Genomic DNA, 243793 nt, shown 5'->3' on the forward strand with positions numbered 1-243793 from the left:
AAAGCATTAACCTCGGTTGCACCAAAGCTAAAATACCCTTCACAGGTGCCTTTCTTATAGCATAAAAGGCTTGATTACTTGGGCTTGATTTTGATCGATCAGTTGGTTTGGCTGCTATGTATTATAGTAAACTGGTACCGGCGATACGGATAAATGAGTAGCCTCTTAGGAATGAAAGGAGCGGTATCTCAAAAATTTAAGAAATAGTTCGCGTATATGTAGCCAGACGAACATGGCCAAATCGACTCAGCTCGTCACGCTAATTATTTGTATATATACTTTATAGGGTCTCCGACCCTAAAACCTTCCCCTAGGGTGCCGGTAATAAATACGACAGTATCACGATGATGGCAGGCACGATGAGGCAGTTGGAAATTAGCTAGCTAAGGTCTGAATTTATAGTTGGATGGTTGTTGTTCCTTAATAGCACAGCATTCAAATAGTAAGTTGGGGGTACAAAAAAGACCTGGATAAGGGGTAGCATGTAACCTGTGCCGAGGATTAGCCTGGTTAGGTGCCTTTACATAGCCGAATGTTGAACGGAGCTTACGGATACCTGGCGCCTTTCGTAATAAAATAACCTAACTTGCGGAGTTTGGGCTATGCGCAAGCGGACCTGCTTTCCCCAACACTCGTGGGTCCAAAATATGAACCAGAACACTAAAAATAATATACTTAAAGAGTCCAGCTCTTCTGGAAAACAGCCGGAGGAACTAGTTGTTCCATTAAGAACAACGTTTTCAACGTCTATGTGCAAGGGCTTTCACTAACTAGGAAAGGAGACTGTACCATTGACATCTGCATGTTGATGTTTAAAAAACAATCGCGGCTGTTGCATCGCCAATTCAGGCAAATCCAAGAGTTTCGATTCGCAACTTATCGGTACAACTTGGAGTTGGCAGACGGTCATTCATGATGACTGAAACCAGTTTGTGTACAAAGTTTCAATAACAAGCCGGTTAAACCCTCTAGATTTGCCTATTCGCCTGCAATTTTGCCAAAAAATTGTTGAAATGACCGAAGAAGACAATGACTTGATAAATTGGCTGTTTGTGTCTGATGAGGCATATTTGGATCTAAGCTGAAATGTAAAGAAGCAAAATTGCCGTATATGGAGTATCAAATCCAGAAATAATCCACGAAATAAACTTTTCCCAGAACGACTTACTGTGTGGTGCGCAGTTTCATCAGTTTTTTTTTACCCAGAACTGCTCCGAAGACGTATCGCTTTCAATAGCATTTGGTTCCAGCAAGTTGGAGCAACTGCACACATAGCCAGACCGGTTATTGCGGAGCTCCAACGAAAATTTGAGAACAAATAAATAAGAAACTACAATTTCGGCAGCACCAGACTTTTTTTATGGAGTTATGTCAAGCAAGAGGTTTACAAAATTAAACGCAGAAATCTGACTTAATTGAAGCAGTCCATCAAATCGATAATTGAGGCAATCGCGACTTTAACCCTTCAGGCCGCAGTGAATAATTTTCTAATTTGGTGTCGCATATGCCTGGATGAGCATGGAGGTCATTTACGGTCCATAATTTTGACATAGATGAAATAAAATATGATTTTTTATGCAATAAAAAAAACCTAAATTTAATGCCTTTATAAAAAAAAAGAGTTATTTGTTTTTGTAGCACGATTTGTGCGCCACCCTGTATATTTTAAAAATTTTTATTTCGAAAACGGAAATATGAAAGATTGCCAACATTATTACCAACTTATATTTTACATCAATTTGATGCCTTTATTTGTGGCAGCTACTTAGCGCCACCCTCACAACGTCGCACTCTTTGCTGCTTGAGTTTAAATTCGTAAATTTCACCAAAAATTTCATTTGTCGCATTTTTCAAACAGAAATCCCGTTTATAGCTGCCAATTTTCTTCAAAGCAACACACGCAAGCCTTCACAGTGTATGTGTGGCGACGAAGAAAAGGTTTAAGAGCTAAACCCTGTTGAGATGATTTGAATTCCCACAACACTTTGTCAATATGCTTTAGAGAGAAACTCGCGCAAGCATAACACTTTGCATTCCATTTGAGGCAAACACTCGTGCTTACCCCCAACCGCTGCGCGTCTATTTCTTCGTCTTCTTCTGCTTCTCCTTGAGCTTGAGAAGCTTCGATAAATTTACAGCTCTGCTTGGTTGGGCAAACAGCGTACTTGTGCTGCTCTTGTGTCTGTGTGTGTGCTTGTGTTGTTGCATTGTCACAGTTGCCACATTATTGATACTTTCAATAATAGTGGATAATGGTGATAATGGAAATGCGAAATGAAGATGAAGATGGAGCGCCGGTACCTGTGGGCCGTCAACAAAAGCACTATGAGAGAGAGAGAGTGGGTTAAATCCATTCATTCTTTAGTTATTTCTGGCATTCATCTTATTGTTTGATTTTTTTATGTGTTCTTTACTGCTACTTTCTTCTCGTGCGCTACTTAAGTAAGCACTCAATTTTATTGCCTTCATTGAGCAACGCCGCCGCTGACGCACAGCGAGCTATTCAAAAGCTTTCAATCACAGCAGCGCGTTGGTGTTTTTTAACTACAGACTTCGGTTACAAATTATGTAATCCATAAAAAATTTGAATTTATTAAAAATGACAGCCTGGTTTTTTCGCTTACTTGCCGTGTAGCGTGGTGGGGGGTGCAAGCAAATCGTTTGAGTAAATACCAATGTCCTTGTCGTTTAGCTGTCCTTTGTCGGTTTGTCGGCGGTTTTCGTGCGAGAGCCGCTTGAAATTGATATGAATGGTAACAATTGAAGTTGAGTAGAATTTAAAGTATATATACAAGTATATATATTTTAGGAGTGGTGGGGTTTTCTAAAAGTTAAAAGGCATAATTTTACTTCAGAAGCCAATTGGATTGTGTTTTTGAAAGTAGTTGGGAAAATTTGAAGGCTGATTTGCTGTTTCCGAATGATGAGCTGGAGCGGAGACACAGAGCTGTCTTAATTTCTGAGAAAATGGATTATAAGTGGTTAGAAAACTAAATTTGGACTGCCAGGAGCGTCGAATTACTTTGAAGACAACTGTCTGAAATTTTAGCTGAGGATTGATACTTGAAAAAACCAAATTTTTTGTAAAGTACATTCTTTCCTAACCTATGAAGGTTCAGTTTGTTTGGCAGCTATATGCTAGTGATCCGATCTGAACCATTTCTTCGAAGATTACATTATTGCCTCAGATAATGATCCATTAAAATTTCGTGAATATATCTCGTCAAATGAAAAAGTTTTCCATACAAGAACTTGATTCCGACTGTTCAGTTTGTATGTCAGCTAAATGCTATAGTGGTCCGATATCGGCCATTCAGAAAAATGACCAGCTGCTTGGTGAAAAAAGGTTATATGCTAAATTTAAGATTGATATCTCAAAAACTTAGAGAATAGTTCGCGTATATAAAGACGGGCGGACAGACGGCCATGGCTAAATCATTTATGTATATATTTTATAAGGTCTCCAACGTTTCCTTCTGTGTATTACAAACTTCTTGGCAAACTTAATATACCCTGTTCAGGGTATAAAAACTAAAATCTTCATTTAACGAACGATTTTTTCGGTCATACATAAATCAGCTTATACAAACTTCAGAGGGGGAAATCATCGATTGTTAAGGTATATCCTTTCCTTAACCTACGAAGTTTTAGGCGACTTTTTCAGTCGTTCTCTCATGACTCCGAGAAGGTGAGAACGATACTCCCATCCAGCGATACTTTACCAATTTTTCGCTTTACCATTTAACATGGCATAGTTGACGTATTAATCTAACATAATTAACCTAATGTTAAAGTTTTTGAGATCACGAAGTCTATGGAAACGAAGTCGCATCCAAAGTAGTGCAAAGTGTGCTCTAAGCATAAATTCGATTAGATCGAAAAAAATTGTATCGAAAATTACTGCACTACCTGGAAAAAACAAAAGAAGTAATTAGATGTGGCAAATGCGATCCTTTGGTCTCAGTGAAGAGGTGGCTTTACACATGTTCTACAATTTGATAAATGTTATCTTTCTAAGTTTTCTAAAAGATCACAGCTATCTCCTCCAATCTAAATCAAGTATTTGGTTAGGTTACAACTCGATGCAATTTTATTTGAGTGCCAAGAAAGTGGCATCTGAGAATTCGTTTAAACAGGGAAGATAGACTAGTCTTCAAAATTCTTACACCGCTAAATGTTGGGGAGATATAGTTGTTAAGAACATAAAGGGTCTACTAACAAGAACGACGAACGATGTTAAAATGGAATAAAATACTCGAGTTTAGTCAAAATGTTCTGTTTTTTTGTTTGTTAGATAATTTTTGTTTGCAGATAATTTTATGTCATTTATGACTTGAAGAAAATGTCGACCAAATGTCCACCACGGCTACGTTTGCAATTTTTGATGACTCCGTGCAGCATTTCGGCTAAAGTGCGTTGAATGCTGTCTTCGAGCTACTCGAGCGTTGCTGGTTTATTGGCGTAAACCTTTGATTCAACATACCCCCCGATAAAATTATCTAGAGGCGTTAAATCGCATGATCTTGGCGGCCATTTGACTGGGCCATTTCGCGACATTCACGAGTCGCCAAAATTTGCACGCAATGTGGCCCTATTTAGACGTGAAACATGAGGCAGCGCGCCATCTTGTTGAAATAAAATTTTGATGAAAATCGTCGTTGGCCCAATCGGCCAAGGTACGGCGCTTCAAATGGTCTGTCAGTTTTTACGCGCTTTTCTTCGACAGGAATTGACACAACCTCTTGGAATTTATAATGATTTTCAAATTTTGCAATTATGTGTTGAATAGCGCACTCGGAAAGAGTTATGTCGACCGTGATTTGCGCGAAGAGCTCTTACAGTAGCTGGAGAACGTGAATTTGTGTAAAAGTCTTATAAAATTTCTAAGCGTTGAACCAAAATGAAACGTGACATGATGAAATGGCAAATCTTACTGAGCAGACTGACAAAATTTGACACAAATCCGTAAAAAACTATGGCCGCTACGAGCTCTCAAAATCAAGTCATCCCTATTGGTAGACGCTGTACATCAATCAGAATACTGTGAATCCTTGCTTTAGTGTGCGAAGGGACAGAAAACACATTTTACTTTTCGAGGAAATTTGGGTAGTCATAGCTTAGGTTAAGGACAAATATTCATCTCTACTCTTGTAAAGGTGTGTTTTAGCCTTGATCTTAGAAATAAGGAACAATCAAAAAGAAAGTGTTGAGATGTTTCTGCCTTGTCTTCCTCCAAAGCCACTTCTGCAACTGGCATGCGGTAAGATTTTCAATAGGACATTGTCCAGTTATAACACCTACTATTAGGGAAAGCTTAACCCGGCTGAATCTGATTTACTTTGGGTCAGAAGGACCTTGCGTCCGCACAGTTACCGATAGTTATTGGCTCACCAAATTACCGGCAGGCCCACCTGTCTAATAGTAACTTGCAAGAAGACAATGGAGCTACGATCCGTTTCCACTACAACAACAGTAAGGCTGAGATGCAATTACTTGTTAACTCATCAGCTTTGCAGTTGCTTATGATCCCGCTATGGAATTTAAAAAGCTCCCAAACTTGTAAACGATTACAGTGGCTACATTTTTCACTTGAGAATAACTCTTTGTAGCCTGCACCTTTTTCTGAGAAGTTGATAGTAGGCTATGCGTTTAGTTAATTAGTGAGAGTTGAATATTATCGCGCGATTAAAAATCTGGTCCTAGACCTTTTTCAATTAAATGTAGTGATTTCCACGGATTTCCACTGATTTTCGTTAGCTGTAAGAAAATTTTTTTTAAATTCGCCTTCAAACAATAGTAACCTCGGACCTCAACCGAAGGACGTGGTGGCAAAGCGATCGACCGACCACTAGTGGCTGGGAACGAGTACAAGTATTAACGAGCTGGCGACTGTTTGGGGTATCATAGCGTAAATACACGAGTTATGTGCGAAGAAAATCAAACCGAAAAAAATTATACTTACAGAATTTCATTTATTTTCATTTACTGTTTCACATTTCCCTCGAGATGGACGCGCTACAACAATTATTTTTATTTTTATTTTTTATTAGTTAATTTTTGCCGCTGCGACTGCGAGTACCAAAGTCCAAGTTGGCGACGCAGAAAAAACTTTTTCTTATGCACATTTTATTTACACACAAAACACGATGGATTGGCCAAGCTGTCGAGAGCAGCAAGAAGAGCAAAAAGGGCAAGAACAACTCTGCGTGTTCATAATTTTGTTGACTTGTCGTACAGATTGTAATTTTACTACGAAGGGTAGTAAATAATTTAATAACAAGAAAAAGATGTGCTAAATGAAATAAAATAAAAAAGGAAATAAAATTGAAAAAAAAATTAAAAGAAAGCCAAAAATGAAAAACGAGAAAACTGTTTGGGTGTTGCGAACGCACAACTTTTACGCGCGTCGCCGATTTTATTGCATTATTGTGCTTTTCATAACATTTTTCTTACTTCGGCTAAGTTAGTGAGTGGAGAAAAGAACAGACACACACACAAATTTAACTTTTTGACGAATGTCGCGCGGCCTGTCTAAAAAAGTTGTCCGCATGTAAAAGTTTTAATTCAATTTGTTTAGCATTTGTCTGGTTTAATTCCGGTACGAGGTAGGGGTTAACGCTGTAGAAAAAAGGGGTTTTATTGGTTGCTGCGTGATTAATTCATAATTCGGTTGAACTTTCAGCACTACTGCTTGGTGTTTGATGCAATTATTTCTGTCATTTTTCTTAGCACAAATTTTCCTTCAACTAAAGTCGCCATAATACAACAACACATTGAGTTTAAGCCAAGTTTATGATACCCGCACGCACGTACCATCTCAGTCGACCCTACCCCACATCCATCCGACACCTTGCAACACTGCACGGCAAAGCTTCCAATTTCTATTTGGTATATCCATATTCTTGCCACAATAAAAGACGTCTCTGGTTCCTTGGGGAAATTTCTTTCAGCCACACACACACATTTCATACCAATTCCAATCGCACTCATATAACACTAATGTGCCTGGTATAAAATTGTCTATGTGTGTGTCTGTGTGGTTGGTATCAGAGCTGGTCGTGTAATAATAATAGCGGTTTGAGTTTATTATTTCTTCGCATAGTTGGAGCTTTTAATAAGCAGCCGTGTCAGTAAGCAGCCAATCGGGCGAGGGGCGAGTATCGCGGCGGTATGCCGAACAAATGAACAACTCGGAAAAGTGCGAATAAGTGCGAAAGAGTGCAAGCACTATCTGGAAACTTGCTCATACGGTGCGGAGACTCTGACCCTGCTGGAAATGTGGTCTCAAGGTCGGTATATTTCTTTATTGTAGTTGACTTCAGAAGTACAGGAAATTCGTCGAGGATTAATAACTGAAATATAATTTACTCATAGTCTCATGGTAAGGCAGCTGCAGACTGAACGTTGAAAGTCGAGCCGAATGAAAAGCTTATTACGATTGGTAATGATCAATTGGTGTGGTAGATTGGCTCGTTTTCAGCAATCTATCGTTGGATTTCTGAATGTTTTCGAAATTTCTAACCGAAAAGGGATAAGCCTCAACTCGTTGCAGTTTTGTGTAAAAATTGATTAATTTGGAAGATTACCACTTAAGCTGGCATCTTCAAATCGATAAACGCGTTGCTGCCAAAGGGCTTTCGTGGATAAGTTGCGATTCCGTATAGGGAACCACGTTTTTAGATTCTATATTATAGATCAACAAAAGAAAGTTATTCCTACTTCATAGAGTTTTCGGATGCGAAATTAACACGGTAATCCTCCGATTGAAACTTGTGCGGGCAAACCCACTTATAATTCCTCAATATTTTATTTTTTTAGACGCCCACCTGCCAGTAGTAGATCCTTAGGGAAGATATTCTATAACTATGCGTTTTATTTTGCGTGCGAAAAATTTCTTTCTAGGATGGTATGAACTCACAAGGGGTTGGAAATTTATATGTTAGACATGATTAGTGTGGTTTCAATAAGAATTGATTGGACTTAATAGAACGCCTATACCTATAATTGTTTTTTCTCTCAGAGAAAATGAAACCCCTTATATACATTTTAGCACATACTCTTGGTTTGTCAGAAGAGAGGAATTTTTTAGGTTATGCAATGCTTTATGACCGCTGTCGGTACTCGAGATATAGGTTTAAATGTGCTTCATGAGATATAAAACGATGAAATGTTTGGGATGCTTAGACCTGGACATATTTTGGAATGGAATTGCCATATATAAAAAGATTAAATCTTAAATATTTTAGAGTGTTCAGCCATCATGTAATGTCTGAGAAAATCTTCAAGAAGATATTTTATTAGATTTAAATTTAGACATATTTTGAAAAAAGTTGCCAGCTAATGAGAAAAAGTAAAGTAAAAAATTAATATAAAGATATTGGTAAACAGAGTTGCCAGTAAAGTTAAAAGTTAATCTAGACATATTTTGAAACAGCGTTGCCAGCTATCAAAAGAAGTTAATTTAAACATATTTTTATAAAGTAAAACGTTAAAACGTAGTTGCCAACTTTTAAAAAATTTAACTTAAAAATAAATTTGATATTTTGCCAGCTATTTATAAGAGTAAAGTAAAAATTAGGAAGCTAATTTGGACATATTGTGAAAGAGAGTTGTCATCTAATAAGAAAAATTTAAATAAAAATTTAATTTATACAAATTTTATCCAGAGTTGCCAACTATTGATAAAAGTAAAGTAAAAAGTTTTAAGTTAATTTATGGTAGACATATTTTAAAACAGAGTTGCCACCTACTGAAAAAAGTGAAACTGAGTATTATGTTCTAAATTATTGTGAAAGTCTCCGTAAAGCATTTATGAAAGCTTTAAATTAAAGAAATTAGCTTAAACAATAAAAGAACTTATATTATATTTGCAATCTTCGCCATTAGTTTTCGCTGAGTAATCACTTGTCTAATCTTAAAAGCCTAAAGTTTAAGGAGGTCATTTAGTATTCTTATTCTAATAAAACGTTAACTTTCCCACTGGGTCTTATGAGTCTGCAGGCGTCGCTGTATATGTGTTTTTTTTATACCATCACACTTACAAAGCTAACCGTGGCGAAAACTTTTCTGCGAAATTACACTACGAGAACAATTTTTATAAGCGTGAAAATTGTTATTATACTGCTTCCGCAATCTAGGGCCTGCAACAACACCACCACCATGCACCGGGGCAATGCCGAGAGTAGCAAATGATTGCTGCCAAACAATGATTATTACAATCTCAGTGCTTACACACTCCACCTCCTCTTGCGCAGCATAATCAACTGTCTGTTCGTTTCGGCTCGACTTCTTCCTTCCTCCAGCATCGTTAATTGCAAGTTGATTTGATTTTTCCCTTGCCTTTGCGGTTTTGTAATTAAAATTGAATGATTTTCGTTATTCCTTATGAATTTCTAGATGAATATATAAATATATATATATATATATATATATACATATATATACATGGGTATGTATGTGTTTGCGCTTGCAAGTGCAACTAAGCATCATCATTTCATTTTCATGCCATTCCAATTTATTTCACTTCATTATATTTCATTTCAGTGTGTCAAAGTTAATTATGCGAACTGATATTGAGTACTATTTAATGTGTAAGTGTGTGTGTGTTTTTTTTTTTTTGTGCTCAACTATAGACTGCTGGCTTTCTCGCTTTACTCCACTTTTATTTGTTTACGCAAAATCATTGAAGTGTGCAAATTTGCAAAAAAAAAAAAAAATTGTTGTACAACAAAAGCACAGCGGTGCACCAAAATATTTTCGATAGATTAACTTCGAGACCGACTAATACGCACATAAATCATGTTAAAACAAAAGGTAAACTACGGTTTTATTTTAGTTTTGAAATTACCTACACACATACATTCTCATATGCACACATATTTACATTTCGAACTTCTTTGTTTGGTGTATTGATTAGCTTAATCCTTTGTTGGCATACAAATTTTTGTATTGCGTAAGCTTTTGCATTGAAGAGGGAATAAAATGCAGTTACTATATTTTTAGTTTTGTCATTGAATTTGAATTTAAAGCAAATTTTGGGGGAGATAAATTTTTGACTTTCGTTTAATGCAAATACATGAACTTTCGGATCAAATTCTATATTGTAAAATTTTAGAAAATTTAAACTTATTCGTTAAGAATTTTGAATTCACGACTAGATTGATGTTAGTTAATTAAATTAAGAAGCGATTCAAGATTTGTTTCCTCACCCAAACTGCTAACGTCATTATCGCTAACCGTTTCATACTTTTAATTGATAAAAAAAATGAGATTTCGTTACCGGAATCGGAAAAAATGGTAATCGATCTGTAATTTCGTAGTAGCAACTCTAAAAAAACAGGTTTAAATCGTTTGATGGGGTATTTTTTTCAGCGAAGAAAACCTACTACCGACTTAAAAAAAGGAGACATTTTGAGTTGGTGCTTGTTTTGGACATAAAAAAGTTTGTTTACTCTAAATTTCGTGAAAGAAAAAACTAACGACTTCAGATCGCGAGTAAATTACTTTTTCTACTCTCTTGAATAGAGTATAAAAATTTTGTTCACCTAACGGTTGTTTGTATAACCTAAAACTAATCGTGATAGATATGGAGTTATATATGGTATATATAAATAATCAGGATGATGAGGCGAGTTGAAATCCGGGTGACTGTCTGGTGTATGAGGTTACCCAAACATTCCTTATTCTCCATTACTGCAAAAATGGGTGGAATCGGTTGATGACCACGCCTACTTCCCATACACCAAACGTTTAATTTCGGTCTGGATCTTTTACTTGACAGTATACAAATCAAACATCAGTAAAGTTATCAGAATAAAACTTGGCACAAATAGCGCCCTCAAAGTATTTCAACTTACGTCCAATATTGTCGACATCGAACTATAACTTGTATTAAAAATTAGTAAAAGCTGGTCAACACTTCTCTTAGCCCCCGTATACCTAATATAAATATTTTTGAGCCTACGGTTCACTTTATACCGCATCTATCGGTCAATATGAAAGAAATCTTTAATAAATTGAGAAAGAATTTTTTTATAATAACAGTGTATTCTCGTGACGATAATTTCCGTAATTTGATATAAAGTGTTGCCAAAACCTGAAGTTGTTCCCCCGCCTTGGTTCTTTGCAAGTTGTGAGAGTATGAAATGTTCGGTTAATCCCGAACTTAGCTCTTCCTTACTTGTTTTTCTTTCATTTTTGTTATTTATCTTCTCTTTCCAATGCATTCCATCTTACTACGGTTTTTGTTGCTTTTAAAAATTATTTATCGATCCTTCCTCTATTATCGAGTAGTTGAGTCCATACTCTGCCTATTTTTGCTCTTTAAGAGCACTTCATCCTTCGCCTTATCAATTATGAGGTGAGCTTGAGTACTTACTTGTATTAATCGCCTATGAAAAATTGTGAACATATTACCTATAAATATCGCAGGTCTACAAATTTCTGCTGCTTCATTCTCAGATGAACACAAATTTTGAATGAGACTGCGAAATTTTACAATATATTGTATTATGAAGAAAGCAAGTCCACTTGCCGATAAGCTAGCCAGAGGGGCACCCTTGCCTCGTTCACATCGGAATGGGACCGAGTTGGACCTCCATTGACGTCGTGCCAATGCGTGCGCTTAGCAGGCGCTGGTCGATGCCTAGCATCTGCGTGACTGCAAGATCCTTTTGGCCTGGAGCAGACGGCAGAAGATCTTCTGAACCACTTGCTCTTAGCAAAGTTCATCTTGCTGTAATAGTAGGTGTTCTAACTAGACTTTGTCCTATAGGCAAGGTTAAAAATCTTGACAGACGTAAGGTGTCAAAGTTGTATGGAGAAGGGTCTAGTGGAAACATCCTGGCACTCTCTCTTCCATTTTCCAGGCTTTGCAAGGCTGAGATTAAAACATCCTAGCAGTCTTACCCTCGACGAATCAGGTGACTTAGCGAAACTGACTTTAGCCGTCTCACCAAATTTGTGATAGGCTCAAAACGCTTTGTCGAATTGTAAGGGTCTTAAGATCGATTATATACAATTTTTAGGTAACACAACGGAGATCCCTGTTAGAATTGACCTCTTAAACTAACCTAACATCCACAAGCAGGTATGAACCACATAACAAATCTTTTGTACTTTTCCTGAGTAGAAAATCGGCAGCTTTGAGGCACATATTGATACATTTTAAAGCGGTCAAGCTTATTTTTTGTTGTAATAGATGACTCAAGTGTAAGAGAATATTTCAGATTACCCATTTGTAATCTGGAAACTTGCTCGAGAATTTTGTAAACATAAATACTTGAAATACAAAACGAATTCCTTTCGTATTTTCCCGAGCTTCTTTGAACCAAAGATGAATTATTTGTGTTTGACTAAACTTCTGGTCTTGAGTCTTCCAAATTATTTAAATAAATGCGCCAAAATCAGGGAAATGTTTTATATTGTTATTGTTATACACAATTTTTCACATATGAGAGATCTATACTTGTTCGAATAGCTGGAATTAAAGGATGATTCAAATTTTAAAATTATTTATAGCATTGCGCCAATATGTAGGTAATGTTTGGCAACATTTTTTTCGCTATGCACAATTTTTCTCATGTAAATGAACTTGACTTTTTAAAAAGAATTTTTGTAGAAGACTAAAATATATTACAATATTTATAGTGTTTGAATTACAATTGATTAAAATAAAATATTTTACTCGCACTATTTTCCAAATAATTTTCATATTTATATTTCTACAAAATTTTGCAAAATTTCCAGAATATTTTTTTCTTTATTTCATGACACACTTTAATTCTTCTAACGTTATATTAAATTCATCCAATGTAATGAGCTACATATACCGTTAAAATTGCCCATCATAAAAGCGCAAATAAAAACAAACTTTCCGCAACGCTTGATTGGCTGGCTATTGGTCAGAAAGTGTGCCAATTTGTGGTTCTTAATCAAACATATCACCAAAGATAAACATGTCCGTCTCCAAATAAATGAGCCCACACACATATAGCACACTAAAACCCAATAAAATTGACCGCAACAAGCGTCAACAACCCTTTCGCTCACCTGAGAACGCACATTTTACCACCTAACGGTGTGCTGACCACATGCCCTCCGACCACTCGTTCCCCTCCTGAACGCACACTCCTGCCAACAGCACACTGTGATCCAATGTCAAGCGATAAACACCGGAATTTCCGTTCTCCACTCCCACCTGATATTTCGTAGAGATTTCATTTGTTGTTCTGCCATTTTTATTTACTCTGTTATGACGGTTATTTCCAATTTGGTAATTGAATTGGTTTGTACGCAGTGCGGTGCTCCGCTCAAACTCCGGCATGAGGCAATCGAATCGGCCAGTCCGCAAGCTGTCCAAAACGGTTTTATGGGTGATTGGCGTTAGCAAACACCCAGAGGTGTTCACATTTACAATCACATTTATGGCAACGCCGAGCCGAAAGGGTTCGAAAAGCATCTAATCAGAGTTGTGTCGGAATGAATATTGATCGTCAAATTTGCCAAATGTCCAATTGATGCTTGAAATTAAGTTTGCTTGTTGTTTACCCTTTTTTGTTTGAGTGTAGAAATGTCAACAGTGACAGCTGGCCGATAATGATATGTTTGGTTTGCTGTTGACCTCTGCACGTAAATTTGCGGCGAAATTAAGTAAAGGCTTTAATATTCGCTACATCTGATATTCATACTCCAACAAAGCTATAGTTGATGCCTTCTAAGGTATCCAAATAAGACTCAGCCCATCTATCGGTTAATTTAAGTGGCTAGAGCTTTCTATCTTCGCTTCGGTCTTCAGTTCCTGAAGATGGATCAATAGTTGGCAGTCCACACTGAAGTTCATATATGGTAGTTTAGCTATGAGTTAAGTTGATTTTCTATCGATATCCGCCAAAGAAGATCTCGATCCACATCCTATGAGAATGAAAAGTAAAGCTCTATAATGGACCGAAAAGCACTGACCTCCATAGAGTTGATCAGCAATTTGACCGCAGGAGTCAGGTGTAGAAAACCTGCCATCCCTATACAGAATAAGCTTAAGACACGGTCAAGGAAGAAGCAGTGTATTAAGGCAAGACCAAATTCAAAAGTTTGGAGAACTGAAAAAAATATTCCTCATAGAAAGGATGGATCTCTCGAATAGAGGTCCAACTAACATAGATTTTTTAACTGAGAAACTTCGGAAACCCTGAAGATTTTATTGATAGTAGAGACATTTAAAGGTTATAGAAAACCTGCCATTCCTACACAGAATAAGCTTAATATACGGACATGGAAAATGAGGCACATTGAGGTAAGACCAAATATAAAAGTTTGGAGAACTGAAGCAAATATTCCTTATAGGCAAGATGAATCGCCAAAACGACGATCCACATGTTAGATTGTGTATGTAATAACTTATAAAAGACACATAACTGACGTCGCTGTGTTGGCTTAACTAGGTTGCCCCGAAGGACTGGACTCTTAACATTTCTACAGAACTATTCCACGTGGCCGTACCTACGAAGAAACTGGGTTCCGAAAAATGAACTTTGCTTTGACATTGCTTTTAATTGATCGATTTCCTTAGTTTATTTGGCGCTAGATTCTGTAGCGATTAATAGACAACAACGAGCGCATACTAGCTGAATAGATAGATCAAACTTCGAAGAAGGTGTTGAATATTTTGCGGAACCATGTTTGTATTTAAGCATTTAGCGGAGATTTTTGACATAAATTCAAGCAAATTGTTGACTGCCACGAGGTAGAACTGAAAATTTTAAACTTCAAAATTTCCAAAAGACTTTAAGGACAGCTCCAGCTTCCGCCGCCAGCCACTTTGATGACTCCATCGTTACAACGGCTGTTCAAAAGGCATAAACACCAAATTTTAGCCGCTTTTATGCACTTCAATTTCAATTGGTTTCGAAAAGGCGACAGCAGATAAAAAATGATGTTTAGCGCAAAGTCACGGTCCACACCAATGTTGAAGGCGCACAAGCATGGGTTACACCAGCTCACTAGTGTTGCACCGTCTGCATATGCCCACAACATTTGAAGTTAAAAATTCATAGCCACAAAATTATTTAAGCTTCACGGCGGCTGTGAGGACGGAGCCAACACACCTTGGCATTAATATTTAATCGCCTGGTCGATGTCGCCACGTAGCGCGCTCAGCAGCCGAAGCAGCACTGGCAAAAGCGGCGGCGGCTGACACAACATTTGACTTCTTTAGACGACTGACTTCCTATTAAGTTATGCCATATCTTCGCTTCGATGTTGTTTTTTATTTGAATTTTGGGCGGCTCTTTTCGTTCGACCCCCAATTGTACCGTTAAGTTGCTGCGACCGCTGCCAAAGTGACACTTTTTATGACCTCACCTCCTGCCGTTAACCACGCACACTTAGTGAGCTTACACATATCCTTTTTCCGGCGGGAGGCTGGCGACAGACGGCCGTTGATATTGTAGTGTAGTACAGTTATGACCACAAACGGGCTCTGTGATTCTGTGTGCTTCAGAACGTAGGTAGCGGCATGTATGTGCGTGCTGTTTGTTGAACTCCACATTCCTTTGACAGTCGACATTTGACTTGTCTTGAGAACACTTCATGTTTCCGTAATGTGCCAAACAGTTTGTGTGCGAATATTAATTTTTAAAATAATGGTTTTCGTCTTGCAAGTATTCAATTCCTTTTTCTTTGCGAATGTTGGTTTGTGTGAAACATATTTCCATTCCACATGCGAACGAACCTGTGTGTAGTAAGTTAAGGTCAGTCACAAGTTTATCCTTTTCCACAAGCGAGTCTAAGTTAAATTATATTGGAGCTCCGTCTGCTTCTATTGGTTCACTTGTGTTGTTGAACCCTTTAAAGTTGATTGCATCATTTATGTTTTAGCAAATGTCAGTTTAATATAAAGTGCAAATTGGATAGCTAACAGGCACATTAAATTTAATCACAATGTATACACAATTTTTTTTTATTAATATAGTCAGTAAGGTAATTTAATTTCATATTTGTAATCGCCATACGTGTTGTCATTTTCCCTTCAATTGCTTTTTTAATAAAGGATTTTTTTCTCTTGCGAATGATTTTTGTCGTCTGAGTATAACTTTTATTGGTCTCTCACAGACAACATATCACTAAATCAATCGTGGGAAAAGATGCTTTACAGAAGAAGCCTAATAAGTGGATCTTAACCAGCTTAATAGTATGTCTTAACTCTTGGTTTGCAGACTCTAAGAGCTATTGTACACTATGCTACTGTTTTACAAGATTTAGCACTGTAGCTCTCAAAAACCTGAACTGAGATACGGCCAATGTTTATCAACTAGGCAAATCTCACTCGCAATAATCTCCACAGATAATATAGAGTTCAGTATTTTAAACCGATAATTAGGGATACGTTTTTGGGAAAATATTAAATTCAATTTATTTTCTATTTATTCGAAATATAAAAAGAAATAAGTCTCTATATCTAAATTGAGCCCGAAGAGTTCACGGGACGGACTTATAAACTATATAGGTACATTGTGACGAGAAAGTCTTTAATTAATATGAGCACGGTCTGTCAACCAGTTTGTTTGCAACAGCTGTTGAAATCAGTCGACCTCAGTAGTGTTTTGCGATGTTTACTATGGACAAAAAATACTGAACTAAGAATTCGCATTAAATTTTGTGTTTCGAACCGAATGTGAGAAAAAGCTTATGGTGAATCTATTCAATCCAAAACCCAAATCTACGACTGGTACAAAGCCTTTCAGGATAGTCGAGAAAGCGTCGTTGACATGCCTCCGGTGAAGGAAATCGTGCTCGAAAATCGTCATGCGACGCGCCAATACTCGACTTGTTCCAAAAGAGCTGTAGATTTTGCAAAAATACCGCACCGAGCTGTAGTTGTGAACGATTTTAAGACCAAAAACTCGTTCGATACCATCGATCAACCACCGTATTCACCGGATTTGGTCCAATGCGACTTTTTTTGTTTCCAAAACTCAAGTTACCACTCCGTGGACTAAAGGCGATTCCGAACAGCGCCTACAAGGCATGTTTCGATGATTGGAAAAGAGTTGGCATATGTGTATCGCTTCAGAAGGAGCATATTTTGAAGGCGGCAAAATAAATATTGATGAAGATTAAAAATAATTTTATTTACAATTCGCGGAAACTTTTTGGTCACAATAACTTTAAATTCTACAACAACAGAAATTTCAAGTTCAAAATTTTACAAATTTGGTTTAAAATCTTCTTCTAAAATTGTAAATATTCTTCAATGTGAAATCTAGAGTTTTTCCAAATTCCAGATAAATGGTAGGTACAAAATAACTCTTTTAACTCTTCCTTAAATACAATGGCGGGGTGGAGTGTTAGAGGTCCAGTGAGCTCTTCGCGCTCAGTAATGTTTTCCTAGCTGTAGGCGTTCTACCTAGTCATCAAACTATTAGTGACAACGCGGTAAAGTTAAGAATTTTACCGAATTGTCAGTTGTAGAAGATGTTTGGAACCACGAGGTAAAAATTTGTTTTTTTGTGTTTTTTGTATTGGCTTCAAAGGACTTTGTCGACTTATATGATCTAACTACAAGAGCTCTTTGTATGGCTATGCATTAGTCCAAATGAGATACCCATCTTAGGGATCAGTGATTGATCCTAACCTAACTTTCAGACATCGGGTAATGCGAGTGATTCGAAACAATCTCATGGTAGTGGTCTCGAATTACGCAACCATTATGAACTGATACTTGAGACGACGTTAGAGTTTCAGATCGTAGCCACGAATTTTATATATGTTGGAAATTTTCGACGTCGCTATTTTCTATTTCATTCTCACAATAACTGAAAGGGCTCAGAATAGTCGTTTAACATTGTTTAGATCATAGAGTTGCATTCGAATAAGTTATTGTGAGGAAAACTTTAAAATTGAGGATGCTGTACAAGGGAACAGACTTCGGTCTCTCTTTTCCGTAATCGTTGTATAAATTCCTGCGCTTTTCCATTGTGTAACTGATGATTTAGAAATCAGCATTTGGTGTTGCTTTTCAAAGGTTTGCAAAGCCTGAGCGAGTAGGTATTAACCGAAAGTCTGGCATAGACGAAATTATCTGTTTATTTTCACTTCCCTTGCAGGTATGGCCTGGCTTGTACATGATTTGTTTTTATACCCCGAACAAGGTGTGTTAAGTTTGCCAGGAAGTTTGTAACAAAAGGAAACATCAGAGATCCTATAAAGTATATATAGAAATGATCAGCGTCACGAGTTGAGTCGATTTAGCTGTCCATCTGTCTGTTCGTCCGTCCGTTCGTCTGTATATATGTGAACTAAATCCTCAGTTTTTGAGATATAGTTCTGAAATTTTGCACCCGTCGTTTCTTATAAAGAAGCTGCTCATTTGTCAAAACGACCGATATCGTACACTATAGCATATAGCTGTCATACAAGCTGAACGATCGGAATAAAGTGCTTGTAAGAAAAGCTTTGTCATTTGACGAGATATCTTCGAGATATTTGGCATGAATTATTGCCTTAGGCACTGATGCAATCTCCGAAGAAAATGTTCAGATCGGTTCTCTATAGCATATAGCTCTCATAAAAACTGACCAATCAAAGTTCTTGTAAGGAATATTTTGTATTTATGAAGGATACAACAGGATATTTTATGAAATTCTAAAATATTTTATGAGCCTTCATTGGAGGTATCAAATAGGAATAAAGAAGAGTAGAATAAGCTTGGAATCACTTGATCTTATCGATTTGCTTGAGCAGCGATACTAAACTTCAGATTCCATCCAAGATATTCCGAACGGTTGGTATTAATTTTCAAGGTGTATGCACTTGGATAAATAATATGTTCTTCAAATAATTATTTCAATTATCATGTGGAGTTATGAACACAAACATTCACCTTATTATCTATTAACGCAAAAAATCACTTCTACAACCTTTTAGTGTTGAAGCCCATAACGGTATGCTTCAAATATGTATGTATGTATAAACATTTGGACTACAAATGAATGAACGAATTAATATTTTATGTATGAAACGTTTCTTTGCACAGCGCAATTAAGCGAATGACAGTGAAATAAATATAATAACGAAATGCAATAAAAATTTTGAAAAAGTAATTTGAAAAGAAATTAATTCAATGGAAACGCCATATTTGCTTTATGCCACTTTTTTTGCACAATTTCTTGGGGCACACACAAGTGAGGTCGCACAGCAAACATTCGCCACACACATAAACCCATGCACTTAAGCGACGCGCGTAGTTTTAGTTGCAGCCACATTGTACTTAGTGAGTAGGCGACTTCTTATAGGCGAATTGTGTGTTTGTATGTGTGTTTCAAGGAAAACGGCCAACACACTTCGCCGCTGGTCGAAAAAGAGAAGCAAGAATCTACATGCTGTCGAGCTTGTACTCACTTAGTTGGCTCCGCCTTCGTGTGGTGGGAGGCAGCCTAACTGGCTAACACACACACACCCTCACTCGCTGGAGTTTGCAGTTGCGCAATGGCCGTTCTGCGAGGTGTCTGCCAGTTGGGTGGAGCCTTTGGGGAGTTGGCGTCTTTGGTTGTTGGTGCGCGGGCTTGTGGACTGGAAGTTGCATGTCGCAAGCAAAATGTAGTGGACTGAGGGTTCCATTCCATTTCGTTTCACTGCTGGAGCGCTAGGAGTCAAGCTGATAGGTTTGGTTTGTAAGCTGCATGGGGTGTTTGGGGAGTGCGAATCTGCTTCATTTTGAAATAGTTTGATGATCAAAGTTTTATAATGACTATTTTTGTTTGCAAATGTGAAACGAATCTATTTAAGATGTGAAATAGAAAATTTTAGTTAAAAATATAAAAAGTAGACAATTATTAAGTGGAAAAAATTAATACGAGTACATTGCTTATTGAAAATTTTTCTTTTATTTCTTTTAAAATAAATATTTCTTTTCGTTTAAACATTTTTATACAAATATTGCTTTAAAACTTACAATTAATATCTAACAGCAGGGTTGTCATATTTCCTTGATTTAAGCGCCTCAGTTTTGGAAGAAATACTTTTTAAATGCGTGAGGTAATTTCAAAGAAACGAGTTAGTATTTCTTCCTTTGCCTTCAAGGCATAGAGTAATTCTACAGAAAAATTTCATTAACAGCGATTACTAATTGAAATTAGTTAGTAGGTCAAGCAACTAGAAAAATATACCAAAATGCAAAAATTCCTTAGAAACTCAATCCTGCTTTTATTTGCTAAATAATTGATCGCCTCTCGGCCCTTCAGCTTTTTAGATATCGCTACACATCTTGCACACATCATTTTCTCCCCAAAAACTGCTCATTTGTCGGAATCGCTGATTTCGTTCCACTATAGGATATAGCTGTCATATATTATTATGACATAATTAAAAAGACATTATTATGACATAATAAAGTGCTTGTATGGAAAGCTTTTCGATTTGACAAGATATCTTCGCGAAATTTGGCAGGGATTGTTCTCCAAGGCAACGCTATAATCTCCAAAAAAATTGTTGCGATCGGACTACTATAGCATATAGAAGCCATACAAGCTGACCAATCAAGAGTCAAGATAGAGATCTTTTTATGCTTTAAGAAGTGCACCTATGAATGGTATTATAACTTCAGTGCAGCCGAAGTTACCGGCTTTTATCGGAAAAAATAGTTAATGTAAACTTTAGAATGATAAAAAGGTCAAGCGCCGTTGAAGGAGCATAATTCATTATATCATAAATCTTTACTAACTATTTTTTTTATAAATTTCACTAATACTTAAAGTGGACTTTAGAGATAAAAATTGCGCCAACAAAAATTCGATGTTTTATTTAAATTACTACATATGCATGGCATTTGCTATCTAATGAAAATAATTGAAAAAGTTAAAATTGAAACTTATAGACAATTTATTAACATGAGTATTTAAGCCAACTTTAAGGATGATGCATCTACCAAATATGTTCTAAACTGTACTTTAAGCGTAAATTTAGATATCAATTAACAAGCAATATTTAAGCAAATGGTTGAAGTGTACTTTAGAGGTTGAAATCGTATGTGAAAGTGAACATTGAATAAATCCTCCAGTTAACGATAGGTCATTTAGCATTCTGTAGAAAAATTGTTTTTGTTAAAGTGTACTTTAGAGGTAAAAAAAATTCTGTAATATCGTCTTTACTTAACCGCCTTTTTTGTATAAAAGTAAAGAAATTTGAAATCCTTTTAATTTTTGTTATATGTAACGTCCAGTTAACTAAATGTCATTTTAACTAAAGGACACTCTAACTAAAGTTCACTAGAACTAAAGTTCACTTTAACTAAAGTTTGCTTTTACTAAAGGTCGCTTTATCTCTAAGTTGAGAATAAATTTTAAATCCATTTAATTTTTGTTATACAAGTATATAACGTCCAGTTAGCTAAAAGTCATTTTAACTAAACGTCACTTTAACTAAAGTTCACTCTTACTAAAGGTCAGTTTATCAGTATAGTTGATTTCTCATACTCTAATCAATTTATATAGCGATACAATTTCTTCTAGATCGCGATTTCATTCTTGGGGGGATAAAAAATTCTACGACTACCTCGCTTTTCTAATATTTTAAGAAAATATTTTTTATTATTTTTTGGTAGCAGGCTTAACTGTGTCAAAATATCTCATAAATTCTGTAATATCGTCTTACTTAACCACCTTTTTATATGAAAATAAAGAAATTTGAAATCGTTTGGATTTTTGATTTCTTTCTAAATTTATATAACACTTCTTACTCATATTTTAAACTTCATTTTTAAATTGTTAACAGCATAAGCAGTCCATAATTGGTATCAGAAAAAATATTTACCATAAGCCAGTTAAATTTTCTTATATCTATAACCTTTAAATTAACACCATTAGCAACTACTTCATCTTAATTATATTTCGGAAGCTTAAATTTATATAATTAGTCCGCTCAACAACTCCTAATACCCTTTCACACATTAATTCCTAACTCCAAGTGCATTAAATTATGACTACACCCATTTCTGGTTAACGAATACTAATGAGCAACGTCAAAGCGCCTAAAAGCACACCATAAATATATATATGCGTTTAAATGATGGCTACCATTTTAATGTCTAACGCCATATATGTGGAGTAACAAACGCATATGCTCATATAAATACACAGTGATATTTGTGGCATGTATATGTGACTCACACATACACACACACACTTACCTATTTGCATGGCAAATTAACCCAAATGAAAAATTTTCACGCCTTCTGGCATTAAAATGTATAAAACCATCCCAAAAGATTTACACACTACTTAGCGCATGGTGTGTTAGCTTCCCCAGCAACAACAACAATGCGCAACTAATGCGTGTACATATGTGAGTTGGATAAGCAGTTAGTGTGTAACCGAAAGGTTGGGTTGCTTAGTTAACCTCATAGCTGATTAGGATGGCGTTGAATTTAGGCATAACCCTTTTTTTGTGACTTTTCAACGGCATAATGAAGATAGCTTACTAAAAATGGTAGCCCCCACCAGCTGCCGTCACCATGCAACGTAAGAGTCCATGAAAATGAGTTGTGTGCCACAAAGGTTTCATTTTTTTCTCGTTCTTTTTGCGCAATGGCTGGAGTATGTTGGCGCTCATATGCAAATATCTCGCAAACACACATACACATGCATGCGTGTGGCACATATTCTGATACACATTTGTATGAGTGATGTCTAATGAGGCTTTCAATAGCGCCAAATGGCCGACCGAGTGGTCGAACGAGTTTTACAACATTTACATATGTATATGTGTGTGTGTATATATATACACGCATACATATCTATGTGGCACATACAACTCTGCATGCATAACGGTAAGCAAATGAATGCCGTTTGCCTGCTCCTTTGCTCCATTTGTGCTTTTGTTTTGTTGTTATTGCTGTTATTGTCAGCGGGGTCAGTCTGTTTGCTTATCTGTTGTTGTACTTTGCGTTGTTGTTGGCTTGTGTGGCATAATAAACTCATTTGTGTTGGCTTTTTGTGGACATTTGCATAGCTTGTTGTTGTTGTTAAAGGTGTTGATTACACTTTTGATATGCAAATAGTCGTTTTTTGTTTGTTTGGCTTGAGACTTTTCCCACCTGTTAACTTCGGTGACTTTGCAGGCCGGTGTGGGTGCAGAGTAAATCTTGAACTTATGTATACGTTTCTATTTCAATTTCTTTAGCAGTGTAATTATCGTTTACTTATCCGAAATATATATTTATTTGTAGAAAATTTGATTTTTTCAGCTGTCACTTGTCAGCTATCATTTGTCATAAATAACAAAACTCTAAAAAATAAATGATATATATTTGAACCTACTTTTCGAAGAAGATTAAGTTGATTCTCATATATAGTTATTTAAAATTTGTAAAATATAGTAGTTTTCAATTATGAGTTGTCAGTTGTCAGCTGTCATTAAACTTCTTATAAAATATTCGGAAAGTCATCGATTTTCTGTGTATTCTAAATGAGGGATTTCAACATGAAGTCCACCTATCCCTAAATATTTTGTCAACTGTCATGGTCAATATGATCTCTGATCTCTCTATATTCTCTACTATGTCTCATTACTGTTTGAAGAAACCAATTCTTACGGTTTTCCACAAATCTGACCTACATATTCCTTGAATTCATAAAATATGTTCGAAAATTTGGTCATCATGTCAATGGGTTTTCGTTATTAGAGTTATATGATTTGACTCTTCTTCGATTACGTAGGGACTGTGTACATATAATTTTTGTTGGAGAATAAGGTGTTGTACTTAAAACTTGGCAGTAGGATATCTTAAATCCATTGAAATCCGGCAGAATATTTTTGAAAATAAAACCCAGAACATCGTTGGTAATTAACTGGTGGAGACTTCTGTGTTTGACTGACAACATTTTAAGAGATCGGCTCAGTGAGACCGGGAATTGAGAAAGACAAACAAATGTTGGATGCGGTTGTACAAGATTTGAAGGGTCGTTACGACGAGTCTACGTAATTTTTTTCGACAAACGATGCTAAATTTGACTCCAATTTATTTGGGGAATATTTTGTGCCGCCACCACAGCAGCCACAATTGAGCCAAAGGGGTCATAGGTCCAAAACAACCGTGGAATATTTGTTATTTAAATCCAATAGCTGTCCAGTAAACCAAGAGTAGTTCAATAAAGGTCCAAACTTTGTTAGTTTCAGAGAAGACAGAGCGGAAGGATCATTTTTTCGTGAGATATTCAAGTGTGGAGGTATTTTTCGATAGTTTTAATTCTCCTCCACCTGTTTGGATCAATCGCTGATCTTCTCAGACGACTTGAGCATATTGGAGCTTAGTTTCGAGAGGCTCTAGTTTACGTTAGGCACGAATATGTGAGCCTTACTTTGAACAATGTGCAAAGTGACGTTCATGCTCACCAAATGTAATGTTGTCCATAAAATAGGTGGCAAATATTTACATATGTCTAACAGTAAAACTTCTAATACAAAAATTATTTTATTATTGCTCTGGTGCTGAACAGGGTGTGCTAAGTTGGTCACAAAGTTGGTAGCACCCAGAAAGAAGCATCGGAGACCTTATGCTTGTAAAGTATAAACATATATATAAATGATTTGCGGTAACAGCTGAGTGGATTTAGCCATGTCCGTCTGTTTGTATATACGCCCACTAGTCCTTCAGTTTTTGAGATATCGATACGGAATTTTATACACGTTCTTTAGCATATATATTGTATATAATATTATAAATAAAGTTCTTGTATGGAAAAATATTTTATTTGCAAGATATCTTCACGAAATTTGGCAAAGATTATTGTCAAAGACAAGGCCACAATTTTCGAACATATTGTTTAGATCGCATCACTATAGCGTATATATGTTCTACGAACTAACCGATTAAAATCAAGCCTTTGTATGGAAACATTTTTTATTTGACAAGTTTTCCACACGAAATTTGACCCAGATTGGTATTCAAATCAGTGCTATTGTCTCAGAATAAATTGTTCAGATCGAACCACTACAGCATAAAGCTGTCATATAAACTGACCAATCAAAATCGAGTTCTTTTTCTTCATTAAGATATTTATTTCTTATTAATTAACTTAAATTCGACTTTAAGGTTGTTTATGCTAAATAAAATGTTCAGAAAGAAATAATAAAGCTGAGGGTTAATTGATTTTTAATATAAATATGAGGCCTACTGCAGTTGATTGACTATTTAAAAGCAATTAATTGCATTAAAACTTTCCATCGCAAACTCTTTAATAATACACGCATTGCATTTCCATGAACTTAGTGCGACAGTCAAGTAAAAAACATAAAGCTTAACCACAGTAAGTCAGTGAGACGGTTCTATGCGCCTACAACAACAGTTACACACGATATCAATAACGGTGAAATGTAATGAAAAATTCCAGTAAATGAAGCAGATATGTATTATATTTACTACTTTTACTACACATTTGGTTGTATTTGCATGTATGTGCGCTTGTGTGCGTGCAGTCGTATCAGCCGTTATGCCGCTTGCAATTATTAATTTGTGTGACAATATTATCGCCAAACCCATTTGTGGTAATTATTTAATGCGGCGTCCCAGGTGAGTAAACAGCAAATAAAATGGGGAAAACAAAGTGCAAAAACAGAAAACACACACACACGCATATATGTATATATGCACAACAACAAAAGGTAGTGGCACGAGAATTGCAAAAGAGTTGAAATAAAAATGCATAAAATTAAACTGAAATAGCAGCGTAAAAGCTTAAAAGCCTGCAAATGAGCGCCACAAGCGGCAGCAGCAACAACAGCATAAACAACAACGAATTGCAAATGTGTCATGGCGACGCGCCGAAATGCAGGTGAGTGAATGCATACAAATAAATAAGTGTGTGAGAGCATGCGTTTGTGTATGTGTATGGCGCCACTATACACCTGTTTGAGGGCCGTTCGCTGGGTTACCGCATCTTTCATAAATTTACGCGCGGCTGGTGGCTCCCCAAATGGGCGGCACGCACACATACAAATATGTACGGACGATTTTGTCATAGTCACATAAAATAATACATATATGTACACATAACATATGTGAGTACATATATACTCTTCGCCTTAAGCTGCTGTCCTCCGTCCATTTGTCCTTCGTCCTGTGTCCACTCGCTCTTCGTCCAATGGGTCAATTAAATTTTGTGCGAAAATTTTTGCATTTTACGACAGAACTTTTGGCATGTAAGTCAAATTGCCTCACATACACACATGCATACATATCTATAAGGATACATATATTCACTTAAATACGGTAAACAGCGGCCGGACATTGCTCGTTCATGTGCCTGGCGGCATAATTCATGCCGATTAAGCCTGCAAATGCATTACGCACGAACACTTGCAACAACAAAAACACACACATGTACATGTATGGTTTTACTCGAATATTTGCATGCAATGAATGAACACCTTGGGTCGAGGCTTCGGCTCGTGCAAACGAAAATGTTTCTTTAAAACAAAAACTAAACCAAAAACCGTTAAATTTGGCTGCACCGAAACTATGATACGCTATGAAACTATGGCACTTTTCTTAGTGGGAAAGGGTATAAAAAGATCTTTATCTTGATTTTGGATGGTCTCTTTGTATGACAGCTATATGCTATAGTGGTCCGATCTGAACAATTTATTTGAAGATTGTAGCTTTGCCTGAGACAATAATCTTTGCCAAATAGCATCAAGATGTCGTGTAAAATAAAAAGTTTTCTATACAACGTCTTGATTTTGATCGGTAAGTGAGTATAGCAACTATATGCTATAGTGCTCCGTTATCAGCGATTCCGACAAAAGAGCAACTACCTGCAAAAAAAAGGAGGTGTACAAAATTTGAAGTCGATATCTATAAACTGAGGGACTAGCTCTCATTTAAACAGACAGACGGACAGAGGGCTAAATCGGCTCAGCTCGTCTTGTTGGGTATGTGTTAGGAGCTTCGTGACCTTTTCTCCTGATATCACATGTCAAATAATGGGTTGTGAAGAGAAGTGTTACAATTTGCTTCTGTGCTCTACTAGCAGCCAATATTCTTTAGAACTTAACAATTTCTATTAATAAAAAAACTGTAGCAATAATTTTAGATACCCCTCCACAGAGAACAAGCAATTTAGTTGACTAAAAGTAATATAGGCAAATTTAGATTTTACTTTGACTCTAAGCTATTCCCACATAGATTAGACTATCAACATTCAAACGGCTGTTTAACAGACTTGATTTTGTTCTTAAAACCACTGGTTAATGGGCTGAGTCGTCCTGTAATGATTAACGGTTAGTTGCGCTCTTGCAAGCCTGACTCTCTATCACTGGGTTTTTGCTCAATCTTGCTCTGTGAACTTGCGTTTTCGGAATATGTGTTTCCAAGATTGTTTGCATGCATTTTTATCTTAGAATCAAGTTAGTCATCATTTCGAACTGTTATCCTCGTTCAACTACTGCCTGAGATATTTTTCTGAGGTCATTTGGAGTCTGTCCCTTTTACAACGCAAGCTTGGGATCAGTGGTCTAAATTTCAAGTAGTTACCTTCAATCTGCTACTTGATCGGTAAAATCCGGATGCGGGTGCTGTCTACTTCTAATTGAAGCAGATTTTTGTATAATAGGTCCTTGGAAGAATTACATCACTCTTTAAGCAGTTGTTCGCGAAGCTTGTTTTTCACCAAGCGAATATTGGCATGCCGAACGAGATATTATATAATAAGTACGTCAAAATGCTATAGTTGAAGAAAAAAATGATAAAATACTAGAGAAAAATAAGTTCAAATCTAGCTTCAGATGGATCATTTCCAGCAAACTCTGCCATGACTTTAAGATGCTCTAGAATACTTGTACTATTATAGTTACTAAAAAGAGTTAGAATACTAAGTCTAGTAATAGGAAGTTGAAAAATCAGTTGGTCGGTTCTTGAGCTTTAGCATGTTTTATTCTTGTGAATTTGGAGCTCTGAAATAAGTAACGTCGGGGAATAGTTAAGACCTTGCCAAATTGTGGATTCAGTTATCAAAAAGCACGATTAGAGAACAGTTTTACTAAAGAAAACATGCTAAAAGTCATTTCTCCATCAGAAAGTGCCAAAAACTCAATAATTTGTACCAAATCGCAATCGGAAAACAGACATTGAAAATTTATACCCACATACGTACGGACTTCGGCAAGAGCTCATTTAGCACAGCTGGCCGGAACATGTTTTTAATCCGGCACAGAACATGCAACAACAACAACAACAGCCACACACATGCATAAATATTCATATTCAGCGAGTGTCCTGCGTTGTGGCAACTTGCTGCCTGGGCGTTTTGGTGTTGTCGGGTTAATTAAATTAAGAAATCTGTTATGTTCAAAAGTGAGCAGACGCACACACACGCATGTGCAGAAGCGCAAGGGAAAACCACATTTAAACAAACAAATAAAATGTTTAAAATGAATTCATGCAAAGTATTTCCATAAATATAAACAACAACAAAAAATTACTTGAAAACAGCAAAAAAAAACCTGAAAACAACAAAACTTTTTAATAACAACAACAACAAAATTAAAGACAACAAAAAATACTTGAAATACAACAAAAATAAATAAATAAAAAAAACAGCAAAAAAGTTAAATGCCGCAAAAAAAGTTCGAATTGAGTGTTGAAATATTAAAAATGATAAAAGCGAACAATGAAATAAAAAATTTAAAACCAAACAACAACCATAGCAACACAATGCTCGTAAATATTTAAAATATTTACGCGCATTTCGTCAACAATTTGCATATTCAACACACTCACACACACGCACGCATGCATACAGGGTCACAACGCACCCATTCGGTTCCAACTACCTATCAAGCCTATAAAAAGGACAAACAATCAACTAATTAAGCAACAACTTTATAGGCGCGCACTTAAAAGCCGAAACCAACACATCGGACAGAAAATAAAAAACAGCAAGAACAAAAACAAAAAAATAAAATGTGGTACGAAAGAATCATTTTGTCAGCGTCTGATTTCCCAGGGGCGTGCTAAGGCGCAAGTAGCCAAAGAAACCGAGTCCTGCTTAATAGTTGGCACAGAAGCATTACATACACACACATATATACATATGCATTTGACGTAGTTGACAACTGACTAAGTGGGTGTGACTTTTGTGGCCGACTGCGGAACAGCCGCTGCGGGTGACCTCTTAAAATATCTATTAATAAAAAAAACTGCCTGTAAGTAGGCAGGAAATATGCAAAACTTATTGAGAAACGTTAACTTCGGCTGCCACGAAACTATAATACCCTTTACAGATGCATTTTTCATAGCATAAAAGGGTATAAAAAAGATCTTTATCTCGATTTTAATCGGTCAGTTTGTATAGCAGCACTATGCTATAATAGACCAATATCGGCAGCTTCGACAAATAAATAGTTTCTTGTAGAGATTAGGACGTGCGCACAATTTGAGAACCATAGCTCAAAAACTTAGGGACTAGTTCGCGCATATACCAAAAGACATACATGGTTAAATCGAATCAGTTCATCACAATGATCAGTTATGTACATACTTCGTAAGGGAACCGTCTAAAAAGCTTATTGATAGAAATAAAGTAGCCCAAAACCCTCAAGCGTGCTCCAACCGAATTATTTTCGATAGTCGTAGCCAAATAATCCCGCGAGTAGCTGAAGAATTGCAGACATCAATACCCATGTGGGTTTGGTGTACAGCTCTAAGCTTTCCAGGCACATTCTCATTGACAGTTTTATTCAGCTGTCCTTTCCTTAATCCGATTCATGTGTTCATAAAAAGGGATCCCCAGTTGGGTCTGGGCGTGGCTCAGCGACTGATTCCCTGTCGATTCCATATCTACACTTTCCAAAAAAAAAAAAACGGTCGACATTTTTTTATCTCAAGGGTCATCTTTGGCTGTTTACTGCTGGTAATTCTTATATATTCAATAGAAGGCAGAGCAGGGAAAGGATTAGTGTAACGTCCCAACATAACCAGAAGAATTCTTTCTATGGTCCAAATATCTGGACAAGGATTCAGCCAGACGATATATGATTTACTATCAAGCAAGAAAGTAAGAGTAGTAGAGACTAGAGAGTAGAGAAACAGAAATGGTATATAAAAGATTTTGAACTTGATTTGAAATTTCTGTTTAATTTAGACTCACCAAAAATTTTGGAAATATTAAGCTATTGCATAACTTCTATCGCGGGCCTTGAGTGCTGGGACTGAATCAAGAAATTTCGTAACGGAAATAAACCTAACACGATCACAAAGTATGCCCAAAATTTTCGCATATTTCAAGCAGAACAAATCAATTGTAGAGACAGCAGGGTGATTCAAAAATAATTATATATAAAATAAAAATATGGAATGTTCTAATAATTTAATTAATAAAAATAAATTCTAATAAGTAAACAAAATATGGGACCACCATTGCCGCGGTATTTTCCAGATATTGTTTATTCTATTTTCTAGATATTATATTATATGAAGTCTCAAACTTATGTGTCTATTTCAGTTACCATAAACCTATTGTTTTAATGATAAAAATTCCTGAATAACCTACATGTTTTGTAAAATAATAAGAATATTTCAAACAAGTTTAACTTTTAATTTCTGCAATAAAAGAAAAAAAATTTGTTTTCTTATCGGTCACCACGTTCAAAAAGTTGAATTAATATCAAAAAAAAAAAAAAAAAAATACTGCATAAAAAATAAATAAATGCATAAGTTGATAAAAAATGCTATACAATAGCTTTACCGCGGCAGTCCCCGAGTGCCACATCTATTTTTTTATCTGAGATGAACTAGTTAGGCGGGCCTATCGTTTAGGATTACACTAAGGAGGTCTTTGAAGGTCGATTCTGTTTACATCAAATCCTTCCTACGAACATTACTTTTCTCTCATCTGTGTACTGCAACAGCAACCGAAAAGCCACTCACTTTATTTAAACAATTTTAGACCCATACCATATTTTTCCGACTTTCGATCATTTTAAAGACCCCAGGGATTAATTGAAATTTGCGGCCACAAATCTTTAAACCAATGAGACATTTTTATTTACCATTTTGAACTGAATTAGCGCATGCATTACCAAACTCAGTTCTCATTTGTGGTCAATTGGTGAATTTATGATGTCGGAGCCTGATTTACGATACACCAAAAATGTGTGTAGACTAAAACTGTATGATGGCTGCAAATCACTTGCCACCGCTGAACGTAAATTAATGCGCATTAAATGGTAATCAATCGAAAGCGTCGGAATTAGTGGGAAATGAGATGTAGACGAATTCACGTGAAAGCGGAAGAGTCGCAAATAAAAGGATGAGGACGTGAGTATTGAAACGAATTTCAATATTGACATATAGCATGTAAATTGCATAGGATATTAAAAATATTGTTATGTATCAAATATAGGCCAAATACTGTACGGTTGATACTGAAATTTTTTAAAATACAATTTTCTAAATAGGTGGCAACCCCACTCAAAACATTTCTGCGAGTAAAATTCGCTTTAATTTTGCTTTTATTTGAAACATTTAATTTATTTATTTCTACATTTTAAAATCTTCCATTAATTTTATGAATTTTGTGGGTAAAGACTTTGAAAACAAGTGGCAATCTTTCTTAAAAATATTTTGAACTGTAAGTTTTTTTAACCTATTTAATTTACAAGTATATTGTAAGAATTACGATTTAAAAAACTTAAAAACTGTAAATATGTCCATATGTGGTAACCCTGCATTAAAAATATTTTAAAATATAAGTAGTTTTAACCTTTTAGTTTGATATGCATGTATTGTTTAATCTATAATTCTTTTAAAACATTTTTTTAAAACAGGTGGCATCCCTGTTCCAAAAAATTTATAATATATACTCATTATTAAAGTTTTTCTGTTTAATATCCATATATTGTTTAACTCATAACTTTCTTACTTAAGAAAATTAAAATTTAAACGGTGGTAGCCTTCTAATATTTTACTTCTCTTAAAAATTTAATTACCTTATCGAACAATCCAAAAAAACTTATTTAAGTAGGTGCAGTTTACACTAAGCTGGCACTACTATGTATACAACAAGCGTGACAAAATTTCGTTGCATTACTCAATTTCGTTGCAGTCGATGCATATTCCAGAATTCACACTTATTAAATTGTATTTATAGAATATTTACTCATTCAATGTTCGATTTCGAGCAGCTAAGTCAATTTGCATTAGTGCAAATTGTTTACATCCAACTGCTTGTCATTGTTGTTATTGTGGTGGGGTCTGCGACTCCAACTAAGCGATTACTGCAAGCCCCCAGTGTATGGTGCAGAATGTACAAGAAGCTGGAGCAATTGGAAACTGACTGCATTGCTGCCACTTTGAGTGCTTGATTGCATTGCTGCAGGGGGGTGAGCAGGGACAAACGATGAAGGGAGAGAGAGCTCGGGCGTTGGGCATTAGGCAATACAGTTAAACACGATTTCAATTTGTCATCAATTATGCAAAATACGTCATGATGGTTTCTCACTGCCTCGCAATGAAGCAATTGCATCAACACGCACACACACACACACACAAACACACACTTGTACCCTCTCTCTCTCTCACACACATATGCATTTGTTCGTTTGTGTGCGTCCTTTTTGATTTGGCATTCTGCAGTCAGAATGTCAGAATTCGAAATGCATTTCGCAGGCGGCTGTTAGACAGAGCTTGGCATGTCGCAGATATTTGCCTAATGCATCGAAAAAACAACAACAACATCAAGAGCATTTGCAACAGCAACACTGTAGACACACTTGTTCACTTCAATTGCTACTCACACAGCCCTCTTGTTGCATATTTGTTTGTGTGTGTTGCAGTTCACATATACATGCTTACACGTTTATGTATATACTTATACTTGAATTTACATACTTTCATATGCTATACATGCTTTCATACCTATTTTCAATATAGGAATTATTACTTATTGATATGCGTGCAGTCAGTAAAGGGTTAAAGTGCGAGTAATTTGTGCTCATAATTGGGTTACACGACTTAAATAAGTAAGGGCTGGTGTGGCCAGAGGGTTTCGATTCTGTATATAAAATAATTAATTCTTCAAAGTTACAAAATTATCGTTACAAAATAAGAAAAAACAAATTATGAAGATTTTTATGTTGATTCTGATTGGTCAGTTTGTATGACAGCTGTATGCTCTAGTGCCCCGATCTAAATAATACGTTCGTAGAATGTAGCGTTGCCTTGGACAATAATGCGGACCAAATATCGTAAAGAGATATCTCGTCAAATAAAAAGTTTTTCAATTCAAGAACTTGATTCTAATCGGTCAGTTTATATGGCAGCTGTATGCTAGAGGCATCCGATCTGAACAATATGTTCGAAGATTGTAGTGTTGCAAAGTGTGCCATAGAAGGAAATAATTTTGACCGATCAGTAAGTCTGCAGCTATATCTTATAGAAAGTGGTTCAATATGATCAGTTTTGACAAATGAGCAGCTTGTTTGGAAGTAAAGGACGTGTGCAAAATATTAAATTCGATATGTCAAAAACTGGGGGACTGGTTCACGCATATACAAACAGACGGGTATGGCTGAATCGACTCAGCTCGTCACGCTGATCATTTATATAATATATACATACCATATATTTTATAAGGTCCGACATTTTCTTCTGTGTTTTACAAACTTCGTTGCAAATTTAATTTATAAAAAAAAAACTCGAATAATACTTTCGGAAATACCGCTCCATTGAAAACAAACAATTAAGCTCACTAAAAGTAATATCGGCAAATATCGGCACAATTTCATTTTACTTTGAATTCTAAGCTATACCCAAACCGACTAGATTATGCATATTTAAACGATACGTCTGGTTTCAGTTTGGAACGTAAGATAGCGTTGAAATTTTGAATCTATTAAACTGATAGGGCCTCGGACGTCGTTTAGCAAACTTGATTTACTGTCAGCCCTATTGGTTGATGGGCATATTCAGGATATAAAAATATCTAAAATAAAGTGAAGCGGTCTTACGGAAAACATTATAATGAGTGCAGAGGGGACAGAGTCATAAAGTGATTCCGACTTCTTTAATTTTTGGTGCCAAACCACAAAATGTTCGGGAAAGCATGTTGGCTTATATTTTAAATCAATAAACAGCACATATTCAACGATACTCGTATATCTGTACAGAATATTTTCGATTGGAAGGTTGGAGACACCTCATACTGAGCATTTGGAGCTTAAGAGAATACGATGAACCTATTACCGACCTGATTGAAAAAGCGTTGCCACATGTCTGACGCACTATTTGTTCTATGTTTCGATACTTTTATTAAAGTTCGATCTAACTGTAGAAAAATCTAATTTGCTGATGAGCTTCAGATAGGCCTTTTATGTATTTGATTCGACTGCAGACATTTCAAACTGTGCTATGAAGGCGTCATATTCGATTCAACCCGGTTTGGTCGAGTAGTTTGTAATATATGATATTTTATGTAAAAGTAGGCGGTGTCATGTCAATTGTATATAAGCATGTATTTCTGAGATCATGTTAAGTAACAAGGTATGACCATTACTGAATTTTCCTCATTTTCACAAGGTTGCATTAAAATATGGCATTCCTTTATTTACCTACATCAAATAATTTATGCGTTTTTTTAAATAATTTAAATGAACACACCTCACTAAACGTTTTCAAATACTCGTATAGGAACAATGTTTCCTACCGGGTGTTCCTACACATATATTTTTTACAAAAACTTTCAAAATGCTTACATCATTGCACATTAGGCCAGCATAAAACATTTGAAGTTGCAATCGGTCAGTCAGTGTTGCATTGCAATGTCAAAACGTTAATTTAAAATGTACACTTGGGCATGCAAACCGAGCAACTCCAAAACCATTTCCGCAAGATATGCCTAAATGCAAATTGACAGGTCAAAAAGTAAACAGTATATTATATAGCAAGTAAGGAAGAGCTAAGTTCGGGTGTAACCTAACATTTCATACTCTTGCAACTTGCAGGCATCAAAGGCGGTGAAAAACCTTCAGATGTTGACAAAACACTTAATTTTATTAGTATATTTTACTTACCGTCAGTGAAAATGATATTAAAATCATCCTCAAATGCAATATATCTGAGATAAACTTAACTGAAGAGGCTAAACTTAATATATTGAGTTAATGTGGAAAATGTCAACCAGAAGATCTGAATTCATTTTGTTATGAATAAGAGATTTAGAAAAAGGTATAGACTAACTCTATTCATATGCAGCGCTAAGCCATTAATATTATATTATAATTTTTAAGAAAACTTGTCCACTTAATTAAAATAAAGTATAAAGCCAACTGAAAGTTATATGCGGGCTAAAGGAAGTATTGACCCGATTGAACTCATTTTTGACACTCCGACATTAACAGGAAAGTCTTCTCTACGTATTTCAATTATTTATCTGACACATTCACCGATATTTTCCGTAAAAAGTCATCCATAAGCGCTGCGGTGCACACTTTCGGTATATGGTTGCCTAAATCGTTATTGACAATTTTTAGACTTGAGGTGGCATATCATACCTTAACGGCACGATTTGTGCAAAGTTTTATACCGAAACACTCATTGGTGTTTGATTTGTGCAAGGCGAAAGAATCAGACGGACTTTAAAGTTGTGTTATATGAGAAATGGCGTGGTCCGATTTCCAGTGCCACGCCCATTGTCCAATTTTCACACTGTCTCCTATAAGATAAGAAGTTGAATATAAGTGGATTTGTATATAAAGCCCAAGCAATTACGAACATTAACCACTGGAAGGATGTGTCCGAAATCCACTGCTTATCAACCGGATAGACTTCAGCTGAAAGTATTCATAATCGTATAGAATTTTAAGGTCGGTCTAAAGCCTCATCCACCTAACGATCTTCGGGAAGAGACGACGATTTCTGCCACTAGAGATCAACTGACCTCTTCAAAACAATTATTAGATCATTGAACATAACCTCACTTCGGCAGTTCGTGGACTATTCCGCTTAGGCAAATGCTAGATGCATATAATGTAAAATTTGATTCAGAAATAACTACACGTTTTATAAGCATTCTTTAATTTAAATATTTATGTATATTCGTGTAAGTAATTTCATATTCCCGTTACTTAAGTAAATCTCCCGTCGCCTGCGATTTCCAAGTAAAACATGAACATAACAAGCTTAATCGCTCACCAGACACCATGCGCCACCACGGAGCGTCAATTTAAACATAGACAGCCGTCTGCCCCTCAATTCCAAGACCATGACCCAAAACCGCCGTTATCTGCTAAGTAAAGTCAATAGCAACTCTGTGCGTCAATGGAAAATTTGCCAATTTATAACGGGGTTGCAAAATTGCCAACAACGCATGACTTCTGACCCCGCTTTCTCTCACTCCAATAGACTTATGTTTGCGCCTCTTTCCACTCTTGATAGCTCCTCATACTCATACGCCCATTTGGCAACCAAATATTAAGTGTTGATGAGCATTCACTTATTACGCAACGCCATTCCGGTAGTTATCTCCACACTCATTTTCCATAACCCTGGCGTTAAATTATCTAGGGTAGCTCTACTGTCTTCTCGGCGCATCGGTGTTTCTTAATGCGATTGCATAATTTTTAATCGGATGTTGTTGTAAACAACGGTACTTGGGACAAGAGTAACGGTATTTAATGCATTGCCAATTCTAAATAAATTTCACTTGCCTTTATAACTTCAGTATGGTTTCATGTGGGCTGTATTTAACATATGTGTGTGTGTGTGGAAATGGAAATGTTCTTGTATGAGCTTTTATTGCACCCGTGGGTGTTTTGAATGCGGGTTCTCATTGCATCCATGTGAATGTGGCGGCGGGCAAGGGAATATGAGAGTTGGCAGTGTTTCGCGTGCTTTCGATGATGATTTGGCTGAGAAACCTCTTCGGATTTGTGCCACACAACTTGCCTATTTATATGTTAATTTTAATGCGCTTTGGCTATGTATCTTCTTCGACAAGTTTAAAAGATAATATTCCCGGCAAAGTTAAACAAGTTCAAAAAATAATCACAAATAAATTAAGTAAACAAATGTGAAGCATCAGAGCAAGTGATAGCAGCTTTTGTAAGAAAACAATTTTAAATTTGCATACCAAAGAACTAAAATCATAAAGCTAAAGTTGGAACTTTTTTGATTTCAGAAAATTCATTGAAAGTTATTGTTAAAACATGTGCATTAAAAATGCTCCAGATTTTGCAAATATATACTTCTTATTCGGTTAGTTAGCTCAACGAAAAAAAGTTGATTTGATCGTGTTGCCACTTTTTGGAATATTTAAATCTTCTTAAATTCAAAAGTTAAAAATTACAATATATTTAGTATTTAAATAGAATAAGATGTATAAGAAAGTTAAAACTAATGTATTGAAAATTATATTTGTGTTGCCACTCGTTTGTATAATTATTAATTAAATTGACGAAAAGTGGTAAAAAATGATTCTTAAAACATATTTTATTCAGTTGGTCTGCTGAACGAAAAAAAATTTTAATCGATGCTGCCATTTTCTTGAAAATTTTAAATTTCTTAAACTGAAAGTTGAAGATTATAATATTGCTATTTAAGTACAATAATATGTACAAGGAAATTAAAACTAATATATTGAAAATTATATTGGTATTGCCACTCGTTTGAATAATTATTAATTAAATTGACGAAAAAAGGTAAAAAATTATTCTTAAAACATATTTTATTCAGTTGGTCTGTTAATCGCGGAAAAAATTGCATTGTGTTGCAACTTTTTTGAAAACTTCAAATTCTTAAACTCAAAAGTTGATTATTAGATAATTGGATAATTGGTAATTAAATATTTTAAATTTGACAAGAAAGTTAAAAGCTCACAAATTATATTAGTGTTGCCATCTTTTTGATAAAACAGAATTTAATTGTTCAATAAATTTATGTTACAATATGTTGAGGACCAATTATTTTAAAATGTGCTTAGACCAATATATTTGCAGAGTTGCTACTTTTCTCAAAATAAATACAACGCTTTAACGCATAACGCTTAAATAAAAAAAAATAAAATTTCAGGCAAAGCAAACTGGTATACAACAAATCATGTAAGTATAAAGGTATAACATTTGTAAAACATTTTTTAAACTTAAAATGTAGGTTATGTTAGGTTATAATAAATAAGAAGGTCAGTTCAGATCAGCTACACATCCCTGTTTTCGATGGTTTTGTGGTTTCAATAATGCTGGAGTAGAAGTACTTAGAATTTACAGGGAGTGAAAAAATGTCGACTAACCCAAATTTCCTCATCGAATATTTTGTTGATATAACATATAAAATGATCTGGAAGAAAGATGCAACTAGTTCAAAACTTTCGGCCACAGCTTTGGTACCATGTATCGCAGTGCCGATTGGGTATCTATAACAGCATTTAGTAAGGATTTTTGAACTCTTTAAGATCCATACACAGTTATATTGCTGATTTCACTGGGTCGGGAGCTTGAAAGATCCTTAGATGGATTCACAATGCATCCATTAAATACATAGAACATTGTAAGGCATTCAATAAGAGTGCTAGTTTGAAAGAGCCGAAGTGGCTTTCGTTTGTCTTACTCAGATTTCTATACTGTAAGTGTAGTTCATACCGAAATCGAGCTAAATTTTGGGTAAAATTACATTTTTTTAAATAACTTTTTGATTTCATCCACGGAGAAGGCCAGAATTACTAATGCAGTGGAAGACTTGTTTTTAGCGTCGTCGGAGATCGCGTGATTTGAAAAATACTTATTTTTTATTCAACAACTTTACTGTGTATTCTTAAAATATGTGATTGGTAAATGTTCTTTAAATTTTGAAACCATTGTCCCTTAGGTAAAATATTCTCACTCCACATTTCCTGCAAACTATTAAACCCACTCTCTCTCCTTTTCTCTCTTAATCCGCCATAGTTGCGCAAATGTTTTATATTTTCATATTTTCTCAAATTAAGTGCCATTAAAATGACACCTTCGGGTCAAGTGCCTTGCCGATCAAGCAACTGCCCCAGCTCCACTGCATTTAAAATACAATTTATAATCTCCTTAATTATGCGTTGAATACGTAAAATAATATCCCGTTGAAGGGTTGAAGCGAAATACTTTTTGGCACTTGTTGCAATTAATGTTTAACTAATAAGGAAATAACCTTGAAGCAAGTAAATGAGGCTTTGGGGAATATGCAGACATAAGGACACAAACACAAAAAATAACAAAACAAGAAGACAAAGAAAAAATGAAAATGCCAAAACGGACATACATATCGAAGAAATCAGCAGAAGAAAGCATACTTTAAGGCGTTTGCGATGGACGAACTGAGTAATAGAAATAGATGGAGTTAGTATTCCCAGTGGCCACTTTGACGGCTTCTAAACGTGAACATTAAAATAATAAGGATTTTAAAAGGACATTTTCTTCGCTGAGTGCGGTTAGCCGCAGAGTCATAAAAATTAAAAATTCAATCTAATTACAGTTAGCAAGCGATTCGACGTCAATTCTGTTCACTGTGCGCGTCATGAAAAGCGATTTTGAATTTGTAATTTGTGTTTAATTATGCATATTGAGGAGTTACTAATGCTGAATTAAAGGGTAGTCATAAATTAATTATGCACTACTTCAATCAGGAATTACCGTTATATTGCGATTAGGTAGGCAAGCAGAGCGAAAAAGATGAGAGTTGAAGTAAGAATAATATGTAAAGAAGAAAAAGTAGAAACACCTTCTATAGAGGAATGGATTGAGTGTTCGAACGTTGGAATAGGATCCGTTTTTATAGCGGGGAGTGATCGACGAAGGATGATAACGAAAGTTATTATTAAGTGTAGTTTAATTGTCAGTATGATTCCAATAGTTTAATATATTTTACATAAATAAGTGATAAAAATGAGTGAAAATAGTATAAAAGAGGAAGGAAAGAAAAGATAGACAAGAAATATTAAAGCAACACATACATATGTATATGAAGTATTAAAGAGTGCAAAAGTTAAATAAGCAAGGCATGCCAAACATGTATATATTCCCAACCGTACCTCTGGAACAATTTTTTTATTTCGGGATTCCGAAATCATAATCCCGGAATTTCGGGACTTAAACATTTTTAATATTTTATTTTTAATTTTTAATTAAAAATTTTAAAATCTCGGGGTTCAAAATTTTATCTCAATGAGATATCAAATTCTTTGAATCGTCAAAACAAAAACTTTCGATTAAATACTTAGAAAGACTAATCTCTGAATAACTCCAAATATTATACCATTTTCCAGTTTTTACAAATTTTACAACAAGTGTGCATTAAAATTTGTTTATAGACATATGTAAATTTCGGGATCCCGAAAATACGAAGTCGAAAACAAATATTTTTTATATTAATAAAGCATATATAAAATAATTTTTAATTTAGGAATCCCGAATACATAATACTTGCTTAAAGTTTTTACATAAAAGTTAATTGTTAAAGTTTTCGGGATACCGAAAACTCGGAGTGGAAAACTAATATCTTCTCATAATTTGAATTTTAGACTTATTTAAAACGAATATTTTTTAGTTTCGGGATCCCACATACATAATCCCGAAATTTCGGAGTTTTTAAAAATTTGTAATTTGCAATGAAAGAACTTTATTCGCGAAATTTAAATATTTGGTTATAATATAATAAAATATTCAATTCCCACGTTTTCGATTCTACCCAAACAGCATATAGTCTTCCTGACCAAGTGAATTTGTGCAAACTTTCGTATAAGCGGATTAACTTGAAATTTTAAACGTTTCACTTATGCACTTACACACGTTTTCAATCGCAATTTACAAACAATATAATAACAACAATAGCAAGTGTATGCCGGCACTTGAACAAATAGTTTTGTAGCAGCAAGTTTCTCATTGTTCCATCAGCGTAGGCAGGCAAAGGATTTACTATTTCAATCCAGCGGCAACACGTGTTGCGGATAATTAAATTAAACGAGTTTTTTTTGTTTCGTAAATTGCAACTCTATATGCTGAGAAAAATCAGGCCGCGAGCAAGCTCAACAAAAATACACAGCAGCAACAGCCTTCTGTCGGCAAAAATGAACGCGAACTAAGCAAACAAAAATTATGCAACTACAACACTTGCAACAACAAGCTCAAGGGCGTCACGTGTGTTATGCGCGCACCCTTTGTCGCGCGTCAGTCGCCACCCAAACAATTAAAAAATATTCAAGTGCTCATTTGAAAACTATACCGTTAACTGCAGCAAGCATACCTATAACGGGACCTGCCGTGACAAGCGGGTGTAGGATTACGTGAAGAGAATTTTAGATATTGTATGTGTGGGTAGCAGCATTAGTAGGGGGTGGATGGTTGCTGCAATACGTATTCATTTGTTGTTGTTTGTTGTAATCACATACTTGTTAAGCAGTCATCAAGCCATAGTCATTATTCAGTGCTGCAAACAATGCAACGAATTAGAAATTATTGTTGCCACAGATGTTGCAAAGTGTAGCGGTAACTAATACATGCATATGTATACTAGGGTGGGTAAAAAATATATGTTAATTATTTTTCTTGAAGATCATGAAAATATCGTCCGAAGTGGCGAAAATATATCAATACGAGGGTTGGTTTTTCTATTTCGGAATTAGAGAACAAAAACAAATATTAATCATGAAAAATCGCTTCATTGCTTTTCAAAATTCTCTGCATTAAGATCTACACATTTTGAACCGATTGTCGAAGCACTTTTGCCACTCTGGTTGAGGTATCGCCAAAACATGCGTTCTGAACGCAACAACCGCCTCTTCAGTTGTCGAAAAACGTTGACCTCTTAGTTTAATTTTTACGTACGGGAATAAAAAGACGTCATTCGGTGCCAAGTCAAGAGTATACAGTGTATGCCTCAGCAATTCGATGTTTTGAGTGCTCAAAACTGCAGTTGTTACGGTCGAATTGTGTGTCGTGGTAATCTGTCTTCGGCGGTTGGTTTTTCTGATTTCTTGAAAGAAAACTGGCAAAAGGATAGTTGTTTACCACTCAGATGGTACTGTTATGCGTTGTTCTAGTGGTATGGTTGCGACATGTCCAGCTTTTCTAAAAAAAAAGAGGCAAAAATTTACTTGCCAGTGCTAAGGTGCGCGAATAATATTTGTTGGATTAGGCTGATCTGTCAATACCTACACAATCGACTACTGTTTACTTTCCTGCTCATACGCGTAAATCCTCGATTCATCACATGTCACGATGTCATAGACGTATTTAGAAGCATAATATAATAATAAGATAATAACTAGCCTTTGATGGAGCTTCATATTCCAAAATTTAATATATTGTAGTACATCGATGTACTCTTAATGAGTTCATCCACGTCGAAAGGTTTGCGATTAATTTCCATTTTTGGCCGAGATGATTATTTTAAGTTACTGTAAACACCATAAATAGCGCTCGTATGGCAAAACGTTCTGAGTATGTATAACAGCAAAAATGTTAAGCTTTACAACAAAGTTGTGAGTTGCCAGCTTGCAACACTAAGGATGCCAAATCCCGAAATATAAAAGGCAACTTAAATAAATCAGACAGCAATATTTTCATATTCTCTTTGGATGTTTAATGCATTTGAACAAATTATTTTACAGTAAAAATTAAAACATATTCTTATAGGAAATCTATCAATCTACAATAAGCTCTGATATGATTTTTTGCTGAATAAATCTAATAGCTCAAAAGTTATTCGAGGTCGAATTCCAAGCTTAAAACGTTAAATATAATTTTTCCAATATTTTATATTTTTTCACAAAATAATGCCTTAAAATCATAATATTCCTTATTTTTTGGGAAGAAAAAAATATTACAAGTTTTTGGCCCATCCTAGTGTATACCTTTTGATAGCGTGGTTGCTATATGGATAGCAAATTACAAATTGTGCGGTATTGTTGTGTTGCCACACTATTTAATTCAATGATTATATATCCTCACACATACATACATATATAACAGTTCGCATGTGTGTGCCGATGTTCAGCATATTTCGCTTAGCATCGTTTGCAATTTTTACTTTTGCCACAAACAAACAGTCATTTCATCATTTACAGCATAGTAGAAAAACAACAATAATAAAAGCATTACTAAATAAAAAAAATACACTGTAAGTGGCTGTGTGTGTGTATTTGTATCTGCTATAAACATGACAAATACCGTAGAATAGTTTTTGTTGGAAAAACTACTGTTTTCTAGTTTTCTGATTCTCTTTTCTTTTATTGTTGTTATTGCTTCTGTATTCCCTCTTCTTTTTTTTCGTTGGAAAAACTACAAACAACGACAAATGTCAAACGTCAAGCGTCAACGGCGAAGTCATTAATCAATAAATGCAATAATAATTGCTCTTTGAGGCTTGCGCGAACAATAGCAACTGCAGTAGCAACAACAACAACAATAGCAACAGTGGTCGAAAAAAATACTATTTGCCTAGCTGCTAGTAGACAGTTTAGAAATGAATATTCAGAGATTTTTTTTTTTGTGGAGTCTTGTTCGGCTCTTTTAACGTCTGCGACTAATATAAGAAGGCTCTCTATACAGTGCTAAAAAGACAGAAATACAAATATAAAAAGCCTTAAACAGAGTTCCGAATTTTCTAATTAAAAAATTAGGGATTAAAAATTAAATATTTATCTTGTAATCACGATGTTGGGGTTAGAAATTAATTTTAAATTTTTTTAACCAAGATGTTTGCGAAAAAAATTTAAAATATTACTTTTCAATTCTGTAGTTTAGGGAGAAATCCGGTACTTGGGATTCAAAATTAAAAATAAATTAAAGTTTTTAATGCGGTTTATGGGATTAAAATTTTTTATATATTAATATTATTTTTTAATCCGGTATGTGGGATAAAACTTTTTCTTTATTATTTTATTAATTTATTAAAAAATAAATTTAATTATTTTTTATTTAAAAACAAAAATTTTAATTCAAATGTTAATTCAATTATTTTTTATGCATTATTTGCAACCCTGGTTTAAAATTTATTTTCGATATCGAATTGGTCCATTAGTTCCACATAGTAGAGCGCTGTAACCGCTTTGCACTCTTCAGATTGTCGTTGTAGATCACAACTTATGTATCCTAGAAAACGTTAGCCATCATCAATTCGCTGGTTGATGATGTTGATTTGCCGAATATAATGTGCTATTCGACTGTTCATTGGTCTCTTGTTTGTACACGGAAACGTCGCAGAATTTTTTTCGGACTACACTTAAACAGCGTCGAACACTACTGGAAAGTGGTCTTACAATTATGATTGTTACACTCACTGGAATCTGTTTTCGGTTCATCAATTTTTGATGGGCGTCATTGGAGGAGAATAGTCACTGTATACAGCATCCAAAGGTTATTTGAATTCATAGTGCAATTTCCTTTCAAAAAAAAAAACTGACGAATATTGTATTATTTCTTTTTTTCTAAACTCCGTGGAGATGTTCGCTTTCAAGTATTAGAGGTTATTATACGGGTACTTAGTCCATTTGCTCACAAAATACTAGGCTCTGTGTGGTATAACCGCTGCAAGACATACTCTAATGCTTACATATGCTACATACATTTTCATATCCAGAAGCGTCTAAATCCTCAATTTTTGAGATATGCATCTGAAATTTTGCACACGTGCTTTTCTATCCAAGAAGCTGCTCATTTGTCGGAACCGCCAATAACGGGCCACTATAGCATATAGCTGCCATACAAACTGAAAGGTCGAAATTCAGTTCTTGTACGAAAAACTTTTTTATTTGCTGAGATAACTTCACAAAATTTGGCACGAATTAGTTTCTAAGGCAACGCCATGATATCTGAATAAAATCTTTAGATCGGCGTACTGTAGCATATAGTTGCCAAACAAACTGAAAGATCAAAATCAAGTTCTTATATGGAAACATCTTTATTTGAGAAGGGTATTTTAGCTTCGGTGCAGCTGAAATTAAGGTTGTTTCTTGTTTTCGTTTTCATTGTCGTATAGAATATATATTTCTACAATATATACATATGTACAAATTTCTAACCACGCGTGACTAAACATTTTCATATTTTCTTTAGTTTGAATATTTGTCATCTTTTATATTATGTACATATGCATGTATTTACTTATGCACGAGTACATACATATATTTCATCTCTGGCATTGACTGAATGTCAAATCTAATGATATTCGACCACCAGCCATGATTTCTTTGAACTGTGCAGCCTTTCATGGCATATCCTTTGGGCATTCTACTCCCAATAGTTTTAGCTTGTAATAGTATTGTGCTTTTGTTTTTGCTTTTGCTTTTTCCTTACATCTAGCATACAAATACATATTTTTATACAATAAATTAATAACAATATAAATATTTTGCTTTTGTTTGAAAATTTGATCGGCGTAAATTATTTGACATCAAAATATTTGAAGAACTCATGAAAAATGCAAATTCATCCACATATTATACTATATCTACATGTGTATGTACGAATATGTATACATACATATACCTACATATATAAACCTATTTCCACATATATATGTACATGTGTACTTTCTTTTTAATGAAATGAAAGTCCCTCAGAGCTCTACTTAACCTAATGTAGTCAGCCTAACGTATGTATGTTTACTGTTGTTGTTGTTGAAATTTGTCAAGTTGACAATCCTTGACCGGATAAAGATCCGGGTCCGTTCTGGTTCCGTATTCCCGACTATCGTTGGCACATATGTATGTTAGTCGGCAGTATTTGCTTCAACTCCTATTCCCCAAACTAATTGTCTTGCTCGTATGGTTGACAAATAGACCGAATTAGGTGTCACACAAAGGCTTCAGAAATTGGAGAGTTTATTGAAAGATTTCCAGAGTCTACAATGGTGGATTAACATCTCTAAGCTCACAGTAGCTGAAATTTTGACTCCAGAACACGTTTCTGGTTATGTAGTATTATTGTTGAATGGCTCGATTCCAGTCCAAGCCATACGTCTTCAGTGAAGTTCGATTTTGGAGGCTCGATGTTTCAGTATTGACAATTCGCGTTATTTTAGCATTATTTTCTTTTTCCGTTAGGATCTAATCTTTAAAATACATACCAGACTTTCTCTGACAGTACTAGCAATATTTGGAGAGTTTTTAATTTTTTTCTTATGCTCAGGAAATATAACATCTACCAGAATGACTGAGTCTAACAGATAGCTTTTATTTGCTGCTTTATGGGTATATTTTAAACTGTTGAAGATTTATAAAATCTGCATCGAAAGACTTTGAGAGTCGTTTGTTCTTTCCGTATACTGTACTCACAAAGAAGGAAGAGAGTTACAAAACGCTTTTTATTCAGCACTGCTTAAATGGCTTAAGATACTTTTTTCTTTCAAATAGTGAGATTTTATATAGTAAAAATCTGAGCTTCCTTCCAACTTTGAGAGTTTATAGTTGTTATAGACGAATTTTCCGAGTGCAGCTATACCTCTTTTGATTGGTACACTCTCGAGAGTCTTTCAATATTTGTCAACACTAACATAACGTGTCGACTAAGTTTTACACAGTGAAGTCTTAACGGAAAATAGTTTATAGCTTTGCGTAAGTCATTGTAATACACCGTATGATTTGAGAAGCGCGATCTAAGGCCATAAGAGTTTGTTTTAACAGATTCTGACCGAAATATATTAAACAACTATAAGCAGCCATGCCTTTTTTCCATACAGTTCTATAAATTAGAAAACATATTGACCATAAGATCTCCTAACTTGACTATCAATCCATTGCAATCGTTCTTTCTCAAAAATTTCAACTATTAGTAATCAAGATTAGCTCAGATACCAACGAAGTGTCATACTCCTTATCACCAACATTACATGTGTCAAATAAAAACAACAAAAACTGACAAACAAATAATAATAGTATACTCATAACCTCTTAAAACTGTCACAAGACTTCACACAGCCACGTCCATCTACTAAATGTCGGTATGTTGGCCGCTGAACATTTTCACTCGTACGAATGGTAACAGAATTTCACCTCAAGTTTGCTTATCAATTGTGAAAATCTTAATTTGTAGCCGATAATGTAAGAAGCATTTATAATTACTAATAAATATTGATCAGATTGCTAAAGTGCTTATGCTACAAGAACAATAAACAAACAGAAATGAAATGTGAAATAACTGATGAGGTGACGTGACGATAAATGAAATTAAGGAGTGAAGAAGCTGATACAACGCCAACAACAACACTAAAAATAAATAACAACAACATATGCACCAAGAATGAAGCACTGTCAACTCTGTCATTTCATACTTCGTTCGTAGATGAAGTGTGTCAACGGAAGAGTAGAATCCAGCTACTTACTCGCTACTTTACTTGCCGCACACTTCTTGAACTGTGTGGAAAACAATCATGATCAGATATGAGTAAAGTTATTTGTTTGACCGAACAACAACTGCGAACAGAAGTGATTGTAGTGCATAAAAAGTGTCGTTATCGAAGCAAGACATCGTGTTAAAAGCTCACGGAAGCTTGTTTGGAAGCATGGAAGGCGAACACGTCACAGCTGGTGTTAAACTAGTGAAGGTCCGACCGTTGATGCCTACACAAAGCGTTCGTCCGTTCTCACATTGACACTCGCTTCCCCGTACAACCGTCTTTCCTCATATTTTTGGACTCACCACCTCCGTTCGTTCATCCATCTTCATGAAGTCATCCGTCCGTCTATGCTCCTCCAGCTAGCAACCGACCCTCCGTCCGTTCGTTCGTCCAATCTTATACCGTCATTCCCACCACCGTCCAGCCATTCTTAAGTCGGCGTAATATCCACCTCCAACCGTTCGTCCACCATTCGTTCAGTCTCCCAACCACTTTCCATCGTGCTCCGTGCTTTGTCCGTCCAATACTGATCACTTGTCATCCGCAAATGATGAACGACTTGTTGTTAAAGTGTAAGTAGAAGTAAGCACCAATAAGACAATAAAAAAAACACGGAGAGCAACATACCTGTAAACATTACTTGCAACATGCCAACAACATACTCACCACATAAGCGGCAACATTGCACGAGTATGTGCGAGTACTCGCATTCGTACCGATATGGAGGTGACAATGATGATTTGATACTGTAATGATGCAACTGCTGTTGCTGGTGCTGATGGTGATGCTCTCAAAGCGATAGATATAAATAAATACCTAAATAAATGAATACGTTTTTGGTGAGGTGTAGGCATTTATGAAATTGATATAAATTGGTATGTGTCGAGTATCCTAAAATGTAAGCTGCTTTGTGTTTTTTCTTCAAGCTTCTGCCACAAATGTTGAAATTAATTATCTTATTTTCTCATTTAGGTGCGATTTTATTTTTTTTAAGTGTGACCTTCTTTATTATCGTGGTATTTTAAAGAGGTCTCCACTGTACATTGCGAAATAATAAACACTTGATCTTATAGCCTTCGATTCGATTTTAATCCATAAGGTATTGAAGTTAATGCATCGGGAAAGCCTTTGGCTCACTTAAAAAACGAGACCAACCGACCACAAGCTCTGGTCCAATGCCGGCTGAAATTAATTAATACGAACTAGTTAAACATCAAGCGACGTTCGGAGCACACCGTTTGACGACGCTTGAGAAGTTCAAACAAAGACCAAAGGTACCATATAGATGTAATGGTCCGAGTGCTTGATCACCTAACCTCGTCGTGGCAATCTGAAGCAACTCTATGGTGGGAGGTAGCTTTTTGGCCACTTGTGGCTTATTCTGAGGTTGTAGACTTGCTGGTAAAATTCAATAAGTTTGGAATTACAAAAGGCATCTGGCTTATGTGAGATCAGCAGTATTAATGATAATTTTTTAGCTAGACTGCAGCAATCGGTTTCCATTTGGCTAACATAGAGCTGGCTTCCACAGTGTCGTAGTCTTACTTTGACTGCTGAATATGTAGAGGATGATTTAGCTTACATGGGTATGGGTTACTGTGTCATGGAGCATTATTTTGACTGCTATGAGAAGGATGACTTGTTTTTCAGTCCAAACACCGCTTCTTTTAGCAGATCTCAGCAGTGACTTTTAGTGCGTACATCTTCCCGATGATTAATCTTACCGCCTCAGTCATCAGACTCTTTCCGGATTCATCTGATCAGTTCAATGCGAGAATCACCTCAGGACTCTCTGTGTTGTTAAGCGGTTGTATAAAAATTAGTTTCCATGTCGTTGAGTTTTTAGTAACTTTCGATAAAATCCAGTCATTGCATTGATTTTCCAAGGTCTTAGGCAGAGTTAATTTCTACGATGTTGTTTTTCTAGTAGCAGTAGAAAAAATTCTCCTAATAACTTTAAAGAATGCTAACTTGACAATATTGGGTCGGTTATAGTCCACAGTTATGGAAACCCGACGGCCGTTGTACGTCAAGTCGAAAGATTATAGGTCTTGAAGATCACTCCAATCATTCATAAAGTTGAGTGACTGTGGCGCACTTCTTCTTGTGTGCTTTAGATCCAAATATCAAAGCGAGACTTGGTTTTTGGTCTCAGTCAGTTTTGTAATCCACAACGAATAATGATTTCAGTGAAGATTGATGTAATCTAATATTATTTAAGAAGTTCCTTTACGCAAGGTCTTTAGACAAGCCCGGCTCCGAATTTCTTATAGCAAATTTTGAAAGGTGTACAATACGAACTCGTTAAGGTCCTAAAATCCTTAAAACTTATTAAACACCGTCGATGACAATAATTACATAAAGGATTTTGATATCTGCGAGTATCGGTCATCTGTTGAAGAGTCGACGGGAAAAAGATAAGCTATAATGATGTTCACGTGCCGAATTTAGACTTAAAGCTTACGATTTCTTGCTTACTAAATGGAAAATGGCTGCGGGGAAAGTCCAACTGGAGTATGAACGGCTTAAGTGCTATATTCTAACTAAAAAAAGGAAAAGTAGCTGGAAAGATTAAAAAATTATTCTGTACAATCATCCACGATGATTGATCTGTACAAAGCTACAAATTAGTTTCTTAGGAATATTTTGGAGAAGGGTATAGTTCATTTTCGTAAGCCGGGTGAGTGGTTAAAAAAAAAATACATTTGGAGAGATTAGAGAAACCTTGTTGTAGACTTTTCTGAACTAAAGACATATTTGGGCTTAAAATATAACTTATTACAAAAAAAAAATTGTAAGCGAATTAAAATGTCCTTTGTATATATGAAAATATACATGTCATAAACCACTCCAGTTCAATGAGTCCCTCTCTACTCTGCCTCATCTAATATTTATACACGTAAACGTCATAAAATCAAGGGTTTGTTGTAAAATAATGGCAACAAACAACACATATGACCACTTTCTTACAAATTAATTTTTCAAAATAGAAAAATAATGAAAAAACTCTTGCAGTTGGACTTTACCGGCATTTACTACACGTACCCTTGCAGTGTTGGGGTCACTCTGTAACCCTTTTTGTCACCCGTACATAAAGCGAGGGGTTGAAAACGAGTAAAATTGCGACATCTAACAACGAAGAGGGGCGAAAAAGGACAAATGAAATAAATTACGAACACTAAAAGAACAACTGTTCGAATAATGAGGCAAGATTTGAGACGACAACAGCAATGACTGTAGTTAACAGAGTAGAGTGAAAAGCCAGGAGCGTAGGTTAAAATATATGCAACATTTAGAGAAGCGCTGATAACTACTCGATATGGCTACTATATGCATATATATGTGTGTGCGTTTGTGTTAGCAGGGTGTTGGCGCTAAATGAGCAGGGCGTGTACGGCACCGAGTGTTATAAGTTCGGTTTATAATCAAGCGTTTCACCGCCGATAAAGACTTGCCGCCGCGCCGCACAGCCGTGTGTTTGTTGTTGCACATGGGTGAGAAATGTACATATGCAGCGTGTTGCATTGAAATTATGCAAATGAAAGTTAGTAATTTATGTAACTGTTATGTCACAAGTACCGTTGCTGTATGGCGGTATGCGCCAAGGTGCCAAATGAATTCGTTCAAGTGATGAACACTGCAAATACAACAACATACAGTTGAAGTGTTCGAGCTGGCTACGCAACAACAACAAATGCAACAACTTTTATCAGAGACTGTAAAAAAGTCACAAAAAGTCGTTGAATACTAAATATAAAAAAATAGGAAAACACATCAGCGCCTATTATGTCAACAGCTCTAACGAAAACAATTCATTCACCCACTGATGAATGCGTGGAAAGTAAGTAAGGTGATGTTAATTTGAGGCCGGAACCGGAATTTATGGAACCGAGGAATATTTAAGATGATAAGTAATGGCAGTTAAAAGCTCAAGCATTCCTTTGTCCATGACGCAGGGTGAATGGAGAGTTTCTTCAAGGCTTAGAACGGCCGAAAAATTTAACAAGAAAAAACATTAGCTACGGTTGCTCTGAAGCTATAATACCCTTAACAATTTAAAAAAAAAATGCATACAAGAACTTGACTGTGGTCGACGTTTGTGTGGCAGCTATATCCAGTATTGGTCAGAACTACAATACAATTCGAAGGTTGTAACGCTGCCTTGAACAATAAACCATGCAAACTTTTCTGAACATTCCTTGTCAAATAAAAAAACTTGGTTTTAATCGATCAGTTTGTATGGCAGCTATATGTTATAGTGGTCCGATATCGTTGTTAAAGACAAATGAACAGGGTCTTGGAGATAAAAAACGTGCGTAGAATTTGAGCTCGCTAACTTAACCGAGGGACTAAGGGACGCGTATATACAGGCGGACAGAGAGACAGACAAATCGACTAAATCGACTCTCCTCGTTGCACTGATCATTTATATATGTATGTACATATTTTATAGGGTCTTCGACGTTTCCTTCTGGGTGTTACAATGTAAACAATATGGCTAGAGGACAAATTCTTAGACAAAAAGAATTGAGGCAAGATCCTTTTTGGATCAACCAAACTAAGAAGGGGCTATTACCATAAATACTGTACAGGCTAATCACCTTAAATTTCAATAGATGAAAAGATATTTACTGAATTCTAAGCCAATCCCCCATTAAAAATCTGAACGTAAAGATCGACTCCATTTAAGATTCATTCATTCAGATTCTTAGCCCATCCCATAAATCAGGCTGCACACGAAACTCGTCTGGATGGGAACTCGCGTTCAGAAATCATTTACAAAATTTTAGATATTACACTGAACTATCGAAGAGTGTCCATGTTTGAGATGAGCTACAATAATTTTAAACCCATATAACAAGGGTAAAAAAAGTAAGTCTGAACACGAAACTCGTCTAGACAGGATCCTCACGCCCAGAAATCATTCACAATATTTCAGAAATGACGCCCGACTATCGAAGAATGGGCGTGTTTGAAATGCCGCAAGTATCAGGAGTACTTCATATCAAAATCAACGTGATTTACGCAGTTAAGCTTGGGAATCTTTCCTCATGAAATGTTTAGGATATTGAAAGATAACTAGGCTAAGTTTCCTTGTTCTTTTAATATTGTGAAAGTAATACTGAGTCAACATAATACCAATATACCATAAAGACAAATTAGGGGAACCATATTGGGTTAATGTTCGGTCTTTCAGTCAATATGATCTAAGTGACCGATTTTTAGAAAGCAAGAAACAAAATTCCTATGTAAATTCATAAATTCTCAAAATGTTACAAAGTTAAAGCTTTTGAATGACACTCCGTTCTTTTAAATCGAAAAAATGGAAGCATTGTTTGAACAAAAAACGTTTGATCTGTAAACTAGAGCATATGTACGTACTTCGGAGTTAGATCTTGCGCCAGGATATCCTATTTATAAATTTGAGAAGGCGCTCAATGCTTACGGATTTAGGTCGAAGACTTAGTTTATAACTTAAAAAGTTGCTAAATATAACCTTAGATCTTGAGATATTCTATTACTTTGGAAGCAAATTAGGAAATACTTTGGACCAGATGCTTACTCTTAGAGATATTGTTTGATGAAAGAATTATATATAAGAATATGCCAAAAAATAAACAGAAAAAGGTTACTGAGCTCTCTAACTACCTTCCAAAAAACAACAGTTACTTGAACTAAGTAATAATACTCTTAAGCAGCATTGCGTCCAGGATCAATAAAAAAAACAAGGCACCTCTGCTAACTAGCTCCGCAGGTACGTCCAATTAGTTAAGCACGTGTGCGCCTCACTGTTGTGCACTCACTTATCCTCATTCACCGGTCACCTTCGCCTTCGCTACGAATTCGCCGATGTGTGAGCCATAAGATGTTATCATTTAATTCGTTGAAATTAACACGAACATTGTTCGCTATAAAAGATCTAATTAATTTAGTAAATGTGTTATTAATGTGACACTGTGGCAACAACACGTCACGCTGAGGCGAACTGCACGGAGCCGCAACCATGACGCTGTTCGCTGCCATTCGGCGCGATTACTTCACGCTCGCCTTTTTGTGTGTCTCCAGCGGCTAACAAGCTCTGGCTCAACGGCGGGAGGCATAAAAATGCGAGCACTTAACGCTAATATATTCGGGAATGCTTGGACACACTCACGCATGCCGACGATGAGCCAATTGAATTCCTTGAGGATTAAGGATACTTGCATATGCATGTGTTGATGGCACGCGGACACTCTCCATTATTAATGGCTTAACATATAAATTAGTGTATAATTTATTTGTATATTTAATTTGGTATTAGCGCCATCGAATAAGACATTAATCTACAGCGGCTGACAGTTTAGAGTGATTTAAGGTGTTTCTAATACAAATTAGATTAAAATTTGTTGAAGTATTTAGTTTAAAGAGAGAACTTGTAAGAGTGAGCTATTGCCAAAGGGAAAGTAAAGAGGGAATTTGAGAAAAGGAAAAATAGTTTGCCTAAGCTGGATACTAACTATAGTGTGTCTGAGATGTCTGTTTTACAGGGTTTGGTGGAAAAAAGGATTTTGAAATTAATTTTTAAGTTTAGTGAACTTGCACTGAGGACCAAAAAATCGATTATCTAAGCTGGAAAGGAATTGTAGTCAATTTGAGGTTAGGGTTGAGAAAACTAATATTGAAGTTTGCTGAGCTTAAAGCTACTTAGAGCTTACACGGTTTTCGGAGTGCGAAAACTTCCACAGAATTGAATTTACTTAAACTTCGTATAAATATGGCAATTATAGCTTTCATGGCCCTGTTTATAAATGAACTCCCGGTGCGAGAGGAGTGTTTCGGTATAATTTTAAATTAAAAGGGCCTTTTTAACAAAAATACTTAAAATTTTAGTTTAAATTATGCGGTCAATATATCTTTAAATTGTCTCCCAAGGCTGAGTCAAAATCAAGATAAGGAAAAGGTGGAAACAACCCCTAACCACAATATTTAATTTTATAAATTGAACAGGGCATATTAAGTTTGCCATGAAGTTTCTAACACCCCGGGGGAAACGTCAGACCCTATAAATTATACATCTTAATGATCAATTTGACGAACTGAGTCGTTTTGCCATGCCCGTCTGTCTCTATATACGCCAACTTATCCATGGACATACCATATACATCTAAAATTTTGCTCATGTCCTGTTCTTCACACGAAGCTGATCATTTGTCGAAACATCTAATACCGAACCACGATTAAATATATAATTAACACCCTGATCGATAAGTATAAAGTCCTCTTATGGAAAATATTTTTATAAAACACTCTGTCGAAAAGCGTTGCAACGAAACATCTCCCTATGTTGCTGATTCGCTGTTCGCACATGGCCTTTTTTGGATATCGAGTGACTTGAACTGAAAACTGATGGATATCTTTTTATATAACCTTAAAGATCGATGAAACCTTTTAAACATTTCCCATTGAGTCAAAATTATATTGGTGAGGCAAAGAAATGTTGAAGCTTTCATACAAGTAAGACCGAGCTGCGGTTATTTCCATTTTAATGTACAAGTCTTTAACGAAATTGGCGAGGCCAAGAAATTTTAGAGTTTTCATACAAGTTATTTTACAGGTTGTAAGGCCGAGCTGCCGGACAAGCCTCCAACGAAATGTTATTTTTATTTTATTTGGCTGTTAAAACTTTCTGTTAGACTTACCGGGAAGTAGAAGAATGTGTATGTGTATATTGTGTTAAAGTGATCTATCGTTCAAAACACTCGACGGATTCGCAATCACCTGTCAGTTTTAGCTACTTATATTTCGGAACCATAGGACTCTTAGCAATTCCCAAAGTAGAGTCAATTCCTTCTGATATAAGAAAAACTTACTTTTCTATGAAAGGTTTAAAATTTAAGATTATAAAATCTATGCTCGCTCTATTCGAAACTCAACGTAGAACTTCGATATGTTGGACCTATAGATAGCACTACATACATAAATACACACATTAGTATATACATATGTACATCACCAAACCTATTGCTTTTACGAAAGTTGCACAATAAATTCTGCACTATATCCACCAAGTCTAATTATTGCGATTCTAACAAATTTTTACAACAAATAAACTAAGAAAGATTTGTACTAACAACACACGTAGCTCAACAACGCCATATTCATTAAATGTCTCTATGTCTACATGGCACCAGTGCACTGCCTAATGCGGCATATTTCCAGCGTTAACGCAGATTGGAAGTGCACACAAACCGACCACAAGCCCACGGCCGAACGGGCCAACGAAACGGCGGTTAATACTCCTATGTGAGTAGTTGAGCGAATCAGGCGAATGAGGTAATGAAAAAAATAAATCACTTTATTGGAGTCGCAGTCGCGAGTTGCACGTGTCTGGCATAATTAACGTTTGGCTCAAACGATGTTGGCAGCAAAGTAAATATCATAACTAAAACTGGTTAACGACTGGCGGCGGCGAAGGCGGCGCTGACTGCAGCAGGCGACGGGAAGCTGCAGGCCGCAGACTCCATAGCTGCTGATTGTTGGCTTGCTGTGGCTGCTGTTGGTCCAATGCACGTTCCTCGATCTGTTCTCCTCGCGTCTTTGACGTCTTTAGCGTGGTCCAATCTAGATGAATCGATCGGTTGTCAAACACCAGTCGTCGCTGCTAAATATGGTCAAATATCATTCGTGGCAAATAAATAAAGAAAGCAAAATATTAAAAAGCTTAAAATCTTTAAGTAACAATCAGTGTGGGGCTCAATAAACCGTGCACTGTGTGCAAGTTTTTCAATGCTGTGAAAGTCTGGTCATTTGGATATGCAATTAATGGTTTGAGCTGGGCTGAGATTACATGTGCTTATTTTGTGTGTGTATACAAAGAATACACGTAAAGTGAAAAAAATGCAATGGCAATATTTGACTCCGGAACCGGGAACTTTGGAACCTTATAGTAAGCAGTTCCGGTAAAATAGGTGTTCACATGTTGATTACCAAGCTGAAACAAAATCGAAAACTCAAAAACGAAGTCCCAACTCATTAATATCACGCGAATGGGATTCAAAATACGACATATTTTTAGTTCTCAGCTTTGGCTTGGGTTTTGAAAGAACTTGCCATGACTCCTATTACTACTGAAAGACTCATCTTGACCATTTCGGAGTGCATATTATATTTTGCGCACGTATCGCGAAGTATAGGTACCAAAAGCACAAAGCTGTAGTATATTCGAATATAGGCTCTGCCTGTACAAAAGTAACGGAATTATAAGCTGGAACTGATCAGCTCTCAACGTCAGACTCTACAATTACTGAGCTTAAGGAATCAATCAAGCTTGGGTTAAACAATGTCCTGTCAGATGAAAAGCTGCAGTTTCCTTAACCCAAAGCGCAGTAAAAAGCAGTCTTTCACTTTTAAATGTTATCCAAGACACGAGATTTCAACAAATCTTTGTTCGTTTCATTCGAGACCATGAAACTTTGTAAATTTTTTGACTCCAGCGGTGTTCAGATCTGTATCGATAGAACTGGTTCTCTTTTTTTGCAACTGGCTGAGAGCTACATTAGTATTCGATCGGCTGAGTCAGCACAACTCTCTTTATATGGTTGAATAGTTCCCAATTGACTGAATAGTTCACTTCAGCAATAATTTTAAGCTTCTGAGTATACTTACATACGTCTGACCGAACGTCTTTGAAGTCCTGAAATGAGCTCGCTCCACCAGTCTTAACAATAAGGTCCACTGTGCGCGTGGCGGTTCGACAAAAATGCACAAGCTTCTACGGAGTAAATGTGTAAACGAGCATTTGTTGCGAAGCCAACGAAAATTATGCGCCTGATTAATGGGAAAAATTCTTTTGCAACGCTTTAACACTCGCTGACAACACAGTAAATGTGTAAACAATGACAGTTTACTTCCCCTTTGCACAGTTTTTTGCAACAGCGTACAACGCTTCCCCCGACTTCGATACAACTCTGCATTATTTTCACTTTTTTCTCTCATTTATTTATTATTTTTTCACACTTGACACATTTGTCTTTCAAGTTTTCAACTTGTGGCAGCGAGCAAAAGCGAAAAAAAAATAGTAAAAATAATGCTGCGCCACCTTCTTTCGTTCGTTGAGCTGTCCTCCGTGGCTTCTCCTCTCCACTCTTCTTCGCTCATCACACGCTGATGTTTAAGACTTCCAGGCACGAGTTCCTTTTGACGCCGCAGATAAGATATCATTGGGTACTTAGCACTTTCGATTTGTACTAAATTCTTTAAATCCACCGCCGTCGTCGTCGCTGCAGCCGCCGCTGTCAGTAACTCGTTAACGCGCTACTACTTAGCCGCAAACATCAAAATGGGAATACCGACACCTTGGTTGTCGTACATAGCTCCAATCTCATGCTAGTTTCGTCATCGCAGCCATCAGCTCAACCTTTTGCGTCTTCTTCATCGGATGTTTTCAGTTACTTTATCGCGCAGCGTCGTATCCGAAATCGTTGTGGTTTAGGCGCAGCGAAAGTGTGTAATTTAAATTTTCAACGCACCTTCCAATGTGACATGACACGTGACGTAGGCGAAAATGGCGCATCAAATGATGAAAGCAATAGCGCTTAGACAGGGTTGCACCTGCTGAAAAGCGCTGTTGAATTGCTGTTGAATGAGCGTTGAAAGGGTAACACACAAGCGAAATGCCAAACAGTCATTCAAATCATAGTTAACCCCGACCATTGGAGTGGAGGGTTCCTTTGATGCCACATATTTGCCGGTACATACCTTGAACTTTGGTCTTCACCTGTAGCGAATAGAGAGAGTTCAATGGTGTAGCTTTTTGTTACACTCCTTATCTTGTGATGCTTGGCTTGTCGGCTGTTGAAGTTAGCGGTTGTGCCCGTTATCGCTTCAATTTCGAAATGTAAGTTTCCGCAAATTGAATTTGACACTCAAAAATAATGGCAATTTCAATGACATTTGCATTAGAATTCAAGGAATGTTAAGCATAAGCCGAGTCTGGGTGTTGGTAGACTTTGCGGCATTGATTTGGCGGTGTGCATTGTTGGTTGAGGTTGGCAGGCGCACCATAAACTTCATTGGAGTTACTTGATTGATGGATATTGAAGAAATTCGCGAAATTTTACATGTTTCCACCGATATTGTACTCAGCTTGAACTGATATTATAGACTTTAAATGAAAAAGCAAATAAAAAGACATTTGAAGTTCAAGCGACAAATGTCACCAGTCATTGAGTAATGGGTTGCTCAACTGGCAGAAGTTTCGGCTACGCAGTCTTACCGGAGACTTTATGGTACCACGGGGAGCAGAAAGCCCTTGGATTTCGGTCCAATCTGCTCATTGGGTTATGGCCTCTTTGGGGAGATTCGTGGTGGCTGTGGTTGAAACCTAAATGCAGGAAGAACTGAAAATTCAGCCTAACTGTTTTTTCAGTTCTAAAATAAAGTTGCAAAAAGCAACTGGGTTCCGTACCCGAAAACGGAAGAGGTTTTAGGTCGGCCTCGAATCATACCAAGATGGTAGAGTGGACCCACACACACTGCCACTGGTATCCAAATAAATACTTGCAAATAGCTCGTATTGTTTGGGGCGCTTATCAACGCATTGTATTGATACGTTGTGTTTTGGAACACCGTGAGGTAAGGCCGTCGCCGGCAGGTACTCACGTAAATCAACAACGAAAGTTGTACCTGAAGACGTATCAATACTTTTGAACCGGTGGTTTTGCTCAATAAGCGCATAAGTCAGAGACTGAGGTAGCCATATGTAGTTTCAAGCCTTCGGTTTTACAAATAATGTTTCACTGCGTTTAGGGCTGCATTCCTACATTGTGATTATTTGATTTATAGATTGATGTCATGAAATTCCTAAAGTTAGTCTGAAGCTTAAAGCTTCTATTGCAGGACTGTAGTTCTTTTGTAGATTTAGCTGCAAATTCGGAGTATTAATCACAACACCAAGAGTCACTTATTGTTAATTTATTTATTTAGCTCACACAGGTTTAGAATATTAATTTTTAAATTTTGTTGAAAAGTTTAGCTCACGATGATGAATTTCTGGTCTCATATACAAAATCATCTCAGGAAAGACTACAGCATTCCATCTGCACTCGATCGAACTAAACTTGAGGTTTACGTAAAAAATGAGCTCGCTATCTGGTATATTGCCATTTGTTTAACTAAGAAATTACAGATCTAATCCAAGCTTACTTCGAAAAGTTATGCTTGAAGGTAATTGTAATGAAGTTTGATTCTCTTAAGTAGTCGTCAGCCGAAAAAGTTGTCTAGTAGTCTGGAATTCGTAAGTTAAGATTATGTATGGTGAGCTAAGGCGATTTTTTTCATTTATTTAGAAACAGCACTAGTAAGGAAGTTTGTGTTCACGGCTTTGTCTAGATTATTGGTTTTTAAGGGATATCCTATTGTTTCTGACTTCTCCAAGCAGTTACCGACTTTATTGATTTATACCATCTGATCAAATTTGACTCGGAACAACAAAAAATTTAATTTTCTTGCTACTGAGTCAATATGCACACAATGTAATTTTCTATACTCTTGTTTTAAGCCACAGCTAGGATGCCTTAAACAAATGTTGGTTTTTTCGTTTCGGCTTATTTTTGGAGAGTAATTCGCAAGATTGTTGTACAGTTTCGACGTCATATCCATAAAACTATGTACCGTCACCAGTAGTGATGCAAGGGCGTCAGTAACTCAGGGTTGTCAAGTATCTCTTTGCGTCCTGTAATTGAAAAAATTTGATCAGATGGTATATACTACTACTAGCAGACAAATCGGATAAGACTCAGTATAAACGTCAGCAATATTTGTTTTTCCTCATTAGCTTCAGTTTATCTGGCGCTCGGGAGAGTACTTTTGATGTGTACACTCTCAAAGAGCTGAGTTAGCTCAGATTTTTAACTAAAAATAAATGCTTCGTCTAACTACTCTAATTAAAGCAAATTAAATTAGAAAATCCTTTTATTCATTTTGTTGGGTAAATAAAATTATTTACTGAGAAGAAGAGTTTTTAATATAATTATGTGCATAAAAGTAAACAGTTAATTACTATAAACTCATTTATGCGAAGAAAATAAGTGCTAAAGCGGAATTCATTAACGGGTGGCCCTAAAAATATATATAATACATATGTACAAACACATTTGCATCTAAGATTAATTATTTTTGCCAAAATTTTGATTCATTTTCGGTTTTATGACACAAAATTTTCTTACAGAGCCAAAATACATGTGTATATGCAAACAAACAAACAAAGAAGTATGAGTGAGCGACTAAGTGGCTAGGACTTTCGGTAGACAAGCCAACACATCAGTAGCTAACTACTTTAATGACAGTAGTGAGTACATGTTTGTCGCATAAGTAACAGTTACAAATAAAGCATATATGTAGACACAAATATACACCTACACACACAACAAATCATATGTGCTTCATATATATTTATATTTATTTATATATAAGCATGTGTGCAACTAAAGAGCATATTTGCTTGACTATTTGCGCTCCTGCTGCTGCTGGAGTTTAAAATATTTCCCCAGAGAGTAACCTTTGGCTTTTTAATGTGTCCGCCGACCGCACACAAAACACACACACGCACACATATTACCAGAAACTAGAAAACATCAACTGAGAGTAGCAATGGTTTGAATTAGCCTGTGAAAGCAGTTGGAGAGGCAGTGACTGGGGAAAATCTTAAAATCCAAGCAACAAATGTCAATACATTTACTTTTAATTATTTGTGTGTGTGTGAGTGTGTAAAGTAATAAAAGTGAAAATAGAAAATGTGAATCTATGAAATTTAGATGAAATTTATGGAACAATTTTGTACAGTAATGTATGATAGATGCTGAAAATAAGTAAAGGAGGGGTTAACTGTGGACGGAACTAGTCTCTGAGTTAGGTATATTTCCTAAAAGTTCCATATATAAAATCGAATATGACATAAAAATTTATTTAATTAGCAGAATCCCGAAACGTAGTCCCATCTTTTCGGGATACCGAAAGCCGGTTGCCGTAATTTTGCTTGAAAACCAAAGTACACACATAGTGGAATGCCAAAAATGTAGTCCTGTCTTTTCGGAATCCCGAAGACCCTTATGCTTCAAAACCAAAGTACTACACAAATTTCTCTACATTTTGTTTATTTTTAAGGGGGTATTCTGGTCTAGAGGCATGATTTTTAGGTATTTTTTAAAGTGCTGTATAGAATAGGCAATTAATATTTTTACCATCCATTTTTTTATATGTTATTTATGAACCTTTTAAGAGTACAGAAAAAAATTAAAAAAATTCTTTTTTTCAAAATCCAAAATTTTAGCAGCCGATGAAGTGGGGGGTCTCGAAATATTGGCAGGTGGCCATACCCATGATTTCATCCCTTCCAGTGATCTAAATTGAAAAAAATAAAAAGATTATTAATCTACATGAATGTCGCAAGGTCATGAGCTAGGGACAAGTTAAAAAAATTTTTTTTGATAAAACGGCGACTGTTTGAAAAAAAACATAATTTTTGGACCAGTTTTTTGACTTTCTCAAATTTTTTAAAAATACTAAATTTTGGAATTTGAGGAATGGGGCTAGTTCATGGCTGAGAGGAGTCTATGAGGAAGATTCTCTGAAAATTTCAAGTCAATCGGTCCAGTAGAACTTGAGATATCATGGGTATCAGGTTGAAAAAGACAGTTTCGAGAAAAACGCGTTTAAAGTTTTTCCCGCCGTTCGTTTCGTTTGAATGCCGCGCCAGCAAAATGCCTATATCTCTGAAAATAGTTTGAATTTTCAAAAATCCTCTCGTACACACATTCTTGAATAGTTAAACTTTGAAAATATGAAAAAAAAAAATTGATTTCTTGAAATTTCTAGACCAGAATACCCCCTTAACACTTTCATTTCTTTACTGACATGCTATAATTTGTTTATTTATTTAATGATCTCTAAGCAGCGGAATCCCGAAATTTTAATCCCGTCTTTTCGGGATCCCGAAAGCCAATTGTTGTCATTTTGCTTGAAAAACAAACTAAACACATAGTGGAATCCCGATGATGTAATCCCCTATCTTCGGAATCGTGATTAACGATTTCTAAGTAACGTAATCCCAAAAAATTATTTCTATATTATATTTTCGGGAACGCGAAAACCAGTTGTTGTCATTTTACTTGAAAAAAATTACGCACATAGTGGAATCCCGAAAACCATTTATTGTCATTATGGTTCAAAACCGGATCTTTCTCTACATTTTATTTATTTTTTTAACTCTTTTATTTCTTTACTCTTATGCTATAACACATACATTTTATTATATAGCAGCGTGTGTGCGTTTCGTCATCTTGTCTGTCTGCTTTTATAGTATCCTTTAAAAGACATAACGATGCATATAAATTTGATTATTATTAAGTCAGGCATATTGTGGCGAATATCTAATGTGTGCTCTTATATGTTTAATGCTTATATATGATGTCAAATTACATGCAAACAAACACAAGCAAAAGCGGGTGTCCTAGAAAGCCTTTAAAATACGTCGGACTGACGAGCACATACATGGATATGTTGGCATTAGTAAAAACACACATGCGTTTGACAAACTAGACCAAACAGCCAGCCAACCTGACATCCGTCCGTCCTCAACTTTTAAGTACCTTACAAGATGGAGAGTTTCGTGTTCTCATGTGTGTGCGTGTGTGTGTGCGTCCCTTTGCGGTTACATTCCGGTTACTGAACTAGCAGCTTGGTTAATTTATAAATACCTGTATTACGAGATTAATAATTTAAATGCCTATTAAAAGATAACCTTAGCAGAATGCGCGCCAAACTGTATGTGCGCACCTCGGAGTGATGTGAGCGTGGTCATAATATTTAGAAATTTAAAGAAGTGAAAATTTGAGAATTTAATATAGTCGTAACTATCATTCATCATTGTTTCATCGAACTCCTTTAAAGGGTTATATTCACTTTTCCGATATTTCCTCATACATATGAGACTTCACATATATTTGAGAATATTCTCCGTATCAGAGATATGAGCATAATTTTAAAAATTTTCTAGAGAGAACATTTTCTCCGACGACCTGATATTTTTACAAGACCTTCTTAGATGTATTTGTCCGCACGAACGAATAAAATTATTAAAAACAATTCCGATATTTGAGGCCATTCTTAAGTGTACATTTTTTTCACAAAATACTACTTTTCTTTGGGATTGCCATTTTGTCAAAAATTTAAATGTATTTGATTAGTCATCCGATCTTTAGCTGTATTCATCATTGTTATAGCTTTTTTGGTTTTTGGATTTAAGATAATTTTAAGCAAGAAACTATTCCACCAAATGCCTTTCTTTGGAGGTCGTACTCTAGATTGCCACCGATTAATAAAATACAATAAATACTTTGCTTATTAAATAAAATTCGTCTTTCAAATTCACGAAAGAAACGATTTTTCTAACTTGAAGTGGATATAACAGTTAATATAAGCATCTTTTAATATTGGAATAGTAATTGGACTGTTTCAAATTCATAGATTCGTCTCAGACCATCAGTACCCTCCAACGTTGTTCTTAATAATTATTCATAAGAGAAGATCACTTGGGATCCAATGAAGAATTACCATACTTACTTTTCGTTGTATTGTTAGGGGGCATACCTTGTCTAACAGCTTCAGAATCGTCGATTTTTGGAAATTAAAACAAAAGCTACTGTATCAATGGTTTTGAAATTTTGAGGGTATATTTAGACATGTTTCAAAAAAACACAGTGAAATTTTTGAGTTATACGAGATCTCCGACGGCGCAAAAAAAAAGATCCTCAACTGCTGCAGTATTTCCGGCCTTATCCGAGGATAAAACCTAAAAATAACAAATTCTCGTTAACCTAGAAGATATTCTCCGTACAAATCAAACCCTATAAAAAAATCATTTTGATAAAATGGTGGCGTTTAAAAAAAAGTAGGATTTTGCCCCAAATTTTGGTATTTTTTAGCGTGCCAAACCCGAATGTCAATGTATTTAGATTTATATGCAGAACAGTCGAAAACTATTTCATGTTGATCGGATCATTTGTCTTCGAGTTATCAGTTAAGCGAAATGAAAAAATGCTGTTTCGAGATAAACGCGTTGAAAGACAAACTGATGGAGCTGATTGAACTTGGCGGCTACCCTTTGAATGACTGTAGCTCACAAACTATTTGTGATATCGATTTGAAATTTTAGTATGTTTTTTTCAAAGATATAAAATATCACATTGGCGCACACCTAGTGAGTATCCTTTCGAAGTTAAATTTATAATTTCTTGCCAGTTATAATTCCGCATCCGTGTCGATTATGTTAAGATTTGTCTGCCTTAGAAAGAAATTCACCATTATGATCGATATCCTCCGACTTCGCGACCGGCAAAGAGAGTTTGCGGAAAATATTTACTTGAAGTGTTATAGTTTAAGGGCCTTAAGGTTGTACTAATATCTATTATCTTCGGCTCACCACGATATTGCTTCATTTCTAATATTGCTTTGAATCATTGCAATCCAAGATATGATTTTAAGATATATTATTTAAATGATAAAAAAAATTTTTTAGTGAAACTCGTCAGTTTCTGTTTCAGAGAGCGCTTGTTATAGTATTAGAAAACTTAGATCATCCACAGTTTACACTTTCTAGTATTTATAAAGTATTCGCTTAAATTTAAATTGCAAATATTTTTTAATATGTTACCTTTTAATAGAGCACAATGCACATTTCCCGAAATCATCAAGAAAATATCTCTCGCGATCTCATTGTATTGGACCGAAAGCTGCTCAAGTCATTACTACCGTCAAGTGAGCGTAGCACACCTGAGGATACAGCTTTAAATTGTGTTAAAAATATTTATGATGGAATAAAAAAAAATTCAGAATTTCTTAGTAATTAAACACAATAAAATACTGAATTTATTAGTCGACAATCAACTTTCCTGCGTTGATTAAAAAATACACAATTTGTCATTACGAATTCATGGTGAAATAAAAGTAGAAAAGCAATTATTTTATGCAGAATGGTACACTGTTGTGCAAAATTATTGTTATATTTTCCGAAATCATATATGAGGGGTCAAGTAAAAAGAATGAGAAAAAACAGAAATTCCGGGATCCAGAAATTGTTAATTTTTTGTATTGTAATTCGAAACTCTTCATGTAATGTTTTTGTGAAAAGAAAATTCCGAACAATTTTGAAAAATTTTCGGGATCCCGAAATTCAAAACTTTTTAAATCCAAATATCAAAATGTTATAAATTATAAACGCAAACTATCAACATTTAAATTCTTATGCATCCCGAATAAAATTGGGACCCGGAATTTTAACTTAATTACTACACATTATTTCTTTTACTTTCAAAAATATATTGTTTTCTGAAATAATCAAATATTGAATTCTGAACAATTTTGAAAAATTTTCGGGATCCCAAATATCAAAATGTTAAACATCATGAACTCAAACAATTACAATTGAAATTCCAATTAATTTCGAAAAATTTCGTGATCCCGAAATTCTAAATTTTTCGTACTGAAATCCCCATGTAGCCAAAATTATATGTACATTATCTAAACTGAGCCAACATCAACAAAGAAATACATATACATATATAAGTGTCTGCCATAATTTCGCGCGAAGCTGTAAATAAATGATGCATATGTATGTAGTAGATATTCATACATTTAAATAATTTGCAAAACAACAAAACTCGCTTCCTTACACTAAATCAGCAGCGCCAACTGACCTGCCAAGCCATTTGAACGTGTTTATTTTGCCTCTATGGCATTCTTGACATTTTTAACACCCACGCAATCTTTACAACCCCCACACATACACACAAACATATGAAAATGCATAAATGTATATTTGTATGTGTGAATGCATGGACAAAACCACTGCGAAATCACTCACATTGAAAGGCAACATAACTTGCGGGCAGCACTCAAATTCACTTATTTCTAACGAATCGCAAACACCCCGAGAACAGGCTACAACAACAACCAAAACAATAAAAAAGCAACACAATACAATAAATGTACTTGCATATAAAAATAAAGCAAAAAACAAGAGAAAAGTGAGTAGAAGAAGAAGAAACATAAAATATACGCAGAAATAAAAAAACAGTCAAAAGTCATCTGCCACAAACGAAATTAATTTAAAGTCATTTTTTCTTATGTGTGAGTGCTCATAGGTATTTTTTTATTTTTTGCTTAAAAGTATATATATATATATTTATATATATATATGTGTTTGTGTGTATTGGCATGCGCTCGCCTCTTGGCCACATAAAGCTTACTTGTAAAATATTATTTCATTTTCGCCATCAACATTATGCCACATACTTACATACATATGTTTCTATGTATTTATACCCTGATTATGGAATATTAAGTTTGCCACAAAGATTAAAACATGCTCTTTTATTTGACAAGATATCTTCACGAAGTTTGGCATAGTGTTTTTTATAGGTAAGATTACAGTCTTTGAACATATTTTCCGAATCGGATCACTATAGCTTATAGCTGTCAAACAAACTGACCAATACAAATGAAGTTCTTGTAGGAAAACCTTGTTTATGTGGCAAGATGACTTCCCGAAATTTCACATATTTTAAACTATTTTTTTTAGATTATGCTACAATATCAGAATAAATTTTTCAAATCGGAACACTATAGCATATAGCTGCCATACAAACTGACCGATTAAAATCGAGATAAAGATCTTTTTATACCATTTTCTGCTATAAAAAATGCCACTATGAAGGGTATTATATTTTAGCTTCTGTGCAGCCGAATTTTTCCTTGTTTTCAAATTCCTTGCTGTCCACCGCAAGAAACAAACAAACGCAAGGAGCCAAAAAAAAAACAAGTTTCAAAAAATTGTAAATGTGAAAATGAAATTTACTTCATTTGCTTGTTTCATGCCAAAAGTACCGTAGGCATTTCTGTTACAACGGGCTAGTGGGGAAAATATTATTTGTTACTTTTGCCTCAGCGAACAGCCGCAGCTTCAGCTTCAGCCACAACCACACACGCACACACACATGGATGATTGCTCAGCTCTCCTTTGGGAAAAGCGCGCTAGTGTGCTCTGTCATGCAGATGGTTTTTCTTTGCATATAAAATTATTCTATTCTACATTTTTATTTAATTTTTTCCATTTTTCTATTTTTTTTATACAATATATTTTTTTTTTATCCTTGTAACATGCCCGTACATTGTGTGGCGCTTGCAACACTTGAGTGTATTAGGAAAAAATTCATAAATTTGATTGCTGTTGAGCGGCAAAGAACTATTTTATTTTTTGGGACCGCAAGCATGCACACACATAACATATACATACATATGTACCAACATGCATTTGCCTTCAACAAGCGCGGCGAGAGTAGAAAATTTATGCAGGATATGCCAGGAGTCAGAAAAAATCACTATGCTTGAATTATGCTCGTGAAAGAAACTTGCAACTCCAGGTCATAATGTTCAATTGTCTGCAAGCGAATGCCCTATAGGACCTAATGAAGGTAAGAGAATTCGAAGCTCTCGCGCTAATGGAGCAACTATTTGAAAATGTAGCTTGTTATGTTTGAATTTCTGAAGCTGATTTCGCAGCTACTCTGTTAGTGCTTCAAGTTTTGTCGACTTTCGCCCATATTCCATGAAGTAAAGTAGTAGATTCTCTGTCGTTTGTGGCATCGTCACGGAAGCTGTACTCTCACTGAGGCGTGGAAGACACCCATAACAGTCCCATATCCTTGCAAGTTTCATTTTTGATTTTGTCCTCAGTAAGTTTTCTGCGCCGGACGATCTCAGTGTCAAACCAAATTGAACACTCGTGAAAATTAACTTCTTTCCCTATGCAAATACTTGTCCGAAAACCAATACTTGAGTTCAAACCCCATACTCCTTTCATAATTTACCGTTTATAGACTAAATATGTTGCTAAAGAGACATTTCTTAAGCATAAGATCTCTCAAGAAACCGTTGAATATGTTTCAACTTTTATTTTCCTTGAGTCCATCATCAGCTTATAACTTTCTTTGGAGCTCCAGAGTTTTTAAATACAATACTTGATGATAATAGATACAATGCTGACCTCGTATCTTACAGATAGATGTCAGTATAATTCTTTTCTAATCATAATTTACTTTCCTCACTTTGAGGAAATATATGTAAGCGGTTGCATTGATCATTAAAAACTGTGGTTCGCACAACTCTCTAATTGATATAGGAACGTAGGTATGCTTTAAGCACCTGAAACCTAGATAACCAGTTCATATAAGGCTGATATTTGATATCAGCGGGTAATCTCCAAATGTTGTGGAAGCCCACTATGATTTTATAAAAAGAAGGACTCTCATAAAACTATAGTAAAATTTCAATTGTTTGATATTGAAAGGTTTATGTGTTGGAAAACTTATTCTGAAAGTTGTAATTGACAATGTAACCCTTAAAATAGTGGGTTAATATCAATAACCTGCTCTCAGACTCTGACATTTCTTAAGCGCTCAAAATATAAAATAATAAAACAATCACTTCCCGGGTAATATGATTGGGGTAATATGATGACCGAGAATATATTTAGCATATGTCTTCACTTAGAAACCTTGATTACAATAGCATACTATAATGTGAAATCTCACAAAATGAGCACTTTATGCTCAAGTTACAAAGCTTTCCGTCTAATTCTCTTATGAAGGTTAAATATCTGAGACTGCGAATTCTCAAAGGTGAAGAGATTGAACTAAATTTAGGTTTCTCATGAAGTTCATTCGCTTAAAGTTCCGGTTATCAATCTTCAAAAGGCTTACGGAATAGTATATCGTTATAACTAATGAAATTATCGAGTTAGATTTCAGGTTAGGTTAGATAAGATGGCTGATACCTCAGCGTGGCGGGGGATCACACGTAGACTGTTAAGTACAGTGCTTTGTGTAGCCGTATGAAAAACTCCTGTAGGTGGATGTCAGCTATCGGCAAAAACGCCTGAACATATAATAAATATATTTAGGTGTTTTATTTCTATATCCGCTATTTCACTTGGATGTCTAAAAGTTTGAGATCCAAGATGTTTTTGCTTTGATCTGTCAAAAGCGGGCCATTCGAGGAGGAAGGGTTGAGATGATTCTATCTCATCTTCTTCCAAACAGCTAATACAGCTGGTATCCGTTATGATATTTAATCTTACTGCATGAACCCTGATCAGACAGTGTTCAGTTATAACTCTTACAACCATTGAAAGTTGGGCCTTGCTGAGAGCGAAGGAGTCTAGACATTATTTCACTAGTCTTGAGCGCACATTTAGCGAACTCTAATCTAATATCGCTGCCCTACTATAGGAGTGGATAGTAACCATTCTAGAGGAGGCTGCGCTCCGAAGCACTAGGTTTACTGCTATCTTTATGGCAGTTATTTCCGCTTGGAAGACGCTGCAGTGGTCAGAAAGCCTAAAACTTGAGCTGATGGAAAGTTAAATGTCATTTAAGAACGAAATTCTCACGAAGGACGAATGAGGCAAATTGCGTAATAACAAAAAGTTGCTTGAACCGAAGCATGAAGGTTCGAAAAATGAGTTTTCTTAAATTCTATAACTATTTGTTGATAGTAAAACAGATCAGCAACTGCTTCAAAAGTAACTAGTTAACAACTAGTGATACATTTTAAATAATTTCTACCAATGCAGAAATTTAACTGCCTTTCCGACAAGGTATCTGTACAACATGACACACCTACTAATATTTTCAAGCATGAGCACGGGGTTATAAGCAAGTAGTCGTTGCGACAAATCGAATTTGTGTTTCCTCTTCGCCGCAATGCTGATTAAAGTTTTGAATTGATTTTTCGTGTTTGATTTAAAGCAACAAATGGAATGTAACGAATCGAAATCGAATGCAAAAGCGACTTTCAAGTTCCGCCACAAGTGTAGGCTGTCGTTCGTAGCTCCCTCAAGAGCAAGCTCGACAGCACAGAGTGTTAATGGCTCACATGTGGCTGCGACTGTGATAGCCTAATCAGTCGCCAATCCTTTACTCAGTATAGGTTTGTCTAAGTGCAACTTGTCATGGCATGAACTCCATTCTAATTAGAAAGACGATGCAGCAATTTGCAAAAAGCATTTGTGCAATTTTCCGAAAAGCTTCAATGCAGTCAATTCCACTGCACTTTTAATTTCTTCATAATTGCGTACACTACGAACTGAAATGCCGGTCGGAGTTAGAAGTGGCATCCATATACAAGTACAGAAATTGGTGTCAGACATATGGCAACCAGAGGAGCAGTTATTTCACAGGCGTTGCTTTTGTGAAGTGTTTCATGTCCTTTGCGGTTCATGTGTTGCGAGTTTGTCTGCCGCAACCGCAACCAGCGAGAGTGCTATTGCAATTTCCATATGTCGTTTTCCCGCTACGTGAGAAGGACTCGCATATCTAAACAATTGCTTGCAGTTTTGTGCTTAATTCGCTGAGCTTTAATAATAGTGCGTTATCTTGAAAATTGGCCAAAAATTTCTATTAAAAGTTTCCACTGATTTTATTACCAATTTGCTTCCTCTCAGTTCTAGTTACCCAGAGTATGTCAATTAAAGTTAAGAAAGAAAAGAAAATTTAAATGATATTCCTGCAAATTTTTGGTCGGGTTCTTCTCATCAAGATATTCTGCTCAGTTCTGATGTAAGAAAAGCTTTTTCAACAATCTCAACACTTTCTTATTGAATGGCCTACCTTTGGGAGATCATGGCGAAAATACTTGAGAGCTCACAGTTTCTAATATCACACTGATCTGGTGGGAATAGAAATTGATCACCTAAGCAGATTGGTATTAGCCTCAAGCTCTTTGTTTACTTACAATAAGTTTAGATACAGAAGTTATATTTTTATCGCTTCAAAATGGTCTACATATAGCAGTCCAAGTGAGATCTACATCTTGAGGATCAGCAGTCGTACCTAACCTAACTTAACCTTACTTTATGTTATTGAGTACTTCTTACTACTATTACTAAAGAATTGATTCGAACGACCTTAAATTAGAAATAAATCCTAAATAATTTACTGAGGTGACCTACTAGAATCTACAGAAGAAAGAATCGTTAGAAAAGGTAGAATCCGAATACTGAAAAGTATGTGGGCAATTGAGACCCGCTAAACTATGAAATTTCACGAACCAAAAACATTTAAGTTGGAGGAGTAGAGAGTAGGAATATACTAAATATTCATCAAAGCGAGCTTTTCCAAGCGATTTATATAATTTAAAGAGTTAAAACTGAGTGTATTCTTGGGGTTTTTGCATCACATTCCCAGAAAACGCACGGTTACCAATATGCTGGACTTTTCGGGAAACAAGCGATAATCTGCTTTGGAAAGAGACTACAGAAACTCACCGACTGATCTTTGGTTACATACTAACCGTTGAAGAATATCATTGTTCTCGCAGTCAACTCACAGATAAAAGACAGATCTCCATTAGGCGTACTCTTAACTATCTTCGATTGAATATTTCCTACAATACAACAATCATTTCATTAATATAACGCAATCTAACTTTTGACCTTAACATATAATGGAGCTTATCTGATCCTCCGTATTTGACTCAATTATTTAGAATCCTTTAATTATTTTAAGTTTCTGAGCACTTACACTTTTTATATATATATAATTTTCTCTCTAACCCTATACCTCTCTCTACTCTCTCCCTTCTACTCTTAATGTATCTTTTACATTAATAACTCAAGTGGTTCATTATAAACCCTTCATTAATCTGCATACATGACTTCATCGCATTTGTCCTTTCGTTGTTTTTTCGGTATTCATGAAAAATTGTTTTAATTTTTTTTTGCTGGCCATAACTAATAAATAAGAATCATCCCCTCTCACTAGCATAGGCAATTACTACAAAAATGCATATGTAAGCAGATGAGCGAGAAGAAGGATGGAAAAAGGATGCGTGGAAGGTCTTTTTTATTTAAAAATTTTTTATTTATATTTATTTTGTTTTTTCGAGGATTATTTGAAATTGAAATGAAAAAATTTCACACTTGATGAGTTGTGAAGATTTGCTTGATTAATTTAGAAAACGAAGAAGTTAAGAAAAAATTGGGATTTTTCGGAAAAAAACATAAAATTATGAGGTAATAAATTTTAATTATATAAATACAACAAATTTCGCATGGTTATCTGTTATAGAGACATATGACAATTTATATGATTATGGTGATTTTCCTTCAGATATTCAGAAATTATTATTTCATATATACATATATACCATATATAAAAGAGCAGCGCCAAATATACCGCTACCACTTTGACAAGTGGACCTTGAGCTATCCTATAGGATAAAATATCGAAATGTTAAAAGGCAACTTTGCAGAGAGTGTGTTTTGATATTTCGTCGCTTCCGTGACAAAGTAAATTTACATAATGGTCGCTCAGACGCTTTAAAAATAATACTGTTAAAAAGTTTCTCACTGATTTATGGAATGGACTCTAATCGACTATTGCATTACGAAGCAGATACCTATGATAATGATCTATAAGGTATTAAGAAATAATTACATTTTATCGCTAGCCATATTTGCGGTTCTAAATCGCAAACTGGCTGATTTGGCATTGTGGACCGAAGTGGCAGGAAGGATTTGTTTAACGTCGAATAAAAGTTCCGACGGGATGAGGGTCTCTACTACACCTTCGTTCCCACGATAGTAGGGCTTACTTAAACGAAACGGACTCGGTCTCTCTGGTCAGAGACAATCAACTTGATAGCAATTTTAAAACTTATTTGAGAAATATTTCCTGCCGCTATAATAGCAGGAATATACATGTAATTATAGATTATTTTCAGCCATTTGTCATCTTATAATGAACAGACTTCCTCTGGAACAACGTTTACGTGCAACGTGCAAATTTATTACTAAAATAATGGTTCGGTTGGCGCACATAATCGCCCAGGAGAGCCGGTAATTCGAGCAACCATGGATTGCCATGCCGTACAGCACCGAATACGCTATTGCTGTTGTAAAGCAGAGTAACGAAGAAGACCCGAATGAGCCTATCCGCCATCGCGTGCAACAATTGGAGCCATACGCCTTAACTTGGTCTTAGTCTCATCAATCAACTCTCGCTAGATTTGAAGCCGAACGATGATTAAGCATGATGCACGTTCGATGAATTGACCACGGATCCCGATTTTCACTAATTTTGTTCAACGATGAAGCTCACTTTTGGTTGTGTGGGTACATTAATAAATAAAATTGTCGCATTTGAAGTGATGATATTTCACAAGCCATTATTGAGACGTCGTTACATCTTCAAATTTCACTGTTTAGTGTGCTCTATGGGCAGGAGAATCATTGGTTCATATTTCTTCAGAAATGAAGCCGACCATAATGTTACAGTCTTTGGGAACACTATGAATAATGTTGAGGTGGACGATCTTGGGTTCTCTCAGCTCTTAAGATATCGATATCGTCCTATTCTTCCCAAGCAGATTCTCATTTGTTACATAGCTACCATACAAACTGACCAATCAAAATCGAGATTCTTGCATGGAAAACTTTCCTATTTCACAAGCTATCTTCACGAAAATCGGTATATATAATTGCCCAAGGCAACGTTGCAATCCCAGAACATATTGTTCAGATCAAACCACTATGGCATAAAGCTGCCATACAAACTTAACTATCAAAATCAAGCTCTTGTATGGAAACTTTTTTATTTGATTTTGGGAGTTTTAGCTTCGAGGCAACCGTAGTTAATATTTGTTCTTGTTATACTCTCGCAACATGTTGCTACAGAGTATAATAGTTTTGTTCACCCAACGGTTCTTTGTATCACCAAAAGTTATCGAGTTAGATATGAAGTATATATGTATATATAGACGAGTTTAAATCCGGATGACTGTCTGTCCGTCCGTCCGTTTGACCTTGATCCGTTTGATAACGTGAGTAAAGAATGAGATATCTTGATGAAACTTGCTACATATGTTGCTTGAAATCCAAGGGTATTGCAGATGGATGTTATCGGACTACTGACACGCCCACAAAACGCCACTGAATGCAAACTTATAAAGTGAAATAACTAAGCCCTTTTATTTGGTATAGGGGATCGCAGTAGCGAGAGACACTAGCGAGCTAAAATGTTTTTTTTTTAATTTGCCGTGGTCCCGCCCCTAAATGGTTTAATTTACATATCTTCCAAACCGCTCAAGCTAACTCAACTAAACTTGCTGGAAAAAAGTCCTTTTAGCACTTCTTCATATGCTGTGAAATCAGCTAATAACCACGTCCACTCCTCATATAACGGTTATGTTGATAACTACTAAATATGTGATAACTCACTGAATAAAAGAGCCACAAGCATTAAATCGCACAACCAAAATGGTAGGAAAGAGCTTTTTGGAGCGGGTGTACAAATTGGACTATGAGCGTGGCAACACTCACGTTTCGGTGAAATCACATATCTCAGGACCTACTACAAATTCAACCAAATTCGATACGTTAGGTTAAGAAAGGTCATATATGTATGTATGTATATAAGTAAATAAGTCTCATGCATTTGTATATTTTCATATATACCCAAAATATTATGTATGGTTATATATATTTATATGCATATGTATATGTGTGACAGTTAGCTACCAGTAATTAATCAGTCTTATCCATTTAAATATATATATGATTACTTGTCTTTCTCTATAAAACTATCAATTGATATCTATCAAAAGGTCTGCTTTTGTTCCTAAAACACATACACACATGTGTATGTACATAAGTACAATGCGAGTCCTTGTTAATCGATTTATGTCATAATGGCTTGCCGCCCAGTGCACGCGTCAAGCCCGCTAACGCTCAGTACGCTCGCCGGAAGCATTTGCGTGGTGAATTGCTTGTACACGGCTGCTTAACCAACAATTGGAAGGCGAAACCCCCCACACATACAGATAACGGCAAATCACTCGCAATGATAGCTCAATTGGCGCTCGGCTTTGTGAAACCCTTACCGATTAACACGTGTCAGCGGTGTCACGTGTCCAAGAGCAAATAATAGCACAGTATAGGCCACAACAACAATAGCAGCAGCTATAACTGTAACAAAACAGGAGATCATTTCTTCTTGAACAACAGATTCGCATAAAACAATCTGATAAACGTTGCAAATGGCCACAAGAAGCCACAAGCCAGGCAGTGGGTCGGGTCACATTTGAAGGGGGCGTGAAAATTGCGCTGAAAATGCGAAAAATGTGGCATCACGCCATACCGGAAGGATGATACGCTTGTATACAAACTACTCGCTTTTATGGCTTCCCATTTAGAGAAGGTGGAATTGTTCGGGTTTTATTGCATAATACGACTTGTAGCGAAGAGTGTATTATAGTTGTTTAACTTTCCCATGCTCTTCGCTGCTTACAAAGAGAACAAAGAAAAAAATGGCAAAACTTGTGGCGATAGTTATTAATCCAAGGAGGCTTGATTGATATCTTCAACTACCGCTGTTGAGTTGAGGTCAAAGGACATTGATAGAGTGAGTGGCGAGCAATATGGATTGACTTCGCCTAATTAAATTGTCCCACATGACTTTACTGGCTTTCATATGTTGCTTATAATTTTTATTATTTGTCATAATCCTAGCATGAGATGAAATAATTAGCTTCAGAATGCTCTATGCTTACCTTATGACAGAGAATATGGTAAAAAAAATTCGCGAAAAATGAAATACATATTGATCAGCTCTGGGCCGTATAAAGAACATACGGACACGGAAATGATTGTAGTGAATTGTTAGCGAAAAAAATCTTCATAAAAAATCTTCCGGATCCAGTAGAAATTGTCCCCGATCGTCACTCCTTCGTTCACTAGATCAGCTTATATAGCTCGGCAAAACACGAAAGAACAATCAAATGTCTCATTCCCACAACATTTCGTCTCCTTTCATTTATCTACGTGAAAACAAGGTCCAAACTGTGGAACTTAGATTCGTAACTCGCTTTTACACTATGTGTAAATCTCCGATAATCGACATTAGACTTATGACTCGCCTTTGAACTAGTTAGAAATCTCGGTACCGAATAGGAAATAGACCAAAATAGAATCCAGTCCCTCTCGAAGTCCGTATTATTATAATCAACTCAACAGCCTTCAGGTTATTCTACTTTAAAGTCGGCTCTTTATACATACATCGTATTGAAATCTACCACATAGTGGTTTACCTCAAAAATGGCGAACTGTAAAAATATTTAACTCGACTTAAAGATGACAACTGGTTCGAATTCCATTTGGTGACATAACTTCGCTCTTTTTTTTTTTTGATTCCCAAGTTTACTCGACCTAGTTTATATACCACGATTTCCGACCGATCCTCACGAACTCCAAGCGGTCTCCTTCGGTGGTCAGAGCCGCTTAATTAACGGTCTTATAAAATTTACGGATCTTCGTTCATGCCTCCACAGTTAACATCTGTCGCAATTTTAACAATTGAAAGAGCATTTGTAATTGCTTCGAAGATCCAAGCTCGTATCAATCTGCCCTTTGTCGGATAAATATAAATCCGCGGCCTTATGGTTACATACAAGGGACTTGGTTCCGTGTCATCATATTTTTCCTAAGCAAGGACGTGAGCTGACGTTCACCTAGACCTTCTAACATATTCTACTGCATTTGTTGGAATATTTATACAGCATATGGAACGTCACGTGGTACATTAAGAGCTCTGTGGAAACATTGTATTTTATGAAATCTTTGCACGCCATTATTTGCATCTCATAAAGCAGAAGACACTAAGCACACACACATTAGCGCGATTGACACCACCTCCACCAACGTTGCCACCTGTGAAAGCCAATAAAAAAGTCAGCAAATATACGAAAGTTGACACATATCCATTGTGCTCTGCGTCTTTTAATTCGTACCCCCCTCCAGACGGCAAGTACGTTGGTATTCTTCATTGTCTTCGACGAACACTTTGCTACGATTTCATTACCTCCTTCAGCCCATTCGCTCGTACGCTTACCATTGTTTTATAAGCTTACGTTTTATCGCTCGCCCGACATTCGCACGACTAATCGCACAACCAGAGGTTAATAATCAACCGTCAACAGCCCATTACAGAGCAAAAGTGCCATATTGGGGCGATGAAAGCGGCAATTGTGACCCCGTCCTCGTCCACCGTAGTTTGTGGTGTGATCTCGGTAGCGCCTTGATTGGATGGAGGCACACACAGTGTTGTATTTGCTCGCATGTGTGTACTCGCTGCTATTATTCGCTAGTCATTACAACTACAAAATACAATAGTAATCGGGTTTTTTGCTATCTGTTGACTCTGTAACGACATATAAACTGTGGCGGTGCGGTACAAAAGATTCATCAATGTAGACGGATAGTAAGTACGTGTACTCGTATGTGTGTGTGATGCGTAGCCGCTACCCGCACATGTTTAGTTTACGTCCTAATTGCACACCAGGGGAACGCCGAGAGCACCGTCAAGCAGCCGAGCTAACCAAACGGGCCAAGCCAAGGCAAGCCAAGTGGACCCACTACGTCCACAAGAAGCGCTGCTGCTCCCGTCTGCTGACAATTGAATGCGAGATTGTGCAAAACTTTGCTTACCGCTGCAATTTTATTGTTACTTACACATATGTGTCTGGAGGTGGGGGGAGGTAATGTGTGCTGGAAGTTGGTAAGGAAAAAATTGAAAGAAAATAGACAAACAAAGTGAGCGTATACCCCTTCGAAGAGGTATATGGGTATCATTGTGTGTTGATGAAAGTTTCAGAAGCATTTAGAAGCCGGGTGTGAGTGAGCAGTTTTTACAGTTATAATTTTTATACCCTGAACAGGTTATATTAAGTTTTCCACGAAGTTTGTAAGGCCCAGAAGAAAATGTTGGAGATCCTACAACGAGGTATACCATATATACATAAAGAAATGATCAGCGTGACGAGCTAAATTGTTTTAGCCGATCTCTCTGTCTGTCCTCCTGTATTTACTTTAACTAGTTTTTCAGTTTTTGAGATATCGATCTAAAATTTTGTACACGAATTTTCTCACCAAAAAATTCCTCATTTGTTGAAGCCGTCGCTAACGGACAACTATAACATAAAGCAGCCATACTAACTAATCGATCAAAATCAAGACGTTATAAAAAAAAACCTTTTTTTAATTAACGAGACATCTTCATGAATTGGTTCATAGAGTATTCTCAAATGCAACGCTATAATATCTGAAAAAAAGTATCGGACAACTATAGCATATAGCCGCCATACGAACAGAACGAGCAAAATCTACAAGTAGTTCTTGTATGGCAACTTTTTTATTTGTTAAGGGTATTATAGCTTTGGTACAGTTAAATTTAACGTTTTTTCTTGTTTTTTTTTTTCTCAACTTTCTTGAAGCCCTCACTTTTCGTGTTCCTTTTTACAATTTATTTTTATTGTAACATTTAAGCGCACACAAAAGAAGCGATTAAAGCTAGAGAATGAGAGAATATTATACAATATATACACACAAATATGTATAAACTCTTACGTGTTACCGCTATCACAAAAGCTATGTTAAAAAAATAAGCTTTTGAAAATTTTGTCCAAACAAAGTCAAAAATAGAAGTGCAGAAATTACAAAGCGCCTTGAGATAAATTCTTTCTCTCTCTCTCTCTCTCTCAGCGGCGCAATAATCGTTACGAAAACTTCAAACGATTCGAAAGTCTAAACAACTTTGTGGCAATTAGGCGCTTAAATGGCAAAATTTTAAACAAACATAAGTGAATTGGTCGAAGAGTGGTGAAGTGACTGCCAAAAAAAATATGCTGAGTTATAAAAATAAAACTATTAAAGCAAAATGTAGGCGCTGAAATTATTGTATACAAAATTAATAAACCAGTAAACAATTATGACTAGTTACACAAATAGTGAAATTTATGTCACTTCCGTTTTACCTTGTAACTGGTTACAAATCGATTACTTTTGGAGTATTGAATGAAAAATATGATATAGTCGGCTTTAACTGTGTAGTTCTTTTCAATATCCAGATCAGTGGTGTCAAATACTTCGCGCTTATCAAGAGTTATTGTTGTAGTAGCGATAGCAAATATTCCTCATATAATTTGGAGAAATACTCCTGCTAACAGTCCTTGATTGGATATATTTAAGTCCAGATTTGTTGCAAATAAGTTGGTCCAACTGTCGTGAAACTGGGTCAAAGCTCTGAGTAATTTATTTCGATTTTATCTACGTAGATGAGCTTCAGCTTCATCGGTCAGTTTCAAATAAATTTCAGATACGGACTAAATACGCGATCATCGATTAAGCCGAGTTGTATAACAGCAGGTCCGATCTAGAGCTATTGTGGTGAGGACGTTTAAAATAGTGATGTTCGTTACTATTATTATAAATATGAGAGGTTTATATTCTGCCTATTTTTACATTCTTTTAACGAGTTCTCTAAGTTGGCTTGATCAAACCCGTTTTGACGCATTCCATATTTATACTCTGAACAGGATATATTCCGTTTCCATTAAGTTTGTAAGGATATATATACATAAATAATCACCGTAACGAGCTAAGTCGATTTAGCATCTGCCTGTCCATCCATATACGCAAACAAGTCTCTCAATTTTTCACACGCCTTTTTCTCCCAAAGACTTTGCTTCTTTATCGGAACAGCCAATATTGGACTATAGGAAATCTTTTTTATTTGTCAAGGTATCTTAACGAAATTTGACATACATTGTTGTTCAAGGTAGTGTTATAAGCTCCGAAGATATTGTTCGGTTCAGACAACTATAGCATATAGGTATGTAGCTGCCAAACAAACTACTCGATCAAAATCAATCTTAACATTCGGTACGCGGAAATGATCTTAGCAATTAAGGTTAAGCCACTAACTGCCATTTAGACCCAATGAAACCTTCACGAACTAATAATGGCACTATTTTGAAGATGTTTAACAACAAAAAATTCGAATGCCACTTCTTTATATATAGTTGCGGAAGTACTAGTTAACCAACTAGCACTAAAAGGACTACTTTCACCGAAAATAATCTTATTTAATTATCCACCGTTGGGGATAGTAATTCTCTCCTAAAACAATAATCGTTATCAAAACAAACCACTCTTGCAACTAGTCCCATATTATCAATGCTATTTGGACAAATGCTTATACAAAAATTTCGACATATTCGCATTCACATATGTACTCAAATATACATATCCTCTGGCATACACAAATTTCGGTAAATACGAGTACGCACTCATTAAATATTTATCACATTAAACATTTACCGAATCACATTTCACGAATACAATAGATGCAAAGCGCCCAAAAATGTAAAAAAAAACGACAAAAAACATTAAAATGAAGAATAATATACGAATTTCCGCAAACCCCCAAAAAAGTGAACGAAAAAAGCTGTTTAAAAATTACACAAATTTGCTCAATGCCGGCGGGGAAGGGGTAAGGTGAGGCAATGGAATTCGGTAAATACGCGCCTCAAATCATTTTTGGTTACAAATGCAGCGAGCTGCTACTTTTAAAAGGTCTCTCATGTCATTTTAGCTTGTTTGCTTTTACATTTTTGGCCACTACATGCTTTTGTGTACAGTTATAATGTGCAAATATTGTACAATTTCGATGTTTTAAGATTCGCTGAAGCGTGTAATGTGATTTTTCGACAATTGCACTTGAGCTGGAGTGCTTTCATTTAATGATTTAACGTTTTGTGCTTACGGTGCAGGAAGAGAGAGGATATTTAAATTTCTGTTTGTCGCTTGCAGAGCGAGGGAGCCTTACTTAGCTTAGGAAACCTTCTATACGACAAGAGTTGGGAATGTCGTATTCCAATCTGAAGGAGTCTAAATGACACAACGGACCCTAATATTCACAGAAAGTACATTAAACGTCGCCTGATATATAAAACAGCATCATTTATTTTTATACCTTAATTTTGTCACCATTCTGTAGTCAAATACATAATAATCAGTTTGATGAAGCCAATATAAACTAATGCTGGTTTAATACTAAGAGCTTAAATAAAACTCCTTGGACTTATCACGATTAGTTAACTTGACTTCTAGCATCTTCTCCGGCTGGGATTCCATTCAAACGTTTCTGATACTCCATCCTCATACGAGTAGATGTATATAGCCACTCTTATCTGGGATCCATTTATACATCCTTAGGAGCTTGAAAGTTAGCTAAGTCTTCTAAATTACACAAAATAGAACTCACATCCATCCCCATAAAGGTGACGGCAGGCAGCCTCTTTTCTCTGGGATCCATCCCTACTCCTCAAAAGCTCGAGCTCCAAATCCACTTTTTAGACTATTAACGCTAGTAATAATATTAGAAAAGCTCTTAATTCAATTCAGGGTTAAGTTTCATCATATTTATTTTGCACAACTCTCGAAAATATCGATCAAATAATAGAAGTTGAAGGTCCAGGAATTACGGTCATGAAGGTTTTACTATGGGACATGGACTCAGGGTGGTGACTCATCAGAAGCTCCGGGATCCACTTTATAGTTCGGATCTGGCACCAAGTGATTAGTAGTCCCTTGCGAATATTTTTGCTAGTGAAAAATTCACCTCAAAAGAAGCTTGTGAAAATCGACTGTCCCAGTTTATTTACAATCGGCACGAGGTTTTCTAGAGATTGGCAATATGGCTTTATAGTTTCTACAACCGTTCTTAGCATATACCCGATATTTGAAGACAAAAAAATCCATGCGCCAAGCCTCAGAGAATCCTTAGAAAATTAGTTAACGCACTAATTTTCACATTTGTCAGCTAACATAATGAAAAAACTACAAAACAGAAGCAGAAAAAAATAAACAGCATTGAAGTTCTAATGGCCAATTCAGCTATCTTTAACCCGCAGCGGGCGGTATATCAAATAAATATGAGTAGCGCTCACCCCTCCAGCTATGTGCTCAGCTTGCTTAACTAATATCTACATTTGTTTATGTCACACATACACACATAGACGCCGTATTGCACATGCAACCGTGAATTTCACCAACCAGCATGGGGCGCAGCGACCAGCAGCGAACGAGCTTATGCCATATAAATTACAAAAACAAGAAAAAACGTTTACTTCTGTTGGACTGAAGCTATAATACCCTTCACGGCTGCAGTTCTTATAGCATAAAAGGGTATAAAAAAACTTAAGCCTGATTTTGATCGAACAGCTAGTATGGCAGCTATATGCTATAGTGGCGATCTGTACAATTTCTTTGGAGATTATAGCGTTCGATTTGATAATAATCTATGCCGAATATGGTGAAGATAATTTGTAAATTAAAAAAGATTTTCATACAAGGTCCTGATTTTGATCAATCAGTTGTATGACACCTATATGCTATAGAGGCCCGACATTAGCGATTCCGACAAGTAAGCAGTTTCTTGGGGAGAAAAGAACGTATGCGAAAATTCAGACTGCTAGCTCAAAAAGTGAGGGATTAGTTCGCATGTACGAGCGTACAGACGTTCATCGCTAAATCGATTCAGCTCGCTGATCATTTATATATACACATATATACTTTATAGAGTCTACGACATTTTCTTCTGGGTATTACCAACAACGTGGCAAACTTAGTATACCCTGTTCAGGGTATAAAATAAATACAACAAGCAAATATGATCAATGAGCCGCTATTTACGGCAGCACTGGCTGTTGCTTGTGGCAAGCGGAAATTGATTTTATAAAATAAGTGGCACATATGTGCAAAAATATTATACGAAATTAATGTATGCGCTGCGTATAGCTCATTAATGTATGTGTGTATGTGGCATATTTTTATTATTGACTGTTGCAACCACCGGATTTGTTGCCACAATACCTTAACTACCTCGCGAATAAGCGAACAAATGCTGCAATTGTTTACACGCGCTGTTGATATACACTATACATACTCGTATGTATGTATGTATTTACTTGAGAGCATAAGCCACCCCAGCACGCCTTCGCTGCTATGCTGTTGTGTTGCAATTGCAACATACATACTTAAATACATACATCCATACATTCATATCATTTTCAGTTTTAGCAATTTCAAGTGCCATTCGTTAATAAAGAGTTAGCTCGTAGTTCTCGCCTGCCCATCAAAACAATTACAAAGCCCATTGCATCATTTATCCTTCCATATGTCCTAGCATCCTGCCGCCCATGCCTCTAGGTCTTGGCTGTCATTGAGCGGCAATGTATCACTTTGCATACATTTCCGCCCGATTTCCTGCCACTCTGAGGCATTTTAGCTTTTCCGCACTTCCCTCATGCTTTGCCTTCTCTCTCTCTCTCTCTCTCCCTATCTATCGTTCTCTTATTCTTTTGTGCTTTGTCGATTTATTTAAATTTCCGGTTTTTACACATTTGCATCAGATTGCAATAATTATGAAGTGTTTGTTGTAAATTGTTGTTTTTGTATCCTTTATTTGTTTTGATAAGCTCAAACAAAAGTCGTGTAGTGTTGTTATTGTTGTTACTTTCCCACTAATTTTCACTCCAATGAATTTGTTTTGGAAACTGTATGTCTGTATGTCTGTATATATATAATATATGTCTGTGTGTTTGTGCGTTTATACAAAGAAGTTAATTTGTGTGTGTTACTAGTTATCTGTAAATAATAATTAAATATTAGCACATCTGTACATAAATTTGTTGGCAGTTGAGTTGTTATTTGAAGAGCATACTCCGGTCCATATGTGGTGCCAATGAGAAGGATACTCAAGGGTATCTAAGCTAATCATTATGTAAAGTATTGTTATTGGAATTAGCTTAGCCTGCGTGAACTTTGACCGCATGAGATGAAAATCTAGCAAGTGGCAACAACAAAAATATGAAAAAAGTAGTTACCTGTGAGTCATTACATCTCATACGGCGCATCTGTGAAGAAACGAACCAGCAGGAGTTCATTAGAGGTATTTTTTCTGCCATTTCCGAATTTTAACGATGTCGAATACTAAAGCTCAGGGGTACTTATAGGCGTTAGACAAAAATTCCTATTGCCCATTTCAAATTAATATTGATAGATGACGCTTAACAGAATCGAGGCAGATCAAAATATTATGTTATATACATACCGTCCGACGAGAAAGTGGAGTCAAAAAGCCGTACACCAGTCAGCTTCTTCTTTCCGCTCATCATCTAATTGAAAATATGAACGTTTAGAGCAAAGAAATGAAAACGTACTATAACAGCTTAAGTTCAAACGGAGAAAACCAAAGCTACCGACTTACTCTTATGTCATTATAACGAAGTAATTATATCTTTCTCTGTTAAAGGTCGTATAAAATTAAAGAGAAAAACTGGCAATAAAATGATTAAACAATGCAGCGAACCATCTGCTATAAGGTGCTGCCCTATAGCCCAACTCTTAACTTGGACCTCCACTGTCAGCAATTGGACCGTCAATCCCAGCAATCGTCCAGAAGCGACCAGTTTTGGCCAATCGAAGAGGAATTTTGTTCCAACAGGACAACTTCAGGCCACACACAGCTATAGTGGCTTGTCAGAAGCTGCGGGAGCCTAGTTTGGAGGTTCTTATGTACTAACTGCTCCCGTCTATGGCGAACGATTTTACTGCTGAAAAATACGGCACAAGAGAAGTTAGCGAAACTCAACTGTCCCAGGTTTTGGCCAATGGGGACGTGGGTTTCTATGAGTGTAACATTATGACATTACCTTAAAAATGGCAACAAGTTATCAAACAAAAAGATACATCCTGAATAGACGGCCTATCGACTAACCATTTTAACTCCGCTTTCTGAAGATCTTTAAATCTCCATTAAAAATAGAGATGGTTTAAAATGGAATGTCCAGAAGTCACTGAAGAACTGCTATTGTTTGATGACAAGGAAGTCTGTAAGACCAAGTAGTCGAATATTTGGCTTAAACTTTCTCTGCAACCTAGCAGCGACAGTTGGACTCTATGTACTAATAATTTAGATTTCCATGATTGTTAGTCTGCATAATTGAATCCACGTTTAATTCTGCAAATTTTCCAGGTTACTTAAAAAGAATTTTTTTATACCAAATACTATTCATCATATCAATGTAAAGCCTCACATCGAGTCAATTCAGTAAAAGTAGACGTCTTAAAGTCCGACTGGGTGTAAGCTAAGTGATATTTCCTCGATAGGTTACAATGAATCTCATTACTGAGTAATAGAACATGCATATGTTATCCGCTGAAAAATAGAGGAATATATATATTTTAAGCAGCCAATGCACAGTTGTTGGATTTTATAAGAAGCTTTTGGAGTTTTAAGTTATATTAAATAAGCTTTTGACATTGCTATCAGCAAGCTTAGGTTAGGTTAGCTTGTAGGCCTGATAATTGCACCAAAGGTAGCATAGGATCTCACTTGAACAGCTTTACTGGCCCTTTGAGATTAAACAACTCTTAAATATGAATCGTCAGAACTATATTGATCGACTTAGCGTTTTCAGCCAACCTAAAATTTGTTAAGGCGGCTAATATCAATCTCAACGTCTTCGCCAGGTTCGCTGATGGTGTGTCTGTCGAGATGTTTCAACCCAGTTTGGCAAAAGCTGCACAGTTGAGAGGAAAGTGCCAACATAAATCCACCTCGATATGCTGCCTCACCGCATGTGAGCCTATTGGAAAGTGTTCAGTCAGAACACCTACCATATTAGAGTACAAGAGAAGACCTCTTGCGTTCTATGCTGTGTCAGAAGGACCTTGCAGCCACATAAGGCTTAGTTTCTGATCAGTGCTTGCCAAGTTCACGCATTTTCCAGCGATTCCGCTTTGACTCGGCGAAACAAGTCGGATAACGAAGTATCATGATGTTAGTGTTAAAAAGGTCAAATACTACTTAAATGCGCGTTCACCCAAAAATTTTGCATTCCTTCTCACTCTAGAGCCAAATACTGCCTATATTTTACAGTTAGTTGACTTTGGTCGAAACCAAAGTAAATTTGTCAGTCTACAGTCATATGCCTCATAACAGGAACTTTAGCCTTTGAAACTCCCATACTACTTAATTCGAAAAATGAGAGCAATGACGTGGAAAATTATAAAAGTGCTTCATTAACAATATATTCGTAGATGCTTGGGTATGAATCTTAGCTTTCTAGCAACGCTCCATACACATTCAAACGCTCTCTTTCCATCCACCTCCGTTTCCCCCATTAACCGCCACAACAATGTAACGATTGGAAATAATTTGATTACCCATTAAAAAGTTTTAAATGTCATCAACGTGTTGCGGAAATTGCGAGCGCACATTTGACGAATCATAAAATTACGGGAAATTGAATTAAGAAGCGCAAAGCGCGACAGTTTCTGGGCCCCAAACACGACGAACGCTTGGCGAAGACAATCGCGAATGCGACAATAAGCAACGCAAGCGATTTGAATTGTGCGGAAGAATTGATTTGCACGATGTGATTGAAGATGGGTGCGAGAGACGAGAGATGTGCTGCGCTCCATTTAATAAAACAGTAAACAGAGTTGATTTGGAAACGCATAGAACAGCTCGTTTAACGCATTTGCGGTTAACACAATTTAAAAAATGGGCGAAACCGTGAAATTGAAGTGATTTGGAGATGATTTGCAAGCGATAGTGGGTTGCGAGAGTTGTGAGAGGTGCGGGTTTGAGAGAGAGTGAGTGAGATTTTACATATTGTTTTTTTTGATCAACCGTTCTTCACTTACCTAGCAGTTAGAGGTTGGATAAAAAGTCGCGTTTATGCTTTGTTAGGTATGAGAAGGGGCAGCGGAGAGGCTTCACTGCATGCGCCGCGTGTCAACCGGCGTTGCCACAGGGGATGTGCGCCAATACAAATTCGTATCAGCTAAGTTCAATGGCTTGATTATGACGCCTGGGAGACAGTCGCAAGCCAATGCAAGCAAAACAACAACAACGACAACAGCAACAGCAACTAAAACAATAATTTGCTGAGTATTTAATCTTTAGCCTTTAATAGGCATAAAATCCGTGTATTATGGATACAAGATTTTCAACGAAAAACAACCACAAATATTTATATGGCCGTATATGTACATATATTGTGTTATTGTGTGTGTGTTTCTTATAGACTCGTTTGATTATTCCCAGACGTGTAGCGGTATTAAATATTTAATTTGTGATTTTTTCTGTTGTGATTTGTCCATATTAAAGCGGGGCACAACCAAAGGCAAGGTTAATTATAGTAGCGCTCAGTTTCGCGGTACATATATACACACATATGCACATAGATACTCCGAAATCGCTATAAAATGAACTATTAATGAATTATGTCTTGACTTTAGTGCTCCCCGAGGAGAGGCGAGCGCGGTGTGGTTCATAAAAATATTTATGTACATATCTATGTATATATGTATATGAGTCTGTCTCTTTAAAAGAAACCAGAAAACTCTTAACTACAAGTATAATTATGCCCGCTGCCTAATCAAATGCCTCCTTGCAACAAAAAAAATATATAGCTGTATATTAAAAACTACAGTGTCGTTAAAATTATTAGACACACTTGCACGAATATTAAAGGAAATAATTTATTAGAATTATTAAAATTAAAAGGTATTTTATTCACAATATTGATATAAAAATACAGTATTCGACACAGTATTAGGAAACATATACACACAAAAAAAAATTATAAAAACCCATATTATTGGATACAATGTCATAAAAAATAAATTTGCAGAATTATTAATATTAAAATATATTTACATAAAAAATACAGCGTTCGGCATATTATTACAATCATCTACACACATGCGAAATTTTGTAATTTTTTTAAGCAACATAAAAAAACATTATAGAAAAACATTTCGAAATGAAGTTCGAATCTATAATGAAATACAGTATCAGTCATGTTATTGTACATATTGTCATAAAAACACACTAAATATTCTAAGCTGTAAAAATTTAAATAAATTTTCAACTAAATGACAAAAACACAATTTTTGTTTTAATTACAATAAGGGGCATATTTTTTGTTACAACGAAAACATACAATTCTTACTCAAAAACATACAGTATCAGCCATAATATTACACATATTGTCATAAAAAAATAATTTCTCAGCATTACTAAAATTACAAAATAATTAATTCGAAATATTGTTATAAAAATACAGTGCTTGTCACATTATTAATATTATCTACACACATGCGTAGTTTTGTAATATTTCTACGAAACAAAAGAGAACATTATTGATAAACTTTTCGTACTAAAGTTGAATCAATAACAAAATACAGCCTCAGTCATATAATTGGACATAATGTCATAAAAATAAATTAAATATTCTATGCTGTTAAAAATAAAATAGATTTTTAATTAAAACATAAAAGATATTTTCTTGTTTTTATAATTACAGTAACTAACATATTGTTGGATACACCATAATAGAAAACATACAATTCTTACTCATTCCGAAAAACACTATTATAAGCATTTGCAATAAAAATTGCATATTTATTCACATATTCTGAAAATACACCAACAGCCATATAATTGGAAAAATCATTCTTAAAAACTCATAACCTTCATAATTCTGTAAATTACGAATAATTCTATAAATCCATTACAAAGCCGATTGCAACAAAAATACAAAATTAAAAAATACAGTATAGCAGATATACTCGTATGTCATAGTGGTTCGATATCGCCGGTTGCAATAAAGGAGCAGCTTCTTAGGGAGAAACGAATGTGTGCAAAATTTCAGATGCGTCTCTCAAAAACTAAGTGACTAGTTCGTGACAGACAGACAGAGTGACATGGTTAAGTCGATTCAGCTCAGCATTTATATATACATACATATACTCTAAAGAACCTCCGTCGTTTTTCTCTGGGTGTTACAACTTCGTGTAGAACTTTATATACATTGTATAGGTTATAAAAGAAATAAATTTCGACAGAAAATTACAATAAGCCTTCCTTAAAATTTGGACAGCTTTATGAACTGACGAACTACAACTTTGCCACGATAGAGCTTCCCCTTTTCATAGTTTAACGATATATCAAATAGGTGATATGGGTCTTTCGCAATGAACCAACCTTGTACTGCCAACTTTCTTATGCATTAACCTGAGACCGTTATAAGATCCGAATCATTTAACGTGAAACTGGTCTAATCCATTCTTAAATCTTTACTTTACACTAAGCTCCCGTCTATACTTAAGTAAAAACTAACGGCTTTAAAGATTCTTCTTTGAGTTCTTTGGAAAACATAAGCTTTAGAAAACACTTTTCTGGTACCTGAAAGTTCTCACACATTTTTACTAATTTCTTGAAAAAATTTCACTAAAGTGGTACTAAAACTTCGCACAACACTGTATGTATAATATTTAATTGATCTAAACAACATTTAAGTATGCCCTTTTGAACCAGTTGCACCCAATCAATCGTAAAGTATCAACGAATTTGTGCCACAACTAATTTGAATACGCGACACAGCGCTGCGAAGAGTTGCATTTCGTTGTGCTGCTTGCTGTTTATGCCATCAGCGGGAATCAACGCGCACTTCGGCGGTTTGGAGACATACAGCAGCCAACGCAACACCTTAATAACCTTTACTTGACACACAAATACATATATGTGCATACATATATATATATGGTATATATATATCGGCAGAGCGTGACTGCAGCCAAACAAAATCGCTGCCGTTCCCCGATTCCCAGGTGTCGCTTGGTCGCGGCTGTTGCTGCGCTATTGGATTAACCCTACGCGGCAAGACTTTGCACACACACACACGTTCAAAAGTACCAAGTTGGAAATATGTAAATCTCTGCGGAGTTTGGTAGCATTTTGTGGCGCACAGCCGCACTATAAACCAATACAACAACAAAAACAACACACACCTTTCGTTGACAGCTGTCTGGTAGCATGTCTACTGCCAGCATGTTGCATTCGCCGAAGCGCAGCCACACTGACAATTTATCGGCAACTGCTTCTGTTTAATCATTCTTGCCGCATGATTTATTAAATACCAATTTTGGTAGTTTTTAGTTATGCGGTAGTTTTTAAGTCTTCGAGGTTCTCTCCTCAAAAGCTACTTTCTTTCGAAATACTTTATTAATTATCAAAGCTTTTTCTCTTTGCTATAAAATATTCCGTAATCTCGTTATTCTGTTCTTAATGAACCCGTTTTTCTGCGATTATTTTCAAATAAACGCAAACGTGGTAAATTCTTAAAAATCGACCCGCTATCACAAAAATTTGTTTGACTATAAGATCTTCTATTTTTCCTCGATAGAACTTATTAAAAACATTTGCCGCTCAATGTGTGAAAGAGATTGTCATAGAAAACATTGTCGAAACCGCCTAATACACCACTTACGGTAGATCAATTCCATTGAAAATAGTTCCATCCTCCATATAACGGGACTATAGCCATATCAAAGCGGACGAGCCCAACTGAGAGTCACTAGATTTTATATTTTTAGTTACCTGGTATTTTTTAAGCTATCGAGATTCCCTTCTGTAAAAGCTGCATTCTGCCGTATCTTCGTCGTTCTTTTCTTCTCTGAATAAAGTCATCTCTCTGCGATTATTTTTCCAAAGATCCCATAATTACAAACATGGAACATACATACATACAAGTTTGTATGCTGCCTTATAAGCCTACCGATGACCCCCCATTTTTTTTCGGAATAGAACTGTTTAAAAGCCCTTCGACTCAATGTGTAAACGAGGGAGTCATAGTAGAGCTTGTCGGAACCACGTAATAAAGCACTTACAGAATAACAAATCCATGAAAATGTGTTCTTTCTCCGTATAACGGGACTTTAGCCATTTGAAAGCGTTTTCGGACCGAACGGAGAGCCGGACTAAATTTGGTATTTTTGACCTAAGCCAGTCGTTTCTTTCCAGCGCCAGTTGCCTTCGTTTCAAACCCCAAAATAAAATTTCATGTGACTAGTCAGTACTAACCAAAGTACCTTATTTTCGAATATTCAGAGCACAGCTTAACCAGTGAGAGACTTTTTTTCTAAAACACATTTTTAATATAAAATGGTTCTATGAGACCCTTTGTTACTCTGATGGCGGGAACTCAGAGAAATCACATTCAGCACTCAGTTCTCCATATGTAGACCTTGATTGCTCTGTCAACGTCTGCCACGAGAAAAAAATCTCAGCTGTATTTTAAGGATTAGAATTGAGGTTAGATTGTGACAGAACTTCAGCCCGAGTCGTAATCTTTTCGGATATACGCATCACTACGTGAGACTCTATGAAACCAGTAAGCCGTTGAGTGATAACTATTTTTTTAAAATTTCTTGTTAGTAACCCAAAATAAAATTTTAAGAATAAATAAAATCCAAAAAAATATACATACTTATATGTATGTATGTATGACTACTTGTATACTAATAATTTTACAGTTAGCTAAACAGTTATATTTACGATTATGTGTCAGCTAAACAATATAATCGAAGGAAACCCGTACAAATTGCAAATCATAACAGTGATAATCTGCACCGCTGGACACCAAGCAAATATAGTACTTTTAACGCTTTAAAAGGCTTACAAATGCACGCACACAACAACACAGCATGAGTAACCACAGTACTGCCGGCGAGCGCAGCAACACTTGTTCCTGCGAAATTTGCCTGATGCAAGCCGGTACAATTAGAAAATGTATGAATATATATATATACATATGGTATACACATATACATATGTATATATAGTATAGATATCTACAGATATGTACATATGTGTAAGCATTCGTTTTCTCTTTGGGTAGGGGTTAAAATTCCATAGAAGAAGTGCGAAAAGTCGTGGAGTTGCATGGCTACCTGGAATGAAGGATGGTCCAACCGTTTGTGTGGAAGCCTGATGTGTCATTAGCAAAAATATACTTACCCATGTATGTATATAAGAACGTACTCAAATGCATTTATTTTATATGTGCTTATGCATATGGATGTATTTTTGTGTATCTTTGTTTTGTAGCATGCATGATTATGGACGTGCAATTAAATTTGGTACTCGTAGATAAATTTTTTTTGCTAAAATTTTAGTTACTTACGTTCTTTAGAGGCATTTATTGATATTATGCAGCAGATTTTTAGCTCAGTGACCTACATATGTACATACATATTAGTGTATATATTTGCTAAAAATACATAGATACGCATATACAACCAATCGCTATTTCATACAATATAGGTAAGTATGTATGTACACTTATACAAAATATTGCATATAATGGGTCTACTATGTCGTCTTTATATTTTAAGGCTTTTCACCAGTGTTGCTTCAATATCTTATATGAACTTTTATTACACACAATATTTGGTAATATAACCAAAGATAATGTAGTTGAAAATACGATCTTTTGAAACAGCGGTCTTTACTTAAAGCGTTTAGAAGGCGTTAATAACCTGTAGAACTCAAAATATTATATTAAATTTTTCCCAATTAAAAAGCATAAAAACAGTTAACCTCGATTGCAGCTATAATACCCTTCACAGGCGCAGTCCTTATAGCATAAAAGGGTGTAAAACGATCTTTATCTTGATTTTGATCGATCAGTTTCTGTGGCAGGTATACGCTACAGTGGTCCGATCTGAACAATATATCGGATATTATAACGTTGCTTTGGACAATAACCTGCGCCAAATTGTGAAGATATCTTGTCAACTAAAAAAGTTGTTCATATAAGAACTTTATTTTGATCGTTCAGTTTGTATGGTAGCTATATCCTGTAGTGGTCTGATCTGAACAATATGGTTGGAGATTGTTGCATTGCCTTGGACAATAATCTATATAAAATTTTTGAAAATATCTTGTCAAATAAAAAAGTTTCCCATACAAGGACTTGGTCTTAATCGGATAGTTTATATGGTAGCTATATGTTATAGTGACCCGATATCGGCAATTCCGACAAATGAGCAGCTTCCTGGGGGGAAAAGGACGTGGGCGATATTTCAGGTTGATATCTTTTAAACTGAGAGACTAGATCGCGTATATACAAACATACAGAAGAACATGGCTAAATTAACTCAACTCTTGATGTACACTTTTTTTTGTGAAGATCCGAGATCAATTTTTGCATATCTCTCTTTCTAATTTTTTTTTGGAGTTCAGAGCTCAGTTTTTGATTATCTCTCGGTAAATGTTATGTTTAAAGAATGTAGAAGAAGTTGATTCCACTTACAAATAGTTTCGGAGGTATTAGCAATTTGTAAGAATTCTTTAGTTTTGTGTAATCGGCTCGCAGAACTTTAAATGCGCTTTTCCTGAAACTTTTCAGAGTCGGTAAGGAAAATTTCTGCCAAAACGGCTAGACCGATCGACTTGAAATTTGTACACGACCTTCTTAGATATACATATATAGTTATCGGATATTGACTGAAATAATAACATTTTTGATAGTATTTTCGATTTTTTAACCCATTCTGAAATGTAAATTTTTTCACACAAAGCAACTTCATTCAACATTGATCATTATCTGTATTCATCAATAGCAATAATACATTTTGTTTGGAGTTTGGATTTGAGATAGTTTTAAGCAGAAAAACCTTTCTCGCCGCCAAACACCTTTTTGAGAAGATCTTTTTGCAGATTGGCTACGGAATTATGGGCATCCAAAAGGTTTCAAAATTATTCCCTGATTAAGTATTGTATATATATAATCATAAAATTATGTAAATGTGCATTATTTTTATTTCTTCATTAAATAAAATCCCTCTTACAAAAAAATTTCATAAGAACGTTTTTTTTTCTAACTTGCAAGTGGATATAACTTCTTAATTTAACTCAGTATAATATTTTCTTCAAGTAGTTAGTTAGAAGAATATTTCGGTTTTCGATGGAACATTTAAAAGCGGTTTCAAAGAAGCAATTTGGTATTTAATTTAAAGTTCGAAGCTAAAAGAAAGGCCTACAGTATCAAAACAATGGCGGATTAGTTCGCTAATTTTGTAAAATTTTGAAAAAAAATTCGAATAATTTTTAATATCCACTTTGAAAATTATTTAAAACTGAAATATATATAAATAAATTATTTAAGCTTTAAAAAAATATATGAAACAAATCAATAATAATCCAGTATATTTTCTTTATATTTTTTCTTTAAATGTTACTTTATTATTATTTTATTCAATAAATAATAGAACTGCGATAAACCGTATAAAAAACTATTTTATAGAGCTTCCTATTCACCTGCTGAGCCAAAATATGCAGAATAAATTTGAACAAAGTAATTTTAACGTCCCATTCAATTGCATTATCCACTTAAGCAGTTCATTAAAAAGTCAAACACTGCCGTATCGACACTGTTCATGTTTTCCACTACGTTCCGCTAACATTTTCTATTCAATTTAATATACTTAAGACTCTATTTCTCGCTCTCTCTTGCGCTCACTGTGCCCAACAACCACCTTTTCACGCCATCACAGCACTGGAAATGGCCGCCAATCACTGTGTTGCTTTCACACAACAAATCAGCAGCGCGCACACACACCACCAAGCAGCAGCAACAACTGCAGCTGCGTCGAAACGCACGCGCAACGACCTCAGCAGCGCTGCCAGCGTCAACGACATTGGGAAGGGGCGTTGACGAAATCGAACAGGCTAGCTACAGCGTGTGTGTGTGCGATGGCATAACAATGGAAAATAACTTTGTTCGCCAGCAGTATGCGTGTGTGTGTGTACGTGCGCTACTCACTTGGGAGTTTGCGTAATACTGAGCCATCTTGTTTGCGCATGCTGCGAACGACCAACAAGCCGCAGTGACGAAATGCGGCAGACAATCGGGCTGACTAGCGGTTAGGCAGGCGTGCGAGCAGAGTCAGTTGTTTGCAGTAGTATGCATGAATGCGTGTGTGTATTTTCGTTTATGCATTCATTAATGGGGCCAATCGCAACTAATACTTGTCAGCGCAACTAAACAAAGGAAAAAAGTAAAAAAAAAACAGCATTAAAAAACAACAAAAACTGTGCAAAGCAACGACCAACTGCTAATTAGCTGTCAGTTACATTATGTTAGTATGCATGTACACATATATGTATGTATGTACATATGTTACATGCATTTTTAATACAAATATATATATACATACTTATGTACATACTTTATATTAAATGTGTGTTCTTCTATGAAACATATGGGCATAAGTGTGTGTATGTGTATACATATGTATGTATGTAGTACAAGCATGCATATGCTTCGAAATTCAGTTTCATTAAGCTTTACTAATTTGCTTGCCAGTATCATTTGCATTCCAATTTGCTCTGTGTGCGGTTGATTTGTGCGCTGATTTCCAGAGTGTAATCGGTTTAATTTCATATTTTCGGTTTTATATATAATTTGGTTGGAGCAAAGTTGCTTGTGCGCAAAAACAAAAATTATTAATAATAACTACCAAATAATAATGTTATTGCAATGAAATGGTTATCTGTAGCGTTAAATATTATAATAAATTTTACATAAAATTTTTAATTTTAATATTAATTTCTTATTTTTTAACTGTTTATTGTTGAAGTTGTTTAAACAAAATATTTTTGATATTTGATGTTATACGAACAGAAAAATTTAAATTATTTTATTATAATAAAAAAATCAATTTAATTTTACCTAATAAAAAAATTTAAATTAAATTAATTTCATAAAAACAAATAAAAAAAATTAATTTATTTTAATTTTAAATAATTTAATTTGTTTTTCTAAAAAATATGCATTTACTTTCTACAGTCTTGAAAAAATAGCAATTGTGGCATTAAATTTTGAACTATTTTTTTATTGAAGTTGATTTATTAAAAGATTTGTATTATCGTTTTATAAAATACGTTTAAAAAAGTTTCAATAAATTTAATTTAATATACTAAAAAGTTCAAATAAATTTAATTATATAATATAAATTAAAAAAAAAATTTAATTAACTTAATTTAATAAAATGAAAAAATTAATTAAATTAATGTAATAAAAAAATGTTTATTAAGTAATTTTATGTAATTAATAATTTAAATTAATTTAATAAAACATTCAAATAATTTTTTTTACTATAATTGTTTTGGTAATGTAAATATGTATTTGCTTTCTACAGTGTTGAAAAAACCAATGGAAGCTAGCTAATAAATTTTAATAATTTCTTTATTGAAGCTGATTTAATTAAATATTTTTATTATGATTTAATTTAATATAATAAAAATTCAAATAAATTTAATTATATAATTTAATTTGATAAAAAAATTAAATTAATTAAAATTTATTAAAATAAAAAAATTAATTAATTTAATTTATAAAAAACATGTATAATAATTTAATTTAATAAATATTATGAATGATAAAAATATTTATAATAATTTAATAAAATATTTAATTAATTAAAAATTAATTTAATTAATTAAAACAAAATTTAAATAATTTTTTTTTACTATAATTTTTTTATTATATTTTTAAATAGTTTATGTTATATGGGTAAAAACATTTTAATTTATTTAATTGAATTGAATTTAAATATATGTATGTAGGTATGTAGATGCTTTCCACAGTATTGGAAAAAATAATTTAAAAAACATCCTCCCCTACAGGACCTAGGTAGATAACTTTTGAAGGCAAAAATAATCATAGTAGAAGAAATCCCTAACATATATTTATTCCTATTTAGTTATCTTGTTTCCATTTCTAATAAATTTATTGCTTTGCGTTTTTCTTATCTACTGTAGTTATCATTTTCATGTTTTTTTATCGTTTTTGAAATATACATTTATGTATACATATATTTCGTAAGGCATTTTATTGCTATTATTATTTACTTGCTTCTTTTGTTCATGTTAGCTAAATGTTTACTTATGCTAACCATTATGAACGCCTCCTAATCACTATCGCTGTACTGTTCTAACCAGGTGAGCTCTTATTACTCTCCATCACTATCTCTGTCTCTCTCATCTACATACATCGTACGTTTCTTGGTTCCTTCGGCTCTGCAACTGCGCCAGCTCCTATTCACAACAGTTAGAACTGAGTAATTTTTTAGGCACCTACAGCGCACAGTTGTTGTAGCGAAGAAATATTTATACAGGGTGTAGCGAAAGAAAATTAGGACTATAGATTAATTAGACTAAGCGCAAACAGGAGGAAAATGATAACCCTTTTCAATTTGACCTCTTAGTTTTTTTTTGGAAGAAAAGTTAACATTATTACAAATACTCTAGATTTGATTCTGGGTTCATAGTGTTGAAACCTTGAACGCACGCCGACACCTTTAAAAGGTCTTAATAAATGTTAATTTTGAGCTTTAAATTCGATAATAGGTTTTGTTGGGCTCACCTTAATACAACAGTGTATAGATGTAGATATATGTACATACCCTATTATTATGTCCATAACTGTGTGTAGTTAAAAAATTTATATTTTATGCGATTGCCATTTTGTGTCCCCCTATGTAAGTTCAACTAAACTCCGCTAAAATCTCTGGCAAAACAGCAACAATAACAACAACAACTATGAGTTTCGTGTCTTATCTTCACAAGCATTCTACATTCTCGCCTTTCAGTCCATCGTTTGAACCACGAACAGCGATCAAACTTTCCTAGGCACTTACACATGCATACAAGAACAACAATTTGGATATGTACACACATAGCCTTCTGCAGCAACCTCGCAGCGCTGAAAGTCACTTTTCTACATCTACTAGCGGCGCTCTGAGCTGCATATGGCCCCCTCCAGCTCCCGTCCAGCTCTGCTTCATATGTATTTGTTATTCCACTGACGAACGTTTAGTGCACCTACTCGTAGCTGGCGAATTCGTCTACCGACAGCAATTTGGCGTCTCGTGTGCCGTGCGCCGATGCGCCTGCTCAGCGCAGCGCCACTAGTGATAGGTTAGGTCTTCTAAAATGCTTCTTTTTTTACTTTTTTATTGTAATTTTTATTCCTTTTAATTCTTTTTCCCTAATTGACACGCTTTTATTATAATTTCTTTGCCGTGCACTGTTGTTGCTCCACTCAGCTGTTGTTGTTGCAGACAGGCAACCACTGAGTTGTTGGCATATCAACACTCAGCTGTTGTTGTTGCTGACATATAACCACTAAATTGTTGTTGTTGTCGAAGCCAAGTCGCTGGTGGTTGGTTGGCTGTTCACTTGCAACAACAACAACAACAATACCAATTTCAAAGCAGTTCGAGGGGCTGCTCTGCCGCCAACAACACCAAACTACGCTATCGACTCTTTAGCTCTGCCTTCGCCGCTGTGCGTCCACAACAACAAGAACTGCTGAAAAACACTGCTGCCACTGCACCACCATTGCTTTTGTTATAGCACTTACTTAGCACTTCCAACAGTGGTGCCTTCACACACACAAACAATCTCATCGATCGAACCGTTAGCACACTCCCATGCGCTTATTGTTATTGCTGTGCTGTGCTGTGTTGAGCAGCACTGTGCCTGAACCCTCGCCAATGGTGATTCGTTGCCTCGTTGCTGTCGTCTGCTGCGTCGCATTGTGACCGGGCCGAGGCGTTGGCTGGCTGGTTGGCTCGTTGGTTCGCTGCTGTGTCGCGTTGCGTTGTGCCGAGCTAGTCGTGCGTTGGTATTGTGCGCGCCGCAGTGGCCGTAGCAGCAGCAGTGGCAGCATTGCCGGTCATAACATCACACTGCGGGATTCAGTTGGGGTTTAACAGCCACTCGGGACGGTATAGCTGTCGCAAGAACTTTAGGCAAGAGAGTTAGTGCCACACATATTTGAGTCGAAAAACACACAGCGCCAGCTCAAAAGCTGAATTGTTTCGTTACAATTTTTGTTGTTATTGTTATTGTGCCCTCACAGAACCGGGGGAAAATATCGAATTCTCAGTGGGTTTTAGTGCTACCCGTCAAGCGTCAATGAAATTTTCGGCACAAATCAGCGCCGTTGTCAAATCTCATTCGATATTGAAAAATTTTCCAGCATCATTCGAGGAATTTGCATATGCGTCAGCGGTGAGCGTGCGACTGACCAATTGATTGACAGTGTAGACAAGTGTTTGTTGTTGGGTGATAGTGACAGTGCGGCAGAAAAGTATGCGTACGCTTTGCAAGTGCTCGTGTGATTTTATTTTTAATAATATTGAATAAAAAATTTTGACGCGCGTGACGTAGTGCCCTAGGGGACCAAGTGTTAATAAGTCGAAAGTCATAACTGTAATATAACTGTGGTTGAACTGCAAACAGTTACCTTGAAATTGAAGCGCGTGTTGTAAACAAATTATCGGTTGCTGTTGTTGTTATTTTAATGCTAAAATAAGCCTACAAAATAATCCGCATAACTCAGAAACTACATAAATCGGGTGTACCGCACGCTCAGTTTTAGACACCATATCGCCGTCGCCTCCTCCCGCACCAACAATTTGCTCTTTTTCACATCCCCTTCGTGCTTGTGACGGCTTCAAGCTGCGTTCCGACGAACCAGTACCGGGCTTCAGCTCGGCCACACCATGGCCCACGCTCGAGCTGGAATGGGGCCGCAAACTCTATCCGTCGACGGGTCCACGTTCGGCCAGCGGCCTGATGTTCGGTCTACCACCGACCGCAGCGGATATGAATCAGCCGCGCGGTCCCATGACGTCGCTGAAAGAGGAGCCGTTGGGTGCGCGCGCCTGGATGCAGCCGGTCATCGATCAGACTAAGTAAGTGCGAGTGATCCTCTTTTGTTTTAAAATGGGAAAATTGATATTGCTTGAAGTTTACGGTATTTTTATAAAGTTTATGACTCTTAAATCATAAAATTGTATGGATTATATTCTTTATATTTGAGAATATATATTTTAAATCCCTGATAATTAATGGAAATATTTTTTTATGTTCAATTAAAAATAATTTGCAAAAAATTAGTTTCAACTAAAAGAAATCAAAATGCAAAAATTTTTGCAGTGGACTTTAAAAACTGTTTGTAATTTTAATTTTTCGTTTAATTTTATTTTATTCTTTTACTTAATTTTTGTTTTTTTTTCCAGACATATAAAATTTTATAAAATCTCACTTGTAAAAATGTAAATTTAATATTTTTATAGCTAATATAGATTATAACATAATTATGTAACTTTTAACGTGAAAATTGTTAAAGTTGTTTGGATTTGAGTATTTTTTTAAATAATTATATCACAATCTAAATAATTAAAAATTAATATAAAATTTTAAGAATTATTAAATTAATTTTTTATATGGCAAATTTGAAAACAAAATATTCAAAATTACAAAAAAAAAAATTATTTCTCAAAATTCGAATTTAAAATTTTCAAAGCAATTATAATAATTTTTACCAACAATAATATAATTAAAATTCAAATTAATTACAAAACTATTAAAGAAGTATTAATCACATTTTTTATTTTTAGTAATTAAATTAAAATTAAATTTAATAACGGAAAATTGCTCTGCAACGGTTTACAAAATTTCCTCAAAAATTAACGAGCTTATCAAACTAATTTTTCATTACCAATCATTAAATTAAAATGCTAATTAATTAAAAACAGCAAACAAATTTTCTTCCAAAAATTTTAATTTAAAATTTTCAAATTTATTAAAATAATTTTTATTAAAACTAAATTAATTACAATTGAAATAAATTTAAAAAAGTTTTTGTTATATATAAATTACTGATAAAATGGTTTCGAAAATTAAACAAATCATCAAAATTATTAAACAAATTTTTATTTTCTAATAATTAAATTAAATTAATAAAAAAATTTTTTTTACATATTTTAAAAGTAGCTTAATTTAACAAAAATATTATTATTAAAGAATTTAATTTCAAAAAAATATTCTTTTGATTTCTTTAAATTGAAGTAAAAGCAATTTAATACGGTAAAAAAATTTAATAAAATTAAATAACTTAACAAAATTAATAAATACATTTTTTATTTCCAATAATTAAATTAAACATCAAGTTAATTAAAATAACATAAAAAATTACTTTGAAAAACGTTTAAAAAAGTAATCTAAAAAAACTTATCAAAAAAATGTGAAAAAGTATTTGTATTTAAATTTTTTTAACAAAATTTTCTTCATTAAATCGATTTGTCAATTGGATATTAAAAATTATATTAACATTTTTATGTTGATGTAATAACAACACTAATAATAATAATAAAATAATTATTTTTAAATGTAAACATTTTCGATTTAGTTGAACTTTTTTTTAGCAGTTTTTAAATTAAATAAATAATATAATAAAACGTAAACAAACGAAAATCAAGATAGGTCATATAGATATAATAAAAGTTATATACAATTTTTTTTTTGAAGATAGAGTTGATAAAATGGTTCGATAAGCGGTTCCAAGATTGTAGCCTTTTCTTGGTTAATAACCCATGCCAAATTTTGTGCAGATAATTTGTCAAATAAAAAAGTTTTCCATACAAGGACTTGATTACTTGACAAATGAGCAGTTTCTTGGAGAGAACGAGAGACGTGTGCATAATCTCAGATCCATATCTCAACAACTGAGGGACTAGCCGACATATTATAAACATAAAAGTGTAAAAATTATGGAAAACAAATTTATTTATTTTTTTAGAAAAAAATATATACAAAAAAAAAAAAATGTATCGATATGCACATTTAATATAACATCTAGAGTATATTTTTACTTCTAGGATAATAATTAAATACATGCTAGAAATTTATCGGGAACAAATAGTTAATAAAAAAAACTTTCTAATCAAAAAATTCCGACATTTTTCCACATTAATTTTAACTTAATTTATAAGCGCTTCTATTGCCTTGATTAGTAATTCACACGTTCACTTACTTCATACAAACATTTGTGCCTACGCTCTTATACAAAATCCAACATCAAAACAAAGCAACCTTCGCTTACCAGCTGAGCGCCTGTGCGACATTAAGAAGCGGCAAACAAACCAGCAAATGGTGGCAGTGAACTCTACGAAATGCGCGTAATTTGTTTACCTGTCGTGTACGCCATCACCCACAATCACACATACACGCACAGCTGCCATATTGCCAGTTAAAGGAGAGCAACCCTGAGCTACGCACAAAACTGGCGCCCTTGCGTCCCCCACGAGATTGCTAACTAACTGCGCCACTGCGGCTGCATGCCACCCTTTACCGTTGGGAATTTGTAATGCGAAACGTCTCGCAAAAGTCTCCCCCGAAAAATTATAGCGCTACACACACACACACGGGTGCAAACGCGCATTCACATGTGACCCCATGGAACCACGTGCTGTCGCTGTATTTTATTGCGCTTTACTTTTTTGCTCGTAGTAGCCAAAAAAGCAACAGAACGTTGTTGAAAAAGTTGTAGAAACAAGGCAACATTAGTTGGCGTTCTTTTGCAAGCCGCCGGTAGAAAGGCACTCAACACTCAAATGCGTGTGTTTGTATGTATTTGGTAGCTTTTGCAGCGTCAAAGCTTATTTTATTTAACAGAAACTCAAAAAGTGAAAGCACTCAGCTATTTCACTCAAAACACACTCACTCAAATAAAAAAAAAACTCCACTCAAAACAGCACCCAAAATTCTCAGCGAAATTGATTAATTTTAACTTAAGCATTCGCAACGAAAAACTCAAAAATACACTCATTTAGACACTCAAAATTATGCGGAAATTTATTCATTTTAAACTCATGCAGATTCCAAAAATGCTTTTCCGACGCACTTGGCAATCATTTGCGGGACTTTTCGCGCCAACTTTCAACCCCCATTTTCTTTTTCTGTAGCCGGCTTGCTGGCTGTTGACACTCCGCTCAAGGAGTATGGGCCTCCGCTACGACTACTCCAAATTATCTGCTCTGCTGTCGCTTGTTAAGTTAGATATCACAAGCTTATGTATATTAACTGTTTACTTTACGCATTCTCTTTGTTTGGCTATATGTTTGTATGTATATGTGCTTTTGCATGCTTGTGTGTGTGTGTGTGTGTGTGTTTGGGCATCTCATTGTGTATATGCATTCCGTAATGAAGTCCTTTGCCGTTTGACTCAAAAGCTACATTTCGTTCCGCAGTTTATTTATTTGTGTTTATTGTTGTTGTTATTGTTATTATATTTATACCCTGAACAGCGTAAGTTTGCCACGTTTCTGCACATGTCCTTTTCTCCCCAAGAAGCTGCTCATTTCTCGGAACCGCCGATATCGGACCACTACAAGATATAGCTGTCATACAAACTCATAGAAATTTGGCATAGATTGTATTCCAAGCCAACTCTACAACCTCCGAATAAATTGCTCAAATCGAACCACTGTATGTAGCTTGTAGTTGCAATACAAACTGACTGATCAAAATCAAGTTCTTGCATGGAAACCTTTTTATTTGTGAAGGGTATTCTAGTTTCGGTGTAATCGAAGTTAACGTTTTTTTCTTGTTTACGTTATGTTTAGTGTGTTCTTGTTATTTTCACTTTCACTTTGGCTTCCTTTTTTACTGCATACCTGCCTGTAAGCGCGTTCTCCGCCAGCTTATTGCCTCTTCTAACGGCTTTCTTACGAATTTTGCATGCGTTTCTCAGTGTGCGTGTGTACGTCTCTCGTTGTGTGTGTGTTTTTTGTATATTATTTCTGTGTTTGTTTGTCAAGTAAAGGGATTTTATTTGTTTGTCCTGCGAAAGCTTTTTTATTTGCTTAGTTTTCATTGAGATGCTTGAAGCGAGTGATGTTTCCACCAGCGAGAAAAAATAGCGTCCAAATTCCCGTTTACGAAGTTGTTAGTGAAAGCGAAAATGCGCGTGTGAGTGCCTGTGGCATTCCAACTAGCAGTAGTAGTTGTTGTGAGCGTTTGAAGAAGATGACAGCGGGACTTTTATATTTGGCGACGGCAAATCACAATCAAGACAAGGCGTTGAGGTAGATATACACTTGCATACATATACATATATTTTTTTGGAAAAGCGTAACAGTGTGGAAATTTTAAACTAAGAAGTGACAAAAATAATATAAAAATGCGAAAAAGGTGTGTAATAAAAAAATTCGCTGCCGTGCAAAAAATTTTTAAAAATTCAGCGTCAAAATTGGCAAATTACGCGTGTTTATGCTTGAAAATGTGTGCATGTGTGCGTGTTTTTATGCATGTTTTTATTCTGTATGTATGTATGCAATCTATATATTTCTACTAGATAAATATAAGTGAACTTTGCTTTTTCGCTCGCAAATGCGCGTAAACAAAGAAAATAACGCCAAAATTTGGGGGCAGCTGTTGAGTTTATACGTATGCATGTACACATAGAAAGTTATATACCTAAATATATGTGTACATAAAATACCAAAGTATGTAAATATTTACGTAAAGTTACATTTTTGATTACATGCATACATATGTATATGGTATATTAATAAAAATTTAAATCTTAATTTTATCTGCACTGTCTCTCACTTTGTATACACGCGTACTAGTATCTCACTTTTCGAGATATCAATCTGAAATTTTGTACACTTTTTTTGCTCCCTAAGAAACTGCTCATTTGTTGGAATTGTCGATATCGGACCACTATAGCATATAGCTGCCATACAAACTGAAGGATCAAAATCAAGTTTTTATATGAAAAACTTTTTTAATTAACGAGATATTCTCACAAAATTTGGCAGACATTTTTGCCTAAATCATCGCTACAATCTCCGAAGAAATAGTTTGGATCGGACTACTAAAGCATATAGCTGTCATACAAACTGAACGAACAAAATCGTGATTTAGTTTTTTATACCCTTTTATGTTACAAGAAGTGCGCCTGTGAAGAGTATTATAGATCCAGTGCAGTCAAATTAAGTGAATTTTAAAAAGCAAATTTACAGAAAATAATTTTTAATATATATTTTGACTGTTATCGTTATTAGAAAGACTACAAGTTTCTTTCGTACCTCATAATATTCATATACAATATGTATGTACATATAACATTTACGTAGGCATACATATACATACATATACTTGTATATGAAGCAATTTCAATATAGAATTTTTTGTGTCAACATTTTCGTCTAGTAAATGTTTTTGCATACTCACAAAGCAAAGAGTGAACCAAAAATAAAAAAAACTCAAACGGAGCCATGTGCTGAAATATTAACAGATAAAAACCACACTAATTACTATATATAAATATAATCTGAATGCACATGCCTCAAAATATATATACCTTGTAATACGTATATATATATATAATTGTTTATATATGAGTTTTTTGCGCACATATACATAAATCATATCAAACAATAGCAATAATTTTAGATAAAAATATTTTTATTGTGCAGCGTGAAACAAAGGCTATTTTAATTCTGTACTATATACTATATATTAAAATATTAGCTGTAAATGCTATTTTTTCAACAAACACCGGAGGCAAAAATTTGCAATCGGTTTAATTGCTGCAAAGAAAATAATAAAATATTATAAAATATTTGAAAGTGAATATAATTAAATATGTTGCGATAAAAAATTAAAATAATTTATGCAATGAAATAAAAAAACAAGAAAAAAAGTTAACTTCAGCTGCAATGCCCTTCATTTCTTAGAACAAAAAAGGGTGTAGAAAGATTTTTATCTTGAATTTAATCAATCAGTTTGTATGGCAGCTATCTGCTATAGTAGTCCGATTTAATACAACAATATCTTCGTAGCTTGTAGCTGATAAAAATCTACTCCAAATTTCGTGAAGATCTCTTGTCAAATAACAAAGTTTTTCATACAAGCACTGGATTCCGATCGTTCGGTTTGTATGGCAGCTATATGCTATAGTTGTCCAATATCGGTGGTTCCGACAAATGAGCAATTTATTTTGAAGAAAAGCAGGTGTGCAAATTTTCAGATCGATGTCTCAAAAACTGAGCGACTAGTTCTCGTATATTCAGAGGAACATGACTAAATCGACTCAGCTCACAAGCACACCAATTTTCTTTATTTCCGTAGCTTGAGAAAATTTCTTAATTTTCAAAGATATTTTTTTATTTCCCCCTTTTCATCATGATTCAATTATATAAGATTTCAATTACATTTTAATGATTTTGTGTCACTTACATTCTATTCGTATTTAGTTATCACTCAAAAAACACATTTTCAATGTTTGAATTCTTTTAAAAATTAGTTTTTGAATCATAGAAACTAAACAAAACGGCTGATTTTGATATTGTGAATTTAACAAATTGTTGTTTTTGGGCTATCAATAAAACCTTATATCTATGATTGAATCACGATTTTTCTTGAGAAAATGTCTTAATATCCAAAAAAAATTTTATTTCCCCTTTTCACTATTCAATTTTAAAAATCATTGTTCCTAAACTCTTTATTTTTTAACTTAAGTAAAAAATATGCGTTTCGGAGGGTCATACTTATGAAAAATTTTTTCCCGTGAAAATTTGCTAAAAAGTTCTTATACGAACTTATAGATACTACCACCAAAAATATTGCAATTTTGGTTATTTATTTAAAATATGTATTCGATTTTTTTCTTAATATGTTATATAAAATATTACACTAAAATTCATTTTAAAACTTAAAAAATAATAACATATTTTTTTATAATTTTTGAATCTTTTTTAAACATTTTTGCATTTGTTTCAAAATTTTCGTTCAATAAAAGTTGTAAATCTACTGTAAAATATTGATTTTCTTCCAATTTCTAAACTACTTATTAATATATATTATATATGTTTGGTACAACAAGTACATTTGTACATACATTCCCCTCCTCTCCACCCCTCTTCTTCTCTTCTCCACTTCTTCTCTCTCACTCTCCTCTTTCCATCATAGCTTCTAGAGTTCAACGCTTGGAGATCCAATAATATCATATTTTACAATTTAATGTTATTCATGTACAAAAGACTTACATATGTACGAGCATGTATGTACATACATATTCAGTTATTTGGCTTAGGAGACCGACTATAAAAGTAATGCATCCATAGTTTTAAAAAAAAACAATATTCTAGCTAGTCAAATAAATATGAAATTCAACTTTGTCAGTTTTTATATACATACACACACACACATTTGAGCGGAGGAGCACCTATACAATGTCTCATTTCTGTCCACCTCACACTTCGTGGCAATTACAATGCATACTTTGAATTTAATTGGCCGCTTACAAAAAGGCAGCAACACAAACAAAAGCCTCTCCGCCTGCCATAAGTGCTCACAGCTACTCATTTGCTGGCTAATTTCTGACCTTTATTCCACGTCCAACCACATATAACATATATGCGCATGCATATGTGTGTGTATGTATATGAGTGTATGCTCGTAAATCATAAAAATGTGTAAAACTTCAGTTGATTTATTATGTAAAATCGATAGTCGGCAGGCATTTTATTTTACATTTATTCTGCTGACAAAGTGGCTGCAACGGCGCACGGCATTCGCTCAGTAATATGCCTCTACATACATATATACCGTTATATTTATATGGTCGCATGTAATGCATTTTATTGCTCCAACATATGCGATTGCATAAGCAATTGCATTGGTGAATTTATTGACTGAAAGATATTGTGGCGAACGAGCGCAAGCGGCAGCAAGCAACATGCAGCGCTGGCTTGAAGCGATGTGCAGCATGTTGCAAAGTGCGAAGAAGTATTTGTATATATTGCCTTTAAATATGGAGTTTTTTCTATAAGATGCTACTGATATATACTTTGAGTTCTTTAAATTTATGTTTTTAAGGAAAAGAAGAAATTTTTATGAAAAAACAAACACGAAATAAATATTGTAAAATTAAACATTAAATTAAAACCCTTATTTGAGGTTATGTTTTCATTTTCATACTTAGGCCTACAAATTTCAATTGAAAATCACTTTTATGATTTTGAGTAAAAGCTTGGACTGAATTAAATAAAAAGCAAAAATGAAATTAATAATTCAATTCAAAGGTACTTTGAGGTTATGTCTTTCATACTGTGCTCTCCAATTGGGTTATCTTTTGTTAAATTTGGGCAAAATCAAATTAAAATAAATCGGCTTTAATTATTTTTCACATATGTTATTATAGATTTACTTTAAAAAAGTTCCTTATTTATTTTTGTAAAGTTTAAAATTATTTTGTATTCGTTGAACTGGGTACATAAAGAACAGTTTACTATATGAGGAAACGCCACCCCCTCCGAAATGGTTAAGATCGGACTTCTCTAACATGTAGCTGTCAAGCAAACTATTTGATCAAAATCCAACCTTTTTATAGAAAACTTTTGTACTTGGCAAGATATTTTCACGAAATTTGGCATGAATTATTATCTAAAGCAGCAGTAAAATCTCCAGAGAAATTGTTTAGATTGTACTATTAAAGCATATAGCTGACATACAAACTGTCCGATTAAAATCAAGATAAAGATCTTCTTATATTCTTTTATGCTATAAGAAATGCAGCCGGGACGGGTATTATAGCTTCGGCGTAGCGGTAGTTAATTATTTTTTTGTTTTATTAATATTTTTTTAAATTTAACTATTACCCAAAAATTTCGTGTTAAGCACTTACCATACATGCATATGTATATTTAGTTTTATTTTAAGTATTTCCTTTAAAAAAATTCGTTGTTGTTTAAAATTTGAGATTATTGTTGTAAAATCATCATTTTTTAATAGCATATTGTATAATTGTTTTTGTATTTTTAAAATGCCAACTTTACCTATTTATCAGCAAAACAGCTTTATCTTGCATTTTCTTTAATATTTTGTTTATAGTTTTAATTTTTATTGCTTATTTTCAATGACACTTTGTATGAAAAATTGTTTGTTGTTGTATTTTCTTTAGTTATTTGTTGCGAAATTGCATTATTCTTGTATTTCCAGTAATACTATTTGGTTTTGAATTCAACTGTTGTTACACTTTTTAAATTTCTATTGTTCTTTTCATTCTTCTATAGCATAATTTGTTTAAAAATTTCAAAATTGTATTTTTTAAAGTAAAAATTTTAAAAAGTAATATTTTTTACTTTATTATACATATCTCTCTGGTAAATAATGTTAGTTTTTATTTTCTAGCCGTTGTTTTTAATTAATGATTAGCATGGAAAATAGTTAATATTTAAAAAAATATTTAATTTTTTTATTTATACAATATTAATAATATTTTTATTAAAATTAATTATTTTTTGTAAATTTAATAAAAAAACATTTTTTCGTAATATTTATATATACAATATTAATATTTTTTTTTGAAATATATTTATATATTTTTTTTGAAATATATTTATATATTTTTTTTGTGGATTTTTATCCAAAATTAAAATTATCATATTTTTATTTCAATTAATTTTTCACATTTTGTAGTAATATTAAATTAAAATTGTCTTTGTTTCAAATATTCGCCACTTACCTGCTATTTGCCAAACACTGGCATTCCTTTGTCAGCTGCTAAATAACAAATTTCATTACTTCATTACAAAGCGTTCGCATACCTTTCGTTTACATATGCATATGTAGATATACAAATATGGTAAATGCATATGTGTGTATGTGTGTCCGAGAAGGAGTGACTGTAATTTTGCATTTTGTCATGCAACTATTTAATAATAACCGCAACATGTCGTAGAAAAATTAAAATTAAAAAAAAAAATGAATGAAACTAACGGTATTACGTTAGTGCAATTTTCCATGAATAAATAACAAAATCTGATAAAAACGGCATTTTCTAAATTAAATTGTTTGCAATGCGCGAGGGGGGAGTATAACTACTTTTCTATGTATGTGTATTATTTATATGTATGTATGTACATATGTATATTTGTGTGATTAAAGACTACTCGCAAAAATATGACAAAAACCTACCTTTACTTTTATATTCATACACACATACTTATGCAGATATTTGTACACACACACATATAAATTTGTAAATATGTGTATCCCTCATAACCAAATGAGTAGCTGTGACTTCAACGATATCCTTTGGCATGGAAAATTGTAGTCTATGTGTTGCAGTTGTTTTCTACCACTTTTTTGTTGTTTTTGTTTTATGAAGGCGTTTACAAGCCCATAAGGTCATTTTTGTAGTACTAGTACGCTGACGCTGCCATCCATCCGATCTATACGCTTATCAAATACTGAAAATATTTATTTTTACACATAGACATAGGTATGTATGTGGGTATGTGTGTGTTTGTATGTTTGTGCCAGCAAGTTGTTGACATTTAACATATGCGCCAGCACTCATTGCAATTATCATGTCTGTTTGACATGGACACCGCACATAAATAGTCGAACATAACAAATATGTATGCATAAACACATTTACATATGTACAAATATATATATATACGCATAATATACACATGTGAATATAAATATTTGAGTACTACCTATATATTATATTATTGGAGTTATGGACTCTTAAATGTCTTCGTAGTAAAAATAGGAACACATCTTAGCTACAGCTATACGCTATAGCGATCCGATCAAATATTTTTCCGCGGAGATTAAAGTGTTGCTTCAGACAGTAAACAGTACCAAATTTCGTGAAAATGTCTTGTCAAATAAACAAGTTTTTCATATAAGTACTTGAGTTGGATCGGTCAGTTTGTATAGCAGCTATACGCCATAGTGGTCCGATATGAACAAAATATTCGAAGATTATAACATTGTCTAAACCCATAATCTATGCCAAATTTCGTGAAGATATCTTTTCAAATAAAAAAATTTTTCATATAAGAACTTTATTTTGGTCGTTCGATGTGTCTGGTAGCTACAATATACATATCCTGTTGTGGTCTGATCTCAACAATTTTTCCGGAGTTTGTAGCGTTGTCTGAGATAGTAAACTGTACCAAATTTGCTGAAGATATCTTGTCAACTAAAGACGTTTTACATATAAGGACTTGATTTTGATCGTTCAGTTTGTTTGGCAACTATATCCTGTAGTGGACCGATATCTGCGGTTCCGAGAAATAAGAAGCTACTTGAAGAAAAAAAAAGTTCGCAAAATTTCAGATCGATATCTCAAAAACTGAGGGATTATAAAAGGCGGTCTGACAAACTGACAAACTGACAGACATGGCTAAATTGGCTTTGCTCGTCACGCTGATCACTTATTGTACAGGTATATGCATATGTATATACTTTGTATGGTCTCTGACGTTTCCTTCTCGATTTTATAAACTTCGTGGCATACTAATCATAACCTATTCAGAGTATAAATAAAAATATAAAATATATTTTTGTTAGCATCATATCCACTTCAAATAATTTAAGAATTTATGTAATTATTATATTATTATTTACTTCAAAAATAAATTTGACCAATAAAATTGCAAAATTTGTGAGAATTTTTTCATTAAAAAACATTTTTTTTTTGTACCTATAATTTTGTAACACACTGTTTACAACTTTTGCTTAAATTACATTTTTTCATTATAAATTACAGTTATAGTGTGCTTGGTATGACAAATAGTATACAAGTTAACCCGCATTCACTTATTTTCCCTTATATTGTTTTTTTCGTTTCAATACTTTTCTAAAACACCGTATTAAACATTTATTTCTACTTCTCGCGCTTGTCGCCTGTCATTAGTGACACAGTCCATACCAATTAATTTGACATAATTTATGACATGAGCAAGCGGAGTTGCTTCAGATATCTAAATGTCGATTACTTGATCGTCTGATAAGGCGGTACGTTCACAGTGACTTATGCATATAACTAACTCATACCTGTTCTACGAGGACTTGTATTGATAATTGCTAGAACACACCTTGTTAATGACATTTTTTTAAAGAAATACCTACTGTATTTTACTTCTTGATGAATTTTGCATGAGGGATTTGATTATTAAACCCTAATCTAATAAAATATTTAATGTGGGCGCGTAAAGGTATGCTACGTTTTGGTATAACACATTTCTGTTTGTTGCTTTTTGGTAAAGCTTTTAAATATATGTGTTGCAGCGAAGATTTAATAATTTAAATATATTATTTAACATTTTTTCAAACCTTAAAACTAAAAACCTTTCATGAAATTAATTTTTTTTAATGAATTTAAAGCTCCATTTTTCATTTAAGTCATTTTTTTCTCTTTCTCTTCTTCCAGTTTGGGCATTGGTCGCGCTCACTTCGAGAAACAGCCGCCGAGTAATTTACGTAAATCAAATTTTTTCCACTTCGTCATTGCGTTATATGATCGCGCCGGTCAACCGATTGAAATCGAACGTACGGCATTTATTGGTTTTATCGAGAAGGACTCAGAATCGGATGCGACAAAAACAAATAATGGCATACAATATCGGCTGCAGTTACTCTATGCGAATGGTGAGTTATTTACAGTATTAAATTTCTATAAATCATATAATACAAGCTACAAATATTTTGAGTTGTATATTATATAATTATATTAGAAGAGGTTGTGTTTACTTAATTAAAATTTTCTGTATGAATTTTGGCATCATCGGGACTTTTGCAAGAGATTTCTGAGAGCCACTATTCCAGCTCTGTATATAATTTATATAAAGACAAAAGAAACATTTATTGCATGAAGTAAAGTTGTGCAATATCACTCTTTTGGCGTCCTGGTCTGTCTGTATTTTTGTCGAACTACTCTCTCAGTCTTTTTTTCCGAAGAAACTGCTCATTTGTCGGAACCGGCGTTATCGGAACACTATAACATATAGCTGTCATACAAACTCAACGATCGGAATCAAGTGCTTGTATGGAAAACTTTTTTATTTGACAAGATATCTTCACGAAATTTGGCATAGATTATTTTCCAAAGTCATGGTACAATTTTCCAACAAATAGTTCAGATCGAACCACTATAGCATATAGCTGCCATACAAACTGATCGTTCTAAAACAATATACATTTTTTTATACACTTTTACGCTATAAAAAATGCATCTGTGAAGGTTATTATAGCTTTGATGCAGCCGCTGTGAACGGGTTTTCTTGTTTTTTTTTCGATGTCTAATTTATGGTATATATTCTTATTAGTAGTAGCATTATGAAGTTTCTTATGTTTTGTCTACCTTCAATTAACTGATAGTATTGTATACTTAACAATCATCAAGTACTATAATTTTTAGCAATTTCTTTAAAAAAATATTTATTTGTATATTTTTATGAAAGTAATAATCATTTACACTCCCTTTATCTCAATTTAAACAGGTGCACGTCAGGAGCAAGATATATTTGTGCGACTTATCGATTCGGTAACAAAGCAGGTGAGTCCATTAAAGAAGAATTGAAAATTAAAGAAAAAACTAAAAATAGCAGTTTTAAAAAATCACATGCGAAAAAATTTGTAAAAGTTTTAAAAAATATCATACGACAAAAAATAAGCGAGAATTCGCAATTAATTTCTTTAATCATAGTAAAGTGATAATATTTTTAAAAAATCTCATGCGAGGAAAAATCACCGATAATTCGCAATTAATTTCTTCAACTGCAAACACTTTTTTATATAAAACTGCTACAATCGTCAAAAAATATATAGAAACACCTATTCCAATCTGCCATTTGTTTTTATATGCATCTATAATCACATATTTATATTTGTGTGCGCTTGCACTGAAATCGAACATAAGTTGCGTACAAAATTGATTGTCACAGTTAATTAAGTGCGTCCATGGTACACGCCAATAAATTGAGTTGTCAAACATGTACGAGCAGCAGCAAAAAAGAATTAATAGGGGTGTTGCGACACACACACACACACACACTCGTGTATTTTCATAGTGGCATATATTGTTTGGACTAAGCGCTACCCCTTTACTCTCGCAAACATGCAGACCCATTTAGTGGGTGTCCCATTTGTGCGACAGCGACTGGTAAACTCCTTTTTTTCGTCCTTTAACTCATTTGCTACAGGTCGCCACGGCACGCCTACACATCAACCACACAGACACACAAATACAAACCAAACACATGAGTGTGTGATTTGCGCTAATGCCTGCGAAACGCAACGAAATGCAAACGCAGCATTCAGCGTTTAGAAAAAGTGTCTAACTCGTTAAGACTCGTGAGAGTGAGAGCGGCAAGAATCGGTACCATATGTTTGATTTCTAATGTTTTTAATACTCGTTTTCTTTCAAAGCTCTTTCTTTTTGTTTTGGTGTGTGAAAAAGCATTTAGTGCATAAGCGCTGTAAAAAAAATTGACTTTCAAATGTGCGTGAAGTGCTTAGGCCCTCAGCTGAATGAGAATCAGTGAGTGAGTGTCAGTGTATAGCTTGCTCCTTTTTCAAGGGTAATTAATTTCTTGACTGACGAATTTTTATTGCCGTTACAAAAAGATAGCAACAAATGTTGAAAGTACCTGTTTGGTGTGTTGATTTGTTGTATGAGTTTGGAAATCGATTCATTTCACTGCTGAAAAATGCGCTGGCTTCTTTTTGATGTTTTGGGGAATTTAAGTGAAGTTTAAGCAAGTAGTAGGGCTTTTACCTTATCTAAAACTTTTTTTGGGGTGATAAGCGGAAGAATATTTAAAAATATAAATTTTGAGTAACGCAAATTTTCATTTTCGGGATCCCGAAATAGAACAACCGAAATCCCGAAAACCCGAAATTTGATTAAAAATAGTATTAACACTAGAACTACGAACCGATCAAAATGAGGGGTTGCATTATTTATTCATACCATTTCCTCTTTATTCCAATTTATTATTTTACGATAATGTCATGATTTTTCTTAAATTTATGTATAAAATAATATTATATAATTTTCAGAGAGAGAGAGAGAGACCTATTTGAAATAGGTATAAGGAAAATCTTCGTAGTTCTAGTGTTAAATTCTGTTAAGTCCCGAAAAATTTCGGGATCCCGGAATACAACTGTTAAAATCCCGAAATCTCGAAATTTGCCAAATAATGCATATGTTTTAATAGCCCAACAAATTCTTTTTTACTTTTATAGCGTGCTTGCAATTACATAGTACATATGTACATATGTACATACGTACATACGTACATACATATTGTTGAAGTGTTTATAATCACTCAATTTAAAGCATGTTTGTTTATTGTTCAATCTCGGTCTATGTCTTTTATACTTGTACTTATGTGAGATACACCTACTTATATAAGTTAGGTTTTCTTTTAATAAAACCCGTAAAAAAATATTTTTTCAATGGAGCATAAGTCCTTTATTTATGAGTATAATAATTACACTGAATCTTAATTCTATTTTTACTTAACATTAAGCTTAACTTCTAAAGCAGCGCTGCCGATGTTGTTTACGGGAAACGGTTGACATTCCGTTCCCACGGGAAACAAGTGTTCGGTCAGCACTTTTTTATTGCGCGTGCAATATGGCCTTCAGGTGAAGAGTCGTATTGCACTTTACGTTTAGTTAGTTAGGAGTTTGATATTTTTAGGGAGGGATAGCTTATTTGGTGCTAACTCCTCCGCCCTTAAATTCGAACGTCCTCGTTCGACGCTCTTACAAAAAATCTTGACAAATTTTGAATACCAATTTCATTTGTATTGGTTTCAGTTACATTAGAATTATTTTTAATTCTCATTTTTTTGAACATTAATATTATTAAAATTAATATTACAAACATTGACAATATATTTATTGAGAAAAATACATTATTTTGTTTTTTTAATAGATTCAAATGTATAGTCTCGTTAGTTTGAAATTTTTTTATTGATTCTAATGACAATATTTCTTCTAAATTATTATATTTAGATAATGGCTGTAATATTGCCGGTAATGGCTTTTTTCCTGTTATCATATTCGAGTTGTACAATATTCCATCTATTTCTAAGCTAGCATTATGATATTTTATTAAATATGTGCCATTTACCATTAAACTTTCATTATTAATTTTTATTACATCATTAAATTGATTTAAAAATATTAAGTCGCTTGAAATTTCTTCGACCGATTTTATATGTTCATTATTGATTTTCGTACAATTTTCCGTTTTACTATTTAATAAATGTGTGATACATGCATCATCTGATATATCTTTTACTGCGTTTTTAGGGCAAATTGATATGCTGTTATATGATTTACAATTCGTATATATGCCATAAACTTTGTTTGGACATAATAATATTAGTTTAAACATTATTTTATTTATTACTTCGTTTTTCTTTATTGGTCGTATTTCTGTAGACCTACATTCTTCAGTTCCCGTTGTCGGTAAACTTATTATATAAATTAAACAATTTTCGTTTGCTGCTAATTTGACTTCAGCGAATTCTAACGCTTCGTCTATATTAAAAAATGGTATATTTTCATTTTCTATAATTTTTTTTGTTATGTTCATTTCTTTATCTGACAATATAAATGAATTTACTATATTGGCTTTGGCCCAATGAATTGCGTAAGCCGTATTGATTAATTCTTCTTTTATAATTTCTAATTTGAATTTGATGGTTAGAACTAAGTCATATTCCATCTTTTTGTCTTCTTCAATTGCTTTTGTTAATTTATTTGTGATATTAATTAATTCATTTATTTTGTTATTCATTAATTTATTTATAATAACTTGTTGGTTATTATTTTCTAAAACATTATTCATTTTGTTAGTTAAGATCTCATAGTCGCTATGGTCAGGATTTCCTGCTATCCATTTCCACGCGGTACCTATAAAATCTAGTGATCTCTTTTGTAATTTTTTATTAATTTTAATTGAATTTAAGTAGGTTTTGGATTGGTTTAGTAGGGATGATAGAATGGGATGAAGAGGGTGTGCCATTAATTTTTTTAATACTATTGTTTCAAGAGTACTAATTATATTTTCGTACTGTTCTGTCTCTATGATATGAATAATTTTAAAATTCCCTGTTTGCAATTTTGCTGGTCCGTTGTCTATTGTTATCAATTGGGAAGAACTGTAATCTAGAATTTGCACATTTGCTGTAGTTACCGCAGCAAAAAATCTAGAAAGGAGAGGATAAGGTTTTATTTTTCAAAATAGTATTTTTTATTTTTTTTTTTTTTTTTTTTTTTTTTTTTTTTTTTTTTTTTTTATTATTATTATTATTCTTTATCCTTTTATAAGGCTTTTGTGGACTATTTTGCCGGATTGTGTTGTAACTGTGGAGTTATGATTTTCTTTTACTATTTCTTTTTTATATTTTGAAGTCAGTTTATTGCCGTATCTTTTATTAATTTTGATATAAATTGTTTGTCCAATGTTATAGTTATTAAATGGTTTTCTGTGTTTATTGTGAAGAGTTAAATCTTGTTCCTGTTTCTGTCTCAGTCTCTGTATATTATTTTGTCTTGCTTTTTCATATTGCTCAGGGTTGGTATATATTCTTCGTCCAAAAAATGATTCGACAGGTTTTTGTCCTGTAGTTGAATGTATGGAATAATTGTATTCGTAAACTGCTCTATCTAGAAGTTCTGGAAAGGATCTTTCTATATTCTCTGATTTTAAACATCTTATTATTTCTGATAAAGTGGAGTGGAAACGTTCAACTTGTCCATTAGCTGTGCTGGTGTGTGGAGGTATTCTATGTATATTAATCCTAAGTTGGTCTTTTAACATAAAAATTATTGAGTTGGCATTTAAAGATTTTTCGTTGTCTATTATAATATTCTGCGGTACTCCAAAATTGAAAATGATTTGTCTAAGTGGTTCTCGTATATCTTCTGAAGATCTTGATTTTATTAGTTTTGCTTGTGCGTATTTGGAAAATTTGTCAACTGCTGTTAATATTAAATTTTTGTCGGCTATGTATATATCTATATGCACTATTTGTCCTGGATATTCTGGAATTGGGGTTGCTTGAATTTCTGGATTATTAGGGTGTCTATCGTATTTGTTTACTGCGCAAATGCTGCATTGTTTAACTATTACTTTGATTTTTTGTAACATTTTTGGAAAATAAAATTTTTCTAAAATTTGTTTTTTATTTTCTATTGCATTTCGATGAGCTCTTTTATGTTCTATTAATATTTGGTTTTCCTGTTCTTCATTCGATTCTAGGTTTTTAACTTTTGTTTGTGTGTGTCTAACTTTGTAATTACTAAAATGTATTGGGTAAATTTCTTGAATTCTGCCGATTATTTCTTCTGAAGTAAATATTCCATTTATTACTGAAGGGTTAAGTCTTCTTTTTAAAATTGCTAACAAGTCTTCAGTTGAGTAATTTGGTTTGGTTATTATATGTCTATGGTAAGTTGGGAAGGGTAATTTAAATTGATAGCTATTTTCTTGTCCTATTAATAGGAAGATTTGGTTTTTGAAAACATTAATTGGGGCTTCTACTGAGGGAATTAGATTATGAGATGAGCTGTCATCTGAGTTTGTAGCTACTGATAATGAGTTTATTTGAAATGGTCTAGAGAGTGCATCCGCTACTATGTTGGATTTTCCAGGTTTATATTTTAATTCATAATTATATTCTTCTAGAATTGATTTCCATCGCTTTAGTTTTGAATTGTTGTTTTTGTTACTAAGTGAATAGGTTAGTGGTTGATGATCAGTATGTATTATAATTTTAGCTTGACCATACAGATAATTTCTAAGAGAATTGAGTGCCCAGATTATGGCAAGCATTTCTTTTTCGTTAACTGCATAGTTTTCTTCTGTTTTGTTTAAGGTTCTAGAAATAAAAGTAATGGGTTTACCGTTTTGTTCTAGTACTGCGCCTATTGCATATTTTGAAGCGTCTGTTGTAAGATTAAATTCTACATTATAATTGGGATATTGGAGTATGACGTCTTTTGAAATGAGAGCGGATTTTATTTTGTCAAATGCTTCTTTGGATTCTTCTGTTAATTGAATACTAATTTTTTTTGAAATATTTTTCGAAATTCTGCCTTCTTCACCACGAAGTAAGTTCGTAAGTGGTTTTGCTAATTTTGCGTAGTCTCTTATGAAGCGTCTATAGTATCCTGAGAGTCCTAAAAATGATCTAAGGTCTTTAAGTGTTTTGGGATATGGGACATTTTCTATGGCTTTTACTTTAGATGGGTTTGTGGAAATTCCAGCAGATGAAATTATAAATCCTAAAAATTCTACTTTATCTTTATAGAATTCGCATTTGTCTGCTTGAACTTTCATATTGGCTTTACGGAGTGTATCGAAGATTGTGTCTATATGTTCTGAGTGTGATTTTGCGTCTTTGCTAAATATTATTATGTCGTCTATATAGACATAACATATTTTTCCAATGTGTTGTCTGAGTATATCATCTAATGTCCTTTGGAATATGGATGGGGCATTCTTTAGTCCGAATGGTAGTCTAGTGAACTCATATTTTCCGTTGTTCACCGAAAAAGCTGTTTTCTCCACGTCAGATTCCTTAAGAGGAATTTGATGGAAACCACTTTTTAAATCGATTACCGAAAATACTCGATTTTCCCCTAATTGTGACAGTACTTCGTTTATCTCTGGTATGGGATATCTGTCTGCAATAGTAACCGTATTTAGTTTTCTGTAATCAATAACCAGTCTGAACTTTTTCTCGCCTGATGCGTCGTCTTTTTTGGGTACAACCCATATGGGTGAGTTATATGGTGATCTGGATTTCCTAATAATACCGTCTTCTAGTAATTTATTTATTTGCTTTTCTACTTCTTGTTTTAAACTAATCGGATATGGGTAAGATTTTGAATAAATAGGTGTGTCTGAATTTGTTCTGATTTCTGCTACTACTTTTGTTGTATAAGTTAATTTTTCGTTGGGTTCCGAAAATAAGTGTTTGTGTTTTTGTATAAGTTGTTTAATTTCGTTCTTTTCTGAAGATTTCATATGCTCATCACGGATTTGGATTGAATTAACATCTTGAGCCTTATATTGATGGAGTTGAATTTTCCGTCTATTTGCTACAATCATAAAATTTTCTCTAGTATGTATTACTGCTGATAATTCTTTTAGACTATCATGTCCAAGTATTGCATGAAAGGTTGAAAGAGCTGGTAATAAGAAGAATTTTAATTTGCATTCTTCTATATTAAATAAATTTAAAAAGGTGTGATGCGTAATTTTTATTTTACCGCCAACAGAATTTGCAAAAAAATGGTTATCATTTCTTTTCGGATTCGGTACTAAATTTGATTGTATATAATTTTTATTTGAGCCGGTGTCAATGAGAAATTTAAGGATTCTTCCATCGCTTGTCTTGCATTCGAAATAAGGAAGCGATGAGGAGGCTAATCTAAAAAATGGACGTCTGCGTATTCATTTTCGTTGTACTGATCGTGTTGATCTTGTTGTTCATATGTGTTATAGTAGTCCTGCCATTGTTGGTCTTGGTATCCGGGGTTGTAATCTTGGTTGTTATAGTCATTATAAGTTTCAGTTGTAGTGGGTTCAATACTCTGAGAGATGTGGTTTACTCTTTGAATCTTGTTTGGAACATTTTTGCTATATTGGTGCGACTGTGCGGGTGGTGGTCGCTTTTGCGGGTAATTATTGTTATTTGGTCTATTAATATAATTTGCGTTCCTAGTCTGTAGTGATTGATCAACTTCCATGGGTACGGGTGGTTTTGGTTCTATTGGTCTTGGCGGTGGGTTATTAAATGTCTGGTTGTTGAAAGGTTTATTAAAGTAAAATGGTTGTAAATGTTGAGATTGCCTGTATGTGGGTTGTTGGTAGAATTGTTGCTGGTAAGATGGCTGTTGATAAAAGTTTTGCTGGTTCTGAGATTGTGAAGGGAAATTTGGTTGAGGGATGTAGGCAAGATTTGGATAAAAAGGATGATTCTGTGGTTGGAATTTCCTTGGAGGAATGAAGGGTTTTTGTTGAAGTGGAATTTGGCGAAAATTTGTTCCTTTTGGCATATTGTATTGGTTATTGGCGTGGATTGATCTATAATTTTGATTCTCCAGTTTTGTACAGAGGTGGAGAGCTTCGGGTAAGTCGGAGGGTTCTTTCATTCCGAGAAGCCTTGAAAGATCACCTGATAGTCCTCTTACAAAGGTATCCAGTGCTTTGTCGCGGTATGTATTGGTGAGTACATGCATAGCTTCGGTGTTGATTTCCATGCATGATATCTTGTTAAGGATGAGGGAAAGGTGTGTGTAGACCTCAGCGTAAAACTCTTGAATTGTTTTGCGTCCTTGTATCAAGCAGGTCATCTGATATTCAAGGGTGCTAAGGTCTCTCTTATCTGCATAGTGGGTTGTAAGGCAGCGAGAGATCGCTTTCCAATTTAGTGGAGTGTTATAAGCTTCAAGTGCAGCATCCGCACTTCCAACTATTTTATTTCTTATGACGTTCAAAATACCGAAGTATTTTGGCGTACCTATTGATGGTTCGTAGATTTTAAGTATCCTCTCTACGCTTTTTTTCCAACTACTAAATTCAGTATGTTTGCCATTAAATTCCCGTAAGGAACGAACAACATCTGGCACTTTGTCCATATCTGAAATATTGTCCCTAAAGCGTTCGTCGATTGTCTGGTCTGTCATTATTTGTTGTATATTATCTCTGTGTAGAATTGAATTGTCTGTCTGGAGGATTTCTGTCATGAGATTTCTTATGATCTCCCTAAATTCTGGGGTGGCATTGGCAGGCTGGGATGGATTGGGTGGTGCTTGCGCACTGGGGGGTTGTCTAAGGACAGGAGGTCTAATAATCGAATCTTGATTCATTTCAAACGTTTTTTCCTTCACTTAAAAAAATTGTATATATTTTGTTTTATTTTGATCAGTCTCTGGAGGGTCCCTTTTGTGGTGAATCGCAGAGCTGTGTTTAAGTTATATGACCGGAGGGTCCCCCTTAAAGGTGGTGAATCGCGGAGTTATTGTTTTGTTATAAATGTGTTTTTCTTACAATATTATAGACTGTACAAGTCTTTGTTTATAAGTATATATATTTTTTATTTTTTTATTTATTTGTTAATAATCTCTGGAGGGTCCCTTTTTTGGTGAATCGCAGAGTTATTTTTTGTTATAAGCTGGAGGGTCCCCCCGTAGGTGGTGAATCGCAGCTTGAATATATTTTTTATTTTATAGGGTGTACGACCCTGATTTTATGTTTAGATATTTTGAAATTAGTCACAAATATTTTAAAATAAATTGATATAGTAGTAATAATATTTGTAAGTGGTAAAACAATTACAATGTTGCAAACATAATTTGAATTATGGTATAGAATTCTTAAGATTTTACATTTATTAGAGCTATAGATCTAGCTTTTTTTCTCTTTTTTCTGAATTTATTTATTATTTTATTATTTATATATATTTAAAACTTACAATAATAGGATCATCGTTCTGGTGAAGCGGCTGACGTCTTTTCCCTCGTCGTCCTTTTTGCGTCTGCTACTCAGGGGCCTCCTTCTTCACACTTTTTAGTCGGTAATTTTTTCCTTTGTTGATTCGCTGGTATTGTTCACTTCCTCTATCTTGGAAATGACAATACTTGTCCCACGGTGGTTTATTTTATTTCCTCTTTTTTTCTTGGCACTTTATATTTATTTATTTTTTTTATTTTATTTTTTTTTTAAAGTTCCTTATTATTTTCGTGGCACTTTTTTGTGACACTTTATATATTTTTTCTTTTTATTTAAAGGTTCCTTATTATTTACGTGGCACTTTTTTGTGGCACTTAATATATTTTATTTCACACGCGGACCGCTTTTCTTCATTGGAATTACCGAAACTAACTGCTCGGGCGCCAGTTAGGTTTTCTTTTAATAAAACCCGTAAAAAAATATTTTTTCAATGGAGCATAAGTCCTTTATTTATGAGTATAATAATTACACTGAATCTTAATTCTATTTTTACTTAACATTAAGCTTAACTTCTAAAGCAGCGCTGCCGATGTTGTTTACGGGAAACGGTTGACATTCCGTTCCCACGGGAAACAAGTGTTCGGTCAGCACTTTTTTATTGCGCGTGCAATATGGCCTTCAGGTGAAGAGTCGTATTGCACTTTACGTTTAGTTAGTTAGGAGTTTGATATTTTTAGGGAGGGATAGCTTATTTGGTGCTAACTTATACATACAAGTATGTACTTGTAAACACATCTATATGTTTACGCACACAATTGTAGTGCCACTTCATTTCATGACAAATTATCTTTCAACGCGTTAATTAAGCGATAAAATAAATTTGCATGTTAACAAATTTCTGCGTATTCACACGTACGCGCCCAGCAAAAGCCAACAGCATTCATTGGCCAATTGGCCGCGTAGCGAAGCGACGTCAAGCGAATGCAGTGATTTTGCAGGCACACAGGCACCAACACAAGCATACATAAACAGGCTTGAGCGCGAGTGCGGACAGGTCGACAGGCGAAAGTCATTTCTGTATATAAATGTACGTACAAATTAATATGTATGTGTGTAGCTGCTGCATTGAGCGCGTAAAAAAAAAGCATTTTTGCAAATTTCCACGTTTGTTATCGTTTGGCAATAAAATTTATCGGTCGGCCATTATTACAATGGCAATTCATGCATATGTACATACATACGTATATTTGTATATATGCAGATGCTCATTTGCTGCCTCATACGCCGATTCATTTCTTCACTTACATATATTTTTATTGAGGTAATGTGGGCGAAGTTGACAATATATTTACGGTAATTTATATATATTGCATTTTAATATAATTTATTTTATATAATATTTAAATATAAACATTTTTATAATATTTTTTATAATATATATATTTAAAAATATTAAAGAAAATAATTATTTTTTGTGTTATTGACATTTATTTGCTATTTACAACTTTTTTTCACTTCATATATAAAAAATTATATGAAATTTTTAATTCATTTATACTATATGTATTAAAATTTTTTTTTTTATTTTATTAAACATAATTATTTTATTGAAAAAATTATAAAAATATATATAATTTATAAAATAATTTTATTATATGATTTATTATTTACAATATTTAAATAACAAATTTAAAATTATCTTTTTTAATTAATTTATAATATATTGCTTTAAAGTTTCTGTTGTTTTATAAAACTAATATTTCATTGAAAAAAAAATTGAATATACATAACTTATGAAATATTTTTACTATATGATTATTTTTATTTTTATATTTGCATATACATATGTACATACATACATATGCATACATATGCTATCTATTTTTTTAACCTTTTCGAGTAAAAAGTAGACATAAGTTTTAATTTGTAATATATTATTTCCAAATTTCTTTAGTTTTATAAAATACGATTTTAGTTGAAAAAAGGAATTTGAAAATATATGTATGTACATTAGGGTGGGAAAAAACCGAATATTTGTTTTTGCTTGGTACTCTGAAAAATAGGTTCTTGGACACACGAAAATGTCCACCGGCTTACAGTTTTCTATTTTTTTTCTAATTATCAGATAGAATAATTTAAATCTATCTTATTTGGCAGAAATTGAATGCTCTACAAAACAGTCTCTCACATTTTTTTGTAAACCTAACTAACTTAAAAGCTATTAACGGCTGAAGTTTAATTATTTTAACGCAAACTTTTTTTCTTATGAATTTTGTTTCACAATGAAACAAAATCATTATAAATCGGAAAACTAAAAGTTTTTTATAAAATTGACCGCTCTGCACTTTCTCAGAGGATTTTTAAAACCTATTTTCCGAGTACCAAGTGAAAAAAAATATTAGATTTTTTGGACCCTCCCTAATGTACATACATATATACATAGTTTATAAAATACTTTTTTATATTTTTATTCTCAAATAGGCTTTTCTTAAAAACACTTTAAAGTAAATTGTTGTTCAAAAAAATATTTTCATTTTTTTAACACCTAGAGGCTCAGTTTTAATGTAAATTTTCGAGTTAAAATTTTTTTTGGACAAAATATATTAATTTTGGCTTTAAATTTTTTTTTTTGGCTAAAAGTTTTTTTTTTTTTTTAATCTACAGATTTTACCCCCATGCTGAGCCAAGAAGAAAATTTTTTTTTCGCTTCACCCTAATACACATATTTTTGTTAAACATTTTTCATGAAATAATTTTTTTTTATGTTTTTAACAACACCTTTAAGCAAATTTTCCTTAAAAATTCAATTAATTAGATTAAACACTGCAATATTGTTAGATATTATCTTATAAATAATATTTTTTCTAAGTATTGGATTTGAGAATAAAAACAAAATTTTAAAAAACGATTAAACAAAGTTTTAGTTATATTGTCTTTTTTTTTTTGGTTTTTAATTTTAATTAAATGTAAGGGATAAAAAATCCTTGTAAATATTTGTAATATTATTTTTAACTATTAAAATTTTCAAAAAATTATTTTTATATAATTTATATAAGGACATTTATTTTTTAAATTTTTTAGTTGTAAGCACATATGTATATGTATTGATATACGTACGTACATATATGTTTAATATAATTTTTTTGTTGTAATTTTCCATAAATTATTGCACAATAACGCACAATTATGAGCACTTATAATTTTTTATTTACATTTTTATGTTAAAGCCAACACTTTTATCGCCTACTTCTCATTGCGGCACACTTTATACGCATTTCATTGCATAAAAAAATATTAAATACCAATATTCAGCGACTTTATGGTGGCTGACTTGGCACTGACAGTCATATGATGGCTGACCAATCGCCTGCAAAGCGGACTGAGAGAGAGGGGTCAGTGTGAAACGCGAAAAAAATGCGAAAACTCGTAAAGTGTCTCAGTTAAACGCGCAGATAAAGCGGCCAAAAGCCATAAATATGTGAAAAATGGACTAGCGAATAAACGTACCAACACATGCATACACAGACACAGAAACACAAACATATACATATGTATGTAGTATATATATGTATATGTATAAAGTATTCGTATGATTTTCACACACATAGTTCGAGTAAAATGGACTTGGTCATTTTAACTGCCACCAAAAAGTGTATGTATATATATGTGTGTGTGAAAGTATGCACATATTGGTAATATTAGTATATATAACGGTATATAATACCGCCATTTGTGCCGCACGCCAAAACTGCGTCGTTAGCGCTCATTCCTCGAGCTAATCCACTTCTCGCCGAGCGCTAAATGCCGCGCCTAGCCGCTGGCTGGCGCCCATACAATATTTCAGCCACTTATCTGCGCAAATTAATCGGCGCTTTTTCAGCGCGTGAGTTTCAGATTTCACTTTTGAAAAATAATGCGTGAAATCGAGATTAGTTGATTTGATATTGGGCCAGCGCCAGCGCCAGTTGTCGTCCAAGCGCTGCTACTGCTACTGGTAAGGGTGGTGGTGTGAGGGGGAAAATGCATATAAAAGCATAGACTTGAAACAAAGTACGGTTACATATACACTTATGGTGAAAATTTTTGAAAATTACCCGCAAATGCTTGAAATATGAGCATAATCGCCATTTGGTATTGTTATTATGAGTGCTGCTGCACTTTGCCGCTATTGTTGTTGCTGCTGTTGGACAATGCGACAAAGTGAAGTAGCGAAAATGAGCGGTGAACAATTGCAGTTGCAATGTGCAGTGTAGTGTTGTTGTTGTTGCAATGCGGTACAAAAAACTCACATGAGAAAACCTAACCCTAATTATTATCTGATTATCAGTTAGGAAAGAGGAGAAGGGTAGGCTTGGGTGTTTACTTTACTATTGAAGTCTTATAATGAAAGGGTATGCACACATAAGAATGAATACACAACGGTTAATCGCCAAGAACTGTAAATTGCTACTATTTTTCTATCGGCCTGGAACTAGTCCCAAACTAGTCAACAAAGTTTAGTTCTAGTAGTATATATACATATGTGTACATACATATATCAACTAATACACAACAATTAAACGCTATAAGCTGTTAATTAGTTAATTTGCTCCATGTTTGAAACTAGTCTCAAACTAGTCGAAAAAATACTAGTACATAAATAAGTAGTTATAAATTAAACCCAAATATTACACTTAATGTTAAATTTTATTGCTTGAAGATTGTGTGGCTTGAAAATACTACTCAAAAATTTTTAAAATGAAAAGTAGTTCAAATGGAACTAGGTACAGACTTGTTTAAAAAAAGTACTTGATAAACTATTAAAAAAATTTACGAAAATTCCGTAAATTATTTTATATTTTTGCGTTAAATATTTTTTTTACCAACCTGTAATATCGGGGTCATTTACCTAAAAACTTTAGAAGAGGTCGTAATTCTCCGAATATATTATATCCGGTATGCGGTACTAGGTTTTGAGCTGTCTTAAATTTGATATTTAATATAATAATAAAAGTTCTTTAATCAATTTAATTAAAAAATTCTTAAGACCCAAAAACTATTGTGCTATATGTCAACATTTCGTAAGTTGTTTTATGAGGAAGGTATAATTAAGCCAAATTGTACTAGTTCCAAACTAGTTACAAATAAACTTTAATTATCAAATGCTTAAGCAATATTATCTTGTATTATTTTTAATTAAATTACAACTTTTCAAAAGTTGTTTGTCGAGGAATGTATGATTGACCCAAATTCCACTAGTTCTGAACCAGTTCCAAACAAACTTTAATGTCCAGAAATAAAGTGGCTTGAGACGGCTAATTTGAATTTAATTTTATTTAAAAAGGCCTTATATAAAATTTGTATGTTGTAACTAGTATGTCACTAATTTGAGTCTAGTTACAAATTTTCTTAATTAATTTCTATCAACATTTTCATTATTATGCACGTAGGCGTTGGAAAACTTACTAACAAATGTTTTTGTTTGTAAAAAATATTTAACATTAAACTAACTCAGAATTAGTTACAATTACACCAGTTGGTAATCAGTTACAAATATATAAAAATATATATATACAAGTTCATGGATATGAGAACTTATATATACTATCGCATACTATGAAGAACTTGCAAACTTGTTACAATTACACTAGTTGGTAACTAGTTAAATATTTTTCAAAAGGTTCTCATTTCTATCGCCGCATATTATGCGCCACTTGCAATGAGTTTGCTCACTAGAAGCGCCGCAGCTACATATCAACACTACGTCACTACAAATGCGCCGAATGAAATAAAGCTGAAGAGTTATGAGTAATGATGGTAGATATAATTTCGGCGCGTTCAATTTGCATATTCCGTCGAAAGTACTAACTCTAACACGTTAGATAACGCCGCCGAAACGGCTGTAGGCGTGTTCACACACACATATACATACAAGTAGCTGCAAGCATCCATAATTATATATGTATGTATGTGTGTAAAAGCTAATCACATGCATATGAGATATTATGTACTATTCGCTACAAAGGCTCAACAACCCCATAATATTGCAACCTGCTATCCCTTTTTTTCCCGCGCTTGCAAAAAAAAACTCGCTCATGCGCCTGCTTGTATGCTATGCAATGACGCTGCAACCTTTTTCGGTACTTTTTTTTTTGCCTGTGCCACCAAAGAGATAACGTTTATGCAACATTCTTTTAATGCGAACCCAATGCTCTCACCACATCAGACATACATAGATGCCTGCTCACTTTAACACACACACACACAAACGCTGATGTGTTTGTATGCATGTATGTTTGGTACCTGCAGTATGTTGCTCTACTATAATTTCTTTTATATCAGATGTAATTTCAAATCCCACCTAATCCGATCAAATGATTGTTCTTTTCCTGTTCGAGTATCGTCGCCCTTGGCCCAAGCGCTCGCTTGCCGCTGTTTGCAACCACTCTTCTGTGCTCACACTGTCGCGTGCCTTCTCAATCGCTTGTCAACGTGTGTCGCGTGCGTGCACAACATGCGCACGGGCAGTAGGCAGGGGGTGGGTGGCAGGTATGAGTGCAAATATTGAGCGCACTCGCCTTTTCAAATGATAATATTTTTCTAACCTACATAATGAATGGTCTCTGTTAGCAGGTTCTTCAGCTTTTACTTCTCCTCTACACCAAAAGCGCACAGCAGAAATCATAAATCACATGAAAAGCGGCGGCGTAATGCCTGCACGGCCTTTATCGGCTGCTTAAGTGAATACTTAGACACATAAAACAAGCTTAAGCTCAGTGCCTTCTGTTTACTCTCCTGCTTTCCTTGGCTGATAGACTCGTAATCGCTGGTAGATTTGACTTTAGTAAACATTGGTTGCAAGCTTAATATGCTTGAGAACAGCAGCTGATTAGACTCAACGACGAGCTGTGTCCTTTGAGGTTAACTAGCATAAATGTTTATCGGTGGCTTATGGAAAAAGTAGGAGGAAGGTTGAAGTTGCTAAAATTAAAAAGAACTCCCTGATATACTTTCTAACAAAAATTGGTAGCCAATGTCTAGTGTCTTAACATTTATAGTAAAATACTTGGTAAACTCGTTGAGAATTCACTCAGATATGAACGTATGTGATGACGATAAGATACTGTACTGCTCCAAAAATTGACATGGATGTCTCTTAGGACCTTTCTCTTATTTTTTTTTATGAATCTAAGACGATTTCAGTGAAGTTTGGTGGTATATTGATGACCTTAGGTATTCTGTAATCAATGTTCTTCCGTCTAAGCTGGAGTTCTGATGACCTTAGAATTAATAAAAGATTTCCACGACGATATTCCGTCATCTCAGATTAATTCGGTTAGACTATGAATGATATTCCAACGCCTTCAACAGCTTTGGCTGTTATGGAAGCAATGTTCTTAGCTCTAAGGTGGATATGTCTCTAGATTGTATTTCCAATCGATAGTATAACCTTGTCTAGTGTTCTATATTCAAAGTATAGTACCATAGATTGATTTCAATAGTTCAAAGACTTTTTTGTATATATTTGAGTTTTCGGGGATTAATTTGATACCTTAATATATATATATGTTTTTAGATAGTCATCAAGCGGCACTACTTTGGGATCGGTAGGTAATTAAGAAACAGCTTCCTCTCCCAGTGAATAAAAATGACGCTCTATAAGTCTCTTATCGATTCCGTCCTATTATACGCTGCAGAAACATGGATATAATGACGAATCAAGATGAGAAAGTACTTGCAACATCCAAGAGAACTGTTCTCCACAAGCTCTGTGGAGTCGTCCGCATGAGCGATGAATACCAAAGAAGATGATATCACGAGCTGTATGAGCTTTACGGCGACATGAATATACATAGCTAAGCGCATAAAAATCTAACATATAGGCGGTTTAGGCCATGTTGTACGCATGGAAGACCATGATCCAGCGCAAAGAGCTTCTTCTGTTTGAGGCCCATGGGAGAACAACGGAAGCAATAGCGTGGACGCAGCTAATAGAAGAACCAATTTGGCTTGTACAACTAGCGTAACCTTGCAAGGGGTAGAGGAAACTGGCGAAGTTTTGAGTTCTTGGCCCAGACTGGCCCACAGCTGTAGCGCCAAAGAAAAATAAAAGAGTTTTGGGATAGCCGTTTGTTTTTGTTGTTTTAATGTTAGTAACGTTGCTAGTTAGCAAAACTATTTCTAGTGAACTGTAATTTTTCTATCGTCCGCAACCACTGTTTCGTGCTCATAACCCTCGAAAAGCTGCCGAAAATGAAGATTAATCAACCATTCAATATCCCTTTAATTTGCATAATTCGACAGCCTGACACCTGCCACTTAACAACACTTAACTTTAAAGCTTTGCTACACTTCAAATGACCACTCAAATGCATGGAAAACCACGATCTCTCTCTAGTACACTTTCCCCAAACCACATCCCGCGCACACTCACTGACTCTCTGCCGTCCACATGCGCTGAATGGTTTAACAATTAAGCAAACAATTTGTTCAACTTTAGTTAAACGGTTTAGCCCAGAGGCGAGCTCTATGTTTTGCTTTCTTTTTGACGAGTTTTTTACTCGATGTGTGCTACATCCGCTGCGCGTCGAGTCCACTGGAAAAACAGCCTCAGAAAAAACGCTTTCAGCATACAACAGATTGACTCTGGTATCGTCCTTGTTTTGCTGCAGTTGCAGGTTGATTTGCTTTGTTTGCTTGTGTTCTCTTCCTTTTCCTTGTTTTTCTTTCGCTTTATTTCAACAAATTCGTATTTAAATTCACAGTTAACCGGACATAGTGCACTGCTTCCGCACGCCGCTGCTACATACCCACAAACCAACCAAGCAGTCAGTCATTCAGCCAGCTAGCCAGCCTTGCATCCGTTCTCCTGCCTTCCGCTCTCCCTTCTTCGCTCATCACTTCGAATTTCCTGCGCTTGCATAACGGTCCAAAGTCCCTGTGCAACAGTTTGTTTTAATTTCTTTGCTGCTAGTTTGTGTTTCTTTACATTTTGTTTTATCTCGTCGCAGATAGCCAAGCGTTCATTTTTAATCAGCTACTGCTGGATGGACAACAAAGACTCCTCGTATTCGCCAGTTTTATTGCAGTTCCACTAAATGATTGTGTTCTACGTCCGCTGCTTGTTTAAACTTCCATAAGCACAGCTACTAAAAAAAGAATGCATAAAGTGATAAATCACTATCTAAGCACAAGCAAACAGTCAGCTTCTGCTACCTACCAGCTCAATGTCTGTCTACAAACACTGCGCTTTAGCTACGAACAACACTTTTACCCGTTAGGCGAGGTGGGCGCTTTTTTGTTCAGCTCTTAGCATTCGACCTGGTACTAGTAGTCACAATGTTTGCACAAATATTTGCCGCCTCTGTGCATTTTCCGCTAATCAGCCGACATACAAACTTATACACATACTATAAACAGTGAAATAGCTTGTGGAGACAGTTTTATATTTTCTGGATCCCGAATTTTTTAATTTTTTCTGAGTGATTATTTTGTAAAAATATATTTTCGAACAAATTTTATAAACAGATCCCGAAAAAAATCGGGATGCCGAAATTTTACAAAATTAAAATTTTAATTTTAGACAAATAAAAAATTTTTTGAGTAATAAAAAAACTATTTGTTGTTACAATATTAATCTTTTAATAAAATTAATAATAAAAGTTTGAGGAATTATTGCTACGGTATTCATACATTAAAGAAATTAAATAAAATATATTTTTTTACTATTTACAAATTAATGAATAATCGAATCAAGCACAATACTGTACTAATTTAAATATATAATAATATCGGCTATTATATAACAAATATAATAAACAAAAATACTGTATATATACATATGTATATATACATATGTATGTACAAAGTCCCGACAAAAAATAATATGCATATTTATGGTGTGTTATTCTGTTATAAAAATATTTTAAAACAAATTTCATATAAAAAATTCCCAAAAAAAATTCGGGATACCGAAATTTCGGGATTCACAAAATGTTGCATCATGGCATACATCAACACTCTGTAGTTGCTCTGCACCTTCAAAACCTCATGCTTTTATTTGACCAACACATTCAACTCCACTTTACTCTGTGCCCAAAGGCAACAGCAGCAACTCGCTATTGTTTTGCCCATTGCTTGCGTAGCATGTGCGCTGGCACACTGAGATGATCCATATCTTCGGTGCCGCTTATGCTTGTGTCCATATTGATTGATGGCTTTTAGTTTGTCGCAGATTTATTTCATCATCATCACTATTGTTGTCATCACTTATAACTTTTTGGTGTTGCGCAAAGTTAGTCGCTAGTCGCTGGCTGTGCTTTGGTTAGAACTTCGTTTAGTAGGCGAGGCAAAAAAGCTATATTTGTCTTCAGCTCGTCCGCTTTGTGGCCAGTGATTGTTTTTTTTTTATCTTTTTTTTTTTTTGTTGTTAGCCTGTGTTTGTTGTGCTGCCTTTACGGTATTGCCCGACTGCATTTTTTGAATGTTTGTTAACTGTATTATTATTATGGCTGCTGTGAATCAGTCGCATCAAAAGTTTGGCATTTGTAATTGTTGTTCAAATGTTTGACAACCGGCCGCGTCCACGGCCGTTGGAGGTGAACCAGTTTTTTCCCTCTCCAAATACAAGCGATGGTGTGGGGATAATCCCTTTAGCTCTGTGGTATGTGTAAAAACTAACTCGTTTAGTTTGATTCAGCTTTATGGCAGTTCCATTCGAAGAATTCCTTAAGACAAAGCAGACATGATATCAATTATGAGTGGCTTGAATCTTGTTTTTGCTTATCCGAAGGAATTCGGATGGTTTTTTGCTTCAAAATAATTTAAACGGAAATCCAGTATTGGCGCGATTAGCGACGCGAGAATAACAACAGTTTTAGTAGGACACAGTTCTTAATACTAAAAGCGGTCAACTCAGAGTTACACAGGTTCTTTCACGTCAATATGCTCTCTTAATACTTAAAAATGTCTGTCGTTTATTAAGGCCAGCATTAAGACTTTGGTTTTTCCTTTAAGTAGAAAATAAAAGAGATGAGGTTTGAAAACCTTCCATAAAAAGTGTATGATCTAATGAAAGACCCTTAAAAATAATATGTGAACTCCAAAAAAGTACTAAATAGGTTAGACATATGAACTTTTTTAACCTTATTTTTCTTCAAATTCCAAATCAAACCATAAATATTCCGTAGAATCTCTGCACCAAGTATAGTCTTCTCCACATATGAATTTTATTCTAAAGCTTTTGTAAGCTTAAGGAGACGTAAAACCCTTGCGGCATATTTAATTATTTAAGACTCCGCTGAGCACCAGAGGGCTAATAGCTTCACAGAACAAGAGAGAACGAAGGCTCTAGCCACAGAAACGAGAAAAAACTGTATCATAGATCCCCGAACAATTTTTGGGGCGAAACTTGATAGTTTTAAATAAGAGCTTTTAAAGTTACAACTTAAGAAAGTGACGCTATTGATTCTCTCAATATATATTGACTGAATTGCTGTAAAAGAGAAGACGAGTGAAATAGCTTGTTCCAAAGACAAAAAAGAAAAAATCATATGTAGCTTGTTCAAGAGAAATTCGCTTAATTTTCGCATAGTGTTTTATCCAGATGGTTTCTGACATACATATGTATTTTAGAGCACTGCTTTACGTTAGCTATAGGATTTGAACTCCTCGATACAGTTCAAAAATGTATCAGATTATGATTTTGATTACAAATTGGAAAACAATTAAAAATTTTGAGGTTAAGTTTTAATAACATTTCGGCTTTCTTTAAAATATCTCTAGTGCTAATTCAAAAAAAAATAATGATTAATTATTTCACTGATTTGTCTCTTCATTGCCAATTTTTGAGTGCAACAATAACAATAAAATTTTGATAACGGTTTAGAATGACAATTGTAAAACTCAGTCAAAGAAGATTTATTTTCAAGTTGTCTATAAGATGAGTTGCAAAAGTGCAAAATATGTCGCAGAAACTAATTGAAAAAAATTAAAATAACAACCAAAATAATTTACCGAAATTAGGCGAAAAATGTAAATGCTGCAAAAACACGAAAATTCCATTAATCCACAAAAAATGTTGTGAAATGGGAGAAAATGCGAAAATGTGTCAGAAACGAGGGTAGCAGACATGAAAGTTGAAAAAACAAAAACAACGGCAAAAAGTATAGAAAATGCGTAAATGCTAAATATGTGTTATACCGTTATTTTCCATAATTTTTTTTTTCAAAATAATTATTTGTCTAGAAATTAGTTGAAACATTAGCTTGCACTTGCCCGCGCCTGCTGCTGCGTCGGCTATTTATTATTAGTTTGGCAGGATTGACACATGCGCCACATGCTGCGCTTAACTGCCGACGCCGCACGGGGTGGCGGGGCGCAATATACGCAATAAACGCACTTGTGTTCGAGTGCTCAGTTTTACCTTAATTTCAAATTTATGCCAATTCATTGTCTTTTGCAATAACAACAATAGCAACAACAAAAGCGCTATAAATATAAAATAGAAAAAAATGATTATTAAACTGACAAAAGGGATAATAAGGGATGATAGTTGTAAGCTGCAAAGATAGTCATATATTTAAATACCCCTCACGCATACACACACAGGCACGCGTATGAAATGTAGACAGACAACTGTAATGTTTGTTTGTATGTCAGCATGTGTTTGGCTGATGAGCCCTCTCGTGCGGGCTTACAAAAATTAATTTCTGATTACCTTTTACCGGTTTGATTCGAATGTGTTTTCATACATGTATGTATGTGTGTGTGTTGCACCCCCAGTCAGGCGGCCGGTAAGTTTTCGTGACGTAAAAGTGCGCACATATGTTGCTAAAAACGAGTGCGCGCCTGACACTTGAGTAGTTAGCCGCAATTTTTCGTGGTACCCGTTGAGCCCGGCTGGTGTTTGTTGTTTTTGGGATAATGATGATGCAAACTGCAGTAGTGCTTTGTGGACCTAAACAGTTGAAACAAAATTCAGATTTGGGTAATTTGGAAAAAAATTGAAACACTTAAAAACTAAAAATTAATAAAAAATAACTAATTAAATATTTTTTTTTATATAAAAAATTATTATAAAGGAGTTAAAATAATTAAAAAAATTTAAAATTATTTATATTATGTTTAAATTAAAAAAAAATATTTAAAAAATTAATAAATTAATTAAAAAATTTATATTTTAAAAAATAAAAGAATGAGAAATAGTTTCAAAATTACAAAAATTTGGCCATTATTTTAAAAATTAAAATAAATTATTTTAATTCAAACATTTTTTATTACAAAAAAAAACAAATAAATAATTAATACAATTTCAAAATACTAATTGTAAATTCAAATATGTATATTTTTAGTAAATACTCGAGTGAAAAAAATTTAACAAAAAAATAATTTATAAATATTTATTAAAACTTTTTAACACTTAAATATTACATAATAATTTTAAATATTAAAAATATACTTTATTTAATTAAAAAAATTAAGAATTAAAAAATAACTTCAAAAATTAAAAAGTGATTTAAAAAATGTAATATCTTAAAACAATGTAAAATTTAAAAGATTTAATAACTACAAAAATTTAGCAATTCTTTTTAAAATAAATATCCAATAAATTAATTTAATTCAAAAAGTTTTGTATTGAACAAAAAAAAAAATAATTAACATAAGTTTGAAAATATTAATTGTAAATTTAAATAAATGTGTGTTTTAGTAAATTTTCAAATGACCAAAATTTGAAAAAAATTATAAATATTTCAAAAATTAATATAACTATGATATTATATAATATATTTATATATTTTTTTAATTAGAAAAATTTGTTTATATAATAAAAAACTAAATAAATATATATAATATTATAATAGTAACCTAAATATATCAATAAAAAAAATTTACACATATGTACATAGGTATATAAAAAATATTTGTTTCTATTTATTTAATTCAGATTTGTTGTCGTAAAAAGTTTTACTTAGTACTGAAAATTTGTTCAAATAGTGACTTTCTTTTAATTTTTTGTGTGTGTAAAATTTTTTAAATTGTTCTTGTGGGTTTTAATTGAAATGTTTGAAAAAGTTACTTAAACATACATAACTTTATTTTTATAAAATTAATTTCTAACCCACTGTGCGCCATATGCATACACAAAACCACCTTTGCTATCGTTTTCGCGCCCTACAAACCTCTCTCCACTCGGTGGTTGCTCTACAAATGCATTCTTCATCAATTACAAACAACTATTTCGCCATTATCTCTTAGCCCACGCGCAAACTGCTCGCATAGAAGAAGCTACAAAGTTCTTGAAAAAAATCTCTGCCGCCCGACACATTTGTTACACAACAGACAAAAGTTTGGTGGGTGGTTAGAAAATAAGATTTATAAATATTGCGCACAAAAGGCGAGTGCAATCCCTGGTATTTGTATTTAATTATTTTTAAATTAGACGAACTGCAGCAACCAGCAGCGGTCGATTTGAAGGGCTACCCAACGGCAAACAAAGGACCTGCTCTTGCTCCTGCCGGATTCTCAAGTACATATTCACAACTAATGTTTGCTTGTTCGCCTGTCTGTTTGTTTATTTATCTCTCGTGTAAGTAAATATTACTTATTTGTGTTTCTATATATGTATATATATATATATATATATGATAGAGTGAGTTCATCCCTCCAACAAGGAAAAAAGGTTGCACACGCGTCGAGCGAAATTGTGCCAGAATGCGTTGGCCGCCACTGTTATTCGACACTTGTGGTTTTATGGCTAATCACTCAAATAACTTCGGAGTTTCGACTCGGGTACATGCATAACTACTTGTTAGTGGCACTTCCAGTGCATATGGCGCAATTTTGAAATTTCAAAAACAACAAAAACTACACCGTAGTCCTTGCTGCCATATCTTTTGTCTTTAGTTAGCACCTTTCTGCCACTTTTCGCCCTATGCAAGCAACTAAACGTTGACCCTCTCTGCCATCAATCGTTTTTTGACAGCTCTCTTAATAAGAGTACATGTGTATGTACATATGTACCTACAATGACATATCCTTTGCTGTCCTGTTGTGTAACCGTCTGTAGAGAAAAGTCTATATTATGTCAGCGTTTTAGGCGCTTATCACTGCATCAAACAACAAACAATGCTCGCGCTCAACTTAAACACACTAATAGACACTAGCGATATCTAATTCTGTATATATGTTTGTACATATGTGCATGTAAATCTATATTTATTCCAATTAACTATTCGTCTAACGTAATTAGCGGTTTCAACAAATAAAATATTAGACAACATCGGTGTTGTTGGAATGTTGTCATGTGCTCGAACGGCTGATTACAATGCTGACTAAATAAATAATGTTTTTCGTTACTCATATGCATGTAATTCATGTAGGTAATAGTTACTCTTACTCTTGACCATTTACTATTACTGTCTAGGAACTCAGAGTTCGGACTAGTCTTTTAGAAATATCGCAGCGAATATCCTCGGTTTTCAAAATCTAAACTTAAAAGAGTCCTATGAAAAAACTTACCAAGTCCAAAATAAGAAAAAAAACATTAACATCAGAGACTGGTTAGGTCAAATGGCATATATAAATATGTTCTACTAATATTTTTGTCTCAGACAGTTCAAACTTTGAGTAATCTTAAAGAAAACATAGAATAAATATGAAATTTCTTAAAAGAGAGTCATATACAAGTATATCACTTACAAGTTGCCCTATTATTTGCAGAACCAATATGTTTCAGCTGCGATCAGAAAAGTGTATTGAAACAATGATTCTAAAGCTCTGCCCTCGTTCTTTTACTTAATCCAAAATGATGAGACTCATATCACGTAATTTACGGTTCTTGCGGATAAAATTTCTCGATTACTGTCTGAGACATTCTGTTAAGTGCAGATATCTTGCCTTATATTCTATAATATGGATAAAGAAGGATACCTGTAGATTTAGAATATAATATATGTTGGCGTTTATATTATGCACAAGTCCGCTAACTTTTGAAATTTTATTTTTGCGTGACTGCTTAAGTAGACAACAAGTTTTGAAGTCTCTCTTTCCAAAATTTTAATGCATTTTCATAATTAAGATATGAACAACATACACAAATTTTAGAACAGTTTTGAAACTACTAAAATGTCTTAATATGAAACAAAATATGAAAATTAAACAAAAAGTTTGCTACGAAAAGGTTGAAAAATCTTTGGCAATTGTACCAAAAGTCAAAACATATTTTGAAAAACTTTTATGTGATTTTTGACTATTTTTCTAATTTGGAAAATGCTTAAAAAAATTGAAGATCTAATTAAGTTCTGAAAACCAATTAGAAAATATCGAAAAACTTTACAAATATTTTCGAAAACTTTTGGAAACCAATAAAAATAAGTTAAACGTTAAAAAAAAATTTTAGAAAAGGTTTAAAAACGTTCGAATAGTATATCAGAATTTAAAATAATTTAGAAAAAATCTTGTGTGAAAATTTTTGTTCTTTGGAAAATGTTTAGAAAACACTAAACATCCTTTTATATTCTGAAAGTTAATTCAAAAATATCAAAACACTTTAAAAATATTTTCAAAAGCTTTTAGAAACAACAAAAACTAAAAAATTATCGAATATTTTAAAATATAATAATATAAAAAACAAACATTTTGAAAAACTCTTAAGTGGTTTTCGAAATTATTCTTATTCGAAAACTCTGTAGAAATTAAAATTGAAAATACTTGCAGATTTTGATAACTGATTAAAAAAATCTTCAACATACATATATGTATGTATGTGTACGTAATTTTATAACCTTTTACAAACAATTAGAAATAAATCAAAAATTTAAAAAAATGTGCTTAAAAAAGTTGAAAACACTCAAAATAATACCAAAAATTCAAAACCATTTTGAAAAACTTTTGTATGCTTTTCGAAATGTTTTCCTAGTTGCAATATGTTTAGAAAACTTTAAAACCTCTTTTCGATTCTAAAATCCAATTCGAAAATATCGAAAAACTTTAAAAATATTTTTAAAACTTTTAGAAACGATTATCAATAGTTCGAATATTTCAAAAGACTTCTGAAAAATATACAAGTAACTACTATTTTTAAAAAAATTTATGAAATTGTTCTTACTCGAAAAATGTTTAGAAAACATCGGTAATGCATTAGAAAATTCTTGAGAGTAGTTGGCAAATATTAAAAAACTTTAGAAAACAAATAAATATATAGACAAGCTCTCGAACTGCGATCACTGTAAATAAAATGTTTCAGAATTTGATTTTTGAAATAGTTTGTCATTTCAAAAACGTTTAGGAAACTTTGGAAACTCTTTGCAAACACATGGAAATCAATTTTTAAATGTTGAAAAGGCTTCAAATATTTTTAAAAACTTTTAGATACAATAAAAATAATTAATTTAAATATTAAAAAAAGCCTTAAAAGAAGTTTTGAAAATATTTTTAAAAACTTGTTGAAAAGCTTAAAAGCATAAAAAAAACGGTTTTAGACGCTTTTAATTTTTTTTAAATTTTTTTTCTGAAAAAAGAACTTTTATGGTAAATAAATATTTTATGTATCTAATTTTCTCTTATAAGCACTTTCGAAACTCGCCGTTATACAAATAATTGTAAGCTAAATAAGAGTAAGCTGTCTAGTACTATCCTTACAACAAATACAATTACAACAATGCACACTAGATACGGTTATTTGACAACAGATAATATGCGCTGATAATACGAAATACTCTGACCTTACTTTTAGTAAGAAAACAAGTAAATAAAGGTATGCATATTATTAACTAATACATATATACAAATGGACATACAAACATACAAACGAGTACGAGTGCACTCAATCTAACCTCTACAAGTGTGTGTCTCGTGCACAAAATAAATATTGACCACACTCTATTGGCATTGTTGATGACACATATTTGTACGTTTGTATATATATATGAGTGTGTTTGTTTGTTTGTGATACCTTTCGTCAATTGTGAGTGACCACAGTGTCACCCACGCCACATTTGCTTGCTGATCCTTGTACCTCACTTATAACAAAATTAAGTTGTACTCCATATAACACGAGTGCCCTAGTATTATGTACGGGTGTACAAGTATTGTTGTTACTTTCGCTTGTAGTTGACAATTATGCTGAAATAATTACGCTAATGACAACTTACTTTTATAAACTATGCAATTTACTGATGTTTTTTTTTGTCTTTTGCTTCTGTTTTTCTAGGCGATTATTTACGAAGGACAAGATAAAAATCCGGAAATGTGTCGTGTACTGTTAACGCACGAGGTTATGTGCAGGTAAGCTTCGATTTTATAGCAGTAAAATGTGTGTCTATGTTTGAAATATCATAAATATTTTTTGTGAATGAGAGAACTTTTCAAAAAATATACACAATTCGTGACGTCGATGCTATTTCGTTGCTTCAGAGATTGATTAAACTCTTAAGTTGGCTAAATATATAGATTGCACCACCTTATTTTATCTAACATCGGTATCAATGGCTGAACTCAAACGAAAGTGCTTGATCTACAACAAACCTTCCGATTTGTTGCAGCAACTGCAGTTTTACGGCCTTTTATTGCCTATCCGTTTAGGTATTGTCAAGTCATCCCGATAGAAAACATTAATATAAATTATTCTCCAAAAATTTTTAGGAAATGGTGCTGAGATGAAAAATTTTGCTTGAGTATAAATTCGGGTTCGATTGAATCTGACAAGGTCTGATTAAAAATACCTGACTGTCATGATAATAGCAGAGCTTGAGACTATGACAGACGTTAGCCTCTTATAAAATCTCAAATATTGTTGCTAGGGATTACAACAGGGCCTAAACGATCTGTGAGAATCTTGCAGTAGTATCTTATGCATTCTAAAAACCAAATCTCTCAATATATATATAAAAAAACTCGTAGTAACGAATGTAATATACGGTCACAGGGCGTTTAAATTCAGTACTACACAAGTTTCCGAATAAAAACGCCATTAAAGCGCGACTAAGTTAGCATATTATACCTAAAATGTCGATGTAAGTTTCTATAGAAAGCTTTTCAAAACCAGACATTTTGATATCTTCGGTTTGAGAACTTCACGCATAAAATGAATGGACAAATATTAGATGCATTCATGAGTAGAGTCTATTGTGTAAAAAGTATACTCGAGGAAAATCATATTTTCACGCGGAAATTTGTCTATTCAGTATAGCTCACAGTCAGCACAGCAGAATAAAGGTTGGTAGGAAAGAATAATATTTAATTGTTTTAGTACAAGCAAAATTGCTCAGGTAGTCACAAGAGGTGAGAGGAGCCTCGCCCTGGCTCACAATCTATAATATATTAATTTCAGCTAATTATCAAACAACTTGCCAGTTCTAAAAATCAGATATTCAATTAGACTTGAAATATAATATTTATAAGTTTCTTTAAACATTTGGCTGTGTATTTTTAGACGCATTTGCATTTCTCTTCATAACACGGCAGTAAATATTATTTTCTCTCATCAAACAAAGCAGCTAATTTACAAAATTACCACAAATCAGCGGCTAAAAGAAAGTCATTGAAAATTTGCAGCCTTCGCGTGCTCCTCAGCAAATGCTTAGTGTCATTGATACTTCACACAAACACGCTCGCAACGCCTGCCACTAGGCAATGTGCCAAAAATAAACAATCATACGCAAATATATATACAAATATGCATGTATTTAGGTATGTGCAAAGTGAAGCCCTAACGAAATTTCGAGTTCATTGATGAACCAGCCACACAGAAACAGTTATTCATGTATTTGCTTACGAATAAACACACATATTCATACCTTTACGAATATATGCAAATATTTTGCAAGGCAACCTTTGCTTTGAAATCCTAGTAGCCACCTAAAGAGCCAAAGGGAAGTAAATTTCGCTCATAAGATTACTATATTAAACTTTTTCATACACATATACATATGTATGTGTGTATGTATATGTGTATACAACGGTATATTTTTGTTGTTTTGCTAATAATCTTTTTGGAAAATGCAAAGTATTTCGCTGCATAACTTCCAGTTGAGCTAGTGCTTCAAAGGCAATTCGCACAGTTTGCCGAAATAAGAGACAGTGTTGCAAATCCCGAAAATGAATGTCGGGGCTGCGTTGTTTTTTTGAGTGTTTTATTGCTTGAGTGTGGTTATCAAACTGAATATTTTTTACATCAGTTTTAATTTTTTTGCAATAGAATTAGAGGTTTATTGTAATTTCTTGTATCTGCCCATTTGGTTAAAAACAATAGAAAAGTAGTCAGCAAGTTCTTAACGTGCCCCACAGCGTTTGTTCTTTTCAAGTACAATATAAAACAACTTTTTTCAAAGTTTTCGGCCACTCGTTTATTGTATATCGGTAATACCTAAATCCTATATTTCTAAAAACCCTTTTTCTTATATAATAAATGTCAATATTTTTTTTCAATTAATATAATATAAATTGAAATAATATTTCCAAAAATTCCTTTTCTTATATAATAAATGTAAAATTATATAATAAAAATTAGAAAAAAAAAATATTTTTCAAATTTTCGGGATCCCGTTTTTTGCATAACGAAAATCACAAATTTCCATGTAAAATTAGCTTATTATTTTTCAATAAAAATAAGTAAACAAATTTTCTAAATTTTTGGATTCCGATTTTTACACATCAAAAATCCCGAAATTCCAAATTTCTAAAAAAAAAACACATTTTCCTTCTAATAAATCTTAAATGAGCTTAAAAAAAATTTTAATAAGCCATGAGTTTTAAAAATCCCGAAACCCCAAAGTTTATCCTAAGCTCTAATTTTTATAAAGGCTGCCAAGAGTTCAGTGCTTCGTGTCATATATTATACATACAAATATGTGTATGTATGTATACCTGATTTTTCCCACTACAATCCCTTGTTACAGAATCATAATTCTCCAGAGCTTACAAATTCTGCTTTTCGCCTTTGTGCAGCTTTCTTCTACTATTTACTCTTTTTTCTATTAAAATACATTTTTTTCGAACTTCTCTTCTTTCTCCATAATTTTTTGTTGCTTTTTCTAACCCAAATAGAATAACATTAAATTACATGCTTCATCACTAGTTAATTCCAACAAATGTTAACGCACTTCTTCAGCCTACATTTTTTCGTTATTTTTCACTCTTTTACGCCTTAGACCAAATATATTTGTTTTTCACAATCTTTCAATCCATTTATTTACTTTTTTTTATGAATTCAATCATCGCTTTGTCGCATTCTGCTATTTCCTTTTCTCTCTCACTCTCGCTCTCCTTTTTTTATGCACCCGCTCTTGAGCTCTAGGATTAGAATAATTTTACAATGAGCTTCTTCAATTGCCGTATCTCATTATTTCGTCGAAATAAATTTGACTTGAATTGAGTTAAAAGGAACGAAGCGAAGACTGCTTGAGTGGAGCTTCTTTGCGTAGACAGCCACAATTTTCAGCCATAAAAAGCTTTCTTTCACGCAAACCACTTAGATAACCGTTGCGAGTGGCCATCATTATGAGCCAAACACCCAGCAAAATTTAGTGTGTGTGTGAGTGGTACTTCAACACCTATACAAATAGAAGGATGTCGGACAAAGGGATGTCCAACGGAGCATAACATAATCGAGTGCTTGTAGCCTAAGCAGTAATAGAAGTGGGTTGAAATGGTCCGGTACGGCAGCTGTGTGGGTGGTTATTGGGCTAACGCTGAGTGGGTGGTTGGCAAAGGAAGGCGGTGAGACGACACATAGTCGAATCATCAGTTGCAATGATATAAAGCAAACAACAATGGCGTCTTTATCGTTTGGCATTTCGCCCATTTTATATATGCTCTATGGACTATGGTTGCCCTGTAGGGATTTAGAAAAAATTTGAAGTAAATTTCGTAACTAGTTTGTAGTTAAAAGAAAAACAATTAAAAAAAGAATAAAATAAAATAAAAAATATTTTGAATTGGTTATGTTGGAACAACATTGCAAATAATTACACTGTTGTGCATTTTTAACCAGTTACATTGAAACGAGTTCATAACCAGTTGTTACTAAATTTTTTATAAGCAATATTAAAATGTTTGCAACTAGTTTCATTGTTATCAGCTTTTAGCTAGTTACATTACAACTAGTACATAACTAGTTCTTCTTATTTTAAGGTATTTGAATTAACTCATTTGTTTGCAGCTACATTAAAACTAGTTATATTATCGTAAATTTTCAACTGGTTATTTTGAAACTACTTCATAACTAGTTGTTCTTCAATATTTTTATGTGAAATATTTAAATAAGTATTTTAAATTGTTTGGGTTTGAACTGTTTTGCGATAAGTCACTCTGTTGCTAGTAATTAACTAGGTATATTACAACTGGTTTATAACTAGTTTTTCTCAAAACAGCTTATAATTGATGTTGGCTACTGATATAATTTTATTTATGCAAAAAAATGTATTTTTATTAAAATCAAAAGTCCATGTCCTTCAGGGTAGCTTTCGCCGCACAAGTCATACACGAACCCAATCAAACACCTGGTTTTGCCTCTATGACAGTCAATTGTCGCTGATAAACTGCCTCCCAAACTCGTCTACACCCCCACATTACTTGTAGCCCGTTCTCTACACATTACAACAACTACAAAAATGTTGCAAATAAGGAAAACAGAAATATTCCACAAGTTTCATTTTGTCTATTCTGCGTATTGTGAAATTGCCTGAACGATTATGGTGATGGCGGCGACGGCGCATTGTTGACTTTTCACCGGCTCTAACGGTGCTCATATCATGTGGGGTATCACCTTTATATTGTATGTATGTATATACTTGTACATCCTTTATTACCCATACATAAAACAAGTGGTAAAGCTATTGTACAAACGTGTGGAATCGTTGGCAGCATCTTTCAATAGCAAAATAGTAAGGAGAAAATTTTGGACTGAAAAAATATATTTTTGAACGGCTAAAAGTATAAATTTCAAAAAAGGATAAAAACTAAAAAATTTTATTATTTTATAAAAAATAAATTAGCTTTTTTAATTATTTTATAATAATAACATTTGAAAAACTTATACATTTTTAAAAATATTTAAAAAAAAACAATTTTTTTTCAAATTTAAAAATTGTGTAATAATGAAAAATCTATTGTAGCTTTATAAACTTATTTGTAATTTTAAATGTTTATAACATTTGAAATATCATAACGTTAAAAAAAATTATAATTTATTTAAGAAATTATAAATATATAATATTACTTAACCCTTAAAATATTTTTTTTTTAATTTAAATTTTAAAATATATAAAATCTAATTAATTTTGTAAAAAAATTAAATTAATATATAAAAAACTTTTTATAATTTAAAATATTATATATACAATTTTTAAGGTTATACAATTTTTAAAATGAAAAAAAATCATTTTAATAAATTCTTAATTTATAATAAAATTATGGTAAAAGTTAAAATTCCAAATAATTTTAAATAAAATTAAAATAAAAAAATTATATTTTTATTTCTATATTTTATTTTAATAATTTTCTTTTATATACAATTTGAAAAGTTATAAATTTTCAAAAATGGCTAAATGAACATTTAATTAACATAAAATATTTATAACAATGAATATAAAATATTAAAAAAATTATGAATGTATCATTAAATTATAGAATTTTTAACTTCCCGCTTAGAAAATTGAAAATTTTCTAAAAATCGGGAAGATTTTGGTTTCACCCCATTTTGGAAAAATCGAGTTCTCAACAGACCTCGACGTTCTGAGGGTCGAGGAAGCTTCCCCGAACATTTCTACGATGATGTCCGTATGTCTGTATGTATGTGTGGATGTATGTGTGTGTGTGTGGATGTATGTGAACCTCTTATAACTTTTAAACGGCTCAACCGATTTGAATAAGCTAAACGGAATTCCAAAGGGTTTCATTGCACTTGAATTTCGTGTAAGTTTGGACCCAATCGGGCCAGTAGATTTCGAGAAATCCCAAAAATAAAAATTTTGAAAAATCGTTTTTTTCGAATAACTTCCAAACGACTTGACCGATCGATACCAAAAAACTGATCAGTTCTAAACCTTAAAGAAACACACCGTTTACCGGGTCGAAATCGGTTGATTTACTTGCGAGATATCGAAAACAAAAAATTTAAAAACGAGACATCGTTAACGAAAGAAATCACCAAAATTGATTAGTCTTTGAGAAATTTGGGAAATAGTGGTATATTAAACTTTTGAACGTTAACGTATGAAATTAGCGGGAAGTTGCAGGGATGGCGCTTGAGGCCAACCGTTTTCCACATTTTTTTATATACAACCATATAAATAAATTAAAATATATAAATAAAATATACAAATATTTTTTTAATTTAATATTATTTATAATAATTCCGATTATATATTATTTGATACCAAAAAATATTTCTATAAAATGTGAGAAATCATAAATTTAAAGTTGTAAATTAATTAATAATTTAATTTATATGTATATAAATTTTTATAAACAACCAACCATTTATTTTTTTTTTTTACTTTAAGTTTTACATAAAATAGTAATAAAAATGAAAAGAATTTTAAATAGTGAAAAATTTATAAATATATATTTATAAGAAAATTACAAAATTTCAACAATCATAAATTTCTAACAATCAAAAAAGTAATTTTATGATATCAAATAATATTAAAATAAAAAAAGAATTAAATTTAAAAGATAAATTTTCTTAAGTTTTCTTGCTCTCGGTTAAAATACGCCCATACCCTCCCATAGCTCAATATATTTTGAATAATAAAGTAAATACATTTCTGTATATGTATGTACATCACCACTCATTAAATTCACGATTCCTTTTCTTTTTTGCCTTTAAAAAATTAATTTTAACAATTGCTGACATTTACATTTTCATCATAAAATAATTTTCAATATTTCAATTCTCACACTTCTCTCTTCTTCTTCGCTTGCAGTCGCTGTTGTGATAAAAAAAGTTGTGGCAACCGCAATGAGACACCATCAGATCCTGTCATTATTGATCGGTAAGTAGCAATAATATAAAAACATATTTATTACAATGTAAAAGCAACAAAAACATTGCTGTGTTGACATTATTGATGTTTTGGCGTTAAGTACACACTCGCTTCGTGCGGATGTTGTGGCTGTAGTTGTTGTTGTAATTGCGTGACAATGCCGCGAGCAATTTGCATACGCGCAATGCGAAAAGACAACAATAACAACAACAAAAACAACAACACTAATGTCACATGATGTACTTAAGCAGAAACAAGTGCTTACAGCAATTGTGGTCGCCATCGGCTGGGACCGAGTTGTTGTAGCAGAAACTGTGAGTGAGGCGGAACAGTAGCCGGGCTGCCGTCATGTCTTTACAAAAAATTACTCATAAGCAGCTTTTCATCATTTCACAACTGAAGAATGGCTTATAATATACTTGTGTACTTTTTATACTTGCTTGTTGTGTGTCCCCGCACGGTGTTGCCAGCGTATTTATGCTCTTGCTTGCATACGCACAGGTCCTTGCTGTAGCTGCTTGCATTTCTCTAGCATTGCAACGTATATGCAATTTGTGTTTTTGCATAGTTCACATGTATATACACATATATTTAGACATGTCCTTGTGCATTCGTGTGACTCTTTTCCGGAGATGTCAAAAATGCATATCATTGATTTATTGACAGTATTCTTATCGAATGCGTCGCATCACGAAGATGGTCTCATATTTTACTGCATGTTGTCTTCTGCAACGACATGACCATATATACATACATGCATACACATGTACGTAAACACATATGGTTATAAATAAGTAGTGCAGAAACAGTGCGAGGCATGGTTGGGCTATAAAGATGTTTAAGAGGCTCAAGTTGGCTCAAGGCAGACAATGATTTCGGTCATGTCTTAAATAAAAAATTAAATTTTTAAAGGAAAATTAATAAAACGAACATTTTTAAAGTTAATTTTAATTTTTATTTATAATTTTTTTTTCAACTTGGTATGTGGCAACACTTCAAAAAATGTCATTAATATTTTATAGAAAGTAATATTTTTCTGTTTATAAATAATATTTCAAAAATGTCTTGAAAAAATTTCATCGGTGGCAACAGTTTACAATTAATCAATATTTTTTATCAAATTCATATTGTTTTTAAGTACATTTTTCTTCTTGCAAATAATATAATTTTTTTTTTTTTTATAAATAATACTTTAAAAAAATTTTGAAATATGTTGGTAAGTGGCAACACTTTTCTATTTATTATTTAATTAATATTTTTTTAAGAATATTTTTCTTCTTACAATGATATGCATTTTAAAAGTTTTTTTTTATTTAAATGTGGCAACACTGCTCAAAATATTTAATGTTAAATAATATTTTTTTAAGAAATATTTTTCATTTTATAATTATTACTTTGAAAATTTCGGAATATTTTTGGTATATGGTAACACTTTTCGAAAACTTTAGTTCATATTTTTTTAGAAGAATAGTTTTATTTCTATATATAATATTTAAAATAATATCTTTAAAACTTGGTATATGTCAACACAGCTCAAAAACTTTACATAGTATTTAAAAAATAATTTCTTTTAAAAATAATATTTTAAAAATTACTTGAAAATTTTGTTATGTGTTTGTCATTGTTGAAAATTTTAACTAATATTTTGTAAAAATAATATCTTTCTCTCTGTCTCTCGGCAACCCTGCCTATAGAAATGCTTATGAGAATGCTTTACAATATAATATTTTTAAAAATATTTTAAATTTAAAATGCTCAAGACGTTGTAATCTTTCCATACCCATCTCTCCCTACCCCAGTGAAGCACACCAGATTATGCATGAAACCTGAAATTTCGTATGCGCTTTTAAAAGCTTGTAAAATGATACCGTTATGCATATAATTCTCGTACGGTTTGTTACAATTTGTCGCAGCCACACGCCCCGGAGTTTTACAGTTAACCAGCATACGCTGCAGAAATATCCTTTTTTCTCTGCGCTCATGCTTAACCCTCCCCTTCCGTTGTCACGTGTCAAACAAATTATGATAATTGCATGCAGTGATGCTGTTCACTGCCACAGTAGCGGGTCGCACGCAATTTGCGGCAACGAATGCAACGCCGGCGGAAAATAGAAACATGTCGAAGGTAGCACACTTACAAAAAAACGATGAAAAATGAGAAGAGACTAACCGAAAGAAACACGGAATTCGGAAATATTCCGCTTAATTGGCTTAGCAATAAAAATTGACATAACACGCTGCACACTTACGCACTAACGGGTGCGGAGGTGGAGTAGGTGGAGCGTGTGGTCTAATTGCCGCTCGTTGACTGGTCGGAAGACAGCAGCCCAAATGGGCGGAATCACTAAAACTAATTATCCATGAGTAGTGATAACTCTCCCAGAATAAGCTCTGGATTTACAGATACATATTTACATGGTTTCAGTTGCTTGCAGCTAATAACGGTATTTTGATGCTCGTGCCGATAATATTTGATGAAGATTACATAGTTATGAGCGATTGCGACATGTAACCCTTTGCTTTGTAGTTTGACCTATTATGAGATTGTTATATAGATTACGTGATTAACTCTTTTCTCAGTGAAATTTAGTTGTTTTCTTTCTGTTAGGTAACTCTGCAAATGTTTGATAGTTTAAGCCAAATTTCTTTGAAGTTATTTCGTCTGTTAAGTCTTGTGCTGGTATTTCGGGAAAGTCGTATGTCGCAGCTGACGTTATGAGTTACACTTAATTGCATTTTTTCTCGACGCTTCTTCTTGGTTTCCTGCTTTTTATTGAGCCGATCGCATTTCGACGGATTGTTTATTTTTCTGCAACAGTCGAATCTTTTGTATTCAGGATTCAGTATCCCAAATATCTTAGTGTATAGAGAAGCGGAAAAATAAGTCTAAGTGACGAGTAGAGTTATGGACGAGACCGTCCAAAACTCTTCAATATCAGTTATGTGATACTTTCGGATTTTGGTTGTCGTTGCGTTGATTCTATTTGTTTTTAAGTAGAGGGAAGAGGAAATTCTGGAGATATATCTTAAGATATTCTAGTTGTCGGGTCAAAGAGTCACATGTGGCAGAGATATAGTTTTATTTTCGGCATTTCAAGAGAGTGTGAGTTAGAGACGCCTTAAACATTTCAATGTTAAGTAGAATTTGGTTAATCTGGCTAAAAATGACTTTTTTATTAAGTTGTTTTGGCGTAAAATCATATAACATATTAAGAGAAAAGAACAGACCGGGGATTGGGAGGCTTCGAGCTCTGCAAACCTCACAAATTGTGTTTCTATTTAAGATATTCTAGTTTCATAGAATTAGGTTAGGTTAGGTTAAAAGGTCGATCCAAAAAGGTGCCGGTCCCTTGTGAAACCCGAATACTTCTCTCAAAAATAGACAAAGCGCTTTTGACTCTGCCACAAATTTGTTATTGCGGCTGATATCAATTCCGACTATTTCGTCAGGTTCTTCAGAAAATATGACTGTCCAGATGTTTCAACCTCAGACTTGGAAAATCTGGACAATAGCGGAGAAAGTGCTTGGATTTTTCCACCTCGCCTTCCTCCATACAACTTCGACAGTTAGCGTCCAACAAAATTTTTATCCTTGCCGCATGCACTAATATATTATTGGGCAGTAATCAGTAAGCACTCCTATGAATGCGGCAAGGTTTACTCTCTTTAAGAGCGAGTAGTTCAGTAGTTCTGCCGCATTCCGCACTAGGCCAGAAGGATCCCGTAGCCTCACAGGAGCTAGGCCTGAAATTTAAATGAAATTTCACTTCTCTCGCAAATTTTATGCATTGCGTTCTCTAATAAAAATGGAGAGAAAAAACAGCAGTGCTCTTTCTAACACTTAACCCAATGAGTAATTGATTGTTTTTCTCCACAAATGCCTCGCAATTTTTTCCATATATTTTCCTTCCATGCCTGAGTTGCGCAATTACCAGCTTGATTTATTAATGCTTGATATGTGCCAAAGCATGCAAGGACATATGGTTGTCGGTAGTGAGTACTAAATTTTTTTTCCAAACCGCGTATCCAAATGTTCTAGTATGTCTCATACTAAGCCGCAGTATGCACTCGCATATTAAACTTTATTGGCGGAGTTGACCACAACGATGGTCAAATTGTTTTTGTTATTGCTATTGCTATAAGCTATTTGCATTTGTTATTGTTATTGTTTTTTTTTTTTGTTTTGGTTTTTGCACAGCCACTTTATTCGCTGACAATTTCCAAGTGCATTTAGAAAATTAAAATACAAACAAACAACTGCAGAGTGAAAAAATGTATATACATGTAAATATGTTTATATAGTATGTATGTATATACGAACACATATGTAAAGTACTCAATTTAATATAAATAAACCGTCGTTGAATGCACTCGACCGCTGAGTTCGTTGGGTGGATTTGCACACTCCTGTAAAGCTAATGACTGTGCAACATTAAAAAGAGTGCAGCTGAATCATTGTTTTTGTTTTTGTTTTATAACTATACTTTAATGATACTACATGTGGAGTGTCAAAGTAAATTAGCTGCAAATTTTAAATTTAATAAAGTCTCGCGGGAACTTCCGGCGCTTGCTACAGATTTTAATTAAGGGCTTGCAGTATGCCTTTAGCTTACATTTTCGAAACACTTTGAACTTCTCCATTGATTAAATACCTCAGCTACACGCTTTTGTAGTATTTTTAGGAGAAACAAAAAAAACGTTAATTTCGGTTGCCCGAAGCTATAATACCCTTCACACGAGCATTTCTTATAACACAAAAGGGTATAGAAAAATATTTGTATCTTAATTTTTAGCGGTCAGTTTGTATGGCAGCTATATGCTATAGTGTTGCGATCTGAACAATATAATCTGAGATTATATCGCTGCCTTGGACAATAATCCATGCCAAAATTTGTGAAGATATCTTGTCAAATAAAATAAGTTTTTCATACAAGAACTTTATTTTAAGCGTCAGTTTGTATAACAGCTAAATTCAATACGAGCCCGATATCGGCGGTTCGGAAAAAAAGAACATAAGAACGCAAAGCTTCAACTCAACACCTCAAAAACTAAAGGACTAGTTCGCGTATATACAGACAAACAGACAGACGGACACAGCTAAATGGACTCAGTCAGACGACTCGTCTTGCTGATCATTTGTATATACTCTCCAATGTCCCCGACGTTTCCTTCTGGATGTTACGAATTTCATATACCATGTTAAGCGTACAAAAATGAAAGAGAGAGAAGTAGGGAGAGGTTATAACGCAGTACGTTAAATGGGACAACACTTAGGATATATATGTATATAGGGATCAAAAAAGTGCTTCATGGTATGGTTTCAAGAGTTCTGTAAGTTTTTTTTAAAGGATAAATACATATCGAAGTCGGATCTGTAAATAGTAAATAGACTTAGACCTTGGGCGAAGGATCTTAGAGCGCTTGACAACTAAAAAAAAGTAATATCACTCAATTTATACTAATTTGGGCCACCAAATATTACCAAACCATCATAAGATGCTCTGAAAATAGCACCCTCACATCCGAAACGCCGGTTTAATGTTTGGCTTCTTAGGTTATGTTATGTTAAATGGTCAATTTCAAAATGGGTATCTCAGTTGGACAGCTTATAACGCCGGTCCACCTTTAAAAATTTGTCACAAAGACTCTCATAAATCGACAAAGCACTTTGAGCTGATTACAAATTTTTTGAGGCGGCCAATGTCAGTTTCGGCAATGTATGCTAATTCGGTATGCCTACCAAGGTATTTAAGCCGCATTCTTGCAAAGGCTGGACAATGGAGGAGAAAGTGCCTGAATGTTTCCACCTTCTTCCATACAACAAGTCTTTTGGCAAGCAAGTGAGACTGAAGAGGCTGATGAACGTAGTCGACTTATTGGACTCAGATAGTTATTAACCTCTTATATGCTTGTAATTGACTTTTGAAATCACTTTTAGCTTTTCGAACTAATTATAAAAGAGCTAGCTAACGAACTTGTTGACGGTTAGGACGTCGAATACTTCGAACCAATACGATAATACGTAGAAACTTTACTTTTAACTAAATCGAGTTAACTTGTTGTGGACAACTCGGAAATTGAGCTAATGAATATATGAACTATATACTCAAAATCAAACATAAATAATCAACTTACTGAGCTTTGTCCCAAAATTTCAACGGTTTTCTATGCAAACAACGTGCCCTTAAAATCGAGCTCGACAATTTTGGCTTCTGAACCGCGTTACTCCCGTTCCTTTTCAACTATCTGACTTTGCAATCGAAATTAATTTAAGTAACACAAATATTTTGCCACTTTTCACGGCTCAATGACGGCTACACGCCGCTTGAAATTAGAACAGTAACACAGTTTAGCTTCGTTGTTACTTTTTTGCCGAGCTTCGAACACACTTACGCGCGCGCTGCATAAAATTCAAGTCAAATGCATCAAGTATCTATTGAATTTGCCAACTGACTAGGTAAGTAGTCACGCAAGGCATTAATGTATACCTACCCGTAGGCAGTGAAACAAATATTACGCGCGGTCAGACTGCCTGCGGGTGGACGTGGGGGCGGTCGGTGGTTGCTAAACAGTCAAAAGATGTGAAACTTTCACTAAGGGCGGAATGTGGACTAACCGAAAAAATACATGCAAATATCACGGATTTGCTTACACGGTGCGTGGGCCCGTCGAAATGTTTGAGTCCCCGTCCGGATGCCTGCCCTGTGTGTGTGTGTGTGTGTGTGTGTGTGTGTGTGTATGTAAACAAAACACTTTATTGAAACAAGCGACTCTATAAAAACCACTAATAACAAAACATTGCCACGCATCTGTTCCAAGTCGTTGGCCCTCAACTGCTAGGATGTGCATGGCTCCGTGTGTCCGCGTCTCCGAAGCCGGCATAGCATTGAAGAAACATTTTAACGAAACCTTGTTAAAGCCACACACCGTGAAATACGTAATAATGATCCGGCTCATACATACACTTCATTCACTTAATATTCGGACGCACACGAAGTCAACCGGGCAAACAGTGTACCGTAAGTTAAGCAGAGGTGAGCACGCAGGCGGCCAAGAAGGCAGACAGGCGACGCGCATTTGAAGCATCGCAATAATTTCGTTGATATGCGGCATAAAAAGGAAGCAAAAAGTGCCAGCATAGTGAAAATAAAACGTTAAAAACGAAAAACAAAAAACAAAAAACAACAGCAACAGTAGCTACAACACTGTGAAAGATTGGTGGCAAAGTGTCTTTCCGCCTGTTCGACTAACAAATCATAAATAAAAAGTTCGACTAACAAATCATAAATAAAAAGATAAACAGCGAATGACACGCCGCACCAGCCAAACAAACGACAATAGCTTTGGAGAACCGCGAGCGCGCGCCCGCCACTGTTCAACGCTGACCGCCCACCTTAGTTGCGCGTAAGCAAGTAGCAGCAAAGTGGTGATGATCGAACACACCGCAGGGACGCATGACGAATAAGCGCTGGCAAAGCGAAGACCGCAACGGCCGTGGACAAAGCCTTGGAGCTCCGGAACTCCGAGCTCGACTGCAGCGGAGGGTTGCCGAGCAAAGTGTAGCACACGCACTGCACTAAAGTAGCTGCTGTGGTCTCCACATCGGTTCGCTTACCGGTATATAAGTATGTATGTACTCGATACAAGTAATTGTAAATTTGGCTGCTTGGTCGCTTGCCGCCTTTTGTTGATTTCACATGCAATTTCGGCAATCGCCGTACTACGAAAGCCTTTACGCAATGACAATGTGCCGAGACCGCGTTGCTGCGTTGTCCACTGCGCGCCAAGTGTAAAAAAAGGAACGACGAAATGGCAGAATTCATAAATAAAACATCTGTGTGCATACGCAACACGCCGTGGCGGCAGCGCGCCGAGATAACAAAAACACAGTCACCAACCAACCGACGAATGAACTAACAAACCCGGTGGACAGTTAGTCCAAGAGCAAGCGCTGCAGTTCGGAACTTTGCAGTCTCCGACAATGCACAGCTCGTTGGCTGGAGGGGAGAGAGAGTTTTGAGGGTGCTTGAGCGTTAGCGCGTACACGGGTGATACGGCAAGGCGTTTCGTGCGGCACTGCACCAGATTGTAAACTTTAATTTTTATACTTCTATCGTCGCTATGTCAAAACGGTACGTACACTTATTGTATAGAACTTAGCCATCGTCCATTGTTGCGGCTTCGTCAACATTTGATGTTATGAGTTTGTATGATGATATGCTCGGAGTGCCCAACGTAGCAATGACCTACTACTGTAGACACTGCAGGAGTAAGCTTCACATACGAACTACTCAAATACACATACATATATGTATATATGTATGTCACCAGCAACAATATCGAGTGATGAGTATGGTGCCGCTGACGGCAGTGACGGTGGTGGTGCTGCAATCGGTGATGATGCCGTCGTGGTCGTCCATCGTCACTGTGTCGGGTGAGTGAGTGTCGGAGTTATGTGGACCTCCGTGCAAGTTTGCGCTTTTAGAAGCAGGCGTCCAACTGTTGCAACTTAATGCTCAATACAACGCAAGTCGCATAATTGACATGCATCACCACAAACAACAATAAACAATAAACACGCGAAGCAAGGTATATTTGTGGTGAATGCAGTGATTTTTCTTCATCGCATACCTCTCCTCCATACAGGTAGTCATGTGGTGCAGAAGCTGTACGACGGCTCGTGGAGTTTAAGCATTCGGTTGAGCTCGCGTGCGCATTCGCTACACTTATTTAAGTAACTCTGGGTGTTGGCTGGCGGTAGAACAATGGTAATCCGCATTGCAGTGCCACTGCTTACATTTGTAATCCTTTGGACTTGCCGCTAGTCTATTTTATTCTCCTGGTTTTTTGTTGGTCGCTGTGTCGTCCTAGAAAATTATGAACGAAATCTAAATTCTTTTGTTGAGACGGCATTTTCGCCGACGGTTAGATTTTATAGCAGAGTGATTTGGTATGTAGGAGCTTGATTGCGAGTTAGGAAGCTCAATTGTAGTTCGATTTAGGCAAGAAACCTGCGTACCATAGCTTTACTATTTCTCTTTTCATTTTTATTATGAAACCCCAAGCACTGAGTTCTTGACTAGAAGGTACAGCGGCCCTAAAAGAACTTTGAGCTTTGGCTGAGGTCCGCTTCGGCTTAACTGAGTCAAAATCATAGTTCTAAAATGGAACAATTTAGTTTTTGCAGCTAAGGATGGTCATAAGTCGGAGCAAAGTTAAGTATGTCCACGGCAACTCTGAGTCAACGATAATATGAGTATTCCGAATGTAATAATTATTATCCGGTCTCATCCGATATGGGATTTCCTCTGACTCATGAGAGTATTACGGCAAAAGTTAATTGAAGGCTTTTTATTAAACTTTAGCTTCTATCGAACCCTTAGATTAGAAATGAATACAGATTGTCCTTAACCAGAAAATTTGTCTAGTAAAATTTCCTAAGGAAACGTGAAGATGTGGTTGAACCGCCAGCAGCTCCTAATGGCTTTTGCAATTGTAACTGGAACTTCTCATGAAATGAATAGTATATAATCAGACAGACATGGCGAAGTATGAAAATATAATACAAGTATATATACAATAGATTCAAAGTCTAAAGTTACGGTATCGTAACTGTCGTTGCTATTAGGAATTGTAGTGCAAAGTCTCCATTGAATTTGTAGAATCTAGATAAAAAGGATAGAGGATAGAGCTTGCTACTGTATTTAGAAAAGCCAACCGCTTGAAAATAGAAGTGGCTAAACCCAAACTCCTATCAAGTCTCTCGAAGTCGGCAGCTTAGGGCACATCTTAGTTCAAGATCCACTAATCCAGCGCTCTTCAATGCTTAAAAGAGCTCAACAATTGTTAAATAAATATTGGCACGCTCGGTTGAACGCAGCTAAAATCGCCATGTCATCCGACAGTCTTCATTCCAATCACACCCGCGGTCAGTGCAAATTCCTCCTGAAGATACCGCCGGTTGACAATCACAATTACCGAAAAATCAAAGCATTTTTTAGCTACATACTGGCGGCTTTGCTTTCTTTCAACACATACATATTATAATTTGGCTTGTCTACCAACTAGCTTTCAGCGGTCAGCAGCAATAACTGAGCTGATTAATAGCAATGATTGACTTGCCGACAAACGGAACCGTCAACAACACGACAAAAGCTATGCGAGAGGAACAAAGAAACTGCGAGGAACAACAAAACGTCAACAAAAAATTGTAAGAATAGAACGCTAAGACACATACTAGTTGCCGGAGTCTAGCGGCAGCTCAACAGTTCGACAGCTACTGCCACATGTAATGCGGCACGCGACGCGCAGAAATACGAGTCCCTTAGGCGATGCCAAGAGTCAAGGTGGCGGGCACTCGCCAAAGTGGGGTTAGGTTGCGACTTGGTGGGACTAGCGGAGGGCTGAAAGAGCTGTTGCGCGCCCGCGCGGCTATTGACCATTGAACGTCGCCTGACGGGAGAGTTTAGTGGGGCGTAGGTACACGTGTACAGAAACAACACTATTTATGTATGTATGTATGTGTGTGTCTCTTATTAAATGTACGTTAAAAGTATTCTCTGGAGTCATCAAGCAGATTTATTTTAAATAAAATGTGCAAAAAGAAATACTGCAAACTACAAAAGCTGCATCGCTGAAAGACGATATTGATTTTCCACTTTAAGCTGCCGGCGCTGCATTTGCTGCCGTCGTCTCGCACAAATTGGCTTAGCCAACTAAATAATAGTGCGTCGCTGGCGTTGGTTCGCTTTTTTCACCGGCTCTTCGCTTGGGCGTAAAAGCCCGTGTTGTTGTTGTTCACCATTTAATAGCGTGAGGATTGAATTAATAATAATCGTAAATATTGTAGGTTTAATATCATACAAGTACAGCGGCGAAAAAAGTGATAAGCGCGTGATGTTATTGCTATCGACAAGCGGCGGTGGTAAGCTTACGTACTTAGTTTTGCAGCTTTTGAGATAAAGCGCTCGGCATATACGAACGCGCGCTCGTACATATTGGCAGCTAACTGACAGTTACGACGATGTTTTCGTACGTGCTTATGGTTGATGGCCTTTTTTGACTAACTGTTGAAAGGATGAAGCGATGCTTAAACCGGCTAAAGGGTCAAATGGATTAAAGGAGTTGTTGTTGTTGCGTTGAAAACTACCGACGGCTTTGCGTAGTCGAAAATGTGTGTATACTTAGACAAGAAGTGCTTATACTGGCATAAATTCTAAACAAAATGCAGAGAGTCAATATTCGCTGGTTTTCCAAAGCAAGCTTAAAACATTTTAATCTCTGGCATCACCACTAAATATTAAAGAAAACCTTCAGGCGTGATGATATTTCTCCATTTTTATGTCCCGAAATAACCTACGATTTTGCTATTTGCCTATTTAGTTGCTCTATTTTCACTTCGCAACCATTTCTGTCAATAACTCATTGGGATATCAAATCTATCTATTTAAGGATCAGGCCCAGTTTAATGATTTTGAGTTGCTGTATCGTTTTTGCATGAATCGCCTGCGGTTGTTGACATTCCTTTCTCGTTATTCCCAGCCCATTAGTCATTTCAAAGATTTTTGCCTTTTTTCCACATCTCATCTAGGCCATAGGCAAGCCCAAGTCATACGAGAAACTATTCGCTCTTCAATCAAAAATTTTTCCTCATGAGTTCTATTTCTTCCTACGAGCTCATTGAGCTAAAAATATTTTATATTCAAATTTCGGCTAACTGAGATGGTCTTCAGGTTTCGCTGACTACCCAGTGCCACGAATTTCTAAGCAAGGGAGAATGTTTGCTATACTTCTTCCAGAATCTGCGCTAAACGTCTTATTTTTTACATTCGATTTGGTATCGGTATTAACAAGGTGGCATTTTTCATTTCCTAAGCTCGCAACCATCGTAAAGACTCTAGGACTTCAAAAATTCTCTGATACTATTTAGCTTATTCATGCAATTTTTTAGGATACCGCTAAGCTAAGCTCTATAATATCTTTCTTCAAATTGATTACAGGCTTTTGAGAGAAAGTATTCAGGGGTCATCAACATTAGTCTGAAGTCGACACAAAGAGCTCGTCAACTATTAGAGTCATCTTGTAAGAGTTTCACAATACCCTCACTTTCCTTCTTACAAGCTTTCAGTGAAAATGCATAAAACTCTTAATGAGTTCAGTCGATCCCACTGTCGTCTAATAACCTTTCGCTATGTCGAGTTTCAACGAACTCGATTGATATATACCTAACATTTTTGACTGCACCCATTTTAAGCTGTGCGGTTCTCCTCCTTTAATTGCATTTCGAGGAATATCTGCAACTCCTTAGCAAATTTTACTTTTAAAAAGGTTCCGACAATTTTTTTGTGAGGCAGATCCTTCTATATTAGGTCAAAAAACTTCGCCAAATATAAATCGGCTCTTAATTAAAGGACAGCTACTTTCAATCCTTGCCTTGTCACAAGTGCAAAAGGCCGTCGCCGGGTTGAGCCGACCGCCAGCTCCAACCAGCCACATTTTTTATCTTCAAAATATATTTTTAGAACGAACTAATCCCAGCTCACGCTGATATTAATATACGCCTACCAATAATGGATCATGTACTGGGCCGCTGCCACTTCACACGTCAACACGGGGCCGAAAGTGGGCATTCAAAAAGTCGCAGAGCCGACAAAGTGCGCGGTAACTTGACTTTCATGGCAGCGCGGCGCATGGATGCACGTAATCGGTATTGCACAAAAAACCAACAAAAACAAAAAGGGAAAAGGAAAAGCAACAAAAAACGAACGCCTAAACGAATAGAGTTACAAGCCAGCCGAATGCAAGCGGATCAAGCAAAGAAACATAAACAAAAAAGTCAATATATACCATATAACTGCCGGCTGGGAGGAGGAAAAAGCAGCGCGCGTACGCGACTGGTGTGCTGAATCCTTAATAAGGAAAGCAATTGCCAATTGACAATCAGCAATTGCCAATTGCAACACTGCCATTGCGAGCGCTGCGTGCATGAGTGCGCGTCAATGCGTGCGTGCGTGTGACTGTGCGCAGGGCATCTTCAAAGCGTTGCCATACCTTGCAATAATGAGTAGATTAGCGCAGAGATCGATGCGCTTTTTTATTAACAATTCTTTTTGTTTGGTTTTGTTTTTATTGTTGTGCGGTTTTTCATTTCGGTTTGGGTTTGTGGCCAAGCCCTGTTGGCTGGCTGGCCGCTTGGCTGGCTCTTGGCTTGTCGCGCAACGCTTGTTTCATGTCCAAAATCGTAGTGAACCACTTTGGTGGTCCGCGGATCACATTTGGCGGTGGCCAAGAGTGCGCGGTAAATTGTTTGTCACGCTCATGTGGACGTGACATTTGCTAGAGCCGCGCCGCCGTTGGGCTGATGAGCCGTGCGGCCGCAGGAGCCCAACTCGCCTGTTGACAACGGTGGCGAAGCTGATGATGAGTATGCTGCTGCGAGTGATGGGCATGCTGGTGAGGCTGGCGCGGTTGCCGCGCGGCGGACAATGAGAGCGCAGGAATTTCGGCGACATATAGAGCGCGTTTGCCACAACAATGTAGTATGTCCGTCTGTGCCTGCATTTCTATGTGATACAATTCAATGAAACAAGCGTGCAAACAAGCTAAATGCGTTCGATTCCCGCAGCTGCAAAAACAGTAGCTACAAAAACAATAAGAGTAAAATTGTAGGCAATAAAAGCAAAAAAAAAAGTAGAGCGCGGCTGCATAAAAACCGTAGAATGAAATGAATGTTGTAGTTGTATGGTTTTTGGTGCTTGTAAGCAAATGTTATAACAAAAGCAACAACACATGCACTTATTTAGTTGTATGTTACAGTGGCTTAATTGAATTTTCGCTTTTTTATAATTGAATGCTTGCTGTGTGTTCCGTTTTATGTAAAATGTTTCGTTTGTGTTTTTTTTTTACAGTTATTTCAATACATATTCGAAAGCATGTTGTAGTGGCTTTATAAAACTTAAATTGCCTTTAATTAATTATTTGTTATAATGTATTTGATAGAAAAAAAAATATTTCTATTTGATTACGAAAATACTCTAATACTTTTTTTTGAATTTTTTTCTATTATTATTATTATATATTATTATTGAATTACAAAGCAAAAATAATAAATATAATTGTGAAATACAAAACACAATATTTTTTAAATTATTAATTACCAAATAAAAATGTATGAAATTTAAAAAAATTTTGAAATACGAAATTGGTAAATATATTTGTTATACCATTTCTTATTTGTTAAAATGAATTTGATAAAAATTTTTTTTTTTAATTGTTTACGGGATTAAACTAATACATTTTGGAAAAAAATTTAAAAAAAAAATTATTTTTGAAAAACAAAAAAAATATTTATTTTTATTTTTAATTCCCAAAAAAAATTTTATTACAACAAAATTTTTGAAATACAAACAAATTAAAAAAACGAAAAAAATTATAAAAAATTTATTTTTGAAATACAAAAAATTTAAAACACCAAATTATTTTAAAATACAAAAAAAATTTGTTATTAACTATCAAAAAAAAAAAAGACTTTGTACTTCAATAATAAGATTTAAGTAATAAATTATAATAATAAGGTATTAGTTATTAAAAAAACATTTTTTTTTAAGTTTCTGCAGTGATTCCGGCCTTCTTCGGGGATGAAATCTAAAAAAATCTAATCTCCGTACAATAACTTTCCCAAAAAAAATCAAAAATTGACAAAATGGTGGCACTTTTTTGTTTTAAATTCAATTTCATCCAAAATACATACAGAACTCCAGAAAAATTTGATAGTGTTCGGATCATTTGCCTCCGAATAATCTCTGCAATTTTGGCAAATTGCTGTTTCGCGAAAAACGCTTTCTAAGATAAACTGATAAGCTGATTTAATTGAGTGGCTACACTTTTTATTATATTTTTATATAAAATTTTAATATTTTATTGTTAAAGTTGCAGACAATGAATTATGCGGAAAAATAAAAACAATTTCTATTTTCAATACAGGCATGTCCCTTAACTAGAAAGTGTCAAAGTGAACATTAAAACAATAAAAAAATTTCTCAAATATTGGTATATAAATACTTTAGAAATATTTTAAAATTAAAAATCATCACAAAATTTAAAAAAGAAAAATATAAAAAAAAATTTCAGAACTATTTTTTTATGGTCAAATTTGGTAGTCATTTTATTTAATTGTGATAAAAAAAAAAATTTTTTATATTTATTTTGTTTTATAATTAGATTTTTAAATCCATGATACACCACTCACGTAGGATAACGATCCGTATATGATGCGAAGGCATTTCAAAACCTCTTTACGACCTACAAAAATCAAAATTTTTTTGTAATGAGAAATTTGAAATTTGTACTACTTTAATATTATAAAACTTTTTAATTATTTAAGTATTCGAAAAAAAAATATTCAAAAATGTTTTAATTTTTCGCCGTAAATATACCTTTTGCACACCCGATGAGTTGCGCCATAAGACATAAAACAATTTAATACGGCTTTATACACATACACACATAATTTTATATGTTAGTACATATATGTATATAGCCATTACAGTTAAAAAATTATGACGCAAAACAAATACTTGTGCATACAAAAATTTTCATGAGGCCTGCTTTAATTCACAAACATTTCTGCTGATGTACTTATATATGTTTAAATTTTATGGTTGTACATAGCTAAGAATGTATGTATGTGTGTGAATATTTAGATGTGTTTACTAACACCGAATACACCTATATATAAAATACACCGTGACGACAGTGTAGATAATCTTTTTTACCAAAGTTTTGGGGCAAAGAACCAAAACAAACGGTGAGTAAGTAAATTTGTGTGTTAAAAACTCTTTCGACAAGCAAAAATATAGATATTTATAAACATCTATGTAGATATTTACAAAAATATATGTATCTGTATACACAGGCGAAAGGGCGAAGAAAGAAAAGCACAAAATGCGTGACACACGAAAAAAGGACTTTTGCACTTCGAAGAAAATAAATAAATATGCTGATAAAACAAAATGCGTGTTGAGCGCATTATAAGCTTTCTTTGGCGCACACAAACACACATACTTACAGACAAAAGTAGCGTTTCTTCAATGAAACTTTTCTTTACCTACGCCTGGCATAAACAAAAAAGGACTCATAGGCATTAGAGTTGAGTGTGTGCTAATTGAGTGACTACTCAAAGAAGCTGTGACATATAAATATATATATATATGTGTGTGTGTGTATATTTATGACAGAGTGCGTTTGTGTGTGTGCGAATAGAAAGCGAAAGTGAAAGCTTGAGACAACAAAGGCATAACAAACCGAAACATCCCCTGAAAGTATGCTACAAAAAACACAAAGTTGCCTTTTAACTACACAAGTATATATGTGTCGGTGTACTGTGTATTTGTCTTCGCAATAACGACCATAAGTAAGAGCTTTCTGCGTGACTTTATGCGCCTTAGCCACTTTTATGGAGCTAAGAACGTCGAATCACGTCATCAAGTAACCCTTATCAACGGGTATATATACAAGTACGTTACGTTGTTGCCGAAAACAATGAACTTTCAACATTGCCACAAGCGACAGGAAACTCAGCCGCCATCACTGCCAGCCATTGCACGGTCGAGCCACCCAAATGAGTGTTAGTGTGAGTGTGAGTTTGTGTGTATTGCTGTTGTTGGGGGAGTACCATAAACAATGCTAACAAATGGCATAAAATAAGTGTACGAAAAACAACAACAACAAATATCGGTTGGAAAAAAATATAGTTGCTGCAATAATAACAATAACAACAGCAATATTAAAAAAAAGAACGAACGAAGCAGCAAAGCGGTGGCAAAGGGATATAGAAATAAGTCGGGGCATCAACGCGCTTAAAGGGATTCACCCCAAATGCGTGTGTGTGTGAGAGAGGTGCGTGAAATGTCGATTTGCGCTGGAAGTGGATGCCGGACAGTAGCTGTGAAAGGCAGTGGGTGGGGACAAAAGGATATTTTTGTACACATACATACATGGTGGCTTTAACGGCTGCAGTAGTGTAAAATATGTGTGTGTGTGTGTGTGTAACAAGCAATAAACAGCAAATACAATAACTAAAACAAAATGGTGGTGGCCGGTTTATAATGATAAATTTGTATAGGTGAAAGCTATGTTGTGCATTGTATTGGTGTATGTGTCCGTTACAAGTGCTATTCTATTTATTTGTGTCTCCAGTTACTTGCCAGCACATTTGTTCGCCAAAAAATTGCCGCTTTGACATTGAAACCGTTAAAATGTGGAGTCAAACCGAACATTTGTGTTTTGCAATATTTTTCTTTGGAATTTTATGGTGTTCATGCGCCGGCAGGAAATATATATTTTTTTATTGATTTCATTACTGCGATTTTTGGGAACAAGAAATTTGATAAATTTAAAGTTTTTAGGTCTTAAAGCATATTATAGAAATACTTGTATTTTAGTACTTACGAAGAAATATATATTTATTTTAATTTTAGTAAAGGTAAATTTATTTAAAAAAATTAAAAAATTTATCAAAAAAAAAATAAAAAGAAAAGTTTTAAAAAATTACAAAAAATACAATATTAAAAAAAAAAATTGTTTGAATATATGCATAAAAATATAAAAAATATGAGTATTATATTATTCTATTACTTTCAATTTTATTTATATATTTATATCTATTTTATTTTTACTTTTAATTGTTAAATTTATAATTATAATAATATATTAAATATTATTATTTTTATGCACTAAAGCAGTAGAAAAACTTTTTTCCTATACAAAAACAATTTAAACAAATTTATAAGCAATTTTTTATAGCTACTCACAAATACACACACATAGTCAGTGAGCTGCCCAGATTAAGAACAGCTGGTCACGTTCGCGTGTCGCTTGAAAGTTTTAATGGCTAATTACACACAACATTGAACACAAAAAGACTTAAAGAATATGCAAGCAAAGGCTAAGAAAATGGTAATTTAACTACTTGTTTGCAAAAACCTAAAAAATAATACAAACAAACCAAAAACATATGAATAATTTTAAACTATAGTAACAAAAAACAAAAAATTAAAATAATAATAAATTAATAAACCAACAACAAAAATTACAAAAAAATTATAAAAGCTTAACAATTTATTAATTTTATAAATATATAATATATACAGCTGTTGACAGCTAAGTAGAAACGTTCCCTTTTTATAGGAGGCTGATGAGTAAGATAATAAAATGTTTTGATATACCGTTATTTATTTTCCTAAAAGACTTGCATTGTTTGTGCTACTCTATTTACTACTAAATTCGTTCAGTTTTGTAGTTGTGCAGTGGAAGTACTGTTAATTTTTTTCCACATTGTACATGCGTCACATTATAGAAGGTAAATAAAGTGCGACACTTAATTAGAAACAGTTGTTTAAAGTAGCATAATTCCATACGGTGATAATTTTTATACTCTCGCAACCTGTTGCTACAGAGTATAATAGTTTTGTTCACCTAACGGTTGTTTGTATCACCTAAAATTAATCGAGTTAGATATAGGGTTATATATATATAAATGATCAGGATGAAGAGACGAGTTGAAATCCGGGTGACTGTCTGTCCGTCCGTCCGTCTGTCCGTCCGTCCGTGCAAGCTCTAACTTGAGTAAAAATTGAGATATCTTTATGAAACTTGGTAGACATGTTTCATGGTACCGTGAGACGGTTGGTATTGCAGATGGGCGTAATCGGACCACTGCCACGCCCACAAAACGCCATTAATCAAAAACAAATAACTTGCCATAACTAAGCTCCGCAATAAGATACAAGACTGTTATTTGGTACACAGGATCACATTAGGGAGGGGCATCTGCAGTTAAAATTTTTTTTTAAAAGTGGGCGTGGTCCCGCCTCTAATAGGTTTAATGTGCATATCTCCTAAACCGCTAATGCTATAATAACAAAATTCACTGGAAGCAAATGTTTTTAGCACTTCTATTGACGGTGTGAAAATAGTTGAAAGCGGATGGCAACTCCGCCCACTCCCCATATAACGGTACTGTTAAAAACTACTAAAAGCGCGATAAATCAAGCACTAAACACGCCAGAGACATTAAATTTTATCTCTGAGATGGTATAAGATGACTTTATAGGAACTGCGTTCAAAATTAGACAGTGAGCGTGGCACAGCCCACTTTTAGGTGAAAACCCATATCTTGAGATCTGCTTAACCGATTTCAACCAAATTCGGTGCGTAACGTTCTTTTCATGTTTCTATGTCACAGTGCGAAAATGGGCGAAATCGGATTACAACCACGCCTATTTTCCATATGACACCATTTTAAATACCACTTGATTCTTTCACTTTCCACTATGCAAATCAAGCAACAATGATTATATCGGCGTAAAACTTTGCGTGAATAATACGTTTAAAGTATGCCACCTTGTGACCAAAAATTTTCTAAATCGAACCAAAACTGTTCAAGCCCCTAAGTACTAAATATGTTGACCCCAGTGCCTATAGTTGACCTTCTACCGAAAATATCAGTCAATCCACAAAGAAATCTCAAACGAGTATACCATTGAACTTTGCGAGAGTATAAAATGTTCGGTTACATCCGAACTTAGCCCTTCCTTACTTGTTAATAATAATATTATTGATTTTTGGTGAGTATTTGTTTCAAAGTTGTTGTTTAAAATATAATAAAATGTTATATTCAAGCTTTGTAATGAGGAAAAGCAGCAGCTTTGCACCTGCCCTACGCAATTCCATTTTTGACCTTCGTCAGACTGGAAAGACGTACAAAGAAATTGCGAATCAGGTCAAATGCTCTAAAAAAATGGAAAGTAAGCAAATTTGTATAGTACTATTATTTTTTGCTGATAAACTTTTTTCGTTTCTAATTAGTTGTCGCACTCAAATCGTTGATTCAACATCTTTTGGTATAAACCTTTGGAATAAAAGCGAATGTTAAATAAAATTTTTGTTTATCATATGTTTCAATAAAATCAGCTCATCATACTGATCATTTATATAATATTATATGTATGTATACATTTTATAGGGTCAAACTTCGTAGCAAACTTAATATACGCTCTTCAGTGTATAAAAATAATATAATAATAGCAGTTGCCAAATGCACAAAACAATATGGCTCCCTTTACATAAACGATAATATTATAAAGCTTTGATCAATACTCGGTATCGAATTATTAATGTAATATATGTATGTATGTAGGTATTTCTGCAGTTTACATGCAAGCATGATAGCTTCAGTCATAACTCATCAGTTTTACTACTTTTATTCATATGTACAAATCTACACCCATCTGTATATCCTTGCAACAAATGAGCATGTTGCTGTCCAAATAATATTTAGTGGTTAAATATTTATGCGTCCGGCGAATAGCAGCGACATGTTTTTTCTACGGATCTCTTTATTTCAAGTTTTTAATTTTTTTATTTAGTTTTAAAAATTTGAGAATTTTTTTCCAATTTTCTCTTAAATTTTTTTTAACTTCCTTATTTTACAGCTAATCATTATCATTATCACTTCGTTACACTTCTGAGAAAATTAAGTGATTATAGTGACAACATGTCGACGACACAGCATGAAAACAATAAAAACACTTCAAAATCATATACACATATATGTTATATATGTATGTATATATGCAAACATATATGTACATATGTATGCGTATTTGTGTGCTTAAACGCATAATTGTCCATACAAATGTACAAATGAGCCATAAACGTTTCAAGCATTTGTTGCTATTATTGTTGTGCAATAAAAAAAGATGCAAGATGCGCTCTTCGGTATTCAAATTACCAACGACAAGTATTTGGTGTTGCATTTCCACATGCGAGCGCCACTATGCAACACAAAACCATGGCATGTTGCAACCAGCACGCACACAAGCGCACACAAAAATCTACAACAAATGCATTTCAACTCCACACAACAAAAGTAGCGATTGCAGCGAGTGAAAAAAATTTGTTGGAAATCTACTCCACTTTAGTGCCAGCGATAAACCGACACACGACACCCTCCCGGTGCAAATTGTCGCTGCGCACAGGTCCCACTCGGCCTTTCAGCCGGTTTGTCTGCCAGCTTCTTGTTATTTTTAACATTTTAATATGCTTTAAATTTAACAAATTTGTAGTGTTTGTGCTGTTGGGCTATCAGTGAAAATAAATGCACACACTCTTACATACACATATCTCACATGTTTCGTATGCAAATGCATCTGTAGTTGTTTGGTACTTTTTTTAAGTGTCTCTTGGGATGACACAATTTTTAGGCGCTGCCATGACTATCAAAAAATATAGAAATATACAGTTGCTTACATACCATACATACATACATTGGCCTATATATATTTTTATCTACATAATAACAGCTGTATGTGTCCCAGTGAACATCTGGATTTGATATATTGCTCTATAATTTTTGATATTCATGCATTTACAAAACAGAGTTACCAACTCATTCATAATTGTTTACTCCAAATTTCTAGGAAAATTAAAAAATTTATATTAATTTTAAAAATATAATATCTTAATATTATTTTATCAAATACTTTTTGATATTCACGCATTTTCAAAATAGAGCTGCCAACACATACGTAATATTTACTTCAAATTTCTAAGGAAATAAATAAAAATAATGAATATTAATAAAAAAATATAAAACTTAATATTATTTGATATTCACGCATTTACCAAACAGAGTTGCCATTTCATTCATAATTGTATACTCCAAATTTCTAGGAAAATAAAAAAATTGATATTTATATTAAAAATATAATATTTCTTAATATTATTTGATAAAATATTAATAATAAAATATTACTTAATATTAATTGATTCCCATGCATTTACAAAACCGAGCTGCCAACTACTTCGAATTTTTTTTATTCCAAATTTCTTATGAAATAAAAATAATATTCATAAATGTATACTCCAAATTTCTAGGAAAATAAAAAAATTGATATTTATATTAAAAATATAATATTTCTTAATATTATTTGATAAAATAATAATAATAAAAGATTACTTAATATTAATTGATTCCCATGCATTTACAAAACCGAGCTGCCAACTACTTCGAATTTTTTACTCCAAATTTCTAAGGAAAGAAAAAATATAATTCATATTAATATTAATGGTATAATATTATTCAATATTATTTGGTATTCAATATTATTTGGTATACATACATTTATATCAAAAACACAGTTGCCAACTAATTCATATTTTTTTACTTAAAATTTCTAAGGAAATACAAAATGTATTTGATATTAATTAAGCAAATGATGTTTATTACTTTAATCAATGGTTTCTTTAAGTATTTATGCAGCAGAGTTGCCAACCATGTCTCAATTAAATATATACCAAAATGTTTATTATTTCCAATACAAATTATTATGTTACATTACATTGCTCACAATCCTAAGAAAAAAATAGTTACTCGTTTGTAATACAGTTACCAAATGGTTTAAATAAAAATTGTATTTTGAAAATTCTGAAATTTTTTTAAAATTTATTATAATTAAAAACAAAAATTATCAAATTTAGAAGAAAAAATTAGTACTTTTTAAAACAAAACAGAGCCCTTTTGAAGTAGAGTTTCCTGCTACACTACATAAAATTTCTTAGCATCGATAATTCATGCGTAGTTTGCGGCGATAATATTTAACGGACACTGTGTTCTTCAAAGCAGAATTTGCGATATATTTCGTTGGACCACATTGCCTTTGCATTTTTGATAATGACTTTTGTTTTCGTTATCCATAAATATTAAACCTCAGCCTAAATATAGAACCTCAATTTTTTAATTTTTTTTACCATAATTAAAATTGTCATATATGTACTTCTAAAGCTCAATAAGTACTTCTTTTACACACCAATTGCCTTATCTATGACAAAATATGGTCCAGTTATCCACAAACAAACAAATCGCAAAGAGGTACATACGCGCATACATGGTTTCGTTAAAAAGTATCACAGTTTGAAACATTGCTCCGTTTTTAGATAAGAAATACGAAAGCAGATGGCCACAAGCAGCCACAAGCAGGTCAAATATTATGTTTCCATGATATAGTATTATGATAGGAAAAAGCAAGTTTTTGCTTGTACGTATCTGTCTATACATATGTATAGGTTCAATCAGCTCTGATTTTATACTGAGAAGCAATTAAATTTTAAATTTTTAACAAAATTAATGTTTATAAAGCATTAACAATTTATACAGAATTTTATGCAAATAAAGTAAAAATTTTGATATTTAAAGTCTTAAGTCGCAGTAGCCAGCGAGGGGGTGTTATAAGAATAGAACGCTGGTCATACTGTCATGCCATTGTTGTATTGAAAAATCGAGATCGGGTCGGAATTCAAACATTTTTGATGGCAAAATTTTTAAAAGAAATCCCGCAATTTCGGGACTGAAAAATCGGGATCGAGATTAAGTCATTTTGGTTTGCAACATATTTAAAATAGTTACTGAAGTTTCGGAATTGAAAAATCGACATTGGGAACGGGTTTCAGACATTTTGGAATGCAAAACTTATGAAGAAATCTCGATTTTAGGAACTGAAAAATCGGGATCGAGATTAAGTCATTTTGGATTGCAAAATCTTTAAAACAAATACCGGAGTTTCGGGATTGAAAAATGGGGATCAGTATCGGAATACCGGCATTTTTATTCGCAAAATTTTTTTGAAAAATTCCGAAATTCGGGGACTGACAAAACGGGGTCGGGATTCAGTCATTTTAGAATGCAATATTTTAAAAACAAATGTCGAAATTTCAGAGGGATGCAGGCAATTTGGAATGCAAACATTTTAAAACAAATACCGCAATTTCCGGATTTAAAATTTGTTATCGGTATCGGAATTCAGACATTTTTGATTGTAATTTTTTTTAAAACAAATATATGTAGAAGTGTCTCCAGCCTACTGGGAAATATCTCCGTACTCTCAGTTATTTAGAAAATAATTGGATTGCAAATGCTTAACATAGCTTCGAAAACTAGTATCTTTTGATATCAAAAGACTTGAAATGGACAAAAGGACTTAGCAAAAGTGTCCATAAAAAGATTATGAGTATCTAAAAGGAATATGCTATATTTAAATAGGAAAAGATCCTGATACAATTATCAACCAAAGTTTAAGCGGAGAAATTATAATAAGATCATGAACCGCTTTAAAACTCTTACCAATCCACAAGTAGCGGTATTTTTCTCTACTTCCATCACCATTGATTAAATTGTGCATCTGTTCATTTCTGATATTTAAAAAAAAATTGAAATATAAACCTTACCGGAATAATTTTTCAACGCAGAATCAGCAAACATTTCCTCTCCGACGCTCTGCCTGCCTCTCTCACCCTCCAGTTGGCTCAAAGTAGTTAATCAATAGCAGAAATACGAGACGCGCAGCATTTGTCTACAAAATTTACATGCGAGTGCCTCTTATTTCCTCAATTTTCTTAATACGATATCGAAGTGTTGAAATATTAGTCCAAAAAATGTAAAAACTCGACATTTGTCGTGGAGCAAAACGAAATAGCTGCGCATTCATTAATATAATTTACATCTATTAACACCCTCAATGGGATAAACAAATTGGTAAACAATACCAGGCGCATTCATAGAGTATATACACACACACATACATACTTTCTCACATGCACCACTTAAGTGCTTAAGTTTATTTGTTTATACACATAAGTAAGAGTATCACCGGCTTCCGGTGTACGCCACTTCAGCTGATTTGTTATTAACACACGGCAATGGCGGCAGCGTTGCTCCTTGCACTCTGGCACTCTTTCACCCTTAAACGTCACAGCGCTAAGCATGAGCGCCGCAGGAGCGAACACGCACACACCCGCACCATAAGGACAATCTGACACGACACCGGACTGCCTGCTGTCATACAAATATACTTCTAAGTGTATATTTGATTAAGATCAACTGGCGAAAAGCGCTCGAGGTCATAGGTATAGAAAAAAGCGCCCAACTAAAGAGGCAAATAAACTTTTACGCCGCGAGGCAAACATCTGTTTTCCTTATTATTCATTATAAGGATTGAGAAGATTGAGGGTGGGAGGAAGGCTTGAGGCAGAGAGAGTGTTTGACACTATTTTGTTAGCGTTGAATAGGTGTATTGTTGCTTTTATCGCTCGCGGCAATATGAAAGTAAGCTAAATATTATTTTAAATATACAACTTAAGCCAATTGAATATCATTATTCGTATCGGAAAGCACGCAGAGTAGCTAATTAATAATAATAATAAAAGTTTGACGCAATTACTTCGTTGCTCTTCGTTCCCCTAAACTGTTTACCGGTAGTTGAGCCAGTTTAAGAAGCATGTTTTCTCCACACTTTATCTTATTTGGCGTAAAACTGACTTTTTCTAAGAGATCCTCAAATTATCTCTTAAAAAAACTATATGTTGCTAAATGAAATCATATAATATAAGTGTTATTATATAATACTTAGTTTACTTAAGTGAAACTTTCGTTCGAAGTTTTTTTCTTGGATATATTTTCGGTATATGTAGGTGTATGTAGGTCTTACTATCAAAAAGATCCTAGAACCAATATCAAAAAATACTCAACACTAAACAAGCAGCCTGCTTTACTGAAAATTGTCAACGGTGAATGGTTTGGAAAACAGCTAATATTGTCAAAGAAATTGAGAACCAAATTGAGAACTGTACAATCTCTGCATTGTCTCAAACATGATGGCTAAATGAGTAAAGCTGATAGTCAGTTGGGATCGTATATCATTTTACTCTACAATATATATTTTAGTTCGAGATACGTCCACTTTTTTTTTGATATTATTAGGACTGTCTACAAAACCAAAGCTTTTTATAAAACTATGATATAACAGTTGTAAATTCTGTTAGTTTGTTGTTATCTTAGTTAGTTGTTTGTTGTTTACGGTTTATGATTCTAGTGGTTAATTGATTGTCAAAACAAGTTCTATTGTTCCAATGTTGTTGACATGAAAATGCTTATCATTAGCTTATTGGCTAAGGTAAATGATAGAATAAAGACAAAGTGAAACTAAGTGGGGTTATGTCATTAAATAGAGCGAAGAAAATTGTGAGAGAGAGACAATTTGTTAAAGAAAGTAATTATGATTTTAGTTTTTAAAAATTTGTAGATTGAACAAATGAATAAAATTAAAAACTTCGAATAGATTTTTTTTTTAATTCTATCTATTTAATTTTTCTAATAAATATTATATTTTTTATGAAGTACTTAATATGTCTTCCACCGGTTTTAATAATGTAAATTTTTTTTCATATTTTCCATTTTTACAGATTTTTCCTGAAATTCTTTTTGAAATGCAATCAAAACTGTTTAAAGAACGCCGGCAATCCCCGAGATATGAGACGCTTTCAGGTACGGTACTTAAAAGTATTTATTTGTGTACAGATACAGGTAGCTTTTGATATGTTTAACCAAAAAAAATATTATTTTTTAAAAGAAATGTTATGTTTAAATTTTTTCGTTCAATCTCGAATCCTTTTAAGAGTCCCAGATTTTCGAGACTTTTTTATAACAAAATATTTAAAAAAGAAAAATAACTTGTTTGTTCAGCATATCGCTATTTGATAGTATTTTTAATATTTATCGCATATTACGCATATTACGAACAATTCTTTATATACATATTTTTTACTTCGAATAATAATAAAATATTTACTTATTGGAATTCAGTCCCGAAAAATTTTATGAATGCCGAGATTTCGGAATTTTTATTTTGAATTGCTTTAATGTAAATTAGTAATTAAAAATTGAATGCAACAATTACTTTTTTTTGATATTTTTCAATACGTAAAAAAATTTGTTAGCATATCGCTGGCTTACTGCATATACAATATAATTTTTTTTTAATTTTTATACATATATTTATAAATACTTCTAGTTTAATTTCAAATATGTGTCATAAGAAAATATTCATTAATAGGCATTCAATCCCGAAACATTTTACGAATCCCGAAATTTCGGGATTTTTTTTAACGTGCTTTAAAAAAATTATATTAAAACATAAGTAAATAATTCTGAATTTTTTAATTTTTACTTTGAAAAACTTCCGAAAATTTTATTTACTCTGTAATTTTTTAATTTAAATTCTAAAAATTCTGAGAATTTAATAAAAATTTTTACTCCCTTAGGTTGTCATCTCGACACAAGTGACCGTTGATGGCCCGCTATTGGCTATATCCGATAATATGTTCGTACACAACAATTCGAAACATGGACGCCGCGCCAAACGTTTGGATACCACGGAAGGTACAGGAAACTCCTCCCTGTCCTTAACGGGTCACCCACTTGCGCCTGACAGTACCTATGATGGTCCGTAACAAAATTGTTTTACAATTTATTTTCGGTTTTTTAGTTGTTTAGTACAAAAAATAGTAGAATTGGAGAATGTTGCAGTAGATTAACCATATTATTTCAAATTAATAATAATCTACAAATTTCGAATTTCGTAGTAATTAAAACTTAGCAGTGTAAAATTTATTGCGCCTAAATGTATGCCTCTGCGTTTGAAATATATATATTGGCATACTTTCAGGCGCATATTAATTTTTAGCCATTATTATTTTTATTTTTCAAATTTCATTATATTATTAGCTTAATTTGTTTCGAATTCGCTTAAATAACAATACGGTCGTACACATTGTCACGTTTCCCTTTCCCGCGTATCATTACCCGCAATATTATATATCACACAATTTACTAAGAATGCATTCTTAATTCTTTATCGCTACAGGGCTCTATCCACCATTGCCCGTGGCCACGCCCTGCATCAAAGCGATTTCACCCAGCGAGGGTTGGACCTCTGGCGGCGCAACCGTTATTATAGTGGGTGATAATTTCTTTGATGGCCTCCAAGTGGTCTTTGGCACAATGCTCGTTTGGAGCGAATTGATTACATCGCATGCCATTCGTGTGCAAACACCACCACGTCACATACCCGGTGTGGTGGAGGTGACTTTGTCGTATAAGAGCAAACAGTTCTGCAAAGGTTCGCCGGGCCGATTTGTTTATGTTTGTGAGTAAAAATAAATTGTTATTAAAAAATTTTATATTTTATGTAACTCAACTTTACTAAATAGTTCATTTTGCATTTATCTCTCTTCTCTTTAAGCAGCGCTCAATGAGCCGACCATCGATTACGGTTTTCAACGTCTACAAAAACTTATACCACGTCATCCTGGCGATCCAGAAAAATTACAAAAGGAAATTATACTCAAACGCGCAGCCGATTTGGTCGAGGCCTTGTATTCCATGCCAAGGTAGTAAGCCTCAAGCTCAGTACTTCACTGTCTTCTACATAAAACTTATGCAATTACTTTTGTTTCTCATTATCTCTTAGATCTCCCGGTGGCTCGACCGGCTTTAATTCATATACCGGCCAGCTGGCTGTCAGCGTTCAGGATACCGCTGGCCAATGGACCGAAGATGATTATCAGCGCGCTCAATCGAGCAGCGTGAGTCCACGTGGCGGCTATTGCAGCAGCGCTTCTACGCCACACAGTTCGGGCGGCTCTTATGGTGCTACGGTGGCCGCCAACGGCTATGGCCCCACAACCAATATGGGTACGTTATCCTCTTCACCAGCCAGTATTTTCAACTCCACCAGCAGTAAGTTAAAGTAGAAATTTACAGCGATAGTTGAGTGCATGTCTCCAAACGTCTGTGTTTGTAGAAAGTATCCCTAGACATAAAAAGTAATTTTAGTAGATACCTTGGTCTTAAAGATCACGCATGCAAATTATAATTACAAAGGTCCTACTAGGAAAAGCTGTCATTTATTTGTTTAACACTCTCTATTCGAGGCAAGCTCGACGAGAGTGACCGTTACCGTTCCCACGACAGTCGGGTCTAAGTAAATGGAACGGACCCGGATTTTTATTCGGCCAAGGACTGTCAATTTGAAATTACTTCAGGAATGTTTTCTGCCGCTTCAATAACAACAAAGTGACCATTACTTTTTTTAATATCCCATACAGCGCTCTTTCGGTTCCTAAGCTGGTTAATTTGCAAACTTTCCTGACTTATTCGTAAATTTTTTGAGAAAGAAATCCATTCTCAATACCCCAGAGCTTTGTGCTTGTTGCTAGCTGAATATAAATTAAGGCATATTGAAAATACCTGAGTGGGTTCTCCAGTTATAAAGTCGCCATTGGTGAACCAAAAACTTGTGTTTCAAAAGTATGGATTATGGATCACGGCTTTGTTTTTATAAGAACAGAAATTGAAAATAACAATGAAAATTACTGTAAACTAGAAAAAGACTGAAGAGCGACCGTACTGGTGAAAGGACCTTGGCATGTAGTAAATTATTCGTTCCATTCAAAATTTTTTAGACAAAGTTTAATTGACAATAACCGATATTCGATATGGAGAAAATCAGCTGTGAGGGTATTTGTTTGGAAAAGTTGGTTCTTTGTCAGTAAAACGTCACTAAAAAGTTACATTCAACCCACGTGACTTTATATTAAGTCATTATTGTGCCTATATTTATGCACAATATTGTTGGTTTGGTAGCTTTATGCATTTCTTATACAGTATTGCGAAAAGTTATTAAATATTCCTGAAAATATTTTTACGATTTATTTTAATATTTAATTAAATTTTTAATTAATTATTAAATAAAAGCGAGGCATAAAATGAATTTTTAATATTTATTTTCGTTGTTATAACATTTTCAGGATGTATATTAATTTTTTTCTTAGTGTGTAATGTATGTAAATAATTAATTTAGTTGCTACAACATCGATTTTGTTTTTTCTTTTTTCTCTTTTCATTGCATGGTTTTTTTATAAAAAAAAAATTTTTAATAATAAAAAATTTTAACACACACAATTAATTATACAAAATTATTTTTACACGTAACGGTATTGTAATTTTTGGTTTTGTTTTGCGAAAACTTATATTGAATGTTGTAAAATATGTTAAATTAAAACAAACACACTATTTGATATACAAAAAAATACAAAAATTTACAAAATCAAAAAAAAACAACAAAAAAAAAACGAAATATGCTCAGGCAGTGCCTTTTCGCCATTAATCTCAACAGTGTCGTCACCGTGGCATCAGGCGCTAGTGCAACACCACCACACACATCCGCACCACTACCACCACCATGGGCACCAACCGTGGCACAATCCAGCTGCCTCAATTGCAACAGCCGCCGTGTAGAGCGTTTAGAGCGTGAAGCCCGAGACATACCATATTTGCTCTGTGAAAAGTTAACGGTATAAAAAATGAGAAATATTTTTTTTTTAATTTAAGTTATTTAGTTGTGTTGCAAATTAAATGTCAACTATGCAAATATATTGGCAAAAGTAGTTTTAAATTTTTTTTTTTTGTAATATTTTGTTTTTCCACGTCGCACTATGCGCTTGAGCTGCGGCGACAACGAACTGGTTACCTGTCCAGTTTTTGAGACTAAAAACCCCGCAGGTGCGTACCAGCAGTTCTCACAAATTCACACTTTTTTCCTTAATACTTTTTTACAATTTCTTGCATAAAAAACGACAGGTAACCATTTCCGGGTATGCGCCTGAGCATTGATCCAAAAAAATAAAATAATAAAAAAGCACTTCACTCTATACATCCATATATAATTTTGTACATACAACAGCTTTCATACTTAAATATTTTTATTTACAAAGCTTAAAAAAAAGTATTTCTTAAAATAACAAAAAAAATGTATTCACAAAGCTTTTGAGGAAAGCTTATATTATAAACAAATAATATCTTGATTCCTTTTTATTTAACATATAAATAAAATAAAAAACGCTTTTTGAAAGCTTTAAAAAAATGTTGTGATTTTTTATCATCGAATAATTTTTTATGTGAGATATGAAATATTCGTGCTGTTTGCAATCTAAAGTATATTTTATTAAAAAAATAAGACAACAATTTGATGTACAAAGCTTTTTGAAAAAATTATTTTATAAGGAAATAATGGCTTAAATGTTTATTGTTTTATATTAAAGAATTAAAAAAAAGCTAAGCTGAACTTTTTCATTTACAAAATTTTGTTTCCTTATTTTCGCTTAGCTTTTTAGATTTAAGTTTCTTATAATAAAATATTTAGAAAGCTAAAAACGATGAAGTGTTTATTTCTGTTTGCAAGCAGTGCTAAAGCTTTTCTAAAGCTTTTTCATTTTCAAAACTTCATTTCTTTACTTCCGCTTGGATTTTCACTTCTAAATTTCTTATTAAAAAAATATTTAAAGTGTTCAAACTAATAAAAGCTTAAAGTCTAAGCTTAATGTCTAAGCTTTTCTGGACCTCTGTATGACTTAAAAGCTGCGTTAAAACTGCTCATTATAACTTTTGCGGTAAATGTTCCTTTTGAAATTAATCGAAACTTTCACTTATGCTTCGAATTCGAACTTCTACAATAAATAAAAATTATTTTGCATTAAAGCTTTTTAAAAAATTATAAAGTATTAAAGCTTATTTGCAATTTTGTTTGAAAAATTTAGCTTTCTGAAGTATTTTTTCTAAACTGGAATATCTAAAAAGTTCTTTCATAGCTTTAAGGCATGCGCATTTTTTAAATTTCTCATTCATTCAAAATACCAAAGTTCTAAAAATGCTACAAGCTCTTATAAAGCTTTGAAGCTTTTAAAAGCTTTCGTTTTCTGTGAGCTTTCCAAGCTCTGTGAAAGTTTTGCGCTTTATTTCTAATTGGTTTGGGTGTATGAAAGCGTTGAGTTGAAGTAAATGAAAGCTGCAACGGACAAAAGCTTTTGCTCAGCCATATTACATCGTCGACATTTGCATAGTTGAGACATTTAAATTCTAAAGCAAATATATTTTATTTAAATGAAAAATTTTAATTTTAATCTAATTTTTTTCTATATCTTCCAGGAGTGAGCGGCCTCAGCTTCAATCCATTCACGCTACCGACGTGTAACACCCAAGGTTATGGCACAAGCCAACTGGTGACATCAACAAAATAAAATGCGCATTGGTTTACACAAATATGGGAACAGCAAATATCAAAGAAATCTACTACATACATATTCACATAGGACATATAAGCAGTTGCGATTTGGTTACAACAAAAAATTATATACGAAATTACATATCTTTTTTCTAGAGCTAAGGAAAGAAGTAGGTGGAAAAAATGATGTTTAATCAAAAGAAAAAAAGAAAATAAATTATAAAAAAAATATTAAAAATTAATTTAAATACTTATACATACAAACATTTGAGTAAGAGCAAATACATAAATAGAAAATTTGAATTTGTAAAAAATAAACTCAATTAAAAAAAAAATATATATATATATATCGTTTTCTTCAACATTAAGCGTTAATAGATGCATAACATGAAAACTAGTTTAATATTTAATATATATGAATTGTACTATAAGTTAGTATGTAGTTGAAAAAAATATAATTATTATATAATAAATAGTTAAGTAAAATAAAATCATTAAATATATGTATTAATTTTTATTTTCGCGTGCAATATAAAAATTTACAGTTAATTTGTTAATAATTATATATACTTACAGACAAAGAAGCGGAAAAAGTTTTGGAATATTAAATAAAAAAAAACGATAATTATTATTTTAAGTATCTACTATTATTTTATTACTTTGCTTTGTAAATAAATTTACTTATTCAAGAAAAAAAATTATATAAAATTTTAAAATTATTTATAAAAAAATTAAAAACACGACTAATAATAACAAGCCGACATAATCAACTGTAAATAGCAGCAACAATTCATATCAAATATTTATATAATATTACCAAACCACACAAACAAACAAAAAATTAAGAATTAAAAAATAAAAAATATAAAAACTAAAAAAAAATTACAAAATCAAAATTTTAATTTAAACTAAAGTAAACACTGTAGATAGTTAATGAATTTTAGAAAAATTTGTATACGAACTTTCTGTCAAATCTACAACAGCAACAAAATTAATATAATAAAATTATCAGCATACATTTATCAAAAAAATATATAAAATATTATAATAATAAAATAAAAACCACAATTAATCACAGTGACACAAACACAAAAATTTTTCATACATACATATATACTCGTATCGTATATAAACTTATACAATACACTCAAGCATACATGCATACACACAATAGCTTAGTATTTTAAAGTTTAGCCGATATTTAGCAAGAATTTTCTGCTTTTTTGCTCACAGTGAAAGATAATTAATAAAATATAACTTAAAATACTTAACTAGAACAATGCTAGCAATCTAAAAACAAATATACAAATTAATAAAAATATGAAAATATTCTCAAAAACTGCAAGTTCTTATTGAAATAGTGACTATATAAGCGAAAAGATTTTTGAAAATAAAATAATAATTTTTTTTTAATTTTTTGTTTTTAATATTGTTAAATAATTGTGAAACAAATTACGCATGTTAAAAAAGAATTGGTAATTAAAAGATTATGCGAACTTTGCAACAACAAAATAAAAAGGATTTGTTTTAATTTTTTTTTACATATTTTTAATTAGTTTTTTAATACATTTCTTGTTTTATTAAATAAGATTTTAATTTTATTTAATCAAATATAAATTTATTAATAAAATTGGTTGTATATATAATTATTGAAAACCTTAATAAAAATTATATACTTAATTATTTCATAAAAATTATATGTGTATTTTTTTATTTTAAAAATAATAAAAATTTATGTATTTTATATATTTTTTTTTATTTGAAAATCAATACGATTTTATTATAAATATGTTGCGGATTTAATTTTTTTTAGTTTAAAATTAAAATAATTTAACTTTAAATTCTTGTTTTATTATATATTAAATACATTTTTTTGATTTCGGGATTGATAAGTTTTAAAATTTATTTAATAAAAATTATATATACTTTTTTTTATTTTAAAATTAGTATAATTTTATTAAATAAATTTGTTTAATTATAAAAAATAAATCTAATATCAGTAAGTAATTAAATACTTTTTTGTGTTTAGTTAATTTTAAAATTACAAAAAAAATATTATTTACTAAAATTAGAAATAATTTTAATTAAATATCAGTAAGTAAATTTGTTTAATTAAAAAATTAAATCTAATAATATTAATTAAATAATATTATTAATTAACTTAATACTTTTTTTTGTAATTTTAAACTTAACTAATTCCGAAATGTTCTAAAATGTTGTTTGTGGTTGAAAATTATCCCTACCATATCGATCAAAACTGGCGTAAATTGTTTTCTGTATTATAGTTTTAAGCTATAACTGCAAGTACGAGTATAGTATTGTGAAAAAATAAAATATTACATAGCTGTTTCGTACGGTAATATTTAGTGTTTTTAATTAATATTTGTAAAATATATTGAAAATGTAAATTAAATAATAACTAATTTAAAAATAAAAAATATAATTAATAATTATAATACATACACATTTTGAATTCTATAAAACGGCGTACGTTTACTTTATTTTAACAGTGTAGAAGAAATTTAATATGGTGGTATCATCAAATTTCAAGTAAGTATATATAAATTTTGAGATGAAAGTGAGAAACTCGCTCAGTCGCGAATTGAAAGACTAGAGATGATCAAATAGCTTTTAGAAAGTTGGAATGACCTCATTCGGAACTACATAACCTATTTATGAAATTTGTTTTATTCTATGTACATACGAGTATATTAGATAGTACAGCTTTACTGCAAGTGTACTTAAAAGTTCTAAAAGTTCAATTGAAATCCATTGATTTTTTATGCTGAAATCTCAGATATGTAAGGACTACAATGTAAGGAACACTTTAACCACACAGAATTCTAACGTAGATCTCTTTGCAGCTTACGCCGAACTAAATCAGACTATACTTTGCTAATCAAGCTACCTAAATTCGTAGAAGTGTGAAGATTAAAATATATGTACATAAATACATATGTATTGGAAGCAAACTGATACACATATATAATTAATTAAATAATCAATTCACAATAAACAATTTTATTTTCTTATATACTTAATTTAATTTCAGCTACCAACCGATTTTTCCTATTACCTAGCTTCCGTTTCGTTATCACTACGTAACGCAGCGTAACGTCACAGCGGCTGCTGTCATTTCAAATATTACTCATTTTCTCCGCTACACATATCTGGCAACAACGCAGATGACGTTTTCTTTCACTCGATCAAATTCGCTCTGCTGTTATTGAGCTGCGAAAGCTAAACGAAAATTGTTAACATTTTATTGCAAATTAATTGTGAGTAATATTGAATTGGTATTAGCAGGCAGACGGTAAAGAAATCAATTGGAATACATAGTGAAATTGTAATATTTAAATGCAAAAACGCAAATTTCTCGAGCGGCCGAATAAAATTTCACTACGCGACTCCCATTTTCGGTTAGGGTCGTGGCTCGCGTATTAAACATATGTGTGAGATAGAGAAAGCCAGTGCTTGCAGTTGCATGTAGAAAGTGTGCGTGCGAACGAGCAGACGAGAAGTGTTGTTTTTTTTTGTCGTTTTGGTGTAAAGTTGAAGAAAATTTTTGAGCAAAGAATTTAATAATGAGATAATCTTTGTATTTATCCAAATAACATCAGCGAAGTGAAAGAAAAGCCAAACAAATTGTTAATTGTTTATATAATTAATTGAATTTGAAGTAAATGTGTTGGGGAAGTGCGTGTTATGTGGCTAAATATCGATAAGTCGCAACAGCTGATGCACTGGTGCGTTTAATCTTTACTAGCAAACCCCCACGCCGGTGGGGCTTAAAGCATTATAACAAATGAAAAAAGAAGAAAAAACTCGCCAGAGAGTGATTCACAAGTTTTAAGCAGGCGTAGCACCTTTCCAAAACTGCACTAGCTTATGCTTATTAATGTGGAATTTGTTGTTGAAATATTTGTCTTTGAGATACGTGTGAAAGAAAGTTTCGTTTAGGAAGGCTGTTTGGCTGTTTGCTTTCTTCTTTTTATTTTTGTTGCATGAATCGAAGGATTGATTGCAGTTGTCTTCTTGTGGATTACGGTGCTCGTGGCTGAGCGAAAGACGATTGCGACGACCACGACCACAACGACAACGACGACTATCGGAGGGATCGGTTCTTGAAACGACCCGCTGCTGGTCATTTGGGAAGATATACGTCTGCTCTGGATATAATTGCATGATGGATGCTGGACAGCAAGAAACTAGACAGGTATGTATTATGTGTGCGTTCTTATCTATTTTTAAGCGACACACTTGCAACGAGCACAACAACATAAAACTGAAAAGATTTCAATATAGGAGCGTAAATACATATTTATCTACAATGTGCGTGTGCTCAATATGTATGCAAAACACCAGTATGCTAGCCCAGTCGTTGGCACTTGTTTACCCACGAATTTCGTAGCGGCAGCATAAAGGCAAAAAATATGATATCATCAAATGTCAAACAGCATTTTTCGATTTTTCGTCTAGTAGAAACTGTGAAGTTACAAGTGGAAGCGCATTGTATGCTACATAGCCGCTCATGTACTCCACATTCATTCATTCATGTAGTACATACATATATTTGTTGTAGATATGGGCGAGTATGCACGCTAACATTGTAGGTAGCAGTTTTTCAAGTTGATTTTAATTGTTGCAACTTGTGTGCGCCTGCTGCCAGTCAGCTATTAGGTGCATTTAAGAAAATCTAAAAGCAATTGGGAAATCGAAAGCGTAAAGACCAGCAATTGATGGCTGCGGTCACACTAACTCACCTATAAAACTATATGTGTGTATATATGCGTTTAAATGATGGTTATATATTAAATATAAATATGTGCCTTTGTCGGGTTCATTCTCTGTCCACCTACTTACACACAAGCTTTACAAGTTTTACGTTTTGCCGTGAGCGTTATGAGCCAAGCACCTGGTTCGGCATACCACCTACTCAATAAATATGTCAGCGACCAGTTTTTTTTTATGTTTTACCTTTGAATTTTTATTGTTTTTTAAACTTTTTATGTATGATAAAATTTTTTGCTGTCTTCATAACTTAATTGCTTCTAAAGGGGATATAAAAAAAATAACCCAGGCATGTTGTCATATTAAATACTGTAACAGCAACAAATTATATTGTTTCCAATTTGGTTCCAAATCAAATTGCTTGCCAAAGCAAAATTTATACGCGAATTTGCAATAACCCAATAACAAAAAATAGGTGAGTCAATGTATTATCCGAAAAACTTTGCATATGCACATTAATAAATTGAAAAGTAAAATAAAAAATATTAAAACCACATGTTTAAAAGAAAACCGTCATGTCTTCACAATCGCGTAAGCTTTTTATTTTACCTACGCTGCTGATAGCCATCAGTCGATTTGGTTACACCCAAAAAGTGAGCAAAGCTATGGCATGCCAAAAAGTCGCTGTTGTGCTTTCATTACCCGCCTTTTACTCCGTCTGCAAAGCGTACAAAGAAAAAATATTGGTGTTGTTGTTATTAGTACATAAACGCCATATTACTGCCGGGTCGGATTTTCGTTTATGCTGTTGATTATGTCAACATTGGCTATGCAAAGTGTTTCACGCTAGCACAAAAAAAAAAACTTGTGGTGGTCAAACGCGGTGGCAGTGAACCTGGCGTACACATTATTAAGAATTATAATAATCAATTAAAAAAGTTTTAATACGTGTCGATTATAGCAAAAATGCATATTTGTATTTTATATCTTAAACCTAAATCTATTTTCCCCCTTCTTCCCCCTTTAGGCACATCATCGTGCTTCCGTGAAGTGGCTGCTCGCCAAAGCCTTCAACAATAATGTTCCAGACAATTTGCGTGAACCCTTCTATACCGATCATGACAATCAGGAACGGCTGAAACCGCAAATTGTTGTGGAAATGGGAAATGCAACGCTATACTGCCAGACATTATCCAACATATATTCGGATCCGAATTATCAAAGTCTGAATCATTGGTCCATATTGCAGACATTGTCACGTAAGGGTGTGCCAGTCGCTGAGTCACCAGAGATGCCATTAACCGAAACGGTTTTGATACAAACCAATCCTTTGAGGATAGTAAGTATTAAATGTTTTTATTAAATTATATTTAAAAGTTAGTTTTTATGCATACATTTTATGAATTTCGAGGGAATATTTTATCAAATAGAAAAGTTTTCCATACAAGAACTTGTTTTAGATCGGTCAGTATGTAGACTGATTTGTTTTTGTTCTTACATAATATATTTTTGTTGTTCAAAATCGTTTTTTATAAAAATAATATACTATTTGTATTACAGAACGCCCACATGTCCGTGATTCAATCACTAATGACTTTGTATGCAAAGGAAATAACTTCGGGCGATCGCATAGCTAACGCTGTTGCAAGGTGAGCGCCACTAACATTGGCAAATAAATATCAATTTAAACAATTTTTACTTTCTTACAGAATTACGGGTAATAATGGCCAAACGTTACCGCACGATCAGCCATTCGATCAGCTACTGCTGCTGTGGATCTCACACGCGTGCACTTCGCTGAAGAAACGTATCGCCCGCGAAGTCGAATTGGGCACAACGGATGAAAATGTAGCTAGCTTATAGCATAAAAAAATTGCAAAAAATACTAAACCATTTTTTTTCTTCATCCACAGGGTGTGCGCCTACAAGTGCCCAACATTCCAACAGTGCACGATTATCAGAGTTTATGTGATGGCGTTTGTTTAGCTTTATTTATATCGTATTATTGCCCGAAAGCGCTACCATGGACGCTTGTGCGTATTAACTATTTACCAGCCGTCGAGGATTCCGTACACAATGTGTCTTTAGTCAGCAATTTTTGTCAAAAACATTTGCCATATAATGTGTTCCATATGAATCCCGAAGATGTTACATACATGCGCAAGTGCGTAACTACAAATATATTTATAACATATGCAGTTGTTTGTGATGATCTTAATATTTGCATTTTCTAATTTTTACAGTTCAATGAAGCTGAATTTAGTTGTACTTTTGGCGGATTTATTTCTACTCTTCGAAATCCATCCTGCAAAATGTGTTTGCTATCCCGGCATGGATGCGCCAGGTAAATAGCACTGAATTATGATTTTTTTTTTGTTGTATTTAAGTAGCTATTGCTATAATTAGCGCATTTCCACTTGTATTTATTTATTTTTTTGGTTTTGTTTGCACATCTGCTCATGAGCGCGCCTACAAATATGTTGGAAGCAAAGCAAACCGCCAAATAATACTGTAAAATATGAATTCTTTGAAGTTGTTACATATGTACATATATGCTGCTTCTTCTTTTTCTTTTCTACCTTCCGCGCACTTGTACTTTCAATACATTTGCACTTTCAAAAAGTCAGACAATAGTGTTTGTTAGACAGCAGCAGCTGTTGTACATTCTGCCGTATCTAAAAAACAAGAAAAACTTTTTGAGAAGTAAAAAGTCGAAAAAAGTTTGAGTCTAAAAAACAAGAAAAACTTTTTGAGATGTAAAAATGTTTTTTGTAATTTTTGTATTATATTTTTATAATTATTTTGTTTAAGTTTTTTTTTTGTAACATTAAAATTTTTTTTTGATAATTGTTTTTTTGTATACATTTTTTTTGTTATACATTTTTTTTAGTTTAATTTTTTTTTTAATTTGTGTGTTTGCTAATTTGCTCATTATCCGCCTTAAAGCACTTAGTTAATGAAGAAAAAAGCGTAATTAATCGCTAAAAAGAGCAACGTGATATATTTCACACTAGATTAGAGAATCGATTTGCTTCACGCGCTACACACATATACGCCGTATGATTTATTTGTTTCATTATACCCTGAACAGAGTATATTAAGTTATCCACGGAATTTGTAACACCCAGAAAGATACGTCAGAGACCCTTTAAAATATATTTACGCGTGACGAGCTGAGTCGATTTAGCTATGGTCGTCTGTCTGATATACACCCTCCGATATCGATCTGAAATTTAACACATGTCCATTCCTTCCCAAAAAGCTGTACGATCGTCGTAATCGCCGATATCGAACTACTATAGCACTATAGCATACCCAATGACCAATCAAAATTAAGTTCTTATATGGAAAACTTTTTTCTTTGACGAGATATCTTCACAAGTTTTGGCATGCCTTATTGTCTAAGGCAATATTATTATATCCGAACAAATATTTCAGATCGGACCACTATTACATATAGCTGCCATACAAGTTGGCCGATCAAAATCAAGTTCTTATATGGATTTTTTATTCGAAGGGTGTTATAGCTTGTGCAAATGAAGTTAACGTGTTTTTTTTTGTGTTTTATTTAATTTTTTCTCTCGATTTCTTTAAATTTTTTTCTCTTAATTTCTTTAATTTAAATTTTTGTTTTGTGGATCAACTTATTTATTACGCGTTATTTTCTCCTTTTTCTCCTCCTTATTTCTTATTAAAGTACTTCTTTGTTTCAAAACTGTTAGATTACTTTGCTTTCAACTTGTCTAGGCACATTCCCTACTATCTATTAACTCTCTAAACTGTTCGGTGTACCTCCCACCGTAAATCGTCCACATGCTTAGGTATTAAATTTAATTAAGTAAATCAAAATGTAACTAAACATTTATCAATTAATTGTTTAAAAACAAAAATTTAATGAAGTTACCAACACACTTATACCTAATCTCTCTTTCTCTGTATAAAAAAATATATAAAAAAACGACAAAAATACAAACGAAAAACCGCGTGCCACACAAATTCTTGTAGAGATCATCAGTAAACGTTACTTTGGCGTTAATGAACATGGGATATGTCATCGCAGGGGTCTCACAATGCAGCCCGTCATACCAATTCCAGATCTGAGAAGCGATTCAGATTCGAATTATGGCTCGCCAACGAATCGACCTCCATTTCAAGGTCTTTAACAAATAGAACATTGAAAAACAGTATCAAAATATAACAAAAAATTCCGTTAATATATTTGTTTAGCATTGTTATGTGTTGCATACATGTACTATATATATAATTTTTCAATATTGTTGCAATTGTTTTAAACGCGTTGCAGTCCTTAATTAGTGCATGTTTTCGTTCATTTGTGCGCATTTCTATAACGTTTGTTTAATTACGCACACAAACACCTGATTTTTTGCGTTTAAATGTTTTGCAGTTCAGTTTCTAATTTAGTTTTGTATGCGTTTATTCAAAGTTTATTTTATTCGCATTTTTCTTATGAATTCATAATTTTTTGTCTCATGCGTAGCATTTCAGCACTTCATGCTACAAAAATCGCCATTTGCTTAGTTCTCATTTCCTATAGATTTAGCGTATTTGCTGTGCCATACAAAGCCGCGGTATTTATGCCACTCACGCATCTCAAAGCAAGCATCGTTCGGCGGCTTTTAGCAGTCGCCTGCCTCACTGTCTTTTTGCCGCGCACATTTTTGTTCAATTCCTAACAGCTTTGCCCAGCAAGTCGCACTTATTCGTTTAGCGCAACTTAGCACACTACTAACAAATAAACTAAAGTGTGAAATGAGTGAATTTTAAGGTTTTTAAAAAATATGTATTAAAATTAGATTTAGTAAAAATAATTGTTTACTGTTTTATATTGCAAAAGGCAGCATAAAATGGTAAATATGTTGTTGTTGTCACTTAAAAAACATCATCCATCCATTTTATTCCATTAGAATCTTTATTTTGTAAATTTTACAGTTTTAAATAGATTTTAATATTTTCGAAAATATCGCATTTCGAATTCCTTTATTAATTTTGCGCTTTAATTTACTCCTTACTGCAGTATTGCATAATTCTAAACAGTTTTAAAAAAATTCTCGCAATTTTTCAGTCAATGCCTTTAATCCAGTAAATTTCGAAATCCGTTTTTCTGCATAAAACTGTTTTGCGCTAACTTTTTATAGTTACTTAAAATTTGTTAACATTTCCCTGCATTTATGCGTATATTAGTTCTAGTTAGTAGGAACTTATTTTTTTGGCCGTAGTTCAAATTAAAATAATAATAATGGTAATAATTTTTGAAATTTTTAAATCTAAATTTTAATTTTTTAGATTAAAAAAAATAATAATTACAGAAATAGTTTTTAAAATTTTCTGTTCTAAATTTCAATTTTTATAATGAAACTAATAATACAATTTTTAAATTAAAATAATTGTAATTATTATAATAATAAATTGTAACTAATAATCGAATTTTTAAATTAATATAATAATAAAAATAGATTTTGAAAATTTCAAAACTAAATTTTTATTTTTAAATAAAAAAAGTAATAATTAATAAAATTTTTAAATTAAAATAATTGTAAATATAAAATTAAAATGAAACTAATAATAAAATTTTAAAATTAAAATAATTATAAAAATAGTTTTTGAAATTTTCAAATCTAAATTTAAATTTTTTAAATTAAAAAAATAATTATTACAAAAATAGTTTTTGAAATTTTTATATTCCAAATTTAAATATTTATAATGAAACTAATAATATAATTTTTAGATTAAAATAATTAATATAGAAATAGTTTTTGAAAGTTTTAAATCTAAATTTTAATTTGAAAATTAAAATAATAACAATATTTAAAAATAGTCAAATTATAAATATAAATTCTAATTTTTTTAAATCAAAATATTGATAATTATTATTATAATAATTTTTGAAATTTTTAAATTAAAAAATTTTTATGCAAATAGTTTTTGAAATTTTGAAATAAAATTAAAATTTTGTTTTTAAAATTAATATTCCTTAGAAAATTCTTTTTTTGGTGTTGTCTAAAAATTTCCCAATGTTCACTAGTTTAAACTAAAAAACGAATAGAATTATTGAATATACATATACATATATAAATAAGATAATATAATAAAAAAATTCTTTGGTTAAAGTTTTCAAAATGTTTAGAAGTAAAAATAAGAAATTAAAAAACCTGACAAAATTATTAAATATAAAAAAAAAATTATTTGTTAGATAAAAAGTTCTTCAAAAAAAGAAAAAAATAAAATAAAACATACAATAACTATAAAAACGTGAAATTCGAAAAAATTATATAATAATGGAAACAGCTATGAATTTAATATAATAAATTCCTTTCGAAAAGGTTACCATAAAAACAATTAAATACTAAAAATTAATTACAAAAGTAAACTATAAAATTGAAAAATAATTCTCAGGTGTCACAATTTTTTAAATTCTTGTCGAATTTTATATTATATTTTTTAAAAGTTATTTTTTGTGTTTAAATGTTAATTAATGTTATTTAACAAACTACTCTTTTATTATTCTCAGTGTTTTGAACTTTTTTTTGTTTGTTTTTTTAGTTTAAAAAGTTGTTTAAAGAAAATTTTTTGCTTGATATTGGAAAATATAACACTAGTTCGATCTTTCTATTATATTTTTTCTATCGTACACTAACTAATTTTTGTATTTTATTTAAATGCTGTGTTACATTTTTGCTAAATTATTCAAAAAATATTATTTTGAAAACTAAAACACACTGTTGCGAGCCGCCATAATAGCTAGAAATGTGATTTCAAAGCTTTACTCAACTACTCTGTGATTTATGAAACTCTTCGCGGAGGTTGTTTTAAAACTTCAAGTAAAAAATGTAATTAATCAAAAATAAATTTACTTAATAGTTCACACTTATAACTGAAAAATACCCCAAATTAATTTTCGCGAACTTTTAATAAAAATGCGATCCATCTGCCATAAGTAAGCCTAAAAGTATGCACGATTTTTCGTAAAATAATAAATCTACTTTCGTGCGCATTTCAAATACTTTCCTCGATTTTTCTCTTTCACTAACCTAGACTATTGCCAGAAAGTGTACAATGTAAACTTTAAATTGCAATGCACTTATTGTACCAAAACTCAGTCGCAATATTTATCATGCTTTTCTAACCTCAAAACCCCTCCAAATTGCTGAAACCGCGTGCAATGTCTAACCAAATCCCTTTTTTAACCATTTTTGTCCGCACACGCATCTTACCCAAGCACACAAGCTGACCCCTGCTGCCAAAAAAAAAGTAATATACAGTGAATTAACCCCAAAAATCCATTTCTTCATGTGTACAAGTCTCTACAAAGGTGGTTTAGGTTGTTTTTGTCAAAAATAAAGTGTTCAACGTTTTTGTTTATTATTTTCTTTTCTTATTTTAGTTTCGAATTCGGCCTCGTCAGAACTAGTGTATGGAAATAATACAGCAACAATAATGCAAAATGCGGGGTTAAGAAATTCTGAAAACGAAGGTAAAGGATTATTTAGAAATAACTATTTATGGCAAAATAAAGTCAGCTTTGAGGTTAGAATTGTCTTTTTCCTCAAAGTTTACTTTGTACACGCTATAATTTTATAAATATGAAGAGTCATGAAAAAATATGTTTGTAAATAACTAAAATGTACAAAGGGCAAACCAAAAGGCCAGTTTGCAGACTTTTTTGTTCAAAATTAAGTGTGTTTAAATATAATTTTGAGTTATGTTTTTTTTTCAAATTTAACTAGTGTGAATATTTTTTTTATTTTTTAAATTTGTATATATTTCGTCTCTACCAACATACATTTATCGCTCGCTCTTTAGCCACATGCATTCCGCTCCTCATTAATGCTTCTTATGTTCACCAGCAGAATTCTTTTTTAATTTTGAATTTTTTATTTTCAATTTTCCACTTTTTTTCAATTTCGCATTGCGTAGCATTTGTTGTTCATAAGTCACGTGGCGTCACAACCCTATCGTCGTTGCACTCACAACAACAACACAATCAACAGCAACAGGAGCCATTGGTTCCTGCACGTTTGCGTCAATCGAAAGAAAAATCAAATATCGAGACTAAGGCTGATGAAAGAGGTTTGTAAATGAATACATGGCACATATATATGTACCGTAATAACTAACATGCCCTTAGGCATACATATATATGTACGTATGTACCTACATGCACGTATGGGCATGATTGTATGCTTGTATGTGATTAGAAAAATCTAAAAATTCTTCTAATTCTAATATTTTATTGCTTTTTAAGCCAGGCTTTCAAAAACGCTTTACGTTCGTTGATTTTCAAAATTAAAAATGTATCTTTGAGTTGTAACTTTTCTTTGTTTTTTTTTAATTTTTCTGATTTTTTTTTCTTCATTTTTTCATATATTTTGTTTAAATTTTTTCTGAAATTTGTAATGAAATATTAAACTTTATGTTCGAAAAATCACTTTTTAATAATAATAAATTAAATGTAATCAAAAACTTTTTATTTTCATTCATTTTTTCAAATATTAAAAAATAATATGCCTTGAAAATATATATTGCTTGTTAGAAAATAATTTCTATACTCTTCATTGTTTTTTCAATTTTATAATTGTAGTTCTAAACGGATTTTTTGTATCTAATCTATTTCTTAGATTCATGTTTTAGAACTTTCCTCTTAAAAATTTGCTGCATATACAAAACATAAATCCTAGTATTTTTTAAACAATTTATTTCTAAAAATAAGGAGTTTTTAATGGCTAGTTGATCAATATTCATAATATATAAGTATGTCTGTAGTTTTTTTTTCATTTTTGATAAAATAAAAAAATTTATTATTTTATTTCTAGTTTTGTAAATTTTATTCTTATTATTTTTCTTAGTATTTCTATTTTTTTCAGTTTTTATAACAAAAAAAAAATTATGAAAATTTTGTCAAGAAAGCAAATAATATTAAAATTAAATTCATAAAAATAAAAAAATATATATAAAAAAGTAATAAAGAAAAACACAAAACAAAATACGTTTATGAAAATTAAGAATACATAGCATATTTTTTGTATTATTAATTTTCAAAAACGTATTTTGCTTTGTTATATTTTCTAAAAATTAATTTTTATATTACTTTATATTTTTAACTTTTTACATTTTTTTATTATTCTAATTATATTTTTCATTTTTAGTTTTCTTAATTTTCTTTATATATTTTTATATTTTATAATTTTTTTATTATTAATTTTTTAATGATTTTTTTTAATTTTTTAAATTATTTTTTATAATATTTTTATTTGTTTTTATTTTAATTTTCTTTAATTTTTCTTTGTTCAATTTTCACAAAAATATTTTTAAATATTTTTTATATATTCCAAAAATCACTTTTCAAGTGCGTACTGAAAGTCTAGCTTAAATTTTTTTTTTAATTCTTGTATGAAAAATCTGTCAATGTGTATGTGCAAGCTAATGCTTTGAGTTTGTTTTCTCAACTAAAGTTCCATTTAGCTGCATTTTTCTTATAATAAATAAATATTAGCTTACATTTGCCACTTTTTAAATCAGTTAACAAAGCTTATTACACAATTTTAAAATTTTCGCTTTTTTGAATCTTAGCAAATAACATAATTTTAGTTTTGCAAAAATTTTGTACAAAAAAAAATTTTAGTTTTTTAGTCTGTAATGCTTCTTAAAATAAAATCGTTGAAATTTACATATTTTCAAAAATATTAACATCAGTTTACTCGTACAACAACACATACAAATTGTCAACACGTATATATGCGTACTCTATTTAAATCAAACTCATTCCAATAAATTAGGTGATTACGTACCAGCAGGCAGACCCAGCAATTGGGAGCAAAATCGGCGTCCTAGTTATGCAGGTAAATCCCTACAAAAAAGAAAAGTACAAATAAAATATATATGCTTGCATATATTTTTCATACTACAACACTAAGAAAGCGGTAGAAAAATAAAATATTAAAACGAAAAAAATATAGTTTATATGAAAAAAAAGATTTAAAGATGTGCAAAACGTAAATTTAGATAAAAAAAATAGACTTGAAAAACGTAAATTGAAGTTTACAACAAATAATATATTAGTGATAATCAAAATAAAACTCACCGAACACAGCTCGCATATTTTCGGTGTTATTGGAAAACAGGGTTGCGAATTTTTTAATTAAAGATTGAATTTTTATTTTTTAATCCCAATGTTGGGTTGTTAAAAACAAAATCTAAAATCATTTCGATGCTGGTGCTTAGGATTAATAATTTTATTTTTCAATTTGAATGAGGCTCGCAAACGCGAATAAATGTTAATTTTGAACCAATTTTTTAAATTGGTATTAAAATTTATAATTTTTTGAATTATTTTTAAATCCATTTACCATTATTTTTTTTTTATATGTAATCTGGTATTTGATGTTAAAATTTTTTAAAAAAGTTTTTTAATACCGTATTTAGGATTACAAATAAAAAAAGTTAAAATGTTAATTAAATTATTTTTTTAATGCATTAAATAATAATTTATATTTTTTAATGATTTAAAAAAAAACGTTTTTATAATTTCTACAAAACCGCCCACTTTTGGCAAAAATATATATATAAAATAAAATATATAAATATATATATATTTTTTAAGAAAGCGAATAATATTAAAATTTAAGTTAAATATTATATTAAATAATAAAACAAACAGTAGTATGAAATATAAATAATATAGAATACTATATAATTATTGAAAAGCATGTTTTTAAAAATTTATAAATTTAAATTTAGACAATTTGTTAAACATTCTCAGTCAATAAAAATAAATAAATAAAAAATTAAGTAAAAATAATAAAAAAATATTAAATGCAATAGTTTAAAAAAAAGATGAGAATGTATAAATTAATAAATTATATAAAAAATATTAATAAAAAAAAATTATAAAATTTAATTTGTCAAAACAACATTTTTAAAGAAATAAAAAGCTTGTACAAAATACAAAAATTTAGAAAAAATGTTTGAAAAAAAAAATTGAATGCTTCAATGAAATAAATTTTTATTAAAAAATAAAAAAAATAACATTTATAAAAAAATATATAACAATTTTTTAAATAATATAAATAATATATATATATTATAATAAAAAGTTTGAAAACATATAAAAGCCTTATATTGAAATTAATAATTTATAAAAAAAATTATATAATTTAAAAAATTTACTTTGACATAGAAAAAAGGTTTGAAAACAAATAAAAGCCATATTAAAATAACCAAATTAGAAATAAGTGTTAAAAAATGAGAATGTTGAAACTAATAAATTATAAAAAAATATTTATAAAATATTAAAAATACACTTAGTCAAATGAATATTGAAAAACTAAAAAAAAAGTTATATTAGTACATATAAAAATTCAAAGAGTTTAGCCTTGAAAAACACTAAATAAGTAATAGTAAATTAAAAAAAAAATTAATTTCCAAAAAAGAATGTCTACCGCTTTCTTGGTATTATGTTATATGTGTACTTGTAAGTCAGCAACTTAAGTAGAAGTTTTTGAACATCCGCAATTTTATGCTACATTTCACATTTACGGTTACTTGCACACGTTTTTTGAAATATTTTATACCAATTGTTATTTGCACTTTTCTACTCAATACTCGTATAATGCATGATTTTCTATTGTATTTTCTAACTGCAGAACGCAAAGTTATTGTTTGCTGATCTTTTATTGCATGTTCTTCGTATTTTGTAGTTGCGCACTAATATTTTTAGTTTTGGAAACTCATAATTTGTCATGTCCATTCATATATGTATAAAGTAATAGTTAGCACTTTTTTTTAACATTTTCAACAATTTTACTACGCATTTCAGGACGACGCTCACGCAGAAACTCATCCAGCGAAGACTCGCAATTGACAATTGAGAATTTCGGTGGCTCTCAAGATCAATTGAATGCGGTCGGACGTTTTGAGCGAGAGCGTGAGCGTGACCGGGAACGAAAGCTTTCCAACGTTAGTGTGGGTGAGTGCGAAAAAAAAATACTAAAATAATATTATTTGAAAATTTCAAAATACGAATTTTATTTATTTTACACGCGCAGAACCCGCTGTCGCCGTACGCTCCTCCATTGCCGATGCACGCGGCACGCTACAACTTGGCTACGACACCGATTCCGGTTCGGAGAAGCAGGATCGTGAGACCGAAAAATATTTAATGAAGCGACATGCAAGGTATTACAAACTTTACAAAATGAGCTGAGCCGATTCAGGCAAGTTCGCGTGTTTGTCTGTACATATGCGAACTAGTCCCGGAACCACTGATATCGGTCCATAATAGCATATAGCTTGACAGCTTGACAAAAAAATTGAAAGATCAAAATCAAGTCCTTGTATGGAAAATTTTTTTAATTGAAAAGTTATCTTCTTGAAATTTGACAGGGCAACGCTACAAATATTTGAAGAAATTTTCCGGATCGGTCTACTACAGCATATAGCTGCCACACAAACTGAACCATCAAATTCATGTCCTTATATGGAAAACTTTTTTATTTGACAATATAACGACACGAAATTTGGCTCGGATTATTTTCCAATGCAACAATATATTCTTTGAAAAAAATGTTCAGATCGGACCACTATAGCATATGGCTGTCATAAAAAGTGACCGATCAAAATCAAGTTCTTGTATGAAAACTTTTCTATTTGTGATGTGAATTATAGCTTCGGTGCAACCGAAGTTATCGCTTTCCTGTTTTTTCATATTTTTATACCTCTTTCTCTCATCTTATCCCAGCACCGATAATGTCAACATGAATGCCTCCAATACTCAACTGAACAGCATTGTCAGCACGGTTAGCAGTCCAATGCCGTCAACACGCCGTCAACATCCTATTGAAAAAGACAATCTGGAAGAACAATATGCCGAACGCAAGGACAGCAGCACGAATGATTATGAGCAAACGTTGACCAGACGCTCAACACAAAGTTCTGGCTCAAGCAAAGTGGAGGCTTGGAATAATAGTAAAATTGGTGCGTAGTATTTGAACTTGTTGACTAGAAGACACATTACTAATATATATATATTTTTATACGCTTAGATCCTTACGACGATGATCTGCGCACGCTGGAGAACGCCTCCAAATTGTCCAATATACGCATGAAACTCGAGGAGAAGCGTTTACGCATCGAACAGGATAAGCGACGCATTGAAATGGCGTTGTTGCGTCATCAGGAAAAGGTAACGTTTTGAAATGTTCAGTATTTTTTCTATAATCTCTTACTAACCGTTAATCACCTAACTCCACGTACTTACGCATTAAATTTAAAGCTTGCACGCGAGGATTTGGATGCCTCGTCGGAGGTGTTGAAATGGGAGACATTGAGTAACGATTCAAATCGTACGCCAGATCTTGATCCGCTCGACTTGGATAAGTATCAGGTAGCGCTTGTCTTTAATATTGCTGAATTTAACAATGTTTTTTTTTTAATCTCAATATGTACTTATTTATGTTTAGTTTAAATGCTAACTAACCAACCCTTAAATGTATTAACACCTCTCTCTCTCTCTTTGTTGTCGTTGTTGTTGTTGTACTTCTCTAATACAGCAAAGTCTGGCTATTATGAATATGAATTTACAGGATATACAACAGGATATTCAAAAGCTAACAGTCCAACAAAACCAAATACAAGCACAACAATTGCAAGCGCAACAACTGATGCACGCACAGCATATGGCCAACATGTTGAATCAGGTAGTCTAAGAGAAAAAAATTTAAAAAAACAAAAAGAGTAATAGTGAGGTTAAGGTGCGCAAATTTGGCTCGCAGATCAATGGAGGTAACTTGAAACTCACAAGCTGAAAATTTGGGTTCAGAGAGAGAGTAAAGCCTGTGCTTTTAGTTTTGATGAGCAACTTTTTTATTTCACATAATTTGACTTTACAAGATTTTATCAGATTATTTCTCAGACGCTACATTCTCCGAACATTTTGTTTGGATCGAACCATTACAGCATATAGCTGTCATACAAACTGACCATTCGCAATCTCAAAAAAAATGTTTTATAACCTTTTATGCTATAAGAAATGCACCTTTGTAGGTGTTTTTTATTCACTTCCCGGTTAACATTTTTATAACTAATTCTCCGTTTTATTTTCTTTCGAAACGCTACTATTATTTTTAGACCGATATTTTAATTTTGTTGCCTGAAGAGTCTCGCTATTAGCTTATATAATAAATTATAATTCGAATATTGAAAGGAGTTAGATATATAGATTATATTTTTTTTTATAACTTTTACTAGAGCCTTTTTGGTACTAAATCAATAGCGTTATCCGAAGTTCCATCATTCGAGAATTTTCACTAGTACGGTTATTATTTTTAAAATATTAGTAGTCTATTCGAATTAAAAAATAACTAGGTATGAGAAAATATTGAAAAGAACAGAAAAATAAGTTTTTAAAGTTTAAATACGAATTAATCTGAAGATCAGTTTTTATGAAACATTTTCTTGTGTTTATGCGCGAAATCTGTTTTTTGAATACGTTTTGCATAATTTTGGGCGCATTAAAATAACCTAAAAGAGTTTCGTGACGCTAAGAAATTATATTATAAACAATCTGAGTTCGACATTGCCGTTGCAAAGCCGTTATTGGTAATTTATGAAATTTAAAAACTAGTATTGCATACTTTTGGGCGTTGAAACTTTTTTGTGTTTATATAATACTTGATGCTTAACGGCGACGCTTGCTAAGCTACCAATTGACAGCTTGATTCTCAAAATGCTAGCTGCAAATCGAGCGGTTTGCGAGTGTGACTAATGATTTATAAGCAAAAAATAGGTTTCGAGATATTTTTAAGAAAAATTATTTTCACTGTCGAAGCTAAAATAATTCCAAAGGGCATGACGCATTTTTTTCTTTTTGCAAAATTATAATTGATGCTTTAATATAAAAAAATTGCGCAAATTAATTTTATAACCGAAAAATTTTTTGTAAAAAAAAAGTTTTTTATTTTTAAAACCACATTGTTGTGTGGCAAACAGCAAACTTACAACAATAATTGTTTTTGTTTTGTGTTTCATACACGCCTAACTGTAAACTAAAAACTAATATAACATACACCCCTCTCACCCGCCGCAGCCACCGTACGGTTCACAACAACATCTCAGCGACAATTTCAATCAAATGCAAATGCAACAACAACAGCACAATTTCGGTTCAACACCACATCTTGCACATTCCTCATACAATCCGCATGCCAATCTCTACAATTCGCGTCCGCCCAGTCGTGATCCCTACCAACAACAACAACAACAACCACCACAAATGCCATCAATGCCAATGCAATATATAAATGAACACGGACAATATGTGTCGCCGCAGCAGCCGCCACCAATGATGCAACAACAACCACACTATATGCAACCACAGAAGTTATATAACGATAATATGGTTCCTTACAACAACCACGTGTACGGTGGTCCACCACCAGGTCCGCCACAATACGCACCACACCACAATCAAACGCCACCACAATACATGAATCGAGCCAGCATGTACGATGACTACGGACGTGATCCGAGCTCACCACAACCGAATCCCATGTATCCGCATGAAATGTCGCCACAACCAGCGCAACCGCAACGACGCACGTGGAATCAATCGGTGTACGAGCAACAGCAGCAACAACAACAACAACAGTATCAGCAGTCGCAAGCGCCTTTGGTGGATGTGAATGCCTGGCAACAGCAAAAGCAACGTTCATGCCTGCCCATGGATGGCAATTACACTTGGAAGAAGTCCAATCAAATGGCGAGCAACAGTGGACGTGAAGGGTTTGTGTTGCACCAAAATGATGGCGGTGGTGAGTATCAGCATCTCTTCCGCTCCTCACCGCAGCACATGCAACACAACAGCGATGGCAGCGGTGGTGGTGGCGGTCTGCAGCGTCAACATTCTATCAGCAATATGCCAATGACAACGAAACAAGCGCCCACAACAGCGGCGACGTCTTCCTCAAATTCTTCGGGTGGCCAACAAATGTGCGATGATATGATGGCGCCACAGAGTATATGCTTTATTGGCGATGAGGATGATGTGGAAGAGTTGGAACGCAATATAATCGAATCGATGCAGAGTACGCGCATCGCCGATTATGCGCACCAGCAGCAGCAGTATCATTTGCAGCAGCAGCAACAGCAACAACAACAACAGCAACACTATCAACAGCACGGCAGTGACGGCAGCTACGACGGTGGCAATGAGCTGTTGCCGCAAAAGTTGCACATAACCAGCGGCAACCTAACCTATCGCATACCGTCGCCGTCCAGACCCGCTGTAAACGCCAACAGTTTTCAGGTAATGCTTGCTATAATTAAATAGTTAAATGTTATTGCAATAACTATCTCCAACACTCACTGAAATAGGATCCTCGCGATGCGAAAACCGAGAAAGGCTTTTACATTTCGTTCGACGATAATCAACCCAAGCGTCCGAAACCACCTTTGCGCGCGAAACGTTCGCCGAAGAAGGAGCGCAGCATGGATAGCACCGATCACCAGGTGTTGGCCGGCACCAAAATGGAGCCGCTCAATCGTTCGCACAGCATCAGCGAAGACAACAATCCAACCTACAATGGTGGCTCGATGTTGCGTCAGTACGCCGGTGGCATCGGTAATATGGATACGCTTAAAAATGGTGGCAAAATGAGCGATTTTAATACGGCTACATATAATAAGTATACGGATGCGCCTATACAGTTACGCCATGATGACCTCAATAGCCAAAAAGCGCCAGTAGCGCAACCACGCTCGCCCATACATCAATTCAATATGTCTGCGACGGCTGCGGCACTGTCGTCCTCACCGCCCATAACGCGTAATCATCAGACTACAAATGCCGCTAGTGCGGGTAGTAGCAGTAGTCAGGCGAAGGCGTTAGTCATTGGCACCGATGTGACCAACTTGGATCGGGTGAGTTTTGGAAAAGGTTTTCTACCATTTTTAGCCATGTCTGTCAGCATATACTCGAAAATGTCCTTCTGTTTTCGAGATATCGCACTGAAATTTTGCATACGTCGTATTCTCCCCAAGAAGCTGCTGCTTAGTCGGAATCGCCGACATTGGGCCACTATAACATAAAGCTGCCATACAAACTGATCGATCAAAAGCAAGTCATTGTATGGAAAACTATTTTATTTGACAATATATCTTAACGAAATTTAGCACGGATTATTCTTTAAGGCAGTTCTATAATGCTTGAACATTTTGTTCGACTCGGACCACTATAGCATATATCAGTTATACAAATTAACCGTTCAAAAAGAAGTATGTATGAAATACTTTTTTATTTGTCAAGAAATATTCACGAAATTTGGCATAGATTGTTGACAAAAGCAACGCTACAATCTGCGAACAGATTGTTCGAATCCGACCACTATAGCCTAGAGCTGCCATATAAATTGGTTGATCACAATTTTTTTAATACACTTTTATGTTATAAGAAATGCACCTGTGATATTACAGCTACGGTTCAGCTGGAGTTAACATCGTAAATGTATTTTTTTACTAGTAGAAACGAAAAGTCTCCACAGTTAGAAATTTTTATAGTAACCTTTGCATTTATTATCTTTCATTTAAACGACAACGTGCTCGTTCCCCCTAAAGAAAATTACAAGTACCGCTATTGCTTTTAAAATTGTCTATTAAAAATTTCCATTTCCCGCCCACACCTAGGAATCTATCGATGAGATGGAGCGTCGCAAAGAAAAAATCATGCTGCAGTCACTACAGCGACGCCAACAGCAAGAGGAGGCGAAGGCGCGTAAAGAAATTGAAGCAGCACGCAAGCGTGAAATGGAGCGTGAAAAGGAAGAGGAGAAGGCGCGCAAGAAAGAAGAACAAATGGCGCGACGAGCGGCAATTTTAGAGCAACATCGATTGAAAAAAGCCATCGAAGAGGCCGAACGGGAGGTAAGCAAAATGGAAATACAAAAAAACAATTTTGAAAAATTTACTATTTCACATTTATATCTTTCCATTTTTACATTTTTAGTTGTATTTGTAATTTATATATTTTGTATTTTTTTTTTTAATTTTATTTGTGATTAAAAAAATTACATTTTGTTTTTATTTTTTTTTTGTACCATTTTCATAAGTTTTTGTTTTATTCCTTTTTGTGTAATTATTAATTTTTTATTATATAAAAACTTTTTTATTATAATTTAATTTTTATTTTTTTTTATGGTTTAATATTTTAATATATATTTTTTCCATTTTCGTATTACAACTTGCAATAAATTTTCTCTGTTCATATCCATTTTAGGGTAAAACTCTTGATCGCGCAGAATTAAACATGAAACATTCAACACAAAATTCCACAACGCCACGTCTGCGTCAAACGCGTCCCACGCGGCCACGTCCCAAGACCATTCATGTCGATGATGGTTCCGTGGACTTGAGTGAAGCATCAAGTATTTCTAGTCGTAGTAAAAAAGGTTCTAGTACCAATTTAACAGGTGAGCAGACCCCAAAGTGATACCTAAATACTCTTGAAAAAAAATAATGAGTTCCTTTTCTTAGCGAGTTAAAGTTTTCTTCTACTTGTAAATTTTGCCTTGCTAAGTTTTATAAATGTATTTCTATTGCTCGATACAATTTCAAAACTGTTTGCCACTTACATGCCTTACATTCTACTGTCCCTTGTATATAAATGTTGTAATTTATAATAAAAAAAACACACACACAAAAAACTTCTAAATTTAAATATCACACAAAAGCTGCTTAACAGTTATGATTTATGCGTGCACACACACATACATACACAAATCGCAAACAAATATTTTTATAGCACAATTTGAAAAACACTGCCACAGTGAGGTTAGAATTGATTTTAAAATATCAGCAGTAAGTATATACCTGGGTATATACCGAAATCCTATGTAATGGTATGTAAAAATTAATTTTCTGTTCCACTTTACATATTTTTTGCCATTTGGGTGGTTTGTAAAAGCTTTTAGTAGCAACAATTTTTGTTTTTTTTCACTTTTTCAATTTTTTCCAATACAAAATGCACATACATATGTTATTTTCAAGCTGTTAGGGCTTGGCAGTCTTCTATATAATTTTTAATATTTTTCCTACTTATAAAAATAATATTTTATATAAAAATTATTTGTTAATTTTTTTACCATCGAAATGTATTTTTTTTTTATTTTGCTGTGCATTTCGTTTTTGAATAATTTTTTTTTTAATTGTGCAGCGTGACTTTTGGCTTATTTTACTTCAAAACATCTTTGTGTTGTGTGTTTAAAAGCGTTTTTTTCTTTTAATTTTTGTGTTACAAAAACAAAAACAGAATGCGAGGCATGCAAGCAATCAACTTCAATCGATGTTTTTACTTTACGAAAATTTGTGTTGTATTTTTTTTTATTCGTTTATTTAATGTTCATAATTTTTTTGTTGTTGTTTTTTTTTCGTTGTGTGTTAATTACGCCATTTGGCTGCTATTATTCGCTGCAAAACTCTGCAGCCTACGGTACATTGAGCAATTCCAACACGCTGAGAAGAGATTTTTATAGAGGCTCGCACGATTCTCTAACTGTGAAAGGTAAATAATCTACTAAAACATAAAAAACACTAATTTTTTTATAAATAAAAGAATAGTATAACTAAAAAGGGTAGAAGGTAGAAAATAATAATGATAGAAAAAAAAAATAGTATTAAAGAAACAAACAAATTAAAATAACTATTTAAAAAATAAAAAAATAAAAAAAAATATTTAGAACAAAAAAAATGTATTTAAGAAAGTTAAAAATAATACATATTTAATAATCTAAAAAATTAAAAAAACAAAAACAATATTTAAAAATTGAAAGAAAAATATATGTAAAAAATGTAAAAAAAATTATTTGGGAAATTTTAAAAAAATAAGAGACTAAGTTACGTTTAAATTAAAGAAAAATTCGAAATAGTGAAATAAAAAATATTGAAAATTTGTAAAACGCAACAACACTTGACATAAAAAAATTATTTTTAGCTGCAGCAACTTAAACATTTTCATAATTCATATATTTCATAACATTTTTCCATAAATTACATGTGCAATATATCATACATATGTACAAGTACATATACAAGTAGGCATGGCCGATATGAGCATGCAGTTACAGCTCATAAAATATTTACATATAATATCGGCATAACAACAACATACATACATTCAAAACTAATTGCAATGTTTTAACAAAAATTATAAAAATTTCAAACTACATACATATGTATGTATTTCCCCTCATCTAATTGCGAAAAGCTTTTTAACTCGCGCTGACAGCCCCCAACATCATTTTGTTTTTAAAAACTTAACTTAAATATTATAAAGCAGTTTTATATTTAATTATATACATTATTATTATTTTTTTTTAAAACGACATGCATCTTTTAAGCGCTCGCTTTGTTTTGCAATTAGAGTTTGTTTTGCAGTTTAGCGATTTTGATTACAAAGCCATTTTAGATAGTTTCATGTCAACGTTTTGGTTTTGTTGCTGTTTAATGACATTAACTTCGTTTGTTGCTTTTTGAATAATTTTCTTATTGAAACTATGAATTAAAATTATTATTAATTTTATTAAAACTATGCGCCTAAAAGCAGACTAAGTATGGTATAGTATTGTATTTTCGATACAGCACAACCTGCTGCTTTCTACCTGTCGGAGCTACTACACTTAAAAAAAAACTCTGAAATATATTTTGAAAGAACATTGTTCATAAATAACAGACTGATTATACATTTGGAAGACCTAAGAGGTTATATCCACTTGTGAATTGCAAAAACATTACTGTTTTTTTAATATTGTAGAATATATATACATTTGAAAATCGATGGACGATGGAATAAGATTTTTGATATTATTTGCGATTTTCCAAGCTACTCTGATCGAATTTTTTCAAAAAAAGCTATTTTTTGGGAAGCCATCAATTTGTCAAAATTTATTAAATATTAAAATGTTTCTTAATTTCTTTTGGGCTTTTGGATTTGGGATAATTTTAAGCAGAGTAAGCTTTCACATCGCCGGACACGTTTTTCGGAGGTCTTCTTGGAGATCGGCTAAGGATCAAGTGAATTAAAAATTTTTCAAAATAAATCAACGATTATTAAAGTACATTAAACTTTGTAAATGTACATAATTTTTATTTATTTAATAAAAATAGGTGACTTAAAAAAAATTTACAAAAACAAAAACAGATTTTTTCGAACATGCAAGTGGATATAACATCTTCAAATTACAATTGCACGAATAATTATTATTTTAAAGTTAATCGAGTCTTCTTGGTAATTTTTTGACATTCAAATATTTCTATTTGACTATATTGGAGAGAAATTTTTATTAATTGCATAATCTTCAAATCTGGATGAGTTTAAAGAGTTCATTTGCGTTTATATCTAGTAAGTTGAATGTATTATACCTTTAGGCGCATTGACACTTTGAAACACATATCATTCTTAATAGTCAAAATAAAAAAATATTTAATGAAACACATATCATTCTTAATAGTCAAAATAAAAAAATATTTAATATTTGAAAATCAATTATAATTAAATAAGTTTTAAAATAATACAAAATTTAAATATAAAATTGTAAAATATTACAAATTATGAATTCAAATTTTTAATATAAAATTGTTAAAATAATTCAAATTTTTAATATAAAATTGTAAAAAATGCTACAAAATTTAAATGCATAATGGACATGCATAAAAAAATATTTAAAAAATAATAAAATATTAATATAAAGTGAAAAAAATAAAAATAAATTTGTTCTAAAAAAATATAACATTTAAAAAATTTTAGAAATTTGTTTCAAATAATTTAAAAAAATTACAAAATTAAAATATATACATATATACATATATAATCGAAAAAAAATAGTTTCAATAAATACAAAATTTCAAATTTAATTAGTAATTTATAAAAAATACAAAATTAAAAAAAAATTAAAATTTAAATATAAAAAAAATTAAAATTTAAATATAAAAAAAAATTAAAATTGGTTGGAAAAAATAAAAACAAATTTCTTTTAAATATTTTTTTATTTATAAATTAAATATTTCTTTAAGTAAACATTTTTTTGAAAAATATTAAATAATGTTTAAATATATAATTAATTTTTTGTTGCATACATAAATTTCTAATAAATTTTTTAGCATGCTAGTGTTACATAAATATTATTTTAATATATAAGACATATATTACAAACACATTTCATTGCACTTGCAACCTTATTTCATCTGCCTATTTTTAAACTACATCAATCTATACTTATATATGTATTTTTTAAACAGAATCACCTGATGAATACCCAAGCACAAGTTCAACACCGATTGGGCGCAGGGGATCATATAAAGCATCAAGAGGTTGGTGATGGGTATTAATTTAAGCTAATCACTTATGAAACTTACAGTTATTTATCACTAATTACCAACATATATATACATAAATATATATATGAACCAGTCCGGATCAAATTTGATCTTGAGTGTATATCCACATATAAGATTATTAAGTACTTATCTACACCTAGACCCTTATATATGCGTAAAGGAACAATTATATGACACTATATACACATATACACATAACATACATACAGACATGCGCGCATGTGCATGTACGCAGGGTGCGTTTGGTCTCTCACCAGGTGAAGAAGGTGAACTGCTCCCAACTGTTTTGTGCTGGTAAAGTGTATATAAATATATATTTATTGCATACTATATATATTGAGTTTTATAAATATCGATTAGCAACCCTAGTTATTATTTATATTATATTTACACACTCACATACAAGTGGGAGGGAAGAAGTGGTGTTGGCATTCGGATCGGCCTGTAAAGTGGTCGGTTATTCATTTCAATTATTTTACTACTACCACATTGTTTTTACTTCATATTTAACCTTACTATTCTAAGAGAGATTTCTATATGTTTCCGTTTTTCCACCCAATTCCTTCAATACCGCATATTACTACAAAAACAAAAACAAACAAAAAAAACATTTTTTAATTAATTAATGAGTACAAACCAAAACAAACGCCTATATTATGGGCCTTTTTCCAGAACCAACCGTCGATCGAGGCCGTTCACGTATATCTGTAGCTAAAGGAAGTAGCCTTAATTTCCGTGGTCGCAAGTCGAATTCGCTAATGAATCTGTGTGGTAAGAACCGAAGACCAATTACAAAACAAACAAAAAAAGTATATTATGAAACAAACAACAAAATATGGCTAAAAGAAAGCAATATTAATCTGCGTAGCCTTAAAAAAAATTGTACAACAACAAAAAATTGCTTACTCTGGTGGTTGGTGGTTTGGTTTTTGTTTTGGTTTTGGTTTCTTATTGTTTTTAGCAACTTGTTGCTCCCAAATTATTTTATACGCGTCATATACTCGTATTTAAACAATATACATACTTATTTACTACTCCTATACATTTGTGTTGGCTTTAATATTACTTTGAATAATTGTACTTGTGGTGAACTTTTAGATACATAACTGTATTGTATAGTTTTCGAAAATCCATTTTGCATATAGTGCGTATTTTTCAGTAGGGTTGTGCGCATAACAGCGCATGCGCAGCATCTTTACAGTGTTTTGTGAAAATTCATACATTTTTGTGGTTGTTTCTTAAAAAAATATTTATAGCATTTACTTTGTAAACTGTAAAATTTAAAGTTTTGTGCTTGAACTTCATTTCGTTCAGTAAAAATTAATTTAAAAATTATTTGTTATTATTTTGACATTTCCTTTAGTCGTATGGTAGATATTGTATAAGTGCATAAAAAAATTCAGTGATGCATTTAAAAGATAGGTATTCTATATCCAAATGTAGTTTCGAAAACACCCTTTATAATAATATTTCCCTATAGAGAAAAAAATTTTAAAATTATTTTAAAAAACTAAATTTTCAGTTAAAAAGTAAATATTTTAAAAATTATTTGATAAAATTAAATCATTTGCAAATATTTTTTTGTCGAAAGTATTTTTTTAAATTTCATTCAGCTATGTTCAATATGACAAAAAAATTACATCTTAAAAATTTACAGTCTTAATAAGTTTAAATCTTGCAAACAATATTCCAGAAGCAAAACGTATAATTTCATGAAAGACATCCAAAATATATTTATATATATTTTTTTTGTTATTATTTGTTAAACTTATTAGTTGCCTTTTTAAATTTTTTTTTTGTCAGGAATATTTATAACAACTTTAAATTCATGTAAAAAATACTCTCAAATTTTAAAAATGTGTACCACATTCCATATAAAAGCTTATGTAAAATACAAATTAAGTTCAAATGTTATAATAACCACGCCCATTTTTTCTAACAAAACTTCAGTCATACAAGTACAGTTAGTTTTGGTTTGGTTACGCATTTTGTGATTTTTAGTTAAAAACGTTTCGCGCAAAACATGCTGCTTTCAAAGTTTCTCAAATATTTGTTGCATACTTTTGGGCCGCACTAAAAGTAAACAGTTATCCGAAAGCATTTCGAGCTTCGATTATATAATATGCAAAACAACTTTGTTAATAACTGTAATTTAAAATGTATAGACCCGATTATAGCAAAAAATTGTTACAGAAAAATTCGAAAATAATTTTATAAAATTTAACCAAAACAATATAATTTTTTTTATTTGTCCAAGAAAATTAAAACGAGTCATGCAATTTTTTTTCTTTTTTGCCTTTTGAATTCTGGAAGTCATATATTTTTTTATTAAACGGTTTCAATTTTAAATTTGATTTTTGGTTAAAAAAACTTTTTTTTAATAAAAAGGTCTAATAATAATGTCACCAAAAATTTGTGCACAAAAAAATTTTTAAATAAAAATTATTAAATTAAAAAATTTAATTAAGATTAATTTTATTATAAATTTTTTTTTGTTTTAATTTTTTTAACGTTTTGTTTTTTGTTATATTTGATTATGATTTGATATGATATATTTTGTTATGTTTTTTTAATTACAATTTTTTATATTTAGTTTTTAACTTTTTTTTAATTATAATTTTTATTTTTATTCGCATATCCTAGATTTTGAAACAATTTCAAAAATGTTTTCGAAATGATTGTTGAAATATTTAATTTAAAAATTTTGATGTTACAAATTTATCAGTCAGTGGCCAAGTGGCAGAGGAAAGTTAATGAAAGCATACTTAAGTTTGTTTGTGCGCGTAGCGTGTTCATGAAAAAATAAATAAAGATATTATATTTAATAATAAAAATAGTAATTACATAATATTTAACCATAGTTCACGCATTTATTTTAAGTACTCATCACTTAAAAATATTATTTACCAAACCACTTACATACATACATACATGTACATGTGTACAAATATATGTATTTTCGTCTACTTTACAAATCATTAACTCTTACATAACTGCATATGTACATACATACATACTCATGCATATGTATATACAATTAAATAAATATATATAAATGTTTTTCTGTGATTATAATTCCTAAAGAATTTTTAACAGTTTTTCAAAGTACAATAACTGCAATAAATTGACAAATTACACAAATCCTTAACAAAAGGCTTATGTACATACTTATAAACTTACATACTTACATTGAGTTAACAAAACTTCGAAAATACGAAGCAAAATATTAATTAACATATCAAAAAAAAAACGCTAATTACTTATTGCATTCAGTTAATATAATTTTAATTTTACTAAAAAAGCTAAAAAAAAAGTATGCAAGAAAGCTCAAAACTAAACTTAACCTAAAAACACATTTTGCATTATATTTGGCAAATGTTAAATTATGCACATGCGTTGTTGTTTTTTTATATCTTTTTTCCAAACTAACATCATACAAATTCGGGTCAAACTAAATGTGCTCGTCCACCCGCTCGCTCGCTGTCATTACCGCATTGAAAACCCAAAAAAAATCTCAATATTTCAAACACAAAACTACTTTACTTAAATTTTGAAAAACAAAAACTTTGTAACTCATCCGTACTCGTGTGTGAATGTTACTGTGTATACGACTGCCTGCTCGTCTAACCGCCTGCCTGTCTGCCTGCCTGCCTGTATCTCTGGCTATCTACACATGAACGTTCGCTGTCGTTTCTCATGTTGGTTGTTGTTGTAAAATGTTGTTTGAACGAAACGCACCTTGGCCTAGATACAGATTCGGGATTGGGTCGTGCCACACCGCCACGTCGTGCGCCATCGCCAGGCATGGCCTCAGGTAGGCATATGCCGTCACCATCTGGACCGGGCTCACTGCCACCAGGTTTGATATCGAAACGACGCGGCTTCGATGATGGATCGGGCCTGCTCTCGGGCAATCTAGGCTCAATGGAATATTCGGGTTTGTACTTTTTTTGTTTGCTACGCATAACTAATCAATACAAAAACAAATACATATATATAGCATCAAAATTTTTGTTTTTTGAACAACACCCACACCCACAAGCACGCTCATACACACACACAGGCACCAACACATATAATGCATTTTATAAAAAAAATATACTATTATTATTGTACATATACACAGTTCACACATATAGTACATAAATACTTACATATATACGTACGTATATTCTAATATGAAAACCAAAAACAAAAAAAAAATATATTTCATTCCTGCATTTTAGTATCTTTTTTTTTAATTTTTTAGTTTTTCTCATTCTTACAAAAAAAAAATGGTTTTTCATTCTATATATTATGTGTATTATAATTTTTTTCTTAATTAGCCCTTATTTTAATCAAAACATCTGCTCAAAAGAATTCTAATTTTACATGCATACATACCAAACATTAAGGAGGGCCTTTTTTGTATGTCCAATTGCATTATATTCATTTTGCCACAACAAACAAATCGATACATAAGTGTAGTTCTCATTTTATTGAAATGTTCTGGTCACATTTTTTTACAAAAATATTATAATTTCTAAATAAAAATTTTAATTGCAAATTTACGTATGTATGTACATATATCCAAAAAATAATTTTTATTTAAATTTTTTTTCTAATTTAAACTTTTACATTTACATTTTTTAAACTAATTTTTTTGAGCTCAAAATTATAACAATTGTTTTTTGAAAAAAAAAAAAAATGTAATGTATTTTGGCTCTAACAATTTTCGTGTACCCAAAAAATATTTATTTTTAGCAAAATGAAAACTTTATTTATTTAAAGTTAAGTTAAAGTTACAAAAAAACGCTTTTGAAATTCATTTGTGTTTACAAATTTTTCAAAAAATTCTAAAAGTTTAATTCTCATAAGATTGATTATCAGAGTTATTATTATTTTTATTACAGTGTTTTTAATTTTTATTTAAAAAGTTAAATTTATCAAAAACAGACATCTTAAACTAAAGTTTTCCGTTTTCCAGCAAGTTTTCGATCAAATCACATGAGGATTGTTCAGTTCAGTTGAAATTTGAATACACAACTTTTTAGTTTAACACATTAGGGCGGTAGATTTGATACCTAGTAGCTTGATCAATAATAAACTTTTTCTTAAAAGAATTAGAAAATTATGGTAAATTTTATTTATATTTTTTTTTACATTTGTATATTAATTTAAAAAATCATTAAATCAAAAAAATCATTTACTGTTGTATATATTTTTCTTATACAAAATAAACACACCCTAATATACATGAAGAAGATAATATAAGCACTTGCATATTTAGGTCTAATAATTTCTTTGACTTCAGCTCCATTATCTTACATAATATCGCCTAATAGCTATAGTAATCATTTATCGAAAAAAATCCGAATCCTCGAATAAGAAATATAAAAATTAAGTTATAATTTTAAGAAAAAAATGGGCGTGGTTATTTATTTGTGTCCTCTGTGCTCTCATAACAAAATATTAACCAAATAATTTAAGTATGTATTTGCAGAATTGACAATATGTTCAAAAAAAAATATATCATATACAAGTATTAAGGTTGTTCTTATTAGTTTAGACTTATTTTAAATTTTGTTTTCGATGGAAACACGGATGTTGAAAATAATATTACCGGATGCGAATTATATTATTTGTAAATACTACATATGTATGCACATACTACATATGTATATTAGGGTTGTTCTTTTTTTTGTATGTATTGGAGATTAAAGTAACTATTTTTCGTTTGAACAATATTTAATGAAAATTTGTACACATTTGCCATTTTGAATAATTTTGATATATTTCACACCTAGTTCAAATATGTCTTAGGGATGTCCTTATTAGCACGCATTGTATTTTTTTTTAACCAACATTGTTAAAGGGGTGGGGAAAGGGAAAAAAGTTATTGAAAGTTTCTATTTATTAATACAAGATTATGATAAATGTTTTTTCATCAATTTGTTTTTCTGTATTTTGATTAAAAATTTTAATATCAAAGAATTTATAAATTTAAGTAAAATATTATGAACGTTAGTTCTGTATTTTGATTAAAAATTTTAATATCAAAGAATTTATAAATTTAAGTAAAATATTATGAACGTTAGGGTGGCCTAAAATTGAAAAAAAAAAATGGAATTGCTTTATTATAATCAAATCTAATTATGCATTCTTTTGTTGATAAATTATTTGCTTCAAATGTTTATTTCTAGCTTTTGATTAAAAGTTTTAATATTAAACAATTTCTAAAAAAAAAATTATTTTATTATTATTCTTATGTTTTAATTCAAATAAAATGTAAAAAAAATCGCAATAACAAATACAATCTAATTTAAACATTAGGTAGGCATACAAAATTAATTAGTATTTTTTTAAATCAAATATAATTAAATTGCGAAAATTAATCATTATATTAGAGTTTTAGTTAAAAAATTTTTTTTTTAATAGTTTAGTTTTGTTTATATTTTTATTATATATTATTAATGAGTTTTCTTAATGTTTTTCTGTATCTATTTGTTATTATTATTATTCTTAGCTTAATTAAAGAATATTTTTACGCTTACCTTACCTCAATAAATTTTTATAAATATGCTCCCTAAATATAGAGCCTTATTGAGTTCCAAATATTTAGTAAATTTAGTAAAATAATTTACTCACAAATTATCAAAGTTGATAATGTATAAATTTAAATATTTTCATTTATTTGATATTACCTTTAAATGCAGTTTACTGTTGCTACACTTGTACCGTACCTACATAATTTACTTAATATTTACCGTTCATACACATATATAGTATATGGGTAGTCTGTAACTCTCTCTTTGTAAACTTGAAAATTATTTTAATTTTTGTATACTAAAAATATTTCCATCTCTCCCTCTTTCCTTGCGCCGCTGACAACAGGTCCGAAACTCTACAAACAACCAGCCGCCAAATCCAATCGTGGCATCATATTGAATGCCGTCGAATATTGCGTGTTCCCCGGTGCGGTGAATCGTGAGGCCAAACAAAAAGTACTCGAGAAGATTGCACGCTCCGAAGCGAAACATTTTCTAGTGCTCTTCCGCGATGCCGGCTGTCAATTCCGTGCATTGTACAGCTATGTGCCCGAAATGGATCAAGTAACCAAATTGTACGGTACAGGACCTAGTCAAGTGGATGAAGTCATGTTTGACAAATTCTTTAAGTGAGTACATGCTTATTGGAGTGTCTTCTTTGCAAACGCCACTTGATGTTTCAGTTATTGTCGGATTAAAAACGGAGCTATTGTAAATAAGCTCCTTAATAATTTTCTGAATCAGATCCTGTATTTAGGGAACTGATGGAATTGAACACAACTAAACCTCTGACAACAAGTTTACATTTTTTTATAAAAGAATTTCTTTAAAAGTTATATGCAATTAAATTTATGCATCAAATGTACTGAGCATCCATGCAAGTGCCTTATAAATTCCGTGTTGCTCATACGACATGGTGTACTTCATGAATGCTCAGTAACAGAATTACTGAGCCTCAGTGGATTTGATGTATAACTTCAAATGCGTATAACTTTTAAAGGAGTGGTTTTATGAAAAAAATCATTAAACACTTTTTTGTAGAGCGGAGAATTTCGTATTAGATTATCGTCTTTTCAAAGTTGTAAGTTTATTTTCTTTGGAGATAAAAATGTATTGCAAAAGATCCAAAAATCCAATGAGTAAAATAATTAAGGCACGGTTTGAATCGAAAATAAAGAGCTTATTTACGTAGGATACTTTTTTTAGGACAAAAACTAACGTTTCCAAAAAATATTTAGTTTGGTGGAATAACAGACACCCTAACGCTTATATCCACATATGTATATATGTATAGATAATTCTTTTCTTTTTTTTTACAGATACAACTCAGGCGGCAAATGCTTTTCACAAGTCCATACAAAGCATCTAACGGTCACCATCGATGCATTTACGATTCACAACTCACTGTGGCAGGGCAAAAAGGTGCATTTGCCCAGTAAAAAGGATATGGCGTTAGTTATATAAAGTGTGGCGATGCATAATATGGCGCGCAAGTGGCTGCGCTACCTCTATTACCACATATGGCAACGCTCCTCTGTGTGTGTGTATGTGTGCTCGAAGAAATTGCAAAATATTGTTGTTGCTGCTAGCAGAAAACGGAGCGAAAACAAAAACTGCTGAGACATCATGCAAATTGTCAACTGAGATACGTACATACATACTTCTATGTAGATGTAAATTGTTGATTCGAAAGTTATATATATATATATATATATATATATACATATATGCATATACATTTACATACCTACTTATATATATATAATATATATATGGATTCATTGATTGATAATGCAAACAAAAACAGAATAGGAACAGAGCGAGCAAAATTAACACAAAAAGAAAGAAAGAAGCAAGAAAAATTTGCGAAAAATACAACAAAAAGTAAAAAAACTAACATTTACTAACTGCAAAACTTAAAGTTAAAAAGCGCTTGCAGCGCAGTAAAGTGAGTGAACGCAAGCAAAAAGAGAGCGCGAGTGTAAAAGAGAGATACATACATTTGGCATAGAGAGAATTGTGTTGTTGCGCGACTTGAAAGCCAAACTTGTATAAGCTTAAACGGGCGCAAAGTGTCACACACACACACACACATATACACAGCTAGGATATTCATATATACATACACATCTATGTATATAGGCATATATCCAAAACACATGCATACAGAAATTAAAGAAAATAAAATAATAATAAAGATATATATATACATATATATAATTAATTCTCTTTTATAAGCTTGATAGTATAAAACACCTGTTGAACTTATTTAAAAATAATCACTATGTAATATGCTATATATACATACTTACATACATACATACATGCATACATATATGTATTGTATGTAACTTAACGGCTCTTGTCAAAGTTATACTTGTATACTTCTTTTGCTCTTTATCTAACACATACACAGACATAAAAAGCGAGAAAAAACATGCACACACACACATTCGTCGTCTGTACTAAATACTAATTATTTTACATGCTAATTTTAAAAAACAACAACAACAGCAAACGAAATAAGCTATAAAAACAAAAAAAGGAACGAGAACTAATAGTATTCACCGTAAACTTACATTTGAGTGAACTCAGATTTTATTTTAACTCTTTTTTTTTAATTAATAAATTAATACTGTTTTACTTTAAACTTTTTTTATGAAAAAAAAACAAATATATATAGAATGGATTTTTTTAAATCAATGTTTCATAGAAATAATTTTGTAGCAATAAATTGAATGTGGAACAACTACATAAATATATACATAAAGAATATATATACACAGAAATTACACACATATATATATATACACACATATGCAAAGTGATGGTGATGTCTTAACAAAAGCTTAGCGAATAAATATGAATATGTACATGAATACATACTTACATGCATAAATGTTGGATTTTGTTGTTGGTACGCAGCAAGTGGGTGTTAATGTCAATACAGAAGATAGATAGAATGCTACATAGATATTAGGGTGCCCCTTATTTCCCAAGTAAATTGTTTTTTTTTTGCAGACGCCTCGTAAAGTTTCAGTTTTTGCCTTAAAAATAAGGATCCAACGAAATCAAGCTCTTTACTTACAATTTAAATCGTAAACTTCAAGGGGCGTCTGTAAAACAAAAATCAATCAACTTGGCAAACAAGGGACACCCTTAAAATATGTTTGTGCTTTGTAGTAACATTTCCAGAATTTATATGCTTGCTTGCTAAGTATATATAAAAACAGGCTGTCGGAGTTTTATATATATTATTATATTTATTTGTCAAAACAAGTTTTTGAATTCTACGATTTTTGTGCACAAAAAAGTGTTTTTATTGGTGAATATTCAAATGATAAACGCTAAAAACTACTAACAGGCAAGTGTATAAAGTGCGTGTACAGTAAGAAAAAAATTTTTAGAATTTTTTATTTTTTTTTTTGCATGTTTCCTAAAGTCATCGCATACTTTTAGGCGTTTAACCATATTTGTAACATTGTCAATGTCGTGTATACCGTATATATGAAACATTAATATTTATTAAAAAATGTACCGTTCAAGTTGTGTTTTGTATAATTCGTTTACTCGAAATTTATTTTGTAAAAAATTATTTTACATAAGTTGTTATAAAACTATTTTATATAAATTTTTTTAAAATTTTTTTTTTTTTTTAATAAAATGCGTATAGAATGCTTGTAACATTAATTTTTACTAAGTATGGTGGACACCCAAGACATGTTTCTGCAGAAAATTATTTAACACAATATTTTTTAATTTATTAAATTTAAAATTATTCAAAAAATATTAAGTTGGGCACATTAATGATTTTTAAATATACATATGTATATATTTTTATTTTAAATTTAGTTTTTACAAATCGTTATACTGGTACATTAATATAATTAATATACTCGTTTTTATTTTTATTTTTAAAAAAGAATTCAAAAATGATACTAAAAAGCGATTAATTGGTTTTTTAAGCAAAACTAAATTTTTATTAAATAAAATAAATATATATATTTTTTTAATTTATGCAGTTATATTTTTTATAAATTTATGCAGCTATCTTTTTTTTATTTATTTACATTTTTTCTATTTTATTTATTATATATTTTTATTAAAGTGATTTCTATAAATTTCTATAAATGAAATATTTAATTAATAAATAAAATGTTAATTAAGTTGTTAATTAAAAAAAAGAGTTATGTACATACTTTTTTCATTTGAAGTACAATAATTCTTTTCTTTGTAATTCATTATTTCGCACAATTTTTTTTAATAATCACTAAACATCTTTTCGTATAAAAGAATTTGCTGTTTTATGTTTAATTTAAAAAATGTATATCATAATTTTCCACATCAAAATATTTTTTAATAATTAAGCCTTTTTGCATTTTTAATATACATAATTATATTTTTCAATGAGTCACAATTTATTATATTATTATTAGTTTTTTTTTCTATAAATTTCTGCAAAAAAAAATTTATACATGATGTTAATGATTTATAATATAAAAATAAATATATTATAAATTATTAAATATATGTTTTAACAAAATTATTTATGATGTTAAAAATAATTTTTTTTAATTAACAATTAAATTTTTTTAACCCAGTTTGGATTAAATTAAAAGCTGATATAAAAAAATGATAAATGTATGTACATATATTTTTTTAATTAATGATTTTATAACCTACATTAATCAAATTAAGAAATGTTGTTAAATAATTTAATAATTCTTGTTGCGTCCACCATATAATTATTGAGTCGCACTCAAAACACTGAACAATCTTTTCTAATGCAAAAAGCAGGATTACCAGGTTTTTGTTTGAAAATCTTCCAATAACTTTTTAAAATATTCGTTTCCGTATAACTGAAAGCAGGTAATTGTAAGACAAAGAGAAATTCACAAAGACACTTTCCAGCAAAATTAAGAAAAAAATCCGTAATATACATAGGTGTATGCATATGTGTGTATAACTAAAAACTAAATAAATTTTTTAACACAAGCAAAAACTTTAGCTACTTCTTAAGTTGTATTTGTGTGTATATGTAAAAAAAATGTACTCCATACTGCCCTTTCCTTTAGCTTCAGTTACTTTTGCTCAGCCGCTTCATAGTAAAAATAAATCTTATTTATTAAGCACATAACGCAAGTATTCCACGCGCCGCTGTAGTTTCAATAGTCCAATCAACGATTTTCTCCATTAAGAAACTGTAGTTTTCTATTTTCGGCTTAGACTCTTGCGCACCACTCAAAAGTTAAAAAACCACAACACAAATAAATGACAAAATGAAATCTCGAACATTTTTTAAGAGAGAGTTATTTTAGGAAGCTAATGCTTTTTTCATATAATTTTCTGTTTATTTTTTTTTTATTTTTTATTAAAAAAATCATTCAAATTCTTAAGCTCATTTTATCATTTAACATTTTTGTACTACACTTACGATAATCTATATATATATATATATACAAATATTTAAACATTATTTTAAGTTATATAAAACGAACAAAGTAAATCTGAAACAAAAAATATTCTGTGAGCAGAAAATAACAACATAAGCGTGGTAAATGAAGGGAAAGAAACGCGTGATCGTGTATTTTTATTTCCAAAAAATATACAAATAAATAAATTATAACAAATTTAAACAAAACATATATTTTTCAACACTTTTTTAGCCAAAAGAAAATGTAAAAACCTTACAGCACATCGAAAAGAAAATATCGAAAAGATGTTAAAGTCTTAGCGAGCTAACAACGGAATTTTCCACTTTATTATTAAATTATTGATTATTCCTTTTCCAAACAGATTATTTTCAGAGAAAAGCAGAACGAGAGAGATTCGATTTGACCACTTTAGACTTTATTTTGTGGCTACACAAGTTATTTTTGTTGTTGTAAAGGAAGAATTCTGCAGGGTTGACAGTTCTTGGCCGGATAAAAATCCGGTTACGTAGACCCGACTGTCGTGAGAATGAGTTATTTTTGTCTCATTCGACTGTGGAACTATAAAATTAACATTTACAACGCCAACACAATAAAAAATAAAATTAATTAATTTTCCCTAAAACAATTAAAGAGAATTTTATTTACAACTTGGAGCTACTTGCCAGCAACATGTGGAATGGAGAAATGTTGCTGATCAACAAGTTGATTATACAAATGACAGTTTTTAATATATAGTTTACCCTGTACTACAATTTTAATTATATTCGCAACACCCTGTGCTACTTTATTTACAATGTAATTGATTGTAGCACTAACAATCAAAAATAAAGTTGATTTTTAACAACAAATTATGATAAATGCGTAATTCTACAATATTTTAAAAAATATATTAGATATTAAAATTGTTTAGAGCATATAGTTATCGATTTTTCAACCGATAAATCTCTCTCACGGCACATAACAAGAAACAGCTGACCGCACTTTTAGCACGCTTATTTTGTGGTAAACAGTTCACATTGCAATAATTTTTGTGAAGTGAATCGCATAAAATGGTACGAAAACTAAAATACCATGAGCAGAAATTGCTTAAAAAAGTTGACTTCATTACATGGAAAGTAGATAATGGTGGAAAAGAAACAAAAATTTTACGGCGCTATCACATACGCAAGCCAGCGGATTATACAAAGTGAGTTTCTCATTTTATTTACATACATATGTACATATACCTATGTTACTATCTGAATATTATTTATGTCAGATACAACAAGTTATCGCGTGAGATACGCACGCTGTGTGAAAAAATTGTCAACTTAGAAAAGTCAGATCCTTTCAAATCCGAAGCAGGTTCAATGTTGCTACAGAAGCTATATGACATGGGCTTAACGCGCAATACTATTGATTTGACAGTTGCCAGCAATGTGTCGGCGAGTAGTTTTTGTAGACGCCGTTTGCCGGTGGTGATGGTGAAAAGTAAGTTTTTCCTTGTAATTATTTAATAGAATTAATGCAGTGGTTAACATTAAGTAATGAGTGAATGAAACCCGTGTGCAGTATAAGAATGCTATATAAGCTCTGGGAAGGAATACTTAACATAAACATTGAAATTCAAATGAGTATGTATCTGGTTACATGTACCTAAGGGTAGACTCGATGTTTAGGAATAAAAAATATTGAATTCATTGTATTGTATATGTAAGAGGTTACCTCTTACCATGGGCATTTATTATAACATAAAGGAGATTACAAAATGTTTATTTTGACAATAATGCCTTGGACAATAAGCCATGCCAAATTTCGTGAAGATATCTCGTCAAACTAAAAAGTTGTCCATGCATGGGCATGTATTTCATCGTTCAGTTTGTATGGTAGCTATATGCTGCAGTAGTCCGATATTGGCGATTCCGACAAATGAGCAGCTTAGGAAGAAAAAGACGTGTTCAAAAATTCAGATCCTGTTATGTAATAATGTGTGAATGTATAAATGTAGAATCTGCGTTTTCCATATTGTACATTTGTTTTAACCAAAAATATCAACCATCTTATATTTTTCAAGATCGGCTTTCCCAAAATCTCAAAAACGCGACAGATCTCATTGAGCAAGGACATATACGTGTGGGCCCCGATATGATTACGGATCCAGCATTTTTAGTAACACGCAATTTAGAAGATTTCGTCACATGGGTGGATAGCTCCAAGATTAAGCAGCACGTCCTCAATTACAATGATGAACGTGATGATTTTGCTTTAGTTTAAATTATTTTTTATTTTTATTATTATGTTTTGCAAAAAGGAATTTGTACGACTCGTTTTAAGTAAATAAAATAGTATATGATGTGCCTAAAAAAATTATTTAGTACGAATCTTATATTTCTTCAAATTACGTTATATAGAACCATTAGAATAAACCTTCGCTTAATTTAAACAATTGGATAACTGCATTCTTCGGCGATGCCACAGTAATTGCTACCGCGTGGCAATCTAAAGTAGCCCTCCTCTCCCCAACTCTGGTCCCATGAGTTCTTAACAATCCAATAGTCTTTCCCATTCTCACTGCCATAGCCTACAACCAACACCGCATGATTCACTTCGCCCTTATTGCACTCCTCATCCGCATAGATGCCTTCCTTGTAAAGCAATAACGTTTCCAAAGCATATACAGAACATGCCAATGGTCCCAATGTGGCGACCACCTCCTTCATTGTTTTTTCATCTTTCGGTTTGACTACGGCGAAACCTTTCACTTCGGCCACCTTATTTGCGGCATTATAGCTGCAAGTATCCTTCTTATTCGCATATGGGTATGTGGCACTATTTTGCACACCCTTTTGCTCATCCTTAATAAAGGCGAAAGCATACTCCTGATAACCGCCATCACAACCGTTTAGACCGAAATCGACTGGACCGCAATCGATTAGATTTTGTTCGGAGAGATTTGGCAATTTTTTAGTGCTACGGAAAACATGACCTTCAATGGCGCCGGTGGTGGCAAAAGCCCAACACGAACCGCATTTATCTTGGAATTTCACCGGTGTGACACCGCCTTTAGTGCGCCAATCGAATGCGTTCGGCACTCTGGTGGTGGGCGGTTTGGCTTCCTGACGATCTGCGCTGGCCTTTGCTCTAAATGAGAAATATAAAAACTTATACGTTTTTGAAACTAATGTGTTGCATTCGTCTACTCACTCGCCACTAGCTGATTTGGAGTTACCGGTGAAGAAATTTAAGAATTCTGCTTGCGTCAAATCGGCAAATTTGTTGAGCGCCAATGTATAACCTTTCTTGGCGGCATTGTGCAAGCTAACCAAGTTTTGACTTGCAACAAATTGTGCCTCGCGAAATTGTTTTTCAGCAGCATCGAGGTAGCTTTTGCCGGTTTTTAGCTACATTGAATAAGGAGGAGAGCGAGAAAAAGAGATTTAAATGGAAACAACTTAATAATTTCCAGTTATTCAAAATTCTTTGCAATATTTATAGAAAAAAATATTTAAAACAATTCAAAAAATATTGCTTTTATTAAGTTTTTTTGTTGTCTTTTTTTTATTATTATTATTTTTATTACCATTAAATATATAAAAGAAAATATATTTTCTTTAAAATATCTTAAAAAACCTTGTATGGAAAGCTTTTTTGTTTGACAAGTTACCTTCACGAAATTTGGCTTAGATTTTTTTACAAGATATTGTCACAATCTCCGAACAAAGATTTTTATTTAAAAAAATCTAAAATTTTTATTGCAACTTTCTTTTCTATATGTATGTTTTTCTAAGTGTTTTAGTTTTCCTACATTATACACACTAATATATTCTTTTTATTATTCTATATTTAATCATAATTACTTTATTTTGTTGTAGTTTTATACTATTTGGAGTATTTAATATTATTAATGATTCTAATTTAAATTTTCATATAATAAAAACAAAATAATTAATAAAATATTAATGATTTACCAAAAAGTCGTCATGATTCGTAAAAGTCAAACCGTTTGACACGAGGTTGCTAAGACCACTTCCTATATCCTTCGGTGCGTTCAATACATTCTGGAATCCAAATTGTGCCGCAGTCAATGCGAAAAAGAGCGGCAACAACCACACTACTGAGCCGAAACGCATTTTGCCTAAAATTATAAAAAATGTAAAATTTAAAGATTTAGCAAAAATTTTAATGAAAAAAAAATCGAATAATTTATAACTCATAAATTGGCTTTGTTTTCTTTTTTTGTTTTTGGGTTTACTAAATGCTAATGAAGAGACCTGTTTTAAAGTACAGTTGACACTTGTTTTAGTATAAATAAAATATCGATATATATATATATATAATAATATTCTGCTCTTTTCCGTTTCTAATCAATTATGTAAATATAGCAATATGCAAATGAGACCACGTGTTGACCAAAAAGTCATATAATCCATATTGTACAAAAAAATCAAATGAAAAAAACAAAAAAATAAATAAATAAATAATTGAAAACTGAAACCGTTATGTTTGCAATATTAAACACCTTAGTGTGTACGTGAGTGTGTCTGAGTATATGTGTGCCTAATAAACTACTAAGACAAGCTGAGCGCTGTGAAATAATTTAGTCGGGGGTTTTTTTTTGAGTTTCAAAAAGAAAGCATTAAAATTTTAGAAATGTGAGTCTAATTATATTTAAAGACGTCGTTTGTTAATAAAATCTCCAATCTCTAATATTTCTTTTAAAGTTTCAGTGCATATATCAGCAATTTGTATTTAATTATAGCTTGTCATGCATTTGTTCCACAGCTTATGAGGTGTGTGAAAGAACATTTTGGGCTGCAAAATCATTCTTTGAGCAGAGAGAATAAAATGAAGTGCAATGTACACTGGCAGAGGTATGTGAAATAAACTTTTTGTTAGGTTAGATCTGCAGTTGTAGTTTGGTAATTTAGCGCTTGTTAATATCAAACACATTTGTAGGAAATCCAGCAGGGTCAAAACATCGTAATGCTCTTAGACTGCAGCCGGATCTACTAAAGTGGTTCGAACTTGGAATCGTCCGTTAGCCAAGTTATACCTTTTTAACCTTGTATTAAAGGTTCTTGTAATACCTTTTTATACCCTGAATAATTTTTGAGCCAAGAAGCTGCTCATTTGTGGGAACCACCGATATCGGACCACCATAGTATATAGCTGCCATACAAACTGGCTGAACAAAATAAAGATACAAATTTTGTATACCCTTATATGCTATAAGAAAGGCAGCTGTGAAGTGTATTATTGCTTTTATAGAGTCAGTGCAACCGAACGTTAACGGTTTTTATTGTTTTTGTGTGTGTATTTTTAAGATTAATTTTTAAACTTTTTTAATGTGCATACATGTGTATACATGTATGTAGTTGTTAATATTATATATTATATTTACAAATTATTTTCAAAATAGCATCGAGAAGATTTTATAGCTTTTATTTTTATATATTTTTTTTTATCATCATTTTATTTTTTTTAATCTTTTTATTTTCAAATTTATTATAATTTTGTTTTAATAATTTTTTTTATAGATTTATGTTTTTATAATTATTTATTTTTCTATCATTGTATATAGATAATTTTTAAAATAATTATACTCTTTGAATATTTCTCAACCTTTTATCACTTATTAGATTTTGAAAATGTATTTAATTACATTTAATTTAATAGCTTAAAATTTTTATTTAAAAAATTTTTTTAATATTATTTTAAATTTTTTAATTTTTTTTTGAATTACACACTTATTGCATACATATATGTATGAATGTATCTTTTTGTAATATACAATATGTACACACATATTAATTTGTATTTAGATAATTAAGAAAATTGTTTTCAATATTTTTTTATTAATTTATTAAGCGTTTTTAAAAACAAATTTAATTTTTTTTACAAATTTTTAAGCTACAATATTAAATAATTTTTTTTGCAATATATATTTTTTAATATACTAATTTTTCAAATAATTAACTTAAATTTTTTTAAAAGTTGTTTTTTATTTTTCAAGCCACAACTTTAAATTTATTATTTTTTGTTGTAATATACTTATGTATGTCTTTTTTTAATATAACATACTACTTTTTTAATAATTAAAATACATTTTTTCAAATGATTTTTTTTTTAATTTAAAAAAAAAAATTTGAAAACGAATTAAATTTTTTTAGAAATTTAAATCCGCCACAACATTATTTCAAAAACAGTTTTATTGCTTTATGTAATATATATTTTTGTTTTTATAATTTCTAGATGTTTTTGTTTTAACATTTTTGAATTTTTTCCTATATCAATTTTTTGAAATTTTTGTGATGAAAATGTTTTTGAGTTCACTTTTTTGCTCTTCAGATTATTTTTTATTTATCAATTGATTACTCGATTAAATAACTCGAAAAAATATTTTTCGTAACTATTTTTTATTTTTTTATATTTTTTATGGTTTTATGATAATAAGTAAACAATTTTTATTTTTACTTCCTTTTTAGTCTTAAATTTGTTTCGAATTTTTGTTTTGTTTTGTTTATTTTTTCGGTTTTTAAAACGGTTCAATTTTATGCTTTTTTGAAATATAGGTTTTTTATTCTGACATAATTGTTTTTTAAACTTTTTTTCATATTTTTTTATACTGATAATTTGTTTTGATTTCATGTTAATTTTTTTAATCATGTTTCCATTTATATTTATTTCCTAACCACACAATATGTGTCCTTGTGGAGAAAATTTCTAACCTTACAACATAAATATTTAATTTAAAATCTATTCCCTCTCATTTACATAATCAATTTGGTTCCAATGAACATACACACACATACTCATGCATATTTTTCTAATCAGAATCTGTAAATTCTCTGATTCTTATAGTGTTCCGTTAAACTCGCTTCTAGGTATCATTAGCTTTGGATCAATCATTATTTTAGTTGATAACCTTTTTGTTTATTTCACATTTTGTAATTGCACTAAACACATAATATTGTAGTTGTTATTGTTGTTGTACTACGTAATTGTGCTTAGTTCAGCACCTGATCTTGGCAGTGAATTAAGATTTTCACAAATACACAAGGCACGCACACACACACTTACGATGCCAAAAACCAATATTAACAATAACCGGTAGTTGAGATTTGTAGTCGGAGCGAGTCGAAGATGCTTGCTATACAGTAGCCACTTCACTAATGGTGATTATGCGGTCAGATGATGCCGCTTTTATAGCACAATTAATTTTTTCTTGATATAGTAGCTTAGTGTATGCTAATGGTCAGTAATTAATTCGAAATGTTTTTCGATGAAAATAATAATAAAAAGAAAAAAAATTATTAGAAATCTGATCGAAACAGAATTTGGAACGCACTTCAAGTTTTGAGACGCTACCGTTGCTGGTCAAAAATTGAGATTTGATGCGAGGGGTTATATCCACTTGCGAATTAAAAAAAAATGTATCTTTTGTTTTGCACATTTTATATGTAAATTTTTCTCAAAAACCGCCTTTTTTTTGAGTACCCGCCATTTTGTTACAAATCAAAATTTTTGCTAGTCCTTCGTTTATTACCTGTATTTATCTAATATAATTGTTTGTGACTTGTGGACTTGTGCCGCCAGACACCTTTTTTCAAAGATTCTCCTGGATGATCGGATCAACGGATACTAAAATTTTTTAAAATGAATAACCGGTTATGAGAGTACACTAAATTCTGTAAATGTAAATTCTGTATTTCTTCACGTTTTTCTGATTTGCAAGTGAATATAACCCCTTGCTTCAATAAAAAAAATGTCTCATATACATATATATGCACATATGTATGTCTCTGATAACGAGTTGGAAGTCGAGAAGTTGTGTGTACGAATATAGTCTACCAAAATTACTGTCAAGGATCTGCTGAAATATGTATTAAACACACATACAAAACTGTATTTAACTGGGTACAAATAATGTCTCATAATATCCGGATTAGTAAAAATAAATTTCGGGATCCCGAAAAATTTTACAATTACTAAAAATTAAATCCGAGATACCCAAAAATTTCGAGATTACTAAAAATGATTTTCGGGATCCCGAAAAATTTCACAATTACTCACAAATTCATAATTTATAAATATAAAGGAATACAAAGTGGTTATTTAAATAAAAATCTATGCATACCACATATTCAAATGTTATATACAAATACTATATGTACATATGTATATAAATTTACTTCAAATTCCCATTCACCAAAATCCCGAAAGTATAATTCGCGATATTCCAACTTGATGTCGATTAATTTAGCCAGAACTTCTATTACCTGTTGCAGCTGCCAAGAGACAGGTTTGCTGAAAAAACGGTTAATAATGCGAATTATAATTTTAATTGGCTGCGAATCCAAAACAAGTAGCGATAAATAATCTTTTATACTAGTACGTTGTTAATAGTATGATGGGCCAATGTATTGGCAACATTGGCTTAGATTTGCGAAGAAAAACGAAAGTGGCAGATAGGCTTCTTGATGCAGTCATTTAATTTCTCTAATGTTTGTATGCACATTAGGGTGGCGCTTAAAGTTCACAAAATTTGTTTTAATCTCGCTCTATAGTATTCGCGTCGTATACCCCTATCCGCTAAGGTTTGCGAAAACCGCTTTGAAATTGTCTTCGTAAATTGCAGTACCTCCCTAATATTCGTGTACGCGCATATTTTTTAAATCAACAATATGGCTTTACTAACGGTTAACGTAAGTGCGGCGCTTAAATCTAGTTATTTTCATTATATATTATATACATATTAATTTATGCTAATTAGTCACACGGTCACATCCACGGACCAATATTTTTTGTCTTGTTTTATTATTTTAATACCCAATTCGAGATAAACGTAACGGTGCAATATAAGAAGAAAGAATATTTAGAGCGTTTTGTGTAGAAAAAAAAGATTTGAACAATTAAAAATAATAAAACTTAGAAGACGTATTGACGAGAATTACACATAAACTTATATCACATTAGGTTGGTTTGTCTTCTAATTTCGCCAGAATTGTTAAGGTGGTAAAGAAGAAGACTACACTTTTTACAGAAGTGATGAAATTACTAAACTTATATGTTCTATAGACTGAACAGGCGTCACTACTAGGACGACATAGATTTAATTAATTCGTTAGATCTTAAGTACCGCCTTTATTATCTGGTATATTGAGTCCGTTGACCGTGTCTTACTGCATTATGTGTTCAACCTAAGCTTCTCAGCATAATTAGATGAGATCAACTGAGAGAGAGATCTCTTTCAAAGTTAAATTCTTATGTGGAAAACTTGTTTATCTGTTAAGATATAGTCACGAAATTTGGTATAGATTATTCGTTAGAGAAAGATATAATTTTCGAACCTATTGTTCAGATCGGACGTCTATAGCATATAAGTGCCATACAAACCGTACGATCGAAATCAGGTTCTTGTATGAAAAGCTTTTTTATTTGAAAAGAATTTGGCATAGATTATTGTCCAATACAACGCTATAATCTCCGAACAAATTGTTCAGATCGAACCACTATAGCATATAGCTGCCATACAAACTGACCTATTAAAATGGTATTTGTTTATACCATTTTTTGCTATAAGAAATACACTTGTGAAGGGTATTATAGCTTTGCAGCAGAAGTTCAAATATTTTTAAATTTGTTTCTCTCTCTCTCTTTCTCTTTCACACTCTCTCTCTCTTTCTCCCTCTCTCTCTCTCTCTAATTCTATACCTATCTCCTTCATTCACATGTGCCCTTCCATTTACTGGCATTTCCTGTTTTCAGCGTTAATGGATTAAGCAATTACGGTCTTATGACTTAATCTACACCTGTTTAATTCAAAATTCATTATCTTATAGTTTTATGTATGTTTTTTATTGAATACATATACGCGCACAAATCTTTATTTGCTCTGTATATGCTTGTAAGAGTACGTACATACATTAAATTTTACACTTACAAGTCTACAATAGTTTTACTGCCGATAGCAATCGTTTGTGGTACATACTTCTATTGCAATCTTTATATTTTTTGTTAAGTAAATATTAAATAATTCGTACACACTCAAACTGCAATGCTTCATATAAAATTTTATTTTCATTTCGCATGAAATATGTATTAAAAATATGTGTATGTAAATAAATTTAAAAGCATTTTTATTGCAAATATATTCATGAAATTTCCGTTGCATGTTAAGTAGTTTTCGTCGCAAGCGCTTATTAAATTTAAATTATAATTTATTAATTTTTATGTTTTCATTTATATTTTTACTTAATTTTTGTTAATACTAACGCCATGTGAAAGTACTCGCACGTTTCGGCCACTGCAAACGAACATACACAAAACGTGCGCCGGTACAGTATTCGTCTACTCGTTGTTAATCTAAGTTGGCGCACTCACTGTAACTCCGTTGCTCGCTCGCTGTACTCCTTGCAGTTTTACGCGTACCCGTTGTACTCGTGATCACCTGCCGCCAAGCCGAAACGTACAATATTTATTTCAATACTTTTCAGACTTCAAAAAATAATTAAATTTTCATTAAAAAAAATATTTTACTGAAGCATAACGCTACATTTTAAGGCATAGTTCGTATAGTTAAAGTTTTTGCAACACGATTCGAGCTCGTTTGCAAAATTACTAAATATAGGATTTACGATTTAAGATCAATAGTTACTAAGTTAGAGTTTACAATAGTGGTGGGTATAACCTATAATGCTCTTTCAAGTTATTCTCAAATACTTTTTTTTTTCTTTCTTTAAATTTAAATTTTACCGCATAACAGTTAATTCGAGATCGTAAGGATCTATGCGCTAAATAGTGGTATGTAGTTTACATGTATATTGTCTCCGTTGCCGCGCTTAAAATTCTTCCTGTCTCATATATAAATTCTTCTTTCTAGCGCTCCGCTCTTTCTTACAGCGCTTTGTCTCTTTCTCACATCATTTTGTTTATTTCTCTTATATTTTTGCACTTTTTCTCCCTTGTTTGCTCAAGCTCACTTTCTCTCTCTCTTCTTAAGGTCTCTGCTTTCTTTTGTTCTGCTGTTTGCGCTCTCTTACTCTATCGCACTTTTTTTCTTCATTATATAATCATGCCTTAGAACTTATGCGCGTCCTCATTATTAACCACCTCTGAGGTCTCGCCTAGCACACGCATAGCATTCGAATAATCCGAATCGATTTGTGGTATGATTTGTTTATTATTCGGACGTAGTGTACGTATGAGATCGGTGAGCGAGAGGAACGATTGTCGATCGACATCATTGTTGTTATTCTCATGATGTAATACACCAGCCGCCGGAATATTATGACGTTGATTCTCATTGCTGGCAGCGGCCATCTTTTCAATCTCCTGTGAGATCTGCTTGAGACGCACTTCAACAGTGGGCACGTCAGCGGGCGCGGCGATAGCCGGTACTGGCAAAGTCTTCAATTGATTTTCGCCAACTGTATTCCGCTTGGTGTCCACATCATCGCCGCTATCCTCATGTGTAGCCGAGTTGTTCTCTTCGATGGCGGCGTCATCGTCATCCTCTTCGCCAGCATCCTGTTGTTGTTGTGCATCGTGGTGTACATCTTGTTCAATTTGATGTTCGGCCAATTCTTTGCTGTTGACAATATGCAAATCATTGTTGCCCTCATAGACGGGTAATGTGCGCTTCTTCTCATCCTCAGTCTCTTCATCGTCAGCATCGAAGCTATCATGTTCATGTTCGTGTTCGTGCTCATTGTCATGCTCATCGTTCTTGGCCTCCTCCTCGCCGCTCTCAAGATCGTGATCGAGATTCAAGGAAACGAAAGACAGCTGCGGCTCATCATGCTCGTCATCCTGATGGGAACGCTTCGAGAAAGGTGTGTACGTGGACATGGTGAGCGGTAACGGAGTAGTGGATAGGCTCAGCTTGGTGGGGTCGACAGTGGGGCGTGAAGTGGTAGAGGTGACTGGACGGCTGTTTGTGCGGGGGGAAATGAAAGAGAACGCAATAAAAAATGCAATTAGAAATGAATTTCCAGCAATAAAAACTAGTTTGTAGTGAGGTAATAGCTCTTAAGAGATTTTGTGAAAGGCAGCGTGTGTGCGTACGTATGTGTTCGTCGGCATTTGTCTGCATATATGGCCATTAAAATACCGTATCAGCTTTAATGATGACACCGTAGTATGCATGCATACATACATACAAACACATAGCGATCGCACAAAGCTTTAGAGTTAGAGGTGCAAAAGAGTTGAGTTTTCAAGCCACTACTGAGACATTACATACAAACAACTGTACTTAGAGTTTACTGTTACAAATAGTGATACAAAAGAGGCGTAATGTATGTGTGTATATATGTTTACGAGTATAATCCTTAATGCACGATTTATGGTTATTGTTAGCCAATCAGCAGTGATAATAAACACCAAAACATGGCAAACTCAAAACGTTACTTTTTTGCTTTTGTAATTTTTTTTCAAACATACATTATCTTTAGATCTTTGTCTTTGTGTTTTACAAGCAGCTAAGCCCCAAACCACGAAATTCTTAAAAATATTTGTTATAAACATATACAAAAAAGATTAGCTGAGACAAACGCAATTTTTATGTTAGTAATTGTAAAAATATACGAGTTAATACGTGTATGTATGTACGTCGGCAATTTGAAAAAGCGGCATATATTCAATTTTAGTTAATTATGTGCTGTACTTTTTCTTTTTCTACTGTTGCTGTTATTCTTGTTGTTGCTATTTTGTAGGCTTGTTAGTAGCGAAATGAAACGTTATTTGCACTTGGAAAATGACAAACTAATTGCTTTATAACGTTCGAGTTTTGCTCTGAACTACATGAGAATGTGTAAATGCATACATGGCGCAAACAGTGACTCAAAATATTATGCAGACGAAGTGTTGTGTCGTAACAGTTTAAACATTATTAATATATACTGTATATTTTTTATTTTCTTATTTAAAAATAAGGCTTTTAAATTATATATTTAGAAATTTCAGCTTTTATTTTAAAAATTCATTTTCTTTTGTAATTAAAAAAGAACAAATTTTATACTTGAAATTAGCTTTTTTCAAATTTTAATTTGAAATGTAAAAAATATAATTTTTTATTTGAAATTTCAATTAAGTTTTTGACAAAAAAATTAATATTTGACTTGAAATTAAAATTTTTTTTTTGCAATTTAAACTTTGTATTTCAAATTAATTTAATTTAATTATGTTTAATTTTTTATTTGATATATAAATCGAAATGCATATTTTGTTTTTGGTATTTTTTGGAATTAAAAAAGATATATAAATTTTTACAAATTTTTTATCTAAAGTTTTATAAGTTAATTTTATTTAAATTCTTTTTCAACTATTTTTAATTTTTTATTATTTCTTTTTTAATATTAAACCTTGTTTAATATAATTTTTATCTAAATTTAAAAAAAAGTTATATTAATAAAAAAAAGTTTTCGAATTTAATTTGGTAAGCTAAAATTGTTTTAAAAACATAAAATTACAATTCTATTTAAAGTCTCAGTTTTGGTTATTTGGATATTTATTTTTAGTTTAAAATTTTATTTTATTTTTGAAAAAAAAAAATTTTGAATTAAAATTATTAATTATTATAAAAGAGTGATATTTTGTTATATTAAGACAATTTTAATATAATTAGTTATTTAGTATTTCAATATTAGAGATTAGATAATTTTAACATTCTGCTAAAGTTTTCAAAAAAATTGCAATTATAATTACAAAAAAAAAAAAAAAAGTATTGATTTTAATAAAATTATTATTATTTTTAACATTTCAGTCAACATTTTGAAACAAAAAATATTTTTTGTGGTGAAAGCCGGTAAAAAAGTACAAAAAAAAATTTTTTTTTTAATATTATTTCTATCATATTAAACTATGTAATGCTAAATTTCGGAATAAATTCTGTTAAAACAAAAATAAAACTTTTTTTTTCAATTAATTAATAATGCATTATTAACTTTAACACTTCTGCTAAAACTAAAACAAATTTTTGATAAAAAAACAAAAACAAAATATATATATAAATAATTTCTGACTTAAATACTTTTTTATTTTTTATAAAAAAAAAACTAATTAAATTAGCTTTTTTGGATTAAAATTCTGCACAATTTCCCGAGTCACTGTTTAAGCGTTAACTTAAATATTAGTATTATTTTTAATGTGTTTTAACTCTAAATTTTTTTATGTATTTTTTTATGATTTGGGGTTTAGCTCACCTATATTTGTAAGTATTGTTTTTTGTTTATTGACGCTTCATTGTTGCGCTTGTGTTGGTGAATATATATGTGTATATATTGCTTGGTATATACTCATTTTTACAAAAATTAGCGTATTATATAAAAATAGATTACTTTAATAAACAATTTCACAAATTCACGCAGAATGCTATTTTATCTCGCTTAGCTTTTAAACAGTTGTTGTTTTTGTGCAAGAGATTTGTTGTTGGTTAAATATTATTTGACACAATTTTTTAGCAAGTTTTAGCGGTTCTAAATATAGCTTCCTTTTTTCATTAAATATCTTTGTGATTTCTCTCTCTCTTTCTCGCACATTTAGCTCTTGCTCTCTTTATTTTCAATTACTTTTATATTTCTTTAATTTTTGTTGTTAATTTTAGTGAGTGTTTAAGTTTTCTTTAATTATATTATTGAATTATTCGTTTTTGTTGTTGGTTTATTTGTGAATTCAGTGATTTTAGGTAAGTGTAGTAGTTTGATGTCCTTACCCCTGCGCCGATGACACTGGAATACTGCCGTAATTGTAGTAATAGCATCGGGTCTGTTCGCAAATGAAATCTTTTACAGCCGAACAGTCTTCGGGCATCCATTTCAATGTAGGTTGTTTCAAAATGACGCAACCCTTCTCAGCGCCGCTACTGCTGTAAAGGGTCAAGTAAGAGTTGTACGAAAGTGTAAAGTGAGTAAGTTGATATATAAGGTTTCTTGATTAAAATTGAATTATTTTGGGATTTCATGAAAAGTTTAAGCATTTTTGGAAATTTGGAGAGAATCTCTTATGTTGCTGTATTCGATATTTAAGTCAGTAATCTTGAGGCCCTTCGTTGAACTTAAGCCAAAAACTACTATTAAGCTTACTCTTTTTTAATATCAATGGATGAATAAGAAAAGAGCAGATGAGTAAAAATTGATGACTAAGTATTGAAGGTCTCTCAGCCGATATTGGCCATAAAATTGGTTTCGGATATTTCTTCATAAGGTTAAACTGAGACTTTAGCTGAAAAAATTTCCAAGCTGGAAATGAAACCATAGATCTCGAACTACAGTTCTTTATTATTTTGGGAGCTAATCGTAAAAGAACGCCAGAGTATTTCTAAGCTTTATGAAGAGTATTCAATAGAAAGAATTTGGAAGAAGAATCGCCATTTTTGTGAGGTCACACTGAGCTCCTTCAATATTTTGAAAATATTACGACCTATTCGATAGAGCCCGCGAAAGAAACGCTTACTGTTCTAGATAAACACTGATTCTAACTTCGATTTCCGGCTTCTATAAGCGTTTACCGCAAAACGAACGACGAAGATAAGGAACTTCTGCTATAAACTTAACACAAACATCAACTGTAAACGTTCACTTACCTGTCGCGCGCCGTCCGTTGTGGCGATGTATTGCTATTATGATCAACGGGATCGAGCAGACCAGCCTGGATGGCATCGGCCGAGTTCTCGAAGAAGTCAAAGGTCGCATTGAACGGCAGGCCAGTGCTCATCCATAAGAACATGCCGGTGCCCAAACGATTACCGGAAGTCCAGAAATCATAATTACCATAACCGGCATTCTTTAGATATGTCGTCATAGATTCGGCTTTCTCTTTCGTTTCAAACGACGCCAACTGCAGACCCAACGAACGACAATACTGATAGGCAAGGAAATAATTAAGTTCAGGCGAATAGGGATTCATGCGACTAATGAAGTATTGTACGCCATCCAAGTGAATGGTGGTGATGCGCTGACCTGTGAATATAAAGTGGGTGTTGTTGATTATTATAAACTTTTTTATTTGTTTGTGTGTGAGTGAGTACGTGCGTGTGATAGGAAGAACGTTGCGTTAATGCATAAATTATATGAACAATTATTTTTATATTTTTTAAATTATTTTATTGCATTTGTCTTGCCTTTCTCTTTTCTTGCATGAACGTGCTGTAAAAATGTATATGTATATTTAAGTATATACCATATGTATGTATGCAAGTACATTCAGCTAGAAATACACGAAATTGGAAGGTTGTGATTATGTCCGTTTCTTATCGCGTGCATTTTTCATTCAATTTTATGTGTTCAAGTTTTTAATAATTTTTATTTTTTATTTCGATATTTTATTTTCTTTTTAAATTTATTTTTTAAATTAATTTCCTTTTTAAATATTGCTCTCTAAATTGTATATGTGTATATATCTACATTTATAAAAATTATAATATTTTTAAATTTTTGTAAAAATTATTATTTTTAAAATTTCTTTTTAAACATAAAAATTTAATTACTTTTTTTGCTTTAATTACGCTTATTGAATTATCATTCTTCCTTAAATTTTTTAATTATTTCTTATTTTTTAATTTTAATTTATATATTATAATAATTTTCATATTATAGTATTTGTCATGCGTTGTATATTTTTTAAATTTATTTTTATAATCTTTTTACAATTAATATATTTAATATATTTTTCAAACTTTTGACCAATAAAGAAAACTCAGAAAATTTTTAATACACATTTACAATTTTTTATTATAATTTTGCTTTTTGAATTTATATCTTTAATTTTTTCCAAATAAATTTTCAAATAATTTTTGAAATTTTTTTGACATATTTTATATTTTATAATATTTTTTATACTTCTAAAATTTTTTAAATTTATTTTTTTAATATTTGATATATTTTTAAATTTTTTTTATATATTTTTCAAACTTTTGACCTATAAAAACTCTCACATTTACATTTACTATTTATTATCAATTTTATTTTAAATTTATTTTATTAATATTTATTGTTGTTTTTTAAGATTTCATGTATTATAATGTTTTATTTTATATTCTTTTATAATTTATTGTACTTTTTTAATATTAAATTTCTTATATATTTCTCTTATTAAAACTTTAATTCACATTTCTATTCTATTTTTTTTTTTAAATTTATTTTTTTAATTTTTAAAATTAATTAAGTATAAATAAATTTAGCCTTTTTTTCTATACTACAATATATATTTAAAAAAAAATTGTTTTTTCAAATTTGTTTCTAATTTTCTATTTTCCTTTATATTTTTTCATACTTTTGATCCACATACAATATAAAAAAAAATTCAACATTTTTCAAACGTTTTGTTATCTACTAACATACTCACATATACTTGTACATACACACATCACATACAATCGAAGCAATCGTTTTTATGAATTAATTTAAATTATTCTGGACATGAGCTTCCCACTTCCGATGGCTGTTTTGAGCACCTCGAAGTGTGAGCATAGTTTTAATCAGAGTGCGTACAAAGCGAAGGCAAACAAAGGCACACACACAAACACGTAAGCGGCGTGTATCTACAAGTGCAGCGTGTTGCGTGCCAGCCTGCAGCTGGGTGGCATGTACAACAAATATGCCTGCATTAATGTGACAAGCGCGCTTTCATACAAACAAACACACTTAAAAATAATTTTGTAAATATAAATATATATGTCCTGCCATACCTAGGCGTCTTTGCAGGGCTTCATTGATATTTTTCACCTTATTCACTGCTTTATGTGCGTGTGTTTGTATACAATACATATTTTGTTTGATTTCTTTTCATTCTGTATTTATTTTTGACGTATGTCTCAGCTGTAGAAACGTGACAGTCAATGTCGGTCTTCAAAAATTCACAAATGTTTGCGTAAATGTGTGGTATGACTGACTGATTGGCTGCAATGTAAGCGTTGCACTTAAATTTATTTATTTACATATGCAAACATACAAACATATTTGCATACATTAATACTTATATGCATGTGTATGCATGTGTGTGTATTTGTAATTTTGTTTCTTTGTATGCCGTTGTGCGCCGAAGAATGTCTTCCTTCTTATGTCTTCTGCACATAGGTATGTATGTATGTTGGTATGTCTGTATGGAAGTGACAACGGTATGTGCGCACTCCTTTTGGTGCGCATAGCGTTGAAAAAGTTTAAAAGCAACCAGCAAACAAACCAAAAATGAAAATGAAAGAGCTATTGTTTTTGTTGTAGACTTGACTAAACATGACTCATTCAATATTAGCCGCGCTTATTAGGTTTCAAGTGTCAAAGCAAATATAAAAAGGAATAATGTTAACCCGTTGGGTGTTCTAGGAGTGCTTGAGAATGTGTTTTTTCATTAAAATTAAATTTAAAAATTATGAGAAAATATATTTATGTACAATATACAAATATAGTTTTTACGGAATTATTAAAAATTATAATAATGTATATAATTTACACATATGGCTAAAATAATAAGCACTGCAAATTGTTTTTACTCCTTATACTTTATATATGGTACTTTGACATACGTAGCTAAGAAAATTAATAAGTACACTTTTTGAGATATCAATCTGAAATTTTGCACACACCTTTTTTCTCCAAGAAGCTGCTCATTTTTCGGAATGCTGCCATACAAACTGACCGATTTAAATTATGTCTTTGTATGGAAAACAATTTATTTGTCAAAATATCTTCATAAAATTTTATATGGATTATTTTTCAAAGCAGCGCTACAATCTCCATTCAGATCGAGCCACTATAGTATTACCTTGCTATAGTAAAGATTTTCATACCCTTTTATGCTATAAAAAATGCACGTGTGAAGGGTATTAACAGCTGTAGTTAACGTTTTTTCTTGTTTTTATGTACTTTTCTGGGTAAAATATTGTCAAAAATACGTTTCTCCTCAGCCATGTGTTCTTTTAGAATGCATAATCCTTAACGTTTAAACCTTCCATTGCTATTTCCATTTAATTTTCTTAGTTTTTTTCTGCTTTTGATTGCCTAGTTTTCCCCTAAACCTGCCTTAAATGCCTAATTTAATCCTTTATATATCGAAGAATAAAGTCAGGCTCTTTTAAGGCCTTTACGAAAGTCAAAGTAGAAGTGCTGCCAATCGTAAGCTCAAATTTAATGTTTAAAAATGTGCATAATTCAGGAAAATCTCCCCTTATACTGCCAGTTTATAGTTAGTTTGATCGAATATGTTCCCATATTACTTAGAAATAATGCTGTATGCCTACCGTCTGTATAAACAAACGAAACCAGGTTCGTTGCTTAAGTCTTTTGTTTAGAAATCAGTATTTGTATATAGCTTAGGTTGGCTTTTGAATGTCAATTATTTATTTCTTAAATAAGATAAAATAATAAAAAATATTATTTATGACACAGGTTTGTTCATTACTTTTGTGAGTCACTGTGACAAAATATGTACGTGCTCGTAAGTATCTGTGCAAATATAAGCTATGACGTGATGCGCAATTAAAATATTTAAAAAAAATTAATATTAGATAAAAAAGGTTATCGCACCGTCAACTCATAATTCATAACACGATTACTATTTAACGGTTAATAATTTAATATATTTTTATTGCAAACTTATTAGAACTTTTTAAGACCACACGCTTATTTCACAAAGTTCCATATAAAGCACACACAACCGATATAGTCAACGACGCTATTTGTCTATGCAAATTGTTAACGGTTTCAGCAATTGTTTGAAAAAGCGAACTGAAATATGTGGAGTGCAATAGCAACTATTTGAAAAAATTTTGGTAGCATTTGACATTAATATATGACAAAGAGATTTCTGCAAGTAGCTAGCGAAATCCAATTCAAAAGTGAGCTCTATTATTTTGATGAACATTTTTAAAAAAATAATTGTTATTAATATCATTTATGTTTATATAATAGTTATTACTTTTTAAACTCAATTTTAAATTTCTTTATATAGTTTGTTTTTATAATTTTGAAAGGAAATTTGACGAAAATATTTTGAAATTTTTTAGTAACATTTTTTCTTCGCTTATGTTATAGTTAATTATTTGTTTTTAAATTGTAATTTTTTGTTGTTATTTTTATTCCCTTGATATTTGAGTAATTTATATTATATTTTTATATACTATTTACTAAAATATTTCGAAAACTGTTTGTATAATTTTTTTTTCGTCATTTTTACCTTTATCTACCAATATCTCTATTTAGATTGTAATTTTTTATTATATTTTCAATATTTTGATTAAAAATTTATCTTTTTAAGTTTTTTATATTTGTATATACGCATACATACATATGCCATTATGTACAATAAAAATTTGTTACAATACTGTTGAAGTGGTTTCGGCGATAAATTGAGAAGCGAAATAAATGCGACGTCATTAATTTGGAATTCGTGTTCTTCCGTTTATCAAATGCAATAAATCAAGAATTTTATACATATACTTATAAACCATACATTTACTTATATATACATCCCAAAAGGAAAAGCTAAGTATTATTAAATTAAAATATTATTTATAGTTATAATTGTATATTAATTTGTTTAAGTAACTTAAAAATTATTAACGCTTATTTTTTTCTTTTTCAGCTCACTCTGTATTAATAAAGTTTTGCCAGTAAAATTTTGGCTTAGTGCTTTAGATTTATATAAGTAGTTAAGGAGAAAAAATCAAGTAAAATATTTTATATATATAAATATAAGTATAAAAATAAATATTATTTAAAATAAAAAAAAATATTTTATTGTTTATTTACATATATTTTTTAAGTATACATATTATTTTTTGTATTAATATTTATATTATTGTTTTATTTGTTTTTTGATGATTCAATCTAATTGCTTAAATTTTTAAAAATGAATTTAGTGTTTTTTTTAACGGATTTCGCAAATTTGTATTATTTTTTTATTTTTTCCAGGCTAAGCACTATGAGAGTATATATATAAATCCTTTCAAACTATTTCCTTGTAACTCTTTGGTAAATATATTTTCCATAGAAATTTAAAATTATTTTAATTTTTTTTTTAAATAAATAATTTTGTGTTATTTTCACAAATGTTTTGACACTACATTTTTTTACTATGCTAATTATATATTTTCTCTATACCATTTCCTTAATATATTGGTAATGTATTGTAATTTAATTTTTTATATAGTTTATTTATTTTTATACTATTTAGCGGAAATTGCATCCTTAGTCACTATACTAACATATTTTTATTTCCATCTTGGTTTCCCTTCTCCATTTATCATCATTTTTTATTAATATTTTTTCATTATAATTTTTTTATGAATTTATTTTTTTTTTTAATAATTTTATTTTTTTATAATTGTATTTTTTTATATAGTATTTCGGTAATTATGCTTTTAAAATTTGAGAAAAATGAGGCTACAATTTAGAACTAAAAGAAGTATAAAATACATTTGAAAAATCTTTCTTTTTAAGCTCATAGAAAAAATTTGTCACAAACTTTAGTTTTCTTTTTATATAAAAAATTTTGAAATACTATCAACAAACATGTTTTTGTTGTAAATTTTCGTAGCAGTTCTGTATAGTTTTGTTTCAAAAATAATAAAAAAATTAACACAATGATTTTATGTAATTTCTTTATCTAAAAATATTTCAAAATTAAAAAAAATTTATATTCACAAAATTTGTATATTTTTTGAAACAAAAAAATTAAAAAAACTGCCATGGAATTATTATTTTTTCACTCCTTATTAAAATTTGCGGTTTTTGTAGAAAAAATATTAAAAAAATTTAGAAAAAAGTTTAGTAAATTTTTACTGAATTTCAGTACAAAACATCCAACAATTATTATTTTTGCATTCTTATGATTTAGAGTCTTAGACAAGTTATCAAACAAAAAAACGTTAAATATTGTTATTTAGTTATTTTCAAATTTCATTTAAAAATATCGGTAAAATAATATTTTTTAATTTTTATATTTCACTAAAATATTCAAAAATCTTAATAAACTCTTTTTTCTTCTATTTCCTTTGATACCATAAAATCGCATTAAAATTCTTTGAACGAAATGTTAAGCAACATTCTTTCAACTTTACAACTCCTGCTAGATACATACAGGATTGCACAGAAATTCAAAAATATTCCAAGCTTCGGTCTTAGCCGTTGTATGCAGCTTATGCTGCATTCAGCTGACCTACGCAGAACGGATGCTGTGCAGTTAACATTTTCCAACAAAAAGTTCTTTAACAAAATTTAAACAGAAATTTAGAAACAAAAATGTAAAATAAAAATAAAAAATCTAACAAAAATTTTCGAATTTATTTTTCAAAACGTTTAGTATTTTTGTTGCTTCAAAAACGATTTTCTGCCATTAAAAACTCTTATTCACTAAAATATTTTGTAGGTTGTGTATGTATGGAGTTTTGTACAAACCTGAGACGCAGGCTAATACGCTCAGTAAACAGATTAAAATAATTTTCGCCATTTCTGCTACGTGAAGACACAAAACAAGAGACTCTTTCCGCCAATTAATCGAACACTAATAACCAATTTTTCAACTTGTTGCACTATTATATATAGAACTACACCACAATATTACTATATGTATAAATATATATATGTTGTTGAGTCTGTGAGTATTTGTGAAATTTTATTGCTCCGTGTACGAGAGAAAGACACGTTCGTTCTTGATCGCTGCAAAAGACCAACTGACACAAACACCTCACAACCAAGAACTCTAAAGTTGTTGGCTGGAAGACCCGCGGAAGAATTCTTAAGCCGTGGCGGTTTCGTCTTTAACTGCTGCTTTGTGACTTCAATTACACACACATATCCACATACACACACGTACATTTGACTGCTTTGACTTTCGTGTGCGTGTATGTGCATTGTCGCTTTGTCGCTTGGCTACGTTTTTGACTCGGCTATTATTTACGTCCGCATGTGTGTGTCTGTATACAAATATATGCGTGCAAGTATGTGTGGTTAATCCTTTGAGCCAGTCAATTCATACAAACAAACACATGAGATGGCACATATATACATATACACCAACACCCGCAAACACGCTCACGTCACTAAGTTGTTTTTGCTGTTGTTGTTGCTGCTGCTCTTTGCGGACAGGTAACGTTTGGGCTGGCGACTGCTAATGTGATGCGATCGCGGCAGCGCTGCTCAATGCCCTACGGCTTCACACAGCATGCCCAAACAAGCAAACATACAAACAAACACACATACACATAAAGGCACACGCATACTCTCACAACACAGAACTGCATACAGTTACATACCTGCATATAAATCTTGTCGCTGTTTTGTTTCGATTTTGGTTTTTACTTTTGTACCTTTGGCGTAGCGCGTTGTTGCTGCTATTACTGTTTGTTGTTGCTGTTGCCGCTTGCGCGCTCGTTTGGTAAACTGAGTGATGTGCGAAATGCTTTTTAATCAAGTTCACGGTTACTAAGGTTAAGAATGAAGTTCGTTGCTGGTGACTTCGAGCCGTTGCCCTCCTCCCCTCTCTCCGGCACAGACAATTGGACAATCGGGCCAGCGGACAGACAGACGGTTCATTCGTTCGTTTGTTTGTTGGTTGGTTGGTCTCATTGTTGTTGCATAGGCGGATATGCGGATAAATGGGATATGTGAACTGTGAAAATCACACACAAACACATACACACATACGTGCAGACACACATACACCAGCATAGACATTATCACATAGCCGTGAAGAATACCAGCGAGATCAATGCGCGTCCGCGTCGTTGGCGAAGGTGGCCACAATGGTCACTGTGCTGGCAATGGCGGTGGCAGTGGTGATGGCAGTGGCGATGGCGGTGGCGTCTTAACGTAGCACATAAATAAATATTGGTAAAAAAGGAAGCGTTGAGAGGCACGCAAGATTCCGGGTGTACCAAATGTACAGTGGCGTAAAAAAACATTAATATACTGCTTTGTGCACTTGTGGTACTCCACAAAACTCTCTTTAGATTTGAGTTGATTAAATGGCTTCATTACTAAGTCTAACAATCTGACCTACCTTTGCCGCTTTCAGAAGAAAACGGCAGAGACCCCATAAAGTGTATATACATACATATACGCATCCCGTAGCCATGTTCATACCTCTATCCTATCCTACCAGCGTGACGAACTGAATCGATTTTTTATCAAACTAAAATTTGGCTTTCTCCTTAAGAAGCTGGTCATTTGTCGGATTCGCCGATATCGGACCACTGTAGGACACATATATGATCGGTCATTATATAGTTCTTCTATGAAAAACTTTTTTATTTGACGTGTTATCTTCAAGAAATTTTGGCATGGTTTATGGTCCAAAACAGCGCTATAATCTCCAAAAAAAACTGTTTAAGTCGGACCACTATAACATATAGCTATCATACAACCTGAAAAATCAAAACCGTTTTATACCATTTTATGCTTTAAAAAATTCGAGTTTGTGTTTTTTTTTTATCGTCTTGGAACCTATTGTATTTTACCCGAATTTTATTGCTTTGGTATTTCTTTTAATCACTTTCAACTCCCAGCCATGCCACTCAACAGATCATAGTCTCCGGACCTGTTCTTACAAATTATGTTGACTATCGATGATAATTTCATCAAAACCGAATCGATCCCCATTTATACTAACTTATCAGATCAGCATCTACAAGTCTATTATATGTAGTATATAATTCGGCCTCTTTACATTCGGTGCTATTTCGATCCCGATAAAAGCCTTGAAGTCTATGTTAGCGGAACATGTAAAATCTCATCATATCCGATTCTGATTCAATATTCGATTTCATTTCTTATCTTTCGGTCGCGCTCCGCATAATATCTAATTATATTTATACACCTTTTCTAATATCTGATTAGATTAGTTTGTATATTAATTATTTTCGACCTTATCTAATTGGACAGGAAATTAGATAAGTGATTTCAACACATACTACCGATTCCACTTGTAGGGAATTGCATTTTCACCTTCAATTTCATTTCTTTATAAATGTTTTTGAACTACTTCTCCATCTAATACCACCTGATCTTATCCGACTGTTTATATATTGCGTTTTATTCTGTTTCATTTGAACTAACCTCATGACTTATTTTGGCACTATCCGATCCAATTCCATCTTAATTATTTTTCCCATCCTTATCCTTATCAGTGGTTATAGTGTCCTTACCTATATATTGAACACTTATATTATTTGATCTTTCTCTCTCATAAAGATATTCTATATATGGAACTAAAATGTGGGTCTACGGTGGTGTATACCGGTTTAAGCGGGCGAATTATGTCGAAATTTTCGATCACAGATTCTCAGGCAGAAATTCCAAGCAAAAATTCTTTTTCATTTTAAAACCTTCTGCTTTTATCAACTAGAATAACTATTTAAAAAACAGTTTTGATCATATAATCATACCCATAAAATAGAAAGGATTAAGACTAACTTTCAGATTCCGCCTGGACCAAAGTCTTCATAGTCTGGATGCTCTCTGAGTTCGCTATAACCTCAAATTTTCATTTGTTTTCGCAAGATTATATTATGCTTATATTGAATAAAACTTATGAATGA

At 32.8% G+C, this 243793-nt stretch overlaps 5 protein-coding genes and 1 long non-coding RNA gene across 46 annotated transcripts; 3 read left to right on the top strand and 3 right to left on the bottom strand.

The window, feature by feature from the left end:
• The first annotated feature begins 25266 nt into the window (after positions 1–25266).
• kn (EBF transcription factor knot) lies at positions 25267–179468 on the top strand. 12 transcript variants are annotated; one of them, XM_070108318.1, is made up of 12 exons: positions 25267–25823; positions 112226–112443; positions 113295–113350; positions 140466–140539; positions 147181–147249; positions 173536–173617; positions 174394–174574; positions 174996–175277; positions 175374–175521; positions 175602–175870; positions 177279–177486; positions 179117–179468. In XM_070108318.1, the coding sequence occupies exons 1-11, from the start codon at positions 25741–25743 to the stop codon at positions 177428–177430; spliced, it is 1614 nt and encodes a 537-aa protein (XP_069964419.1). In that variant the 5' UTR covers positions 25267–25740; the 3' UTR covers positions 177431–177486; positions 179117–179468. The 12 variants fall into 12 exon arrangements, with proteins under 12 accessions (XP_069964419.1, XP_069964420.1, XP_069964415.1 ...); XM_070108319.1 differs by lacking the exon at positions 25267–25823 and adding an exon at positions 99555–99893; XM_070108314.1 differs by lacking the exon at positions 25267–25823 and adding an exon at positions 103823–104069 and having other exon boundaries at positions 174394–174511.
• LOC138856952 (uncharacterized) lies at positions 115245–123040 on the bottom strand. The gene is made up of 2 exons (XR_011395913.1): positions 122298–123040; positions 115245–117020 (listed from the first exon to the last, which is right to left on the bottom strand). It is a non-coding gene; the product is annotated as an uncharacterized lncRNA (long non-coding RNA).
• Positions 179469–182374: 2906 nt separating the features above from the next.
• On the top strand, positions 182375–215747 carry Patronin (calmodulin-regulated spectrin-associated protein patronin). Of its 25 annotated transcripts, none has more exons than XM_036375423.2 (27): positions 182375–182470; positions 183208–183408; positions 184951–185262; positions 185484–185572; positions 185633–185771; positions 185837–186087; positions 186167–186267; positions 187929–188078; positions 191326–191415; positions 191859–192011; positions 193718–193780; positions 195757–195906; positions 195986–196115; positions 196678–196913; positions 196982–197121; positions 197212–197322; positions 197489–197635; positions 199024–200241; positions 200310–200855; positions 201618–201854; positions 202207–202399; positions 203404–203490; positions 206223–206294; positions 206994–207092; positions 210070–210258; positions 213195–213477; positions 214168–215747. In XM_036375423.2, exons 2-27 carry the CDS (start codon positions 183376–183378, stop codon positions 214310–214312), a joined length of 5364 nt encoding a protein of 1787 aa, XP_036231316.2. In that variant the 5' UTR covers positions 182375–182470; positions 183208–183375; the 3' UTR covers positions 214313–215747. The 25 variants fall into 25 exon arrangements, with proteins under 25 accessions (XP_036231316.2, XP_036231317.2, XP_036231318.2 ...); XM_070108928.1 differs by having other exon boundaries at positions 182453–182470; positions 183220–183408; XM_036375424.2 differs by having other exon boundaries at positions 182384–183408; positions 210076–210258.
• A 3494-nt stretch (positions 215748–219241) lies between these two features.
• On the top strand, positions 219242–221664 carry LOC106618160 (U3 small nucleolar ribonucleoprotein protein IMP3). Its single transcript, XM_014235781.3, has 3 exons — positions 219242–219469; positions 219542–219753; positions 220337–221664. Exons 1-3 carry the CDS (start codon positions 219333–219335, stop codon positions 220534–220536), a joined length of 549 nt encoding a protein of 182 aa, XP_014091256.1. The 5' UTR covers positions 219242–219332; the 3' UTR covers positions 220537–221664.
• On the bottom strand, positions 220613–225445 carry CtsK2 (Cathepsin K2). Of its 2 annotated transcripts, none has more exons than XM_014235780.3 (4): positions 225343–225445; positions 222231–222397; positions 221467–221663; positions 220613–221403 (listed from the first exon to the last, which is right to left on the bottom strand). In XM_014235780.3, the coding sequence occupies exons 2-4, from the start codon at positions 222390–222392 to the stop codon at positions 220701–220703; spliced, it is 1062 nt and encodes a 353-aa protein (XP_014091255.1). In that variant the 5' UTR covers positions 222393–222397; positions 225343–225445; the 3' UTR covers positions 220613–220700. The 2 variants fall into 2 exon arrangements, with proteins under 2 accessions (XP_014091255.1, XP_036231481.1); XM_036375588.2 differs by lacking the exon at positions 225343–225445 and adding an exon at positions 225075–225093.
• Positions 225446–228093: 2648 nt separating this feature from the next.
• nw (narrow) lies at positions 228094–240972 on the bottom strand. Of its 5 annotated transcripts, none has more exons than XM_036375557.2 (4): positions 240654–240963; positions 233846–234221; positions 232976–233125; positions 228094–230194 (listed from the first exon to the last, which is right to left on the bottom strand). In XM_036375557.2, the coding sequence occupies exons 1-4, from the start codon at positions 240703–240705 to the stop codon at positions 229342–229344; spliced, it is 1431 nt and encodes a 476-aa protein (XP_036231450.2). In that variant the 5' UTR covers positions 240706–240963; the 3' UTR covers positions 228094–229341. The 5 variants fall into 5 exon arrangements, with proteins under 5 accessions (XP_036231450.2, XP_036231449.2, XP_069964220.1 ...); XM_036375556.2 differs by having other exon boundaries at positions 232976–233128; positions 240654–240962; XM_070108121.1 differs by lacking the exon at positions 228094–230194 and having other exon boundaries at positions 232469–233125; positions 240654–240972.
• Between the last annotated feature and the right edge of the window lie 2821 nt (positions 240973–243793).

The sequence above is a fragment of the Bactrocera oleae genome, chromosome 4, assembly GCF_042242935.1.
Source record: "Bactrocera oleae isolate idBacOlea1 chromosome 4, idBacOlea1, whole genome shotgun sequence".
Classification (NCBI taxonomy): domain Eukaryota; kingdom Metazoa; phylum Arthropoda; class Insecta; order Diptera; family Tephritidae; genus Bactrocera; species Bactrocera oleae.

Coding starts and splice junctions, on each gene's coding strand:
- kn (XM_070108310.1), top strand. CDS start 103,879: ATGTTTCCACCAGCGAGAAAAAATAGCGTCCAAATTCCCGTTTACGAA. Junction 104,070..112,225: donor AATCAAGACAAGGCGTTGAG/GTAGATATACAC, acceptor CTCTTCTTCCAG/TTTGGGCATTGGTCGCGCTC. Junction 140,540..147,180: donor ACGCACGAGGTTATGTGCAG/GTAAGCTTCGAT, acceptor CTTCGCTTGCAG/TCGCTGTTGTGATAAAAAAA.
- Patronin (XM_036375423.2), top strand. CDS start 183,376: ATGATGGATGCTGGACAGCAAGAAACTAGACAG. Junction 191,416..191,858: donor AAGAAATTCTGAAAACGAAG/GTAAAGGATTAT, acceptor CGCATTGCGTAG/CATTTGTTGTTCATAAGTCA. Junction 210,259..213,194: donor AGGCTCAATGGAATATTCGG/GTTTGTACTTTT, acceptor CGCTGACAACAG/GTCCGAAACTCTACAAACAA.
- LOC106618160 (XM_014235781.3), top strand. CDS start 219,333: ATGGTACGAAAACTAAAATACCATGAGCAGAAATTGCTTAAAAAAGTT. Junction 219,470..219,541: donor AAGCCAGCGGATTATACAAA/GTGAGTTTCTCA, acceptor TATTTATGTCAG/ATACAACAAGTTATCGCGTG. Junction 219,754..220,336: donor GCCGGTGGTGATGGTGAAAA/GTAAGTTTTTCC, acceptor ATATTTTTCAAG/ATCGGCTTTCCCAAAATCTC.
- CtsK2 (XM_036375588.2), bottom strand. Junction 221,664..222,230: donor CGAATCATGACGACTTTTTG/GTAAATCATTAA, acceptor TATTCAATGTAG/CTAAAAACCGGCAAAAGCTA. Junction 221,404..221,466: donor TCCAAATCAGCTAGTGGCGA/GTGAGTAGACGA, acceptor TTTCTCATTTAG/AGCAAAGGCCAGCGCAGATC.
- nw (XM_036375556.2), bottom strand. CDS start 240,705: ATGGCGAAAATTATTTTAATCTGTTTACTGAGCGTATTAGCCTGCGTC. Junction 234,222..240,653: donor CGTATTAGCCTGCGTCTCAG/GTTTGTACAAAA, acceptor TTATATTCACAG/GTCAGCGCATCACCACCATT. Junction 233,129..233,845: donor CAACGGACGGCGCGCGACAG/GTAAGTGAACGT, acceptor GACCCTTTACAG/CAGTAGCGGCGCTGAGAAGG.